Source organism: Bos taurus, chromosome 2, assembly GCF_002263795.3.
Source record: "Bos taurus isolate L1 Dominette 01449 registration number 42190680 breed Hereford chromosome 2, ARS-UCD2.0, whole genome shotgun sequence".
Classification (NCBI taxonomy): Eukaryota; Metazoa; Chordata; class Mammalia; order Artiodactyla; family Bovidae; genus Bos; species Bos taurus.
Window position 1 is genome coordinate 124,368,684 of NC_037329.1, and position 242,934 is coordinate 124,611,617.

Sequence of the window (242,934 nt, forward strand, 5' to 3'; positions counted from 1 at the left end):
AGAAGCCGCCTTATGCCTGTGCCCCAGCAGCATGTCCTGATGGCCCTGTAAAGCCATGCCTGGGCAGGACAGGCAGGGCACAAGAGCCAGTCAGACAGATCTCTGCCCTCCAGCCGTGCCAGCCCACTGAGGAGACCCTTCTAAAAAGGAAGGTTTGACTCATTCTCAGGTGGCCTGCGGTTCTGTCTGGGGCAGGGGGAAGGATCAGCTCCAAAGAGGAGTGAATGCCAGGCTGAGAAATCAAGGCAATGGGGTCTCTCTCGGTGGCTGGACCATGCCTGGGGCACTTCCATTCTAACTAGGGAGATAGGCACATCAGTGTTTACACCTGAGGTCATTTTACCCCCAGGGGACACTGGATTGTCATAATTGAAGGGCTGCTGCTAGAGTCTTGTGAGTACAGAGCCTAGTGAGTAGAGGCCAGCGATGCTGGCATCCTACAGAGCACAGCACAGTCTCTGTCAACCAGGGCCCATCAGCCCACATATCCACAGTGCCACCGTGGAGAAACCCTGCATCACACCACAGGTCCCACAGTGGTTGTCATAGTGATGCGCGCTAAAGAAGACCCGTGCGAGGTGCTCTGAGTACCTAACCGAGGTCCAGTCCTAGACCTTCCTCAGAGGAAGCTTGAAAGCGGGCCGTGGGCAAGGCATTGCTTTATTCAGACAGCGAAGAACTGGACACTACGTGACTTTTTGGTGTTTTGCTTCGTGATCCACTCACCCAAAGCAAAGCACTAGAGACTTGAGGGTGTCTCCTTCATCACCTGGCCCTCTGTTCCTGAGCTCTAGAGCCTCACTGGGGTGGACTTAATGAGAGCCCAGTGCGTGCCTGAGGCCAGGGCTGCCTATGAGTGGCGTGGGGCTGGCCCGCAGGTAGCTTTATCTACTCATGAAGCCACTTTATGGAGGCATTCAGAGGGCCATGGAGACACAGCAGCTCTGCCTAAGGGTTTAAGGAAGGCCCCCCACCCCAGAAGAAGTATGGTCACAGCAGTCTCTAGGCCCAGCAGGAGGAGGTGTCCCACGCAAAGCCAGCAGCACACACGAGAGCCTGGAGGCCCAGGAGAGCCTGCCCATCACGGAACTGCCAACGGGCGAGTACAGCTGACACCTTGGATGTAGGGGTGTCGGAAGACTGAGTTGGGAGCCCTCCTTCACAGCAGGAAGGCTCAGGACTTGCCCTCAGGACATGGGGAGGGACTGGAGGGGTTAAAGCAGTGGAATGGTGGGGAAAACTGGCTCTGAAAGCTAGGGGACGCTCCGGTTTAGTTGCACACCAGCACGTACATGGGCCCCGGCGTCATCCTCCGTCTTTGGGAGCATCTTGTGTGTCCTCTGGAGAACAGGACTCGGCTTCAGCCTGGGACTGCGAAAGGTCTGCAGGTACCCTCTGGGTAAGATTTGCCACCTTGTACACCTGGGCTCAGAATCAGCCCCAATTCACCCAAATCTCTCCTGTTCTCTGTCCTTGAGGTTAGTGGGACAGACGTTCTGTGCAGCTGGTCAACGTGGGCAAGTGCAGAAAGCCTGAGAGGGAGGGGGAGGCCACCTGAGGCTACAGGGGTGAAGGTTAGGATGAGGCTCATAAGGGGGCTCCACAAGCTTGGGCTTAGGGGCTCTGATGAGCCTTCAGCCATGGAGACGGATCTGGCCCCTAGTAGAGACTCAGAGCGGGCAGACAGAAGGGAGGAAGGTTCATAACACCACAGCACAGTTAGAGACCTCATGGGTGGGGGAAGGGTGTGCAGAGTCCCCTGAGAGTAGCACCTCTGGGGGTCTGGAGATGATTTGGGGGAGTGGAGGGGGCTACACCATGTGGCACTTGGGATCTTAGTTCCCCAACCAGGGATCGAACCCATACTCCTTGCATTGGGAACATGGAGTCTTAACCACTGGACTACTAGGGAAGCCCCTGGAGCTGACATTTGCCCTGGGTTTAAAGGATGATATTTTCTCAGGCAGGGAAGGGAGACAAGCATTACAGACCAAGGGACAGGTTTAAGTTAAGGCAGAACATTTATGTCAGAATCTACTCCTTTACCCCAAATACCATTCTACTTCTAAGAATTAAGACTGATGACTTTTAGGTGGGGACATGGGAGGCTGGAATAAACACTTTTCCCGCCTCCCTAGCAGCTGACAAGATCTGGCCCATGTGATGTAAGCAGAGGTGGGAGGTGTCTGTTTCTTAGGAACCTCTTTAAAATAAAGCTGACATCCATCCCTGTACCTTTTCCTTCCCCTTCCACCTTCCCCCTCCCCAGGAAACAAACATGGAATTTGCATAGCCATCTTTGACCATGTTGAGAACAGAACAGCAACAAAATCAAAGGAGCCTGGGTCCCTGAGACCCAAAAAACCCTGACTGCCCACCTCAGGATTTGAGAAATAAGCTTCTGTGCTATTTAAGCCCCTAGTGTTTGGGCTTCCTCTGAACCTACTCCTAACTGATACATATTGTCTGATTTAATTTATATTGAAATCATGTCAGACCATCTGAAGCTGAAAATTTCACAAAATCACAATCTGAATAGTGGCAGTTTGTGATTACCAGCTAAGGAATTCAGACTTTACCCTGTGGGCAGTAGGGAACAAAAGATTTCTGAGCCAGATGATCAGAACTATGCTTTAGAAAAATCTCTCAGGCAGCAAGCTGGAGGACAGTTTAGAGGCCCTAAAGAAAGATAATCAGAAGCTCCCAGATAAGGAAAGTTTCCCTAAATTCTGAAGACCAACATAGGGATTACCAACGTTTAATGAGGCCAGCAGAGGAAAGGAGCCTAAGACAAAACAGTGTCAGAAGAAGAGAATGGATCATCTCTTACTTAATAAGTACAAGGGGGCAGGGGGAAATCCAGTACAGGATATTATTTTTAATTTTCAGGGCATGTGGAGTTGGGACAACTAGCCCACCAAGTAAACAATATCCTTTTTAAATGGCAGGAGGAGGAAACTTTGGCTCCAGGAGACTGAAAGATGACAAACGGGCATGACCTAAACCAAAGCCTGGGCACCCCTGAAGTCCTGAAGCATCATGCCTGGCTTTCCCTGTTGTCTTCCAGTAGCATCCGCCTACTGGTTTCTACTAGCAGGCGCCTACCGCCACTGCCATAATACTGATGACTGTCCGGTGTTGGGACACCAGTTAACCCCACTTTCCTCAGGGAAAGTCTGAGGCCCAGAAGGAAAAGTTTCTTGCATTAACCTGTGGGCGTTAGGCATCTCAGTCCTGGTGCCTTGCAGCTCTCAAGCTCAGCCCCACGGTCACTGGCAGGTTCCATGCCTTGGGCAGGATGCTGGGCCCAGCCAGGACAGCTGGAGGAAATGGTGGAAGCAGAGAGACTCCTGGCACAGCACCTGCCTGCAGGTGAAGGCAGGAAGATCCTGGGAAGACAGGTGAGCTGACATTACCTGAGGGGGAGGAAAGCTTGCCCTGTGTCCCTGCCATTCTGCGGTGTTCAGACGTTTCCACACGCACCATCATTTGATTTTTATAGCTTCCCTGTGTCATTGAGGTTTTACTATCACCACTTTTCCAGAAGAGAAAGATATATGGGGAGAGGAGGTGAGCTGCTCGAGGCCACACATCAGGAAGCAAGCTGGCACCACAAGCCAGGCCCCCTGACCCTATCCAGTCACTGGGCCAGTCAACCCCCGTTCCTTTGGCCCCACAGTTGGCCCTGAGTTCCCTCTTTTCTCAGGACTCCTTGATTTTGTTCAGTGATAAACGACATGTCACCCAGTTTCCCTGAGTCCACGTCTCATGGAGAAGCATGAGAAAAGGAGAATAAGGAGGCCATTGAAGCAGTCCAGTTGAGAATTCATTCACTTATTCATTCAGTAAATAGTCTGAACACCTGTTATGTAAAAGGCACTGTCGAAGGTGTTAGGGATACAGCAGGAGACAAAAAAATCCTGGCCCCTGACACCAGAGAGTTTACATTCTGGTGGAAGAGAAAGCCAGTGAAGGCGCGAGTAAGTGAGGTGATTACAGAGCACAGCAAGTGCTGTGGGAGAAAAAAATACGGTGCTTTCATAGTGGCGGGGAGGGGGGAGGTACTCGAGAGAAGTTGGGCAAGGAACATCTGAGCCCTGAATAAGTCAGCCGAATTTCCAGGCTGGGGGAACAACATGTTCAAAGCCCGGTGTCTGAATAACATGACGAGGCCTGAACTGGCTTAGTAAGTGGGAGTGGAGAGGAGTGGATTCGTGAATACTTAGAAGGAAGAACAACAGGATAGAGTGAATGGAGTGGCACCTTAGCTGGAAGGAGGTGCCCGAGTTAGTGAGCTCTTTGAGCGTGAGGGTTTTAGCGACAGGCCTTTCGCCTCTAGGGGGCGCTCTTCCCATCTGTACAATAGGTTGAGCAGATGATATAACCACCAAGGTTGCTGCTGCTGCTGCTGCTAAGTCGCTTCAGTCGTGTCCGACTCTGTGCGACCCCAGAGACGGCGGCCCACCAGGCTCCCCCGTCCCTGGGATTCTCCAGGCAAGAACACTGGAGTGGGGTGCCATTTCCTTCTCCAATGCATGAAAGTGAAAAGTGAAAGTGAAGTCGCTCAGTCGTCTCCGACTCCTAGCGACCCCATGGACTGCAGCCCACCAGGCTCCTCCGTCCATGGGATTTTCCAGGCAAGAGTACTGGAGTGGGGTGCCATTGCCTTCTCCCAACCACCAAGGTTAGCACTTCAGAATACTATGATCCTCACACTTTCCTAAATATCAAATGGATCAAGATTACAACATAAAAATCAGCTCTAAAAGTAACAGGATAGGGACCTCCTTAGGGGTCCAATAGTTAAGACTCCAGGCTTCCAATGGAGAGGGCAAAGTTGGTTGGATCCCTGGTCAGGGAACTAAGATCTCAAAAGTGACCTGTGGCATGGGGAAAAAAGATTTTTTTAGAATAAACCATGGGAAGTATTTTCTAAAAAATTTTACTAAGCTCAGAGTGAGGAAGGCCTTTCAAACTACAACACAAAATCCAGAATCAAAGTAAAATAAAGGATAAATTCGATCCCATGAACATCTGGTGTTTTTGCATGGCAAAAAAGCACTCTAGGCAAAGTCAAAAGTCAACAAACCGGGAAAAAATATTTGCAACTCATTTGACAAAGAGCTAGTGAACTATAAACCTGTAAGAAAAGTGGGCAAAAATATAAGCAGACATAGAAAGACACAGCAGAAAGAGAAAATTTATCTCTTAAATATATGAGGCTTACCGCACTCAACTGCAAATTAAACTACCCCGAGATACCATTTCTCATCTATTAACTCAGCTAAAGATCATAAAGTTTGATAACGTGTTGATGAGGAAATGGAGAAAGCTCCTTTTGTACTCTAATGAATGATTTTCAAATTTATCAGTCTATTAAGTGCAGAACTGTATGTATAGTACACCACCATTTACTTTGTATGTGTAAAATACTTCTAAAAGGACATTTACAAACGGATTACATTGCCTCTAGGCCACCAGAGGTCAGAGCTGGTTAAGGTTTTTCACTGTATAACATTTGAACCAGTTAATGAATTATCCGTTCAACATATGATTTTTAAAGTAAATAAAAACAGTAAAGAAACAAAACTTCTTTGTGGTTCTAGGTAAATTGGATTAGTGAAAAGAGACCCAATATTTATCGAGCTTCTACCACGTTCCAGATACTGTCCCAAGCTCTTTCACATCCACTTTTCGTTACCCTGGTAGTCCACTGAGATGGGATAAATTATTCTAATTTTACAAATTAGAAAATGGTCCAGTAATGTAGCCAGTATCAAGCCTAATCTGGCTCTAGTTCCAGCCTTCTTCACTTTCCACGTTGGTTTCATTAAAACAAGTCCTATTTTTAAAATAATACTGCTGTTACTTTATTGGGCACTTAAGATGCGCTGGGATGTCCTATACTTCTCAGAACAACTCTGGAGGGTTGCAGTTACTCTCCCCTTTTATAGAGAAAACAAACGGGACTCAACGAGGAGGGCGTAACGAGCCCAAGGTCACAGATATTTAGATGACTAGAAGCCAGGTTTAATTCCAAATCTCCTGCTCGAAAAGTCGAAGCCACTCCCGGTGCAAAGGACAAAAGCAGAAACACTCGCAGGATTGTGGACGGAGGCATGGACGCTTCCGGGGGAAGCGGCGAAGCCAGCGGGCTACGCTGCGCGCCAAGCTCGCGAGAGAACGTGCCCACGCACCCGCCCGCACCGCCTGTCGATCACCTGGCTCCGCCCCGCGCCGGCGCGCCCGCGGACAGGCCCCGCCCCCGTCCCTGGCCGGGCGGGAAGCGAACGCGCTCTCTCCCTCCCGTTACCCTCCGCCTGCGGGGAGGCGGGAGGCGCGTGCTCGCGAGCTGCGTGCTCGCGTACGTCACCGGGTTCGGCTACGTCCGTCCCGCCGCCCGCCCGTTGCCGCCGCCGCCGTCGCCGCGCTCTCGCTTCGCCGGCCGCCGCCTAAGGGGGGCTGGGGCCGGGCCAAGTAGCCGCCGCCGTTGCCGGGATGCCACGGGTGTACATCGGCCGCCTGAGCTACCAGGCCCGGGAGCGCGATGTGGAGCGCTTCTTTAAGGGCTATGGGAAGATCCTGGAGGTGGATCTGAAGAACGGGTGAGGAGGACTGAAGAGGGGCCTGCCGTGTGGGGACGGGGCCCCCGGCGGTGGCGGGAGGCCGCGGGGACGGGAGAGGGACGCCTGCCCCACTAGGAGCTGTTACCGGCCATCTCCGGCTCCGCCATAGTAGCGGCGCCTCGGGGGCGCGGGTAGGCCCCAGTTCCTACTGCGCCTGCGCGGGTGGGGGTGGCGGAGGGATAATGGGAGCGATGGTGAGCCGCTGAGTGGGACGGGGGGGAGGAAAACCCGAGTGGGACGGGGGAGAGGAAAACCCGAGTGGGACTGGGGCTGCGGGCGGGAGGGCACACAGCTCCAGGGCGGCCTGGGTTTTTCCTTCTCGGGCCCTGGGACCGGGGCCTGGTTCGTCTCCAGCGGAGACCGACCTTTCCCGCTCTGAGGGCTGCTGGAAACAGATTTCCTGCTTCCTTTTCACTTCTTACCCAGTTTACTGGATCAGATGGTCACAGCGCATCTCTCCCAGGGACGGGAGCTCTGAAGGGACCAGCCCCCCACCCCCTCCTTCTTTTTTTTAGATTTGCCATGTGCTATTCTTTTTTTGGGCGGGAGACTCTGGTTTGAATAGTCTAGGGACGGTTTCAAAAGTATCGACTTGGGGTTCTGAAAGCCTTCACTGTTCCCTCTACAGAGGTAAATTAAAAGTCTTAGCCACCTATCTTTTAAGACTGCGTACAGTTTCCATGCTGAGGTTTCCGTTCCTCAGCTTGCCAGGAAATTGCTCTGAGGTTGTCGAATTTGTTGGAGAATAGTGGCCACTGTGAGTTGTCAACTCGTTGATGTAGACGGAGACCTAGAGTTAGAAAATTGCTGACTTCCTCCCCGGCTATGGTGTGTTACTTGTATTCTGATCTATCTTGGTAGAGCAGGGCCCACAGGAGCTACAAGTTTCAGGGATAACAGATGAGTCAGGACTGGAGAAGATACTCAACAGGGAAAACGGAGAACCAGGAAATGTTATGTAGGACTTCAAAGACACGGATATTAAAAAAAGGAGTAGGGGAAATATTTTAGGGTACTAAACCTTGTATGTTAGAGAACTCTTGTCTGCCCCCTCCCCTTTTTAAGACCTGCTCTGCAACAGGTCTGACATGACTAGAGTTTATTCCCCAAAGTAATGCTAGCAGCTAACACTTGAGAGGTTTATGAAGTTTTAATTGAACACTGGACAAACATCGTAAGCTAGAATGTACTCAAACTGTTGGCTGAGTTTAAAAAGTCATTTCAAATTGTTAGGAAGAATCACCTTCTTATTAAGGGAAGTGTCCTCCGTCAAGTGTTCATTATGAATGCTAATTTCTTTCAAAGTAGAAGGCTTAGGACTTTCTTCATTTTGTACATTAGAGCTTTCAGCTCTTAAGTTGGGCAGGGGGTTGTTACTGTGATAAATATGTGTCTGAATGATTAAGTTCAAACTCCCGGTTTTCTTCAGAGCCCAACCAAGTTGACAGAATAATTAAATTTTGGGGAAAGCATGGGTTTTGAAAGCAGACAGGCCTGGGTCAAATCCTATCTTCACCACTTACTTTCTATGAACAAGTGACTTCTCTGATTCTGAGTTTCCTCATCCACCAGGAAAAGGAAGATTAGAGATAAGAATTGTAAAGCATTTGGCTTATAGCTGTAAATGGTTTCTGTAATCAAAGGGATCTGACCATGATCCTAAGGAGACAGCTTGTTAAATGTTTAGTAACATGAAAGCATATTTGGTGAGGTCTGTTCTCTAAGGTTACTCAAGTGATAGCAAGAAATGATGTTGATACTAATGGGAAAATAATTAATGGAAACTAATTAATGAAACAAATGTGTTGATAACAACCAAGATGGCTGTTGATGTGCTGAATGAAGGGAGGAGGCAGAAAAACAATTCCACTCTTGAGTAAATTAAGTGCCTACATTTGAATTAAGAAATGCTTGCTCTCTGTTTAAACTCAGAAAGTGAAACTTGGAGCAGTTTGTTTGAAATAGGCTTTGAAGTATGGATTGATGGGGTCTTGAAGTGAAGTGTCTGGGAATAGTGTATGTCCCAACTGGTGATGGTTGAATGAGGAAGAATTTTGAAATACAGTAAACAGCCTAGCTTGGATGAGTCTAACAAATGATCTAGAAGTTTAAAAACATAAATCAGAAACAACTATAAGGTTTTACACTAAACATTCAAAATCACGTGCTCTGGAGGGAGTAGTTGAGCAACCTGAGAAATGGTGATACAGGACGAAGAACCACTGCTCCTTGCAGGACCGTATATACATGGGTCTCTAGGGGGACTATTCATTTTTGCAGTTGTGCAGCTAAACCGTGGGATGCATGAAATCTGCGGTTGAAAGTCAAAGGAATGAGGAATGGGAAGTCATTCTAGGGATTTGAAGGCAGGTGTGACAGACACCAAACTGGTGCACCTCCTGGAAGCATTCAGGAATCCTTGCAGAGGAAAATGACTTCTGAACAAAGCAGATAGTTGTATTTCAAACACAAATTGACTGGAGTAGATGGCAGTAGTGCAGAGGAGTTTAAAAGGATGGCATAATTTAGCAACATATGTAAATTTACAGTCCTGAGAACTTAGGAAGCATAATAGAGCTCCTTGAGAATCACTTTTAACACATCTGGATTGTGATTATAAGTATCTCTGAAACTGAAAAGCAGAATTTGGATGGTTAGGGCTTTGAAGATTGCTGAAGAGTTGGAAATTTGTAGAAGTGAGATTCATCAGTAGACAGTAGATAAGTTGAGCTGAAGGACTGTGTGTAAAGTTCAGAATTAAATAGGCATAATGCAATGGTATAAATAGAAAGGTTGACCAAACGAGGAAGCAGATGAACTCTCCAGAGGAGATTTAGTATCCAGGAGAACCTTTTATGGACCCTCTTGGGATCAGGAGAAGGGAGATGTATACAGGAGTGCATTGCCTGCTTTTATTGTACCAGGTAACCCTAATCTAGATTGCCTTTGTTTTAGAGAACTCCTGGAAAGATGGTTCAATTTGGGACCACGAACACGTGCTGTAAATCTCCCACGACCATTTAGGCCTCTCCAGATCCCCTCTGGTCTCCATCTGTATGTGCCACACTGACTCCAGCAGGAGCACTGGGGGACCAGGGGTCAAGGAAGCAGCAATATTAGCACCCGTTAGAGCCCTGCCAGCTCTGTGGTAACTTTTGCTGTCTTTGATTATTTGTGAATTCTGTGAACTTTCTTTTTTGTTAGTCACTTTTTTCTTTTTTCATATAAAATGTAGATAGGTTTTTAATACAGTATTTTGCCACACAATATTGTAGTCTCGCTCATAGATCTTTATATTTTAATTTTTTCCATATTTTAGTTAGTGAATGAGACAGATCCTATCCTACGATTATTTTATTTGCCTAGTAGCTGGACAGGTAAACCCCCAAACCATTGAGGAGTTGGGGGGGCGGGGGTTGGTTTTTTTAGTTGGTTAAATCTGTGAATTGAAACTCTCCAGGGAAACTTTGCTATAAATTTCAAAACCTGTGTTTCATATTACAGTGAAACTGTGAACAGCCAGAATTTTCAGAGGTGTAATTGGATTTTCATGATATCTAAGTATTACCAAGAAGTTCTTTGTTTTCACCCTTTGCTTAAAATTCCTTCAAGTGGAAGATACCTTAGTTAATTTTTTAAATGTATTAAGGCTTCAGCGAGTTGCATCGTTTTTCTGTTAGTTCCTGAGCACTGTAGGACATTGTTAGGCCTGAGATACTGGGATAGAATCTCTGCCAACCCCAGAACCTACACAGGGATGTTCTCTTTTGACTGAATCCTTGATGAGAGCTTGTTTTTCTTCTTGTTTTTTAAAGAGGCAATAAGGAAAATATAATTGAATTTGAAGTTATTGGTTTCTGGCTAATTGAACTATTCGTTTATTATTAAAAACCCATTCTTGGGAATTCCCTGGCAGTCCAGTGATTAGGACTCAGCGCTTTCACTGCTGAGGGCCTGGGTTCAGTCCCTGGTCAGGAAACTAAGATCCTGCAAGCTGTGAGGTGTGCCCCACCTCCACCCCCAGAAAAAAGCCCATACTTAATTTGTATGACATTTCAAAATACTGTTTTATTTCTGATTAAAAATGACATTCTTTGCACTTAGACTTTGCCTTTTCTTGCATGCACTTCTTCAGCCTCCTCACCTCCCTTTTTCACAAGCTTGGATTCATACTGTTAGGTTCTGTTTTGTAACCTGCTGCTACCTAACAGTCTGATCCTCTTTGTCATTAAGTGATCTCTTGCAACCTAGTTCTTAAGCGCTACATAGTATTCCCACATGTAAATACTGTTTAATATAGTGTACATAAGCGAAACCATGTTGTACGACAAGGCGATTGTCTTTGGTCTTCCACTATTTTGTACATATATAAATATCTTCCATATAAATATGGAAAATATCCTTTATGTAAATCTTAGGGCAGATTCCTAAAAATAGACTTGGAAACAAGAGTGTATACCATTATCCCTCAGTATACTCACAGGATTCGTTCTGGGACCCGTTGCAGATACTCAAGTCTATGGACGCCTAGGTCCCATAGTCCACTCCCCACACCCACAGGTTCAATCAGCCACAGATGTGAAGAACTGACTATACACGTTTTGAACTTTGGCTACCTTTTGGTTTCCATATTATTTATTTATATTTCCACTTGCCATATTTAAGAGTTCCTATTTTTCTGAACTTACTCTTGACCATAATGTTTTAATATTATGACTTTTTAAATTAGAATATCCAAATATATGTGTTAGAAGTTATCTTGCAGCCTTTAAGCCTTATCCATTTAGCTTACCAAGCATAACAGATTGAAGAACTTTTTTAAGAATAACTTTTTGACTGACTAGAAAATAAATACAGGTTCGTTGTAGATAATTTAGACAATACCAAAAGCATGTAGAAGTTATCATTAATAATCCTTTTAACATAGACAAGGTTTTATGTGCAATTTTATGTTCCTCTTTGTATGCTTAATTTTTCTCACATATTCTGTTACATTAAAGTCTTTCACATAAACATCATTTAGTGGCTACCTAAAATCCATTGTATGGCTGAATCATGTTTTACCCAAGCATTCTTCCTAGGTTGTCTCTAAATTCTTGCTGTTGTGTATAACCTTGTGATGGATGTCATGTGCATAAAACTTTGTTTACATTTTTAATCATTCCTTAGAACAGGTTCTAGGAAGTAAAATGCATGTCACAGCAGGAGTGAACACTTTGAAAGCTCTCCATGGGCATAGCCAAATAAGTGTCCAGCAAAGCTACGCCAGTTCCACTCGTACCAGCAGTGCCTGGGCACACCCGTCACAGCAGCTCATCAGCAGGAGCAGTTGTGTTGTTTAAAGTCTTTGTTAGTTTACCAGGTGAAATGGTTGCAGGTGTCTTACAAGAGCTTTTCTTAAATAAGAAATCATGAAAAAGCAGGACTGTGGATTAAGTAGCATCTGTCACTGTTTTGTTCGTAATGTAACTGTTACAAATGTGACCAAGTTGTTTTTGTACTGAAGTCAACATACCTCCAAAAATATATATATATAGTGTATATATATATATATTTTTTTTTTTTCCCTTAAGCTGTGGGTAATTTTTAAATTTCTGTCATTTTAAAAAGTCAGTACCAAGAAATCATACCATGCTGTGATTTGACCAAGTGTTACCTACCACCTTAAACTGCCCTGGCTTGAGACTCCCACTCCTTGTTCCTGGTTTCCCAATCAGTTTGTGAAAAGAATAAACATCTTCTACAGTAACCTGTCCAAGTCATCTTAAATCTCTATTCTCACTTTAATAGCTTGCTCCTCCTTTCCTGATTGAGGTATCAAATGAATTTAAGGGCCACGTGAAATGTTCTTCCCTTCTTAAAAAGTAGGCACAGGATGTAGACTAGATAAAATGTGGTTTGGGTTCACAGGATTTTCTTATTCTTCCACGTAGCCTAAACAGAAGATTGTATTTTGAGTTCCTCAGAAGAAAGATGCTCAAAGCATCTGAGAGAATACTCTTGGGGATAGTATTTATGAATTTGTAAGTTAACACTGAAATTTTAAAATAAACAAGTGTTATCTCTAGTTTGTACTGACAGGGAAACTGAGGCACAGGAATTTAGAGTGACTGGTCCAAGGTCACAGAATGAGTTATTGACAACTCTGGAAACTGAAGATCTGATTTATGCACATACCAGATACAACATGGGCGGTGTAGGTCAAAGCTGCTTTCACGCTGTTCCAGATGGTTCAGTCCTGTCCTTTGGGGCCTTGCCTCCAGGGGTGAGAAGATAGTTCGGGTTCCACTGCCAGAAGTCCTTAGTCTCTCTGCACTGGCTTCCAGCAGACCAACAAGTGAGATAGGTGGTCTGTTTTGTTTTAATGACATTGGCCCTGGGCAGAGACTGCACCTGATTCTCCTCAGGCTACTGTTTGAAGAGCTAAAGGCTGGTGTCAGCTTTGTGATGGCTGAGAACCAGGTAGGATTTTGTGCAGGTAAAAGGCGTAAACAGTCTCTGTTGTGTTGTCATTGCTAGGGCTGTCTGGTCTTGGAGTATCCTGGAGGTGAGGGGTGGTTTGTGCCCTGGATTTGCACGCCTGTGTTTTCAGGAAATGCCCTACATGACTCTTGCTGTATGTGGAGATGAAAGTCTAGAGGTCCTGGAACGGCACCTCTAGATTCCTGAAGAAGCACTCGGGGCCCTCCACCAGGGTCCCCAGCCATGTCTTGTGCCTGGATGCCAGAGGCAGGCCTTCATGAACACCGGCCCCCAAGACCCAGGGTGAGTGGGAGGACTGGAGGCAAAGAGGTGAGCAGGAGGCTCGAGCAAGGGGGTCAGGAACCACAGACCAGATGACTGACTTTGAGAAAAGTTACTTCATGTGGATGAAACAAAGCTATTGATCCATTAATGTTTAAGGAATGTGAAACATGCGTTAAAATATTAAGTGAATTAAATAATTTTCACGGGAAAGGCATCCCCAAGGTAGCACGGGGAGAGGCATCTTTAACCCAAAACAAACAGAGACTGTGAGGCGGTTATGAGGGACGTGGAAAGAGCCAAGATGGTCCCAAGAGGCATAACCTCTCAGAGGCTTTAACGTCTGTCACCCTGCTTGTAGTGTCGTTTAGAGGTAAGTACAAACTGGTTTTGTTTGTAGCTTTGGTGTGGATCCAGATAGTGTTGTCTGCTGAGTGTACACCTTTGTTTCATTAACTGCAAGTAACAGTGATTGTATCTTCCATTCCAAGAGTTTTATTCTAAATCAGCAGTACGACTTTCATCTCTTTGAGTTCTTTTAAACTGTTTTTAATTTGTGATCGAGTCTTCATGAACTTCAAGTGTGTCATCAGAGAGTAAAGTTAGTCTCTCAAGTCGTGTCCAACTTTCTGTGACCCTGTGAACTATACAGTCCGTGGAATTCTCCAGGCTAGAATACTGGAGTGGTAGCCTTTCCCTTCTCCAGGGATCTTCCCAACCCAGGGATCAAACCCAGGTCTCCAGCATTGCAGGCGGATTCTTTACCAGCTGAGCCACAAGGGAGACCCAAGAACACTGGAGTGGTAGCCTGTCCCTTCTCCAGTGGATCTTCCCACCCCCAGGAATCGAACTGGCGTCTCCTGCATCACAGGTGGATTCTTTACCAACTGAGCTATCAGGGAAACCCCATCAGAGAATAGTTGACCTCTTTTGAGACTTCTTAATTTCATTTACCCTTAATATTGATAAATGTCAGGAAATTGAAATGGATGCAGGTGTGATTGTGTTTACCCTCCTTTAAGGAAAGCAGCCCTGTTGACTTTAAAGGTCACAGTGATACATTCCATTATGACAGAGGGGTTATGGTTGTGATAGATTGAGCCACAAACTATTTACAAGTGTGTTGCTTACTAGGGGTAGTCCCATTTTGTAGGGTAGGAATATGGTAACTGCATATGAAAGGGAATTTTCTTAGTTCATTTTTGAAATAGTTTGGATAGTTGAAAAAAAAAATGGTAAATAAGCTCATAGACCGGTTGCCCAGTAAAACTAGGTTTGAATTTGGTTATAGATTCCCCTCTTCCTCCTGCTTTCTGAAGGAATTTTGTATTATCACTTAGTTTTTAGAATAATGATTATGTCTGTTCTTTTTTCTCACTCCAGTATGTGAATATTCCCTCAGAGATGGGCTGGTCTTCTTAATGACTATATCATCTTTCTGTATATTCCTTGACTGGTGTTGAAATGTTGGTAATTGACATACAGGTTTGGTTCCACTAGTAGCTTAGAGAATGTTCGCAACTTGTCAGTATTAGTACACATCAGATGCAGAAATGATATTCCTTGTCATTTAATATTTCTCATAAGATGTTAATATTCATGTGGGCATTAGTCTTCCACAGCACGTAATTTGATGTAGCTGGTTTTCTGTGCTAGAGCTTACATTTCTCAAACTGTCTGCTCTATGGAGCACTTCTTTCCACTGGCATGGAGACAGAAGAGCATGGCAATAGTGTTAATATTAGGTGAGGACCTAGGTCTAAAGAATCCCAGATATTGGGTTGCCTTTATTTAACTGTTCTAAGTCTTCATTTCTTCATCTGTGAAATGATCAGGAAAGCTCACAGTTGTAAACATTATTATAGGGAATAATAATATTATTATATGAAAAGGGAAGGAGGTGGGCTAGAATAGTCATGTTAATAGTGGTTTGGAAAAAAGAACAAAACAGTGGTTTGGAGTTAAATTATAGATGCCTGTCATCTGCAAAGTATTTTTCTAGTTGGTGCTATAATCATTGTTTAATTGAAAGTCTGTAAACCTTATCATATTCTTTGATTTCTGGTCTGTTTTTTTTCCCACACCATTCATGCTTATATTTTTTGGTCCCAGTTACCATTCCTTACAAAACTAATTAAACGCATCCTTAAGTACATAATACTGTCAATGTCCATTCACATTTACCACCTCTAGGCCCAACTTTCCATCATCTCTATGCTGGTCTAATTTTTGCTGAGCCTTAAAACCAAAGACCGATTCCAGGGGTTAATATGGGGCCTCCAGAATGGGGACTGCACAGAATAATCTTATTTTTCCTCTATTCTTCTAGTCTGTTATGTTCTGAACCCACACATGTTTTCGGAAGGACCAGATGGCTGACACTGGCTAATGGGAACCAAAAGAGGAGTGAAAGTAACCTGGTTGTCACATACCCCAAGCTTAGAGGTTCTTCACCTGCCCCAACATCAATTTCTTTTTTGCTCTGGAGAATTTACCCGACTGTATCAAAAAAAATGTTAATATAGCCTGGCTTATCTGAGATTAGATTATCAAGCCAAGCAGCAGCATTTGTTGAATTTGAAAGAATTACACTCGGGACTGTGGGAGAGAAGAAACACCTGCCTTTACAAAGGCAGTGTGGCCTTGTGGCTAAGAGCTCGGGTTCTGGAGTCAGGTGGGCCTGGGCTCTAGTCCAGCTGTGCTGCCTGGGAGCTCCTGGACTCTGTGCGAATGGCCTAACCTCTCCCAGCCTCATTTTCTCCTTGCAAAGTGGGAGTAGTAGTGCATTCTTCACATGTCATGAAGAATGAATGAAATATTATAGATGAAGTATTTACTTGTGCCAGGCACTATTTAGATAGTAGCGTTTGTTAAAGAGCTCATAATCAAATGAGAAGATAAGCACAAGGAAAAAGAACAAGGCTTGACATTTTTCTACTGTTTGAATTACATTTTAATACTGAAAGAAATATGTGAGACCTAGTCAATTCTGCCTTGATTAAAACTTAATTCCATTATATTCTGTTAAATCTGGTGGAAAAGGAAAAAAAAAGAACAAGGCTTGAAAGGTCACCAAAACATTATCATGTAAAACAAAAAATTGAATAGAAGTGCTAATGGAAGTTTCTGGGACTCATGGAAGAGAATTCTCAAGTCGACAGAAGACGGTGGTTCTGATTCACCTTGTGTGATCAAGGCATTCCAGAGTTAGAGAATGGGTCAACAAAGATCTTTAGGAGTCAGCATAGACCTCTGAGCAAAAGAAGGATACAGCAGCTGGCTTTCCCTGCTACGTTGAAACAGACAAGTTGCCTAAGTAAAAGTAGCCACATTCTAGAGCAAAGTGAGGTGAGACCCTGCTTGTCTACCAGAGAGGAAGAGAGCACCCTGAGAGCCCAGCAGAGGGAGCGCACAGTAGAACGAGGCAGTGCCCTGAGGGGATCACCAGGGGGAGGCAGTCAGGGGCGATGACAGGGCGGTTAGGAGTGAATCTAACGGTCGGGGGACCGAGAAGAGAGGAATCATGAGGTAGGTTTTCTTCTTTGAAGGTGGGGAAAGATCAAGTGCAGACTGAGATGTGGCCAACGTTTGCAGACCAGGAATCCACACTAGCTCTAAGCAGAGAGCTCTTGGTGTGCGGGAACTGCCAGTTTGCCGACGTGAAAAGAGCCCCAGACTGGGTACTGGTGAGCCCTGAAGTCGCACCCCAGCTCTGCCACTCAGTGAGCACGGGTAAGTCATCCACCTTCCACGGGTGGCCGTGATGGCCCTCCCTCCTCGGAGGCTAAAGAGGGAGGCCGGAATGCCCAGAGCAGCCTCCTTCCTGTCTCAGGATAGAAAGGATCTCAGGAACCCACTTTTTGTGGTAGCAGCTCCTAGCAGTGGGTTACATACAACCCCCAGTTACTGGGGTTGTCAAATTGGAACCGTAATCTGTGACCCAGGGCAGTGAATGGGACATTGGTCAATTTTATTTTGAGAGCCTGACCACTGCTTCCCTGGAATTTTGCCGACTTTTGGTATTGGGGATAGTAACACAATTGTCACAAGCTTTCTGAGTTGGCTTCACCTGAGCACTAGAGAGTTGGTTGCAGAAGTGCCTTTCTGCAGTTTTCCCAGCACTTTATGCAGAGAGCAAGAATTTGTTTTTTTATTACAGTCCTGTCCGTGTGCCCCTTTTGCACCTCATGACACAAACTGACTGAAGCGTAGGACCAACACTGAGTGCTTTGAAAGAGAGCTGTTTCGATTCCTGTTCACTGAATGCCATTTCTTTCAGGGTAGATTTAAGGGCTGTGCCCTTAAAGTACATTGCTTTTGACCCTAGTTTCAGGGTTCAAGCCACCCCATGGGTTAACTTCAACAGATGAAAATTTTTCCTTGGCTACAGCAACATCCCTAATCCTGACCAGCCATGGAGAGGTTCGGTTCTTGCCAGTGAATGTGGGAATGGCTCACCACATTGGGAAAACAAAACTCACATCCTGCTGATGTTGGCTGAGGACTGTCATGTCCACATACAAAGAAAAGCATGTGGCACAGTTTTAGGACAAAGGTGAGCAGAGATCCACCGTGGAAAGGGGCAAATGTTTCTTACAGAGCGAGCATCCAAGGCGTGCCCCGCGGTGAGCAGCGCTGGCGGGTGAGGGCAGGCACACGCATGGAGGCTTGCTTCCCCTCGCCCCTCGGCCCCACTCCCCGTCAGTCAGCTGGTGGTGCACACCCCTTCAGTCACCCCCATTCAGGGAAGGTGTTTGGAAGACGGAGGTGGCCCTAAGCCCTCCCTAGAGGGTAAGGCAGGCTCCCCATTCTCTGCAGTAGGACATACAGAGTGGTGTTGGGGACCACTGGCGTAGGTTATTGGGATCAGGGGATGTGCACAATATCCCAACCTCGGGTGGTCATTCTTCTTGGGTGAAAAACTGATCAACTTTTCGAAAACTGAAGTCTTGGAGTACTTCAGTTTTAAAAGTGTGTCATTCCAGCTCCAGCATTTCAGAGTTCTGACTGACAGTCTGAGCAGTCCGTTAGCTGTTGAATGGGGAAGACCTGAGCATTGGCAGTGATGTAAGAATGGATTGAGGTTTAGAACAGCCCACGTAACTCAAAGGCTTTTGTTTGTAGTGTCCAGATTACCTGTCAATATTCAGTAAGAATCATGGTACTCACTTTTCTTAGAAAATGGCAGGGATTCCTCTTCCTTCATTTTTTGACTAGATTTGTCAGGATTAAACATATTCTAGAGGAAAACAGTTCGGGGAAAGGCAGTTGTAAAAGAACACTGAAGAAAGGAATTTTTCTTTTAATTGGAAAGATTTGCATTTAATAGGTAGGCCAGGCTTTTTGTTCCTTTACACAGGTAGAGAGAGAGGACAGATGTAACATCTGAGAGTCAAGCCAGAGGAGGCATACTGGTGGGGTTTTGGTTTGTGTTTTTATCAGTCCCTGCCTTAGAGGGATTTTATAATCTGTCATAGGTTCATTCTCCCAAATTACTTCATCTTCATTCTCATACTAGAGTTACTGAAAGATGGTCATTTTTCATAGAGAAGAGAAAGGATGTCTGCAGCTAGAATTAAGAAATTTATCTGCTAGGTTGTGACCATAAGGCTTGTGTACAGGTCATCTCAGTGGAATGTCTGAGTGCACGCATGCCAGCTCAGTGTGCACGCATGCATGTGTGTATTTTGCATCCCTACTCTGGCAAAGAATTCGAGAGGAGAGTACTTTAGGGGAGAGGAGATCAGTTTCATGGTGGTGGTTTTGTGTTTTTTTTTTTTTTGCTGCAAAGCACAAAGGAATTTTAAGATCTATTTAGAAAGATTCTCTGATGTTATCAGGGAGAGCTTTACTTTCTTAAAGGCACAAAAATTTAATTCAGAGACAAACTATTTAAATAAAACTAAAATTTTGTCCCATCATTAAGCCAGAGGAGGACTAACTTTATCATACTTGTGATGTTAGGAGAAACCTGAGAGATACGTAGTATAGCTCCCTAGGATTCAGAGAAATAAAGTGATTTTAACGTGCTTTCAGAATTGGTTTGCAGTGGAACCCAGACTAAAATCCAGGCCAGTTCCTGCTGCTCCAGTCCTAATGGAGTTCTGAAGTCAGGCCGCAGTCTGAACATCTGCTGTTTCAATTGTTTAATGCAGTGTGCCTCAGTTTGCTCATCTGTAAAACAGATAACGGCACCTGGTTCTTGGGTACCGTGTTTATTAAATAAGTAACGTTTAGTACATAGAGGTTACTTAATAAATATTCAGTACCATTTTATTGTTGCTATCTAGTCTTCTGCCTGATTTAGGGAACTCATTCACTCTATTCAGTGAAGTGAGGTCATCCTTTCAGTAAAACGGATCTACATGAACAGTGATATGGTGGAAGCAGCCACACACTGATCTGATCTGATCTTTGCTTACAGAACAGGAATCACACCAGGCATGGTGTATGGTGCAGGAGGATATTTGGCTTTGTCTTCCAGGCCCACCCAGCAAGTCAGTGACAGAGAAGAGTGACAGTCAGGTCCTGATTTAATCTTGGACTGGACTTTGGCATTAAAACGTTACAGATAGATTTTGTGGCTTTTCAGAGTGGTAGCCAAGATTTTTCTGTGGGATAAATTATATCTTAAGTCAGCTGTTTTAATAGGTGTTTAAGATATCCCCCAAAAATGTGGCTACTAAGTAATCTGCTCATTGGGACTTCTTAGAAATGTAGTAAATATTAGGGAAGAACTGCAGGGGTCCTTTTCTTCTGATGACACAAATGGATCGCTACAACTCAGAGAAAAGTTTTATTGGGAAGGTGTGCCTTGCTTGAGCCTCAGCTGCAGAGAAAGATTGATCACTGTGAGCATTATTATTATTATTATCTTTTTTTAGATAACTGTGTCTCCACTTAGCAGATTGTCACCTTCCCTCAGAGGCAGGATGAGCTCTTAGTGTGCACAGGGTGATCCTGGAGTCTGGGAGGATGCTCTGCCACAGAGTTCTGACCAAAGCATCGCTTATCAACACACATCTGGCTTTCTATTTCAGGTTACTTGCAGGGCTTGGGGTCTTGCGTTCTCTGACTCCCAAGTGGTTGTAAACCCTAGTTGTTTTGAAGAAAACAGGTGTTCTGTGATGTCTTAATATAATCCTCGCAAATCAGCTGTTGTCCTTCTGACATCACATCAAATGAATTAAGGGCATTGAATGGTGCTGAGCCAGTGTGAACGCTTAGAGGGGAGGGGAGGCCACTTCATCATGCCCGTGTTGGATGTTTTCTCTCATCCCTCTGTACTTGGCATCTGGGCAAGTTGGCAAAGCAGACCTGTGACCAGTCTTGACAGTTAAGCAATGTACTTCTGGGGGCAAGGTGTTTTATTATCTATTTAGAAATAAACCAAAGTAGAAAAAAAAATTTTAATCAGCTCTTTAATTTTGTCTCTTAAAGTGATAGCATAGCTTTCCTGAAGACCCACTCTACTTGGGAAAAGACAGCTAGCTGCAGTGTATTTTATCTGTTAGAGATTTTTTATGACCATAAAGCACTTTTTAACATAGTACATTTTACTGATTTTGAGAGGTTTTACTTGCTGTATCAACTATGACAGTTATGGGCAAAACCATTCTTAATACGCTGCTGGGCAGTTCCAGCTCATGGAAGTGTGAACCGTGCTTTAAAGTCTCCATAATCCATAAGCTGAGCCAGGTGTGTTCTGAATTCTGTTCCTGTAGAACGTTTCTTATTAAACCCTGGGTGTTTCTGTGTTACTTTTCTTTAATGGAATTGAGCTTCAGTGACTCTTGAGGTTTGAATGCCACTCACAGACATTTCAGCATAACAAAGTTTTTAGCTGTACATTGTCACCTTGAGAGACTCTTTAGTAAAGGAAGACTTCCTCAGTTTTGGTTCTCTTAACATGTTGCTGAGTACAGCATTACCTGCTAAAGAAAGTGGAATAATTTTGGTCAGGCTGGATGAACTTCTGGCAGGTCTTAGAACTTGTTTTTAGTCTCAGTAGGTTTAAACCCAGAGGGACACCAGTCAGTGTCTGTGTACTTAGCTCTGTTAAAAGTTTAAAGGTGTTGATTGTAACTTGTGTGATTGAGATGGTTTTGATTTTTCAGTATAGACAGTTCTCACAAAGCTAGACTTTTCACGGCCATATCAGACCAAACTAAGTTTATTGATAATATAGTTTATAGGGCGTTTGTTTGACTTTGCTTATAAATATCTTACAAATTTTGCATTTGGGTTTTATAAGTTTTTCCCTTCAACGGGCATTAACAGGATTGGGATAGGAGGTTGTTTTCTTTTGGATCTGTGTTAAACCACCAAACCTGTTTGTTTGCTGGGAAATTCCTAGCAGTACTATGTAAAAGAAGTTTGCACAGTTGTATATAGATTTTAGAGAATTTTAGCCTACCTATAAACATGGAAGTGAATTTGGAATATCGTGAAGAAGAGAATAGCTCCAAATTTTTTTCATTGGTAGTTTTTTCCTAAAAACTAGGGTTAGTCAATTCACCTGTGACTTGTTTAGGTAGAGAAAAGGGGACTTTAAAAGCTTTTTTCTTTCACTGAGGAGAATTACAGTACTTTTTTTAAACTTGGTTTATTATTCCAAGCATGATCTAACAGTTAAGACACAGTGCCTGAATGTAGGTCTAACTATTCTCTAAGATACTACTTTGAGACTAAAGCTAAAAAGATGAGTTTTTACTATGAGTTGAAAGAGCAAATATTCAATCTTGTAGGACTACATATTTTAATACCTTATACCAAGCATCCCTGTGGAGGTCTTTGCAGTTGCCACCAGCTACTTGGGGAACAGAAGAAATGATCTCTATTTAGCCAGCCTCCTACTAGAAATACAGGAGTCAACCTTGAGAAGTCTCCCTGCCCTTTTGCGTGCCCATGGACACAAAACTGAATGGTTTCAGCTAAAGGGAAGAGAAAGCTGAGCCGTAGTTTGCCAGACCTGCCGAACCTTTGCTAAGCATGAGCCTCAGTGCTTTCTCTTTGTGTTAGTGAAACCGGTGTCAGAATGGTACCAACCAGGATTTTGTTTGCTCTTTTCTAGATATGGGTTTGTGGAATTTGATGATCTGCGAGATGCAGATGATGCTGTTTATGAACTGAATGGCAAAGACCTTTGTGGTGAGCGAGTAATTGTTGAGCATGCCCGCGGCCCACGACGAGATGGCAGTTACGGTTCTGGACGCAGTAAGCATTTAAAGGGCATTTGTATCGGTGACATGCCTCTGTTATTAAATGTTAATTTTTTAATTAATTGATTAATGTTACATTAAAATGTATTGATTATTTAAGCCATTTGATTTATAAATTATGTATCTTTAAATGTAAAATTGTAAATAAACATCTTTAATAATGTTTAATTTTAATTAAATTGACATAAATTTCTTGTTTTAATACTTTATAAATATGTTTAATGATGTGTGTTTGTGTTGTTGTTTTTTTTCTCTGTAATGCAATTGTTTAACATAGATTTAACAAAGACCTCAATGTTTTAATTAAAAGAATCCTTTGAGGCTAAGATGACTGCCTGTTCCATTTGCTGACCTTGGGTTACCTTTCCATGCGTGGCTCTTTGAACCATTGTGGCCCTTGGCTGACCAAAAACAGGAAGCCATGTGACGACCGCAACCTTTCCCCATTAGACCTGGGTGGTGAGGATCCCAAGGGTTAGACACAGATGAGATTAAACTGAAATAGGTGCCTGAAAACTTTTTTTTTCCATATAAAATATTCACAAAAATTTTAATCACTGTGAGTAACACCAGTAACCGATTTAGTAATTTGGTTACTTATTTCTAAATTGTTAATAATTTGTAATTTATGCATGTTAATTTTAAATATAAGTATTAATGAATATATATACTTACAACTTTGTAAATTAAATTAAATTTTCGTGTTAGCTGATTGCTTATTTTAATCTAGATTAGAATTAAGGGTGGGGATAGAGTTAAAATATATATATTCTTTGGGGTGGGGGTAGATGGTATATTTAATAAGGGGAATGTGTGCTGTGTTGTTTTTTCTTTTTCCTCCACTGAAGTAATCTCATCTATTTGAACCTTCCAAAGGTGGATATGGTTATAGAAGAAGTGGCCGAGATAAATACGGCCCTCCTACACGCACAGAATACAGACTTATTGTGGAGAATTTGTCAAGTCGCTGCAGCTGGCAAGACCTAAAGGTTTGGGCCCTGTTAACCTTCTGGGATACAGTTGGGCAGGAGTTAAGTTTGGGAAAGAGGTCATTTTATACAGGCCCAGGCACACCGAGAAAGCTTTCCCAGAGTATCGGAAAATTTTCCAATTAAAGTTTCCACAGGAACACAATCAGAACCTCACTATCCTGTATGTTACAGGACCGGCATGCTGGGGACAGCCTATGTTATATGAAGTTTTCTCTGTGGAGAATGTTACAGAGAGATCACAGTGTAGTTTTGCCCTAATAAAAGAAAAAATTACAACTAACGGTGTTTCCTGCAATATTAGTTGTAATATGCAAGTTTGTGTCCGCTTCCAACATAGAGCCTCACTGGTGCAAATAACTGTCTGACCCATGTTCTTTTCTAAGATTTATTTGTTTTTCATCGAATCTGTTTATTGTTGTTATTTGTTTTGGCCATGGAGCTTGTGGGATCTTAGTTCCCCTCTTCCTGCTGAAGACCGAACCTAGGCCCACAGCAGTGAAAGCTCGGAGTCTTACCCACTGGACAGCCAAGGAATTCCCTATCCTGAAAAAGCTGTAATCTCAAAAGGGAGAAAACCTTATTGAGTAGTGTCTTAACCTGAGTGGTCTTAGGAGGGCAAATGTAAAGGAGGATTGGAGTTTCCTATCTCACTTCTTCTTAAACAAGTCATCTCGAGCAAAATGAGTGGGTATACTTAGGTTCATAGTTAGGAATCCTTCACATTCAGGTAGTCTTAACTTATCAAAGTGCTTTTACATCTTTTTTTTTTTTAAACTGCTCTCAACAGTCTTTAGCTGACAAAGATGAGATATAGGAAATGTTAGTTCACAGTTGGTCTTAGCAGAAGAGCTGGGATTAAAACATATGCTGGTATTTTTTTCTAGCACACTGTTGGTTGTCAGCATTACAGCAGGCCCTTACTGAGTGTCTGCCAGCAAGACTGTTCCCTTAAGAAATGACTCCAGTATTCTGAAAGTTAAGAATTGAACATTATGAATTAAAACTAGAAAGACTTTCAAATTTGGGGTTAAAATGGAGCCTGGCCAACATCCTCAGTTGGTATTATGCTTCCATGCACTTGGCAATTTAACTCAGGAGAGGAGAGCAGTTGATTTCCTAGGAAGGCAAGGGAGCCTTCAGAGCAGGACTTAGGAGCCTACCTGCCTGGGTGGATTCCCAGCTCTGCCACTTACTGGTTATTTTACTTGAGTAACTTACTTTCCTCTTGGGCCTCATACTGTTGAACTATGAAGAAGATTAATATTCACGTCTGTTGACAAAATAATGCATTTTTATATGAAAAATTGGAATGGTTCCAGGCACAATAAATGCTAGCTATTAACCAAGAAATGCAAAATAAAATAAGCGAAAGGAATACTGTCAGTTTTTAAAATGTGTAAATGCATGCTACCCACTGGTGATGTTGAGATGAACTGCAGAGAATTGGTCGTTTCACCCACGGTGTGGGTGGTACTAAGAATTACGTTCCGAAGTCTGGATGTTATGTTCAGATCCCAGCTCCTTCGCTTAATATTAATACCTGAATGATCTTGAACAGTTTGCTTAATATCTCTTGTATTTCATTTTCCTGTAAAATGAGAGTAATGATTGTATCTACCTCATGTGACTGTATATAGGACTGCATTAATTAAATCCTGCTTATCAACAACATTCAATATGTTAGGAGCTGTTATTAAGGATTTGGAAGTATGGCAGTATCTCACCTTGCCCAGGATAGTCCCAGGTGTGGCATAACATCATAACATTTTCCTTACTCTTTAAGATGTATGCCAGTTTGGATGATAAATCATTGATATATGGGCCTTGTGCCTTTTGCCCAGAATCACCAGTCCTGCAAATAATTCAGTTGAAGTAAAGAAATTTTTGTATGAAGATGTTCATTGGTAGATTATGAATAGTAGCAAAAGACTATATGTAAAGCCTAAAAGTCCCAACAGTTAGGAAGTATTGGACACACTAATTATGAAGAATGTAGGTCATGTTAAGACATGTATACGTTTTATGACACTGAGCAAAGAAATAGTATCAAACAGCATATATTCAGTGTTGGTAACTTTGTAAAATATGGAGAGGAAAGCAATAACAAAAACGAATTGCTATGGGATATTTATGTATTCATTCCACAGATACTTATTTTGGGGTATATTTTATGTATAAACAAACATGGGGAAACTGGCCACAAGACCCCAAGTTTTAAATTTATCCAGATTTCGTTTTCTTTTTAAACACTAATCACATCTCCTGTGTTCATCTGGCATGTTGGTTGTATTCTCTCCAGCCAACCAATTGGATTATATTAAGTCCTCAAAGAGAAAGAGCAAAGAGCTTTACAGCAGTCATTGCAGAAGCCAGGGCTGGACAACACTGTTCTGTTGTCTTTTTGTCTTTACCAATCCATTATGATTTTGTTTACATTTTACCTTAGATGTTTATCAACAACTATACATGTTTTCAATAAGAATTTATAATGAAATGTAAAAGACTTGACTTAAATATAGTTAAGTTTGAGTTTCTAAAACTTCTATAATCAGAGAACCTACCACTAAAAAAATTGGGAAATGATGGTTAACTAAAATTTATATTCAAACAAAACAGTTTACAGGAACTGTTAAATATTTATTATCTCTACTACCCACCTAATGTCTGATTCTTTAAAGAACCTCAGTAAATAGTTGGTGTGTAGCTGGAAATACCTAAGGTCAACCTGAGAAACCTGGCATTTCTTCTTAAAGGCAAGGGGAAACTTTCATGATGATGTTTGTGTTAGGTATTTTCATAAAATGTGTCTCAACCTATTCCGGGATTTTGTTTTTCTTAGGATTATATGCGTCAGGCAGGAGAAGTGACTTATGCAGATGCCCACAAGGGACGCAAAAATGAAGGGGTGATTGAATTTGTGTCTTACTCTGATATGAAAAGAGCTTTGGAAAAGTTAGATGGAACGGAAGTCAATGGCAGAAAAATCAGATTAGTTGAAGACAAACCTGGCTCCAGAAGACGCAGGTCCTACTCCAGGAGCCGGAGTCACTCAAGGTACTGTTGATGGCTTCAAGTGTTTAAGCTTGCTATAAATTCATTAATGAACACGTGTTGTTTAGTCGCTGAGTCGTGTCCCACTCTTTGTGACTCCATGGACTGTAGCCCACCAGGCTTCTCTGTCCATGGGATTTCCCAGGCAAGAATACGGGAGTGGGTTGCCATTTCCTTCTCCAAGGGATCCTCCCAACCCAGGGGTCAAACTTGAATCTCCTGCATTGCAAGTGGATTCTTTACCATTGACCCATCTGGGAAGCCCCAAAGAGCACATAGATAATCCATTTTTATTGTCCTGTGGAAGTCTCCAGTACTGTGGTTCTATCTGCTTCAGTAACTCAGAACTTTGACCTGAACATTTATTTGTAAAACTCTTGAACACTTTTGTCATGAGTACAAATAGAAGTAAAGTCCTTTCTCTGAGGCAGGTATCAGTGACCTCCTTTCACATTTATTCCTGAGTCCCCTAGATTATACTATTACTGGGGGCAGCATGACCACTGGCCCATTGGCTACTCTCCCAGATACTCCAGCTACTCAGGAACGGAGACTTTGTCTTATTCAGCAGCTGCTCTGCAGATGGACCAGACACTTGTAAATAAGACAGATACGGTCCATGCTCTCATGAAGCTCAGTCTAGTGGAGATGATGGGCATTGAGCAAATAATTACTATCGTGCTTAGGATGTTAAAGGAAAAGTATATAGCCCAGCTCTGAAGAACTGGCAGAGACTTCCCTGAGGATATGTCATAGAAACTGATCCCTAAAGGCTGTGTTGGACATGATGGGCAAAGAGAGGGGGTAATGCCTTTTTAGCAGAGAAGACAATGTTTTTTGAAGGCCCTGGTGGGGGAATGGACAAAGCAGAGGAGAGCAGCTTGTGATGAGACAGCAGAGAGCCAGTTCCTGCTGAGCCACAGGCCAGGTTGAGGGTTAAGAGCAGTGAGAAGGCATTAAGCCTTCCAGGTTTTGTTATTTTGTTTTTTAACTTTTTATTGTGGACAATATTAAATATATAAAACATTAGAGAAAATATGAACCTCAGCCCCCTTATACTTATTGCCCATCCAGCTTCAGTACTTTTTATTTTGCCCGTCTTGCTTCATCACCCCCTCCTGCTACACTGTTTGAAGGCAAGTCTAGACATCCTGTCATTCCGTCTATAAATACTTCAGTGGGTATCTAACCTTTGAAATAAAATAATGAAGCCACGTCACAACACATCTGTGTTCAGCTTTCCTCAGGTGCCTCATTACACTTGTATGTTTGTAGTTGGTTCACATTAGAATCCCAGTAGGTCTGCACATTGCAATCAAATGACATGTGTCTCAGTTCTTTAAATCACAGCTATCTCCTCCTTCACTCTCCTTATTCTCCATGCATTTAGTTGTAGAAGAAACGGTGTTCTGTTTTGAAGATTTTCCACAGTTGAAAGTTTGCAGATTGTATTTTTCTGGTGGTGTAGACACATCCCTCTATCTTATCCCCTGTGTTTCCCATAATGTTGCAGTTAGATCTTGAGGGCGCGTAGAGTAAGGCCAGGATTTTAGCAGGGGCTTTGTACTTGTGTTGCATCCCTTGTGTGGGATCTGGATGTCTCACTCTGGATGATGATAACGTTTATCGGCGGGAGCTGCCCATCATACAGCTCCGCAGCAGCAGCCCCCCCAGTGTCAGTGTCTGCTGAGCGTCACCGCTCAAACCATTCAGCAGCAGTTGTAGCAGGATGGCTGTCTAATTTTCTCATTCTTTGTGCATTTAAAGGCATTAGTTCTGTGAGAGATGATTTCCCTCTCATATACCCTTTTGCTACCACCCTAACAAAAAATTTGTATAAGAAAAGGAAAATAAAAGTTGATACCTTTATTTACCAGTTTGCAGAATATTGAATGTGCCAAGCAACACCCAAAAGTGGTGATGAGGTTGCTTGTTTAGCATCATTTTGAATAAATTATTGGATCTTTGTATATTTAGTGTTTGATGCATTGCAGTCAATTTTTTAGTGACTCAAATTATTGGCTCAGATTATTCTGTCTTTGGTCATTGGGAGCCCTTCAAGCTGGCTTCTGTGTCTTTTGATTTTGTTTGATTTCTGTGTGAATGTGCTTTACTAAATACTTACCCAAATTTTTCATTACAACATTTTTAAACATTAAATATTGACAGAATAGTTCATGAGCATTCATGCCCTCCCCATAGCTTCAACAGTGCTGAAAGTTTGCCTTTCTCTGTGTTTATAGACCCACCCTATGCGCTTATTTTGCTGTACCATTTAAAGAGAAGGTGTAGAAACTGACACTTCATCCCTAACTAATAATATGTCTCCAAGAATGAGATTAACCACACTTATATTTTTTTACCTAACAACGTTAATGGTGATTCCATAAAGTCATCTAATGTCCAGGTCGTATTCAGGTTTCCCCAGTTGTTCATTGATGTCCATGGAGCTGTGTTTTCTCCTGGCCAGGATTCATCCAGTCATGTGTTGGAAGGAGTTGGGTCTCTTCAGTCTGAAGTAGCCTGCCTATATCATTCCCCTCTCCCACCCCATGACATTTACTTTTCTTAGTCTCTTTTTTTAAATACTGCCCCACATTCTGAATTTATGTTTTCTCTTTATATTGTTGAACTTATACTTTATTCCCTGAACTTCATAAACTGGAAGTTAGGTCTAGAGGGATGTGATTAAGATACAGATTAAGTATTTTGAGCAGTTCTTTCTTAGATAATAGTGTCCAGAAATCTTTGAAAGTCTCTGTCATGGTGATAAGTCCCATCTTTGCTTTTCCTGCAAAGGCATTGGTCATGTTCCCCAAGGAGCCCTGGTTGCTTTTGATAGGAAATGATAGAGTCTACAGTCTTGGTACTAAAGGTTTTTTAAACTTGAAGTGTACAGTTGACCCTTGGACAAGTGGGGTTTGGGGCACCAACCATTCATATACAGAGTTCCCACACCCATGGATTCAACCAGCTGCAGCTGTGTAGTATTGCAGGCCATACTTATTGAAGAAAACCCCATGTGTAAGGGGACCCAATGCAGTTCAAACTCATGTTCTTCAAGAGTCAACTGTATTTAAAAACAACTCTCTGATCTCAGTGAATTGTATGACTAAGTGAAAGGCAGAGGTGTATTCAGGAAGGCCACTTAGGGGTCTTTGTGGTAGCAGGGAGAGTGGTGGTGGCTTGGGCAGGGCGGGGGGCGGCCGACGTAGTTAAGTGGAGAAGATAAAGAGGAGAGTCGCCAGTGCAGAAGAGAGTGAGGGAGGGAGGCAAGTCCAGGATGGCTGTGGTTTCTGGTGCCAGGAGCTGGTGAAGCACAGTGGCATCGGTGGGAATAAGGAAGAAACCCAGCAAAACAGCAGGTGCCGGGGAAACGGGCGTTGGGGATTGGAGGAGTGTTTGCAGGTGACTATCTCTGGGCCCAGTGCGTGGGAGAGAGTTCGCTTTCAGCTTGGTGTCTGGAAACTTCCAGGGTGGTGCATGTTTGGTTGAAAAGATGTCTTAATTGACTATTCACTCAGTGTTTTGTCAGCAAGTATTAAAAGTACATATTTGTTCCCCTAGGTCTCGCTCTCGAAGCAGACATTCTCGTAAGAGCAGAAGCCGGAGCGGCAGCAGCAAAAGCAGTCATTCTAAGAGCAGATCCCGGTCCAGGTAGGCGTTCCTGGAATTCACACAGGGCCCACCTGCACCTGGTCCCGCTTCGGTGGTCACTGTGTTCCCAGCCTTCCCTCACCCCAGTTTTCTCAGCTCTAGGACTGCAGTCGTGGGGGTTCGGAAGGCAGTCCTGGGCCAGAACGAGCCGGGCCTTCCCTTGTGGGGCAGAGCTCCACAGGTAGCTGTAGTCCATCTCCTCTGACGGGGCCTGAGGTTTGAAGTCCCACGCAGCGTCCCTGTCTCCCCAGGTCAGGCTCCCGTTCCCGGAGCAAGAGCCGCAGCCGCAGCCAGAGCCGTAGCCGCAGCAAGAAGGAAAAGAGCCGCAGCCCCAGCAAGGACAAGAGCCGAAGCCGCAGCCGCAGCGCCGACAAGCGCCGCAGCAAGAGCAAAGACCCGGCGGAGGAGAAGGTGCAGAACAGCGACCGCACCGGCAAGTCCAAGAGCCGCAGCCCCAGCCGGCACAAGAGCAAGAGCCGCAGCCGCAGTCAGGAGAGGGGCGCGGAGGAGGCGCGGGGCAGCGCCAGCAGGAGCCGAAGCAAGGAGAAGAGCCTGCGCAAGAGCCGCAGCCGCAGCCAAGGGGGCAGCCGCAGCCGGAGCCGCAGCAAAAGCAAGGACAAGAGGAAGGGGAGGAAGAGGAGCCGGGAGGAGAGCCGCAGCCGGAGCCGCAGCCGCAGCAAGAGCGAGAGGAGCCGGAAACGGGGCGGCAAGCGAGACAGCAAGTCGGGCAGCGGCGGCGGGAGCGGCAGCAGCAAGAAGAAGAAGAAGGACGACGCGGACCGCTCGCAGTCCCGGTCACGCTCGCGCTCGGGCTCCAAGGAGCGGGAGCGTGCCAAGTCCGAGTCCGGCCAGAGGGAAGGCCGAGGGGAGGGTGAGGATGCCGGCGCCAATCAGGAGACCCGGTCCAGGTCGAGGTCCAATTCCAAATCGAAACCAAACCTTCCGTCAGAATCACGCTCCAGATCAAAGTCCGCCTCAAAAACCCGGTCTCGGTCCAAGTCTCGGTCCAGGTCTGGGTCCAGATCGCCCTCCCGGTCTAGATCCAGGTCTCACTCGAGGTCCTAACTGGCCACGGCCACAGCTGGAACTCCCCGAGACGTCTTTTTGTACATGTTTGGTAGCGTAGCACAAGTGATTGGAGTAGAACATACGTCACTACTGTACATTTTTAATTCCCCTAATGGTGTGTCTACAATTGTTAAATCTAAGTGCTTCCTCTCCATAAAGCCGCCTGGGGCCAGGCCTTCCTGCTCGACTGAAAACAATCTTCTCTTTGAAAACCCCTTTTACTCATGGCCCACGGTAGAATATCCAGAATGCCTTGGCGTTCAGGCCTGGCCTTTCCTACAGGGAGCTCAGAACCTGGATGGCTTTAAGGCTGGAATGATGTCATAGGTAGGTATGGTGAGTTCAACCATTTTGCCCTTGAATTGATGCCCTTTGATGTATGCCATTTAGTGAAAGTGCTAAGTCTTAAGTTTCCTACCACTTTGGTTTCATATTTTTGGACTTAACAAAGTTGTGAATAGCAAGCACAGTCAAGGAAAATTGATACCTGCAGTAACCCATAGGAAATAAACTGTAGAGTTCCATATTCTGGTATTGTGATTATATTGTTTTATATTAAGAAAAGAAAAGAATTTTTTTTAATTTTATTTTTCCCCGTCTTGCAAAGTATAGTGACCCCTGTTTCCATTAAATTTGAATAAAGACTATTTTTGCTTGACAAAATTTCATGGTGCTTGAAGTTATGTTTTCTGATCTTTCTTGATATCTTTTTCTTAGCATAAAAAGTTCATGGTATTATCGCTGTTTTGTTCCTTGAGATCACCCACGGGTAGGAAGCCAGCACTTTGCCTGAAGGATTTTTCTCACCCAACAGAATATGGTCACGTTTCCTGGAAATTTATAATTCCTTCCTCTCAAGACACTTAGAGCCAAGCTGATGAGAAAAGAATCAGTTTAGCAACTCAGCATCACTGGGTGAGCTCCTGAACACAGTTGTCTCTTCTGTGCTATTTGTTGAGGGTCTTGCCGTGATCCGTCTGAAGCGTGTAGTACATCGTCTTAGAATTGGGCTTAATCAGAACCGGAAGAAAAACCATTCAGGAACTTTGTCCCATTTGTCCTCTGCATCACTTGTCTGACCCGTCTCTAGAGGAGGTTCCAGAGATACAGTGCTTCTGGTCTGGCCTCCACCCTTGAGGGGCTGTAGAAAGGCATCCGTCAAAGCCGCAGGGAAGCTGGAGGGCCTGTGTGGCTCTGCAGCGAGCTTGGGAGGAGAGAGCGCCACTTTGCAGACTGCACGCACTGGGGGCTGTTCCTAGGCTTAAAATACCGTCCTGGGCCTGTTATAGACCACACCCTGTACGACTCACAGGGAAGACCCCGTCAGTGTTTCTTGCCCTCCTGGAGTTTGGTTGCAAGTGGTAAATCCCACTAGGGTAAAGCGGGCACTCGGAGAAGGGAGTTGGAACTTCCCCTAGGTTCAGAGGCATCAAGGAGGAGACAGCACTTAGGCTGAACCTTTGGAGACGGTGGGTGGGATAGGAGGCCTTATTGAAGGAAATGGTTGTGAGCAAAGCCGGGGAGCTGGGAAAGCATGGGGAATAAGAGAAGGAGGTTTGTCAAAGTGGATCAGGTCAGAGGACTTGTAAATTTGTGGAGGAGGAATTCGGCCTTTGGGGAATGTAGAAGATACGTAAATAGAGAAGGCAGGTTGTAGAGCTGTGCTGCTGGAAGGTGGACCTGAGAGCTTTCCCTGCAATCCTGTGTCATCCTGACAACGTGACAACTCCGGCCAGTAGACCTCCCAGTGCCTCAGATTTCAGGTTGGTCTCCAGTTGTCGTTTAGTCACTAAGTCATGTCCAACTCTGTGTCTCCAGTTGATGACAAGGATTCAACATCCCTTAATTTTATCCCTGTAAGGCTGTGAACATCTGTTTGAGGGGGTTTTTTCTTCCAAGTTTAAATTTTTTTAAGCCTAATTTTTAAAAATTCACTCCAATTTTACAGTCTCTAACACAACTTTCTTTTCCCAAATTATCATTGTTCATACTCACTTTTAAACAGTTATGTTGTGTTCATATAATTGAATGAACTTTGTCATGATGTCCACCTGCTCCCAACAACTGCTAGGTTAACATTGGTAGCTTCTGTGGACCAAGCTCTGTTTTTGCAACTGCTGTGATTAAATTTGAATTGCTCTGTCACTTCATCAAGACTCAAAGGCATGCCTGGGAGTGCCCATTTGGCCAAACCAGGTCGTCGTCATCCCAGATCCTAGATGCCAAAGAGCAGTAAAAAGGGTGGCTCATTTTAGCGTCTACGATGCAGAACGGTACATTCATCCCCACAAAAATGCATTCAGTAGGGAATTTCCCCAAAATTGGACCCCGCCAAAGAAATACAAATGCCCCTATAAGTCAACTTCAGGATGCTCAATATCCTGAAGTACCCTTCTTTTCATAGTTGATCTGCCTCTCCCCTGCCTCCTAAAAAGAGTGAAAGACAAAAATAGGAACAGAGTAGAAAACTAGCAAATGTGGTAGAAAACTATGTCAGTAACCACTTCAAATAATATTCTAAGTAACTGGGTTAAAAAAACAAGACCCAACTATATGTTGTCTTTATTATTTAAAATGGGTTTCCTGTAGACATAGTAGAAGTAAAGGTGTACAGGAAGATACCATAGTAACACTAATCAAAGGGTAACTATTTCAAACAAAGCAGACAAGAGCAAGGAAAATTATCAAGGACAAAGGCACTGCATAATGATAAAGGGGTCAGTTCTCCAAGAAGATAGGCCTAATGTGTATGCACCTAACAGCAAAGCATCAAATATATGAGGCAAAAACAACCATAAGGAGAAGGAGACAAATTACTATTCAGGTCAATAGACAGTTGAACAGTGCCATCAATGACTGGATCTCGTTGACAGTTATACTTCCGCCTAACAGCAGCAAAATACACACATTCCTAAGGCTTACATGGAACATTCACCAAGATGGACTACATTCTGGGCCACTAAACATACCTTAAATTTAAAAGAATAGAAATCATCCTACGAATGCTCTCAGACTACCGTAGAATTAATCTAGAAAAGTCAACAGAAAGATAGCTGGAAAGTCCCAAAGTACTTGGAGATGAAACAACACACGTTTTTGGTTTTGGCCATGCCGTGTGCTGTGGAGGATCTTGGTTGCCCGACCATGCCCCCTGATTTGGGAGCACAGAGTCTTAACCACTAGACCAACAGGGAAGTTCCAAGCGATACACTGCTAAATGACACGTAGATCAAAGGAGTCTCAAGAAAAATATTTTTGAGCTAAAGGAAAATATAACTTCAAAATTCGTGGGATGCAGCAAAAGCAGTCCTTAGAGGGACATTTATAGCATTAAATGCATCTATTTAAAAAGGAGCTGAAATCAGTAAGCCGCTTCAGGGAACTAGAAAAAGCAAATTAGGTCTAAAGGAAGCAGAAGGAAAGAAATATTCGAGCAGAAATCAATGAAATTAAAAGCAAGAAATCAACAAAAGAAAAACTGAGTCCTTGAGAAAATTGATAAAACTTCTAGGCTAACCCATAAAAAAACAGAAAACATGATTACTAATATCAGAAACAGGAATTTAGATCAAGGTGGTAGAATAGGAGGACATTCTAAGAGCTCACCTCCCCCCATGAACACATCAAAATTCCACCTACATGTGAACAGTGCTCACAGAACCACTCACCAAAAACTAGCTGAAGAACTCCTGTACAGCCGAAGGTGCAAGAAAGATTTCCATGTAACCAAGTAGGACAGACAGAAGGCGGGTCGGGACCTCCAGCCTTGGGGAGGGTCTGAAAGAAAGAGAAGGTCTGCATGGGTGGACCCTCACCCTGGGGAGCAAGCAGGTCAAGTCACAGACTGGGTAGCCCAGTCTGGGGTCCTACACAGAGGAAACAAGCCCCTTTGGCTACTAGGAGAACTGCAGGCACTGAGGGCTGGAGAAGCCTAGACTACTCGTGAAGGGTGAGTGGCTGCTGGGTTGCCAACAATCAGAGCAGAGAGAGCTCTGCACTGGCAAGCTATCACCTTGCCACACTGCAAGCAGGGTGAACACCGCAGCCCCACCCACCCCACACCACAGCTTGGTGCGGGACCTGGGCCAGACAGGTCCTGGGAAAGACCCAGAGGTGGCTTGGGGGCCTGAGGTGTGGCAGAGGCTGCAGTCACCACTTAGTCCTGTGACAGTACCACAGGAGACAGCATGATACGTTCAGTCTCCCAGCCTAGAAAAAACTCCAGCCCCACCCAACCCACCCCACACCACAATTTGGTGCTGGATCTGGGGCAGACAGGTCCTGGGAAAAGACGACCACAGAGGCACACCAGGTCTCTGGCAACAGCACAGCCGTCTTGATTCCTGTAGCCACAATGCCCTGACTGCCAGCCTAACAAACACCCTAGTCGCTCTCTCTCCATGCCTCAGCCTTGCATTAAATCGGGTACAACCACAACAGAGAAGTAAGTGACCTTGGGCTACATCTGAGCTGAGCATGCTAAGTCGCTTCAGTTGTGTCCGACTCTTTGAGACCCCATGACTGTACTCCGCCATCCTCCTCTGTCCACGGGATTCTCCAGGCAAGGATACTGGAGTGGGTTGCCATGCCCTCCTCCCAGGGATCTTCCCAACCCAGAGATCAAACTTGTATCTCTCAGGTCTCCTGCATTGGCAGGCAGGTTCTTTACCACCAGCACCACCTGGGAAACTCTGAGCTGACCCAGACACATACAAAGGCAAGGCATTTGACCTCTGAGTGCATGGGCCTCACGTGCTTCAGCTCTCCCATCCTTTGGGGCAGGGCAGGCAGGCACTCAAGGAGAATGACCCTTAAGTCATTCTGACCTTTAAGATGACCCTTAAGGTTCCTAATCCAACAACGATGGAACAGACCCCACCCCTGACAGAGCAGCAACTGCCAAGGGAGCCGAGAGGAAGTCCCTCCTCGTGCCCTGCACAGGCTTTAGAATCTCCAACACCAACCACACCCCCTACCAAAGTGACAGCAGCCGCAGACCCAGAGGAAAGGCATGCCTGGCCTCCTCATCAAAAGCAGCTCCTGTGGGCCAAAGACGCTGGACGCGCACAGTCCACACAGGGACGTCCCCACATGAAAACACCCTTTCAAGACAATAGGTGACTGTTTCTCCTAAATTCATAGAGACAGAAAGTCAAGTAAAAGCAAAGAAAGGAGAGTTAGTCTCAATTTAAAGAGCAAGAGAAGTCCTCTAAAGGACAAATAATGAGGCAGAGCTCACCAATCTACTAGATCCCAAGTTCAAAAAGGTGGTAATAAAAATGCTAACTGAATTAAGAAAGAATGTCAATATAAATGCAGAGCACTGTATCAGGGATCTAGAAACTGTAAAGATGAACCAATCAAAATAAATAATTCAATTTCCAAGATAAAAAGCAACCTAGAAGCAATGAACAGCAAACTAAATAAAAAGGATAAATAAGTGACCTGGAAGATAAAATAGAAATCGCCCAATCGGAACAGCAGACAGACAAATGGGAAAGAAAAAGCAACATACAAGATATATGGGATAATATAAAACATCTCAACCTATGCATAATAGGGGTTCTAGAAGAAGAGAGAAAGAAGGGGATCAAAAACAATATGAAGAAATTATGGCTGAAAACTTCCCAAACCTACAGAAGGAAACGTAACCAGGTACAGAAGCAGAGAGAGTCCCAAAAGGATGAACACAAACAGATCCACACCAAGACACATAATTTAAATGACAAAAGTTAAAGAGAGATTTCTAAAGGCAGCAGGAGAAAAGGAGCTATTTACAAGGGAACCCTATAAGGCTATCATCTGATTTCTCTTCAGAAATTCTGAAGACAAGAAGGGAGTGACATGACATATTCAAAGTTCTAAAAGGGAAAAACCTGCAATCTGAGATATTCTACCCAGAAAGATTATCATTTAGAATAGAAGGAGAGAAAGAATCTCTTAGACAAGCAAAAGTAAAATAATTTAACAGTACTAAACCTATCTGAAAAGAAATTTGAAGGGTCTTTTCTAAATGAAAAAGAAGCAAGAGTATGTAGGAAAGAGAAAAATCCCAATAGGAAAGGCAAATATATAGTAAAGACTGATGACCACTTAATAAGACAGTATTTAGATTAAAAAACAAACAAAAAAATTATAAAATTGAATATAGCTTCAATAAAGAGTAAAAAGATAAGTATGAAGATGTAAAAACAGGACATCAAAACCACAAAATGTGGGATGGAATCTACATCTAAAAATGTAAATCTTTTAGAATACGTTTGAACTGGAATGACTATCAGTTGAAAGCAAGGAGACATAATTACAGGTTAACATACATGAACCCTGTGGTAATCACAAATCAAAAGCAAATAACAGATTCACAAAAACCAAAAAGAAAGGAACTCAAGCATACTACAAAAGAAAATCAATTCACAAAAGGAAAAACAAAAAGAAAAATGAACAAAGAAGAATTACAAAAACAACTGAAAAACAAGAAATAAAATGTCAATAACCACATACCTATAATAATTACTTTAAAGGCCAATGGACTGGGAATTACGGGATTAACAGACAGCTACACTACATAAAGTAGATAAACCACACAGTTACTATATAGCACAGGGAATTATATCCAATATCTTAAAATAACGTATTATGGAATATAATTTTTTAAATGAACCACTATGCTCTACACCTGAAACGAACACAATATTGTAAGTCAACTAGACTTCAGTTAAAAAAAAAGAAAAAGAAATGAAAGGTGCCATTGCCACTGATCCCATGGGCATTGAAAGGAAAATAAAGGAATATTATAAATAACTGTCTCCACAAATTTGATAATATGCAAGAAGTGGAACAATTTCTTGAAAAACACAATATACCGAAACTAACAGAAATAATCAAACATGCCTATATCTATTAAAGAAATTGAAGCTGGGAATTTCCTGCCAGTACAGCGGTTAGGACTTGGCACTTTCAGAGCCAAGAGCCAGAGCCCAGGTCTCATCCCTGGTCATGAAGCTCAGATCCCACAAGTTGCTCGCTGCAGTCAAAAAATTAAAACACTTGCTTTAAAAATGAAAAAAAGAAAATGTAGTGATAGGAAAAAAAAAATAAGGAAATTGAGTCAATAATAACTTTTCAAAACAGAAAGTTCCAGGCCCAAATGGCTTACTAGTAAATTCTACAAAACATTTAAGAAGAAATTATACCGATCCTCAAAAATAGAAGCCCAAGGAATACTTTCTAACTTGAGACCAGCACCAAAATCAGACAGACATTATAAGAAAGGAAAACTATAGACCAATATTCACGAACAGATATTAACATCCTCAACAAAATACTGGCAAATAGAATCCAATGATATAAAAAAAAGTATACACCATGCTCAGGTGAAATTTATTCCAGGTTATGCAAGACTATTTCAACATTCAAAAATCAATTAATGGAATTCATCACATGAACAAGAAAAGCGACATGGGCATATCAACAGTTGCAGAAAAAGCATTTAACAAAATCCAACACTTGATTAAAAAAAAAAACTCTCAGCAAACTAGAAATAGAAAGGAACTTCTCAACTTGATAATGAAATCTACAAAAGGCCTACCACTAACATCGTACTGAGTGGTGAGAAACTAAATGCTTTCCCCTAAAATCAGCAATCAGACAAGGATGTCCCCCCTCAGCACTCCAATTCGACATCACTCTAAAGTCCCAGCAAATTCACTAAGACAAAGGGAATAGAAGGTACACAGGTAGGAGAGGAAAAACTTTTAAATGGTCTCCATTTAGAAATAGCATGGTTAGTAGAGAATCTCAAGAATGACACCAAAACTCCTAAAACTAATAGGCGATTATACCAAGTTTCCAGGATACAAAATTCACATACAAAAGTCAATTGCTTTCCTATGTACATCAATAAAAATTAGAATCTGAAATTAAAAACAATACCAATAACATTAGCACCCTGCAAAATTAAATACTTAGATATACATCTAACAAAATTTGTACCAATATCTCTGGTGAAAGAAATCAGAGAACAAAAACCAATGGAGAGATATTCCGTGTTCATAGGTAGGAAGACTCACTATTGTCAAAAACGTCTGTCCTTTCCAACTTGAGCCATAGATTCAGCGCAATCCCAGCAAGTTATTCTCGGGCTATTGTTACCAAAAAAGTTTCCCTTTGCTGGACACGCAAGCAAGCCAAAATGCTGACATGCCGAGGTTTGAAGCAACTAGAGGCTTACCCACAGGGCAGCCAAGCAAGAAGATGGGAGGACAAATCTCACGTCCACCTCCCCAAAAGGCAAGGAGCTTAAAAAGAGGCAGGGTGGTCTGAGGCACCGGGGGCGTGGGGCAAGGTAATTGGGGAAAGCTGCAGTAACTCATTCTATGCAGGTGTAACTAGGTTACAGGCCTCAGTGAGTTCAGAGGGTGGCGTTTCTGGCCCTCTGATGGCAAAAAGGAGACACTCACACATGCCCTGGTGGAAGGGCCAGGGGTCCGAGCCAGTCTTAACCAACTAGAAGCAGCTGACTCCAAGTTCGTAGACAATAACTCAGGCAAATGTGTGATCATGTAGGCTGGTGCCACTTGGAGGTCATGCCAGTCTTAACCTCGATTAGCGAAGGCGGGTAAAATGGATTTAACCCACGGCTTCACTATCAACAAACTGATTTTCCAGTTTACACAGGCAAGCAGAAAACCCAGAGTATCCAGCACCAAACTGAAATTAAACAAAGTCAGGGAACGTATACGACTCACCTTCAGGACTTACCCTGGGCTTCAGTCATCAAGACAGGTTTGTACTGGCTAAAGACTAGACAAAATAGACCAATGGGACAGAATGAAGAGCCCAGAAATAGGCCCACTGGTCTTTGGCAAAGGAGCGAAGGCAATGGTGCAACACAGAAAGGAGTTTGTTCAAAAACAGGTGCGAGAAGGGACTTCCCGCCTGGTGCAGTGGTTAAGAATCCCCCTTGCTGACGCAGGGGACATGGGTTCCATCCCTGGTCCAGGGAGATTCCTCAAGCCCCAAGGCAGCTAGGCCTGTGCCCCCCAACTACTGAGCCCAAGCCCTGGAGCCAGGCTCCACAACAAGAGGATCCCCCACAAAGAGAAGCCCCCACACCACAACGAAGAGTAGCCCCTGCTCACCGCAACTAGAGAAGGCCCGCACGCAGCAGTGAAGACCCAGCGCGGCCAAAAGTAAATAAATGTTAAAACAGGTGCCGGAACAACAGGACCTGTACATGGAGAAAAACGATCCTAGATACAGCCCTTACAGTTCTCACAAAAATATGAACTCCAAATGGATTGTACACCAAAATGTAAGACGCAAAACTGCTACAAGATAAGAGAGGAGAAAATCTAGGTGACTTTGGGGTTGGTATTGACTTTCCAGCGTAAGATGCTGATACAACAATCCATGAAAGAAAAATCGATCTGCTGGACTGATCATTAAAAATATCTCTGTGAAGGGAACTGCTAAGGGAGCGAAGAGACAAGCGGCAGGCTGAGATAAAATATTTGCAAAACACATACCTGACACAGGACTTGAATCCAAAATATATAAGGATTTTTTTTTAATTGAAGTATAGTTGATTTATGATGTGCCAATCTCCGTCAGTGTCGGCAAAGTGACTCAGTTATACACATATATGTTCTATTTTATATTCTTTTCCGTTATGACTTTTCATGAGATGTTGAATTTAGTTTCCTGTGCTACACAGTAGGACCGTGTTTATCCACTGCATACGTAAGAGTTTGCAACTACCAACCCCAAACTCCCAGTCCGCTTCTGCCCCTCTCCCGCCGCCTTGTCTGCAAATCTCTTCTCAATGTCTATTGGCCAGTTTCTATTTCCTAGATAAGCTCATTTGTGCCGTGTTTTAGATTCCACATACATGTGATATCATATGGCATTTGCCTTTCTCTGTCTGAGTGACTTCTCTTAGTATGATAATCTCTGGTTGCATTCGTGTTGCTGCAAATGCCATTATTTTGCTCTTTTGGGGGGCTTTCCTGGTGGCTTAGATGGTAAAGAATCTGCCTGCAATGCAGGAGACCCAGGTTCGATCCCTGGGTTGGGAAGATCTCCTGGAGAAGGGAATGGCAACCCACTCCAGTATTCTTGCCCGGAGAATTCTACAGACAGAAGAGCCTGGCAAGACGCATGCAGTCCATGGGGTCACAAAGAGTCGGACGTGACTGAGTCACTAACACACACACACATGGCTAAGTAATATTCCATTGTATATATGTACCACGTCTTTATCCATTCATCTGTCGATGGACATTCAGGTTTCCATGTTTGGGTATTGTGAACAGTGCTGCTATGAGCATAGGGGTACATGTATCTTTTTGAATTCTAGTTTTGTACAGGTATATTCCCAGAAGTGGGATTGCTGGGTCATAGGCTTAAAACTCAACATTCAAAAAACTAAGATCATGGCATCTGGTCCCATCACTTCATGGCAAATAGATGGGGAAAAAATGGAAACAGTGACAGACTTTATTTCCTTGGACTCCAAAATCAGTGTGGACAGTGACTGCCGCCATGAAATTAAAAGACACTTGCTCCTTGGAAGAAAAGCTATGACAAACCTAGACAGCATATTAAATTGCAGAGACATTACTTTGCCAACAAAGGTCTATCTAGTCAAACCTATGGTTTTTCCAGTAATCATGTAGGAATGTGAGAGCTGGACCATAAAGAGGGCTGAGCGCCAATGCTCTCACACTGTGGGGTTGGAGAAGACTCTCAGACTGTAAGGAGATCAAAGCCATCAATTCAAAAGGAAACCAACCCTGAATATTCATTGGAAAGACTGATGCTAAAGCTGAAGCTCTAATTCTTTGGCCACATGATGCAAAGAGTCAATTCATGGAAAAGACTCTGATGCTGGGAAAGACTGAGGGCAGGAGGAGAAAGGGGGCAACAGAGGATGCGTTGGTTGGATGGCATCACCAACTCAGTGGACATGAGTCTGAGCAGGCTCCAGGAGATGGTGAAGGACAGGGAGACCTGGCGTGCTACAGTCCATGGGGTCGCAAAGAGTCAGAGACGACTGAGCGACTGAACACCAACAAATGGCGATTCCATTTTTCGTTTTCTGAGGAACTTCCGTGTTGTTTTCCACAGTGGCTGCACCGACTTACATTCCCACCAACGTGTAGAAGGGTTCCTTTTTCTCCACACCCTCTCCAGCATTTATTGTCTGTAGACTTTTTAATGATAGCCATTCTGACCAGTGTGAAGGGATACCTCATTGTGGTTTTGATTCACATTTCGCTAATAATTAGTGATGTTGAACATCTTTTCATGTGCCTACTGGCAATCTAATGTCTTTTTTGGAGAAAAATCTATTAAGGTCTTCTGCCATTTTTTTGATTGGGTTATTTATTTTTGTTGTTGAGTTGTAAAAGTTGTTTGTATACAAAATACACAAGAAGCTTTTCAATCTCAACAATAAAAAAAATAAGCCAATGTATTCATTTACTCTTTGGCCACACTGTGCAGCATTTGGGATCTTAATTCCCAAACCAAGGATAGAACCAGCACCCCCTGTATCAGAACTTACCCCTGGATCACCAGGGAAGTCCCCATTTAAGCTGATTTTTTAAAGGAAGTTTCTGCAGGCCGCCTGTTATGAAACTACAGAGCAATCATAATGTTCTTGGTGCATTAAGACTCCAGCAGAAACTGGGGGGACCCTACTGGATGACGGGTGAGCATCCAGGCAATTGAGGACGACCAGCAGCAAGTTCCAACCGGCTGGTAGAGGGGGATCTAGTTCCCGCAGATTTGGAGAGAGGGGCGTGGCAATGCCTCCCCAAGATGCTCTGTAATGGGGATGGCTCCCCCAAAGTAGAAGTAGGAGGCTGGGGGGAGGGCAGTCAAACACCCACAAAGTTCTGCTACCTATTCTCAAAGTCTGGTGTCATGTCCTGAGGAGGATTCAAAGATGAAGCAGAGATGAACCAGGCACGGGACTTATCTTCAAGACGCTTCACAACCTAAGTGTCCGTTCACAGATGAGTGGATAAAGAAGAGGAATGGCATCCTGCAGTGGAATTCTATTCAGCCTAAAAAAGAATGAATCTGCCATTTGCAGCAGCGTGGATGGACTTAGGGTCATGCCAAGTAATAAATCAGACAAGTGCTGTATGATATCACACATCAAATAGCGTATGATTCCACTCATACGTGTAATGCAAAACGCACAACTAGTGAACACAGCAAAAAAGAAGCAGATTCCCAGATACAGAGAATAAACTAGTGGTTACCAGTGGGCACAGGGCGGGGAGGGGCAAAATGAGGTAGAAAATTCAGAGGTACAAACTTATGTATAAAATAAGCTACAGCCAATGTTTAATAATAATTATAAGTGAAGTATAACCTTTAAAAATTGTGAACCAAGCATTCCCTGGTGGTCCAATGCTTAGGACTCCACCCTTTCACTGTCAAGGGTGTAGGTTCAATCCCTCTCCAGGGAACTAAGATCCCGCAAACTACAGCAGAGAGGCCAATAACATAAACAAATAATAAAACATTTTTAAATAAAATTGTGAATCACTATATTGTATGCCTTCAACTTACATAATGTTATCAGATCAGATCAGATCAGTCGCTCAATTATACATCAACTATAGTTCAGAACTTCCCAGGAGGTAAAGTGCTTAAGAGTCTGCTTGCTAATGCAAGGGACGCAGGTTTGATCCCTGGTTCTGGAAGATTCCACATGCCTTGGAGCAACTAAGCCCGTGCGCCAAACTACTGAGCCCATGAGCTCTAGAGCCTGTGAGCTGCAACAAGGAGCCCACTCGCCACAACCACTGAAGTCCACGCGCCCTAGAGCCCAGCACAGCCAAAACCACACGAATAAATAATTTAAAATATTGTTCAACAAAAATTTCTTAAATGAGACTCAAGAGTTTCAGAAAGCCTCATTTTTAATGCTAAAAGCCGAATTTAAATTAATCCATGCTTGGTGCAGGAGTGCTAGCTGGATGAAGCAAAAAGGCCGGGACTTGAAATGTAGAATGTTTCGTTTCAGCTAATGTTTTGATTTACCCTAGGTAAATCAAAGAAAAGCAGAGTCACACAAGAAAAAAAGAGAGAGAAGAAAAAACAAAAGCAAAGCCAGCACCGGCACGTTTGGTGTGGACCTGCCAGCAGAAGGCAGGTACGGGACTGTCCTCAGCAGCTTTAATTGTAAGGGCCGGAAACCAGAAACAGCCCCGAAGTCTTTTCAGTAGGAAAGTGGATAAGCCATGGCGTGTTTCTGTAACAGACGCCCTCGGGAATAAATACGAACAAACTACAAATGGAGAGGAATTTTACAAACTAGAAAAGCCAGACACACAGGTGAACACGACCTTAACCCCAGGTATATAATACTCTTGCCTGGAGAACCCCATGGACAGAGGAGCCTGGCGAGCTGTAGTCCATGGGGTCGCAAAGAGTCAGACACGACGGAAGTGACTAAGAACACACATACAAACTTCTTCAACAGCCCCAACTACACTATAGCTGTTTAGAAAAAGAAAAGAAAACTAAACTGTAATATTAGAAGCCAGAACAGTGAGTACTTTGGGGCTGAGGGAAGAGAAGGTGGTTGGAAACGGCCTCCTGGGGTGTGCCTGGTGGGAGTTAGGTGGGAATTTGCTTCAGGAAAGTTTTTGGACCCTCAGGTTTTATGTGCATTCCTGGATGTGTGTTATATTCACAATGAAAGAGTTTTACCAAAAGGCAAGAGGAGATTGAATCAGGTCCATGGAAATCTAAATTCCTTTTTTCCTAGATAGGATCCTTATCCTTATTTCACACTTTGCAGGAGACCCTGGTGTTTCTTAGAGAGTCTGTTAAGAACCTGAAGATAGCCCTAAGAAAAGCAAATTAGAACAACCATTGGTAGTGTGTTTGCCTGGTATCCATTATGAACCCGGGCTGTGATTCCAACTGGGCACTGGGAGGCAAGCAGGAGGGGCAACGCTGGGACCTATGATCCCAGGCTTTCATCCTGAGGCGACAACTCAAAGAAAAGAGCTCCAAGTATATACAAAGGTATTTATACTGATGCCATTTATAAGAAGAAGATGCGTGAGAACCATCCAAGTGGGACCACAAGGGACTCTCCACAACCTGTGTCCTAAGTCCCCTCCCAGGCCATTTCACAGCTCCCCACCCCAAATCACTGTGCAATTCCCTCCCTCAGTCCTGAGTTTATGTCTGAAAAATCTTACAAAGGCTTAAGAATCAAATATCATTCCATGAATCACCTTTATTGGGAAGGCTTGAATTACTTGAAATGGACACTTCATGACCACACACATCCCTGGCTCTGATGTATGCTGTCTTTGTCATTTAGCCGCCATTCATGTTGACTGTGGGGTCTTTCAATGACTTTTTAGCCATTTTAGGGTTTTCCCTCAAGCACCTCTTGGCAAGAAATCTGAGCAGTCTCTCGGAGCATCAGCAGTGGTTCTTCCAAACCAGAAACTTGTGCCAGAGCCAAAAGTGTCACAGACGAACGGCGAGTGCTCCAGACAGGGACATCTTAGCTTGATGGCCGGAGGCACCAGTGTGCCAGTGAAGAAGCTCTGCCGGGACTTGCGACTATCTGAGGACATCGTCTCCTCCTCCGCTTGGCAATCTCCTCTTACTGGAATACGATCTGGGACATAGGCTCCCAGGAAATAGCAGTAGGGGCCAAGTGAGTGATCTGATGCTACCTGTGTGCCAGGCACAGTGGGGGCGGGGGCAGGTTGGTTACCAGTCACCAGCTCTGTAAGGTCCGTGTGCTGTCCAAATTCTACACATGAGGACATGAGCGATGCTAGGAAGGTGGGGATTCTCATTACTTTCTTGCTCTGTGACCCTGGCCAAGCCCCTTAAACTCTCTGGGCCATAGTGCCCTCCTCTGGGAAACACGAATAATAATTCATATCCCCTATCTCCCAACTCAGTGTGGAAAAGACTCTGAAGTCAGACAGACTTGGCCCAGAGCTTTGATCCTGCTCCATATGCTGTGTGACTTAGCGGATGGGAGGTCATTTCACCGCAGAACCTGGAAACCAGAAATAATCCAGTCCCTGCTACACTGCAGGAAATGAGGTCAGTGGCCTCCTGCAGGCCGGGTGTAAAGCGCTCAGTGAGAGGGGTTTCCTCCAGCCCCAGGCGCCTTTCCTGCACCTTGAGAGCTCGCCTCACATCAGCTCCTCCATGGGGGCTGCCTCCTCCGGTCCCCACCTCCCGGGTTGGAGCTTCGAGGTTGGGGGCAGGGAGTTGCGGGCATCGGGGAGGGCACTGCAGCTCCCCACGTCCGTCCCCTTCGAATCATCTGTAAAATGGGCAACAAAGCTACACGGATGCGGGTGCCCCCGGGGCGAGCTGCTTTCCGCACCTCCCGCATCGGAAGTGAAGGCTGGCGGGGCAGGGGGCCTCGGATGGCCCCTCTGCGATGGGAAAACAGTCACCATAACTGTCAAAGGACGTGCGGCCTGTCTGATTAAAAAAAAACCAGGGTCTGCAGGCCGGAGCTGCGCGGCCGAGCCAGGGACACGGCCAGGGACGAGCGTGGAGGTGGGCAGGGAAGCAGGCGAGCCTGGGGCAAATAACCCAGGGCTGGAGTCTGGGCTGAGAGCAGACAGTCCTGGGGGGCCCACCCAGCCCTGTCGGTACCATTTCGTGTCTCCCAGCCGATCACAGGGCTGGGCTGGGCCAGTGCTGCACTCCCTGGGGCGTTAGGACATCGCAGGGGCTCCACGCCGGGCGAGTCTGACTGCAGCCTCCATCCACCCCACGGCCACCCTGGCTTTGTCCCCTGCGGCGCGGCCCCGTCTCCCCCGACGTCCCCGGGGGGCAACCCTTTCTGTCGCCTGCAACCTGCGGTTTGCAGCAAATTCATCCGTGAGAGCCCAAGGCCGGCGACCCCGGGTTCTCAATGACCGCCAAAGACCAACACCTGCGCGCCCAGGATCACCGCGTGGGGAGTCGGTGGAGAGACGGGATTGGGCCGCGGCTTTTCTATTCCGAGAGCCGGGGCTCGGCGACCCCTGGCGGGCCTCGGCGGGCTGGGTGCAGTGCCAGGGACTCTCCGCCAGGTGGCGCCCGCACGGGCCCGCCGCGTCCAGGCTTCCCGGGGCAGCCGGTCCACAGGCTCCCTGGCTCCACGGCTGTGTCTGTGACGCGTTTCTCGCCCCCGCCCCTGCCTCTGGCCTGGGTACCAAGCCGTCTGCATGGCCTGGAGGCAGAGGACTGCTGCCTGAAACTGGAGTCCTGCCTCACTGTGATGGGAGAGGGTGAATTGGGATGACTTGACTCTTCATCTTTCAGTTTCCTATCTTTTTGCCTTTTCATACTGTTCATGGGGTTCTCAAGGCAAGAATACTGAAGTGGTCTGCCATTCCCTTCTCCAGGGGACCACATTTTGCCAGAACTCTCCACCATGACCCGTCCATCTTGGGTGGGCCTACACAGCATGGCTCATAGTTTCTTTGAGCTAGACAAGGCTGTGGTCCCTGTGATCAGATTGGTTAGTTTTCTGTGATTGTGGTTTTCATCCTGTCTGCCCTCTGATGGAGAAGGATAGAGGCTTGTGGAAGCTTCCTGATGGGTGAGACTGACTGAGGGGGAAACTGGGTCTTGTCCTGATGGGCAGGGCCATGCTCAGTAAATCTTTAATCCAATTTTCTGCTGATGGGTGGAGCTGTGTTCCCTCCCTAGAAAACTAAGATTGTGGCATCTGGTCCCATCACTTCATGATAAATAGATGGGGAAACAGTGTCAGACTTTATTTTTCTGGGCTCCAAAATCACTGCAGATGGTGACTGCAGCCATGAGATTAAAAGACACTTGCTCCTTGGAAGAAAAGTTATGACCAACTTAGGTAGCATATTAAAAAGCAGAGACATTACTTTGCTAACAAAGGTCGGTCTAGTCAAGGCTATGGTTTTTCCGGTAGTCATGTATGGACATGAGAGTTGGACTATAAAGAAAATTGAGCACCAAAAAATTGATGCTTTTGAAGTGTGGTGTTGGAAAAGGCTCTTGATAGTCCCTTGGACTGCAAGGGGATCCAACCAGTCCATCCTAAAGGAAATCAGTCCTGAATATTCATTGGAAGGACTGATGCTGAAGCTGAAACTCCAGTACTTAGGCCACCTGATGTGAAGAACTGACTCATTGGAAAAGATTCTGATGCTGGGAAAGATTGAGGGCAGGAGGAGAAAGAGACAACAGAGGATGAGATGGTTGGATGGCATCACCAACTCGATGGACATGAGTTTGAGTAAACTCCGGGAGTTGGTGATGGATAGGGAAGCCTGGCATGCTGCAGTCCATGGGGTTTCAAAGAGTCAAACGCCATTGAACGACTGAACTGAATGACTCTTCACAGGGCTGTGTGACCTTGGACATGTCACTCACCCTCTCTTGGCCTGTTACTTTATCTTCACAGTACACAAAGCAGTTCATTCAAGACCTTTGGGTTCTGGCACTTGACCCCAGGTTGTAGACAGAACTGGCACCAGTTCAGGGTTGCAGTGTGGGGTCGGAGAAACTGGACTGTATGATCTGAGAGCTTGGGAGCCACTCTCTGCGGGATCAGGGTGACTGATAGGTAGATGGACAGATAAAGCGTCCCCACTGGTCCCTGGCTTTTTTGGCACAAAGGATGGGAGGATGCCTGGCTGGGCATGCCGCCAACACCAGGGCTCCCCTGACCAAGGGGCCTTGCCCACAGGATTCTCACCTTGAGAATCCCAGACTCCAGAGGGGCCAGCCCTACCCCCATCACCAGTGCTGTGGCACTGCCTGGCTCATCTGCAGTGTGACTTGTCACCAAATGGAGGTGCCACACCCCTGGTGTTGCTGTGGCAAGGACTCCTAGCCATCTCCCGGCATCCATTTCCCAGCCTCCCTTGGAGCTGAGTGTGGCCACATGCCCTAGTTCTGACCAGTGGGAAAGAAGCATTCCATTCTCCCTGGTTGGTCTGCAGACTCAGGGACAGGGAATACTGAGCATCTTCAACCATGAAGATAGGGAGGGTGCTGCACCCTAAGGATGACAGAGCAAAAAGATGGAAGGAGCCTGGGTCTCTAACTCTGCTGGTGGTGGGGGTCTCCTTATTGATGCTGCACAGCTAGCGCTTCAGGCTATAAAGAGAAATACATGTTTAACTTGCTTAAAATCATTGTTCTTAACTTCTGCTCTAGCAACATCAGCAGTTTCCTTGTTTGGTCATTGAAATAAGACAATCATATGACTAGCTACTATTTAACAAGTGCTTACTGCACCAGGTGTATTAACCAGCTTTCACTAGGTTATGCTGCGGTAACAAATTAGTCCAATCTCAGTGGTGTACAACAAACACAGGCTTCCTGACGGTGTTACATGTTGGCCCTGTGAGTTGTCTGCAGCCCTGCTCCACTCAAAAACATGCCTCCCTGATCAGTGCTGCTGTTCCTAACTTCCAAGGGAGGAGGGAGAACACGTAGGTGTGATTTTCTTGGGTGAGGTTTCTTGCTCTGAGGTTCCTACTGTGACCTGTCTGCTGTGAGCCCTCCAGAGGGAACAAAGGGGGAAAAGATCTTTGCTGGGACCCTCCAGCTGGGACCCTCCTTTGCTGGGCACACGTCATGGCTGAGGGCATGGGTGCCAAATAGGTGCTCAAGGTCACATTTCTGGCCAGCAGGAAATCTTGCTAGGAGATCACTCAACTCCCAAGGTCCCATCTCTTTCCCCTAGCCCGGCAGTCAGGACCTAGCACCCTCCTCCAGGCTTCAGAGAGAATCTACATTTCTAGCCCCTACTCGCTTGGACCTCCTGACCAGTTTCCCACTTCCAGTCCTTAGCTGATTGGACCAGGGAGAGACACCTGATCCAAGCTGAGCCAATCCAAATATTCAAGAAATTGAAAAAGGACACAGAAGATGAGATAGAATATTGGAACTAAGTTAATAGCAGTAGAAATAGTAACAGTGAAAATAACGGCAGCTAAGGTGTATCAGGCGCTTCTGGGTAGGATCTGTGAGCGCTTGACAAGTATGAAATCCTGGTAACTGGCGGTAGTCAGATGAAGTGATCTGAGTCTCAAAGAGGGGAAAGGACTGCCCTGAGGTTATCTGGGCACGCATACCTCTGTCTCTCCTGGGATTAACTTCTTGAACAGGGCATTCCAGGATCTTCAAAACCTGGTACCAGATCCCCTCCTACCCCATCCCCCACTCTTCCCCCAGCTTTCTCCAAATGACTCACAATTCCTTTCCTTCCCGCCTCCACACCTCTGCCCTTGCAGTGACTTCTGCCTGATCTCCAAGTCCCTGCTTAAACACCTCCTCTTCCAGAAAGCCTTCATCATCCCTCTCCTCCACTGCAGATGCCCTGGGCCCCCAGTGCTGGACACAACCCAGAGACCACAAGCGGTACTCCCTTTGTGTGTCCACCTCCCCTGCAGATCGGCCTCCTTAAGGGCGGGGCCCCCTTCGGGTGGGCACCGGGTGCTGAGCCCTCTTGTGCCTGTCCCACTTCATTCTCTTGGAGTGGGGGATTATGTTTATATCACAACACCATTTTACAGAGAGTGAAAAGGAAGGCTCAGGAATACAGAGTGGCCTCCCCTGGGTCACACAGCCTGTTAAGTGGCTGAGCCACAGTTCCAGCCTCAGTCTCAGATGCCTAGGTCTGGGCCCTGATCTAAATCACTTCCTTCTCTTCCTTCCTTCACTCCTGTCTCTGAAAAAGGAGGCGGGGAGGGTCCCAGGGCAGGGGTGAAGCAAGGGAACTGGGAGGGGTCTGGGTGGGCGGAGGCCAAAGCAGCTGGCTTCAAAGACAGAACCATAGGGCCTGGGAGGTGGGGATTGCTGCTTCCAGACACTTTTCCCCATGGCTTTCTGGGGCTTCATCTCCTTCTGCAGGTGGTAAGTTTCCCCGCCTGCTCCTGGGTCAGCCCCAGCTCCATATCACGCAACTCCTCTCCCGTGTTCTCAGAGAAACAATTCAGGTTCCATACCGACAGTCTGTAAAGTCCTTCCCCAGGTACACAGGGATCCAGCCTCTCCTCTGTTTTCAGACCTCCAAGGGCTCACAGTGCCAGGGGGTTGAGCCCCAGATGTTGAGTCTCCTGTTTGAAGTGCTCTGTAATCTGGCCCTGACCCCCTTTCATGCCATCCTCTGCTCCCCTCTAGCACGTGACTCCCACCCATGCCTCCAGATTGCCTGCCTGCTCGCCTGGAATGTCTCCCCGCTCTGCAGCCAGAAAAATACTCTGACCCTGAAATCCAGCAGGGGGACTCCTCCTCCATGAAGTCTTCCCTGCTGCCTGCCCCAGACATGGGGTCAAGCTGCTGCTTCCTCAACTTTTGGTGGCTGGTCTTTTTACCACCCCCACACGAAGCATCTGGATGAGGCCCAGGGCTGATGCCTCTCTGGTCCCCAACAGCCAGCCCAGAGGAGGTGGCTAAGGAGACACAATCGCCAGCCTCAGCTTCACGTTTTATTGGTGTAAGAACCAGCTAAAGGCCAGAAAAACTCTAGCGTGGGGCTCCATCCTTATCGTAGCCCTTTGGGGTCGTTCCAGCCATTGTCCCCACTTTGCAGAGGAGGGAAGAGAGGCAGAAAGCAGGGGAGCTGATTGGGCCGCAGTCACGGGACTAGTGGCAAGCTGCGTAACATCGTGGTTAAATCCGGTCCCCAGCGGTGCCACCGACCGGCTGTGTGACCGCAGGCAAGCCTGGACCTCACTGTCGGGTCTCTGTACGTGTGACAAGGGGTGACGACGATGCCTCACTCTCAGAGCTGCCTGGCACACTTAGGGAGGTTAACAGGTATGAAGAGCCCGGCAGCAGGGAGCTCTGCGCGGTGGTGGTATTCCTGCTGTTGTCTCTCTGTCTAGGGGCTCAGGTAGGGGGCTGGCTTCATCCTGTCCCCCCGGGGCAGGGATCTCAGCTCCCTGCCCTTCCAGTGTCACATCGGCTCTTCTCTGGACTGCGGAGGGCAGCGGAGATGGGGAGCTGGTTCTGCCTGTGGCACCAAGACACCTGGTGAGAAGCCCAGCTTGCCAAGCTCAGAGCTTCCCTGGGTGGGAGGAGATGGCTTTGGGGTCCATATCCCAGAGCCGTCTAAGGCCTTGAGCCCCAGTGGGACCTGTGACTCTGGGGCTTGAAGCCCAGCTCGCTATTTACCAGCCGGGTCACCCTGGTCGAGGCCCCGCCCCTCTGGGGCTGTTGGTGTCCATCCCTGTAACAGGGGGCCTCGGGACTGGGCTTCTGGACTCTACTTACCCATCAGTTCTCTCTGAATGGGCACCCCAGCCCTTTCCTCCCTGGGAAGGTCACGTTACACAGGCAGGGGCTGTGACCTGGCTGAGGGCACCCAGCAAATGACTGAGCAGCATAATCACACCGGGGGCTCAGAGCCAGGCTTCCACTCTGAACCAGGGTTCTGGATTCTTAGTTGAGCCTGTGGTTCCGTTGCAGGTTGGGGGGAAGGGGAGCCCACTGGCACAGGGTTGTGAAGGTTTTAGAAACCTCTGGGGCTCAGGCAAGAAATCCAGGGCAGACTAGCCCCAGGCAGATGCACTGTTCTAAAAATGATGATGAGAGAAGATGGATTCCCAGGTCCTGCGGATGTGTGGCCCCAGGGTGGGGCTGGGACATGCAGGCGTCACTAGTCGCTTCCTCCCCATGGTGGCTTCTGGAAAGCACCTGGAGCCTCAGTTAGGCAGGGACCTCAGGGTCACCGTGTCTGTTTCTCTGCCTTCACAAAGAAGGCTCAGGGTAGCACGCTGACCACTGTGGTCCCTAGGGGACAGCTCACCCAGGCCCCTCCTGGTTCAGAAGTGGAGGGGTCCAGGTCATACAAGGCCAGGGCACAATTTGAGATCAGTGTCCCAATATTGAGACACTGGCTGTCTACACACCTGCACACCCACAGGGCTAAACCATCAATGGACTTCCATCTGTGGAGGGTTGGGGGGCACCAGTCAGTCTGACTGCGTGTCTGTGGGCAGGTCTCTTTGCTCCTCTGAGCCTCATCTGTAAAGTGGGCATAATATTGACCTCCCTGAGCCCTCAAGAGAATTGAAAAGGGTTGTGTCCAAGAAGAGGGGCCCTTTTCTCCCCAACCACCCCAAATGACCAAAGAAAGTTTCTCTGACCCACAAACTCTGTCTTTGGGGTCTGAAGCCCACAGGCAAAGGGGGAGCGGCTGTTCAGTGGATGTCCGCTTTGTGCCAGGGGCTGAGCACGTGGACTCTAACCTTCGAAACACTGGGAGTATTACTCCCCGCTTTTTTGCAGATGGGGAAACAGAGAGTTTTGTTTCGTTTTCTTACCTCCTGTTGCCTGAAATGGGCCCCAGGGGTAGAAATTAGGAGGGGGCCCAGTGGCGGGGGAGATGGGCCAGTTGAGGGCCAGTGGTGGGCAGGCACTGAGCTGGGCACAGGGGTGAGCAAGAAAAGCCGAGTCCTGCCCCTCAGAGCTCATGGCCACAGGGGACACAGACAGGACATAGACTCAGTTCCCTAACACTGATTCCAATTCATCTACGTGCAGTGCTGCTGCGGGGAGTCTTGTGCGTGTGTGGGTAGGTGGGGGTGGGGGGGTGGTGGGGAGGAAGGTAACAGAAGGGTAGAGGACGGGCTGGGCTGGGCTGGGGGCCCAGGGGAAGCCCTGCGAAGGTCTGAAGGATGAGTAGGAGGCACGGGGACAACCAGGGGCACGGGAGCTCCCGACAGGGGGCGAGGCACGTGCCAGAACGCAGAGGATTTGGGGATAGAAACAAGCTCAGCTACCCAGGAGGCATGAGTGAGAGGGGCAGGGCTGGTTTGTGGAAGGAAGAGGGATCTAAACTCAACTCCAATACTCTTGCCCGGAAAATCCCATGGACAGAGGAGCCTGGAGGGCTACAGTCCATAGGATTGCAAAGAGTCGGACACGACCGAAGCGACTTAGCACACAGTACACAAACTACACTTGGGAAAAAACTGGGGAGCCCCCTGAGGGCTTGAAGCAGGGAGTGAGTGAGGAGTTCAGATTCACCCACCTCTGAGACCTGGGTTCATCTGATCGTGAGTAGAAAGATGCTTGGTGCCCACCTGGGGAAGAGCAAGGCCTAGCCTGCAGCAGGACAGGGGCACTGGGGCACTGATTCAAGATCCCTGGACCAGGGTCCACAGGGGCTTGATGGATTAGACAGAACCGGGAGAGGAAGGTGCCCAGATGACCCTGAAGTATCTGGCCTTAGGCTGGGTGATGGGTCCACTCACAAAGTGAGAAGAAGGGAAAGAGCAGGAACCGACTGCTCCCCGCGGTCCAGGCAGATGGCTGGCTGCTGGAAGCGGGGTTCCTCCTGGGGCCCAGAATGGAAGAAGCCCCAACACTGGGGAGGGCAGAGTCCTGAGGAGGGCAGAAGGCGGGAGGAACAGGTGGTAAACGGCGGGGCAGAGGGGGCAGCGGGACGAGGCCCGGGAGACCCCGGGTTGGCCTCTGGAGTTGGTGACCCAGTGAGCTGAGAGGGGCAACGGGGTCGGGTGGGGCTTGGGGAAACGCTGAGAAGGCGGATGTGGGGTCCGTGTGTGAGGAGCGCACCGAGGGCGAGACGAAAGGTTCTCCAGAGGAGCAAGAAGCGGGAGGAGGCAGGAAGGGGGCTGCGGCCCCTGCGGAGCGCCAGCCACGGCCCAGACGCGAGCTCGGGCCGCAGCAGCCTCGCGGCCCACGCGGGCGGCAGGAAGGCGGTCTCGGACCCGCAGGGATGTGGCTCCGGGGGCCGAGGCTCGGCCTTGCCCACTTGCGGCCTCCTCGGGGACCCCGGCCTCCGCGCGGTCGGCCTACGGGGGAGGCCCCGCCCCCGGCGGTGGCCTCGGTCTCTCCCGAGGATGCTTGGTCACCGGTGGCGGGGCAAGGCGGCTTCCGGGGCGCCTACGCCACCCCTGGTCTCCTCGGTCGAGCCAGAGGACCGGAGCCTGGGTTCGAGGCCCAGTTGTGCAGTGTGGCTCCGGGACCCGGCAGCGGGCTTGGGGGTGGGGGGGGGACCGAGTTTCCCCTCCTGGCCCCCCGGCGCACAGCCGGGTCTCATTACCGCCCATCCCCCTTCACGAGCGCCCCGAGGGCCGGGGGGTCTCGGCGACCCGGGGAGGGGCGGGTTATAATCAATCCCAGGCCGGAAATTCCTCCCGAGGGGCCCTAGCTGGGCTGCGGGAGTGGGGTGGGGGGGCGGCCGGCGCGGAGGCTGGCAATCTGCCCGCACGTCCCCGCCCCCTCCTCCTCCGAGTCCGCCCCCCGCATCATGGAAACTGGGCCGCCGGCCGACCCCCTGGCTCCGCGCCACATTCTTGCCTCTGGGGGCGGGCGGGACACGAAGGCCTGGCAGCCCCCTTTGGGCCGGTCCGCGGGGGGCGCCGCGGATTTCCGAACCCGCCTCCTCATTTGAGACCAGCACCGCCTCCCCACTCCCGCTAGGCAGCATCTTCTTCGGGGAGGCTAGGGAGGCCGGCGACGCTCCATCCGATTCCCTCGGCTCTGAGAATCCGGTTCTTCTCTATTTACCTCCCCGCCAACGTGATTGGAGCAGGGCATGGCCACACACTCCAGTATTCCTGCCTAGAGAATCCCAAGGATAGAGGAGCCTGGCGGGCTACAGTCCATGGGGGTTCCAAAAGAGTCAGACACTACTTAGCAACTAAACAGCAAAGTGATTCCTCTCCCGAGCGCTCGGGGGCGTACCCCGGGCTGTGCCCCTCTAGTGTGCCCCGCCCTTAATGCCGAATTTTCACCCCTCGGCATCTTGTGAAGCAGAGACCATCACGCCCATTTTACAGGTGAAGACTGTGAGGTTCAGATTCAGGAAGGTTCAGATAGTAAGGTCGGGCGGAGCAGGAACTCTGGCCGCCTCCTCGGGAAGCTCCCCGGACGGCGCTTGGCACCTGTGGGCTCTCAGTTGCCCGAGGGTCCTCTCCGGGGCGCCTGGAAGGGATGGACTGTGCGAGGCGGGGGAGGACGTGCGGCTTGCCCTGGGTCTGCTCGCTCCGGTTGCGGGGAGAGGCAGGGGTCTCAGTCTTCCCACGTGGGGAGGGCACCCTCCCAGGCCTTCTGAAAGACGTCAGCCGGGGACTTGGGGCCCTCGGATCCTCCGAGTCACCGGGCGCGTACACAGCGCTTACCTTCGAGCCTCGGCCTTGAGACTCGCTGCCTCCTTCCAGCCGTGGGGCCGGGCCGGACACTGGCTGGACACCGGCCGAACTGGCCCCGGGGCTCCCGGTGGGCGGGGCGGGGGCGGGGCCGGACCGGGGCGGGACCGGGCCAGGGGGCGGGGCCGGGCGCCAAGAGTCCACGGAGACCGCTGCAGGGCTGGAGCCCAGGCGTGCGGACTCGGACCCGGACCCAATCCGGCGCTGAGCGCCAGGTAAGCGAAACTAGGGGCCTGGTGGGGTTCGCCTCTCCACTTTCCCCAACTTTTTGTTTGGTCGCTACCTCCAGAAAGGCCCTGGGGGTTGAGGGGGAGCGGGAACGGGGTTCCCTTTTTTCCCGCGGCAGGAGTGTGGACGCGCGTGGAGGCGGGACCCCGGAGTGTTAGGAATCCGGCCCTCGGCAACTTCCTGCGACCAGGGATCTTCGGACTGTGGCTCCAAGTTGCTGCCTCTCCCGGGGTCCCCAGCGTCGACTCACGCCCTCCAAAATCTCAGTGTCTCTGAGCTTGTCCCCATCCCTCTCTCTACAGGCCTCCGTTTCCTTCCCTACCCGCCGGGACCGGAGGGTGGCTCGAGAGTTGGGACGGGGGCGCCAGCTCTGGGCTGGGGCTGGGGTGGTCATTTCTCCAGTTTGGGGCTGGGGAAAGAGCTCCATACTCAGAGACCAGGAGGGGAACGGGCCTCCCCTCCTCCCAGGACGCTCCCAGGGCTGTGCCGAGAAGTGCCCGGGGTTGGGTTCTGTGTGGACGTCCCCCCGTCCTGCGTGGCGTGCGCTGCGTGACCCCAGCAGACCCGTCCACTTCTCCGGGCCGCAGTTTCCCTCTGTGAACCCCAGGCCTTGGACGCGGAAGACGCCGGGCTCCATGCTAGGGCCTGGGCCTTCAGCGCTTCTGTCGGAGGCAGGGATGGGATGTCCTGCTTTGAGCTTTGGGGTGCGGATGGGGAGAGAGAAGGGTAACAAGGCCGCCTTGCTGGGGCCTCAGCTACGGGTTCCAGCGATGCAGCTGTTGGGAAACCAGACTGGGGCAGTCAGGACGCACTACCGGACAGCGAGGTCCTAACCCTCCTCTCCTGCGGGGCCCGGAGCTCCTGGGCCGGGGCACCGTTTCCTCCCACACCCTGTCTTTCGTGGGGGCTACATCACACGTATCCCGGCTACTCCCGCCCGGCCTGGATTCAGTCCCTCAGGCCGCAGGCCGGGTCGCACCAGCAGCTGGGAAGGGCTTACGCCTGGCGGCCCAGACCCTGGGGTGCAAGGGCGGTGCTGCTCTGGCTGGGACGCGGGCCACTAAGGCCTCGGGCTGAGGAGGCCGGAAAGGAGGCCAGGCGGCGGGAAAGGGGGATGATTCATCCGGAGGAGCCCGAATTGGAAACGCTGCAACCTGGGGGCCAGGAGAAGCTCACCGGCAAGGCCCGGAGCCTGGCACCCATGGCCCCCTGCCTCCTGCCCGGACCGTAGATGGGCGGCTGGAGGAGGGGAAGGGGGCTCTTCGCGGAGTTTCAAGAAATCCTGCGCAAAGTCTGCCGCTGGTTTTGGTCTGAGCGGTCTTCTCAGAGTCTAGCTCAAGTCTGTCTTGCTGCAGCTTCAGTGCTGACTGAGGAGGTCTGGAAGGAGGGGGCGGGCAGGAAGAGGCTGGAGTCCGTGACAACCCCCACCACCACCACCACCTTCCTCCGCTGCGGTACGTGTAGCGCAGAAGGGGGAAGGGGGGCCCGCGAGCGACCCCGGCGGCCCCGGGCGGCCAAGTGCCCCCTCCCTCCTTTACTATATGGTGCAGCCACGTGCGGGGGTGAGCTCGATCGCGGGCGGGACTTACCCTGCAGACGCCGCTGCCGGGGGCCCTACGCCTCCCTGAGCCAGGGACCTGCAAGCTGGCCAAGAGGGCGCCGGCGGCCGGAGCCCCGCAGCCGAGGATGCGCCAAGGAGCAGCCCGCGCCCCCCTCCCTCGTCTCCGCCCGCGGGTCCGGCCAACTCCGGCTTCTGCCGCGCGTCCCTGGCTCGGAGCTCCGCTGCGGAAAACCCGAGCGGGGGCGGCTCCCCGCCTCGCAGCCCGGGAAAATCCGGGGGTGGCCGCCAGGGATCTCCAAGCGTCCTGGGCGAGGCGGCCCCATCTTCCCTCCCAGACTGGGGCCCCCGACCTGGCGCTCCGACCGTAGGCCCGTCGGTTCACTCCTTGCCTCCCCACTTCTCTCCGCAGAGCGCCCAGACGGCGGCGAGATGACGGCCGGGAGCCCTGGAGACTGCGGGGAGGTGCGGAGGAGCCCCGAGGGCCGCGTCTCGCGCCTGGGCCGCCGCCTGGGCCGCCGCCGGCGCGCGCGCTCCCCTCCTGAGCCCCTGCGGGTGCGGGCGCGGCTGCGGCTGCGCTCGCCGTCGGGGGCGTTCGCGGCGCTGGGGGCGCTCGTGGTCCTGGTGGGCATGGGCATCGCGGTGGCCGGCTACTGGCCGCACCGCGCCGGAGTCCCGGGACCCCGGGCTGCGAACTCCAGCGCGCCTCCCCTGAGCGAGCTGCGGCGCGAGGGTCGCGGCGCCGGCCGAGCTCACGGCCCGCACGAGCGGCTGAGACTCCTTGGGCCGGTGGTCATGGGCGTCGGCCTGTTCGTGTTCATCTGCGCCAACACGCTGCTCTACGAGAACCGCGACCTGGAGACGCGACGGCTTCGCCAGGGGGTGCTGCGGGCTCAGGCGCTGCGGCCCCCGGACGGCCCAGGGTGGGACTGCGCGCTCCTCCCCAGCCCCGGCCCCAGGACTCCCCGAGCCGTAGGCTGCGTGGAACCAGAAAGCTGGGACCTGTCCCCGCGTAGGGGTACCTCACCCGTCCCGTCAGTGCGGAGTCTGCGTTCAGAGCCAGCTAATCCTCGCTTGGGGTTACCTGCCCTGCTTAACAGCTACCCACTGAAGGGCTCAGGACTGCATCCACCCTGGGGTCCGCGGCCCCAGGCCGGCCATGTGATCATCACCGTGCAGCCCTCTGGCTCCTGCATCGAACATTCCAAGTCTTTGGATCTGGGCCTCGGAGAGCTCCTGCTGGGGGCCCCAGCGGCTCGGGACTGTGCTCACCGAAGCTGGCCACGGCTGGACCGCCTCAGTCTGGGGGGTTATGCCAAGTTGGGAGCAGGAGGGGACTTGGGGGCCCGGGTCTGAGGAGGAGGGGCACAGCCTGCTGTGAGGCTGCAGCGTGGACCGTGGTACAGCCCTAGGAGTCCTGATGTCTAGTAGAGGTTTCAGTCACATCCCAGCGGGGGAGGGGGATGGATGCTCCAGCCCCAACAGCTGCCAAGGCCTCCTGACTTGCATGTCGGCAAAGAAATGCCAACTGCACAAGGGTTCAAAAAGCTAGAGAGGTTGTGTTTTAATGTGGACTCTGGAGACCAGCAGGACTCAGCCTCAGGAATTCCTTCAGCCTCCAAAAGTGGCCTTAGCCCTGGACAGATATGAGGGGGCTGGAGGCCCAGGGGATACATCTGGTGGGTGTCTTGGCACACCCCAAGTGATGGGTGAGGGTCCTCAGACCTGGAAGGTAGGTTGTGGTGTTACAGGCTGGGACAGGCTCCCTCCAAGGTGGCACTGGTGCTGGGGTTTGGGCCTCTGGGAAGATGGGCAACGCCGTAGAGTTGAGACCTTCCACTGCCATCTGGGACTGAGCCTTTAACTCCCACCACCTAAACCTCTTTCACCCTCAGCCATGCTGGGTACATCTGGTAAGGGCTATACTACTGCCAATGCCTCCGTACTAGGCTCTGGCCCTTCCCCAAACAGGCCTGAGAAGCCCCCTTCTCTCCTTTGTCGTGTGGCCCATGCCGTGAAATCTTTCTCCGGGTGGCAAAATGCATTTGTCAGTTCTCAGAAATCCTTTTATATGTTGAAGCACCCTTTTGGTCAGTGTGGATAGCCTTAGAAAATGGCTTGGATTTGGGTCTCCCTGACCCATGTTTTTCCTAAGTTGCCAGTAGGGGAAGAGAACTTTAAAAGTTGATCAATCTTCACAGAGTCAGGTTTTTTTTTTTTTTTGAGTTTATTGAAAAATGCAATACAAGAGGAAGCAAGACCAAACTAAACAGTAGTATCTAAACACTACCACCACTTCTCTTACTACAAAAGACCCAGATGGCAGACCTAAATATTGCCTATTTAATCTAAGGTTGTTGTCAATTTGATTCGGCTGCCATAGTCTCCTATTTTGTTGAGAAATGAAAACAACTACTTGATATGATTCATAATTTTTTTTTTTTAATTTACAAAGCTCCTTCATTTTTGTCACCAAAATAAAACATTTGAGAGAGATTTGTAAAACCAGCCAGCCCAGGGACTGAGATACTGGGCAGGTATTTCCCATGAGCATTCCTTGGTGTTGGTCAGGCCGTAGCTCTGGCTCCATTTCCAAAGGTGGACTGTTGCCTCGCCACCCTTAGCTGCCCTGAAGAACACACGGCGGGGACTGGGGGCGGGCAAAGATTCCCTGACAGGTCCCTGCAGCCAGGCTCTGTGGGGCCTCAGCTGATAAATTCAGGTTCTGCTTTGTGGGTGGGTGGGTGACAGAGACCTCAAGTGGCTTGGAGGAAATCTTTATTTCTCAAGTGGAATAAAAATCAAATTGCAGCGAGAGTTGGTACTGTGGTGTGTCTGAGTCACTTTAGGAAAATGGCTGCTAAGTTCCTGCTAAGTTGTTGACCCTGGAAATGAACTCTTCTCCCCTCTTCACCATTTCCACCTGGACAGTCTGTTTTTCTTCTCACGCACGCACGCACACAATTGCAAGAAGGAAAAAAAAAAAATTCAAACAACCGCCAAACACCAAGTTCGGTAACCAGAGAGGGAGGAAGGTGAAAGAGGCTTGGGAGGATACCCCTCGCATTGGCTTGTCCATATCATGGCTTCACAGTGCGGCAGGGCATTGGAGATCTTCTGGTCCAGTTTATAGTCAGGGAAGCAAGGAGAAGTGAAGTGAGCTGGTAACAGACCGAGGGGAAGTTCAGGCCCCCGATGTGTGGTCCAGGGCTGTGAAAGCAGCCACTCTGAGCAGGTATCACGGGATACAGGGGCATCAGATTCCTGACGCACGTGCCCTGCCCTCTTCCTTTGCCCATCTCCATTCCACAGGTGTCAGCTCTGGGCTCCTGCAGGTCTTCCAAGCAGCAGAGCTGGCCACTGGCAAGCAAGCTCATCTGGCACATCTGCTTGATGTGAGCTGGATTCCCAAGGTCGCCACCACTCCGGGTCACAAAGCCCTTGGCTTGGGCACCGCCCAGAAAGCCCCGTCACTCCAGACCTACACTCCCAGGCTGTCAGTCTGTTCCTGAGACAGGGCGCTCTCCTTCCCCTACGGCCGGTGACACATCCTACCTGAGCTCCTCCCTGTCCCCGCCCAGAGAGAGAGCTACCTGTGGGTTAGTAACAGTCTCAAGGAAGGACTCAGAGAAAAACGCACACACGTGAGATCAGTTCAAACCAATTGCATCTGTTGAGACAAAGTTCAGCCAGTGGACTCCAAGCATGTGCTGCTGGGTCCCATTGCGGGGAGCAGAGGCTTGTAGCCGCCTCTGCTCACCGCCCTGGAGCCCCCAGCGATGGCTGGGTGTGACCCACTGTCCACCTCAGGGAGCTGACCTTCTGTCCTAGACTTAGGATTCTAAGACCGTGTAGGCAGATCTGTCTACTGGAAGATTAGAGAAGGCCTACTGAATAAAAATGCCCCCCGCCCCCAAATCTTTACCAGGAATAGTGGGATTGGGGACATCAGTTCCTCATTTTCAAAAACAAACAAAAAGAAACCTTAAACCCACCACAAAAATCAAGCCATGAAACTGGACAGACCTCAGATGGCAAGTGGGGATGAGCGGAGCTGGTGTTTGTGCCCCTTTGTCAAGGGAGGTTTTGTGGGGAGGGAGGCCCGTGAAAGCCATCCCCCTGCTCCAGAAAGGATAATCTGCAAGCAGGTGCCGCTGGTGAGGAGTAAGGTCATGGACCACAGTCGCCTGCTGGGTTACACTCCCTGTCACCCGAGGATTAGAGAGAGAGGCCCAGGGGTGGTCTCCTGGAAATACATCCGAGCAGATCTGGCTGAGTGAGGCAAACCCCAGCACACCCCCGTGTCAAGTGCACGTTCCCAGAACTAGAAAACCTTAAAAAAAAAATCTCGTCAGCTTGCCTTGTCCACATCACCAGTAAAAATGTGCCATCAGTGCTTCTGGCCCAAAGTGCCTATTTCCCCGTGAGTTTTGGTCTCCTGAGATGGGAGGTGGCGGGGGGAGCTCTTAGCTGAGCCACTGCTTCTGATGAGGTAAGAGGGGAGGGAGGGCAGGAAGGTGAAGGCCACGGATACAGTCAAACATTCACAGTATCAGATATGTCTGAAGCAACGTCTTATGTCTTTGATCTAAAGAGGCTCCAAAGAGAAAGAGTTGGGGGAGAGGAAGGGAAACAGCGCTGCATTCTGAGCAGAGTCTCCACCTCCGCAAAGGGATGGGGGGCACTTGCCTAGGGCCTGCGCCTTAGGGCAGCCGCCCTGCCTGACATTCTGGTACAGGGACATCATTGGCTCTGAGGAAGGGCTGGTTTATGAAGTTTCTGCAGTCGCCTACAGAGTATAGACTAGGGGAGGATCGGGGAGGCCCCGTTAAGCTGGCTTTGTCCCCCCAGCACAGCTGACAGTGTCATTGGAGGATTTCCAGGATGCTATGGACCCTGTCAGTGTAAGTGGGGAGGGGCTGGTCTGAAGGGGTTCCAAACCACCCCATTTAAAAAAAAAAAAAAAGAAAAAAGCTCTTTAAAAACAGTCCATAGAGTGAAAAGTTGCACAATTTCTGGTATCACAATATAGAAAAAGGTATTCAAAAGGATCAGTGATGTCTAGAAGACTTTCTTGGTATAAACTCCAAATAGAAAAAGAAATTGATTTTCTGGTGGTTTAGAATCAATCATCTTAAAAGTCTGAAGTCTAACTATTGCTGGTTAGCTTCTTTATCATTCCGCTGGTTTTTCTCTGGGATGGCAGACGGGCAGGGGGTCAGGGGTTGGGGGGAGAGGGTGGGAGAGTTCCTAGAGGGAAGAAAGAAGCAAAGTTTTAAAATCTTGCAAAGGAGACCTCCCTGTCCCCCTGCCAAGTTCTTGAGGCCACAGGTGACAATCAGGGCCTGAGTGGGTTTTACAGGGCCCCGTCCTACCTGGTGACTGATGGCTTCTTCAAATTATTTGTAAACTACTTTTAGGCATGGATTTATCTGGAACCCTGGCTCCCCAAAAGTCAGCTACCCTGCTTCCAACTCTCTAGTCTGGCCCCAGGGCTTCAGCCATCTCTCTCCTACCCTCCCAAAAGCCTCATTTCTGGACAAGTAGTCCTGGTTTTCTTGGTTTTGTTCTCTTCCTCTGACCTCCCAGGTCTCGACTCAGAGAGCCCTGTGACAGCAGAGAACACAGCAGCAGGGAGAAAGGGAGGTGGGAAAGCAAGAGGGTGAGGGATGATTCAAGAGGTGGGTGGGGTTTACATCCACGTGTGGGGAATCTCTTCCAACCCATCACTGACGGGACTGCTGGGGCAGGAGGAGGACATCTGGCTGCTTTAGTTGGGCGCCAGGGACTTAACAACCACCCACACCCTCCTCCTCAGCCTTCCTCCGCCTTCAGTTGATCAAGTGCTGATGTGGACCCCTCTGGAGGGATAGGTCCGCCCCCCAAGAACAGCCCCTACCTGAGCTCACTCCTCAGAGATTTCGGTTTCCTGGTGGACGACCACCTTGGTCACTGACATGTCTGGGTGCTGCTCCTTGGCCTCCTTGATGGCCTGCACCAGGACCTGAGGAAGACAGAAACGACGCCCATCAGACAGAAGGCAGGCTGGCTAGTGAAGAAGGAAAGGGTCACGGGACACCACTTCTCTGGCAAGTTCAACCTTGCTGTCTGAAGAAGCAGGGCCGAGGGCGGGCTGAGCCACACTGATGACAGCTGAACCCATCCCGGGCTGCTTAGGGAGGGCTGGACACAGGGAAAGCTAAGAGCTGTCTTCAGGAAGTCAGGGGGACTTCAGAGGTGACAGGCTGGGTGGCTCTGGGAGGATTCACTCAAGACAGGGCGTCTAAAGAACAAAGCAAAATCTGTGCTCAGTGCAGGGTAACCGGGAGGCTCAGGACAGGAGAATAAGATAATAAAGCATGCTACAAGAAGGAAGAGATGTCTTTGGCTGAAGTAGAGAAAAGAAAGGAAGGGAGAGTGGGAGGGTGTGTGATATGCCATTACTTATTATTATTTCTTGATCTTCACAACTCAATGAATCAAGGTAGTATCCTTAATTCCATTTTATAGAACCAAGGTTCAATGGTTAAAATGCTTAATGTTTCAGAGCTAGTAAGTAATACAAAGGGGATTTTCACTTACATCCATCAGACTTTCCCCTTTACCAGACTGGTTTTCAGTTTCAGCAGGAGGTGGAAGGGCATGATGACCCTGTTTTAGCATCTGGAGGAGTTTTGATCATTTTAGGAAAGCAAAAAGGAGCAGATGAAAAGTTAAAGAAGAGTAATGACACCACTGGGCTTCCCTGGAGGCTCAGCGGTAAAGAATCCGCCTGTGATGCAGAAGACACAAGAGACCAGGTTCAGTCCCTAAGTCAGGAAGATCCCCTGGAGGAGGCCATGGCAACCCACTCCAGTATTCTTGCCTGGAGAATCCCATGAACAGAGGAGCCTGGGCTACAGTCCACAGGGTCGCAGAGTCAGACCCGACAGAAGTGACTGAGCACGCATGCACGCACAATGACATCGCTACTCCCCTCGGGCTGCAAGTCTCGGAGCCTCAAGCTCAGAGCACCCCAAGGTGGAAGAGCCCAATACAGCCTTTGGGGGATGGCTGCATGGGATTCTCAGAGACAGCCTGTGCCCCACCCCACTCCTCCATCAGAAAGGGCTTGAGCTAGATTTGACTGGCTGATTGTTGAATCTGGCTCTTAAGACTACCCCTAGGAGGGATGGGAAGAAGGGAAATCCCTCTTTTGGTCTCCTGACTCCATGAAAGCCATTCCTGGAACTGCTACCCCTACAGAGCCCTGCTCATCCCCCCTCATCCTGTTTGCTTAACCAAGGCCCCGCCCAAGCCCTCTCTCTGGTTCCTCTGGTCTACACCTGCTCTCTCTGACAGCCTGCATCTTCTTCAAGAGCCCCCTCCCCATCCAGAGCCCACCATGTCTTGTTCCCTCCACGTGTCCCCATGTCTCAGGGACTGGAGGACAATCAAGCACCACTCTGAGCTATCAAGATGTGCATGTCCCTTTGTCACCTGAAAGAAACCTATGATTATTTTTGTTTTACAGATGGCAAAACTACAGAAGAGAAGTCAAATAACTCACTCAAGGACATATAACCAGTAAGTTACAGAGTCAGGATTCAAGCCGGGTCTGTCTCACAGCAAAGCCAAAGCTCCTTCCCAGGCCATCTAGCACACTAAGCACGTGGCAGGGGCTCAGAACACATCAGGCCGCGTGGGTGGATGCAGGCTGGTAACGCTGCATGATCCCCTCAGCTGGGGCAAACAGGCTGCCAGGGCTCACACCTGGGCTTCTGCAGCCTCGCTGCTGGGACCCTCAGTCCAGTGTTTTTAGCTGTAAGTCTCAACCCTGCTACCAAGGGAATGGTCAGCACTGTAGCTCAGTTTTGTGTTTTTTTTTTTAAGGCACTCAGCATATCAGCATAAAGGCCACAGAACTATGGCTCCGCGCTCCTGTCAATGATTCCAGAAGCATTTGCATGCAGTCTCTTCCACCCCCTCTTTTCTGCAGCTTTACTGTTCTAACTTCAGCTCCCAAAGAATTGGGAACATTAATCCTGACCTTATTATTTGCTAATTGCTTCAAGCACACAATTAGCACCTAATTAACATAAAAGCATAGAATTTTAGCACTCACAAGGGCCCAGAAATGATCTAGATCAACCTACTCTCTTTTAGGAGACGAAACAACAACAACAAAAAATCAGAGGTAAAGTGATTTGCCCAAGGTCACACAGCAAGTTCGTGACAGGTCTGGGAAGAAAGCAGGTTCCAAGTCTCCTGAGTCCCATCCTCTCACACGCTGTCCCCGCTGGCTGGCCCCTCCCAGTGCAGAGATCACAGGCTGGTCTGATCGCCTCTACTGCCTCCAGCACAGGTTACAGGATCCCCCCCGAACAGCGGCAGTTTTTCCATTAGCTTGGAGTCCACCGCGTGCCACACGATGTACATCTGTATCTCACTTGATTCTCACAACATCCTTGAAGGAAGATCTAGCTTATAGATGAGGAAACAGAGGCTTGAGGGAGTTAGAGCTAAAATCTGGTAAGAACTAGGATCCGAGCTCAAGTCTTTTTGAGTCTACAGCCCATGTTCCTTTTATTCCACTTCGCTGCTTCCTCAATCTGCGTTGCCCCACTACCCCAACAGGTCTCGTGGTCTGATTCCCTTTGTCCTCCTTAACTGAGGACTGGAGAAGCTGGGGGGCTATTTGGAGATAAAGCTGTTGTCTTGTGCAAGCCAACTCTGGTATCCATCGGTCAACCCACTGGGAAACCTTCCCACATTCAGAATCTCCTTGGCATCCCTACCTGATCGTGGTCAATATCTGCATCTCCTGTGATCACAATTCTCTTTTCAATCCGAGTCTCTGAAATCCCACCTTTTACAGTCTGCAACCAAAGAGAAAAGTTATCATGTAAGAAAGAAATAAAGAAAGGAAGGGAGGAAAGAAGGAAGGGAGGAAGGAAGGAAGAAAAGAAAAACCCAAATAGCAAAACAAATAACATCAAGCAATCAGTCTGAAAACTATACTCCAAATTTTAATCTGCTGTGGGGTACTGCATAGATAGCCTTCTCACACACTTATTCACAATTTGGACTGGATCTGCTAAAATGAGCACACCTCTGTTCCTCTGTATTGCTAAAAATTCTTAATAAGCTAAACATAATTCTTTGAGTAAATAAAACAGGTGTTTCTTTTTGCTCTTTTCCTGTATATTTTGATTATTTTCAAGAGGAAAAAACTCAGAAGACTATAAACAAAAATGTCATGCAGCTTGAAACTAAGCTCTTTGTTTTAAAACAGTTTCCTATGACTAATGTCAAAAGATCCTCAAATAATGCCCCTACTTGACATATGAGGAAATCAAGGTCCAGATACACAAAGTAACTGGCTTCCAGTCATCTGTGTGTTGATGAAGGAGTTTGGTCAGGAATCTAGATTTCTTACTTACAAGAAAATGCTTTTTCCTCTAGTGCCACTGCAAACATGGATTCTCTATAATTTTCTGGGAGTAGTTCCAATTTTAGATACTTTGTCCCTCTTGCCCCCATAAACAATAGTCTAATGATTCCAATATTTCAGCATCTGAACTAGTTCCCATGGCCTGGATCCTCGATGTGGCATAAAAATTCTTTGTGAGACCTTCTTTGTGAGACCCCCAAGTTCTGATTTTTGGCTTAGAAAATACGGTTGCTTAATAATCCCAACAAAACTTGCCTTTAAACTGACCTCCCCAGCCAGACAGAGGAAGCACTGACCAGGGAGACAGAGGAATGTGTAAAGAGAAAAACATGTGACTCTATGAGACCACTAAGGAGGTAGGGATGCTCAGGGTCTCCCTGGGTTTATTACTGGGGAAAGCACCAGGGCCTTTCCACCTGAACATGGGGAATAACTTGCCTCAGTAAGGATAAAGCTGAAAATCCTTGTTTATGGACTGGGGTTCTTGCAGAGAGGCAGGAAGCCTGGCATGCCACTTGATTTCATAAGGAATTTCTAGCTGTCTGTTACCTTGGTAATTTGAGTTGTGGTGGTGCTGCTGGTGGTCTCGGATGTGATGGTCTGAGCTGTCAGCAAAACTCCTGGGTCCAAGTCACCGTTGCTGTCATCCGTCTGCAGAAGGAGACACAACACATCAGCATGCCTCTCAGGAAGCCTTGGGGGCAGATGCTGGAGATGCAGCTTTGCTCTGCAGTTGTGCATCCTAAAGCAAACCCCCAATTCCCTTCCAGTGATCTCTTACTTAATAAATAAAAATAATCTCCTGGGAACAAAGCTCCTTCCAAAAAAGCTGGACGAGTCCAGTTTCCTCAGCATTGGGTCAGGGATAGGAGTGGATCAGAGACCGGAGGAGGCTGTGTAACCACAGATTCAAAACCAGTGACAGTAACTATGCATAAGTATACAGCATGTGACAGCTCACAAATGACTTTCAAAACTTCAGCTTTTTTTGATGCTTACATGAGTCCTATCAATATGAGTAGAAAAGGCAGAAACTTAATAGCACTCCCAGGTAAGGTGTGTGTGTGTGCGTGCTTCAGTTGTGTCCAACTCTTTGCAACCCTATGGACTGTAGCCCACCAGGCTCCTCTGTCCCTGGGATTCTCTAGGCAAGATTTGAAGTGGGTTGCCATGCCCTCCTCTAGGGGATCTTCCCGGCCCAGGGACCTAACCCACATCTCTTATATCTCCTGCACTGGCAGGTGGGTTGTTTTTTTTTTTTACCACTAGAGGTAAGACTCAGGCTCAGAGAAAGTGAATGGTTTGCCCAAGGACTCAAAACCAATCCTCTCTACAAATCTAGAGCTATTTACACACCACCCAAGGCAAGAAGGAAAGGTATAAACTCTTGGTTGCTAAAGCAAGGCTAGATTCTGAGTCATATGCCAGAACTTTCCAGAAAGAACCAGGAAAGGTCCCTGATGGGGTATAAGGAATCTCGGGCTATCTTCTTTGAAGATCAATATGAAAGACTGGAGCACATGAGGTATGTTCTTTCAAGGCTAAGTAGGGGGAAATACATAGAATATCTCAATGACACTTACTGAGACCAAAACTATCATTGAAATGCGTCCTCCTCATTACAGGAGGAGTTTAAAACTATTTAAAACGCTGGGCTACACAACTAGTCTACATAGAGAACAAGGGCTGGGGCTACTTCTTGTTTCTCTGGAGCTCACTCTACTAGGACCAAGATAAATATATTATGATCAGGCTGAGAAACGACATTAGCAAAAAAGGAAAAGAAATGTTTGGCAGGAGCCAGACTCCGCCTGATGAACAGTTATCAGCAACCATTTGGGCCAGTAGCAGACTCAGAGCTGCTGACAATCCCTGACTAAGATGAAAAGAAACGAGGGGAGGAGGATGGAGGCTACCTACAGCTACACGCTTTTCAGACAGGCGAGGCCGGAACTGCCTGACACTGGCATCAAACACTGACTCAGCGGGGGATTTAGAGAACTGCAATTGTTTTCATAAAGTATCCTGCAGCAAGCAATGTGTTGGTTACTCTCTTTCTCTGCCTCTTTACAGAAGTCATTTATATTATAAGTAGAGGCCTCCAGCCCTTTTGAGTAAGGACCACATTTCATTGAGCCAAAAATCTGAGGCATTGAGCGGAGGGCAGGAGGAGGGGAAGAGCATTAGGGAAGAGTCCCTGGCTGGGCTCCCTTCCAAGTAGTGAAGTGAAGTTGCTCAGTCGGGTCCGACTCTTTGCAACCCCATGGACTGTAGCCCACCAGGCTCCTCTGTCCATGGAATTCTCCAGGCAAGAATACTGGAGTGGGTTGCCATGTCCTTCTCCAGGGGATCTTCCCGACCCAGGGATCAAACCCTGGTCTCCCGCATTGCAGGCAGACACTTTAACCTCTGAGCCACGGTGGCTCAGATAGGTAGGAATCTGGATAAAACAGAGGGAACTTGATGGTGTCATCTAAGTCTTTCACTCATGCCAGCCACCTCTTACCATATTATTGACTAGTTCACTAACACCTTCTTCAGCCCAGACCCACTGCTCTACCTTAGATTCAGACTCAACTAATATTTATTGCACTCATGCTATATGCCAAGCATATAATGCAACTGTTACCTCAATCACACCTATCAATATCTGAAGTAGGTTCTATTATTACACTATATAGAAAGTTAACTTTCTATAACTTAACTGTATAGAAAGTTAAGAAAACTGAGGTCCAGAGAAGTTAAATAAACTGTCAAGGTTCTACACTAGTAAGTGTTTCAACTAGGACTGAGGGCAAAGACATCTTGTCTAAAGACTGGGGTTCGGGTCCCAGCTCAGACAGTGGATGGCTATGGGATCTTGGCAAGTCATTCTGACTTTTCTGAGTTTTAGTTTTTCTCACTTTTACAACAGGAAGTCTTGTGCTCTGCTTCTACTGTAGCTGTGAAGATCAAAAGAGATTTGAAAAATAAAAGTATGTTGTAAGTTGTTAAGAATTTGTGTCCCAATATATACACAATGGATATTACTCAACCATAAAAAAGAATGAAATAATTTTGCCATTTGCAGCAACATGGATGAACCTAGAGATTATCATACTAAGTGAAGTCAGAAGAAGACAAATATTATATGATATCGCTTATATTATGTGGAATCTTAAAAAAATGATACAAATGAACTTATTTGTATAACAGAAAAAAATAATAGACACAGCAAAAGCAAGCTTATGATTACCAAAGAGGAAAGGGTGTGTAGCAGGGAGGGATACATTAGGAGTCTGGGATTAAAATACAAACTATTATATATAGAATAGATAACCAACAAGGACTTACTGTTGGTTATCTATAACCAACAGGGAACTATATTCAATATTTTATAATAACCAATAATGGAAAAGAATCTAAAGAATGTATATATACACACACACACACACACACATATACACACATACACACACACACACATATATATATATAACTGAATCACTTTGCTGTATACCTGAAACACAATACTGTAAATCAAGTATATTTCAATACTTTTTATTTTAAATTTATTTATATTTCAATTAATTTATTTTTTAATTGAAGGCTACTTGCTTTACAGAATTGTGTTGGTTTCTGCCAAACATCAACATGAATCAGCCAAAGGTCAATAACATTTTTAATTAAAAAAAAAAAAGAATTTGTGTGCCAGGAGGTCTAAATCTTCTTGAAGAGCTCCTCCTCTGCTAAACCTGAGAATCTATTACCTCCACCCACCCCCTTATTCCTCCTTTTCTGTCTTGAGAAGGTAGAAGAGGGAGGAGACACTGTTAAGATTTCTGACTTATGCTCTTCCCACATGGGGCCTCTTTTCTTGCCGGTGTTTCCAAAAAGGGTTCTGTGGCTCTCACAGTTGCTTATAAAGTTAACCATTCCCTCATCCTATGACACAGCAGTTCCCCTCTTAGGTGTTTACCCAAGATAAGTGAGAACATGTGTCCACAGAAAGACTTGCACGTGAATGTTTAAAGCAGCTTTATTTATATTTCCCCCAAACTGGAATCAACTCAACTGTCCACCAAGAAATGAGAGGATAAACAAATTGTGGTATATTTGTACAATGGAATACTACTCAACGATACAAAACAGTGGACTATGGATTCATATAACGTGCGTGACTCTGAAAAAGCATCTTTAGACAGAAAAGGGTATGACTGTATACTTCCATTTATATGAAGTTCAAGAATAGGCAAAGACTGGAAAAGGCTATGAAGAAGTTTTCAGGGGTCATGGAAATGTTCTGTGTCCCCAAAATGTCTTGGTTACACACATAGACACATTTATCAAAACCAATCAAACCGAACTCTTATCACTGTGCATATCGCTGCATGTAAATATTACCTCAAGTACACATACATACGTATACATGAAAAAAGTAAAAAACCCTATTCTGGCTCCCCACCTCCTCTCACCATATCCCAAAGTGTAGGAATTATGGACCAATTGAAATAAGGTTCCCAGGTTTACTTGTCTGGCAAGATATTAAAAACAGGAGCAGAAATAATTATAGTAAATAGTAACAATAGCAAATAATTATCTGGTGCTTATCATGTGCCAGTCACTTTTTTCTACATATTACTTATACCATCTTGCACTGTGCTTTTTCATTTACCAATTTATCATGTAGATATTCCCATTAGAAGCTTAAAAAAATAACTGCAAAGAATTACCATAATTGATGTACTATATATAATTTATGTAACCCGTTCCCTATTCAGGGGCACTTGGGTGGTTTCTATGGTAGTGACAACTTAATCTGAAATGCACATTTTATGTACATTAACTTATTCATTCCTTGCAACAACCCTATGAGGTAGAACTATTATTAGCCCCATTTTACAAATGAGGAAACTGAGGCACAAAATGATTTAGTAACTTGACTGGATACTAGTAAGTGATGAACAGGTTCAAATCCAGTAAATCCAATTTCAAAGTCAACACTTCCCCACCATACTTCACTGCCTAGTCAGTAAGAAGTAAGACAAACTATAAATTTGTCTTAAGCCTGGTTAAAGTGAAATGAAGGTAGATGTATACAAGTGAAATTCACTCAGTTGCATCCAACTCTTTGCCACCCTGTGAACTAAAGCCTGCCAGGTTCCTCTGGCGATGGAATTTTCCAGGCAAGAATACTGGAGTGGGTAGCCTATCACTCCTCCAGGGGATCTTCCCAACCCACGAATCAAACCAGGGTCTCCTACACTGCAGGCAGATTCTTTACCAGCTGAGCTACTAGGTAGCTGGTAGCTGGTTAAAGTGTCTTAAGCCTGGTTAAAGTGAAATAAAGGAAGACGCATAACAATATAACAATAGCTATCATTCTGGAATAGCCACTATGCACCAGGAAAATATTATCTTTATCTCAATAACCTTATAAAGGTATTTCTCAGAAGAGAAAGCTAAGGCTTGGAGATTGACTTGCTAAAGGTCACAAAGCTAGCAGGTGTTGGAATTAAGATCCAGGTTTCTTGAGTACTTCCCTGGTGGTCCAGTGGCTAAGACTCTGTACTCCCAACACAGGGAGCCTGGGTTCCATCCCTGGTCAGGAAACTAGATCCCACAGGCCACAACTAAAAGTTTGCATGCCACAGCTAAAGATCTCACATGCCACAATGAAGACCAGCGCAGCTAAATAAATAAATGACTATTTATTTATTTATTTATATATATATATATTTTTAAAGAAGATCCAAGTTTCTCTAACTCCAGGGCCCACAGGCTTTATCTTGTACATCATGGGGCCTCTGTATTTCTCTTACATGCTAGCATATTTTAAAATGAATTTTTGTATGGGATACACTCAAACCATACATGGGCTTCTGTGGGCAGAATGGCACAAACAGTTTTTTAAGTAATTTATTTTGAACCATTAAAAATTTTTTTTGATATGCACGTTACAAAATTTAAAATATTCAAAATGGAGATGAAATGTCAGTGTCCCTCCCACTCCTGACCACAGACTGAAGTCCCAGGCCTCTTCATCCCAGGCCATCCAGTGGTGGGTTTTTGTGTTTTTGAGCACCCACTCAAGAGACAGTATATTCACATATAAGCCTTTGTATCCATACCTATACATACAACCCTTTTCCCTCACATAAACAGCATATTATTTATACCATATTGTACTGCATTTTCTTCATTTACCAATTTATCACATAGATTATTCCCATCAGAAGCTTTTTTTAATGGTTGCACATAATTACCTTAATTGGACGTACTATAAATTGCAAACCTGCTCTCTATTGACAGACAGCTGTTTCCATGGTTTCCATGGTAGTGACGGCTTAGAGAGTTCCCTCCCATATGCAAGTGCTTCTTTCAAAACACTCCTGGCTCACTGTGCTCAATCTTAAAGGGACGTCCTCTGCCTTCCTCTGCAGTCCCCGCCACTGCCAAGTCCTGTTCATCCGTCTCTGTCTCTCCTGACATAGCTCTTTCTTCTCGTTTCCTCAGGCTACACTTCAGTTCTTCACAAGCATCCCCCTAAACCTGCCAGAAGCCGTATCCCTGTCCCCAGGCAGCCCCTCCTTTAATAGATTCAGCACACAGCTTTAGGAACCATCTTCCAAAACCACTGCCTAAATGAGGCTACTTTATCACCACTGCCAGAAAACCTGAAGCCATGGAGCAAGTCATTATTTACCAAACTCAAATTCCACAGCTGAGACCACAAGAGGGAGAAGCCGGAAGCACACCACGTTAACTGAATGTCTATGAACACACCAAGCGCTGTCCAGACGCCACTTCACTTCATCCTTCTCCAAAACCTGCAGTGGTAGGTAGGACTATCCCCATTTTACAGGCAGGAAACAGAGGCTTAGAGATTAGTGATTTGTTTAAAGTTATCCAACTAGTACATGGTTGAGCTGGGATATACATTCCACTTGTCTAATTGCAAAGAATGTGCTTTTAATTGGCAAGTGACACTGCTGCCCAAAGGTGGATGTCATCACCCAGCTTATGGTGATGTGAGGATTAACCGAAAGGATTTGTGTGAAACCAGCCAGCCAGAGCTCCACGCGGCCGCCTCCTTCCCATCATGCAGGCTTCAGCTAAAATGTCACCTTTTCAGAGAGGATTTCCTTGACTATTCCAGGCCCAGAATAGCAACTCTTCATGTTATCGCATATTGTCTGACTCTTGATCCTATTTTAGTTCCTTTAAAGCACTTATCACTGTCTGAAATGTATACATCTGGGTTTTATTGCCTGTCTCTCCAGACTGGAACGTCAGTTCAGAGAGAAGGGCCTGTGTCCACCCTGTACATTGCTTTGGCCTAATACATAAATGCTCAAATACTTGCTGCAGTAATGAATAAACAGTTCAGTTTATAGACGGAGAAGTTTTTTGCACTTTTGGTTTCTGTGAATGAAAAAGGAAATGACTCAACCTAAGCAAGACGAGTTCATTCAAATTATCAACAAGGAAGGAGAAATTTTACTAAAAGTAGGAAGTAAACAAAATTTTAAGCACTAAATTCTTATATGATTTTAAATTTAATTGTAATAAATTGATTATAAATATTTTAGCTCTTACTTCCTTACTTAGACTTCCCTGGTGGCTCAGACGGTAAAGCGTCTGCCTACAATGTGGGAGACCCAGGTTCAGCCCCTGGGTCAGGAAAATCTTCTGGAGAAGGAAATGGCACCCCACTCCAGTATTCTTGCCTGGAAAATCCCATGGATGGAGGAGCCTGGTCCTCCATGGGGTCCATAGGGTCACAGAGTCGGACACGACTGAGCAACGTCACTTTCTTTCTCTTACTTACATTTCAGGTGTGGTGTTCAAGTACCATCTTACACAAGTTTCACAACAGAATCATGAGGTAGATACTAACACGGTGCAGGCGGGTATGGGGGGTGGAGCGGGGGCATCAGGGCTCCCAGATGCTCAACCGCTTGTTTAAGTTAATATATGGAGAAGCTGGGACCTGAGCTCAGGTTTGTTTGACGCAAAGCCCATGTTCTCAACCATCACACTGGATTGTCTTCCCTAACTGAACTCGGTGGATATAAGCCATCAGATCCAAGATAATTTTGCTTTTAATAAAGTATCTGGGGACATCTTGAGATGAGTGATCTCTTCTGAAAAGGACTGCCCCAGAAAAGCCTAGTATTATTTGCAGCAAGTGATGAGAAACCCTGTGTAGAGAGGTGATTTATCATGTTTACTGGATAGTCTCTGGTTCTGAAACACTGAACCGTGTCCCACCTGGGCAGCCTCGTACGTGATGGTCTTGGTCTCCGTGTGGACGATAGGGACGTCTTTGGTTGGAATTTCACTTTTCACAGCATTGGCAGTGTCTGAGATCGTGACGGTCTGAGTCTTCACCAGGGGAGGCTGTGAGGCAGTAAAGAAAGAGAGTTACCGGAGTCCTCTGGAGGCTGTGGCTACCTAATCTTCTGACATTGATCTGATCAAAGTGATTGCTCTGATCAAGCAAAGGGCTAGCTCAACCTCTGCCCAAGCCTTGGACACTATTCCAGTGTAGCCCTGACAAGGTGTCGAATCACCAAGGACATTAAAGAACAGCACTACTGTTCACTTTCGCAGGCTTAATGGAAAGCAATGGTATCAGACAGTTACGCGTGGTGAAACAGAACACTTCAGATGGACCTTCAGAATTTGAATATAAAACTATTTGCCAAAGAGCAATCACTTCTGTTTGTCCTTGTGACTGTACCATTAAAATTAAGGAAATCAGCCACATTTCCTCCCCTTAGTACAAATGGTACATGACATAGCACTGGCATTGGAACACATTGCCCTGCAATTCATTAACTTCTTTCAAATCAATGTCAGACATTCACTTTGGAGTTATTGAAAAGAAAACAATATTGGAAAAAGTGGAGAGAAGATAATCAGTTTTACCACCACCTGGTGATTAATCTCAGAATTTCCAGAGAATGAACTTAAGCGAAATATCAAAGGTTTCCTGTCCATCAGCTCACCTTCCCCAAGACTATAAATCACCCTGAAACTAGCATATGATTGTGGTAAAGTTAAGTGGCCATCCACCTTAGCATAGGAGATTAGTGCCTATGATCATGGAAGCTCCCGTGAGTGCGGTCAGTGGGAGTGGTGGGCTGCACTATTTGGTGCAATACATAAGCCATTATTTGGGGCCTGACTCCTCATTTAAAAAGTCAGTTACCCCTTTTAATTGATTAAGAGTATTTGAGTTTTGGGGGCAGGGTCTCAGAACACTGAAGGCCCCTCATCACAGAAGTCTCAGAAATTCGCCTCTTTACGAAGCCCGTTCTCAATCGAGGAAAAGAGTTTTGGGGGTAGTATTAATGACTCTGAATACATTTACTTGTAGTAATCAAGAATTGCAATTTTACTCTGTGATTTTTGAAAAGAGCCAAGAGGCAACTATCCTCACCACTGCCACCACCACCTCCTCCGCAGAATAGATTCTGGCCCTCTCCCAAAGTGAGTCGTTAGATCTGCATCACTGAATCAGTTACTACCTGGAAACTTCGAATGAGGGTGGGGAATTGGTTACCCACACGAGAGTCAAGAAATGATCCGTTTTGCTTTCCAAGTGGCTTTCCTGGTGCAACACGTTGCTCACTACTCTCTGCCTTTTTCTCACCAAGTTGCAGCTGGGAGGAAGCTGGTGATACTGAGGCCCGTAAGGCACTGGCCTGTTCCTCCACTCCTACACACTCCCCACTGGGACCTCTCAGCTCTTCCTTAATATCAAGAGAGCCAGCTGCCCCCAGCTCCTTGTCTTCTGTCTCCTTGCTGCTTACAGGGAGGGAGCCAAAGTCAAAGATTTTTGGAGACTCCGGTGAAGCGGTCATTTGGCTCTTACTAGGAATTACTGAACGCTTGGGGCCCTCCCATTCAGAGTCAGGGTTGGTAGATGGCCCCGTGGTCACGGCAGCCACCTCCTCGGTGCGAATGCCATTTATATTCTACAAATGAATGAACACACACAAGAGTGAGAAGATTAGGAGTAGGTGGGGAACACAGTGAACTCTGAGAATCAACAATGATTTCTAGGAGGCCTCGAAAATATTAATACTAATATAAACTAGGAATCTAAGCTCCTGAAGGTGGTCAAAAGGAAGAATTACTTGCTGTTCACTAAACATGTCAGCAGCTTAAACAATTCCAACACCATTTTAGTCATAGTTCTACAGCATGGTTAATCTGAGAAATGATTCTGATGTGCCTCACAGAGGAACAGTTTGTGTTAACTATGGACTTCTCTGTAAAACATACTCTTCATACTCAGAGGGGAAACTATTCCTAAATACCTAACTCATTACTATGCACAGGACACAGGGCAATTTATGAGTTGATAAAACATAGCTGGATGAGTCTGCTCAGATTGAAAAATGTTCCATACATCTCCAAGCCATATGTATCATCATGCTGGCCCATGATGGAGAAGCTGAAATCTAGACTTTGGTTGGCAGAGATATGGAAGGTGAGTACATCCAGCACAGACAATCCAATCATGGTCAAAGAATTAACTATAATATCAGAAATAGTGAGACAATGCTTTTAAACAGAATAAACATGATTTATCAGCAGTTGAGAAGTATTTCTCCATGGATGAATGACAATGTCTCCAACTCCTGAGAGAAATAAATCCTGGAAACACAGAGTTCCCTCTTGGGCTACATGTCTCACATCAAAGGATAAACAGATCTAAAATAAGAACTTTGAAGAGAATGTGGAAGAGAAGGTAACATCACAGTGTGTGGACCTATTCCTAATGTTTAAAGAAAAGTGATGTGGTTGGAAGAAGAGTAGGAACTCACATAGCAGGAAAAGAACACGAAGCATGTGAGAAACGAACAATCTAACAGAAGCCAAATGTTAGGAAAACTGGCATGTGCTCACCAGAGAGCTATAAATAAGCCACGTAGGCCTGAAATTTTGGTAAAATCAGTTTACCATATTACATGCCATATAGGAAATTAACAGAAAAGCACTCTTTTAAAAAGGTGTTCCTGGAATAGACAACTTATGCTTGGACCAGCCTACACGTTTTAGTGCTGCAATCACACTATGTGTATTATATTTTTAAAAAAAAATCGTTGCTGCTCCTTAAGTTGTAAACCAGTCTACACTGTGATGAATATAAACCAGCGGTCTAGTAAGAGAAGAAAAGATGCACTGCACTTCAGAACTCCAGGCCAACTTTACCTCTAAGAACAGTCTAACTTAAGAGCATTTCAAAGTGGTACAAGTTGAACTCACATTAGGTAGGTCTTTCATTGACTGATCATGAATATTACGTAGGACATGAAAAACGGGATTGAAAGATGACAAGAGAAACTGTCTTTGTCTGAAGGTATATCAGAGATATATAAACTATTCATGCTAAGCATATATGAATTTCCTCATATTTAAAGTGAGAATAATACTTGGTTTGACTCACAGGGTTCTGAAAGATCAAATACAATAGTATAGGAAAGCACTCTGTAAATTCTCAATTACCATGTAGATTCACTTAATTCAATCAACATTATCTGAGCACCAATAATAGGCTAGGGCCTGGGGGACACCAGAATGAGTTTGTTGTTACGTTACTAACACTCTGTACTACTTTCTAAGGCACTTATCTCACCATTTCTTTCGAGTCAGACAAGCTGTTATGGAGCTGCCCAAAATAGATTCACTGGTAATAAACAGTTGGCTTTCTCAAATTGCTGTATGCTAGCTCTAATGCTGTGAACAGCATATCCAAACCCAGTCACATGGAGAGGCTTCTCCAGATAATTTTGTCACAACTGAGAAGGTTGATTAATAACCAGGAAAATGCCTAAGATAATCAAGGAAGAGCCAATTTTATACCAGTCTGACCAACTGATAATCAAACATTGCTGAGGCCAGCACCACCTGGCCCAAAGTTGCCTACTGCTGAGTAAAATTAGATAGATTGATCATTTTTTTTCCAAAGCAGGAATTGAGGAGACCAAGGGTAAAAGCTGTGGCCACAGTAATATCAATTCAACAAATATTTACCGATCACCAAATACGTATTAGTCACTGGAAATAAAGGAAAACTGATAACAGTTGGGTTGGATTACTACTTAGAGCACTCTCACATATGGTCGAATCAGCCGCTCCAGTTGGCTCCGCTGTCGAGATCTCTGGGACAACACAGCCAACTACTTACTGGACACTCTCCCAGGCATATGGGATACAATATGCCCCAAACTAAACTCATCCAGTCCACTTCAGTGTGTCCCGTATCTGCTCTTTTCTATTCCCACACTTAATGTCTCCATTCAGGCTCTTATAATGCCTCACCCAACTTACTGCTAATGCCCTAAACAAATTTTCTTTTCCTTCTTCCTTTCTCATCTCAATCCTTTCCTGAACACATCCTTTATTCTGCTGTGAAAGTGTTTATTTCTAAAAATGAAACACTGAAAATTCCATTTTTCAGCTTAAAGTTCTTCAGTGACTCTTCACCGACTTTTGGTTAACGTTCAGGTCCTTTTCTAACACACAGAAAATACTTTAAAATATGACTCTTCTCTCTCTCTCCAGCTTCACTCTGCTACACCTCCACACACACCCTTCTCTCTACTAACTCAAGACAATTTGCAATTCTTAGAACAGAGCATGCTTTCTTTTGCCCCTGTGCCTTTGTCAATATTGTATTGTTCCTTCTGCCTGCAAGTCCTTACTCAGCTCATGTTAGTTCTTCTGGAAGTTTTCTCCTGGATGCCTAAAGTATGTTTAGATACTGCGACTTTCATTCCCACTGTACCCTGCCATCATTGGTTTAGTCATCTGTCTTTTCCATCAGACTGAGCTCCTTGGGGGATAAGGACTTCTGTAGTTCTTAGCTCTATATCTCTCTTGCACAGTTTTTGGCACATATAGATGTTCAGTAAAAACTTGCTGAAATTATACTAGATAAATTCAGGAGCCCTGAGAACTGTTTTGCCTCAAGCTATTCAAAAACTGAAAAGGCTCGTTTAGAAAGAACATAAAAAGTGGCCCCCTTGACCAGACCAGCATTCAGTGTTCTACATCAGAGGAAAACTAACATTATGGCATGTTCACCATGTGACAGGTACTCTAGCAAGTTTTCTCTTTTCATTTTTCACAACCTCATTACGAGGTAGTCACTATTTCTATTTTATAGATGAAAAAATGGAGAGGGTAAGCAGGCGAGAGCTGCGAACTAATGGAACTAGAGTTTAACCTAACCCTAAGGTCAGTGTCTGATTCCAAAGGCCATTTCTACCCATGGCAACAGAAAGTATTTCTAGTAGGCCCAAAGGACACATCCTATTACATTCAAAAGAATATACAATAACCCTGACTTTTCTTTTGAGAAGTACAAAAATTGCCCAAAGTCCTCTCAGCGGAGTCTGATCTTAGTGGCTGACACCATACTTTGAAACATAAGCAGATGGCTGGAAAGCCAGAAGAAGTGATTGGGGCAAAAAGAAGATATAAAATCCTTATGACATAAGACACACACAATTTGGCATCTAACATGAGTAAAGAATTTTAACTGACAGTGCTGTGCCTTTGGCTATGACCATCAGCATGGACCATTGGATTATATAAGATTCTGCACAGCCCCATATACCAAACTGGCCTGGAAACTTTAAACAGATCTTCTGAAGGATATGTCACAAGGTTGTCTAGTTGGTTTCAAGAATATGAGAAGGAAAAATGTTAGACCAGTATTTAAGTGAGCAGGAACATTGTTTGACTGAAAACTCTGTTTTACTTAAGAAGTCAGTAGTTCCTGCTAAGTATGATAAACCAGTATTTTCTTTGGGGGAGAAAAAACTCTTGATTTTTTTTTTTGGAATTTTTTTTTTCCTCCTAAAGGCTTTCTCTTGACAATGACTTACTCAAACAGATTATGTCACAGGATCAAGCCCTGAGCATGTATGTGCTTTTATGAGTTATAAATAACCTCTCTCTTGACTTAGGGATTACAGATATTATTAAAAGTGGGATATGGGTGTTTTATATGTATTTCGCTGTTATTTCATTAAATGCAAACCAGTGTCTTCCTTTTTAGGTTATTTTTGAAGGAAGGGATTTATCTATTTTATTGAAATAAGTACAGTTATGCTGACAAGACTCTCTTATCCTATAAGCATCACAGTGAAGATAAATCCTGAAATCTTTCTAAAATTTTGCTGCATAAGCAAGAGCCATATACTGTTTGTTTTTTTTTTTTTTCTTTTTTCTGGAGGGTCTATGTAGTAATTCTCTCCATTTTGTCACTTGTTCCTTGCCTAGTAAAGTCCAATTTTACCTTTAGTTGGCAATGGGAAAATAGTTCCTTTCTCTGTTAAAAAAAAAAAAAAAAGAACCTGCTATTGTCTCACTTTATCTTCGTATATATTAAAATCCTGGGTAGGCAGTTGAGGACCAAGTGAAGAACAGCTTTTTCACTGTCAACCTTGTCACATGATTCCAGGGATACATTTTGATTTCAGGACCATGATTAGATTGTTGGAATGAGGGAAGAAGGCAAAAATGCTAACTTCAAAGACTAAATCTTCCTCTTGATAATATACTATGTTTTATTTCTTATCCATTTAAGAATTATACTTTCTAATATGTGTAATTATACACATGAAAAAGACCTCAAGGTATACTAAAATATCAATAGAGGTAGGACTGCAAGTAATTTAATTTCTTTCTTTGTGTTTTTCTGTATTTCACAACCTTTTAAAAATGAATATGCATTACCTCTATAATAAAAATGCTATTAAATGATTTTTCTTATGCAAGCTTTTACACTGGTTTCATAATGAAATGATCTGTAAAACCTGAGGAGTCTGGTAAAAAAATCTATGAAGGAAGTGCTAATAAATCCTTAATATCCTCCAAGCCTTTGAAAACAGTTAAAAATAAACCTTAATGGTTTCCTAAATGAAGAAGTAGTTAATGGAAAGAATAATAAGAAATGTCAGCAACTGGTAATGGTATACAAATTCTTTTATACGGAGAATATAATATAAAACACTAGTAATTTAGTGTTTTGAGTGGGTTTTGAAAGTCAAAGTCAATGGTGATGGACTTAATCTATTTGAGTGGAAAAAATAGCTCAAATTTAAAGTGTAGCTTAATTACATTTTGTTTAATGTTTTCTGATTTAGAGATGGCAGTGATATTCTCAGGCATATGAATAAAAATATGGCTGTATCTGTGAGTTGTCACAGATTTTCTGAGAATGTCTTATTAGACATCTGAAGACACATGGAAAATGATCATTCACTTGCCAAAGTCACAAAAGCACTGGGAATATAAAATATTAAAGTATCCCAAGACCTGATCTGAACATTAGCTCTAGATTAGTGATACTGACTATGGATAAACACATACTTCACATCAGAATGCTTTATATTTCTTTTGTGTGTGTGGGTTTTATTTGTTTTGGCTGAGTGCTCTATACCTCAGGTTGAAATCTTCTCTTACTAAAATTAAGTACAAGACATCAGAATGAACTGGCCAAATTCAGTAAATAGCTGTTTAATTGTCACCTCAGAAGAGAATCCTCTTTTAGGAGATTTTGAGATAAATAAAAGAAGGAAGTCATCCAATTTCCAGGGTACTTAGATTTAGCTGAATGAAGATATTAACAATGATATATACAAACAGCAGTTAAGTATGTCTGCATAATAAACTCGGAGCTATGTGGTGGTTGGGGCAATGATGAAAGCTTGGGGAGAAGGCAAACTTTAACAGAGCTGGTGAGTAAGCTTAATTACGGTGTCGTGTGTGTGTGTGCGTGCATTTTCAGGTATTATAACATGACATAAACACTGAAATAAGCCAGTCAACAATGTTATTGAGTCCACCATTAGCAGAATTAGACAGTTAACAGAACAATGTTAAAAGAAGGAAGAAAATAGAGTCACATCAGCTACAAAGCTAACTTCTAAAGAGAGCCTTGGAATCAAGGTATGCTTACGTTTTCAGAAAAATGCTTCTCCTTCATATTCTACTCAGTGGTTTCCAGGATCTATTTTTAGAGTACCAATGAAAATTGTATCATCAAATATACACATGCATGTGCAGTCATTATAGACAAATTAATAAATATTGCACTTGCTGAAATCATACAGGACAAATTTTAAGAGAAGGGCAATTAGCAGGATAAGGTGACATTTTGTTTTATCAAATTGATTAAATTGAGAAGCAGGAAACATAAATGATGACTGTGAAATAATTTTCTTAGTCTGGCCAGACCAAAATACAAATTCTGTCACTAAATGCATAACTATCCTGTCTTAATCCACTTTACCAGTGCCATCTTAAAGAGTCTCTAACGCTCACTTCCAAATCAGCAAGAGTTTCACTTTTACATAAATATACTTAGAGGCTTAAGCACAAAAAAACAGAAATACTCTTTGATGAAGAACAAATAATTATTACAGTTATAAAATGTCTTTTGGTTTGATGACATCGTGTTTCTAGTTTGTTTGCGTTTGGACCCAAATCTGATTTGCCTCAGAACTGGTACTTGAAGTCTGATTTAATTACTGGGAATTTGAACTATTAATCTATCTGTTAATAATATTTCCAATAAATGTGTAAATGAAACAACTATTTTCTTCCAAACTATTTTCTTCTGAATGATTTTAAAGCCAAGAACCAGATTACCCCCAAGGCCAAAAAAAGCTGTGAGACTCTCTGTCTCAACAGTAGGCAAGGCTTCTTTTCTTTTTTTCTTCTGTATTTTGGCTGCACCATGGCATGCATGATCTTAATTCCCCAACCACGGATCAAACCCACACCCTCTGCAAAGGAAGTGCAACGTCTTAACTGCTGGACCACCAGGGAAGTCCCAAGGCCTCATTTCTCATGCCCATCTGCTGGTTCCTACTGACTGAAAGATCCTATTTCAGGTTCTAAGACTTTCTGTGAAATAACCTGAGGGATTTAAGGCAAGTTAAGGGCAGTCCAGGGTTAATAAATCAACTCATTAGTGGTTGGGGATCTTAAAGCACCATTTTTAATATGTAGTTTTATAAGTCACTAGAGTCTCACAAATTCCAGCCTTCTTAATTTACTTTCTGTAACTTTCATCACATTTTTACCTGGGGACTAAGTGACTTAGGATATAGCTGTGGCATAACAGAATACCATTGAACTGAAACATCAAAGACCTGCGTTGCAGCTCTAGTTTTCTCACTTAAAAACTGCCTGTTCTTGAGCAGTCCTTGAACTGCTCTGAGACTCAGTTTTATCATAGAAAGCCAGAACACCACTATATACCTGATATGGGTATTGTGAGGGTTAACTGTGTACTGTGTTCAAAATGAAGTGCTAAGCAAATACTAGATATTATTTGTCGTATTTCTCAAAATATGCCTTTTTGCAAAGAAACACAACCCAGAACTAGTCCCTATATGAGTGTTTCTTAAGTATCCAAATTAGCCAACCCTATGGATTTAACTAATCGTAAAGGAAAGCAACCCTGAATATTCACTGGAAGAACTGATGCTGAAGCTGAAGCTCTAATACTTTGGCCACCTGATGCAAAGAGCCAACTCATTGGAAAAGACCATCATGCTGGGAAAGACTGAAGGCAGGAGAAGAGGGCGACAGAGGATGAGATGGTTAGATAGCATCACTGACTCAACGGACATGAATTTGAGAAAACTCCAGGAGATAGTGAAGGACAGGGAAGCCTGGGGTGCTGCAGTCCACGGGGTCGCAAAGAGTCGGACACTACTTAGTGACCGAATAACGACACCATGGGTTTAACTGAGGCCGGTCTTCCTTGCAGCTTAGCACGGTCTGAGTCAGGTTCTCGTTATATTTTAGAGGATATCACCAGGTAGAACTTAGAAGAAAGAAACTGTGACAGAAGATAATAACTAAAACTGATACACTCTGAAGATATTTAAGTATTCCTGAGCCAAGATTCTCAAGAAGAACACTGGATAGGCTGTTTTTAATAGTTTTAAGAATATTTCTGATCAGTTACAAAAAGTACTATTTTAAAGCTTCATAGATTTATTGCTGTTTCTAAGCCTAAAGTATATCTTTTTGTGTTACTACCCAGATTCTGTTTCCAGAAATTACTGAATTTTCTGTAAAAAGAGGCTCAGAGTCAGCATACTGTCTCTATAATCATTTCACCCAAAGGAACCCTAAATCTCCTACATCTATTAAACTATCATTGGTTTTCCCATTTTCTTCCTTCTATTCTGCTGTTCAATCAAGTAAACCGAGAGTCAGAACTGACCTTGGAAATCATGCTTACTGATATGATCAAATCTGTAATGTCACCATCATCTTTGCAATGACTGTGTGGCCTGGTAAAATGCAAATGTCTCAGGGAAAGTTAATACATTAAACGTTTATCAGCTTTTCTGTATGTCAGAAAAAAAGGGGCTTGGGGGACTCGTTAGACTTACTTATACAATTTTAAAAAACAGGTTTTGATAAGGCAAAGGGAATGAGCAGAAGGTGGCAGTGGGATTGAGGGGGAGGGGTGTGCACAGACACACATACGCCCACAGAGCACATTACCCTTGCTTTGCAAACCCAGTAAGAAACGCTTTGCACTGCAAATGACCACAGAACCAGCAGGAATCGAGGTTATCTTGCTAAAGCACAGAAGGAAGATACCCAGCAGAAGAGTCCAGCTCCTGGTTCTGAACTAAAGTAAACAATAAATATTACAGTCACTTAAACGATCAAAATGTATTTAAATAACACCCCCAAAAGGTCTACAACATGCAAACTAAAAAATGTAGACTCCAATCCTGATAAAATCAGTTAATTGCGAGTGCTTTCTTTCCACATACTTCTCTCTAACAAAATATGGCAAGTTTATGTCTTAGCAAAGAATGGCTTTAAATGCCTTGGGAAAAAGCTCTAAAAAACAGAACATATGTCTTTATACATTTACTATATTATTAATAGTTATAATCTTATCCCTATTTTGAAAAATTAATAATATCAGTATTTCCCTTGGTTGTATGACAATGCTAACTTGGTGATTTTTTTTTTTTAATTTGTTAAGTTAAAACAAATGCTTTTAAAGGGGCACTTGCAATAAGAGATAAATCAGATGTGGTAATGGCTTCTTTTGTAAAAGCCATGTGTAAACAGCACATAAAGATGACAGGTCAAGCAGCAGTAGCCCATTCTTCAGCCAAAAAAGGAAACAAATGAAGAAAGGAGAACAGAAATCACCCAAAAGAAAAACGCCCCCTGGCCCCTCCACTCCCAAAAGCTTCATAAATAATAGGTTTGATACACTTTTGGTGGAAAACTCAGACCAACTGGCAGTTTAGAAAAGGATATTAGAATCACAAACACTCAAGATGGGGATAAACTAACAACAGAGTGACCAAGCAGCTAGCAAAAGATGATTCTAAAATTCCATCTTTCCTCTCTAGCGTGTTGTTTTTTTTTTGGCCACACCACACAGAGAACAGGGATGGAACCCGGACCCCTGACAGTGAAGCGCAGGGTCGTAACCACTGGATTGTCAGAGATTTCCCCTCTATGGTGTCATTCCTAGTCATACAATATGTTTATCTTCATCCTACATTTTCTTTCTTGTCTATATCCTCTCCTACTCTTTTTTTTTTTTTTTAAATAAAGCTAGTGTGCTACTGGTGGTCCTTGGCTAGAAATACATCCTTGGGGTGCTCGCTAGCTTCTCCACAAAATTTGAGTCATTTTCATGGTCCACTACTATTCTGTCATATAAAAACTACATCTGGATAAAGGAGCTTATTTAGGAAGACACTGGCCTTTATTAAATTACAGTTGGTAGAACTGCCTATTGCAGGAAAATCACTCGAATGCAGCCTTTCATGAATGCCAGCAAATGGAATTTGCCAATGACAATTACCCTTCAAAAACAGTTTTTATCATTTCCTAAATAGAGCTGTTATTAGATTATCCCCAGAACAGGTGAATGCAAAAGCAAATTGCTGTAAAATATCAGTGCCTGATGCAAAATTTTAACTATTACATAATAGAAAATTTTGCCTTAACACTGCACTCACCAGCAAGGACTCCACAGATCAAATGAGGGCTCTCAAACCTGAATAGAGCTACAGAAATCAAAGTGATTGAGCATACATTAAAGGTTATACTACACACGTCTAGGAGACCCGAAGCCTTTGGTCAGCCAATTTTATTTCATTATACTAAGAAGGGTTGAGTTGAAGAGATGGAAAGCAAGAAGCTATAATCAGCATAAAAACTCTGATCACTTAGTATGGAACACAAACATATTTGGCAGGATTTCTCAGAAGTCCCAATTCCAAAAATGATTAAAGCCAATAATAAGCACTTAAGAAAAACATGATACCCCGATCTGATATCTAGAAAACAGCATCTTGGTTCCACAGAACTACATACAACAGAAAACAAGGATCAGATATTAATTAGCTGTGTCTTCTTTTCCTGAAAAATCCTATAACAATGAAAATGGCTTTCCATGTTAACACTTTCAATCAATTTCCAAGAGGAATGTAGAGAAACACTACAAAATTGTATATTACTCAGACATGGCCACAAGGTACATGCTTTGTGCTAGTAAACAGACCACTTCAAAGTGTGTAATGTTGGTTTTAAGTAACCACCTGCGTAATACAATAGACCCTAGGACTGTGAGAGTAAGATAAGAGGTAAGGTTTGCCCATGGTTAAATAAGAGATTGAGCAGTGAGCCTTCTGTTAATTATAAAAGCAAGCTCTCTTCACACCCATATGTCCATACCTGTCCATCTGCTGCAGTAAAAAGAGAGAAAAGGAAAAAAATCTCTTTTTCCTGCAACATATCTTCGTTTCTCAATATGATCAGAGAGGTATTAATAACTACTAATTTGTAGAGTGCTTCTTAAAAAAAGACAAATTCAGCATATTAAAAATGCTTCTAACAGATGTGATAATTACATGTGTTGTAGTGACTGATTATGTGGGTTAGAAAAAAGTTATTTTTAAAACTTGGTATAAATAAGTCAAATCGTTCCAAAGCAGATTTAAAACATTAATATTCTCAGAACTGAATGCATGTCAATAAATTATCTCTGTTTTAGGACTGAGCGTAAGACAATTACTGGGCCACAGAAAAGAGTGAAAATATGGGGAAAACAAGAGAATTGTTCTACAAAGACTGGCTGACAGTATCTCTTGCTGATCTGCTGAAGCAGAGGTTCCTCCTCACCCCGCTTTTGGGTAGTGGGTCTATATATGTGCAGTATCGCTGACTCCTGTTTCTTTAATGATTAGTATCAACCAGAATCAGACTTGCAATAAGATTTATTCATGATCAATTTACATAATAACAGAGCAAATAACGTGAAAAAACATCAAAGAAAATATCCCCCAAAGAGAAGTATATCTTGCTCAACTGCTAATGGATAAACAATTTATTCCACTGAGTGTCGTAGCTGAAGGATCCTGGACCAGGGGACTCAAAGGAACATAGTTTTAGGAATGTATTACAGAGCACCTCCCAAAGCTAGTCACAGATATGAAGAAATCCTTTAGAAAACAACCATGTTGACTAGGGCACAAAGATGCCTCCAAAAGGATATAACTTCCTTTTAACTTATTGATAAATACTGCCCAAGTAGGCCCTGAATTAAGGAATTCCTCTCAGAGAAATTTCTTTCTTTTGAAAGGGGAACCTTTCAAATACCTCCTTTAGTCACCCAACCTTAAATTTATACACTTTTGGTGTACCAAAAGTTCAGAGTGAAAATCATGTCATCTTCTTACCATGTTCACTAGATATCTTTAAAACCTGGCTAAAGAGAAGGTGAATTTGGGAACCTTAAAAATCCAACAGAACAGAGGGGTTAACTGAATCTGTCACTGAATATGTTAAGAGCACAGTTAATAGAGAACAGTCTAGAAACTGCCAGAGGCAGGGGTGCTGCGGGAGTGATGATATTTTAGCTTTTAGTTCACGTGTATCCTGGCTGCCAGATAAATAGGAATGAGTGCCTCGTCTTTTGTTTTCCATTTTCAATCATAAACAAGACCAAAAATACTTCAACACTGAATGAAGATGCTAAGGTAGTGACTACAGCTCTTTGAAACAATACAAAGGAATAAAGTCTAACTAATCAGTTTTGTTTCTCTAGACCTATGTTGGGGGGTCAGCAGACTACAGCTCGCAGCCAAAGCCAGCCCTCTCCTTGCTTCTGTACAGCTGTGAGCCAAGAATGGTTTTACGTTTTTAAGTGGCTAGGAAAAACAGAAAAAATATTTAGTGACACAAATGATAAGAAATTCAGATTTCAGTGTCCACAAGTAAAGTTTGATGGGAACACATTCATGTTTCTTGGTTTATTCTTGTCAATGCTGTTTTTACTCTACAACGGCAACGTTGAGCAGTTTTGACAGAGACGCTATGGCCTGCAAAGCCTAAAATGTCATCTGGTCCTTTACAGAAAAAGTTTGTGATCCCCTGGCCTATCTGATACACAAAAACTCTTGACAGCTCAACAGTTTGATACATTTGGTGTTTTTATAGCATGTAAAACACAAGACAAATGTACCAAACTGCTCTTGGAAATGTATTTTAGATAAACAAAATGTCAAATAACAGGTACTCTTAACGACATCACACCCCGGGATGAATTTACACACATAAACAAGTACCCTGGTCTCGATAATATTAACATTCTGTAATGAAAATAGTTGATTATTACCGTGATAAATGGACAAGAGCTTTTAACTGCATAAAATTATAAGATATTAACAAGAGAGATTGACAACATCATAGAAGTATATGTAGATTCTGTGAATAAACCAAGGACTGTGCTACAGGATTAACAGGAGGGAGAGAGGCTTCTGGGCTGAAGAGGGATTGTTTGGGCTACCTGCATGTACTGACTGCGCGTGTGGGGATCACTTGGTACAAATTTGTGCCCCAGTACAAGAGATTCTAAGTGAAAAGTTAGACTTTATCCATTACTGTAGAACTATTTAATTCAATTTAACAAATATTAATTATTTGTTATGTATCTGAGATACAGAGGTATCTTTGGCAAAGAGATGAAACAAGGTTTCATACCTCTGAGAACCTCATGGCTTTGAGGAGACAGGCAAAACTAAAAGAGAGAGATTAACATTTCAAAATTTTAGTATCACTTTCTCTGGTGGGGCTCTACATCATCATCAGAATGTTATAAGTTTCCGTAACTGTATCATATCAAAGTGGAATACATCAAAGCACGTGGGGGTATTACAGGATGCAAACCAGAGAAGGCAAGCCCCAACTCCTTCATCTAACAGACAAACACCCCCGTGTGCCTTGTGATCTATGGTGAGGCTGAGATCTCCAGGAACTTCACAATGTTCTTTTAGAGAGGGAGAGTCAATGGGAAGGGACATAAAACTGAAAAAACCACTGGGAATTAACCAAAGGATAATGGAGCCAGAAGGAAAAAGAGCCGATAAAACAAGAAAAGCTAGAGGAAGAAAGCAGAAGGATAATCTGCTAGGGGGAAAACTGGGACAGACCTGGATATCAGATGGCAAGTTATCTGAGGGCAAGAACTGTGACTCGTTCCAGCACGACTTACTTTTAACTCTGTGAAGAGCTTATAACGTGGGAGATGGAAAATTCTTCAGAATATCTCCATTTAGGACCCAGACTTTTGAAAGCTACAGGGAAACAGACTTTGACTGAATACATCAGTGATTAATACCCAAAGATCTGGGATGTCCAAAGACACAATGTGTTATATCCTGGGAAATAATTCATCACAGGCTAATCTAAATGATACAGCACAGAAGAATCAAGCACTGGAAGGGAGAGGAGTTGGACTGGGGACCTATCCAATCCTAAATTTCTGATAATGCTGCTTCTTTGCTTCCCATCCCTGCAACACATTGCCTAGAGGGCAGTGATTAAAGAATGGATATCAGTAAACAGTGGTTTGCCTTTAATTCTAATCCCCTGTGTTGCATTGAGACGGATTCTGTACATACGGAAACTCTTCTTTAAAGAGACAGTAGAGGAGAAGGCAATGGCACCCCACTCCAGTACTCTTGCCTGGAAAATCCCATAGATGGAGGAGCCTGGTAGGCTGCAGTCAATGGGGTCGTGAAGAGTTGGACACGACTGAGTGACTTCACTTTCACTTTTCACTTTCCTGCATTGGAGAAGGAAATGGCAACCCACTCCAGTGTTCTTGCCTGGAGAATCCCAGAGACGGGGGAGCCTGGTGGGCTGCCGTCTCTGGGGTCACACAGAGTCGGACACGACTAAAGTGCCTTGCAGCAGCAGCAGCAGAGGTGAAAATGAGAGATTTAACTGCATCCTTTATTGATCTGGGGGACCTGAAAAGAGAGTTGGGACTCTATGCCTCTCCACCTCCTTTAATCTTTAAGAGTAGATTTAATCCTGTTATTTACCCCAAATGGGATTCTGACTATGATAAACTGGAGGGCTCCCTTCTAGGATATCAATCACAAAAGATTAGAAAAGCATTCTCAATGCAGATGTTTCCCTGGCAATTTGTCATCTGTATGTTTGGTTAGACTATTATTAAAGTTATTTAGCTTTCAACCTTTATTTCTGATCTGTGGGAGTAATAAACCACTCTACTTTCTCTTCTTTTTATCTTTCAAGTTCTAGTATGGCAGGAATTTCATTTACATAATGAAATACTCCATGAATCATAGCTACCCCCACTTCCTCTTCCAACCTAACTTTCTATGGCTTCCTCACTTAAACAACTTCTTAACTGTTTCAGGCATCCAATCCTAAGGTCCACACCAACCTGTTTCTTTCTGCACTGTTCTTTGTTCTGACACAGTAAAAAGAAGATCCCAAGGCATGAGGGGTAAAAGCAGCAGAAATGAACCAGACTTATGGATACTCTTCCCTACAGAGTAGCGGAGGCAGATTGAGTCATCCCACAGGTAAAGAGTTGTCTCTGCTCCTACTACCAAAACTACAAACAACAGGGCTCATTTGAGTACAGTGGGAAAAGGCAGAATTTCTATATGTAATAGAATCAACATAACAATAATCTCTCTCAGTATGACAGAGAATGCTGCAAAGAACTTTGGGACTTTAAAATTTCTATGAAGAAGAACAAAAGTGAAGAAAACTTGGTAGAAAAGTTCTATATAGCTTTACTCTGCTCAATACCCTAGGCAAGAAAAAAGCAACTTCCTAGTGTTTCATACTATTTTTGAATTTTCTGTCTTCCTTTCATAATTACATGGTCACTGGTAAAGGCTAAATATAAATTTTGACTGGTTATGCCTTCAAAAAATAAGCAAACCTCTGATGCAAAAAATGTCTTATATTCTCTTCTGTAGGAAATATTACAATAGTGACTTAGGAATGTAGGAAAAGGTGAACTGTCTTACATCCACAGGAATTTAAGTAGTATTTAATAGGAAGAAATGTACTAGGATCTAAGATGACAACAAAATCTAGTCCACAGATAATCCCTAGTCTCATGTTACTCAACAGAGTTGGTATCTTCTCCCTTCAAAACTTTTGCTAAAGATACAAAGAAGTAATAGAACTGACCCATGAAAACTGAAGCTCCTTCATAATCCACATGTCTAATAATCCATATGTCTAGCATAAGAAGATGGCTAAAAGACAGGTCCAAAATATAGATGCGGGATTTATTTTCAAGTATGGTCCACTCGAAGTATACCACAGAGGTAAGATGAATTGCTTAAGAGTAAGAGGAATTCTTAACTTTAGCTGTTTTAAGTGTTTGCTCAAATGTCAATAAGGAGTAGATGGAAATAAATACAGCTATCTAATTGCTTACTTTTATTTTAAAAAAATCCAGGAAGCAAATGTGTCTTTGCTTTTTTTTTAAATTTCTAGTCCCTAAAAGGCCAAGCATTCCATGCCCACCAGAGCTCCTGGTTCCTAGAACATTCTCAAGAGGTAGGTTTGTCTCTACGTTATTAGGTGGAACTCTGGGCACCAAGGAGTTAAGTCAGCTTCTCAGAGTCACCCTAGGAATAAACTACTAGCAAAACCAAGGCAAAAACCCAAGACTTTTTACTTAGTCCCAATTGTTTTTCACTCATCAACCTATTGTTAAGAAGGTTGAAGAAAAAAAAAAAAGAAGATTGAATCAAGCTAAAACCAACACACAGTTCTTTGGATCTGTCTCTGGTATCAAGAATGAAATGAGATGTGAGAGGAAAACCAAGACTATTTACAGCTTTATGTTATACATATGGACAGCAGTGTCAACTATTTTCCCTAAGATAACTGTGACAGGCGTATCTTTTGAGACTGCACCAGCCAGCTTATTAGTCAAAGGACTGGCCCTTCTCTTCTCAACCATTCTTACTCTATTAACAGAAGAAAAGGCCTCTCCTTTGACCATCTGAGAACTCCTGCTGCACTTCAGAAAACCGAAAAGTATTGCTGGCTTACACTAGAATTTTAATGGACTTGAAATCAACTCCAATACAAAGGGAAACACAACTCAAGGTGATGCTTACAATAATGAGTAAAAAGCTATGTACAAGGATGAAAACTGGAAATATAATCTGAAACAGTTATAAAAGCATCAATAAAATCCTAAGGTTATTTCCTTGTTTCTTGAAAAAAATTTAAAAGAATCTAACCGATAACTATAGTTTTGTTATTTCATAAGCAAAGTTCCCATGTCTATTTCAGATAAAGAGGAGTATTATTACGATCACTTTCTGTCTTACAGAACAGCTCTGCAATATCTCAGGTTGATTCGAGGTCTCTCTCTCCTTATTATGAGTATAAACAAATATGCTTAATTACAAAATATTTCTTATAAACAGACGTAGCCTGTGACATGAAAGATATACACTTATACCAGATTTTAAATTTTAACTTGCTTCTCACTTCTTTCCCATCTTTTTGGAGAGCCTATAATAACCTAGTCACAGTTTTCAGGAAATGCCATAGTATTATTTCTACATGTCTCCAGAAAAAATAGAGTAGCAGTGGTGGGTACTGAAGAACTAAAGAGTCTTGGCTCTACTGTTCTCTCTCTTTTTTTTTTTTTTTAACTCTAAGAAGCTACCACCTTAAAAAGTCTTGTTTAGAAGTTTCATCAGCTGGAAAGTGTTGAGAAGTAAAGTGCAATAATCTCAGTTTGACAACTCTATGAACTCAGATTTCAAAACAATATTTGAGACATTAACCAAATCATCCACATTGGTACATTCAAGTGCCATAAAAAACAGGCTACATGCAAGATTTCATTAATACTGAGGGGAGAAAAACAGGTTAGGCATCTGAGTAGGGTTGTGAAGAGACAGCACACGCATATTTACTTCAGGGAAGCCTTAAAAATCAACATGCAAACAGAAGACACGTACTTGTCACAACAGAGCCTTAGCTCACAAGACCATGGATTAAAGACAATTAATTTCAACGCACATGTAAGAATAAACAAGTCTGAAGTCTATCAGAAAAACAAAATATATCAATATATACTTTAACCTTATCATAATGGCTAAATATTGCTTTTAGCAATATAATTACTTAATTCAATAAAGAAGTAACACAGTATTCTAATTCAGAGAAGGGTATGCATATGTCCAGATCTTCAAGAAATTTGTTATTCCAGGACTTTTGAAGATGGCAGAGTAGTCTGGAAAATTCAGCCCTGGCTGGAGGTTAAAGGGCACCAGCACCATTTTCCTTATACCATCAACATTACATTTGTGGAAAATGCGTTTAACTTTTGCAGACCTCTTCTGTACATTGGGCAGGATAAAAGTTGTTTGTCCCTGTACACCTCAGAAACATACATAAGAAGGCCACGGAAGTCAAAAGCCCTTTTCAGAAAAAGGCTTTTGTATGTACTGACTTGATATCTCAAGAAAAGGAGTGGTTATGGATTCATAGATTAAAATGTACCATTTTAAGGCTTTGGAAAGTTTAGCAAGTTGAATTTTTTCTTAAACTACAAAGCCCATGCCACACAAGTAACTATCAAGGATTGGGAAGACATTCCATCAAATGTGTCTACAGGATACCCTGCTTTGTGAGAAGCACTGGAGAGGAGTACTGAGCAACAGTAAACAGTAAGAACATGCAGGATAAGAGAATTAAAGCTTCTGGGCAAAGTACCAACCTGCTGCATGCTTAAATCCAATTTGCCTAAACTTGTTAAACTTCAGTGAGGAAAACTGGCTTTGGCAATCCATGGCTACTCCTTTGTACCCCATGATATATCGTCTATAAAGAGTAACATTGTATTGACAGGACATGATCACAAGCGCTCCCCTGGGACAGGAACTATCAAGATCAGAGGGTAACACACAGGAGGTAACACAGTAGAAGCGAACGACAAAGTTCAATGGTTTTAGTCTTGACATTTCAGACGAGCCCCCTGTTTTCCGATCACAGAAAGACCAACCACCAGACAGCCAATGCAAGAACCAGGAGAAAAGACATCACGAAAGGAACACGAGGAGATGAAAAAGTACTAGAGTAGAGGTGGCACTTTTTGAGAAACTTGTGATCCTCAGGGATTGGAATAGAAACCTTGGGAAGAGTTTCTTCATTTTCTTGCTGGGGCAAGGCTCTTTCAGTAGATCTCTCTTGCCTTTTAACTTTCTCTTCGTCCTGCACTAACAGAGCACGTTCCTGTGTCTGCTTTCACGGTAGAAGATCAAGAAAGACAGAGAAAGATGAACAAAATGACAGATGGAAAATGCTCAAAAATGATACTTGGGGATGTGCAAAGGATTTGGGAAGATCTTTTGGACACTGTATTTTACTTTGCTTTGGCAATTATCCTAGCAAAGTTTCTAGAACACAGTAGGGTACTCAATAGGTAATTTTCTGAGTGAATGAATGAAGATCAGAAATCCTCAAAGTTCAAGGAATCACTGGACTTCATTAGTTACAGTATTTATTCCTCTTTTAAGGATATTCACACCAATTTGCAGTCATTTTTCATTGCTTTGGTGCTGCCAATTTTTCTTAGATCAACTGGGCAAAGCCAATAATCAAGCATTCTTCTTGCCATCAAAAAAGTTACTTTTATTACAAATAGAATGGCAGAATATAAAATGTTATCCTCATATCTCTTCATATAGGCTTAAAAAAACTGCAATAGTTCATTCAGTATGGCAATTAGCTTTTGCTCAAGGGAATAAAAATCTTAATCCTATACATTTCAAAGATTGCAAAAGAAAAACAAAAGTATAAAAGTTTATATGAGCCTCCAAGATCTACCAGAAAAAAAACCCTAACCCAAACCCTCACAAATCTCAATAGTTACAAACTCCCTCCCCACCCACTCAGAATCATGATTTAAAATAATAATAAGGACCATCACAAAGGTTTATACATCACATTAAGCAAATGTTTTTGATACTTTTACGGAAAATTATTTTTTCCCAATTGAGAAATTTTTCTCCCCCAGCAATTCCTGTACTCTGCCATCCAGTCAAGACAGATGTTTGCTACGAAAGGAAAAACTTGGCTCTAAGTTCTCTCAGTTGAGCCAGCCTTCTCTGATCTGTTGGGAAGTTTGACACTGGTTCTTTGCACACCCCTAAGTGATATGTATCAGGGAGAAAGTAGCTGGGGGACTGGTCAGCAAAACAAGGAAGAAAAGGAAAATAAAGGATGCAAAATTATAATGATTTTTAAAAGAACATAAGAGGGAGAAGAAAGACAACATAAAAAGAACAGGGTACAATTAAATTCGTTTTTCTCTCTGAATACATATTTACATCTTCATGCAGCTTTTCAACTAGCCATGCGCCGAAATAAGCAAATTGAAAGCTGCAAAATGCAGCAGTGAAAATGTTACATGTGTTAAGTCCAAAGGCGGTGGATATGAATTTACTAGTATTGCCAAAAGAAAAAAAAATCACTGAGCAGCTGCTGTTCAGCTTGGGGGGATTATCTGCTTAGTGCCACGACAAGAGCCAATTCTGATTGAGAAGCACAAGTCATAACGGCAGCTTTACCTCTGGCCCACCAACCTTTCTTTCCGAGGGAAGGACAGAGGTTTTCTTCACCTGGTCACACACAAATTATATAAAATTCAGTTGCCTTGCAATGCAACAACAATGCTGTCAAAGGTGGAAGAGGTATCCCAGAGAACAGAAATACTGCCCTAATTATCAAAGAAAAAGTAAGATATGCCAGAAAGTGGGATTAACCTATATAAAAGGTTATCACAGTATAGTCCTTATGTATTACATTATTCATTCAGAGGGGTAACACCATAACCCTAGAGCTAAAGTACTCCATATTGATCTAATTTAATTTGTAAAAGTCATTTCTTCAAAATCCACAGAATGAAACAGATATTCCCTAAACCAGCCCTGAGATGGTTTCTGAAGGGTTTCTATTAAGACACAAGATTATTTTCTGGAAATGGAGACTGGTTTGAATTTACCAAACTTCATCCAAGAGAGTACTAAGTTACTTTTTCAAAGTATTTGAGCATCTTTTATTACCTGCAACGAGTCAAAAAGAAAACATATTTAGAAAATATGCAGTTATAGGTTGCAGGGTTAGCCAGGTGAGGTAGCAACAAGTGCTTTCTCATGAGGTCATGGGCTTATAGAAGGTAGTCACTGTCTCATGCCCCAGATTTGGGATACGGAACTAAGGACCAGGGAGTGGAGGCTGAGAGGACAGAGAATAGGAAAAATTGCATCCTATCATCCCCGGTAACATTTTCACTGCCCATCATTCAGGAATTCTCCACCCTTCTTGGTGAAGTGGGTTCAACTCTCTTTGGACAGCTGTTAGCCAGTTTTAATCACATTTTGAAAAATATAAAATGTATCCTTTGTGAACAAACTTTTACTATCTTCTCCAGTTCCAGAAACTAAACAGTAAGTTGGAATAGTTTACTATGAACTCTGAATATAAAAACTAAATTTTGAAAAATTATTAAGATATCATTTTACCTTTCTTAAATAGAACTGCTATTGTTTTTAGGGAAAATAAACATATAATTTTAAAATCATTACACTGTGACTATGACTATATATATACATACACACACGTACATACTTAACCTGTACAGGGTAAAGATTAAGTAAAGGATTTTTGAATACATGCTCAAAGTAACTTTCAATATGTTCTCATTACACAGATTCATTTATTCAGGTGTAGGATTTCTAAAATAGGGAATGACAACAATAATAGAAAAAGGACAGCCTCTAAAAGGTATCACCACCTCTAACTGTGACTATCTTAAAAAAAATAGTATTATTAAATTTGACGTTACTCATAAAATAAATCATCAATAGTTCTTCTAAAACTGAAATACAATCATTAAGACTTGGTATTCTCCATTTTCTGGCTTAGAGGCCGCCTCAGTTTATTATATAATTGTGGTCAACCATTCCAGACATTTCTAAGTTGTGCAAGTGTTCAACCAGAGTTTTTAAAAAATGCTTATCCCTTTCCAATTTTGATCTTACTAAATTTAGTAAACTCTCTGGCCCTTGAAGGCACAGTTTGGACATAAAGTTCTACTGGCTTATGGTCAATTTGTAAACATACACTAGCCAGAAGCATGCAGCTGCAGAGACAGATCTCAGGGCCTAATCATCAACTGGTCGCTCTAAATGGCTCCCATAACTGGACTGGGTGGTCCACGTGACTTAAAAAGTTAAGTGTCTGATCACGAATGTTATAAAGCTGGAATGAACTGATGAGACACCAAAGCTAAATTTCAGCTCTAAACTTTCAGGTACAGATTATCAATATACAAAAGCATTTATTTCACTCATTCTCACAATTCATCACACAAAGTACTCACTCCTTCTCCTGTAGGGATCTGCCCATTGATGTTAAGTGTTCGAAAGGGAGAGTGAGTGGATAAGCGTTTATCCCATTCACTAGGCCGTGGTTCTGGTACGGATTCCATGAAGTTCTTTTTCAGCTCACTGATGCTGGCGTGATGTTTTTTGATCTCTTCTTGACTTTTGTCTAAATCCTACAGTTGAAAGGACAAAGATGCAAAACAATGAATACTCAGGGAAAAGACCACACCAATGGAAGCCCACAGAATACTATGGGCACCGGTAGAAAATAACTCCACATCCAGGATAGATGTTATTAATCCATAAATTACATTCAAATTGTAAATATACAATATGGTATATTTTCTTGTTTTTTTTTTTTTTTTTTTTTAACATGGTGCTTTTCTTGGAAGCAGTAAAGCATCATCACTCTATAGCTCTTAGCAGTTATAGAACCTATAAAGAGCTCACTCCTTAATGTTACAACTCTTTTTCCCATCATGTCACAGCGCTGGATCTCCAACTCCTCATCCCAAACAGGTAATCCTACAGCCCAATCAGCCTCAGCTTGATAGGAACTGATTAAGGCTCAGCTCAGGCAGGATGGAGATAGCAATAGATAAGGAGAAATTGTTAAAGGAAGGACATGGTGAAAGATTTGACTCCCACTACTGGCTGCCTTGCCTTAATGAACTGTTACTGCACAGTATCCCTCTATCTCTACCTGGAGAGAGTTTTGCTTTCTTAATACCTGGTGGCTGTTGCTGGGTTTCGGTAAACAGGAATAACCCCTTCTCGATACAAAAATGTATTGTTGAAATTCCTGGCTCAAGCCTCCAGAGCAGATTGTTACTATCTCTGAGTAATTACTCAGGATATACAGTATAATGGAATTTTTTTCTTTGTCAATAGTATCCACACACACTAAAAGCCTTATGTTTTCTACCTTCTGACAGCTTTACTTCATCCCTTAGTACCATTCAAAATAAGAACTGTCTTCTAGTAACTGTCAATGGATAGGGAGCAATTTAATAAGAACTTGTCAAATACCTTATTATATCTCACTGACAACTTAAAATAACTATTCGAGCAGATGTGACTACCGGACAACTAGGGGAAAACTCTCATGGGGGATATTCCAAGGAGAAATGATCAAAACTGGACAAATAAAGCTAGAAATGATATAATAAATAACATTCAAGTTTATGTAACAGGAGGCAGTAACCAACTTTCAAAAGACAGACTAGGCCAGAGATAATCTGGGAAATACAATGTGAAGACAAAACCTCAAATGTTCTTTGTCCAACATATTTCTTCAAAAAAACTCAAAAGATCTGTGCTTGAAATCAAAACATGTGGGAGCCTGTCACTTGATGACTGCTAAAAATTCTGTGTTTATTATATATCAAGGCAGTTCTGTATCCAAGAAAAGCACAATACTAAATATATCTCTTAATACGCTCTGTGAATTTTGAGGATTAGTCTTTTTTTTTTTTTGGCTCCATGGGAAACAGCCTCATTTAGGGGGTGGGGTGGGGAAGGAACTTGTTTAAACAAAAAGTTGCTTAAAAAGTTTCTCCTGGGGCAATAGAGGCTTCAATTAAGTAAATTTTCTTCAAAAGCAATGTCAAAGAGAATACAGTAGAAGAAAAAGAATCAGTGAAGCATATGACACAATTTTGATTCAGGAGATATTCATTCAGAAAATTCATTTAGTAGTCTATTCTTTTTATTTTTGCAAAACTGAAAGAGGCTTACGTGATCTGAGATCCAAGAGAAAACTAACCCCAAAAGGGCAATCCTGTAGCTCCCCCATTGCCTGCTGGGGTGACATGTGAGTATAGCTCATGAAAATGGGCATCACCATGGGGAAACCACAGTTTGCACTTTTGTTCTAGCTGAAAGCAAGAAAATCATGATTACTAGCTAAAGAAAAGCAGAAACAAGCTCTGTCAACGACTCCGAAGTTGGCTGAACAACTGAGACCCACCAGACATGTCCGGCTCTTGACCTAGCTTCTGAGAAAAATCAAATCTGCTCGGGCCAAGAACAACTAAACAGATTTGGGAGGGTTAAAGGTGGGAATGGAGCAAAACAAAAATGATCAAGAGATGCTACGATAAAACCATAACTCTCTGGGTTATTAGCCTCTTACTTATGAGAGGCTGGTGATTTGTTACTTGGCCTGCTTAGCTTTTGTTTGGCTTGGCATCTAAGAAAATAAATGTTTCAATAAAATCAGTAGCTTCTGAGGGAGCTTTCTCCAACCTTTTTAGCTGGCTCTGTTGGAAACCTGTGGGGGCACGGAGGAAAATTAAGATTTCAAAGGGACCTGTTCCAAATAGAAATTGTCATAGACACTTGCTACAGGTTCTCTTTGGGAGATGGAGGAGGCGGCGGCAGATCTAAAAATGAACTCGACCTTATTTGTGCCAGAACAAAGCATTAGTGGGGGTGGGGTAGGAGTAGGGGGAGGAGAGAATACTTTTAAAAATCTGCTAGTATGACAGATAACTTGAGAGAACTTCCTTAAGTGGCGGGGGTGGGGGGGAGCGGTGTAGGGGGGAACTTTTACAATATAGAGAATGATGGTTAGCCAAACTGTTTTGGCTGTTTTCAGGTGAGACACTTTTTGATGCCTATCATCCTACAACTTGAGCAGCAATCAAACCAAACACGTCATTAAATAGAAAATATTCTGAAAAGGTAGTTAGTAGCTTTAATTTTCACACACACACTTGTTTAGAAATCCCCTCTCATGGCTGTCAATGAAATGCTGGGAAAAACACATCACACACAGGGACTTTGTGAGTCTCAGAAGCCATAACACACCTCACGGAACAAAGGACAAATATATGATTGGTACTGCAGGTTCCAGTTAAGAGGAGGGATCAAAGACGGGCAAGCCAAGAAACAGGCATGTTTGGAATTGGGAGACGTTACACTGCTTGATAATAAGGAGATCAACTGACATCTGTTATTCTTCCTAATCTCAGAAGTGGAACCATTCAGGTCTAGTTTCAGTTACATGCTAAAGCAAAGAGATCTAGCTACCAAGTTTAAAATGTCTTAGGATCCAGCCTAAGAAACTCCATGTTACATGAGGTAAATATATATAAAGTACTTGGTATTGTGCCCACCATGCAGTACACGGTTAATGAAAACTGGCCATAGTTTGTTTTTATCAAAGTATATTATATTATACCTAGCAGGCACTCAAAATATATGTATTGATAAAGAATAAGATGAGATTAATTAATTCCTGGAGGCTAAGTTCTATCTAAAAAAATTTCTTCAAACTTCCACTTTAATAATACTTTCTGTTACATATGTTCATCTTTCAGGTCTCAGCAAAGTGTTACCTCATCAGAGACAACTTCCCTGTCCACCTTATTTGGAGCAGATCCTTTTTATTAGCATGGCATACTATTTTCTTCATAGCTTTTATAATAACTACAATCATTTTATCAGTTTATTTATTCACTGTTTCTCTCTTCCACTTGTCCCTACACTGTATGCTTCCTGAAGGCAAGAGCCATTTATCATCTTCCTGCTGCTGCTAAGTTGCTTCAGTCGTGTCCGACTCTGCGACCCCATAGATGGCAGCCCACCAGGCTCCCCTGTCCCTGGGATTCTCCAGGCAAGAACACTGGAGTGGGGTGCCATTTCCTTCTCCAATGCATGAAAGTGAAAAGTGAAAGTGAAGTCACTCAGTTGTGTCTGACTCTTAGCGACCCCATGGACTGCAGCCTACCAGGCTCCTCCGTCCATGGGAGTCTCCAGGCAAGAGTACTGGAGCAGGGTGCCATTATCATCTTCCTACACAGTTATATTTCCTTTGTACTTGAGTTAAATCCATGATGTCAGAATTTATATTTGTTTCTTGTGGTTCTGTCTTGAGTGGAGTCATAATTAGGTCATTAGAGAAGAGTTTCTGATGTGTAAACATGATCTGTTTTTTCACAGAATGACTCCAATTTCCTTCATTTTTTCTCATAGAGTTCCTCCAATCTTCTAGTTAGTTTTATATTTCCTTATCCAGTGTGGAGTCTGAAACTAGATAAAGTATACTAATATAAGTTTGGTGAAAATCTGATCAATATTGAATATAATGACCTTACAATTCCTATAGCAGATAGTATGTTGCTATTTCTGAATGGGAGAAAAGTGTAGTTTAATAATTATATGGATCCCAACACAAATCCGAGCTTTACCAATTTATTAGTCTATAATAACCACAAAGAAATTACTTAATTTCTCTAAACCTCAATTTTCTCTTTAAAATAAAAATTCCATACCCATAGACTTGTTTTGGGCTTCCCTTGTGGCTCAACTGGTAAAGAATCCGCCTGCAATGCAGGAGACCTGGGTTCGATCCCTGGGTTGGGAAGATGCCCTGGAGAAGGGAAAGGCTATCCACTCCAATATTCTGGCCTAGAGAATTCCATGGACTATACAGTCCATAGGGTTGCAAAGAGTTGGACACAACTGAGCGACTTCCACTTTCAGACTTGTTTTATAATTAAACTATCTTATATCATACGAACTACTCATTAAATGCCAGCCTCCCTTCTTTCCTTCCTGTATTCTACTTTTTTTTCCCTGACTACTCTTTTGTCATTTTCACACGTCCATTTTGAATTGTGATCATACTTTTCCACACTCTCTAGGTTCAGAAGATTAAAAAACCATACAAATTTGATGCTTGAGACATATAGGAATTTATACTCTTGGACAAGTCAAGAAACTTTTAAACAGTGATACAGTTCTTTCTAAAAGTGGGTAAAACAATGGAACCATGGGATGCAGAGAGGTAGTCCCAATCATATATTTTGGATAAGTATGAGAAATGGAAACTAAAGATTCACAAGTAGAGATGGTTGCATATCTTCATGTTTACCAACATGCAAAAGCATCTTAAACCTAAAGTTCTCTCATGCAATGGCATGCAAAACCAAACGCAGCACAGAAAGAAGAAAGGGGATCAGCGAAGAATGCAGGTTACAGGCAACCAACTGAAATAAGCTTCAAGTTCATACAAACCTCCAACATTAAATTGCTATGTCTGATATAAATGTTTTCACCATCTAGTCTCTCTCTCTTTTTCTGTGAAAATGAAAGAGGGAAAAACAGAAAAGCATAAAAAATTAAAATGTTGTTCTTGCGGGAAAAAACTGCAAATTGGCAAACCAAAAAAATATTTAAAATTAAATGTCCACAGCGAAGCATATGCCAACATGAAATGGTCACAGAACCACAAGGACACACAGAGGACACAATTACCAGCAGAAAATGGATGGCCTTGTTCATGAATGATGGGAGAATGCGATGATGATATTTAAACAGACAGTGCTCCTGGCTTCATTGGCTTCTTACATAACAAGCTGTTTTATGTTGCTTTTTGAAGCTAAGCTGTTTGAGGGTTATCTTAAAACGCATGACTTTAAGAAGTCTTGAATCTCTGTGTTCCATGGAGTAGGCAAATGCTTTAAAATATTATTTAGCTTTTTGACATTGTTTCGTATTTAGTAATACTGCAGGACATACATCTCTAATGCCTTCCATAAGAAAGATCTAAGGACATTTTATACAGAGTCAGTCAATATTCTATTCAGTAAAAACATTCATCCCACTCCCTAGCTAAGAAGAGTGAGACACAGAACAGCCAAACCCATAATTATTAGCAATACTGGGAGTTGCTGCTATGATGGTTTCCATAATGCTGTTGTTTAGTTGCTAAGTCGTGTCTGACTCTTTATGATCCCATAGACAGAAGCACGCCAGGCTTCCCCGTCCTTCACGGATCCCCAGAGTTTACTCAAACTCAAGTCCATCGAGCATAAATACTGAATGCATACTGTTGATTCCAAGCATATGGTGCCACTGTGAAATATTTCTTATATAGTTTAAAGGATAGATTTGGCCTTCCCTTATTTCATTGTATTTAAGAAGGTGTTTTCATACTGAAAAAGTTTATTTTAATGACATTTTTCAATATACAGTACAGGATTATAATTTCTTTAATATACATATGTGTGTGTATATATATATATATATATATACTTTTGTGTGTATATATGTGTGTGTGTGTGTGTATACATCTGCTACTTGAAAGTACTCCTAGCTTAAGAGAAATCAATGAAAAGAATGGATCACTGTCTTTTTAATGCAATATGAAAGTCAGCAGGGGTGATGGTAATATGATTTTGTGAAAGTGAAAAATGGCTAACCTTCCTCATTCTTATCAGATCTTCAGGTTTCTCTGCAAGCTTCTGTTTTGCCATTATTAAAAAAAAAGAAAGAAAAATGATAAAGTATTGTCTCATTGAAGTTTGTTTGAACCTTCATTTTATATATATATATATAATTTTTTTTTTTTTTAAGGAGCAGGGAAGACGGGAGAAGAAAAAACTGGGGAGGGAGGGAAAAAGGAACAAGCGGCCCGCTGGCACAAACCTGCGTTTGGTCACCGTTTGGGGTGGGTACTGTGACCTCGATGTGGGTTTTTTCCACCTACATTTAAGAAATAAAGTGGTAAAAACATTTCAGGTTAGTAGGTTTCTATGAATGGCAATATTTCCAAAACAGCCACATCTTTAGGTGGTTATGAAATAAACTGATATGATGCAATTGTACAGGGGGTGTTACAGGGAAGGCCGCTGTTCTCAATAACAATCTGTCAGTTCACCATCACATTCTCAAGGCTGAAGAGGTAATATGGACAGCCAAAGGATAAAAAAAAAAAAAAAAAAAAATTAAGGTAATTATTCTATTGATGAATAAAACATGTTTCTACTTGTTTCTTAAAAAGTATTTACTAAAAACAATAATTTAGGCTTTAAAAAGTCATGTTTTCCTTTTTAAAAAATGATGTAGAAGTATTTTAAATGACAGTTAAAAACAAATTTACAAATGAAGATACTCATGTGTGACATATATGACAGAAACAAAAACGAAGTCTTTACACTTAAAGGACACATAAAATAAATCACATATGACACCAAACAGGTAAATACAAAAAAATTCTGTTAGTTGATCAATCTACTTAAGAAAGCAGTTTAACCCTTGAGTTTATTAGGCAACAACATATCACAATAAACTCACTGCAAATGTTACTGATGCATGCAGTTACTTCCAAGGCTGATTTATAAATAAGCACACACAGGGCTCAGCTGCAACATTCAACACACTGTACTCCCCTCTCCAGGGAGTGGGAGCCCATGTGTTCGGTGGGTGTGAAAGATTCATCCTGAGTAGTAGGAAGATAGTAACTAAGGCCTCCTGCTTAGCTTTGAAATACCTTTAGTAGCAGTCATTGTATATGCCCCAAGTGGAGTAAGCATAAATTTAAAAAACAAGACTGTTAAGAGAAAGCATAATAGTAAGCAATGCCTAAAGCACTGGATATATCAAAATGAGAAAAATGTTTTTATTAAGGGTCAAATCAATCACTCTCTATCTTTACATTCTTCACAGAACTTCATTAATTTGTGATTTTGACATATTCTTTGTTTTTGGCTTCCAAGCAGCTTGCTGGATCCTAGTTCCCCAAACAGGGATGGAAACCTGGGTCCTCAGCAGTGAAAGCGCAGTCTTAACCGCTGGACTGTCAGGGAATTTCCTTGACATCTTCTTCTTGATCACATTTGGCAGCCTTACCTCAGAATATTATGTCATTGTGCTGTTTTCTCTGGGACTGAATATAAGGAACATAAGATGACAACGAATTTTGTGACGCTGTCAAATCATAAGCACATCTGGCTACAGCCCTTTTAACTGTGGGGGTAAGTAACAACTTGGGTTACTTCTGCTCTGAATCCCACCTGCTTTGTGGCTGTTCACAAGTTATTTCACCTTTCTGAGTTTCAAGTTTTTTATTGATAGAATGGAGACAATATCTCCATAGAGTTGTGAATGCTTAGCAAATGTAAGTTTTGAATTATTTGGTAAAGCTTAAATTACTTGTTTAAATGAATAATGACTTCTTGCTTTGGGTCCTTAGCAATCCAACAGCAAGAAGTTGAGAGCCTCTACAGTTTAAGAATGGAGACCAAGTAGTTCTGCATATGCTCCTATAGAGAATATTAACTGAGATAAATATGCACACGAAGAAAGGTACTGTCTCCACACCTGCAAAATAGGTCTTGTCAAATGACTCAAGATGCCAAAAAGCTCTCTCTATCTGGCACCAAATTAGTGTTAGGTAATAAGATTTCCACAATTACAGGGCTACTTTATTACTACTGCTGCTTTATATAGTAAATACAGCTTCAGGCAAATGTCATAATTAGTTTCTAACTGCTACAAATAAAATTAACTCAAGTCACTGTTAGCTCTGTCACTAGTAGTAGAAGGTTATCAGAAGTGGCTTTCAGTCTGATCTCAATACAAGTATCTGAAAATGTATTTATATAGAATTAACCAGCAAGAAGGCCCCCTACTGGCACCTAAAAGGTGAGCATATAACAGGAAGTGATCTCTCCACTCTGCTGAGGTCCCAAGAGCAAAGGGAGGGAACCTATTCATGAAGATACTTTTGTCTGCCAGATAGGTGAAAGAACAAGGAAGTTAGCACAAAGCCAAAGGAATCTTAGCCACCAGAAAGATTCCCTTGCCACTTCCGGTAATTCAACATTTTCAGTTAGCAATATAAATGAAAAGATAGTCAAAGTGCCAGGTGAGCTACCCTAACATTAAAAACTGAAGTAGTCTAGCATCAAAAAGGCACGGTTGATACTGAACCTTGTGGCCAATGTCAAGCACATTTGGCTAGATACAAAAATGCAAACACTTACCCTTCATTCAATCTCCCCCTACCTCTGGACTCGAGTTGGTCTCAAAGGACAGTGAGAACTATGTCACACTGAATACTTTTTTAATACAATCAAAACAGAGCCAGACTGGCCACGCTTTATAGATGAACTAGATATTGAACTGGCTCCAAAAGAACAGAATTAATCAATCTATCTGCCAAGGTGAGAGCACTTACTAAGGTCTTACACAGTTTTACATTTCTTAACAGACATATAAAAATGTAGCTTTTCTTATAAAGATTGTTTCTATTAATTTCTGTTGTCAACAGTGAGACTTGTATTTACTTTAATAAATCTGAACTGACACCTCAACTCCATAGCTGCTTAAATGCATTTTTAAAAGCTCATCAACATATAAAAGATTAGTTCAGGTACAGTTACTCCTGGGAAATCTACTAATGAAACTTGAGATTTTTCAACAAAGGTCAGTGACTGTGGTACAATCAACTCAGAACTATAAACAATTCAGTAGCATAACTTTCCTTACAGAATGGATCTTCTTTTTATAAAGTTACTTAAGATTTGAACAACCACATATATGTGCTTCATATAGTATCTGGATATTCTTCGGGCACGTTACATACATATCCATTTTAGGAGATCAAATTATATTTTAATCATACTAGCTGAGCTTACTCTTAGAAAGGAATGTGGAGATTCCTTCTGGATGAGTAAAAATTATTTTTAAAAGCAGATGATCACAGTGCTGGTGACTTTTACAGACTCAGTTTTTAAAATTTAAGTTGGGTAAAGCTGTGTGTCACCTGAAAACATCTGGGAGAGCTTACAGTCTTCATGACATAATTCTTTGAAAATATTTTACAGGTTTACAGGGAGTTACCTTGTTTCAGAAAGAGTAAGGAAGAAATAACTTCGTTAGGATTTAACAAAAACCAGTGCTTTGAGAACCCTCCTGCTCAAGGAGTCAACACCTCTGAACCAAAAGTGAGTGAGCTGGACCTCTGGGCTTATGACATACCTTCCATGCTTCCGAGGGCTCTGGCTCAGCATCCTCAGGTGGTGCCTCTTCCTGTTTCACTTCAACCTGCACTGTTTCCTTCTGCGCTTTCTTGACAGGCGCTCCTGGGACACCGCCTTCTGCGGCTGGGCTCGGAGCAATGGCTGGTGCAGAGGTGGGCCGAGGAGTTCGGTCTGCTGGCTCAACGGCCGCTGCTGCATGAAAGAGACAAAAGTGACAGAGAAGTGAAGGCGAGAGTCACTGTACCACCTTCACAGCCACCAGGTGAAAGAACTGTGGCTTCAGGACACATATGAGTGTTACCGTGTCCAGTGGTTAACACACAGAAGGTAAAAAATGAATTATCAGTGTTCTGGCAGGAGACCAACGGCTATAATGGACAAAAAAGTTAGAAGAACCCTGACAGAAAAGCTAAAAAACTCCTGATGATGATCATATTCTATAAAGGGTGGGATGGGAGGCAGGACGGGGGTGAATGTGGACAACAAAATATTAAAAAAAAAAAAATGAAAAGCTCATTTTATTAAAAAGTTGGCAACATTGTTTAACCTTGTAATCTATTAGCTTTAAGAACTTGTTAGGTAGTCTATGAAGGAGAAAAAGGGTTAATTAAGTCTGATTTCTTCCAAGAAGACTTTTTGAAATAAAGATGCATTTATTAATAGGTGATTTCAGTAACCTAAAAATATATTCTAGAAAAGAGGATTAAGTCTGATTTTTCTGTTAAGCCTCCTTGGAATGATTACAAAATAACTTGGGATAAAGGAATCTTCTTATAAGACATGCACACTTTTTGATGGTTATTTAAGAGCAAATCTTTGAACCAGACACTTTCCTTTTTAACTTTTTCATTAAAAAGTAAAATTCAATCCATTCAGCTAGTTTATGCCTTTCGGCTGGGGCATTTAATCCATTTGTAGAATACTCTCTGACATAAATTGAAGCAAGATATTTTTTGATCCACTTCCTAGAATAATGAAAATAAAAACAAAAATAAACCAAGGGAACCTAATTAAACTTAAAGCTTCTGTGCAGCAAAGAAAACTATAAACAAAACGAAAAGACAATCCACAGAATGGGAGAGAATATTTGCAAACAAAGTGACCAACAAGGGATTAATTTCCAAAATACACAAACAGCTTATGTAGCTCGATATCAAAAAAACAAACAACCTAATAAAAAAATGAGTGGAAGATCTAAATAGGCATTTCTCCAAAGAAGACATGCAGATGACCAAGAGGCCCATGAAAAGATGCTCAACATCACTAATTATTAGAGAAATGCAAATCAAAACTACAATGAGGTATCACATCAGTCAGAACAGCCATCATCAAAAAAGTCTACAAACAATAAATGCTACAGAGAGTGTGGAGAAAGGGAACCCTTCTACACTGCTGGTGGGAATGTAAATTGGTACAGCCACTATGGAGAACAGTATGCATGTCCCTTAAAACACTAAAAACGGAGCTATCATATGATCCAGCCATTCCACTCCTGGCCATATATCTGGAGAAAATCATAATTCAAAAAGTTACATGCACCCTAATACTCATTGCCCCATTAGTTACAACAGCCAGGGCATGGAAGCAACCTAAATGTCCATCGACGGATGAATGAATAAATAAAGAAGCTGTGGTATGTATATACAATGGAATATTACTCATCCATAGAAAAGAACAAGAAAATGCCACTTGCAAGGACACAGATGGACCTAGAGATTGTCATACTGTGTGATTAAGTCAGACAGAAAAGACAAATATCATATGTTACCACTCATATGCGGAATATTAAAAAAAACAGTGTTATTGGGTTGGCCAAAAAGTTTGTTGAGGTTTTTCCTCAACACATGAAAAGATGCTTTTTGGCCAATCCAATCCAAATGAGCTTATTTACAAAACAGAAATAGACTGACAGATGTAGAAAACAAACTTACGGCTACCAAAGGGGAAAGGGGTAGAGAGGAATACATTGGGAGATTGGGACTGACATATACATACTACTACTATAAAATAGATAACTAATAAGAACCTACTGTATAGCACAGGGAATTCTACTCAATAAGCTGTGATGACCTATTGGGAAAGCAATCTAAAGAGAATGGAGATACATATATATTATATATATATCAGGTGCATATATGCACCTAATTCACTGTGCTGTCCATCAGAAACTAACACATTGTAAATCAACTACACTCCAATAAAAATTAATTTAAAAATAAAATAAATTCAAAACCTTTGGTCTTTACTCCTTAAAATAATCAAAACAACACTTTGAGTTCTACCCTACTCTCTTCCAGAGTCTTATCAATCTGCATCATCACTCCCATTCTCTAATATATTCAGAGCAGCAGTTCTCAACCAGGGGTGATTTTGCCCCCCACTCCATGAACATTTGGCAATATCTGGAGACATTTTTGGTTGTCACAACTGAGGAAAGACGTAGGAAGGGGTACTGGCTCTAGTGTGTACAGAATAAGCTTGCTGGTTCAGTTCAGTTCAGTTCAGTCGCTTAGTCGTGTCTGATTCTGCGACCCCATGAACTGCAGCACGCCAGGCCTCCCTGTCCATCACCAACTCCCAGAGTTTATCCAAACTCACGTCCATTGAGTCGGTGATGCCATCTAACCATCTCATCCTCTGTTGTCTCCTTTTCCTCCTGCCTTCAATCTTTCCCAACATTAGGGTCTTTTCAAATGAGTCAGCTCTTCACATCAGGTGGCCAAAATACTGGGCCTTCAGCTTCAACTTCAGTCTTCCAAAGAACACTCAGGACTGATTTCCCTTAGGATGGACTGGTTGGATCTCTTTGCAGTAAAAGGGACTCTCAAGAGTCTTCTCCAACACCACAGTTCAAAAGGATCAATTCTTCTGTGCTCAGCCTTCTTTAGTCCAACTGTCACATCCATACATGACTACCGAAAAACCATAGCCTTGACTAGACGGACCTTTGTTGACAAAGTAATGTCTCTGCTTTTTAATACGCTGTCTAGATTGGTCATAACTTTCCTTCCAAGGAGTAAGCGTCTTTTAATTTCATGGCTGCAATCACCATCTGCAGTGATTTTGGAGCCCAGAAAAATAAAGTCAGACGCTGGTTCCACTCTTTCCGCATCTATTTCGCATGAAGTGATGGGACCAGATGCCATGATCTTCGTTTTCTGAATGTTGAGCTTTAAGCCAACTTTTTCATTCTACTCTTTCACTTTGATCAAGAGGCTCTTTAGTTCCTCTTCACTTTCTGCCATAAGGGTGGTGTCATCTGCATATCTGAGGTTATTGATATTTTTCCCGGCAATCTTGATTCCAGCTTGTGCTTCAACCAGCCCAGCGTTTCTCATGATGTACTCTGCATAGAAGTCAAATAAGCAGGGTGACAGTATACAGCCTTGACGTACTCCTTTTCCTATTTGGAACCAGTCTCTTGTTCCATGTCCAGTTCTAACTGTTGCTTCCTGACCTGCATATAGGTTTCTCAAGAGGCAGGTCAGGTGGTCTGGTATTCCCATCTCTTTCAGAATTTTCCACAGTTTATTGTGATCCACACAGTCAAAGGCTTTGGCAATAAAGCAGAAACAGATGTTTTTCTGGAACTCTCTTGCTTTTTTGATGATCCAGTGGACGTTGGCAATTTGATCTCTGGTTCCGTTGCCTTGTCTAAAACCAGCTTGGACATCTGGAAGTTCACGGTTCATGTATTGCTGAAGCCTGGCTTGGAGAATTTTTAGCATTACTTTACCAGCATGTGAGATGAGTGCAATTGTGTGGTAGTTTGAGGATTCTATGGCATTGCCTTTCTTTGGGATTGGAATGAAAACTGACCTTTTCCAGTCCTGTGGCCACTGCTGAGTTTTCCAAATTTGCTGGCATATTGAGTGCAGCACTTTCACAGCATCATCTTTCAGGATTTGAAATAGCTCAACTGGAATTCCATCACCTCCACTAGCTTTGTTCATAGTGATGCTTCCTAAGGCTCACTTGACTTCACACTCCAGGATGTCTGGCTCTAGGTCAGTGATCACACCATCATGATTATCTGGGTCGTGAAGATCTTTGTGTGTGTGTGTGTGAAGATCTTTTTTGTATAGTTTTCCTGTGTATTCTTGCCACCTCTTCTTAATGTCTTCTTCTTCTGTTAGGTCCATACCAATTCTGTCCTTTATCGAGCCCATCTTTGCATGAAATGTTCCCTTAGTATCTCTAATTTTCTTGAAGAGAGCTCTAGTCTTTCCTATTCTATTGTTTTCCTCTATTTCTTTGCACTGATCACTAGGTTAATTAACCCTAATTTAGGGCAAAGACTATATATAGATTGCTTTAGAGGGAATATACAATATATGCTTATGACAAAAGCTTGATCTCACAGAGTTAAGAGCTGTTTTGGTTTGGATTACTGGGCATCTAAGTTTCACATCACTCACTTTAAAACAATCACTCATACTCTTTTTATGATTTTTATCTTCATTCTTTCAGGAACTAAAAGAGGACATCCATATACTTTGTAGTAAGAGCTCGCTGGCAATGTTTAGAAATGCAGTGTGTTTCCATATGATTTAATAGTTCTGATCATCAACCTTCATGTGCTGAGACTTTAAAATCTTAATTAAATTACATAGAAATCTGTATAAGTTTTTATTACACACTTTCCAGCATTCTTAAATTAAGTATACTGAATTTAACTTTTCCTAATAAATTTAGACTCATAAGCAATACAAATTAGGTAAAATAAAAGGAATTCCAAGAATCAGGACAGATTAAAAAATTGAGATTCACAAGTATGTCATATACACAACACCAAAGAAGAATTGCTTGATGTACTGTAATGAGCTCTAGAGAAAGAAATCACTCCTCAGGGCATACACAGGAAAAAAACAACAGAAACCCAAGGATCTAATTTATCTTTCAGTAGAAACTCTGTAGCCTCTTGCAAGTCCCTGCTCCTCATGGGTGCTCTAAGCCCGTCAAGGCAAGAATGGCAGATGGCAGACCAAATCTAACAACACAGGGGAATGTGACAAAATATTTTGCTCACAGTTGTGTTAAAGTATCATTATACATGTGTATTCACACCTCCTCTCAAAGAATTAATTCGACTCTGTCTGGCATCAGAGAAGCACAGCCCATTCTTTCACCATGTGTTATTTTGCCACTTGCATTTGGTTTTAATCCAACACTAATATTGCAGAGCCAAATGATTTAAGTTTTCAGTACTCCTAGCCCTGGCAATCTGTGCTATATGTGGAAAAGTAGGTATAAGTGTGGTAACTGGCAGTTAGAAACAGAGGCAGAAAGTTGCAACATTTGCAAAATATGGAAGATATTAACTCTATGGGAAGTTCAGCTCAGCTGCTCAGTCGTGTCCGACTCTGTGACCCCATGGACGGCAGCACAGCAGGCTTCCCTGTCCATCACCAACTTCCGGAGCTTGTTCAAACTCATGTCTATTGAGTCAGTGATGCCATCCAACCATCTCATCCTCTGTCCTCCTCTTCTCTTCCCACCTTCAATCTTTCTCAGCATCAGCATCTTTTCCAATGAGTCAGTTCTTTGCAGCAGGTGGCCAAAGTATTGGAGTTTCAGTCATTTCAATGAATATTCAGGACTGATTTCCTTTAGGATGGACTGGTTGGATCTCCTTGCAGTCCAAGGGACTCTCAAGAGTCTTCTCCAACATCACAGTTCAAAAGCATCAATTCTTTAGTGCTTAGCTTTCTTTATGGTCCAACTCTCACATACGTACAAGACTACTGAAAAACTATAGCTTTGACTAGACGGACCTTTGTTGGCAAAGTAATGTCTCTGCTTTTTAATATGCTATCTACATTGGTCATAACTTTTTGTCCAGGGAGCAAGCATCTTTTAACTTCATGGCTGCAGTCACCAGCTGCAGTGATTTTGGAGCCCAAGAAAATAAAGTCTCTCACTGTTTCCATTGTTTCCCCATCTGTTTCCCCAACTCTATGGGAAAGTTGGATATAAAAATACATTACAAATCCTAAATATTAGTAACTTTAAAGTCACACCTAGATCTTTGTCTTTTTTTCTTACAGGTTAATATTATCCCAAAAGTATGTTGAGCAAAAACTTAACTATGTACACACTGATATGCAATTCAAGCATAAAATATCACCTAGGACCTCTGGAGAGAAGCAAATTCCTTTTCTCCATAAAAAGTTATAAAAAGTATGGATCACAACAGAGAATCATGGTAGTGACTGTGGTTCTTGTCTTTTTATCTTTTTATTTTTCTTGTATTTTTAAGCAACTTGATATATAAGTCACATACTATAAAATTCACCCATTTAAACTGTATAATTCAATGCTTTTTCATATATTCAGTGTTAGAGGTAGTGATTACTTTTTAAGATATTCTGGCTTTTCAGTTTTATGAGTTCATTTGTTAGCTATTAAAAGATTTTGGTGCATATATAGAGAACACTTAACTCTAAAAATTTGAATTATTTCCCATTTCTGAAGGTCTAGACAAAGAAGAGTCCTGGTTGTGATCAGTTTGTGGGCCCATTAACTCCAGTATTATATTGCTCTTATCTGACAACAATAGAATCAAATTATTTATTAGAGCAGTGATGAGTAAAACTCAAAGCGATCATATTGAGTAAAAGGACTCTTAAATTCTAGTTCTAGCTCTGTTCCTAGCACAATTTCTGCTAGGATGGCATAGGTACAATGGGTATGCAATGGGTCAGTGGTTCCATTATCAGAGGAGCATGATTCATCTTTGGATCTTGAAGAAACGAACAAAAAAACCCAGCTGATGCTCATCTCCACCACAGACAGATGTGGTATCTAAGAGTGAAGCTTGGGCATTTGTTTTGTTTTAAAGCTCCAAAGATGACATGGACATATTCCCCCAGCAAGAATCACTGCAACCAACTACTCACAGGACGGATACGGCTTGGCATGTGAACCTGGGAAGTTATATGACTGTTCTGTGCCCCAGTTTCCTCAATCATAAAACAAGAATTCCTAAACGCTTTTTGTCCACTAGATTGTTGGCACTAATAAGAATATATAGAAATGATTTGAAAATCAAAAAAATGCAACAAAAATATAAGCTGAAAAATCCTTGTCATCATTATTAAGCATATTCTTGTGACCTCCTACTCTATCATATAAATTGGGATCTGAATCAGTTTTAGTTCTTTAGCTGGTGAAGCAGATGCTCTGAGCACCAGATATAACAAAAGAGAAAGGGAGTGTTCATTAAAATGAGGTCTCTTATAAGTAATACTTACTAAGTTTCCCTAATACACCATCTTGAGCTTAGAGGGTTATATTATTGAAAAAAAAGGGAGGCCTAAGAGGGGAAAGTTTCTCTGTTAAGAAGAATGGAAAAGGATCTGGGCAAAGGAGGAAAAATAGTTTTTATAGACACGTTTTCAAATTCTTATACTGAGCAGACAGTACGCAGAGAAACAGAAGATGTTTGAAAACAGAACTACAAAAAAGTCCTACTCAGTTTATATGCAATTTAGATGTTTAAAAGATAATATATAAAAAACATTTAGAACAGTACCCAGAGCACGCTAAGTGCTCAATGAACTGCCTAATGAACTCTTTTATCCTTCCTCTTCCACAGAAAAGAAGTTATCCTGGTGAAGGATAAAAAACATGGCACTGGCAGAACAGTTTTAGATATTCTTAACTCTGTCACTGACTATGTGACATTGGGCAAGTCACTTAAATTCTAAGGTTTAGAATTTAATAATGATGAAATAATAAACATCAATGGATATTCTTTTAAGAAATTAGAAAAAGGACAGTTCAAAAAAGTAAAAAGAAAATAATAAAAATACTAGCTGGCAAAAATTAAATTAAAAATATATTACAGGAAGAAAACAAAACCCAAAACTGGTTCTTTGGAAAGATTAATAAAATGAACATATCAGTTGCAAGCTTGTTAAAAAAAAAAAATAGGGATAGGTGTATAATACCAATATGAGGAACACAGAAGGGGACACTGCTGTAGATCTTACAAATATTAAAAAGATACAACTTTACTGCAATAAACTTGAAAATTTAGATGGATTGGGCATTTCCTAGAAAAAGCACAATTACCAAAACTGAAACAAGAACTAGAACATCTTAATAGTCCTTTCTAATAAAGACATTGAATCTGGAAGCAAAGAACCCTGCCACAAAGGGATCTTTAGAACCAGCTGGCTAGAATTTATAGGTGAATTCTTCCCAAACATTAAGGAAGAAATAATACCAATCTTACCCAAACTCTTCCAGAGAGCAGAAAGAGGGAATACTTCTCAATTTACTTTGAGGCCTGCATAAACTTGATACTAAAACCTGACAACATTTACAAGAAAGGAAAATTACAGGCCTATCTCTCATGAATATCATTGCAGAAAGCTTTAAATGACATAAGAAGAATATATTATGATCAAATTGAGTTTACTTCAAGAATGCCAAGAAGGCTTAACAATGGAAAGGCAATCAGTTTAAGCCATCATGTAACATAAAGAAGGAGAAAAATCCTACTACTATATGAACTAATGAAGTGAAAAGCATTTGATAAAAATCACCATTCATTCATGGTAAAAACTCTCAGAAGTTTCCTTCTCTGATAAGAGGTAGCTATGTAAAACCCAGAGCAAACATCACACTTAATGATGAAATACTGATGCTTTCTCCCTGAGATTGAGAGTAAGACAAGAGTATATAAAGAATACCCACAAATTAATAAGACAGGCAGCCCAATAAAAATACGAGCAAAAGATTTGAACAGGCACTTCAGAAATAATGATATGCAAGTAGCTATAAATTATGAAAAGGTACTTAAGTTCATTAGTCATCAGGATATGACTGAAAACTTTTTTATGGTCAAAAAAGTTCATTCAGGTTTTTCTATAATATCTTACAGATTTCCCCCCTAAGAACACAGTGTATAACTTAATAAGAACTGGCCAATATTAGTCAATAGACAGAGACATCAAGGTTTTTTAAAATCTTGAACTATGAGGTTTCTACAGCCAGAAAAAGAGAAACAGTCAACATATGATTTCTATAAGTAATAGAAGAGTATTTCTAAGTAAAACTTTCTAAATTGGTCAAAGTACCAAAGCTCAATAACCCTTGAACTGTTGATTATTTTGCTATTAGAAAAGATACATCAGGCATAATATCTATATAACAAGGAAATTTCATTAAGTGGAAAATGCCATGGAATATGGTATTGGATAGACATGGGTTTTTGTTTAAGCTATCTGTGAGATCTTGAATAAGCTGCTTAAAATTTCCAATTACAGTTTTCTCACTAAAAAATGGGGATAAAATAATGGGAATGATAGCTCTCCAAAACTAAACTGGAGGTAGGGTGATTTATTGGACAAGAAGGCAATGCCTGATGCCGTTATAAGAATATGGCAGGATTTCCCTTGTTAAGGGAAGAATCTGGTTGAGAATCCAATCGCCAATGCAGGGGACATGGGTTTGATCCCTGGTCCAGAAAGATTCCACATGCCACGGGGCAACTAACCGTGGGCCACAATTACCAGGCCCGCATGCTACAACTACTGAAGCCTTTGAAACTAGAGCCTGTGCTCAGCAACGAGAGAAGCTACTGCCCTGAAAAGGCCGTGCACGGCAATGAAGAGTAACCCCTACTCACCACAACCAGAGAAAGCCCACGCAGAGCCACGAAGACCAAGTGCAACCAAAAATTAAATAAATTCTTATTTTTAAATAAGAATATGGCAGACATGAGGACTGAGTCTTCATACCTTAGACTTAACTTGTCCAACTCTGCTCCTCTCTCAGACTTTCGCACTGTACTAAATGATCAAGCCTAGGAAAAACCTTGATTTTCTTTTCCTTACCATCTCCAACACTTAATTTACCAGTAATCCTGTCAGACCTGGCTTCTGAATTATATCCCTGATCAGTTCGCACTATCTTTAATGCCAATATTCAAGTCCTAGCTGCTGCCATCTCTCATGCAAATCCAGCAACAGACTTCACCATTATTCTGCTTTTCTACCCCTGGAGTGGAGTAGATCTTTGCACTAGCCACATGTGTCTATTTATATTTAGTTAAAAATGAGTTTCTCAGTTTCATAGCCACATTTCAGGTTCATAATGGCCACAGGTGGCTACTGGCTATCAAACTAGACATCACAAAATAGAAGAAAGTTCTATGGGACGGCACTGATCTAGACACCTGCCAAGCTCACTCCTACCTCCAGGGCTTCATACTCACTGCTCTCTCTTCAGGAATGTTCTTCCCCCAGATTTATTTATTTAACCTCGTAATTCAGGTTTCAGTTCAGATGAGGCTCCTCAGAGAAACCTTCTGAATTCAGATTGGACCACTCAGTCTGACTTATTAGAAAAGACCCTGAAGCTGGGAAAGATAGAGGGGAGGAGGAAAAGGGGACGACAGAGGATGAGATGGTTGGATGGCATCACCAACTCGATGGACATGAGTTTTAAGCAAATTCTGGGAGATGGTGAAGGTCAGGGAAGCCTGGCATGCTGCAGTCCACGGGGTCACAAAGAGTTGGACACAACTGAGCGACTGAACAACACTTCAGCCTGAAGCAGCTTCTCAACTGCCCCATCCCCAGACACTGTCCCTCCCATCACTCTGGCTGTTTTCTTTACAGCGCTCACCACTATCTGAACGTGTTTTATTCTGCTTCTGTTTCTACCCATAATCATAAGCCCCATGAGAGCAGGGCCACGTTTGCATGTTCACACCTGTATCCCCAGTAACTAGAATAATACCTGACACACAGAAATGTACAACAAATTGCTGAACAAATAAATGAGTTAAGTATCCAACAACCAACATGTACTCCAATCCACTTACCTGCTATCATATCTTGAGAAAAATTATTTAATCTCTGAGCTTAATTTCTGTGTGTGTGTTATCCACTCAGTTGTCTCCAACTCTTTGTGACTCCATAGACTATAGCCCGCCAGGCGCCTCTGTCCAAGGAATTCTCCAGGCAAGAATACTGGAGTGGGTTGCCATTTCCTTCTCCAGAGAATCTTCCTGACCTGGGGATCGAACCTGGGTCTCCTGCATTGCAGGTGGATTCCTTACCATCTGAGCCACCAGGGAACTTAATTCTTAGTGCTATCATGAAGAATAAATAAATCAAAGACTACAATCTGCCTTGTAGAGAAAAACCAGAAAGAAAGAAACCTGACGTGCAGTACAGGAACAGAAGTTCTGCTGCTTGATAATTTCCCAGCGTGGCTAACCCGTTCCTGATTCCTTTAAAGTGAGTTAGGCGTTTCTGATATATCCTCCCACAATGCGACAAACCAGAATACAGCAGCATAGTTCTGGATAATAATTAACAAAATAATAATTCTGTGGCCAGAACATTAACAATATCTTAATGATACTTAATATTTTAGTATCAATTATTAAGTGCCAACCACTGTGCTAAGCAGATCATCTCATTTAGTTCTCATGAAAATGAGGTAATATTATAGCCTCATCACACCCACTTTATGAATGAGAAAACTCAAACAGATGAAGTAACTCATTCAAGATAGATCATAAATGTAGTGGCCGAGACTGGGAACCAGGTCTGATTCTGTAACTCGAACCTTTAACTACCGTACCACGCACCTTGCTTTTACAGTAGACAACACAGAGCTGCAATCAGCGATACTCTGTTTTGTTACTGCCTTCTGAACTTTTATTTATTAGCCACCTCTTTTTAGCGGCATAAAGAACTGAATATGGCTTGGGAACTCCCTGGATGTTCAGTGGTTAGGACTCGGCACTTTCACTGCTGGGGCCTGGGTTCAATCCCTGGTCAGGGAACTTAGATCCTGCATGCCATGCGGCACAGCCAGGGAGAAAAAAAAGAACTGAATATGGCTTATTACTTCATTTCATTAATGTTAATGCTCTAAAATCCTTAAGACTAAACTTAGAAAAACTGAAACAGGTCTTCTGTCAGTATATACAATCATGAAACATTTATTTCCTCCTCCTTGTATTTAAACAAAATTTGGAGACTCCAATAATATGATTGTTTTTTCTGTCTATAATTGACACATGACAAATATTCTAAACTTTTCCAATGATTGCCACAGCACTAGAGTGAGGCAGACTCTCTCCTTCTTTTCTACTTCAAAAATAACTATTTAAGAATGTCCAAGAGGGCGTTAGTATAGTATTTTACATTCGGTTTCTCCCTGTGGCAGAGAATTTTGAATTCTAATTCTAGTGGTATTTAACCCACCACTACCTGGCAGTGGGACCCTGATCTAGTTACTCCTCTCTCTGAACCTTTTTTCTCCTTTTCTTAAGGTGATTTCACTAAAGTATACAATTAGTAAGATCCTTTTCATTTTCCACTGACCTTCTTTGATTCTTTTATAGATAACCGTACTTTCTTTGCACCTGATCACATCCGATAACACATTTCCTTTCTCTCTCTCTAAAGAGTTAGGATGACAAGAAATCATTAATTCTCAGTACAAACCTCCATCAAGGCTTCGGGATGCCCGTTTGCTTGCTGTGCGCTCAAAGTGTGGGGCAGGCCTGTCAATCAGAGCACTAGCTTGCCTGGTCTGAGCCTGAGTTCGGCCACTGTATCGGAATTTGGATCCCAGGGCAAGAAATTTGCTTTTAGGAATGGTGTCTGTAGATGTCAGTCTGGAGGGAAAAAAACATAATAATCATATATTATATACATTATCTTACTCTAATGAGACTGAAATTAAAGCCAAAATCAAGAATTAAAAAGTTTCATAACTCTCATCACTTCAGTTCAGTCGCTCAGTCCCGTTCGACTCTTTGCGACCCCATGGACTGCAGCACGCCAGGCTTCCCTGTCTATCACCAACTCCCAGAGTTTACTCAAACTCATGTCCATCGAGTCAGTGATGCCATCCAACCATCTCATCCTCTGTTGTCCCCTTCTCCTCTAGCCTTCCATCTTCCCCAGCATCAGGGTCTTTTCCAATGAGTCGGTTCTTCATATCAGGTGGCCAAAGTATTGGAGCTTCAGCTTCAGCATCAGTCCTTCCAATGAATATACAGGACTGATTTCCTTTAGGATGGACTGGTTGGATCTCCTTGCAGTCCAAGGGACTCTCAAGAGTCTTCTCCAACACCACAGTTCAAAAGCATCAATTCTTCGGCACTCAGCTTTCTCTATAGTCCGGCTCTCACATCCATACATGACTACTGGAAAAACCATAGATTTCACTAGAGAGACCTTTGTCGGCAAAGTAATGCCTTTGTTTTTTAACATGCTATCTAGGTTGGTCGTGGCTTTTCTTCCAAGGAGCAACTGTCTTTTAATTTCAAGGTTGCAATCACCATTGGCAATGATCTTGGAGCCCAAGAAAATAAAATCTGTCACTGTTTCCATTGTTTCCCCATCTATTTGCCATAAAGTGATAGGACCGGATACCATGGTCTTCATTTTTTGAACTTGAGTTTTAAGCCAGCTTTTTCACTCTCCTCTTTCACTTTCATCAAGAGGCTCTTTAGTTCTTCTTCACTTTCTGCCATAATGGTGGTGTCATCTACATATCTGAGGTTATTGATATTTCTCCTGGCAATCTTGATTTGAGCTTATGCTTCATCCAGCCCAACATTTCATATATAAGTAGGGTGACAATAAACAGCCGTGACATACTCCTTTCCCAATCTGGAACCAGTCTGTTGTTCCATGTCTGGTTCTAACTGCTGCTTCTTGACCTGCATACAGATTTCTCAAGAGGCAGGTAAGGTGGTCTGGTATTCCCATCTCTTGAAGAATTATCACTATACCCCTGTAACATTTTCATCATTTTATATATAAAAGAAACTGAACCTCAAAAAAGGCTACTTGCTTAAGGTCACATAGCTGTTAAGAAATAGGGTAGTCACAGAATTCAAGCCCAGGGCTCTTGTTCTACACTCCTAGAATAATTTTGTCAAACGCACTCCAAACTCAATGCCTGGTAATCTATTTAATAGGTTTTTTAGTGTATTTTCAACTCAGAAACCTCATCTTCTTTCTACACAGTACTCTCTGCTCTCTTTTGTCATGGCATTTACTCCACTGAATTGAAACAATCTATGTTCTAGTCTCCACTATGAGACTGTGAGCTCTCTAAGGATAAAGAATAAAGACTGACTTATTCATCTTTGTGTTTTAACTTCTGGCATAGTGCCTGGCTGAATCTGGCCATTCAGTGAATGTTTGCTGAATAAATGTATACATACATTGCTACATCAAATACTACCAAAAAGAGAGTCCTCCCCGCCCCTCTTTGGGGTAGCTTATTTTAATTCAGCAAACACTTTCTTTTATGTAATGAAGCATTGTTGTTTAGTCACAAGATATGTCCAACTTTTTTGCAAGCCCATGGATTGTAGCCCACCAGGCTCCTCTATCCATGGGATTTCCTATGCAAGAATACTGGAGTGGGTTGCTATTTTCTTTTCCAGGGAATCTTCTCAACCCACAGATTGAACCTGAGTCTCCTCCACTGGCAGGTGGATTTTTTTACCACTGAGCCATCTGCTGCTGCTGCTGCTGCTGCTAAGTCGCTTCAGTCGTGTCCGACTCTGGGCGACCCCACAGACGGCAGCCGACCAGGCTCCCATGTCCCTGGGATTCTCCAGGCAAGAATTCTGGAGTGGGTTGCCATTTCCTCCTCCAACGCATGACAGTGAAAAGTGAAAGTGAAGTCACTCAGTCGTGTCCGACTCGTAGCAACCCCATGGACTGCAGCCCACCAGGCTCCTCCATCCATGGGATTTTCCAGGCAAGAGTACTGGAGTAGGGTGCCACTGCCTTCTCCAACTGAGCCATGAGGGAAGCCCAATGAAGCATTACATGTCAATATATCCTCTTATTTTGATGCAGTGGATATAAATATGCTATCCTACAAGCAAATACACCAGATGCAACTGAAATCTATACCATAGATATTAAACATTAAAAATAACTCTTTTTTTTTTTGGTGGGGGGATAAACTAGGAGTTTGGGATCAACATATACACACTACTATATTAAACAGATAACCAACAAGGATCTATTATATAGCACAGGGAAGGATACTCAGTATTTGGTAGTCATTATAAGGGAAAAGCGGAGAAGGCAATGGCACTCCACTCCAGTACTCTTGCCTGGAAAATCTCATGGATGGAGGAGCCTGGTAGGCTGCGGTCCATGGGGTCGCTAGGAGTCAGACACGACTGAGCAACTTCATGCATTGGAGAAGGAAACGGCAACCCACTCAAGTGTTCTTGCCTAGAGAATCCCAGGGACGGCGGAGCCTGGTGGGCTGCCGTCTATGGGCTTGCACAGAGTCGGACACGACTGAAGCGACTTAGCAGTAGCAGTAGCAGTATAAGGGGAAAGAACCTGAAAATATATATATATATAACTGAGTCACTTTGCTGAACACCTGAAACTAACAGAACATTGTAAAGCAACTATCATTCAATTTAAAAAAAAAAAGAAAAAAAGTTCTTTTTATTCTTCCTCACCTTCATTTAAAACTATTTCTTGGTTTTAAAGTAGATGATGGAAGCATAAAGAAATATCTTAATGTCAATAATTAAGATTTTTTAATTTAGTGTAACGTGTAACCTGATGGTTTATTTGAAATGAGAATTGAAATGTTATTTTCCCTGACTTATTTTTCTGTACACTGTTCTTTAGTGCGAAGTATGACATAAAAAATACAAATAGAAGAAAAAGATATCATGGTTCTCTCTCTTGAGAACCATTTAAAAAGAGTCAAGTTTATTTATGAATGACATGGCATAAGGTCTGGCATTTGCTTCAAACTAATCTGGGAAGTAGTAGGAAAGAGTGGGTGGGGATACAGATGAAACGAGATTGGCACTGGGGTGATAATTATTGAAGCCGGGGTTTGGTACAAGGAGAGCTCATTATATTATTCTCTTCACTGTGCTATACATGCAATTTTCATTTTCTTAAAAAGGCTAAATGACAACAACTAGTTGGCTCTCCTTTCAATGTGAGTAATGATCTGCCTGCTGGATTTTAAGTTCCATTAGGACTGAGACCAGCACTACTAGAGGTTATTCCCAATGTCTGTATGAAGGGTAAGCACACAGGAAGTGCTTGGCAGATGAACAGAGGGGCTAAGCATGTGGCCTCAGGAAAAGTAAAGGAGATGAAGCTTTCTTCTGTCTTCTGTTTATCTGATACAATTGGGCTTCAAAGGTGGTTCTCTCTGCTCCCTTTCTGGGGTTGATTAGAACCAAGATAAGGATCAGCTTCAAATCTTTAACCTTGTTAGAGTAAGAGACCCACAGCAGGTAGTTAGGCACTCCTTAGAAAAATTGCACATGGAGGTCAGTCAGAGTCCCTCTTCCTGGTAGGGCCGGATTTAGCCCCCTAGGGCAATCCCAGAGCCTCTTTTAAACACAGGCTCCTATTCCTCACTCCCTCCTCCTTCTGCCATACACAGAAAGATGCTCTGGGTGTGTGGAGGCCGTGTTTTTCAACCCAAAGGAGGGAAACTAGATTCATTTTGTCTTGCTTAAGATGATCTCACCTCAGCTAAAGAAAAGACTGCCAACCATACAAAGAAGGGAATTTCAACAGCAGGCTTAAAATAGAAACACGCATAAATAATTTAATCTTGAAAAATACTGAAGTGAGAACAATACCTGAAAAACGTGTGATGCTCTACACAGACTTTCCATAATTTCTTAGCTGCTCGGTAACTGGGAAGTTTGAATCCGATGGTACTTTCGTACTGTTCTTGCTGTAAGTATACAGATAAACACGGAGCACAAAGTATTAGTCAACTACTGAAACAGGACCAGAGAAACGCGGTGCTACGAGGAGATGGCTGCAAATGAAAGAATGTTACTAATCTAAGGACATAAAACAGCACTTGAAATTTCTTCCAACTTAACAAAAGAAATTTGTACACTGAGGGTGGTTTTGCTATACTATTTACACATCTTATTTTGTTCAGAAACACACACGCATACATACACCGTACATTTTCTGAGACATAAATAAGTCATGTTTTGATTATCCAGACACTGTTCTTCCTGCATTTAGGATACTAGGCTACTCAATAATCAGGGACTGGGATAACAGATGATTCTTCCAATGAACTAATATTATTATGCAGTCATTTTTAGAAATAGAAACTAAAGATTGTGGTTCAAACCAGATTCTTGAATTACTAAATATTTTTTCTTTGATTGCTTGTTAATTTATCTAGATAACCTCTTTGACTGAAACAAACCACATCCTGCAGGGCTACTGGAAACACTGTCCTGCTCCCCTTGCCTCTGTTAATGTCAGTTAACTTCTAGTGCCTATTATGGCCAATAGCACTGTGATTGGATAGTATCATCTATATTTTTACACACGAGTTTCTTCATGTGTAACTGAGATTAGAGAAGTTACTTGCTCAGTCTCACACCTCTTAACTGGCAGAACCGGAATTTCATGGTTTCCCCTACACCACACTACTTCTAAATCATCTATTGCAGTCATAATACTACATTACACTTCTCAAAATCCTCCTGTTGTTCTTTATTGCTTTCTAAAGTAAGACTTTTGCATTTTTAGTATATATTATATAGTTAACATTTAAAAAAACAGAGGACTTTCTGTTTTTTAGTATATATTATATAGTTAACATTTAAAGAAACAGATGGGAAGTGTATATATATATATATATATATATATATGGTGTGTTTTCTTTTCTGCCTTCCAACATAAAAAAGGAAGCCTGCAGAGGGAGAGACTCTTCTATTCACTGTTCCTAGCCCCTAAAATAGTGTCTGACACAAAGAAAGCTGTCAAAAAACATTTGTTGACTGAATGACTCTTGTATTTGGAACTCTTTAACTAGGCACAGGTAAATTATTACGGTCCTAAACAAATGCTTCAGCGATAACCCTTATCCGAAATTTTAAGGCTGCACATTCAGTATTTCCATGCTGAAACGACGAGTCATTTTTCACCAGTAGATGGTGATATACACACAGAAAAGCTTCTTTACATTAGTAGGGTGCTTTTCTGCTGAGAGCTTTTACAGCTGTCATCTCATTTGATCTTCAAATCAACCTTGACAGAAGAAGGTACTATCCCCCTTGAGTGATAAAGAATGCCTGAGATCTGTCAAGGGTCTTTTACTTAGTAGGTGGCAGAATAAGTGTTGGAACTTTTTTTAAAAATTTAATTCCTACGTGAACAAGTTTCTGCTATACCATGACAGGGCTTTAATATAAAAGTTAGACTTAGCCAGCAATGGTATATCCTGAAAATTGACTAACAACTGAGTTATCTGGTACAAAGTTGAACATCCAAGTCTACTACAAATCTAGAACTTGACCCTGGAACACATTTCCAGTCACTACCAGAAACTACACATACAAATAAATTTATTTATATAGATAAGGGATTTGTGGTGCAAAATGAAAGTAATTTAAACTCACAGGTTAAATATCTCATGCTATTTAATTTAAAAATATTTTCCATCAAGTTTTTACCTGAAGCAAACAAGGAACAAGTTTATTAATCCAAATTTCACTGCTGGCCTTGGTGTATTTGCTTACATGAAGAGAACTGTCCAGAAAACCAACAACAGTAAAGGAAGGAAGAAGCATCATGGGACTGATTACTTTAGGAAACAAAATACCAGCGCCTAAACAGTTGGCTGTAGAGAGGGAAACAGGCGTGAAGAGCTGTTTTAGACATGATCTGTGTTTGATTCAGGAGGAAAGGGAATCATGAGCTCTGTACCTCTCCAGGCCGAATCTTAATGAAAAAGCTGCTACGTTTGTAAGAAATCTTCAGCACTTTGGGCCAAGGAAAGCGGTTAATTCTCAGCTTTTCTTTGTAAACCAGAAGGCCACTAGAGCAGACACCTAGGATGATATCCACGCCCTCCAAGTCCTGAGGAAAAAAGAGTTAGAATGTCAGTCTTGAGCCAAATGCTCAACATAGCTGACTCTTATTAGACAATCTGAAGCTATCAACAACCCAAAATAGTTACCCTAACAACTGTAACCCATGGAATTACTTGGTCTACGTCAAAATGTTGTTACTATACCGCGTTTTAAAAAAATCATCATTATTACCTATCATAACTATCTTTAAAATTCCAAATGACACTCCTTAATACTATTTCTATAATCTGCTCTAAGGAAATAATTCAAATCACAGAAAAAGCTTTATACATGATAATGTTCAGAATGTTTTAAGAGTGAAAAACTGTATATAACCTAAATATCCAAGCATTAGGCTTAAATTTTGTCCATCCATACAGTGAAATATGATGTAGCTGTTAAAATAGTTAGATTAGACTTTGGAAGATAAATGGGAAAATAACTATGTTGTTAACATTAAGTGAAATAAAGCAGGACAAAATTGCATATATAATTTGATTCCAAGAATATAAAAGATTTTCATAGAAGAAAGATGTGTACACCAAAATGGTAATAATGCCATTCTTTAGGTGGTACAATTACGAGAAATTTTTTTATTTTAGTTTTCTATACTTTAATTACAATAGACATGTATTGTCTTTTAAAAAGCATTCAAATGTCAAAAAACTAACACATGTATGTAAAAAATTCAAATAATACAGAAATGTGTAAAATTTTAAAAATCTACCCTCATCCTTCCATACTCTTTAACTGTAACCAGTACTACTTTGAAAATTTCCTGAATTATCCTATTTTCTAGGCACATACAATTATGTGTGCATAATACATATGTGTGTGCTGTGTGTGTGCTAAGTTACTTCAGTTGTGTCCAACTCTCTGTGACCTTATTGACTGTAGGCTGCCAAGGTCCTCTGTCAAAGGATTCTCCTGGCAAGAATACTGAAGTGGGTTGCCATTTCCTGCTCCAAGGGATCTTCCCAACCCAGGGATCGAACCATGTCTCTTATGTCTTCTGCATTGGCAGGTGGGCTCTTTACCACTAGCACCACATGGGAAACCCCAATATATACATACATACATGTAAATGTATTACTTATATATATATGTCACCTTTATAACGGAGAAGGCAATGGCACCCCACTCCAGTACTTTTGCTGGAAAATCCCATGGACGGAGGAGCCTGTTAGGCTGCAGTCCATAGGGTCGCTAGAGTCGGGCACGACTGAGCGACTTCACTTTCACTTTTCACTTTGATGCTTTGGAGAAGGAAATGGCAACCCACTCCAGTGTTCCTGCCTGGAGAATCCCAGGGACGGGGAAGCCTAGTGGGCTGCCGTCTATGGGGTCGCACAGAGTCGGACACGACTGAAGCGACTTAGCAGCAGCAGCACCTTTATAATGAGGAAAACAACTAGAAAAAAAATTAAAATTCAGTCCTTGAGGGTGGAAACTATATCTAACTCATTTCTGTATCACCCCAAATCCTGTTATTGACAATATGCTTGGTAAGTGTTTACATTGAGTTTGTCACCTGCCCGTATTATCAATCACAATTGATTCAAGGAAAATAAATTTCACCTGAGTTCATCTCTACAGCTGACTATTTATTTAGATAAGTAATAAAAACCCAACGTTACATGCTTCTAAATGACTCCTTTCCCCAAAATGAGTACAGAGAAACATATTAGTGTCTACATGTGCTATGTACAAGCACAACAGAGAGAAAAAGAAATAATATTCAGCTTCAACTCAATGACTACATAACACAATTTCCCAGAAGATGCCCCCTTAAGTTCTTAAAGCCTGTGGGTACAATTACATCCCTCTTTTAACTAGATGTTTTGAAGAAATAATTTGCTTTACAGCATTTGGCAAAGGAATATGCTGCCTGATTGCTCATGCATTCCTGATACCTACTGAATTCACACAAGCCTCCAGCAGAAATTGAGAAGCAAAACCTCACCAGTTCAGTTCTGGACCTGACCTGATCTTCCTACCATCTACTTCTGAGAGTCACAGAAGTTACAATACCCAGCCCCAAACAATCCAGAGCAACATCAAGAAAACTCACTAACATACATAGGAATCTTATTAGGGTTATTAGAAATCCAAATAAGGAAGAAACTTCAGATACAGATATTCAAGTTGGGAGAAGCCTGAAAGGTCACTTTAGTCCAATTACCACAAAATGTTTGAAGGTCCTTTTCTAAATTGCTACCAAGTGATTATTCTGCCTAACCTGGAATATCTCCAAAGAACTCTGTCCCTTCTGAGGTAGCCCATCCCACCTTTGAAATAGCTCTGTTAGACAAACTGCCCAACTGAGTCAAACAGTATCTCCCTGCAGCTCCCAGTTTACCTGCTCCAGTGCTACATCTTAGAGGCACAGTAAAACCTCTGCTTCACACACTAAACCCAGAAAGACTGCTATTATATCTTCCCTAAACTTTCCCTTCTGTGGGTTAAGTATCCCTATTCTTTTGCCTGTTTCTCACTGGACATGGGTTTGATTCATCGTATATCCTAGTTAAATTTCACTGAATGAACCTCCGATCATCCCTTGAGTCTTTTCCCTCACAAACTCCTCAACCTCCCCAGCCACTTCAGTAGCTGAAGGTGAGAGAAGTCAAGCGACATCCTGGCATTATTCACTGTGTTAGACTGTCTTGGGTTGAATGGGGATGAAAGCTCAAGTTTCCAGTTACCAGTGGTTCTCAAGTGAGCCATCTGTGTTCCTCCTGTGTGCATCAGAATCACCTGGAGAGCTTGTTAAAACAGAGAGCTGGGCCCTACCCCCAGAGTTTCTGATTCAGTAACTCTGGGATGGGAACTGAGATGAGCATTTCAAACAAGTTCCTAGACAATGCTAAGTGATTCTCAGATTCAAGCATGAAGGGATATTCATTAAATCTGGAGACTAAGCCTCTCCTCCACAGTCAATCAGAATATCTGGGAGGAGCTCAGGAATCGGTATACTTAACAAATACCCCAGGTGATTCTGAGGTAGGTAACTGGCTATGAAACAAGCCTCGCTGTCACTCTGCATTTGCAAATGTATCTGCATTTTAGGAAGTTACCATTTCTTCTGCTCTTGGCACTGTATCTTTTGATCTTTACAGTTGCTTAGGTGTGAAACCTCGTTCTGCTGGTGGAATTGCAAACAGGCAACTCAACTCATATACTTAATACCCTTGACTGATTCAATGGACAGACAACATTCTAACAAGAATTACTATCTCCTCTGAATGTTTCATAATACCCTAGGTAAAGGTTGGTATGAGGTACTATATGACACAGGTCTGATACATGCATATTAATAAGTTACCATTACCTTTGCTTTATGAAGGTCAACACCATACATAGACAACTTTTTGGCATTCTCAAGAAATTCCAGGTCAGCCTGAGCTGGAGTCATGGACCTTTGATAGAAGAAAAAAAAAAGCTTTCAGTGTCACAGTGTCAATGTTTATAATAATAGCATTTGTATATCACTTTTACTTTGCATAAACATATAAATGTATACATACCAATAGATATGTAGATGTATTTCATGTTCCTAAAAATAGAATATTATATATGGAAAAGGACTCATCCCTACCTGTGTCTAAATAATTGAAATATGCCTTAGAAAAAGAGCTCTTGGAGAAATAAAAAGTTACCAAAAAGCTATTAGAAGAAAAGTTTTTTTTTAATCCTACTAAAATTCTTTAAAACTGCCTCATCCACCATTAGTTCTGTTCCTCTCTCTCCTTAGCCCTTTTCTTCAACACACATAAACTCCTCCCACTAATTTATCTTGCCAAGGAGGTGACCAAATTAAATCCTCTGAGGGCATGATACAGTTTACAATATCCTCTTAGCTGCCCTTTTCTCTCCATATCCCTGAATTGAGTTATTATGGAAATTAAACAGGAGGGCAGCTGAAGTTGCTTAACTGGGGATTCTTAATGGGGGCAGGCTTGATGAAAAGAAAATTTCTGGTAACAGATGGTGTCCTGCCCACTGATCTAAACAAAATAAATTGGTTAATAGAAGCATGTAGATAAAAGGGCTGCTCTCTCTGTTATTAAGATGTCTTCATTACAAAGCATATAATGAATCAAATTTGTTTGAAAACAATCAGCCTCATAGTCTAAACACTCACTATGACAGTCTTTCCTTCTTCTTTATAACTTTCTTCTCTTTTGAAAAGAGCTCATGAGCTAGGTTGAGCTTTAAAGAAAAAGATATTACTCTTAGTGCTGCACAATTCAGGACCAATCAAATAGAACTTCATAGTAACAATAATGCAGCCACACCCCTGAAGAAAAACCACCGTAAATGCCTGTTTCCCAAAAGACTGCCTGCCTCAAGCTATGAAAAAGCAGCGGTGACCTATTCATTTAACAAGAGAAAGTCTCTTTCAAAACCATCTGTCTTTATCCTCATTAAAAAGAACAAAGGAGGACTTCCCGGTGGTTCAGTGGTTAAGACACCATGCTTCCAGTGCAGGGGGTGTGAGTTTAATTCCCGGCTGGGGACCTAAGATCCCACATGCTGCCTGGTGCCGCCAAAAAAGAAAAGAAGAACAAAGGGTTCCTTGGAATAACAAACCCCCTCCCCAATTAAAAAAAAAAAAATCTGGAAAGAAACTGCATACTTGTTAATGACTCAGCATCCCTGAATAAAAACTTCTGCAAGCACAAAAATATCACACCTGAATGCTATTAATGACTTAAATTGAACATACACACAAAAAGAACGGGGAAATAAGCACTTGAACAAGCAATTTTGCATGTTCAACTCATTAAGAACGTCTCAGGAAAGTTTTACAGTTTTTTCTCTCACTTTAATTATACACGTTTCTAGTTAAGGTTACTCCCACTTTCCAGATTTGGGGCATTTTGTTGTTGTTGTTAGTATTATTGATAGCTTGAAGTTTAGAATTTGAAGCTGGAATGGAGCTAGATTATAGAGTCCAACACTTTCATTCTGCTGATAAAGAAATAGGGCTCAAGGGATTACATGCTCATGGGCAAGTTATAAGTCTTAGTTTAAGGCAGCAGGCTTTAGCCAGGACCCAAGTCACATCATTAGAGCTGGCTCCTGCACTTAAGAGTATGACATCAATCTCCTATAAAGTAAGAACTGTAATAATACCTACTTCCTGAGACTAGTATCAGAAATGATTTTTTTTTTAATCTTTGGATGTAGCTGGAGCGTGTATGTGTACTTATTTACATCTCTATCTATCTATCCATCCATCTATGCATCAGAAACAGTTATTGCTGAAACCTGCAGTTTTAACGCAATACCATAGGAGTCATTTTAGTTTCCTTCTCACTGTAATTTCTACCTCCCTTTACTGACAGTCAGAAACTTGACTCCCATTATCCTTACTACACTAATTTGATCAACCCCGCCCTGCTCCCCCATACAGAACCAATCTCTACCTCCTGCCACTGACTCCTCCCCGACATGGATGCCCTCTTCACTGGCTTAGACTCTGAATTCCCCATGCTAGGCTGCTTCCCACACGTGTCCTCACTCAGATTCTGACCCCTGGGGTTAGGCTACCCCTTCCATAGACATCTTCACCCTGCTCAGGATTCAACACCAGTATCAGGTACCACTCCATACGGATGTCCTCTGCAGGCCTTACCCTTACATGGACGCCCTTCTCACTCTCTTCTGCGTCTGATAACCACAACCACGTGCCCACCCATGACTCCCTTTTCATCCTATTTGAGCTCTGACTTCTCCTGCAAGGCTGGCCCCCGACAACAAACACTCTCCTCACCCTGCTTAGGCCCCAGTATCCCCAACCAGACTGCCTCCCAGCATGGATGACTATCTTGCTCTATCCCACCTAATGGCTGTAGAACACAATTGATTCAGGAAGCTTTTTCTGATTATAAAAATCATACATTCATTGTATAAAATTTGGAAAATATCTTTAAGAGCATAAAAAAAAAAAAAAAAACAGAAGAAAGTTTCCCATAATCCCACCAACCACAGATACCTGTGCATGTCAATGCAATCATATTTTACAATTAAACCACAAATTAAACTTAATTATTTTTGACTTAATGTTTTAAAGATTGTGTTTTTTCCTATATTTTCCAAGACTCTTGAAAATAGTAACAAACTAGCTGGAAAGAGATTAGACAGCTCTAAACTATTAGGAGTACTGTTTTGAATTAATTCAGTACCACTTAATAATTTACTATTTGAAATTATTGCAGCTTACAAGAAGTACCTAACTGGAGAGTTTGGCACAGGTTAATTTTCGCTCATTAAAAAGAGAAGTTATAACAAAGTTTCCCTGTATTTATTTTGAGCAAACTGAGTCAGGATACAGAGCCACTCAGTGAGTTCCAGTGTTAAATGACAGCTTTTTTTCCTTTTTTTTTAAAATGGGAAAAGCTGCTTTATTCAGGAAGCCAGCAACCTAGGAAGATGGTGGACTAATGTCCTAAAATCATCTCCAAGTTGCTCGTTAGGAGACAAGGGTTTTTAAGGCATCGTGAGGGAGGGGGTACAGTTTGCATGATCAGCTCGTGTACAATTCTCAGGTTGGTTGGCATAAAGGCAAAGTTTCAAGCATCACCCATCTTCTGGATTTCAACCAATTTGGGGTCCACATGCTTGCAAGTCAACAGTTTTCATCTGGTGGGGGATGTGACAGCCTTTTAATAACATTGTTGCATCTCCAGATTAAAGACTGTGGTTTCAAATAATTACGTAGGGGACAAGTGACAACTTTACATTATCTTCCTAGTCCCCATAAATGTAGGACAATTAATTTTAAGCCTTGATTTGCTAGTGTACGTTTAATGTGAATTATAGCTTCACAGTTTCTGTCTCGGCAAACAAAGAGCCACTACTAAGGATTCCATGTATGTAGACTGTCTTCTCTTTATCTGAGGAATGGGATCAACACATAGTAAATGCTTCTGCCTAAGCAGAAGTCTCTTTGGACTGGTTAAAATGTCACATTGTCGGGACATAATTAAAATTCCCATTTGGCTTTCTGTTTGTAAGGACTGCCAATCTTTCCAAAAAGGAGCAAGTAAATTCCAAGATGACAGACCTCTAAATTTTCTGATCATGGAGATACATCACTGCTCAATTTCTACCCATACACCTCACAGAACATCAACTGGAACATATCCATCCATCTGTCCTCTGAGATCGTTTCACCTATTTGGATTTAAAGTCAGTTCCCAAAAGCAGTTCTCTAAACCCAGACTCACACTCATTACTGGCAAAATGGAATAAGAATTATTATTTTCCTAACAAATATTGGAAATTTTATTATATACTAATCATTGTGCAAAGCACTTTACATGAATTTCTGATTAAATAATCACAAAATTCACAGTATCATCCTTTTGTTTCAGATGGAAAAATGGAAACTTGGAGAGCTTAGGTAACTAGCATGCATGTGTGCTACGGTTGCTGCAGTTGTGTCCAGCTCTTTTCGATCCTGTAGACTCTAGCCCGCCAGGCTCCTCTGTCCAGGGGATTCTCCAGGCAAGAGCACTGGGAGTGGGTTGCCATGCCCTCCTCCAGGGGATCTTCCCAACTCAAGGACTGAACCTGGGTCTCCTGCATTTCAGGCAGATTCGTTACCATCTAAACCACCAGGGAAGCCTGGGAAGCCCTTAAGTAACTTACTAAGAATCATAAAGCTAATAAGGAATGGAGACTGAATTCAAAGTAAGACAGGCTGACTCCTGAGCCCAGGCTTTTGCCTTAGTGCCTAGCTCAGTGGTTCTCAAAATTTTGACCTCAGGATCCCTTCCCTCTCAATAATTACTGAGGACTCTAAAGAGCTTTTATTAAATGTGGGTTATTTCTATCAATATTTACTATAATGGAAGGTAAAACTAATAAAATTTGAAACTGATTAAATCTTTAAAGAATAACAATAAAAAACTCATATTTTAACAACTTTTTTTAAAATAACAACATTTTCCCAAACTGTTGTTAAGCAGCGGCATTGTTTTCCATATTTATAAAATTTTTTTTAATGTGTGACTTAGAAGACAGCTGGATTCTCCTGTCTAACTACTTCTGAATTCAATCTATTGCAATAGTTGAATTTGGTTGTAGTATATGAAGAAACCTGAGCTCATACAGATATGTAGTTGGAAAATGAAGAATTGATGATTAAAAATCTTCTTTGATACTTACTACACTAAAACTCAACAATGGCAATTTTCTAAGGGGGTTTCCAATGTGAAATCTGAAGACATAATGGTGAACTTCTGTAACCTGTTATATTAAAATCCATTGGCCTATCTTGCCTTTTGAATGGACTTTTTATTGTTATGCATGATTTTGTAACATCATGCATTTCATATCTGAAAAATATTGGCTGACTGAATAATCCAAGTCCTCCAAATGCTGACACATATCATTGTACAGTATTAAAAGAAGATAATCACATTCATTAAAGTCATCACCAACTCCATCAGAAAAGTCTTTTAAGTAGTTGGAGCCTGTCAAGACCATGATGGCAAATATAAGTTTTACAAAATTCTAATTTTCTCTTAAAAGCTTGAATTTTATCATTAGCAACAAACAGTCAGTTGTTTACCAACCCTTAAAGGACTGGCTCATTTCTTTTTTTTTGAGAAAATGTATGCCAAACAACCAAGTCTGAATAATCATAATCATTAATCATAGTTATTTTTTTTCAAACGAAAAAGGTGTTGCACTAAAAAAAAGTGACGAATTCAGCTGAGAATGTAAAACGATTATACAAGTGTTTTTCCTCAAGATAACTGTTGTACCTCAGTATGCAGCACAAGTGCTTTCTGGGTACTTCCTGTTAAATCACACAGAATATTAAACAGAATGTATTTAAGATTTAAAATAATCAATACTTTTTACTACTTCATCATGAAAATTTTTAAGTGAACAGGCAGATTTTAAAATATTTCACCTTTCAACTGCAAGTTAAAAAATAAAAGTGCACCCTAGTGAAGCATACAATGACCAGTAGTACAGTTTGGTGCCAACTGCCTTGATTTGTGCTCCACCATTTCAACAAAGGGCTTCCCAGGTGGTGCAGCAGTAAAGAATCTACCTGCCAACACAGGAGACACAGGTTCAATCCCTGGTCAGGAATATCCCCTGGAGTAGGAAATGGCAACCCATTCTTGTCTGGAAAATTCCATGGACAGAGGAGCATGGCAGGCTACAGGCCATAGGGTCACAAAGAGTCAGACATGACTGAAGTGACTGAGCACACATGGCTTAATTCAAACAGTGGTTATAAAGACTGAATATGATACTATACATAAAGTGCTTAGCATGGTATCTGGCACATAATAACACACACATAATAATTAGCTGCTTATGATATGATGATGACTATGTTAACAATGCATAAAGGAGAATAAGCATTGCATGAAATTTAGACTGCAAAGTCCTCCCAAACCTGAAATTCCATTATGATCAAATATATGTCAAAATCATCAGAGACAGAAGTAAGGCATCAATCATAATCTAACACCACTATTTTCTGCTGTTGTGCTCCACAGCAGCAGTAAAATATTTTCTTTTACCATTTTATTGATTGCTCAAAGATTATACTACTAATAAAAATTATTTTTAAATTATTAGATAAAAAGAACACTTCCCTACAATCCTGACATTCTAACAAATAATTTTAATTGCTTCTTCTACCACTTACTTTTGCATACATGTATTTGTGTGCATAATTACATATTTTACATATATATATAAATTTCTAGAATTATAATCAGAATATTAATAAGTTTCTTAAACACATATTTTGCACTTCCCTGGTGGCTCAGCAGTAAAGAATCCACCTACAGTGCAGAAGACATAGGTTCAGTCCCAAGGTTGAGAAGATCTCCTGGAGAAGGGAATGGCTACCCACTGCAGTATTCTTGCCTGGGAAATCTCATTGACAGAGGAACCTGGTGGGCTATAGTCCATGGGGGTCACAAGAGCTGGATACAATGTAGTGACTAAACTGCCATCACCAAACACATATTTAAGGACAATACAACATCCTTTAAGTTAGAATCATCAACTAGTTGACAGTGATTCATTAGTGCTCTTAGATATCAAAGTATTGTAATGTATATACCCAAACTTGAAAAACTAACCTTGGCAATTATCTGTAGAAACAGCATGATCTCATTAGAGTGGGGTAATTGTTATAAGACTACTGTTACATAGATGAAAGACTTTAAAGTTCTTATTATGGTTCTCATGACTGAGGGACTGGAACCTACAGCGGGAATAAGGCAACTAGAACTGGGGGACCTTGAGTTAACACTCTTTTATCTGAAGCATCTTAATCCATGCAATCCTATTGAAACCACTCTAAGGAAAATAAGATGGTTCAACAGCTAGATAGACTACTGTATGACCATTCGGGATTTCTCAGCAGTGTGACCTTCAAGGGCATCCTAGCCTAATTCATGCTAACATAATTCAAGGTGCCAACTCAAGGCCAGGATCAGACATTCTCCTTGATATGCCTTAGGCAGCTGGTAAAATTTAGCTCGGAGAAGTCACTCATATAACAATGGGATATATTGTAGAAAGAAACACTTTTTTTCTGGGACATTAATATTAGCTAATGTTTATTAAATTTTTACTGTGTGTAAGACGTTGTATTAAGTTTTTACACCTATGACATTTTCTAACCCTATGGATCACCCTATTTCCTCTGAGGTAATGATCTCTATCAGACATATAAGGAATCTGAGGTTCAGAGAGATTAAGTGAATTACCTGAGGTCACAAGGCTAGGACCAAGCAGAACAAAAATTCAACCCAGCTCAGTCTGACTAAAGCTCTTGTTCTTGACCACTGTGTTATATCTCTCACATTACCAATTATTTTCAAGAAAAAAAAAATTAGTGAATTCAAGAAAGAATTTTAAAATATCTTCAGGGGTTTTATGAGGCCTCTTAAGTCTATTCTTGCACAAAGACCCCAAGTTAAGAACCTCTGCTCTAAAGATCTCAAGGTCATCTAATACAGTATAATACATTTAAATCTAAAAAAGAAAAGGTAAAAGGCAATAGTAATAATAGCTTCCATTTATTGAGCACCTGCTATGTGCCAGCCACTGTGCTTAGTGCTTTACATATATTACCTCATTTAGTTTTCATCCAACAGTGCAGCACCATTACTCCAAAAACTTAGGTTCAGAAGGCCTAGAATCCCAAAGAACTGGGAGGGGACTGAGCTCAAGCTGACTCTTTCTCTGTCACCAGTTCCCACTGAGACGAACACTAAAATCATCCCAGGTCAAGGATTTAAACTTACTGTCAAAGTGAAGACAGCTCAAACTCTGGAAACATATTTACCTGTACGACTTATGCAGTTCCATGACCTTCTCTTCAAGTTCCTTGGTCTGATTTGGGGCCAGTTTAAAATCACTAACATAATCTGCACCATGGAGTTCTGGGTCATAGTCTCCCAGCTCAGACTGGATAGTGTAAGAACCTAGTAACGCTAAGGTTGCGAAGGAACAGGGCAGACGTCCTGAAACTATGTCCTGCCGAAGCTGAAGACATAGGTAATACCTATAGCCAAAAGAGAAAAGACGTTACTGTGTCAGTGACAGAAACAATAACAAAATATATAGAGAGAGAAAGGAAGAAAATGGGAAAGACAGGGAGGGAGGGAGGAAGAAAAAGAGCAACTAAGTAAAGATGAGTTAATATTAACAAACTGTTCAATCTAAGCAGAAGGTATATGGTTGTTCATTGTACTGTTTCAGTGTCAGATAGCCCAAACTGGGTTCTTTCAATTTAATCATACCTTCCAGTTTTCCTGTTTGGTAAAAGTCTGAATTGGTTAACTCAGTCAGAACAAGGGCTAAGGAGGTCAGGGCCATGATTAATTAGAATCATATCTCGGCTTTGACTATAATAAGATATTGAATAACATATGCATCAGCAATCATTTTTGCTGTCTATGATTAGTCACTACATACATGTTTTTTAAAAGTCAGAACAATGCCAATCAAATCATTTGCTGCGTCGCTTCAGTCGTGTCCGACTCTGTGCGACCCCATGGACTGCAGCCCACCAGGCTTCTCCGTCCATGGGATTCTCCAGGCAAGAACACTGGAGTGGGTTGCCATTTCCTTCTCCAATGCATGAAAGTGGAAAGTGAAAGTGAAGTCGCTTAGTCGTGTCTGACTCTTAGCGACCTCATGGACTGCAGCCTACCAGGCTCTTCCGTCCATGGGATTTTCTAGGCAAGAGTACTGGAGTGGGTTGCCATTGCCTTCTCCAATCAAATTATTAAGAGTCTTCAACTCCTCTAAAACATAGGTAGTTAGTACAGAATTTTAGGGATTTGTTATTTGTATATATAATAAACCTTAACAAAGAAAGATGAGTAAGCAGCAACTCTAAGAGAAAGTATTACTTGTGAAACAGAAATAACCAAGATAACTTTTTCAGACAGAGATATGGCATCTCAACTTCAAGAATGTACTAAGAATAACTATATAACTTTTTTAATGGTATAGACACTTAACAACCAGACTTTTTAGGAGTCTTAGGTTATTCTCTTATTTGGGAGAGTATATGTGTCTGAAATCAGACGGTTGACAGCAAAATCAGAATTAGAAAGTAGTTTCTCAACAACAATTTGATTGAACAAACACTGCCAAATACCTACTATGTATATATAAGGCTCTACATAAGATGCTATGAATAGAAATATTTACTGTAGTACTTTTTATTAGATATTGTTCTTCCATTTTCCTTTTTTGCTAATATTTACATAGAATCCAATAAAGGACACTTTCTTAAAAGGAATCAGTTAGCTGTTTTTAAAGAGTACAAGATTTATTTCATAAATTAAGCAGGCCCAAAAATTACTGAGAAAGATCCAATTCATGTATCTAATCCTACAATTTAAAAGAGGAATAGGAAGAAAAAATAAGAACACTGAGACTTTAGTTTTTTTGATCCCTTAAAAAAGAACATCACGAGAGAAGAGTATTTAAAACAAAAAAACAGCAGAGCCCTATTCTGCCACTCTATTTGTGTCCTATTCTTTGGAGGATGGCATGGTTTATAGAGTCCCTGTCAACAGCATGGCATAATATCCTTGATAAGCAAGGTTAATTCCCTGCCAATTTCCTCCAGGTAAGTCACAGATATTTGAGGTTTTTTGCCTCACTTATTTGTAAGCCTGCCTTGAAGTAACTAGAAATTTTTTATCTTAGGTTTAATAATTCATCATTTTTCTTTAATTCTGAATGAAGAACTCCCTGGACCTTATGATAATGAAATTACTTATTACATATTTAACTTAATACATTATTTACCTTGTTATATCTTCTGTTAACTGTGCTGGGTCAGGTGGGTAAAACTTTACATTAAATGTGAAATTCCAGGGGACACCTGTAAAAATAAGCGAAGAATTTTATACTTATGTCCAAGTTTCTGGTTGTTAGAATTACCTAAAAGTATTTTTTTTTGATCTTTTTTTCCCCTGAGGTCTTCTAATATTGATACTTCTTTGCTCTGTGGATAAAATACTACCCTTATTTAAAAAGAAAAATAAGAAAGTTGTTTAGAGACCATCTAAGAAGTTATCTCATTTTTTATTACCAGACTTAATAGTTTTGCTTATAAAATAATATAAGCAAAATAACATGAAACTATCCTCTAGGTCAACATGTTTGTAGCAATGGTTTTCAAAATGTGATCTATATACCACTCTGGGTCCTTAAAAGCCCTGCAAGTGATTCATGGATGTTTTCTTTTGGTATTGGTATTATTTATTTGTGACATCTCTCAATATTATGTCAAATAAACAAAAAACATTCTTCCCAGTCATATGGGTGAGATTAGGAGATTACTTTAGAAATAGGAAGGAAGAGGCAATATACGTGGCTCTTAGAAACTATAGCTCTAATAAAATATTTTGGGTATGAAAACTACAAGAGTTCAATCCTAAAACTCATACAAGTGTTTTACACTTTTCATATGCAATGAAAATCAGGGATTATGAGTAAAAATTAAGTGGAGAATGCATTTCAGTTTCTCCAGCTATGTGCTACCAGTTCTAGGTTTTTCTAACGTGACTGTTAGTTTCCCAAACGGCAGTGCCTGATCTTAGTAGGATTGGTTATGATGCTGAGAGCTGCATTTAGTTCAGTACTTACTGCATTACCAGGCATTAAGCTGGCTCTCTTATACTTCATTTTATTTATGAAGAAATAGAGGCTTAAGAAAATACATAGCTAATGAATCCAGGGTTCTCTTACTCCAAACCCCATGCTTTTAACCATTGGACTCTATACCCTATAACATACATCCGTTTCAAACATTGTTATGTTTTACATCCATAGTATTTAATCTCCAAATATCATTTTTATTACTATTGGTTGCAATGACAAAATGCAAATTACAACCTGAAGTAGTTTGAATGTCTTAATGAATATGTAGTTTTAAACATCTGAAACATTTAATACAAGAGTCTCTTGGAAATGGTTGAAATTTTCCTTCAAAAATTGAGTTAAAAGGCAAATTCCAGACAGTACAACAAACCTGTCTCAAATCTAGTCACTCTTAATGTCTACTATCAGCTCACTTTCAATGCTTCTTCATATCCCCAAAACTTAAAATGGAACTTAGATTAGAAAAGCAACCACATAATTGTTTCTCATAAAAGGGGCAAATGGATAGGGGGGCAGTATTTACAGTTCAAATACTGTAAAACATTGTCTATTGTTTCATTTTCTGATATGATAAAAACATCAATCTAATCACCGTTAACTCATAATTCCCACATAGGCTTTTTAAAAAGGTGACTTCCATGCTACCTATAAAAAAAAGTATTGGCTAAAGGAAATCAATATGGGAAACAAGATAGCTTAAAAAATGTTCAATAAATGTGAATTCAGCATTTAAGAACTTTAAACATAAATTTAGTTGTTTCATAACATACATAAATGGCAATTTTTTAATAGGGTAGGAAGACTAACATTAAGGAAAGCAAATAAGCAACAGTTTACAAAGTGTGATTTTTTCCCCCCTCTTTGAGCTAACTGATATAAAAAGCTTGATATCACCCACAGTTGGTAGGGAAAATAAGTACTTTCTTCCATTGCTGATGTGAATATAAAATGGTAGGACACTGCAGAGAACAACTGACAACGTCTATCAAAATGTAAAATGTATATGCCCTTTCACCCAGCAGTTCCACTTCCATAAATGTATCTAAACACACACTTAAAAGTGGTCACGTGATACACGTGCAAGACATTGTAACAGGGTCTGGAAACAACCTAAATGTACTTATTTAGCAAGCAAACGTTACATCAACGTGACATGCTGTGGAGTGAAAAAAAAATCAAGGCAAAGAACAGTACACATAGAAAGCAACTGCAAAAGGTGGGGGTAGAAAAAAGTACATATTACAGGAATGATTATCTAGGCAAAGATTTTCCCTATGAGGATACACAGTAAACCGGGTACAGTAGCTACAAAACTAGAAAGGGGAACTCCTGGGGAGAGAAACTGAGAGGTGAGGGCAAAGTGGGAAGAGAGAGACCCATTTTCACTATATACTCTTTTATACCACTTGAACACACTTTGTGTGTGTGTGCATGCACACACATTTTCTAAAGGGTAATCTTTGTCTCCCACTATAAAGGAAATTCCTGAAGGTAAGATTTTTTTTTTCTGTTTTATATATGGTATATACCCCGAGCACCTGTAACAGTGCTTGGCATATCACAGATGCTCAAGAAATATTTGTTGAGTGAACAAATGACATAAAGTAATGATCTCACAGCTTTGTTGTGAAGGTCACATGAGAAGGCTGCTGCCGTTGGTGCGTCACTAAGTTGTCTCCGACTCTTTGTGACCCCCAAGGACTGTAGCTCGCCAGGTTCCTCTGTCCTCCACTATCTCCTGCAGTTTGCTCAAATTCATGCCCATAAAGTCAGTGATGCTATCTAACCATCTCATCCTCTGTCACCCTCTTCTCCTTTTGCCTTCAATTTTTCCCAGAAACAGGATGTTTTCCAATGAGTCATTGTTCACATCAGGTGGCCAAAGTATTAGAGCTTCACCAGGACCAATTTCCTTTAGGATTGACTGGTTGGATCTCCTTGCAGTCCAAGGGACTCTCAAGAGTCTTCTCCAGCACCACAAGTTGAAAACATCAATTCTTTGGCGCTCAGCTTTCTTTATGGTCCAACTCTCACATCTGTACATGACTACTGGAAAAACCATCGCTTTGACTATAAAGACCTTTGTTGGCAAAGTGATGTGTCTGCTTTTTAATATGCTGTCTAGGTTTGTTAAGCCTTTTCTTCCAAGAAGCAAGTGTCTTTTAATTACGTGGGTGCAGTGACCATCCCCAGTGATTCTGGAGCCCAAGAAAAGAAAATCTACTGCTGCTTCCACTTTTTCTCCTCTATTTGCCATGAAGTAATGGGACTGGATGCTATGATCTTAGTTTTCTGATTGTTGAGTTTCAAGCCAGCCTTTTCACTCTCCTCTTTCATCCTCATCAAGAGGCTCTTTAGCTTCTCTTCACTTTCTACCATCAGAATGGTGTCATCTGCATATCTGAGGTTATTGGTATTTCTCCTGGCAATCTTGATTCCAGCTTGTGATTCATCCAGCCTGGCATTTCACATGATATACTCTGCATATAAGTTAAAGAAGCAGGGTGACAGTATACAGCCTTGTTGTACTCATTTCCCAATTTTGAACTAGAAAAAAATGGAGACTGGAAAAGCTCTAATATTTTTTAACACTAAAATTTCTGCCTTCTACCTCAGCAAAACTTTAATGATGTTCCTGACAAAAGTGTGTAACCTGAAGATTCATATACCATGAGGAAACATCAGACAAACTCAAAGTGACCACTCACAAAATAACTAGCATGGACTCTGCAAAACTATCAATGTTATGAAATATTTTAAAGACTAAGGAATTGTTTCAGATTAAAGAAAACTAGAGCAATGTGACAACTGAATGCAAAGCATCACCTTGCATTTTCGCTATAAAGAATATTATTGACACAAGTAACAAACAAGGTCCATAATTTATAGTATTGTTTCAATGCTAACTTCCAGCTTTTAGTAATTGTATTATGGCTATGAGAGAAAAATCCTAGCTTTTAGGATATGCAAACTGAAGTTTTTAGGGGTAGAAAGCTATTGCAACAGTAATTCACTCTTTTTTCTTTTTAACTGAGGTGGAATTCACATAATATTAACCATTTTAAAGTATACAATTTAGTACATTTAATGATACAATTCACTGGCATTTAGTATATTCACAATGTTGTATAACCATCACCTCTATCTATTTCAAAACATTTTCATCACCCACAAAGGAGACTCTGTAGCCATTAAACAATCGCTACTCCCTTGCCACCCTCCTCCTAGCCCCTGGAAACTTCTAGTCTGCTTTCTGTCTCTATGGATCTATACTTCATATGAATGGAATCAAACAATATGTGGCCTTTTACGTCTGGCTTCTCTCATTTAGCATCATGTTTGAAGCTTATCTATGCTGCAGTATGTATCAGTGTTCCATTCCTTTTTGAGAATAAACAATATTCCATGGTATACATGGAATATATATAACATATATATATATATATATATATATATCCATCATTCATTGGTGGACATTTGGGTTATTTTCTCCTTTTTGCTATTGTGAATAGTGCTGCTATGATGCAACTTACTCTTAACTGGTTCAGAAAAAAGGTCATGTGTGTGTATAAGAGAAAAAAAGATAAAATGAATGTAGTAAAATACCAACATCTGAGGAATCGAATGTATTCCTGAAGGGTATCCAGGAGTTCTTTGTACCACTCTTTCAACTTTTAAGTCTGAAATTATAGCCAAACATTTTAAAAATTTCTGCCTTCTAAGTACACAGGAAAACAGGAACTATCTCATACACTATTGGTAGAGATGTAAGCTAGTACAATCAATTTAAAGGAAAGCAATTTGGCTATATCTGAAAAAACTGAAAACAAACATACTCTATAATCTAGCAATTCCACCTTAAGGTATATAGGTTAAATCAGGGCTGGTTTAAACTGTGAACTCATGATCCATTGTGAAATCAGTTTAGTGAGTCAAAATAAGCATTTTAAAAAACGAAAGAGTATAAAAGAAAAAAATTCAGAAGAGGAATTCCCTGGTGGTCCAGTGGTTAGAACTTGGTGCTTCCATTGCCAGGCCCCAGGTCCAATCCCTAGGCGGGGAACTAAGACCCTGCAAGCCACGTGGCACAGCCAGAGAAGAAAAAAGTCAGAGGATATCACTTATAGTGAAGAATAAGAACTGTTTTTTGAAATTTTCTTTTCAACTGAGATGAATTTCAATATCATGTTCATAAGAAAAGCTAGCCACTATGATTGCTATATAATTTAATTTATATACATAAGAAACGCAGGTTCAATCCCTGAACCAGGAAGATCCCCTGGAGGAGGGCATGGCAATTCAATCCAGTATTCTTGCCTGGAGAATCCCACGGACAGAGGAGCCTGGCAGCCTCCTGTCCATGGGATCGCAAAGAGTCTGACATGACTGAGCTATTTGAGCACACAGCACATGATGTTCAAAAAGGTAAAACGTAAATTTTAAAATTTCAATATGTATTGTATGAAACATTGAAACATCAGGTACTAAAAAAACATTTTAAAAATACAATGGAATCATTAACACAAAATTCAGGACTTCTGCAGGGGAAGGAGAGGGGGGTGCATTTAGAAAGAGCAAACTCTGGGCTACAGAATTTCTTAAACATAATTTGTGTTCTTTTATATATCACTATTTTTCAGCGGTATAAGGATTTCTTGCTTTTGCTCTGTGCTATGTCAGAAAGAGATGGAAGTAGCTAGCCCAACTCAGCAGGTAAGAGCACTCTCATTCACAACCAAGGAAGTTAAAGAAAGCTAAAATCTAAGCTGGGAGAAGGGAGAGAGACTGATTGACCTTGAAAGAAAGTTCAAATGGAAAAAATTAGGTTGGAGGGAAATTTCAAAAACACAGCCAAAGCAATACTGTCTATTGTATATGGGTATGTATATATGAATGAAAAATATAACATGGACTGAATCACCCCAAATTCATTAACATACATTTCCATGAACAGATTTTGCAGAGGAAAACAAAAGAGATAAACCTTACCTGTACTGTTCTATTTTAAATGTAAAATATTAACCCATGTTAATTCTGGGGGATGGGTACATGGGTATATGGTACATTAACTTAATACTTCTCTATATATTTTTTGAAATACAGAAAAAAATCTTGCTGGTGAATGTCTATTACAAATTTAGATATTCATACTTTTTTATTCTACTTCTAGGAATTTACTACAGATACATCTAGGTGAATGAGTGCCAAGTGCTAAGTCGCTTCAGTCATGTCCAACTCTTTGTGACTGAATGGACTGTAGCCCATAAGGCTCCTCTGTCCATGGGATTCTCCAGGCAAGAATACTGGTGTGGGTTGCCATGCCCTCCTCCAAGGGCTCTTCCTGACCCAGGGATCAAACCCGCATCTCCCATGGCTCCTGCACTGCAGGCAGATTCTTTACCACTGAGCCACTGGCCAAGTCCCCACATCTAGATGCACATATACATATATATGTTGCACATACACACATACTATACATATATATATATATATGTACATGGAACAACAGACTGGTTCCAGATAGGAAAAGGAGTACGTCAAGGCTGTATACTGTCACCCTGCTTATTTAACTTCTATGCAGAGTACATCATGAGAAACGCTGGGCTGGAAGAAGCACAAGCTGGAATCAAGATTGCCGGGAGAAATATCAATCACCTCAGATATGCAGATGACTCCACCCTTATGGCAGAAAGTGAAGAGGAACTAAAAAGCCTCTTGATGAAAGTGAAAGAGGAGAGTGAAAAAGTTGGCTTAATGCTCAACATTCAGAAAACTAAGATCATGGCATCTGGTCCCATCATCACTTCATGGGAAATAGATGGGGAAACAGTGTCAGACTTTATTTTTGGGGGCTCCAAAATCACTGCAGATGGTGACTGTAGCCATGAAATTAAAAGACGCTTAGTCCTTGGAAGGAAAGTTATGACCAACCTAGATAGCATATTCAAAAGCAGAGACATTACTTTGCCAACAAAGGTCCGTCTAGTCAAGGCTATGGTTTTTCCACTGATCATGTATGGATGTGAGAGTTGGACTGTGAAGAAAGCTGAGCACTGAAAAATTGATGCTTTTGAACTGTGGTGTTGGAGAAGACTTTTTTTTTTTTTTTTTTCTGGGTGACTTAACAACAAAAGTTTATTTTCTCACAATTCTGGAGGCTGAGAAGTCCAGGATCAAGGTTCTGACTGACTCCGTTTCTGGTGAGATCTCTCTTCCTGACATGCAGACAGTGCCTGCTCACTATGCCCTCACGTGGTGGTGAGAAAGAGAAAGATGCCTCTCTGATGTTTCTTCTTGCTGCTGCTAAGTCGCTTCGGTCATGTCTGACTCTGTGCGACCCCAGAGACGGCAGCCCACCAGGCTCCCCCGTCCCTGGGATTCTCCAGGCTAGAACACTGGAGTGGGTTGCCATTTCCTTGGAGAAGACTCTTGAGAGTCCATCCTAAAGGAGATCAGTCCTGGGTGTTCATTGGAAGGACTGATGTTGAAGCTGAAACTCCAGTACTTTGGCCACCTGATGCGAAGAGTTGACTCATTGGAAAAGACTCTGATGCTGGGAAGGATTGGGGGCAGAAGGAGAAGGGACGACAGAGGATGAGATGGCTGGATGGCATCACCGACTCGATGGACATGAGTCTGAGTGAACTCCGGGAGTTGGTGATGGACAGGGAGGCCTGGCGTGCTGCAATTCATGGGGTCGCAAAGAGTTGGACACGACTGAGTGACTGAACTGAACTGAACTGGAAAAATGAAAGTATTAGTCACTTACTTGTGCACAACTCCTTGCAACCCCATGGGACTGTAGCCTGCCAGGCTCCTCTGTCCATGGGATTTTCCAGGCAATAATACTGGAGTGGGTTGCCATTCCCTTCTCCAGATCTTCCCAACCCAGGGATCAAACATGGGTCTCCTGCACTGGCTGGCAGATTCTTTACCACTGCACCACCGGGGAAGCCCTTTATATATATTCACTGCAACCCAAAATATATATATGGTGCTAAAACTTTATAATCATTAAAAAAAATTTAAACAAATGAAATGAATTTATATATGTTAATATAAAGAGTACCCAAATTATATTAAAGATTGCTTGCATATGCATATTAAATACATATCGAATATACATATTTATCTCAAAATATATTTGTAAAGTATATTATATATAAAATATAATATACACATTAAATACATATTTATATTAAAATGTATTATCTATATACACTCAGAAAATCTCTGGAAAGAACACAAGAAGTTAGTTAAAGGACAGGGGAAGAAGGGAAATTTATCTTGTTTCATATTCATCTGGGTCTTTTAATTTCATACTTCATATTTTAAAATTTTAAACTATTAATACATATGACATAATACACAGAAGACACAATATAAAACAATGTACAACATAACTGTATTTTTAAAAAGCAAAATTTATATATGCCTAGAAAAATCTTGCAGATTACACCAATTTAATAGTGATCCATCTGGAGGGTAGGATTTAGGGGTCTTTTACTTTCTTCATGATATATTTTCATTATGTTTCAATTTTTCACAATGAGTATATATTACTTATAGGATAAAATTATCTTTTTAAAAACCCAAAATCTTTCCATGGACATCAACAGTGGACTGGTTCCAAACTGGGAAGGGAATACATCAAGGCTGTATATTGTCACCCTGCTTATTTAACTTATATGCAGATTATATCATGTGAAATGCTTGGCTGGATAAAGAGTAAGCTGGAATCAAGATTGCCGGGAGAAATATCAATAACCTCAGATATGCAGATGACATCACCCTTAAGGCAGAAAGCAAAGTGAAACTGAAGAACCTCTTGATGAAAGTGAAAGAGGAGAGTGAAAAAGTTGGCTTAAAACTCAACATTCAGAAAACTAAGATAATGACATCCAGTCCCATCACTGCCTGGCAAATAGGTGGGGAAACAATGTAAACAGTGACAGACTTTATTTTCTTGGGCTCCAAAATGACTGCAGATGGTGATTGCAGCCATGAAATTAAAAGACTCTTGCTCCTTGGAAGAAAAGCTATGACTAACTTAGACAGCATATTAAAAGGCAGAGACATTACTTTGCCAACAAAAGCCATCTAATCAAAGCTATGGTTTTTCCAGTAATCATGTATAGATATGAGAGTGAGACCATAAAGGAAAGCTCAGCGCGGAAGAATTGATACCTTTGAACTGTGGTGTTAGAGAAGACTCTTGAGAGTCCCTTGGACAGGAAGGAGATCAAACCAGTCAGTCCTAAAGGAAATCAGTCCTGAATATTCATTGGAAGGACTGATGCTAGAGCTGAAGCTCCAATACTTGGGCCACCTGACTCAAAGAACTGACTCGTTGGAAAAGACCCTGATGCTGGGAAAGACTGAAGGCAGGAGGAGAAGGGAACAACAGAGGATGAGGTGGTTGGATGGCATTACCGACTCCATGGATATGAGTTTGAGTAATCTCTGGGAGTTGGTGATGGACAGGGAAGCCTGGCGTGCTGAAGTCCATGGGGTTGCAAAGAGTCAGACACAACTGAGTGACTGAACTGAATTGAAAATCTTTGCAATCGGTAAATATCAATCTTCTCTTTGGAGCAATGAAATATTTACATTTTGATATTAAGATTTTTGTTACAGATATGGTTTTTCTTTCCCATATTGAAGGAAAGAGGTTTATTATTTTGAAAAGTTCTTTTTTAAAAAATGACACTTAGGTTATTTTTCTTAGTAAGAGTTTTCTTCCCCAATAGCCTGAAAATCTACTAGATAGTCTTCTCTACTCATCATAAACTCTGTTTTAACTTTTCTCCCTAAAGAGTTTTCTAGTACAATCATTTACTCCTGAGTAATATTGAATATAAAAAGTATCCTCATTGAAAGGGGCTTGGAATCAAGTTTTTTCTTGTCATGTCTCAACTATTCTAAATATTTTTTACTCTGACTTTCATTTTAAAATGAGATTTTACAGGCAGGGAACAAATATGGAGAGTTGCCAGTCCAAATTAAGAAATATAAATAAACAGGGTCTAAAGGGAAACATTCTACCATAACAAAAGTGTTTTATTTCAAAAACAAATGAAAAACAAAATTTGTTTTCAGGTGATACAGTTAAAATTTACTAATCATGATTAATAACATTTACTGCAGTTCCTACAAGTTTACTGAAAAATAAACAAAACTCAGGAAGGCCTGGCATGCTGCAATTCATGGGGTCGCAAAGAGTCGGACACGACTGAGCGACTGAACTGAACTGAACTGAATTGAAGGACTTCCTTGGTGGTCCAGTGGCTAAGAATCCACATTTCCATTGCAGGGGGCATGGGTTCAATCCCTGGTCAGGGAACTAAGATCCTGCATGCTGTGGTCAAAAAATAAATATAAAATAAAATAAAAGGACATCTAGTCATAAAGGAGGGGAGAAGTCTCTACCCCTTTAGATACTGGACCAGGGGCTACAAAATACCATGTATGGGCTTAGTCATGTCTGATTCTTTCTGACCTCATCAACTGTAGCCTGCTAGGCTCCTCTGTCCACGAAATTTTTCAGGCAAGAATACTGGAGCGGGTTTCCATTTGCTATTCCCAGGGATCTTCCCCACCCAGGGATCGAACTCACGTTTCCTGCATTGGCAGGCAGATTCTTTGCCACTAGTGCCACCTGGGAAGCTCACAAAATACTAATCTAGACATTTTCAACCTAGAAAAATCTATCCCAAGGCACAAGTCTGAGCACGGTGTTTAGCAGTATTTTGTGTCAATGGGCTCAGGGCAAAGAGAAAACCACAATGACAAAGGGCCACTGGCAAAGGATTTCCATTCTTCGATCCTTTTTGTTCCTTCCACAGTTCCTTACATACTTTGATTTGAAAGAAGACTGCTGAAAGGGAACAAAAAAGAACTACAGAGAGGAAAACACGGAGAAGGTTAGAACTCAATAGTCCAGGACAATTTAAATGGAACAGGATCAGGCAGCAGCTCTCAACTGTAGGCTGCTACAGTTTCAATCACTACCATTTTGAGAACTGACTTCATATCCTTTTCTTTTCTTTGTTCGTCTCCATCTTCTGTTTCTCTCTGTCATTCCTATCTTCCCCTACTTTGCCTAGTTGTAAAAAAAAAAAAAAAAGAAAAAAATCAAGATCTGACCTACATCTCAATAGTGTCTACCTCTGCTGTGCCTTTCTATTATGGAATCTCTACCTTTCAAAGGAAGGCTTTATCTCAATTTCAAAGCCATATGCCATAGCCAGGATTCTAAAGTGACTCACCACTAGAAAAGGTTGGAAATCCTCTGACCTACTTTAAAAAAAAGAGAGAGAGCCATAAAATGGCTATATTCACTTACCACGAACTTGCTTTTTTATTTCTTTGGCAGAATCCAGCCATGTCTGTAAAAAGAAGAAAAGGCATTCACATAGAACTCCAAAATACATTAACCACAGAGTACCAGTAGCAGGGTTACGGACCATCTCCAATAGTGTCTCCAGGTCAACCTACATTTCCAACGTTCTTTGCATTTGTTTCACGTAGCATAGGGCTTCTGATCAGAGAAACAAGGAGTCAGACAATTGGGCTTGAATCCTAGGTCTACTACTTCCTGGCTTAGTGATTTTAAGCATCTCTGTACCTCAGTTTCCTCATCTATTAGAGGAAATAAAATGCGATATTAGAGGTAGTGCCTACCTCAGAGTTATTGTGAAGATTAAGAGAGTTAATATATCAAGTTTTTAGTAAATAAGAAATGTTAAATAAGCACTTGCTATTTTTATTATTCTGTAAAGCTCTACAACCAGGATTATTGATATCACCCGGACCTTAATTTTCACTCCAACTTTAACCTCCAGTATCATTCGAGTTCTCCATGTCAGCACAGTACCTGGTACACGGTTCCTGCTCAGTTAACGTTTACTGAATGAATAACTATTTTGCTTTCTCTGACTACTCTTGCCCACACTAAATTCTTCCTTCCCTGTTCTCCAACCACAGTTAAAGTCTGCACACCATGAAGGCAGGACTCCTCAACCCACTGTGGACCATGCAAAACTAACAGCACTTAAAAAGAGCCTCACCATTTCATAGGCAACTTGACTAAATTGAATTGTCTAAGAGATTTTTTATTGACATAAGACATATACAAAAAAGTACATAAAACATACGTACAGATCAATAAATTATCAAAGTGAACATACATCATTATAGGTACCCTAGGAGCCCATTCCATGCCTCCTCCCAATCCCCGCCCCCTCACTATTCCCTCTCCCAAAAGTTTAGAATGGAATTTCAGTTGTATTTAGAAGAGTTAGGTATCTCTTCCTCACCCTGTACCACCCAGGGCAAAGTCCAAGGTGGCCATCCCTGCTCTACCCAAGGAGTGGGCTTGATCACCACAATCTTACATTATATATTATATTATTTTGAGGGCTCCTTTGGTGGCTCAGATGGTAAAGAATCTGCCTGCAATGCAGGGGACCCAGGTTTAATTATTCAATTCAGAGCATTTTATTTAGCCAAAAGGTATTTGTAGAATACCTCCATGTGCTAGGCACCAAAGTTACAAACAAGAATTTAAAAATAGTGATTGTCCTCAAGGAGCTGTCAGTCTAATGGAAGAGGTGGGTGGGGGGGGGGTGTTTGTGTGTGTGTGTGTGTGTGTGTGTGTGTGTGTGTGTTAGCCACTCAGTCATGGAAGAGGTGTGTGTGTGTGTGTGTGTGTGTGTGTGTGTGTGTGTGTGTGTGTTAGCCACTCAGTCATGTCTCACTTCCTGGAGAGGAATATCAGAGAAGGCAATGGCACCCCACTCCAGTACTCTTGCCTGGAAAATCCCATGGACGGAGGAGCCTGGTAGGCTGCAGTCCACGGGGTTTCAGAGAGTCGGACACGACTCTGCGACTTCACTTTCACTTTTCGCTTTCACACATTGGAGAAGGAAATGGCAACCCACTCCAGTGTTCTTGCCTGGAGAATCCCAGGGACGGGGGAGCCTGGTGGGCTTCCGTCTCTGAGGTTGCACAGAGTCGGACATGACTGAAGCGACTTAGCAGCAGCAGGACTGTAGCCTGCCAGGCTCCTCTGTCCATGGGATCTCCAGACAAGAACGCTGGAGTGGGTTGCCATTTCCTTCTCCAGAGGATCTTCCCAACCCAGGGATCAAACCCGGGTCTCCTGCATTGCAGGCAGATTCTTTACCATTTCAGCCACCAGGGAAGCCCATAGAAAAGGTTAATAATGAACAATCAATACGTCTTTAATTCTTAGAGACAGTTAGAAAATGTTTCTCAAAAGAATGTTTAGGGGGGAAAGGCCCTATGTTTCCCAGGATTCACTAGTCCACTGGCTTCCCCAGAAGGGGTTTTTGCAAAGATGAGAGAAGCTGAAACTAGATTATGATTCAGAGACATCAACTTTTTTGCCCAGAAATATTTTATCTGAGGAAGGGGGACAATAAGCCCTTTTTTACACAGCCAGGTTTGTACTTTGCTGTATAAATAAACAAATTCAGCTTTTTTATTGGACACTTTTAACATGACTTTATACATAAATATATCAATGAATATAAATAAAGCAATTTAATGTTTTCTCATTAAAAAATAAATAGGCTAGTAAGAGCTACTATAAGGAAATAAAACTTGCTGATACGACACAGGGCAGATGACACTAACAAAGGCGAAAAGTTTTCAATGCAACTAACAGTTTTGTACCAATGTAAGCCCTGGAAGTTCAACTGCAAACTGAAAGAATTTTCACTGCTGAATGCCTTCAGATGAGCCAGTTCCCAGCAATTTAAGAATATTGGGTTCATAGAAAAATTATAACAGTGATTTTTTTTTTAAAGTAGGTACCAGTACTTACTGACTTTATTTATATGCCAAATTCAAGTGTTCTCAGATACTGTAACATACACCTGAATGGGGTACACACACATAATATAAAAACATTCGATTTTATCTCACTGAGACTGTATAACACAAAATACTTCTCAGAATATTTTTCTCAGTTCATGGGAGAATTTGCTAACTCACAGCGGCAGAAAGCTTTTCCCTGTGGTTTTAGAGACATTGAGTTACCTTCGATCTTCCCTTACTAAGTTACACTATATCTTGGAGAGGCAGGCAGGCATAAATACATTCTTAACAACAATAAATGAATTAAACCAATTTTGGCAATGAGGACCAACCTAATTGTTGTAGTTATCTGCTTCAAAATCAGCATAGGAAGAAATACAAATATATGTTTAATAAATACTTTCTGATAAGAAAAAAAAGCAAGTTGGGGAGGTCAGTTTCTTATATTACAAGCAGTCTTCTCACCTTTGAGGTTGCATTATCCCAAATGGCCAGACCAAAGTAGTCTTCTTCCAAAAGATTGAGGTGTTCACATACTCGTTTAAGTAAATCTTGTCCCTTAGCATGTTTCTGCAAAGATATACATATTTTGGTTGAGGTTTCCACTTATTCTTTTATTTATTATGAAATAACATAAAACATCAGGTTCCAATTTCCTCTTTTCTCCTTGGTTACTAACACTTTCAGATGGCTACCCAGTGTAAACAGAACAATGTAACGAAAGTCCTGTTTCTTAACTTGTCAGTTTAAATATGCATCACAGAGATGGTTGCTTGGAAATGGTGCTGCAATTCAAAGCAAAATCCCACATTCCCTGCATCAAGCATCCCCCATCCTCCATCTTAAACATTACATTCTTTATTTTTGGTGCAATATTTCCTGAAGCTTGCTGTGGGCTACTGTCAGTCACCGTGAGCACCTGAAACAGCTAAATCAGCTGTCGACACTGATGTTAACAGTGGCTGTGGAAATCATCAAGACTATCATTCCCAGATCAAAAGTCTCAAGTCAATGAGCTGTGTCTCAACTCATGGCCAGCTCTTTCAGAAAAATGCATAAAGTATAAGATTTTAGATGCTCTATAGACATTACTCCTACAATTGTGCTCCAAATAATTTAACATTCTTCTACCTAGAAAATCAAACCACCACCAATTTGAGATACTTATATTCCTGTTTATAGGGCTGCTGCTGCTGCTAAGTCGCTTCAATCCTGTCCGACTCTGTGCGACCCCATAGACGGCAGCCCACGAGGCTCCCCCGTCCCTGGGATTCTCCAGGCAAGAACACTGCAGTGGGTTGCCATTTCCTTCTCCAATGCATGAACAGAAAAGTGAAAGTGAAGTCACTCAGTCGTGTCCAACTCTTCGCGACCCCATGGACTGCAGCCCACCAAGTTCCTCCATCCATGGGATTTTCCAGGCAAGAGTACTGGAGTGGGGTGCCATCGCCTTCTCCGGTTTATAGGGAGGAAATGCCATAACTTAGAGACTGAGATTTAGAGTCAAAAAGTCCCAGCCTTTTCATTTACTAGCTAAACAACATGAGTTGATTCAATTAATATTTCTGAACATTACTTTCTCATCTGTAAGATAAGATTATTTATATCTGCTCTACCTAACAGCTGGAAATGTTGAAAAACTTAAACATGATAATACCTTTTGAGAAATAGTTTTAACATTTCAAAAAATTAGAAATCATTGGCACATCTACATGACACATACCCTTCTCTCAATGAGCTGTTATTTTTAATGACTATTAGTAATTCACATAGTTGCTAATTCATTTTTAGACTTATCCCATATCATTACATCATTTTCTTCATTTTCTCCCTTCTGTGTTTCTAAAGGACAGAGATGATTTGAGAATTCTTCACATACAGGTCCCTACTCTCTTCTTTATACTTCCAAAATTCAGAAGTCCTAAAAAGTAAAAGGTGACGTTTATTTTGTTTTTGTTCAAAGCTCATCTGAAGGGAAATTCTAACCTGATCCATTATGGGCTACTTTTCATTTTTATTTATCCAACTTAGAGTCTTCATATATTTTACCATAGAAATAACATGCTTGGTCATGTGCCTACTGCTACACACTTGACTGGGTGTATTATAAAATTTCCATGCCACCAGGGAAGCCCGAAAATTTCCACAGTATGTACTTATTGCTTTTCTAAAGCCCCAAATATTTTGAATACCGAAACACATCTGCCCCCACGTGCTTCAGATAAAGGGATTCCTATCTAGATCTTGATCTGAGTGTGAAGAATGAATGCGGAATAGCTTTCTCCATCTCTAGACTAGTTAGTAGTGAGAAGCAGAAAGAGCAGACCCTAGATCTCCTCTAGTTACCAGGAATAGTAGCCATTTTTAAAATGCAACAGTGTATTTTTCTTGTTTTTCAAAACTTCAAAGGGGAATTTCTATTAATAAATACAATATAATATTTTAGACTACTTATTTGTGCTTTGATATATTTGCATATAAATAAATCAAATTCAAAATAATGTTACATACCTAAGATACAAGTATATATGAGTTATATGTATTAGAAATAATCTCAATAATTGCTTTTTATCAAGCATATTATAATTGATAATTACTTCTCTAATTAAAAAAATAGCTGATAGATTTTCAAGGATTTTAACTTGTCTTGAAGCAAAAGAATAATTAAAATATTAATAACTCTGACATTTCTATTCTTGATTCAATTATTTATTCTTCCTGGAAATAAGAGAATTTTAACAAATGGCATTACTTGATGTAAGCTTTTTATATCCTATCTCATGGAGCTAAAGAAATACATTCAATAAACCAAAGCTTATTAGAGTTTAGATCTGGGAGAGCAAAAATGAACAGGTAGTAATTTTTTTTTTTTTGACAAGTACAATTATGGGGACTGCCAGACCTAGAAACTGAGGCCATCCTGGGAAATCTCGTCACGGAAGGCCACTCTATAAATAACCTTTTTTTTCTTAAAATTATTTTGGGTTATAAAAGTAACACATACTCAATTCACAATACATGTATTTGGCAGATACAGAAAAAACTGGAGATGAAAATAAGACTCACTCATAATCCTTCCACACCTCCACCCCTAGAAAATCACAATTAACATTTCAGTCCATAGAAACAGTCATTATACAGGGTCTTACCTCAGACCACAGCACCGCTTTGAAACATGAAACAATCTGTACGCGTTCTAACTACTGGAAATCGAAACGCACCCACCTCCACCACACATTCGTAAACTGTGTCATCCAACAGAGAAACCTTGCAGTGCATGCTTCCGTGCCTTCTGAGGGATTTCTGGGGAGCTTTTAATTCTCTCTCTGCTTTTGATTCAGGACCTTCTTCTTTTACTTCTATTTTAGAGCACTCCTCAAGTCCTCCTTCTTCCTTAGTCTCAAAATCTGGATCTTCTCTGTGTTCTTCCTGAGCAGGCTACATAGCCATGACATCACCAAGTCAGTAATAAAGACACTTCACACAACATGCTGTACACATGTTTGCTTATAATGTGGCTACCAATAAAAGCACTAACTGTAGAAGAAAACTGTTAAATACAAGTGATAAGAAGATTAAATAATTTTTTTCTATAAGAGATAGGATCTCCCCAAAGATCCACAGATTCTGCTAGTCTCAAAACTTTATAATATAAGGTAAAATTTGCTCTTTTTCCCCTAAAACTGAAGTGGGTAGCCATTCCCTTCTCCAGGGGATCTTCCCAACCGAGGGATCGAATCTGGATCTCCTGCATTGCAGGCAGATTCTTTACCAGCTAAGCCACCACGGAAGACCCCTGATACAAGGTAAAATTCTATCTTCAGGTGGAATGTCATTTTTCAAATCAATAAATGAAGGTTTCAGGTAAACTAGAGCATACCAATCTGTTGCTCTCAGCACTATACATTTTTACTGGCTATACCATTATCTATTCTTAAATTCTATCAAAATCTAAACATCTTTGCCCCTTGCTCCTCAATTCTAATGAGGTAGCCTTATGAATTGCAAAATAGGCTGTTATTTGTCATGCGGTCTAAATTTTATGAATGGCTAAGAGGGGTTCCTGACCAATTTAGAGCAAAAGGCAACAGATGTAGTAGGCTAACAATTGCAAATACCAGTGATCTAAATTTTTACCAGGTATCAACCATGACAAATGCAAAGAAGATTCAGAGAAGCAAGAGATCCACTGAAATCTGGATCCCCTAGGGCAATCATTAAGTCATTCCAAAGCAATACAGGTAAGTGAGACATTTTCGCATACCCCTACTTACTTTTTACACAATAAAACTGCTGAAAGATTCTTAACCGAACCTCACTAATCCTTTTCTTTCAAAAGAAAACATAGTTGACATTTGAGAAGGAGGATTTAATTATTTGGCTCCTGCTCCTCCTGCATTAGATACTAGTGAAGTGAAGTCGCTCAGTCGTGTCCAGCTCTTTGCGACCCATGGACTGTAGCCCCCCAGGCTCCTCTGTCTGTGGAATATCCTATCTGGCCTATCCCCACTCTACTAGTACTCTTCATGTCAGTACCCTGTTTGTTGCCTTTGTAACATTTATGACGATAAATAATTATTTTGTATTTACTACTTTTTTTGTCTCTTCCATTAGACAATAAAGTTATCAAGAGTAGAGATCATGTTTGTTCAATAACAACAACAAACATTTATATAGAAATTACAATGGGTCATTACTGTTCTAAAAGCATTACTTATATGAACTCATTTAACCCTGTGGGAAGTGTACTATTGTTATCTCCCCTTGACAAATAAAAAATTGAAGGCAGAAAAGTTAATAAGGTAGGATCATACAGTCAACAAGTCACATACCAGTCAGACTCCAGAATTCATGATCTCTTTGCCGTATTGTAGTTTTTTATTTACCAATGTCTGTCCAGCTTAGGGCCTGGCACACACAGTAGGTTTTCAGCAAATTTGTTGAGTGAATAAATTAAAAAATATTAAAAAATGACGCATGGTTTCCAAAAAACCCAAAGTACCCTAGATGAAGGCCAGTGCAATCCTACAATGCAAACTCAATTTTAAAAAATCCTGTATAGAAAAGGACCATTAAAATGAAATTCTACTATGAAATCAATGAATAAGATTTTAGTTAAATCTAAAATTTGTCATTTGTTTCAACTTTAGTACAAATGTTATGATCTTTAGACAAAACAGACTAATCCTGATTCAAATGCTAACTAAAACAAGATAGAGATTTTTCAGTACATAAAGCAAAGGGGGAAAAAGGCAGCTAAAAACCTCTTGAAACTACCAGGCTTCCTGAAACATAACATAATTTAACTCCTTTGGTAGTCCTAAAATTAAATTAAATTAATGACACTAAAATATGTGGTTTCTCTGCCTTTACTGTTTATATATTTTATTAACTAAGTAATAACAACTAACATTTACTCAGTGCTTATAGTATGTCAGACAATGTCTCAAGAGCTTTACATATGTATCTTTTTTAATCCTCATAATGCCCAAGTATGGTGAATATTATTATCCTCATTGTACGGAGGAGAAAATTAATAAAGCAAAAGTGTCACTTGTCTGTGACTGAATCTTCTAGTCATGTACTATAAATAAAACTTTGTCTTCAGCCTACTTTAACTAATAACAAATACATAATAACAACTTTATCCTAAATTTTACTTAGAACTTTTAATATACACACAATATTTTCATAAATACATATATTATTTTTTAAATCTAATAAAACTATATAGCCCAAGTCTGAAACCTATAATAGAAACATATAGGACTTACACATTTTACAATGTATAATGCCCACATGTTTCAAAAATAAAATACTTAGAAAACAACTCTTAATTTGTAATTTATTAAGCCTGAAAACAAATGACATGCCTAGAAAATAGTTTGAGTTGCAGTACTAATATTTTCCCAAGTGTTTTGGACCGATGACCAGGCTCACACTCATTCTCAGTTTAACTACACTAACAATTAAGCCTCCCCACAACTACTATATATTACAAAGGTGATATAAAAGAGCTAAATTTCTGCATCTGTATCTTACACTCTGTGGAAATATGACCTAGTTGTAGAAAACAACAAAGATAAGGTAGACACAGTTCAAACTTATTACCTACTTCTGGGTGGCCTGAATCTATCCCAAGGCTTTTATAAAGATTTCCATAAAAGAACTATGTTTGTTGATAAATTATCCCATTTCTAATAATTCCACCAAAATGAACTCTGAACCACTTCACTTCCTTCCCCCTCACCATTAAAACTCCTGGACTTGTTCCATTATTATAGCAAAATGTAAATTCATTTGATACATTTCTTTCATTTTCTCTTTTTTGATTTAGACAGTGTAAGTATCTTTTTTTAAGTCTTTATTGAATTTGTTAAAGTACTGCTTCTGTTTCATGTTTTCATTTTTTGGCCAGGAGGCACCTGGGATCTTAGTTTCCCCACCAGGGATTGAACCTGCGACCCCAGCACTGAAGGTGAAGTCTTAACCACTGGACTGCCAGGGAAGTAACATAAGTATCTTGACCACGTGAATTTCTTTAGAGCAGAAATTCCAAAGCATTATGTTACTTATTACTAACAATACTTCAATCAACTAGCTAGTAAGAAATCCTTCACCTCCCACTCAATCCCATCCTCTTACCTGTGTTTCTGCACTGCTTAATGAATGGAGATCCAAGGATGGGTCTGTTTTGAGCTCAGGTTCAGGAGCTGCAATTGGGGCCTTTAAAATGATTTCTTCATCAAGACTGGCTCCAAATTCTATCTCCTTCTGGCCTCCTTCACCTTTCTCTTTAGCTGACTCTACTTCTTTGCCTTCCTCCTCAGACACCTGAGATTTAGGCCTTTTGAGAAATGAGGAGAACAGCCGTGACAGGCCCCTGTTTTCTGATGTCCGCTCCTTGTTCTTGGTCAAGTCTTCATGTGTCGGAGTGTCTCCATTAGATGTTTTCAGCTTCTGCTCACACTGATTATCTCCCTCAGCTGCTGCTTGAGAAGCCTCTTCCAACTGAGTTTCCTGTTGACCGGAGCTTGTGGCTCCCTCACCCTCTTCCTTCTGCGGTTGGTGCTGTGGATTTTCAGCCTCAGCCACTAAACTCTTCTCTGTTGTCATGATGTTGCTATTAAAAAGAAGATGGCAAAGGGGGTCTCTTAGAAACAGAATGCATTACTGAAGGCAAAACCCTCAATCAGGTCAAGGGTGACAGAGTTAGTATCTTTAGGTATTTAACCACCAACAGACAGTGCTCTCATCCATTAAACATGAGACTTTCCATTAAAGCACAAAAATATCTTACCTATACACCCTGGATAAATTATTAATGCTTGACTTGCTAAAGTTATGACATAGAGAAATTAGCTTAAAATAGGACCCCCTGAAAGCCAGCTTAGTGAAATGCATATTTTAAATTCAAAGCTCAGAACTATGTATAGCACAGTTTTATCCCTCCTAAAAAAAGATCTTATTTATACACTGTTCTTTGACAGCATCAATCTGCGGGTACAAGGTTTGTAGAAATTATCTGCAAAATTCTCTACATCCCAAGAGATGATGGGATTAAGATTCCCCAGCTCTTCAGTCTTATTGTTTATATTTCTCAGAATGCATATTAAGAACAGAAATGTAGAATTCTGATCATTTATCAGGCTTAGCAACAGCAATGACAAGTATACAGTTAAAATAATCACAAAACAAATCCTTAGGATTTCGTGTTACAACATTAAATCGCCAAAGTCTCTGACTTGAAGTTTTTTAAGATCTTTTTTCCTTCTGACAAATATGATTTAGAATACTCATCATTTTTAAGAGCAGCAGGTAACTATTACAAGAGAGGAAAATAGATAATAGAGAAAAATAAAGATGCAAAATAGAGAAGAAAAATATTGATTAGAAAGCAAATACTGATTCAACTGTAAGAGAAGAGAAAGCAAGCTGTAGGCCTCACATATTCAAAAACTTGTTGATTTCTAGCTTCTTTCTCTCACAACTCCCAGTGCTATTAGTCAAGTTGCATAATAATGCCAAAGAGTAATGTCACTAAAGGGTAACCACCATACCAGGGAACAACTGAGTAATGAAATTGACTAATTACTTTGCCTAGTCAAGGCTATGGTCTTTCTAGTAGTCATGTATGGATGTGTGAGTTTCTTCACATGTATGGACTGTGAAGAAAGCTGAGCGCCAAAGAATTGATGCTTTTGAACTGTGGTGTTGGAGAAGACTCTTGAGAGTCCCTTTTACTGCAAGGAGATCCAACCAGTCCATTCTAAAGGAGATCAGTCCTGGGTGTTCTTTGGAAGGAATGATGCTAAAGCTGAAACCCCAGTACTTTGGCCACCTCATGCGAAGAGTTGACTCATTGGAAAAAGACTCTGATGCTGGGAGGAATTGGGGGCAGGAGGAAAAGGGGACGACAAAGGATGAGATGGTTGGATGGCATCACCGACTCGATGGACATGAGTTTGAGTAAACTCCGGGAGTTGCTGATGGACAAGCAGGCCTGGCGTGCTGCAATTCATGGGGTTGCAAAGAGTCGGACACGACTGAGCGACTGAACTGAACTGAACTAAATAATGACCTTACATTTTGATTCACTGCTATACCTAAAAGTACTCCACCCAAAAAGCAGTGTTTACATTGTCTTTGCTTCTGCTCCATGCTGTTTAGATGAAGTACATCTAGTTTGGATGCCAAAAATCTGAACTGATGAACCATATTTGGCCCATTCCATCCTCAGACCCTTTACACTTGCTGTTCTCTCTCTGATTTTCCACTCCTGTATATTAGAAAGCAGGTCCCTCCTCCTCATTACTGCCTCTGCTCAGATGTCACCTCTTTACAAAGGCTTCCCAATCACATCCTATCTAAAATAATGGCCCCCCAGATGGTCTCATAGCATTTATTACTATTTACAATTATCCTGTTAACCGGTTTTTGTCTTCTTTCCCCCCAGCTAAAATTTAAGTTCCATGAGGACAGAATAGTACCTGGCACATTACAGGTATTTAAAAAGTCTGTTGAATAAATTAATTTCAATTGAATACACTTGACAAAAACTGCAAAGGTCTCCTCTAAATTATTTAAGTAAATCTACTTCAAATGCATAGGTCCTATGCTAGGGATACAACAGTAAACAAAACAAGTAGGTCTATGTCATCATGGAGTTTATAGTCTTGATTCAACTTTAATCAGTATAATGAAAGAATATTTAAGAGAATTCTTATTTACAATATGCTGCTGGCTGCTGCTAAGTCACTTCAGTCGTGTCCGACTCTGTGCAACCCCATAGATGGCAGCCCACCAGGCTCCCTTGTCCCTGGGATTCTCCAGGCAAGAACACTGGAGTGGGTTGCCATTTCCTTCTCCAATGCAGGAAAGTGAAAAGTGAGAGTGAAGTCACTCAGTCGTGTCTGACTCTTAGCAACCCCATGGACTGCAGCCTACCAGGCCCCTCCATCCATGGGATTTTCCAGGCAAGAGTACTGGAGTGGGGTGCCATAAATCTAAATAATTGTGTATAAGTGGAACAAAGTAGTGCAAAGGGAAGGAAGCTAATGGCATCAAGCACTATTTCTGTGTCAGGCCCCGGGGTCAGGGACATTATCTACATTATTTAAAGTAAGCCTTTCAATAACCCTGAAAGGGAAAGTGGAACTGCTTAATCTCATCGTTGAAGAAACTAACTCAGAGTAAAACTGGCCCAAGGTCACACTGATAGTAGGTGACAAACCACTGTAAGTGATACTGAAATAAATAAAGGCATATTAATAAAAGGAAAAGCCTTTATATGAGTTCTTACTGCTGATCTACTCAAATTATTCTATTTTGAGCATTAAAAATATTTTTAAATAATCAAAATATTCACAGAAGCATATTCTCCAGTTTCATCTACTAAGTCACCAAAACTAGTCTATGCTAATAAAAAACACAATAAGGCCTTTATAAACACTACTTAAACATTTACCAACCAATGTATATTCTGAATTTGCTACCCTTGAGTGAGGTACACTTGTCTTAATTCCTCCTTATATTAGGAGTAGGCAATTGATTTTTCCAAGGTTCTTTTTCTTTAATCTCTAAATAAGCAAACTTGACCCAGAAAGAAAACATGAATATCAAACCACCAGTTACTCTTAAAGAGTTATGATTTAAGAGCACCAATTTACTTCAAACTTCCTTCGCAAAAATAAACAAGAGGACAGGCTGAGGATTGAGTGCTATTTTCCACAGATTTTGGATATGACTTTATCATTCATCTTACTGAAAAGACACAGAAACCACTTCTACATTGAAATGTTCCTACACAACAGACTTTACAACAAGGTCTCTCACAAAGATCCATAAAAAATTATAAATCTTTCGTGAACATTTTAGCAGACATGAAAATCGCTTAAATTCAATTCTAACAATCTTTTACTTGTATTTTTCAATAAATAAAGAGTATTTTTCTTGTGTTTTCAATTTTTTATCATTAAAAAAACTGAAAAGATCTTCTAAGGATATTCCTATAATTTCTTTCCCATGAAAAGATGTCATCTCAAAATAGCTGAATGAGTATGAGTACTCAATTGTTTAAAACACACACATGGTTACAATTTGTATGCTATATGTGTGCTTGTTAAATTTTAATGTGTGCTGAATCACCCAGTAATCTTAAAATACAGATTCTGATTCAGCAGGTCTGGAACAGAGCCTAAGACTCTACATTTTTAACGAGCTCCCAGATATTGCCAAGGCTGCTGGCCCACTGACCACACTTTGAGTAGAAAGGCAGAGAAAACTATTATCTCTTTGGAAACATACTCAAAATATCTCAGAAACAAAGATGGGAGAAAGCTACCTTCAGAAAGTAGAATGTGAACAGCGAGAAATAGTTGACACAATAAATGCCCAACAAATGCTTGCTGAATTAATGAATGAATCAGCAAAGAATGCAGTATACTATTAAATGTGGAAGCTGACCACTAACATGTTTTTAGAACTCATTTGGTATTTAATCAAAAGTTAATCAAATCCTTCTACCACAGATCTGTGGCAATTTCAAGTTGTCCATGCAGCCCTGACACCTGATTACTTGACACCTGACTTTCTCCATCGATATGATCTCTTGTGAGGCTTCCCTGGTGGCTCAGCAGGTTAAGACTCTGCTTCCAATGCAGGAGACATGGGTTCAATTCCTGGGTGGTTAGACAGCTCCATTGATATGAACCTCTTTGCCACATTTAGGAAGGAATGATCAAGACATATGAATAAAGAATTAGAAAACAATATCTATCAATATAAAACCAATATACTTTGCCACACATAATTACACTCATGCTTAAAAAAAAAAAAAGCTAAACACAAGTAAAAAAGAGATGAGAACACATCATAAAGAACAGGTACACAAGCAGAAGGGTAAAAGAATTCTCTTAGAACATACAGAAACCAACCTCAGGTAATACCATAAATGCAAGAAAACAACCAGGGAATCAGACGACACATTTTCAGCAGAGACGCTACAATTCAGTCTATACAAGGATAAATGGAATAAAATTAATTATTAACAACAGTTTTCATATATGTCCTTTCCAGCCATGCACACGTGGGTAGCAATGCATTTAGTAAGCGTCACAAGAGCAAAAGGAGGTAGGGAGGATGGGGAATATTACAACTGAAACCAATAAGTCAGGCAAGTATCTCCAGTTAACTCTGAGACTGATGAGAATTAAACAAAAAATAAAAAACACACACAAAAAAGTCCTACAGGCCATTTCCTAAAAGCTCAAATAAACTCATCCTGACAAATCTGTTACACACGCAGCCAGGTTCTTCACAGTACAATAGGTAGGATGGGTAACCAGGAACAGAGATACAAAAAAGTCAAGCAGCAAAGACAGGATAAATGCTCCATAAACAGGCTCTTCCTGTGTAAATGATACTATTTTTATTCTGGATACAAAACCAAAAGGAGTTGTCTGTTTATTTAATGTCAGAAAAACGTCTTCTGATTTTAAAAAAGGGAATAAAAGATCAACATAGCCAAGAAGACAGTGATGAGTGGTCTCATTCCATTGTGATCCTAATCCTTCAAACCCGAGGAATTATACTCCATCTGTTCTCAAAGATACACTTACTTTAATAGTGTACATCTGTTGACTTCAGGCAAATCAGATCTTCACAAACCTGATCCTGAGCAGATTGCAAGGGCCGGATGACATCTTTCATTTTTTTGGTATCTCTTTCTAACAGTACAGTCAGTGCCCCACTAATGTTTTTTAGGTGGAAAACTTGGTAAAAACACGACAGTTTGAAATGACTAAGAAAATTTCCCTTACAGGCACCATTTAATGATAAAATTTAATTATTGGTAATACTCCTCAACTTAGTTCACTGAACATCTATCAGTGTTTACTGGGTGCTAATCATATATAAGGTTTTGGCTCATCTGAGAGGGAAACAAAAAGGACAAAATACAATTCTCAAGGAGATAAGACATATACACAAATAACCAAGACACAGGTAGTACTTGGCGCTTAATCAGGCAAGGCTTCATGAATGGAACCAATTAAGCACCAGAGAAGTACAAAGTACTTTCAACTAGAGTGATCACAAAAAGTCTTGTAGAAACCGTTTTTTAAGCTGTGCTTTGGAGGGTGAGCACAAGATGTCAATAGAAAGCAACCTGAAGTGTGAAGAACAGATGAAATTCCAGATGTGGAACTGAACCAGCACTAGTAGAATACTGTAGCTATCCAAGAACTAGTTAAGTAGTCCAGACTAGGTAATATGGGGCTACAAGGACATAAGGTGAGAACAGGTACAATTTAAAATGAATCATAGGAGAAGGAAATGGCAACCCACTCCAGTATTCTTGCCTGGAAAAGTCCATGGACAGAGGAGCCTGGCAGGCTGCAGTCCATGGTGTTACATGACTGAGCATGTGTGCATGAGGGTGGAGGGTCACGGGTTGGTAGCAATAAACTGGTAGAACTAAAAAAATAAAAATAAAATGAATCATAACTGAAATACTAATAATAGTAGCTACCATTTATTGAGTACCTATGAAATACCATACATTACACAATTTACCACGTTATCCTAGAATCACTCTAAACGGTAGGTGTTTTCATTGCCCAGATAAATATAAACTGGTTCTGGGAGGTTAAATTTTTTGTCACAGATCACAGAATTAAACCATGTTTTAATGAAACTATTAATATACTACAAGCTGATGGTTCTATTGTAAATTCCCAGAATAATGTCTATCTTTCCAAATCTGGGTACTTCTATCCACTGTTCTCTGCTAAAGAAACCCCTATCTGGAACTCTCCTACGCTGTTGGTGGGAATGTAAATTGGCACAGTCACTATAGAAAACAGTATGGATGTTCCTTAAAAAACTAAAAATACAGCTACCATATGATCCAGCAATCCTACTCTTGGGCATCTATCCAGAAAAGACAAAAACTCTAATCCGAAAAGATACATGTACCTCAATGTTCACAGCAGCACTATTTACAATAGCCAAGACATGGAAATGACACAAGCCCCCAACAACAGGTGACTGATTTAAGGAAACGTGGGGGGTTGTGTGTGTATGTATAATGGAATATTACTCAGCCACTAAACGAATAAAACATTGCCATTTGTACAACATGGATGGTCCTAAAGAATATCACACTAAGTGAAGTAAATCAGAAAAAGACAAATATTATATCACCCATATGTGGAAGCAAAAACTAATGCAAATAAATCCATACACAAAACAGAAACAGACTTACAGACACAGAAAACAAACTTGTTACCAAAGGAGAAAAGGGAAGTGTGGGGAGGGATAAATCAGGAGTACTGGGTTAACCAGAAGCAGAAGATATTAGGAAGAGGGGGCAAGAATACACAGAAGAACTACACAAAAAATATTTTCATGATACAGATAACACGATGGTGTGATCACTAACCTAGAGCCAGACATCCTGGAATGTGAAGTCAAGTGGGCCTTAGGAAACATCACTATGAACAAAGCTAGTGGAGGTGATGGAATTACAGTTGAGCTATTTCAAATCCTAAAAGATGATGCTGTGAAAGTGCTGCACTCAACATGCCAGCAAATTTGGAAAACTCAGCAGTGGCCACAGGACTAGAAAAGGTCAGTTTTCATTCCAACCCCAAAGAAAGGCAATGCCAAAGAATGTTCAAACTACCACACAACTGCACTCATCTCACATGCTAGCAAAGTACTGCTCAAAATCCTCCAAGCCAGGCTTCAACAGTATGTGAACCGTGAACTTCCAGATGTTCACGCTGGTTTTACAAAAGGCAGAGGAACTAGAGATCAAATTGCCAACATTCACTGAATCATCAAAAAAGCAAGAGAGTTCCAGAAAAATATCTACTTCTGCTTTAGTGACTCTACCAAAGCCTTTGACTGTGTGGATCACAACAAACTGTGGAAAATTCTGAAAGAGATGGGAATACCAGATCACCTGACCTGCCTCCTGAGAAATCTGTATGTAGGTCAAGAAGCAATAGTTAGAACTGGACATGGAACAACAGACTAGTTCCAAATCAGGAAAGGAGTACGTCAAGGCTGTATATTGCTACCCTGCTCATTTAACTGATATGCAGAGTACATCATGAGAAATGCTGGGCTGGATGAAGCACAGGCTGGAATCAAGATTGCTGGGAGAAATATCAATAACCTCAGATATGCAGATGACACCACCCTTAAGGCAGAAAGTGAAGAAGAACTAAAGAGCCTCTTGATGAAAGTGAAAGAGGAGAGTGAAAAAGTTGGCTTAAAACTCAACATTCAGAAAACTAAAATCATGGCATCTGGTCCCATCATTTCAGGTCAAATAGATGAGGAAACAATGGAAACAGTGAGAGACTTTATTTTTTTGGGCTCCAAAATCACTACAGATGGTGACTGCAGCCATGAATTTAAAAGACGTTTGCTCCTTGGAAGAAAAGTTATGACCAACCTAGACAGCATATTAAAAAAACAGAGACATTACTTTGCCAACAAAGATCCATCTAGTCAAGGCTATGGTTTTTCAAGTGATCATGTATGGATGTGAAAATTGGACTATAAAGAAAGCTGAGTGTCAAAGAATTGATGCTTTTAAACTGTGGTGTTGGAAAAGACTTTTGAGAGTCCCTTGGACTACAAGGAGATCCAACCAGTCCATCCTAAAGGAAATCAGCCCTGAATATTCACTGGAAGGACTTATGCTGAAACTGAAACTCCAATACTTTGGCCACCTGATACAAAGAACTGACTCATTTGAAAAGACCCTGATGCTGGGAAAGATTGAAGGCAAGAGGAGAAGGGGGCGACAGAGGATGAGATGGTTGGATGGCATCACCTACTCAATGGACACGAGTTTGAGTAAGCTCTGGGAGTTAGTGATGGACAGGGAAGCCTGGCGTGCTGCAGTCCATGTGGTGGCAAAGAGGCGGACATGACTGTGTGACTGAACTGAACTAAAAGATACAAACTCTTATGCAAAAAATTAGATAAGCAACTATATAACACTGGGAACTATATTCAGTTCCTTTTAACAACCCAAAATGGAAAATAAGCTGAAGAAAAAATATATATATATAACTGAATCACTTTGCTGTATACCTGAAACTAATACAATATTGTAATTCAAGTACATTTCAAGGAGGAGGAGGAGAAAGAAAGGAGCAAATTCCTATCTGTTAAGAATTTATGGATAGGCTTTCAATCTGGCCAAGACTACCCCTATTGCCACCAATTTCAAGTTCACAATTTACGTACATATTTCTCTTCCCATGGAGTGTATGTGAAGGTGGAATGGGGAGACAAGCAAAGACAGACAAAGAAAACAGATTATGAAAGAATGTTATGAAAGATTATGAAAGAAAGGCTAAATAGTTCAGACTTTATTCTGAAGGCAGTGGAGAACCACTGGGCATTTTTAAACAGGGAAGCGGGTAAACAAAGTGGAAGCAGGACAGACCTAGACGCAGAGAGAGGCTCAACAAATGACTGGGTAAATTCAGGTTATCAGTGAATAAATTCACAGTGGGTATCCCTGGGGAAGATGAAACCAATCCTGAGCAGATAAACTTGAAAAGCCTTGCAACTGCCCTTAGTTTTTCTAGCTTGTTCTCATTAGCATGTTTCTCAACAACCCAGGCAATTTTATGTCTGAGCCTGAAGGCATTTTTATAACACTTCATTAACCCACTCTGATAAATGGCTTAACAGACGAGGTCTAGCATTAGATCCAAAATAGAAAAGAGAAAAGAAGTGAGATGGATATCTCACAGGCATCTTCAATACATGTCCAAAATTAAACTCTTGCATTCTTTTTCCTATACCAAGTTCAAACACACCATCCAGATGTTCTAACCAGAAAACCTAAGTGCCATCCTTGGCTCAGCCTCCTCCATTTCCCTTCCCAATCAAGTCCATCTGTTAGTCCTATAACCTCCCAAATAGATTCAGAACCAGTCTATTTTCCACCTTCTGCACCACTATCCCATTTGTGCAAGCCTCCTTCACTTCTCCTTGTATGATCTCAACAACCTCACCTTGTTCCGTTTTCCTCCTGGCCTCTATTCTATGGTCACGCTAGCCAAGTGCTTTCCTGGCTAAAGTCGTTTGTGCGTGCCATTTCCTTGGACTGGAATACACCCCACCCCCTGCAATAAATCTGGTTTCTTCTTATACCTTGCAATTCAGCTTGAATAATTCCTCCTCAAAGCAATCTACCTTGACAACCCTAATGTCTACATAAGTCTGTCCATAAGTCCCTTCCCTAGTTCTCTATCCCAGTACCTACTTCCTTCCTTCACAGTCCTCTTCTCAATGTATACAATCACACTTGTCATTTACCTGTTTAATGTCTGTCTGCCCCACTCCAGCACCTCCAGCCACACTGTAATAGCCCTGAGAGAAGGGCTGTTTTCTCTTCCATGGTATACTTAGTACTTAAAACAGAACTGGTGCTGCTACTCAGCATAGAACCTAGGACTTTGAACAGAACCTAATACCTAGCACAACACTGCAGACACTCAATAAACATTTGTTCAGCAAATGGATAAATAAATAGGAAAAATAATAACATACGTTTGTTGTTGTTCAGTTGCTAAGTCATGTCTGACTCTTTGTGACCCCATGGACTGCAGGATGCCAGGCTTCCCTGTTCTTTACTATCTCCTGGAGTTTGCTCAGATTCACGTCCATTGAGTCAGTAATGCTAGCTAACCATCTCATACTCTGGCACCTCCTTCTCCTTTTGCCTTCAATCTTTTCAAGCATCAGGATCTTTTCCAGTGGGTCGGCTCTTCTCATCAGGTGGCCATGGTATTGGAGCTTCAGCATCAGGTTAAACTTAGGTTTAACCACATTAATTATACATATACAGGATGGAGGTTGTCCAATTTAACAATGAAAGTGAAAGTCGCTCAGTCATGACAGACTCTTTTCAACCTCATGGACTATAGTCCATGGAATTCTCCAGGCCAGAATACTGGAGTGGGTAGCCTTTCCCATCTCCAGGGGATCTTCCCAGCCCAGGGATCGAACCCAGGTCTCCTGCATTGCAGGCAGATTCTTTACTAACAGAGACATAAGGGAAGCCCACTCAAGTGGGTAGCCATTCCCTTCTCCAGGGCATCTTCCCAACCCAGGGATCGGACCCAGGTCTCCCACATTGCAGGCAGATTCTTTATCAGCTGAGCCACAGGGAAGCCCAATTTAACAATAGTTCATAAGAATTTTAAGGTTTTGATTGTACACACTCCAACAGAGATAAAATCCTAAAGGAGCTAACAATCTTTAGCTACATTTCTAGATTTACAGTGGCCAAAATGCTCATTTGATTCTTCAACATATATTTTCTGAGAATGTCACAGTATTCTAGGCAATATGGTAAGCAGTGGGCTACAATACTGAGAAAGATAAATGTAATTCCTGACCTCCTGGCCCACAATCTCCAATCACAAGATCATGGAAAGTAACAATGTCTCAGTTCTTGTTATATATATTACATCTTAAACCTTACATTCAGCTCTGGGCAGTTTAAAGAAGCCAGAGTCTGTCCAAAGAAGAGATATAAAATGATGATGGAATTTGAAAACATGTCATAAGGTAAATAATTGAAAGAAACTGGGATACTTAGCCTAGAAAAAGAGAACAGAGAACAGGGAAGTGATTGCAGCCCTCACAAATTTCCAGAGTTGCCAAATTCTATGTGATTCCTAAAAGAAAACTCAAATTAGTCAGTGGAAATTACAAAGACACAGTTTTCACCTCAATATAAAAGGAAGAGATTTCTAATAATTAGAGATACCTAATAATTAAATGACTTGCTTGAGAATAGTGAGCTTATTATCACTGGAAATATTTACTTAAAAGCTGAATGACCGTCTGTCATGGATGCCAGAGAAAGGATTCTTCCACTAAAGTGGGTTCTTGCATTAAATGACCTCTAAGGGACCCTGGGTGTTCTTTGGAAGCAATGATGCTAAAGCTGAAACTCCAGTACTTTGGCCACGTCATGCGAAGAGCTGACTCATTGGAAAAGACTCTAATGCTGGGAGGGATTGGGGGCAGGAGGAGAAGGGGACGACAGAGGATGAGATGGCTGGATGGCATCACTGACTCGATAGACATGAGTCTGAGTGAACTCCGGGAGTTGGTGATGGACAGGGAGGCCTGGCATGCTGCGATTCATGGGGTCACAAACAGTTAGACACGACTGAGCGACTGAACTGAACTGAAGGGACCCTGATGCTGGGAAAGATTGAGGGAAGGAGAAGAGGCAACAGAGGATGAGATGGTTGGATGGCTCACCAATTCAATGGACATGGGTTTGAGCAAACTCTGGGAGATAGTGAAGGACAGGGAAGCCTGGTGTGCCACAGTCCATGGGACTGCAAAGAGTGAGACATAAATTAGCGACAGAAAAACAAGGTTCCATCCAATGCTAAGATTTTACAGATAGGAAGGAAGGTAAGGAAAAACACAAAGGGACATTAGAATAGTGGTGCAATTGGGTTATTTTTTAAAAGACTATATTATAAAGTCAGAGTTACTATTTGGGTTTAAATAAGAGGGGAAAAACCAAAAGTAAAAAAAGGATAAAAGGCCATTTTACTTCTCTAGTCAGAAAACAGAATTCAGTAACATTCCTTCACACAGAAAGAAAACAATGTTCAAGTACTGAAGTGTCAGAAAATCTGCTATAAAATAGTTTGTTTCCCAATAAAATCAATAGTTTGTTTCCCAATAAAGTCACTCTCCTCAAAACCACAGGGAAAGTGTCTTTCATTTGTAACTCAATTTAAGTAAGCTAATTAGCACTTTTAGAAAAATAGGAAAACTATTTATGTAAAATATTAAAATGGTAGCTTAAAATATACAAAAGAAGTTCTTTGTGATTCTTCTTTCATCCTCCCCAAATTATTTGGACCTTAAAGTACTCCTTATGTGAACTTTTCTTGCCATATTGAGTGAATCAGGAATGTCACTCAGCATGAACATGCTGTTTTCAACAACTTTATTTTTAATTTAAGTCATTTCCATGGTGACTAACACCATTGAACTAACTCATTCAAAGATATTTTTAAATAAACAAACTCTTACTCATCTCCTTCTAAGAAGACCAAAATATACTCTTTAGTTCCCCACAGAATTCAAGCTTGTACTTAGATGATGTCTAGACATATTCTCAGAGAAGGCAATGGCACCCCACTCCGGTATTCTTGCTTGGGAAATCCCATGGATGGAGGAACCTGGTGGGCTGCAGTCCATGGGACTGCAAAGAGTAGGACACGGCTGAGCGACTTCACTTTCACTTTTCACTCTCATGCACTGGAGAAGGAAATGGCAACCCACTCCAGTGTTCTTGCCTGGAGAATCCCAGGGACAGAAGAGCCTGGTAGGTTGCCATCTCTGGGGTCACACAGAGTCGGACATGACTGAAGTGACTTAGCAGCAGCAGCAGCAGACATATTCTAAAAGTATAATACCTGGGCTCTCCCAGAAGAGTGCACTACCCTCATGATAGTGCTATCACAATAGGAATCACTGAAGATGTGACACCAAAACATTCATTTCTCACAGAACTGAGTTTTACTCCCTTTAATTGTCAAAATGTGTTAGCCATTCTGAACGGAGATCTTTATTAAATGGATTATATGCCCCTTGTTTCATTTAAAAAAAAAAACCAGAGAACATATTAAATCTTTATTGACTTAGTCATCATTATGAACCTCAATTACTATGCAGAGCTAATGTCCTCAAGGACTAGTTGGGTTTATAAGGATGGTGAACTCTGCCATATGGATACCTGAGAACTGGGGTTGGGGGGCGGGTTATGTATGTATCTGCCTTTAACAGTTTTCCTGTTTGTTCATTTCAACAATTAACTTGTATTTCTTGCTGATGTCAAGATGGTCTGCCAATGAGTTGTTGTTGTTCAGTCGCTTAGTTGTGTCTGACTCTTTGCGACCCCACGGACAGCAGCACGCCAGGCTTCCCTGTCCATCACCATCTCCCGGAGCCTGCTCAAACTCATGTCCATTGAGTCGGTGATGCTATCCAACCATCTCATCCCTCTGTCATCTCCTACTCCTCCTGCCTTCAATCTTTCCCAGCATCAGGGTCTTTTCCAATGAGTCAGGTCCTCACATCAGGTGGCCAAAGTATTGAAGCTTTAGCATCAGTCTTTCCAATGAATATTCAGGACTGATTTCCTTTAGGATTGACTGGTTTGATCTCCTTACAGTCCAAGGGACTCTCAAGAGTCTTCTCCAACACCACTGTTCAAAGGCATCAATTCTTCGGCACTCAGCCTTCCTCATGGTCCAGCTCTCACATTTATACACGACTACTGGAAAAACCATAGCTTTGAGTAGCTTCCGACATTTCCTTTTCTAATCTGCTGTTAGTCTACCATTGAATAGGAGGTCAAATTGACAAATGTGTTAAAATTGTGTAAAAAATAAAAGAAGTGCAAAGGAAGAGTAAGATTAATGCTTCACATTATTCATTGAAATAATTTAGTCCCATGGATTTTGTGGTATCTACTTCAGCCCTTCAAATATAAACCTTTGAGGTTACCATTATACTGTGACTAGTTGAGACTGTTGGATGACTTTCAGATAAATCACTCCAATATAATGACATTCTCTTTCTTTACAAGTAGAGATCAAGAGTCTTTAATACTATTATTTATATAAAGTGTTACATTTCATATAAACTCTTTTGGAAAACCAAAAACAAAGTAACAGTTTAGCCTGAAAATGTAACAGAAAAGGAGGAGAACTACTTAATAGCATCAAAAATCTCAAGGCAGATACGGGAAAATTTCTAGCTGCAAAGGGGGTTTGGCTAAGACTATGGAACTTTTCTTACACTCTTGTTTTTATTTTATTATCTTAGAGAATTCAATCTAATAATACTTACTAATTTTAAACTCAAGAAATTCCCTAAGATTTATTATACTGGCAAACTTCACTTTAGCCAGAAAACTACAGTAGAATAATTAAATATCAAATGTCATCTGATTAGAGTGTACGTATGAATAAAACACTGGATCATAGCTTGCATTAGCAGATATTGTGAAGATTGGAAAATGTGCTGTGGCTGTCATTCAGTATTGTTAAATGTGAAAAATACACTATAGTCTATCAGAAGATAAAATGCTTTCTCATACAGTGTTAACACTGGCACAGAAACAAGATTCAATAATGATGGAGTATTTCAAACAATCCACTATTTGCTAAAAGCATTCAGTAAAATTATTGACTAAGCTTGATGACATTTTTCTCTCTCAAAAAGGAGATGTCCTATTATTGTGTTCTTAATTCTGAGCAATACAGAATAATTTGTTGGTGACATGAATGTATCAGGAAACTTGGCAGAAAAAATAATTTCATAAAGTTTTTTTTTTGGCCACCCCAAGTGGCTTGTAGGATCCTAGTTCCCCTACCAGGGATAGAACTCAGGCCCCCTGAGTGGAAGCATGGAGTCCTAAACACCGGACTACCAGGGAATTCCTCACAAAGTTTTTGTACTGAGAAAAGAGGTAGGTCATAGTCAAATATGTGAGCTTATTATAAACAAATTTTTAATTGTTTTAAACTTATTTTATTTAGCTGCATTGGGTCTTAGTTGTGGCTGCTGGCTGGCTTAATTGCCCCATAGCATGTGGGATCTTAGTTCCCCCACCATGGATCGAACCTGTTTCCCTGCATTGGAGGGCAGATTCTTAACCACTGGACCACCAGGGAAGTCCCCATAAACCAATCTGTAAACACTTAAAGAAAAGTAAGGCATGACTGCATGGCCAAGGAATCTACACGCATATAGAATTTGTAAGGATAAGGCAATTCTGGAAAGTAAAGTTCATTCATTACATTTCACAGATATACATTAAGTGCCAGATTCTTTTCTAGGCCCTGGGGATATGGCAGTGAAATTTTCTCTACATGATCAGAAATTTTTAGAAAACATGAGGAAAGTATTAGAGACAGTCATGAACAGCAGGGAGATTATAGAAATATATAATGAAGTTTTAAAAATAGCATTCCAAAGGACTACTTACAAAAATGATCAACAGTCTGAACCCTAACAAAGGCTAGTGTGATTCCCCCACACCCGAAGGCAAAAAAAAAAAAAAGAACAAACAAAACAAAACTTCTAAAAATGGCAAAAAAGAAAGGAGAGGGGAGGAAAGAGACGAAAAAAGGAAGGTCAAATTCAGACTATAGCTTTGAGAGAAAAACAGAATAGTGTTAATGTGTGCCAGAGACAAAATTAACTGTGCTCTTTGAAACCAAACAACATAAAGGAGGGTTTATAATCAAAGATAATTTAGGCTATTATACGTAACCTTATATGTTAAAATGTGTTTAGTTCTCCAATCCCAGAAAAACCTTATTTCAAAGTTCAGAAGTGACTTGCCAAATTTGATCTAAGATTCACTAATAAACCTGAGTCTTTACCAAATTCACAGTTAGTATGACTGAATCAGAGTTCAAAAATATCTCAAGCTGGAAAGATGCATCAAAACCAACAAGAAGGAATTTAAAACAATGTAAGGTTTCCACACTGAAGCTTGAAAAATAACGACAAAGAAAAAGAGTGGAAACAAATGTCCGTCAATCAGGGAACAGATGGGGACTTCCTTGGTGGTCCGGTAGTTAAGACTCTGTCTGTACTTTTAATCCAGGGGACACAAGTTTGATCCCTGGCCAAGGGATTAAGGTTCCACATGGTGTGTGGTGCAAGCCCCCCAAACATTTTTTTAATAAAAAAAAAATCAGAAAACAGATGAAGTTATTAATAATAAATTCATAGGATGGAACTATAGCAGTGAAAATGGACTGTAACTATACATATGAACACAGTGGAATGTCACGTTTGAGGGAAAAAGCATACTGAAGAGTATGTTTTGTGTAATACTACCTATATAGAATTGAAAAACATGCACTATCATATAAACTGCTTAGAAACACATAGGTAACAAAAGTACGAAAAAATGCAGTCACAAAATGTAAAAGAGTGGTTATTTTTGAAGAGCGGGAGAGTAATGAGAATGGAGACAGGTACCGCAGGAACTCAGCTTTATCAATTATGTTCTATTTTGTAAACTGGGGAATGTTTATCTCCTTCTATTTCTTAAACATTTTACAAAAAAATTTTTTTAAGAATTACATAATTATATTATGGGAAAGACAACTTGGTAGCATTATTTTTAAAAGATTTCTTATGAGCCAAAAATGCAGTGTGGTTTCTAGAAAGATTAACATAATCTTGATGAAAGTGTGGTATCCAGATTATGGAATTAACTGAACTGTTGCATTCCTTATAGTTAACCACAGAGTATTATTTCATTCTGAGCACTACAATTTAAGCAGGACATTAACCAAACCGAGAATATCCAATGACCAGAATAATGAGTAGTCTCGAAACCATAACTGCAGATAATCCATCAAAAGAGGTGAGGATTTTTTTCTCATTTTTTTTTCCAGGAGGCTAGAGACTGAAGGGAGAAACTATAGTTATCTAAATATAAAAGCAAGAGTAAGATGAATGGATAAAATATGGTGTATATATGAAATGGAACACTACTCAGTCTTAAAAAAAAATGAAATTCTAACATATACTAGTATGAAATGGCTGAACCTTGAAAACATTATTCTAAGTAAAATAAGGCAGACACGAAGGGACAAATATTATATGATTCCACCTACATAAGGCTCCCAGAGTAGTTAAATTCATGGAGAGGGCAAGTAGAATAGTGGTTAGCAGGAGCTGGGGGGAGGGAGGAATGGAAAGTTATGGTTTAATGGGAGAGTTTCAGCTTGGGATAAAAAAGTTCTGGAGATGGACAGTGGTAATGACTGTGCAATGATGTCAGTATACTTAATGCCACTGAACTGTACACTTAAGATGGTAAACTTTATGTGTGCTTTCCCTTTTTTTTTAAAGGGGAGAGTACATCCTTTCTAACTTTTCAAATCCTCACTCGCATGTGCCCTTGCAGTTCTAATATTTTCATATATATTACACTGTCCTTATAGCAATTGCTTATTTAAAATGTTTTACAAAGGCAGCAATTGTATCTCTCTTGCTAATCTTTACATCATTTGTGTTTATCACAATGACTGACACTCAGGTTACTGCCGAATAAAAACACTTTCTAGATACGTGAGGGAATACAAAAATGAAAAAGATACAGTTCATTCATGTCTTCAAGGAATTTACGATCCAGTAGAGGAATACATTTTTTGTTTTCTGACTGATAACCCAGTGTTGAAATGGCTATTCCTTCATTTTAGTTAGTTTGGTATCACTATTAAAATCATGTATTAATAAATGTATAACTGAAAAATACCTTAATTATCAACTATCTTTCATTGAAATACAAGGTCACTATGGTTCAAAAAAAGATAAGCAAAGTCATTTACCTAAGGTCACTCAGCTAATAGCAACTTAAATAACAAATAACTTAATAACTATTAACTCAGCTAATAATTAAGTCTGGGTGGTAGGAATGCAGGCCTTGAAACCTTCAGACCAATGCTACTTTAATTTCATCAACATACGGCTTTATCCCTATGAACTAACTCAGAGTTCCCCTGGAACTCAGGGTAACAATGCACGAGACAGAGTTAAGGAAAATGAATCTCCTTCTTAGCTACAATGATCTCAAGTTAACACCAAATACCCTGAACGATGCTTTTAATCCAAACACCACAGTCTACCCAAATGGAACGGGAAATCCTACCCACTGCCCCCAAACCCTCCAGGACATTTCATATCATTCGGAAAAATAGCAAGTCTTTCCCACCACCTCCCCTGCTCCATCCACACTGGTCTTCGCACTGTTCCTGAAACACGCTAGGCACTCTGCACGCAGCCTTTGTGCGTGCTGTTCTCTCTGCCTGGAAAGTTGCTGCCCAGGTAGCCACAAGGCTTGCTTCCTTTGGGTTTTTACTCCAATACCACTTTCTCAGTGAGGCTCTACTCAACCAGCCTACCTAAGCTGGAGTCCCCACTGTACTTCTCCTTTTTCTACGTTAATTTTCTCCATAGCAATTACTACTCCTGCTGCCGTCTAGGGGTTCACACAGAGTCGGAAGCGACTGAAGCTACTTAGCAGCAGCAGCAGCAGCAAGGACATACTATATAGTCTTTACTAGTTTGTTTTTTGTCTGTCTACCCCACTAGAATATACAAAATGAAAGTGAAAGTCACTCAGCCGTGTCTGACTCTTTGCCACCCCATGGACTATGCAGGCCATGGAATTCTCCAGGCCAGAATACTGGAGTGGGTAGCCTTTCCCTTCTCCTGGGGATCTTCCCAACCCAGGGATCGAACCAAGGTCTCCTGCATTGCAGGCAGATTCTTTACCAGCTGAAACTCCACTGGAAAAAAGAATTTTGCCTGTTTTATTCATTACTACATCCCTGGTACCTAGAATGCGGAGCCAATAAATATCAGTTGAAGAAATAAATGAGCAAATGAAAGAAACTGATACTGATAGGCTTAAAGGCCAGAAACTATCTTCCTCATGATAAGAGATATCGTACATCATTTGGTGAAGGATAAAGAAATTAAGATACTCCAGACACTCGAGAAGAATACAAAAGGTTTATTTACATTAACAAGATACTCAGATACTACAGATGTGGACATGTTAACTCCTTCTTTCAGGATAAACTGAGGATGGGCAATATATTAGAAACTTTGTGTTACTCTTCTAAAGTTTTGGTTTTTTTTTTTTAACTTACAAATACTATCTGAAAGAAAAACATTTGCTCACAGGAAAATGTTTTTGTTATTTAATTACAAAACAATTAGCTAAATTACTGTGTCGCCTAGCAGCAAAATGAAATCAATGTGCCAAAACCTTGAAAATGCTTGTTCATTCTAAATATTTCTTGGGTCATCCAGATAGTCTATAACAAAGGTAGCACATAAAGGAAATCAGAATGATGAGGGTCAATACGAGTGGTGAAGACCTCAGATTCCCTAAGGGTATACAGTTCTGGGTCAGCTCCCAGGAGTCTGAGTCCAAAAAGAAGCAGGTCTAGCCATTCCTAACTAACCTCTAGGTCATTCTTCATTCATATGTGTTCTAGAAAAAAAAGAAAAAAAACGAGGTTGTGTTTCAGTGCTGCCGAGAGAATTGTGAACCAAACTAGATACCCAGAAACACTGTTAACTCATTCTGTATCTATTCTGATTCATTCATCTTCTCTTGAATACAGTCTCAGAACTAAAATTGATTCTTTTAAGTAATTACCCTGTAAGAAACCCTATCAGGAAATCACTTTCGAAAAAATTCTTTAAAAGGTAATTATATAAAAAAATAAATAAGTAACTATAAAGTGGTTCCCTGCATTAGATTCTATGAACATTTTTAAGCAGTATCATAAAATTCTCATTGGATGCCAAGAAAATTATAGTATCGAAAACAGAATTTTCCCCCTTCCTTAAGTAACTAACTAGTATTGTAGGCACCAAGCTAAAAGCTCCTAGATGTGGCTGCTATTCTTAAACAATGCACAATCTATTTTTAAAAAGACAGGCAAGAATAAGCACTAATGTAGTAATATATGCAGAAACTAAGTAGGGCAGAAAAAAGTCATTTAAACCAGCTATCAGGGAAGTCCTTTTAGAGACAATCCATGCTAAGTCTTAAAGGATGAGTAGAAAGAGGTGAAGAAAAGAGGAAAATGCACAGTCATCTGGATGAGCACCTAGAAAGGGCATGAATACCTGAATGGGGAACAATCAGCGGTTTCCTACAACTGGAGTGTAAAATTTAGGATGGTAGAAAATAGTACAGCAGTCCTCCCTTATCCTCCCTTATCCATAGGGATACCTTCCAAGACCTCGATGGATGCCTGAAACCGTAGACAGTACCCAAACCAGACAGAACCAAAACCTATATATACATATAAACCTATACATACGTACACATACATACACACATACATACACACATACACACTAGGTTTTTCCTATACAAACCTATGATAAAGATTAATTTATAAATTAGGCACAGTAAGAGATGAACATCAATAACTAATAATAAAGTAGATAATTATAAAATAAAAGTTAAGTGAATGTGATCTCTCTCTCTCTCTCAAAATACCTTATGCAGGTATTTTCAGGAAGCAGTTGACTGCAGATAATTGAAACCACAGAAAGCAAACAGTAGAGAAAGGGAGACTACCGTAGAGGATATGACAAGCTTGCAACTATTAGAAAGGGGTAGATTAGAGTAGACCCTCCTCTGCAACTTCAAAAATCTATACTTTACTCTCTGTAATACAGGGAGCCATTAAAAGATTTTAAACATGGAAGTACCACAGGAAAAACTGCTTTAAGAGAATCTTCTTTGGTGAGTGAGTACAGAAGATGGGAGAAAACAGAAACACAGAGACTGGTCGGAAACTCGCAAAACAAGCCAAGATTGAGCCAAGATTGTTGAGGCAGAAAAAGAAGATGGATTCTAAAACTACTGAAAAAAAAAGACAGCGTGACAGAGTGGGCTACAACCAGCTGAGAGTCAGAAAAACTACTCACTGGCAACATGGCCTTTGGCAAATTAACTTTTCTAAGCCTCAGTTTCTCCATATGTAAAAGCTTCACAGTGTTTTACAAGGATTAAATGAGAAAATGGAAATCACTTAGTTCAGTAATTGCTCTTGGTAAACACTAACTTTATGGTAGCAATTACCATTCATAAAGTAATGTGACCAGGCCTTCATGACTGAATATAAGTCATGAGAGAGAGGAAATTAGGGTTGATGCACAAGTTTTTACCAAAGCAATAGATGAGAAAAGTACAAATTTAAAAGAAGAAACAGGTTTAAAGTGAAAGATGGTTATTCTGTTTTTAGACATGTTAAGGAGTCTATAGGACATCCAAAATAGTTCTGAGTTTTCAAAAACAATCCTGAGTGTAAACACAAGTATACATGCTTAACCTTGGGTATGTAAACTGATCTACCCAGGATTATAATGAAACATCAGAGAATGCTAAACCTCAATCAGAACTCATAAATCATCTAGTTGAGTGATTCTTAATCTTTTTGTTATCATGAGAATCTGATGAAAGGTAAAGACCTTCTCCTCAGAAATCTTCAAAAATAAAACTTCCCAATAATTGGTTAAGAACCTCCTGGTCTATTCTCCTCAAGGAACATGGAAATACAATTTGGCTGTGTTCACTTTTACTGCAAACAAAAGCAAAGTCCAAACCCAAACCCAGGTTCTCAATTCCATACGTTTTTTTCTCCACTATTCCAGCAAACTGACATGATCCTCTCAAGCTACGACAAACCTAGACAGCATATTAAAAAGCAGAGACATCACTTTGCTGACAAAGGTGTATACAGGCAAAGCTATGTTTTTTCCAGTAGTCATATATGTGAGAGCTGGATGTGACAGTTGGACCTTAAAGAAGGCTGATCGCCAAAGAATTGATGCTTTTGAACTGTGGTGCTGGAGAAGATCTTGATAGTCCTTTGGACTGCAAGATCAAAACAGTCAGTCCTAAAGAAAATCAACCCTGAATATTCACTGGAAGGACTGATGCTGAAGCTCCAATACTTTGGCCACCTGATGCAAAGAACCAACTCATTGGAAAAGACCCTGATGCTGGGAAAGATTGAGGCAGGAGGAGAAGGAGGCAACAGAGGATGAGATAGTTGGATGGCATCACCGACTCAATGGACATGAGTTTGAGCAAACTGAAGGACAGGGAAACCTGGCGTGCTGCAGTTCATGGAATCGCAAAGAATCAAACATGACTTAGCAACTGAACAACAACAAATCAGTTATGCAAAGTTAAAACCACACACACATGCAAATTTAGATTTTACTGACTACAGCTTGTAGCCCTCATCTGGCTTTCTAGATCCATCGGCATTTCCCAATAGTCAATTGTTTCCCATTTGTGCTAAGAGAATAGGCATTAGCACATCGAAAGAAGTAGAAGCATTGGTTGTGGGTTGTTTTTGCTATTTCCCTTTTCTAAAAAAATGAAAAGCTGTTTTTACTTCTGAAATTTTTCTTCCTAATGAGAACTGATTATTTCCATGTAAGAGAATCCTATTACAATTTAATTCAATAAATGCTACTACCACCTACCAAGAAGGTACTAAGAACACAAAGATATATAAGAGTCCCAAGGTCATCCATTAAAAGCAAAATAAATAAATGCCTAAAACTTTAAGTGAAGGAATAAAAAACACCTTTATTTGTGCCAACATTTATTTAATTTTGCCTAATTAAAAAAATAAGATATGTGGCAAAAGAGAGTCCCATACTCAACCACTGACAGTTCAACATAGCCTGTGAGCTCAGTCATAAAGACCTTGACTGAGGAGCAATGGCTCTGCATTTTGACAGATCTGAGATCTAATCCCAGTTATGTTTCCTCTAACTTGGGAACCTGAGAAAATTACCTAACTTCTCTAAACCTGTCATCTCATTTGAAAAACATTAATGAACTTAGAGAACTGTTGTTAGGACTAAATGAGAAAATACACATTATAGTCAGCTATCATTCTGATAGAAAACTAGATTAACTTTTATATATTACATTTGTAAGTTATATAAATGACAGGTGTCCATATTAGCTGATAAATTCATTCTGCTTCATTAAAGTGGAATCTGCTTTTGTATCTATACTATATTACCCACTTTATATGTACACACTTTACTGTATCTAGAGTAGATAGGTTTTATGATATTGTCAAAAGTATGAGTGAGTGAAGTCGTTCAGTCATGCTAATTCTTTGCAACCCCATGGATTGTAGCCTACCCAGGCTCCTCCATCCATGGAATTTTGCAGGCAAGAGTACCGGAGTGGATTGCCATTTCCTTCTCCAGAGGATCTTCCCAATCCAGGGATCGAAACCAGTTCTTCCACATGGCAGGCAGACACTTTACCATCTGGGCCACCAGGGAAGCCCAAAAGTATAAATCAAAAGTATACTCTCTCTTAAAAATATACTGCTTCAGAATTCAGTACACTTTAACACAGGCTAGCGTGAACAGATTAAGCAGATATCAAAATAACATAAAAACATATAATACCAAATAAAAGAGATAAGATTTCAAAAGATTATCAATTCCAGTTACTGATAAACATAGTATAATATTTATATTTGGAGTTAAACAATGACAGGCCAGTGGAACAGCGGGGGCCTAATTCTCTCAGGACTAGTCAATATATTTTATTAGGTATCACTAACACACCGTTCTTTCCTTTACATGAGAATACAACACAGAGACTTTTGATTTGCCTTTGGTTAATCATTTATATCAAATAAAACACTGAATTTTTAACTATACCGGTATTGTTAACAGAGAGAAAAGCTGAATAGAAGTTAATGGCATGCAAAAGCGAATAGCCATTTCTCTTACAGCACATTTCTGGTGGTGGTTTAGCTGCTAAGTTGTATCCGACTTCTTGCGACCCCATGGACTGTAGCCTGCCAGGCTCCTCTGTCCATGGGATTTTCCAGGCAAGAATACTGGAGTGTGTTGACATTTCCTTTTCCAGGGGATCTTCCTGACCCAGGGATTGAACCCAGGTCTCCTGCACTGCAGGCAGTTTCTTTACCAACTGAGCTATTAGGGGATTCCCTAAGAATATATAAAGAACTCTTACAATTCAACAATGAAAAGAAAAATAATCCAATTTTAATACGGGCAAAGGATGTGAATAGACAAGTCTCCAAAGAAGGTATACAAATGACCACCAAGTACATGAAAAGATGTTCAACATCACTAATGCAACTCAAAACCACAAGGAGATAACACTTCATACCCACGGGGACAGCTACAATAAAAACAATAAAATAAATAAACAGAAAACACCAAGTGTTGCTGAGGATGTGGAGAAACTGGTACTCTCATACTTTGCTGGCGGGAAGGTAAAATGGAATAGCCACTGTGAAAAACGGTGCAAAATGTAAAGTGGTGGGGCCACTGCGGAAAGCAGTGCGGAAGTTCCCTATAAACACCGTTACCATAACTCAGCGCTTCCGTGTATGAACCCAAGAGACCGAAAACATGTTCACACAAAAACCTGTACATGAATGTTCACAGCAGCATTACTCACAACAGCCAAAAAGCAGAAGCATTCCAAATGTGCATCAACTGAGGAATGGACAAACAGAACATGGTATGTATATATCTATACAGTGAAATATTATTCAGCAATACAAAGAAATGAAGTACTGATACATGCTATCACATGGGTGACCCTTGAAAACATTATGTTAAGTGAAAGAAGTGAAGTGAAAGTCGCTCAGTCATGTCCGACTCTTTGCGACCCCATGGACTGTAGCCCCCAAGCTCCTCTGCCCATGGGGATTCTCCAGACAAGGATACTACAGTGGGTTGCCATGCACTCCTCCAGGGGATCTTCCCAACCCAGGGATCGAACCCAGGTCTCCCGCATTGCAGGTGGATTCTTTACCAACTGAGCCACCAGTGAAAGAAGCCAGACACAAAGGCAATGCATTGATGATTCAATTTACACGAACGTCCAGACCAGCAAATTAGTAGAGAAAGAAAGTAGATTAATGGTTGCCAGGGGCCTGGGGGGAGAATAGGAAGCGATCACTAATATGTTAAGATGTTTTTTGAGGTGATGAAAATATGCTGGGACTAGATGGTAGTGATGGTTGTACAACTTTTGACCATATTAAAACCCACAAAATATAATACTTTAAGAGCAAAAACCATAACGAAAATGTGTGTGTATATCTATATATATGACACACATAAATGTGTGTGTATATACATTTAACCATAAAGAATACACACACACAATGGAATACTACTCAGCCATAAAGCAGAGTTAAATAAAGCCATTTGCAGCAACATGGATGGACCTAGATATTATACCAGAGATGATTAGTGCAGTAAGTCAGAAAGAGAGATACAGATACCGTAGGGTATCATTTGTATGTGGAATCTAAAATATAATACAAATGAATCTATCTACAAAACAGAAATAGATTCACAGACACAGAGAACACACGTGTGATTGCCAAGGTAGGAGGTGGAGGAAGGAAGGATGGGCGTTTGGGATTAGCAGATGTAAACTGTTGCATATAGGCACAGCATGTATGCTCGGTCATGTCTGACTCTTTGCAGCCCTGTGGACTGTAGCCCGCCAGGCTCCTCTGTCCATGGAATTTTCCAGGTAAGAATACTGGAATGAGTTGCCAGTTCCTACTCCAGGGGATCTTTTTGACCCAGGGACTGAACCCACATTTCTTGCGTCTCCTGCATTGGCAGGCGGATTCTTTTCCACTGTACCACCTGGGAAGCCCATTATACATACGATTGATAAATAAAAAGGGCCTATTGTATAGCACAGGGAACTATATTCAATATCCTGTGATAATCCATAAAATGGAAAAGAATACAAAATATATATATATAAAACTGAGTCACTTTGCTGTACACAAAGTCACACATTGCAAATCAAAAATATTTCAATAAAATTATATTTTTTCTTCAATATTTTTTATTGGAGGTAAAGTAAGCTTTCCTTGCTAAAAATAATATGTAATGCAGAGAATTTAAAACAATGAAAAGCATGAAAAACAATAATTTAAATTATATAAACCCTCACCACATATAACCATTGCTAACATTCTGGTGTATTTCTTCCTATTTTTTCCTATTCTATGGTATTCTAGTCTACTGATATGTGTCTGTATTGTTGTAAAAGCATTATATTGTTACAATAAACTTTAAGTATTAATATAGCAGAAGTTCCTCATTTATTATTTCTCAGTTTCTAACCTTTCCTGGCTAGTCTGTTTATTCCCTTAGATGAACCCTAAAATTTTTTCAAGTTATCAAAATTCCACTTATATATTTCTCATAATATTAAATTTGTAAATCAATGTTTGGAAAATGACACTTTTACACTATTGGGCCTTTTAACTAAAGTATGCTATATCTCTCTATTAATGAAAGACATTGCATATCTTCTTTTGTATAAGAAGAACAAATTGATAACAGTTTCCTCTAAAAATTTAAAAGCACTCTCAAGACATACAGAACTCCTGGATCTGGATCTGGAAAGGAAGACTCAAACTTGAGTTATGACAGTAATTTGCACGAGTATAAAGCTGAATTTTTTATTTCTCCTTCATGAAAGTATGAGTTGAGATAAACATTCATATACATAGCTTTTAAAATTGTATTACACGTTAACACACACGGAAGACACAACTTCAGCAGTCAACAATGGTACCTCACTTCATCCTATGAAGTAGACAGAACAGACATTATCCCCATTTTATCAAAAAATATAATCTTAGAGTGTAACACAATCTATTCAAGATCCTAGGATGTTAAAGCTGGGACTGTAAACCAGGTGCTCTGATTCCTAGGCTGGTTTACATTCATTAGGGCTTCCCTGGTGGCTCAGCTGATAAAGAATCTGCCTGCAATGTGGGAGACCCAGGTTCAACCCCTGGGTTGGGAAGATCCCCTGGAGAAGGGAACGGCTACCCATTCCAATATTCTGGCCTGAAGAATTCAATGGACTGTATAGTCCATGGGGGTCACAAAGAGTCAGACACGGCTGAGAAACTTTCACTTACATTCATTAAACTAATGTTCTTTAGCTTTAGTGTGCTACTCTCTCCTTCATTAAACAAACCACTCAACCAATGCAATACATTGTTTATGGGGAAACAGAACTAATCTCCGCATTCTTTTCTTTCTTTACTTTGGCTGCGCTGGATCTTCACTGCTGTGCACACAGGTTTTTCTCTAGTGGCAGGAGCTACTTGCTCCTGTTGTCCCGCACAGGCTTCTCATCGCAGTGGCCTCTCGTTATGGAGCACAGGCTCTCGGACCCATGGGCTGTGGTAGTTGCCGCTCCCAGGCTCTAGAGCAGAGGCTCAATAGTTGTGCACAGGCTTAGGTGCTCCACGGCATATGCGATCTCCCCTGGATCAGGGATCAAATCTGTGTCTCCTGCACTGACAGGTGGATTCTTTACTATTGAACCACCAGGGAAGCCCCAGCTCATTGTTTTTAATAACTGAACAGTATTCCACTGTATAAATGTCACAGGTTTTACTCAAAAAGTGCCATACACTTTTTTTAAAAGCAAGGATGCGTGTTCAGTTGCTCAGTCATCTCTGACTCTTAGAGACCCCATGGACTGCAGTCCACCAGGCTCCTCTGTCCATGGGACTTCCCAGGCAAGAATTACTAGAGTGGGTTGCCATTTCCTAATCCAGAGGATCTTCCCAACCCAGGGATCGAACCCATGTCTCTTGTGTCTCCTGCATCAGCAGGCGGATTCTTTACCACTGCACCACCTGGAAAGCCCTTTTTTAAAGCATTACTTTTTTTATATGAAGAAAAAAGTTCTATAATCCCACTGGCTGGATAATACCTGTTGATCCTTAAAAAAAAAAAAAAAGTAATACTCGAAAACTCAAACAGCACAGAAAGAAATTTGCTAGAACTATAACGGTTACTTCCACTATATAAAAGGTTAAGGTAATCAAACTATAGAAAGAAAAGGGTATGAAGAATTGAGGGAATAGCACAGGTTCATTAACTGTTCACTGAAATTGACTTTTTTTTCCCCATAGTGAAACTGGCTATTTTTAAAGACCCATTCTTAAAACCAACAGCCTGTCATAAAAATGTTCTTGCTATGTTTCTGTCAAGCAGATTGAGCATTCTTTTCTTCTTTTGCTTTTTTTTTGACAGTCTCTCCATATGCCACGATGACGTCTAAAACTACTTCAAACATTCTCTAACTTCCCCTGCACAGCATCCCTCATGGGAAAGGCTTTTACTACATAGTGTGGTTCGACCCCATCAAAATAGGTATGACAGACCTAAGGTGCGCCTACAGGGTACACTGCTCACACCAACTCAAGCTTCAGTGCAAAAGTCTCCTAATAGGACTGACATTCCAGATTCAACCACACTCCAACCCATTCTTCACACTACATATGATCTAGTCTTTCTCAAGCAAAGCTTTCTTCATGTCTTGCTGATAGAATTCTCACTGCTTATTTCAAGGCCAAACTCAAGTTGCAGCTCTTCCAGGAAGCCTTCCCTAAACTCTGCTGCTGCTACTGCTGCTAAGTCGCTTCAGTCGTGTCTGACTCTGTGCGACCCCATAGACGGAAGCCCACCAGGCTCCCCCGTCCCTGGGATTCTCCAGGTAAGAACACTGCAGTGGGTTGCCATTTCCTTCTCCAATGCATGAAAGCGAAAAGTGAAAGTGAAGTCGCTCAGTCCTGCCCGACTCTTAGCGACCCCATGGACTGCAGCCTACCAGGCTCCTCCATCCATGGGATTTTCCAGGCAAGCCCTCTGTAATTGCTCTTCCTCTTTTGGGAATTTAGAGAGCTTGTTTATGTCACATTATCCAGCATTTTATTAAATTCTGCTTTGCCCTCTTTATTTCATGAATATTACTAGACTGCAAACTCCTTGATGGTGGGGTTTATATCCTAAATGTCATTACATCCCATAGAGCCTAATCAGAGGAACTGTACAGTAGGCACTCAGTGTTTTTAGATGATTCTTCCTGTGAATTACCTTACAGTCACATAAATAGTAAACCTTCACATGTAATTTTCTAATCGTGGAACTCCTAAAGGGTATTTGTAGTTATGTGTTGCATAAAGGCCGTAGTAGTAATACTGATTGCAACCCAACACAAAGATTAATGTCAAGCAGCTTCCCAAGAGACAAAGAGATCAATCTGTGACAGTTCTATAGTTTCAAGGAAAAGTTCGTGTTCTTAGATCTGCTGAATAAGCCGGCAGTTATTTACTTTCAGTTCCTCAAAACTAATTTTTCCATACAGCTGTGTTTACTCACACCATGGCTCATTTATGCGAGAGGTGTAAAACAGCAAAGCCCAGATCGCTCCCTCTTTTCTCTTCATATTTTCCCTCGCCTTTGTTATTTGCCTTTCCGCGGCTTGCTAGCCAAAGCTGTAATTAGTACCCCACAGGGATCTATACTTTTCTAATAAAGAACAGCCTACAGCACAATGACATTGTATACACACACAGCCATGTGTGTTCCTAACAAATTAGGAATATTTTGCACATGCAAGACTTCAGTAGCTGAATGGGAACGTTTTACACAGCAGCTGCAACTGACTCACAACACTGACAGCAGATTGATGCATCCCTTTCTCTTACCCTATCCACATCTAATTTCAAGGAGGGACTCATTTTACTTGAGACAAAGCAAAATTATGAATACAGGTCCTAAAGCAATCCTTAATAAAGTTACCTAAGATTTGTTGAGAAAATTGCTTCTCAAGTTACAACAAAAGTTATAGTATTTGTTACTTACCAGTTTTCTGTGATTTTCCTGCAAAGTCATAGTTTTCAGTCAATCTGATTGATCGGTGCTTAAGACAGTTACACAGACAACATATACAAGCAGGATCTCTGGACCTTGTTTACAGTCCCATCACTGCCCAGTCTCCTCTGACTCCCACCCAGCATCACTGTTCAGTCTTCTCTGCAGCTTGTCATTAACCTTGTCAAATTCCGAGCCACACCCATTCAGAAAATGGAGGAGAGCCAAGCAGCAAAATAAATCATCAGATTTTAAAGAACAAAACAACAACAACTCACTTCTTAACATTTAATTTACAAGTAGAAATAGGAAGAAAAGATTTGCCCCTTTTTCCCTTATGGCAATAGGAATGAAAATTCCTTCATTCTTGTACAAACTCCCATTTTAACTGGTCTGTGAGCCTGCACTAGCAAGTGCTGTTAATAATAAAAAATAATAACCAATTTTATTGAAAGTAAAGGCCCCATGGGCTGTTGGAAGCTTTGAAGTTTATAAGACGTTCAAAAAGCCACTATTGCCTGTAGACTAAATAATGACTCCCATATATATTGGTAGTTGCTCAGTTGTGTCTGACTCTTTGCGACCCATGGACTGTAGCCCACCAGGCTCCTCTGCTTACAGAATTCTTCAGGCAAGAATACTGGAGTGGGTTGACATTTCCTTCTCCAGGGGATCTTTCCAAATCAGGGATCGAACCCAGGTCTCCTGCATCTGAGCCACCTGGGAAGCCCCCGATATATATTACTGTTTCTCAAATGTATACAGATGTTGTTACGCTTAATAAAATCAAAATATACTTAAAAGATGTACTGATTTATAATAGCTTTGTCATGTATTTTGTTAATCAAGAATTACTAAAATTATAGCTACAATCCCATGAAGATCTACTAAAATGTTTTATCTAAAGAGGAGTCTACAAAATTAATGGTTATTGAGGTTGAAAATAAGAGTTGAATATCTTAACCTTAGGTAGAAAATCACTTCATGAGACTGGGCTCCTTGAATTAGAACTGTGCATAAGTCATTTTTGTTGCTGGTGACACATAGAAGTTATTTAATAAATTAGTTCTTGAACTAAACTGAACATGGCCTTAAATTAAGTATGTGAACTCTGGAATCACCCTTCTGCATGTTTTTTCAAGTTGGTGAAAGAATTTTTCAGCCCTAAAAGTCGGAGATCTGTGGAATGTAAAATAGAAATATTAGGGTATCATATGAAGCTAGAGCCTTTCCTTAGAAAAATGTTACTCAGGAACTGGAATTTTCTTACCACACTAATGGCATGTCTAATCTGTTAAGATTCTACTGCAAATGTGATTGAAATGATATTACTCACCACTGGCTCACACAACACACACACAACACTGGATAATGAAAGTTCAGGATCTAAAGCTTTTTAAAGTAGAGTTATCTCTAAAGAAAAACCAAACTATTACATATAAAATTATATGTCTTGGATTTGCTTCACAATAACATGGGGAAGAGAAGCAGGTAGATGATAGAGATGAAATAAGATTGTCTGTGAGTCGATAGCTGTTGAAGCTGAGTGATGAGTACCTGGGGTTCATTACAGTATACTGTCAACTGTTCTATTATATATGTTTAAAATCATTCAAAAATTTTATGTAAGTTTTTAACTAAATCAAGTTTAAAGAGATTGGCAAAGCTATGACAGTAACATTTGTCCCAAGTATTACCTGAAATACTGCAATCAGGAAAAGACTCAACATTTATGTCTATTTAGGACTTTTAGAACTTAAAAACACACATCTGAGCACTGTACTTTGCAATTTAAGGGAAGAAATGGCTAAAGTATATTCTTGTGACGAGATCAGCCTTCCAAAGTCTTCATAATTCTCTAGCAAACAATATGACCAGTATTTTACCATCCCAGGGTCTAGGTCCACACAGATAATTACGCTGATGACCTCAGCTGCCCAGGGCGTTATTAAGTGTTTGTAGTGTGTAGACATATGCTGGTTCTTCCCTTGAGCCACTCTATCAACTTATCCCCAAATGGGGAGATGGAGAAACCACAGCTGAGGTCCTGCATGAAATCTGTCACACTGTTTCCAGGAAAAGACAAGTTAAATCTTTATCTTTAGTCTAATTTATACAAGTAATTTATTAACAAAAAGAAATGGGTAAAAAAAAAAAAGAGAGAGAAACTTCTAGAGAGCAGCCACTATCTATAAATGCTTTTCTTTTGAAATGTGTATAATATACAAAATTGGTAACCTAACACCAACATTATGGATATAGCATATTTTAAAACAGTCTCTTGAATAAATGGTGCTTATCTTTCTGTAAAGGGATGTTTTTCCTTTCCCCTTTCTTGTATCTTCCAGATTTACAATGATGAGTATTATCACATTGATACCCAGGGGAAAGAAGGGTCCCTACAGTTCAGGAACAGAAGAAAACTTAAATTACCACATTATGTAGTGAATTATAAGTCCCACTGCACAACTCAATCTGGCCCAGTTTAATACATAGGCTACAATCTCGTTTTCTTTTAGTCCTGCCCTTGCTCACAGTCCCAGTGTAAACTAGACATCTTTTTCTTCATTCTCCTCATGAGTAAGAAGACAGAGTCATCTCTGTTTCTCCATAGGTTGATTTCAAAGGGTAGGTAACATTAATCTTCAAATAATTTCCGAATTTGAAATCTCCTGGTTTCAAGAAATATTCAGAACCTAGAATCTTTTACTAGACCAATTCTGGGCCATATAACTATCCCTCTCATTTCAAGGCTTTCTAACTGATTTGCTTCTGCTCTATTATTGTTCTCCTGTCAGTCTCTTGCTTCACAGTCTCCAAAATATATCAGATCACTTCATTTTTCGGTATCTTTTTTGCTTAAAACCTGCCCTACTTCTAAGCACTAATATACAATGGGATAATGCAAAAATAAACTAAAATTTCATGAGTCTACCTACAATGTTCAACCTGATGCTGGGTTCAATCTGATTATCTGATTCAATCTGATTATTATTCACATGTAGAAGTAGGTTTTTATAAGCACATTTTTCTCAATAATTAAAAAGCAACAACAATAAACCATCCTTAGTAAATGGAAGAGGGCTGTATTTCTTCACTTGGCCTTGATACGCATGTGTGGAAACTGCTGGGTGCCTATCCTTTATGTCACTTTTTTCTTATTAACAAAATCCCCATATAATTAAGGGCAGAATGTGCTCAACTAAAAGGCTACATTTCCCAGCTCTCCTCACAGACAGAGGCACCCATAGGATATAAATGGAAGGCACTGCCCTTTGGCCTTTTACCCCTCCCCCCACTGCCTTCTAGCCTAGAACACAGATGGCTGGCTACAGTATAAGTAATCATCTTACGACCTTCAGAATAGAAGCCATATGTTGAGGCTGCTAGAGCATAAATTTAGAAGACCAGGTCTCTAATTTCATGGGACCGAGAAAGTTTGTTTTTTTTTTTTCAAATATACACATAGGCAAAAGGTGAACAGGGCAGCAGAGGATGAGACGGTTAGATAGAATCACCAACTCAACAGACACAAATTTGAGCAAACTCCAGGAGATAGTGAAGGACAGGGGAGCCTGGCATGCTGCAGTCCATGGGGTCGCAAAGAGTCAGACATGACTTAACGACCGGACAACAACAATACACATAGGTTTTTCTCTCTAAAATAGATCCATGACTTGAACATTCACACGAAAAAACATTCTGATACACCATATCAAAAATCTGGCTATGGACACTTACCATAGACAGGCAAAACAATTGACTGATTTTTAAGAGACTGGTTCTAAATTAGACAAACATTAATCTGAACCTCTTCAGCCAACTGGCTACCATGTGGCTTCTTGGACACATAACATCTCTAAGCCACTGTTTCTTTGTTAAACTGTTGCTAAGTCATGAGCTATTCTGATTATTAAATACTAGCTCTTAGTGCCATGCCTGGTATAATCTTGCAAAGCCAAACATGTATGCTCTCTCACTCGTGTGCTATCATGTCTGACTCTTTGCCACCTCATGGACTATCGCCCGCCAGGCTCCTCTGCCCAAGAAATTTTTCCAGGCAGCAGTTCTACTCCTAAGTATCTACCCTAGAGAAACTCTGAGGTGCTCATCCACGGCTACTCATCCAATACCCACAAATACAAGTAAATATGTAGAAGAATGTTTATGGCAATGTCTGTCCTCGGGAAAATGAACACATTAATTGAGGAGTAGTTACACAATGGAATATTATACCATGGTAAACGTAAGTCAACTACAATCACATGAAGTAACATACATGGGCCTCTTAGAAGCAACGTAGAGTGAAAAAACCAAATAGCAGAAGGATTCAAAACACACCATTTTCATAAATCTCCAAACAAGCAAAACTAAATGCTATAATTTTAAGGATACATATTAATAGATTATTTTTTTAATTACTGTAAAATACAAAATGCACAGCAGCAGTTGTCTCTGAGGGGAAGACAGGAGAATAGATAGGGGAGAGGAGTAGCATTGGTAATGTTCTTGTTCTTAAGTTGATAGTAGGTTCACAAGCATTCCTTTTATTATTATACTTCCTAAATTACATTTTGTTTCACATATTCTTTTAATGTATCAAATGTCACATGTTAGGCATATAAAAATAGTGTGAAAGAATACTGAGTGCTGATTTAAATCATTAAAAAAAGACACTTCAGGAAAAAAAAAAGATATTCCATTCTTGTTCCACTCACATACTTGCCATTTCAGAGCCTCAATAGCCAATTTTTACCATAGTATTGTCCTTCCCAGCTTTCCAAGAACTGTTGATATGCTTTGTTTCCTCTCAAAGTCATGACAAATTTCACTTGAAGAAACAAAATTTCTGGGCTTCCCCAGTGGCTCAGTGGTAAAGAATCCACCTGCCAATGCAGGAGACACGGGTTCGATTCCTGGTCCGGGAAGATCCCACATGCCACAGAGCAACTAAGCTCCTGAACCACAACGACTGAGTCTGTGCTCTAGATAGAGCCCAGGAACTGCAACCACTGAAACCCGCGCCCTCTAGAGCCTGTGCTCCCCAACGGAGGCCACCGCAGCGAGAAGCCCAAGCACCACCGTACAGAGCAGCCCCCTTGCAGCAACTAGAGAAAAGCCAGGGCAGCAGTGAAGACCCAGCACAGCTATAAATTACTTAATTAAAGGAAACAAAATTTCCACATGATCTGAGACATACAAAGTATAGCTTCTATAGTATGAATAGTATAAAAGCTAAGGTATGACCATCTCCACAAAGATGTTTTATAAGGAATCAGGGGAATGTTTAAAGAGAACATGAAAAACACATTTGTAATTAAGTAACTTCAATTTGTGGCAAACCAAAATGCCCTCTAGTCAATATACTAAAATAATTTAAGCAATTTAGTTAACCAGAATTAGTACAAAATACCCTAAAAAGTAAACATTAAGATCTCCAACCTATTCTGTAGAATATCTAAAATTAGCTGCATTTTTAATAGCATCTAAACACTGGAAGAGTCCCTAGCTGTACCTAACAAAAAGAAAGCCATTCATCCTCCAAGGATTAAGAGATCTATTTAAAATTCATAATTAAGCAAAGAATTTGAAGTTACACACATCCATGAATTTGGTCTCCCCTTTTGCACATGCCCACAGCTGCTGCATGCCCACTTCTGAACAAGCATGCATTCTCCCTTGTCTCACTTTTTCTGGTTTTGCCTCACTCTGCCTGTCCTTGCCATACACAGGAGCTTTCCTTTCAGCGTGATGTAGGCTTCTCCACCTCTCTCTTTTTGTGTGCGTTACTTCATTCCACATTAAAAACGTAAAACACCTGAGGTATTCACTGAGCCCCAACGTGCCCTTATAAATGTCTTTAATAGATCAGTAGCACAAATGAGGCCAGTGAACCCTTGGAGAGCCCTTTGAGAGTTGAACCAGCTAGCCATCTTCTTCATTACTTGATTTTTATCGGTCAGAGCTTTATGCTGAGTATTGGGGAGAGGAAGGCGTACAGGAGGAGGCATTGAAACAAAACACAGTCGCTACCAGAACGAAAGGAAAAGTGGAGTCACTATTGCAAGTGCAAGTCTGAGCAGCTGTTAACAGATCGAATGATAACTTCATAATACACATCAACACAATAAGTATAGCTCATCGTTTAACTTAAAGAAAATAAAAGAAAAAGAACATTAAATACCTACACCTAGTACATTCTACTGGTGCACACTGCTTTCTTCTTTTAAACTCCTTTTGTTTCCTTTAGAGTGTCACTATGTTACCATGTAAGATATTCTTCTATCTATTCTCCTTTACAATATTCTGGGTGGGGAAACAACTCCTTTAAAAACCATCAGTTTAAAAACTGCCAAGTAGTCCTTATCATAAACAAACATTAACTGAACTCATATTATGTAACAGGTACATCCTTAAAGATGTACACAACCATCTTTATCAACATGAAGAAGGAGAAGAGGGAGGGGGAGAGGGAGGGAGCAAAGGAGGAAGAAGGACAAAGGGAGGAGGAAGGAGAAGAAAGAGAAGAAGGAAAAGATGACAACTTACGTTCTAGGTGAGGTTCTCCTTAGCAACATATATTATACAAAGAATGGTCTGCATGTAATTATCGCCTGAGAACTAACCAAGTAACAATAGTAGGGGTTGCATGGACATAAAGCCAATTATAGCATAATCGGAGATAATTCAGTTCATATCACTATTAAAAACTACTTTTATTACTCCCAAATTTATAGATGTTATAAATAGAATTATAGTCTGCTTCTACAAATTCATTTTGAAATCTTGATTTTCTCCCTTAGAACCAAATGAACTGTTATCTTCAAAGGCTTTTACCAAACTAACATTAGATTTTCTTTGTTTGTTCCATAGACCAGGGTTGAAAGCTATACTCCTAGCATGTGTGTAGGGAAGGAATTTTTCTTTTCTCTTTTTTCTAATAAACTGAGTTTCCTATTATTATTCCTATTATAATTAAAAGAACAAAGTAAGACTTCCCAAAGAAATCAGAATGAGAGGGGCTGGAGGGATGAAATCCATAAGGCTCCATATTATCTCAAAAAGGGAAAATATAAAAGGCCAGAGAGAAATACCATCAATATGTTTACAGTGCTACTGATATTTGATGATTACGGGTAATTCTTAATTTTGCATTCATACTTTTCTTTTTTGCTCCAAATTTCTAAAATTCTAGTTATTACTTTTAAAATTTAAAGACAAGACATTTTAAGTCATTTATTTCTATGGATCTTCTTTGCAGAAAACTATCTCTGCTGATAAATTAATACCATGGTATAGGTAATTTTTGAAAAATATGTCTTAAAACTCGGTGTAGACTCAATAAAAAAGCTCTTCGTCCAAAGAATATTCATTTAATAAAACCTGCCTACAACTACCTACAACTCATTCTTCCTCATCATTTGTCTCCACAACAAAAGTTATTATAATCTGATATACTCTCAAATACTAAGAAATGTGTCTCAAAGACAAAATCACCATCTAGTGATTTTCCTTGAGGCCTTCTTGTTTGCTTTTCATATCCCATACCTCTGGGTAATGGGTAATTCATTCGTTAAGACGTTGAGACATGAAAAGTCCCCAGTAAAAAAAAAAAAAGTAAATGTCATGCTTTCATTTTCTTATCAAGCAACACATTGAATATCCTAATACATATTTCCTGGCACATCACAGGTCAGACAGTTGTAAACATTTTCTTTTAGTCACACAACATACAACCAATCTCTGAATATTTTGGTTGCCCTACTTAGGACTAGAGTAACTCATCTCATAATTTAATGTAATTGGAACCAGACTAGAACAGTTTCCCCAACAGACTTGAACCAACCAAACATAATATCAAAACTGGTTATTTCAATCATTTCCCAAGAAATATTTTGCTATCTGATTTCAGGTGACATATTTTAATGTTAGTTACCTAACTTTCATCAGAGCATTAGCAAGAATTATTTTGAAAGTAGTGTACAGAAAAGGAAAGAACAGTTAAATTCAAGATTTAAGCTCTCAGTTCAATCCCTGGGTCAGGGAGATCTCCTGGAAAAGGAAATGGCAACCCACTCCAGTATTCTTGCCGCCACCCCCCGCCAAAAAAAAGGCAGCTCAAAGATTTAAGCTCTCAACCCAACTTAACATTTGTTTAAGAGCTACGGTAGTTTGCTTACAAAGACAGCCACCAACTCTTCCTATCAAGAATTAGAGTCACAACATGAGGCCCTGTTTTCCAGCCAGCCTCCAGATGATGAACCACCCTAGCTGAAGCATCAGACATGAACCCAAGCCCATCTTGTGCCCTCCAGCTGCAGCCCCGCCACTGGTGCTCACACCGCATGAAACAGAGACAAGCTGCCCGAGCTCACACCACATGGAGCGGAAATGAACCACTTTCACAAAGTCCTGCCCAAAGCCTGTCAGGCTCGTCCATCCCTGGAAGTTTTCAGGCAAGAATACTGCGGTAGGCCTTTAAATTTTTAAATATCAAGGTCTTAAAAGTACTTTCAGTGATGGACAGAACAACTAGACAGAAGACCAACAAGGAAAAAGAAGAGTTTCAGAACAGAATCAACCAACCGACTGTGCCGCACAGACATCTTATAGAAAACTCCACTCAACAACAGAAAACTACATATTCTTCTCAAGTGCACACAGAGCATTCTCCAAAAAAGACATAAATTAGATCATAAAACAAGCTTTAATACATTTGAAATGATCAAACTCATACAAAGAATATTCTCTGATCACATGGAATAAAATTAGAAATTAATAATGGGATGAAATTTGGAGAATTCACAAACATAAAAATTAAACAATACACTCCTAAATAACTAATGGATCAAATAAGAAATCACAAAAGAAATTAGAAAAGACTTTGAAATGAATGAAAATGAAAATACAACATACTTATGCAGAGAAACCAATGCTCTGAGGGAAACTTACAGCTATAAACAAGCACACTAAAAAAGAAAAAAGGTACCAAATCAATAACCTAAACTTCCACCTTAAGAAATTGGAAAATAGAAGAGCAAGCTAACTAAAACAAAAAGAAAAAAAAAATGTAAGAGTGGGGAGAAAAGGTAAGAGTAGAAACAGACAACATGGAGAACAGAAAACCAATAGAGAAAACCAATGAAATCACATTTTTTCTTTGAAAGTTTGGATCAATGTACAAAAATCAATGTAATACACCATATCAATAAAAGTTCTTCATGATCATCTCAATAGATGCAGAAAAAGCATCTGACAATACCCAACACCCTTTCATGATGGAAAAAACACACACAAACAAGGAAGAGATGGAAACTTCCTCAATCTGATGAAGAGTATGAAAAACTTACAACTAACATCAACACATACCACACACAGGGAAAAGCTTTCTCCCTAGTATCAGGAACAAAACCAGGATGTTTGCTCTTACCACTTCTATTTGACATTGTACTTAAGGTTCTAGCCAGGGCCATTAAGCAAGAAAAAGATATAAAAATGATTAGAAAGGGAGAAGTAGATTATGTCAATTTACAGATGACACAATCTTGTACATTGAAAATTCTATGGAATTCACACACACACACACACACACACCTACTACAAGAAGCAAGTTTAGCAAGATTGCAGGATACAAGGTCAACATTCAAAAAGCAATCGTATTTCAGACTTCCATGGTGGTCCGGTGGTTAACCAATGAAGGGGACACAGGTTCGATCCCTGCTCTGGAAAGATTCCACACGCCATGGGGGCAACGAAGCCCATGGGCCACAATGAGCCCACATTCTAGAGCCTGGGAGCTACTGAGCCCACACACTCTAGAACCCATGCTCAGCAACAAGAGAAGCCACCGGAAAGAGAAGCTCCCGCACTGCAACTAGAGAGTAGCTGCCGCTGGCCGCAACTAGAAAAGGCTGATGTACAGTAACCAAGACCCAGTGCAGCCGAAAACAAATATTTTTTTTTTAATGAATTCCATTTCTATACATAAGCAATAAACAATGCAAAAATGAAATTAGGAAAACAATTCCATTTATAATAGAATCAGAACAACGTTATTTTCATGTGTCCTTCAAGAATTTACTCAGTCACTTCTTGGAAGGCCTTCCCTTGGCCACTCCCTGGTGCCTAGTAGAATTTTCTTTTCTTCCTCGGTTTTCCTCCTCTGTAATCCCATAATGTCCTGTGCATATCTCCTTATGGAGCTATTCCCACTTTTACTGGTAGTATCCTTGAAGGTAGCAATTGTGCCATTTTCATCTCTGAAATTCTTATTTCTAGTACAGTGACTAGCAAAGAATAAAATATTGGATAGATGAATGGTGGAGAGAGATGATGGCACAAAATATCCAAACGGAGTTATCCCAGAGACAGTGAAAAGACAGAAATGGAATATGGAATATGGGTGTCAAGATTGGAAAATACAGATCTTCAACTGCTTCAGCCAAGAATCGTACCCTCATTTCTTGCATCTCCTGCGTTGGCAGGTGGATTCTTTACCACCAGCGCCACCTGGGAAGCCCCAATAGAACCTCTAAGAATACATAAAATCTTAGAAAAATAGATGATGAAATATGGAGAAAAAGGCAAAGTTTTTCAATGTGTGAAGGGTTACTTTTATACACTAAAGTAAACCCAGTTTGTCTTGGTCATAGAACATGGTCTCTAATGAGTCAATGATCTATCATTTGTCATACCTGTTTTTCTAGATAATTTAAAATGAAGTAGAAGAGAAACCTAAATGAGAAATCGTTCGCTATTTTAAAGTTTAGTAAAAAGGGAGCAAGGGAAACAAAAAAAGACTTTAAAAAATCAATATGGACTTCCTTGGCAGTCCAGTAGTTAAGACTCTCCACTTGCAACACAAGGGCCATGGGTTTTAATCCTGGTGGGGGAACTAAGATCCCTCACATGCCAGGCGGCATGGCCAAAAAACAGAATATGTACTGACCATGTCTAAGATTTCTAGATGCCACAGGGAATGTGACAAAGTACAAGACTAAGTCCCCCACTTACAATCTTGTCACATACAGGAAAAATGATACAAGGCAGCAGATGTCACATATATCTGCAAGTTTTCAGAAGAAAATGAAAGAAATCCTTCTTTGATGAGAATCAATTCTCCCTGGGGCTTCCCTGGTGGTCCAGTGGTTAAGAATCTGCCTTGCAATGCAGAGGACACCGACTGGACCCCTGGTCTGGGTTCCACATGCTGTGGAGCAACTAAGATCACGCACTACAACTACTAAGCCCATGCTCTAGGGCCCGAGAGCCGAGACCACCGAGCCCACGGGCTGCAACTACTGAAGCCCGAGCGCCTACGGCCTGCGCTTGGCAACAAGAGAAGCCCCTGCAAAAAGCCCACGCCCCGCAAGTCAAGAGTGGCCCCTGCTCACCAGAACTCAAGAAAGCCCCTGTGCAGCAAAGAAGACCCAGCACAGCCAATAAATAAATAATAATAATAAATTTAACAAACAATCAACTCTCCCTAATTTACCTTTTTTTTTAATTTGGATTTTCATCAATTGAGCTTTCCTAAAAAGATTGATTGTGTTTAGAATGTAACTACATAAAAATCAGAACAGAGATTGCCTCCTAAAGTGGGTAGGGAGGCAGGGATTAGCTGGGAAGGGAACTTGCTGAGATTGTGATAATGCTTTCTATTAGTGATTCTCAGATTCCCAGAACAGTATCAATGCGTCACTGGGGACTTGCTAGAAATGCAAATTCTCAGGCCCCACACAGACCTATAGAATCAAAAACTCTCAGGATAGGGCCCTGTAATTAGTTTTTAGAAGCCCTCCCAAAATAGAAAATCACTATTAGAACACCACAGCAACGGTCACTGCAGGCAACATCCCTGATAAAACTAAAAGTAGGCAGCAAAACTTTACAGAGAAACATACTTGCAGGGCCTCCCCCATGGCTCAGCTGGTAAAGAATCCACCTGCCAATGCAGGAGATGCAAGTGACGCAGGTCAGAATGATCCCCGAAGAAGGAAAGGGCAACCCGCTCCAGTATGCTTGCCTGCAGAATTCCATGGACAGAGGAGCCTGGAGGGCTACAGTTCATGGGGTTGCAAAGAGTTGGACATGACTGAGCGTGCACACACACACATGATATTTGCATAGCTTCAAAGTATGTCCCCCAAAATATTTATTAATTCCTGTGGCAGTTTTAACATATGCCCATAAATTTTTTCAGATTCTCCCCTTCAGGAGATGGAGCTTGATTTCTGCCACCTTGAATCTAGGCTGGACTTAGGGACTCACTTTTTAGGAAAAGTAGATATTTAGAAAAGACACAAAAAAATTAGTAACTTTACAGTGGAGAAACCTAGCAGACTTTACCTTAGTGAAACTGAAAGTCACTCAGTCATGTCTGACTCTTTGCAACCCCATGGACTATACAGTCCATAGAAATCTCCAGGCCAACATACGTAAGTGGGCAGCCATTCCCTTCTCCAGGGGATCTTCCCAACCCAGGGATTGAACCCATGTCTCCCACATTGCAGGCGTACTCTTTTCTCCCACATTGCAGGCGTACTCTTTAGCAGCTGAGCTACCAGGGAAGCCCAAGAATACTGGAGTGGGTATCCTATCCCTTCTCCAGGAGATCTTTCCAACCCAGCAATCGAACCGGGATCTCCTGCATTGCAGGTGGATTCTTTACCAGCTGAGCTACCAGAGAAGCCCAGACTTTACCTTAACCAGGAATAATAACTACTGATACCATATATCTCCTGACATGATGTGATGAGGACACATTACCTCTGTGGTATTCTCCGCAAAAATGCACAACCTATCTAACCATGGGAAAAAAAAAAAAAAACTGGCAAACTTAAAATAAAGGGCATTCAACCAAATACCCAGCTAGTATCTGCATCTGGGATGGGCGAAGGAGTTAAAAAAATACCCTTTACAGTTTAGGATGATTCATTAGTACTGTACACTCCTGAAGGAAAAGATATTATAAAAATTTACAAAGATAAATGGATAAGTAAACATTAAATCCAAGAATGATTCACAGGAAGTATCTTTCAACAAATAATTGTAATCAATGATTAGAACACAGAATAGGCATTTTACAATCTCCTGGATAATATCTTAAGCTTATTTACTATGCAGAGGTAGGTTTACTATAAAGCTAAAGAAGCTTAAGCTTCAAGGTCCTCATTTGTATTGGTCCCTGCCAAGGCCAAGTGGTAGAAAAAAGACTGAATTATCTTTCTATGGTCTCTATAAAAATGATATTACAAAGTCATAATATGAAAATCTTTAGTAGCATGAATATAGGGGAAATTATAGCAGTGTATAAGGTAGTTAAAAAATATTATGCTGTTTTTCTGAATTTTGTGATGTTTGGGTTTTTCAGCTTTTAAAAGATATAGTTTAGGGAATTCCCTGGTGGTCCAGTGATCAGGATTCAGTGCTCTCACTGCCAGGGGCCCAGTTCAATCTCTGGTTGGGGAACTAACATCTTACAAGCCACTTGGCACAACCAGCAGAAAAATAAATAAAATATATAAATTTGTTGTGGTTTATTTTCTCATTCTGAATAAACATTTGTTTTTATCTCTAATTTTGTATTCTTTTTCTTTTAAAAGCCCCTGTTGTTAAGCATTTTGAATATGGATGGAATAATTTAGCCTGCCTCATACATTTAGTACCAAATATTCGTTTAAGTATCTCTCCTCCTATCATAGATCTTCAGTATTATTCATAACCAGGTAAAGTAAACCGAAGTATGGATCACATTTCAATAGAACTTATTTAGAACTTTTATTTCTAAACCCATCTTCAGCCGGGGAGAGACTACAAGTAACAAGGGTGATGAAACAGAAAAGAACATCTCATGGACGGGAAGCATAATCTATTAAAAACACAAGAGGTTCATTGGCAATGACTAGCGAGCTGAGCGAAACAGGGTACAGTTGAACAGTAAGAAGATAATAAAAAGAAATTCAGTAAGCTCTTGGTAACTAACAGTGAAGATGGCTATGGCTGTCAGCCATAGCAAAAAACAGAAAATCATGCAGTCAAAGAGGAAAACATGATTAAAACCAATCAAGGACAGTTCTACAAAATGTTAACATAGAATTACCATAAGGCCTGGATCCACTCCTACGTACATCCTCAGGAAAAATGAAAACATATGTTCACACAAAACACTGTACGTGATTGGTCACAGCAGCATTATTCATAACAGTCAACAAGTGAAAACACCCCAAATGTCCATCAGCTGATAACATGAATAAATAAAATGTAGCATGGCCATACAATGGAATATTACTCAGCAATTAAAAGGTATGAGCTACTGATACACTACTGCACAGTCAAACCCTAAAAATGCTATGCTAACTAAAAGATGCTAACCACAAAAGGCCAGATATTACATGATTCCATTTACAAGAAAAGTTCAGAACAGACCAATTTACAGAGACACAAAGTAGTTAGTGGTGCCTAGTGCTAGGATTATTACAGGTTGGGGAATGGGTATTGACTGCCAATGGGTACAGAGTTCTTTCTTGGGGGAGAAAAATAACCTAAAATTAGATGGAGGTGACAGCTGCACACACTAGAAAACACTGAATTGTATATTTAAATGAGTATATTGTTAATTATATCTCAATAAAGCTATCAAAAATAACAAGGTCAGAATATGTATAAATCAGAGAAGATGGATTTTACAGAAATGTCACTGAAAACCATAATTATTTTTTATTCATTAAGTGCCCACTGTGTCCTGGCACCAGGTGTGTGTGTGTGTGCACGCGCTCAGTTGTGTCCAACTCTTTGCCGCCCCGTGGACTATAGCCCACCAGGCTCCTCTGTCCACAGAATTTTCCAGGCAAGAATACTAGAGTGGGTTACCATTTCCTACTCCAGGGGATCTTCCTGACCCAAGGATTGAACCTGTGTCTCTTGTGTCTCCTGTATCAGCAGGTGGCTTCTTTACCACTAGTGCCACCATATTATGTATTATTGCGTCTTTTCAGCAGTTCTAAAAGGCAGGTCATGTTAAACTTTATATAAATTTAACAAAGAGAGACTGAAAAATAGGGAGGCTAAGTTACTTATACACAGCTGCTGCTGCTAAGTCACTTTAGTTGTATCCAACTCTGTGCGACCCCATAGACGGCAGCCCACCAGGCTCCCCGTCCCTGGGATTCTCCAGGCAAGAACACTGCAGTGGGTTGCCATTTCCTTCTCCAATGCATGAAAGTGAAAAGTGAAAGTGAAGTCGCACAGTCGTGTCCGACTCTTCACGACTCCATGGACTGCAGCCTACGAGGCTCCTCCATCCATGGGATTTTCCAGGCGAGAGTACTGGAGTGGGGCGCCATTGCCATACACAGCTAAACAGTATCAGAGCCAGGATTATAAAGCAAGTTTGTGACTCCAAAGGTCTTTGACTCTGTTGTACTTTTTCTATATTAAAACAAGCCAGAAACCTTGTATCAATAGCCTAGTTATATGTCCCCCTCTGGAAATAATAGTCTGTGATACCAGAGACACTTCCTTTAACATTTACACTTAGACTGCTCAGAGCACCCGGTGTTCCATCTGGATCACAACAAGTTACATTTATTGCCACTGTGCTCAGCCCAACTCTGGACCTGATTAAGGACTAGGATCTCTTCAAGCAAACCCTGAGATAAAATTACAACAAACGCAAAGGATAGCTCCTTAGGCATCCAACGATGTTAAGAATCAAAACATGGGGAGGGAATACTTACTGAGAGCTATTTTGTGCCAAATTTCTGAGTTACAATCAGAGATTATATTATCTGAGATAAATGGTCAAAAAGAAGCTCCCCCTCCCACCTCTATTCCCAAACTCCTCTACTGTCTTTTTTTTTTTCTACGAATGCTAATTATTAAGCTATGAGTAACAGTGGTCTCCCTTAAGGGTTGTATACACCTAGTGTTGATCACAAGCAAGAAGTGGCTCCTCTCTCAAATATAACCAAAGGCTGGCAAAACAGAGAACCCCTTTTCACCTCTTGGCCTTCCCTGGGTAGAGCACTCTGTATATGCTGTAGGCACTCTCAGGTAGAAATATTAGTTAAGACAGCTTCTGCCATGGGAAGGCAGACATATGCCTTGCAGTTAAAAGGCGAGGCATCCCAAAAGAAAACCACCAATTAAAGAGGAGTTTTATCTTGTGAAACAGATTATACAGAAACATTCCAGTAACTCAGTGCTCATTTCTCTTTTGTATCTCCTGGACAGAGGAGCCTGGTAGGAGGCCATCTATGGGGTCGCACAGAGTCAGACACGACTGAAGCGACTTAGCAGCAGCAGCAGCAGCCTTTAGCAAAGCCCTAAATGTTCCAGCCTGGTCTCAGCTGTGTACTACAAGAGTATTAAGAGAAGACTCACCTCTGGGGCTGAAAATTAAAAAGAAAGCAACACTCCCTGAGGCCAGCAAAGGATTCCCCAGGGAAAGCTGAACCTTTAGGAACAAAAGTCCTTGCTGGGAGCTCCAATTATCCCACCCCATGTGCAGAATCTCCTTCAAAAGCCAACTCTGGAGGAGCCTGGCTCTTATTTACTAAGAGAGAAAGTAGTTTTTTTCTATCAAAACAGCCTAACTGTAAACTCAGGTCTATCTGATTCCAAAATCCATATTGTTACTGGCTGCTACATCACACTGCCTCCGAAATAATATTAACAGAAAACTGTTCAGCAAAAATATGGGAGAGAATGATTTAGGAGGAGGAGGAAGGGAAGCCGAGAGGAAAGGGAAGGAGGAGAAAAAGGGAAAGAGGGAGAGATTTCTCCAAAGCAATGAAAACAACTCATTGCAGACTGAATGTCAAAAATGGAAATAGTTAATAGTAATGTATGCACTTAGCATATATGAAGAGCAGTACCTACTATACAGCTAACACTTAACATGTGTTAATTCCTTTCCTTAAGAACAAAGAGCATAGTAGAAAAATGCCGTCTCAAGTTTTGGATTTTAAAGAAGTTAAAGTGTGATGACATTAGAACAGATACCCAACAGCAACGATGACAAAAACTCTATATCTCCTTCTTGAAAAAATACTCCGCAAGTGAAAAAAAACAGAATGGGGCTGACTATAAAGCTATTGATCAGTCCTCTGTTTCAAACAAAAAGAGGAACACATTATCTCACTTCTCCAATATGTTTAAACACAGAAACACAAATTCACAAATTATTAACTGCACAATCATTTACTGTTTTATTAGTCTACAGCAATAAGGTAGAACATCTTTTGTATCTTCTAAAAGTCAGAAAGATTCAAGGCACTTCAAATTTCAGGTGGCTTGTGTACAGTTCCCCTGCAAAAACACTCTCCCAACGAACACCAGCCAGACCTCTTCCTGTTTTTCAACCTCGTATGTTTACTTTCACATCTGCTGTGAAAGATAAAAGCAACAATGGGGACATCAACCACATGTCTGCGTCCTACCAACCCGGAAATGAAGCTCTGAAGCCAGAGGTGCTGTGAAATGGGTCTTTAGAAAACTCACACGCAAGCTTAAAACTCTTACAGCGTAGGTCTGAATCAAATCCAAAGGTAGACAAAACCATATATGTTTCTAAAGAGCTATATTGTATTTGAAAGAAAGTGGAAGTGTTAATTGCTCAGTCATGTCCGACTCTTTGCAACCCCATGAACTGTAGCCCACCAGCCCCCTCTATCCATGGGATTCTCCAGGCAAGAATATTGGAGTGGGTTGCCATTTCCTGCTCCAGGGGACCTTCCTGATCCAGGGATCAAACCCAGGTCTCCAGCACTGCAGGCAGATTCTTTACCAACTGAGCACCACAGATGCCCAATTGAAGTATGGAAAATGTAAGGGGCAAGATATAAAAATTCTTCTTCTTAACCAAAGATTATTTTCCCCATGTTCACAAGTCAGATTTTATCAAGGGTAAAAGGGAACTAACGTTCACTGATTACCTGTAGATGACGGGCACACTGCAAGGTTTGTTTCTGTCATTATTATGTATTCTGCGTAATGTATCATCCTTATTTTATAGAAGAGTAAACTGAGGCATAGTAAAGTACTTTCACAAGATCACATCATTAAGAAATCATCTCAGACTGCATCTCTCCTAACAAGTTTGTGGTTGTACTAAGTAAAGCTGCAGCAGTAAGGAATCTGGGGGTCTTCCCTTGGAGGTCCAGTGGTCTTAACCACTGCACGGGGCATAGGTTTGATCCCTGCTCAGGGAGTTAAGAATTCGACTTTGAGGCCAATTTTCACTTGCTAATTATAAAACTTTGGACAAGTTACTTAACTTTTAACCTGCTACTTAAAATATAAAATGGGATGACTCACACCTACTTCACAGGGCTGTGGTGAGGCTTAAATGTAAAAATAATGGCTAACATTTATCTGGTGCCAGACACTGTCCCACATACCTCGCATATATTAACTCATTTAATCATCATAACAACCTTAAAAGGTATTTTTTATCATCCACACGTTATACAATGAGCAAACTGAGGTACAGAAGTAACTTGCCCAAGGTCACCACCAGTTTAAAAGTGACACACCAAGAAATTAAAACCAGGCATTTAAGCCCTCAGGCTCAAACCTTCAATACCTATGTCATCCCTATAAAGAACACAGTCCAGAGCACGGCTCATAATAAGTCATCATTAAATACTAGCATTATTACTTTATCAAGCACATACAATGCCCCAGTAAATTGTGGCTGAAGGTGTTAAAACAAAGAGGCAGAACGTTAACCCAGGTTATACTCCATGCTCTTCCCATAACCATATGTCTTTTGGACCTAATGCCTCTATTCCTAAGCTTTAGGCATACACTCAGTCATTTTTTAAATTAATTAATTAATGTGACTGTGCCAGGTCTTAGCTGCAGCATGCAGGATTTTTGGTTGAGGCATGAGAACTCTTAGTTGTGGCATGTGGGATCTAGTTCCCTGACCAGGGATCGAACCCGGGCCTCCTGCATTGGGAGCACAGAGTCTTAGCTACTGGACCCCCAGTGAAGACCTGCCCAGGCGTTTCTAATACTGGATCACTAAACTTCCTTAGGAAAGAAGTCATGTCTTCTACATTTTTGTGATCACATACACCCACAAGGTCCTGCTCATTGTAGATAATCAATTGTGTGTGTGTGCCCAATCGCTCAGTCGTGTCCAACTCTTTGTGACCCCATGGACTATAGCCTGCCAGGCTCCTCTGTCTATGGGATTTTCCACCAAGAATACTGGAGTGGGTTGCCACTTCCTTCTCCAGGGGATCTTCCAGACCCAGGGGCTGAACCCACATCTCCTGCATCTCCTGCACTGGCAGACAGATTCTTTACCACTGAGCTACCTGGGAAGCCCAGACAACCAATTAATACATATTAATTAAATGATCATGCCACTCCTCTGCTCAAAACCCTTGCAAAAATTCTCATCTCAGAAAAAAGCGCAGTCTGTAGCATAGCCACCAGGGCACCACACCAACTGTTCCTCCCATTTGCAGACTCTCTGAACTCAGCTCCTACCATTTGCCCCTAGATGATCTTGATCTTGCCATGCTGGCTTACTTAATGCTTCTCAAACACACCAAACATCCTTCACCTTTGCACCTGTTGCGCCTGGAATGCTCTTCTCCAGATACCATTCAGGACTCTGCTCAAAAGTTACCTTACCAGAGAGGTTGTTTCTGACCACTGTACCTAAAATATCCACCCCACTTCCCTCCCTCTTCACTCCCTTGTTCTGCTTTCTCTGATCCTCACTAAAACCTTACATTTTATCCCTGATTTGTATACTTTGTTATTTGTCCTCTCCCACTAAATGTAAACTCCACAAGAACAGACATTTCTAATCTACTTTCTTCACTGTTATGTCCCAGTGTGCTTAGGATAGGACCTGGTAAATAGCAGATGATTCATAAATTTTTATTAAATTAATAAATGGTAGATGTATTGGGGCTTTCCCAAGGGCTCAGTGGGTAAAGAATTCACCTGCAATGCAGGAAACGTAGGAGATACAGGTTTGATTCCTGAGTCAGGAAGATCCCCTGGAGGAGGAAGCAGCAACCCACTCTAGTATTCTTGCCTGGGAAATCCCATGGATAGAGGAGCCTGGCAGGCTACAGTCCTTGCGGTTGCAAAGAGTTGGACACGACTGAGCACGCATAGATGTATTAGTTGTCTCCTGTCATATAACAAATTACCTCTGAAATTTGGTGATTTAAAACAATAAACATTTATTATCTCCATTTCTATGGATCAAGAATTCAAGCGCATGGCTTAGTCCGACACCTTTGATTCAGGGTCTCTGGTGAAGTTGCAGTCAAGCTGTCAACCAGGTTTACGCTCCTCTCAAAGCTCAACTCTGCCGGAAGAATCTGCTTCCAAGCTCATTTTCATGGTAGTTACTAACAGACTTGGTTTCTCACCATGTGGGCCTCTCCATAGGCTGCCTGAATGTTCTTAGGATATAGCAGCTGGTGATCCGAGTGACAGGAAGAGAGCCAGAGATGAGAGATGAGAGAGCCCGAGGGAGAAACCACAGCCTTTTGTAACCTAATCTTGGAAGTGACATCCCACCACTGTGCTATATTCTATTCATCAGAAGTAAGTCACCAGGTCCAGGGCACACTCAAAGGGAAGGGATTACGCAAGGCATAAATACCAGGAGACAGGAATCACTGGGCCATCTTAAAGGCTGCTTACCATAGTACAGATAACAAAAATCCAAAAACACCCTGCCCTTTGGAAGACCAGCTTTTATCCTCATCAGTGGATATCCTCAACTGTGCAGTAGAATTTCAAATTAGACCAGATGTGAATCTCAGGTGGGCTGGGAGTTTGTTCACTGCTGTATCCCCAGGAAACAGAACCACACTAAGTCTTTGTTGCATGAATGAAAACAAAACAAAAAAACACCTTGACCTTTGGAAACCCGGTATATCCTTTAAGATATGCATTTAAATATGATGCTATGGTCATTATGCAATCATCGCCCCAATGCTAGTTTTTTCAATCTATAAAACACCAAAGGGAGTACATTAACTATTAAACATTTCTAGTTAACCAGTGTACCTTAACAGTCATGTTAGAGATAATACAACTAGCAAAGAGACGTCAACAAAAATAGCATCTGGAGAAAAAGGATACTATTGGATGACTCTTTCAGTAGATGAGATACATCTTTTTAAAAATGGATTGGATATTGATTGTTATTATGTAAATATTGTTCATTTTCTTAGGTGCGATAATGGTACTATGATTATGTAGAATAAAGTCTTTATTCTTAGAAGACGCATAATGAAGTCTTTTAGGGGTAAATTTTCATATCTGCAACTTACTTTCCAAGAAAACACACATACAGAAAGGGAATCAGAAGCAGTCAGATTCATAACCCGGTCTTAAATCTCAATTATGCTCGAATTCACATTCTCACTACACTTCTACATGTCTAGGATGTCCCCAGTGTTATGTATCTAACTACCGTTCTAAGCAGTGTCTGTGTCTGGGGGGCTGAGGAGGGCAATGAAAGACAGGATATTGACCCTCTGCTCTCCAGAAGCTGACAGTCTTACTGGGAAGCACCAGTTTCAAGTGCAATACAAAGCAACACGTGACAAATCGGGTTTGTAACAAATGCCACAAGAGCTCAGAAAAGGACATCAATAAACTCTCAGAGAACAAAATACCTTTGAAACCTCTTTCTTCTAACAGTTCTCTTATTCTTGGCATCCTTTTCCTTTAACCACTTCTCCTTTACTTTATCTACTTGGCAACAACTGAGTGATTATTTCCTACTAACAAAACTATCTTGAGATGATCTAAACATAAAGCACATATTTTGCCTGTTTGGAATGCAAGATATGATTTTTTAAAATAAAATACTATTCACATTTTCACTGGAAAAAAGCACTAAATATACTGTGTGAATTTTCTTGCCTTCAAAAGCAATTGTGTTATTTCAAGTGTTGAGGATGCCAGAAAGCTTGAAGATTTAAAAATAACCTCACAAAGAGCTTGTTTCCAACACCAGATGGAAAGAAATTACTCTAAAGACACACGTGTGGGAGGACATATATACAATACAACATCATATGACACCATGCAAAAGGTTTATATAATTATGTAATACCATCAAGATTCGCAGGACTCTGCAGGTAGTAAGTTAGCAACAGTGTCGATTCTCTGAATCATTAAAAATCACAAAAGGGCAAGAAATTGCAAGTGGGTGGTAGCAAAAAAAAAAAAAACAAAGAGCCTTCACTTTAAGCTGCCTTCCATGTGTCTCCACTACATGATGAAATGGTTGGCAGGTAAAATTTGAGAGCTTAAATCCTTGGAGCTCTTGACAGTTCTGCCTGTGTCCATATGGTCAAAACAACCAGGGGAAATGAATTTCAAAAATCTGTACCAAGTGTATTATCAAGGTGAAACACTTTTAACTTGAATATATGTAGAATTTCAAACTGGTTAACTGAAATACATGCCTGACATATAAATTAAAATAGCATTTCTTTATAAGATGATGTACTGTTAAAATCCCATTGCATTAAAATGATTATAATAGTGTTATTAATTTACACAAGTATTAATAGCTGAAACACAATCACAACTGAACTTTGGCATAGTACTCCCTAGTCACAAATTAGCAAAAGTATACATTTTGTTACAGTTTTGGGTAACAGGCTCAAATGCAACCAATTCAAAATACTGCTATGCTGTATTGTTGCTAAATCACAGAATTTCTCACTTAAAACTTTTATAACTTTATAATGGTGATGCTATCAAAATATAATATTAAAGTGTCTGAGTGACTATTAAGGCAGAAAGTAACTAAACCTTAGTCTATACTGTGTCCAATGTTACAATTCAGACGAATAAAGGGCCTACCAAAAAGTTTATTTGGATTTTTATAGGGGATGGAAGACACAAGGAGAGACAGATTACATTTATAAATCACAATAAACTATAGGAATATATACTATTCCCAATTTTTTATCTTATTATTTCCACCTAGTTCCAAAAGAAATTGAGGTGTTCCTGTCCCTATTAATAGATAATATTTTTAGATAATACAGCTAATCCTTGAATAACAGGGGTTTGAACTGTGTGAGTTCACTTATACTTAGATTTTTTCATGCGTGAACTCTACAGTACTACATCATCCAAGGTTGGTTGAATCCTCAGAGGCAGAATCACATACAAGGAAGAACCACACATACAGAGGTCCGACTATAAGTTACACATGGATTTCCAACTGTGCAGAACGTTAGCACCCCTAACCCCTGCATTAAGGATCAACTACAATGCAGAATTATGGACATACATTGAATGTAGATAGAACAGAATTAGATAATATAAATAGAGCATCTGTTGCTTCTTCCAATTTTATCATTATATTTAATCACAGTTTCTATTTTATCAGATAATCTTGCCTCTTCCTCCCCACTCTGCCAAGATTACACTATCCCTATCCAAGCTCTACTCTACACAGTTCAGAAACAACGTTAATTTCTATAAGCAGACGTTGCCCTGAGAGGTGAGAAAGAAGACAGCCTAGATTAATTGGGAGGAAACGACCAAAAGAACCCTCAACCATGGAAGGAAGAGAACGGCAATCCAATACACAAATCACCATTTAATCCACATGGATTTAGGTTGGAGATAATCAAGAGGTACCTGCAGAATCAGGACTGGTCTTAATAAATACAATAATAAAACAACAAAGAATGAAATAAACAATAAACATGATACCAGAATGGCTCTGGAATTTCTCCTTGGAAAGGACTTTTTTAGGGGGGCATACTTACTTAGGGTGACTTGGGGGAAACTGATGAAAATTAGGAGGTAGGGTATATTAAAGTCTCTCCAAGTCATTCCTTGAATTGTTCTGGCCACAACCATGGAATGTCGCTTTTCTTTAAAGTTCAAAAAGTAGTCAATTTATTTTCAAATACTTCAAGGTGGGTACAATCCCACTTAAATAAAAATAATTAGCAAAAATAAGTGTAAACAGACTTTTATCATAATCAGATTTTCCCACTATAACTTCCCTAAAACCAACATTTGAAGTAGTGTCAGTGAGGAAGTAATTCTAAGACCGGCACTCAAAACATCCAAGTTCTCTTTTCCAACACCTCCAATTTCTGAATAGTGTTTACTGCTATACCTCTTTTATCCTTCTCCCTGTGTATTCATTAAATAACAGCACAGTAAATCAAAACAGAGCGTAGTAAATCAAAATACTGATCTAATGCAGTGTGCATACCAGGCAGATTGTTACAGTGCATTTCCTGCGCACATTCTGAAGCCACTCATAAAGAGTCACCAGTGACGTACCGACAAACTTAAACAACAAAACTTAACATTCTATTTAGAATCTGGCTCTTCTCTAACTAAAAGCTATTACAAACACAATGAACCAATTACCTTCCAGTACTTCTAGATTCTCTACATAAATAAGACTCGTAACTTATCAATTCAGAGGGCCCTTTAAAAATTTTTTTAAATTTAATCTTCGGGGGCTTTATTCAGAGAAAGAAAGCAAAGTTGTTCATGAGAAAAAAACTTGCTAGAATTATTCTTGTTTAGCTCACAAATAAAATTAGATGATTCTAAGCTTAAGCAGTAGGTGGGAAAAAAAAAATCCTTTAGAGGTAGCAATGAATCTGTATCTGAATAGGCATGTGACCAATCACAAATTTGATGGGACTTTTGGAAAAATACACTGGCAGCATTTGCTCTGATCTTCTTAGATAATAAGGAAACAGATTGTGATCTAAAGTATGCACCTCTTGATTTCAGAACCACATTCAGCCCCTGATAGCTGCCAACATTCCCAAGTTATAAAACCGGATCACCAATATTAAATTAGATTTGGACATTCAGAAAACAATATAAGCAAGCCCTATCACAGACTTCGTATTTTAAATCACAATCTACTGATAAGCATATCAAAGTACCTAGAGAATTCAAGAATCCTGTGACTTGTAGGGAACTCTTCTGACAAGCTTAACTCCGAAGCTTTTTTTTTTAGGAAACCAAACAACACTGTAAGCACACTATCTCCCATAAAATGAATCTGTTTAAAATGAAGTCCATAAGCTAAGGAATGAAATGGAAGGCTGGCTCTGTAGTTTCCAAAAATGTTAAAGTCAAGCTGCATACAAAACAACACACTGCTGAATTCTAAATGTGAGGTGCAAACCTGACAAAAGAGAAAAACAGGAAAAACACATAGGTCATATCTCAACAAAATGCCACAACTATTTTTTTTAGAGACAGGAATCATTTAAAATCATTTTTTAATTTAGATATTAGCTTAGAAATGTTTCTAAAAAGAAAAAGGAGATACAAGTACCTTTAAAATGAAAAGAGGAAGATTTGTGTGCTATTCTGTTTATATATAAATTATCATATCACATTATTTTATATATTATATTGATGATAAGCCTACTTTGTAAGTCCCTTGGACTGCAAGGAGATCTAACCAGTCCATTCTAAAGGAAATCAGTCCTGAATATTCTTTGGAAGGACTGACGTTGAAACTGAAACTCCAATACTTTGGCCACCTGATGTAAAGAACTGACTCATTTGAAAAGACTCTGATGCTGGGAAAGATTGAAGGCAGGAGGAGAAGGGGACAACAGAGCATGAGGTGGTTAGATAGCATCACCGACTCAATGGACATGAGTTTGAGTAAATTCCAGAAGTTGGTGATGGACAGGGAGGCCTGGTGTGCTGCAGTCCACGGGGTCACAAAGAGTCAGACACGACTGAGCGACTGAACAGAACTACTTTATTAAGGCTTCTCAGGTGGCGCTAGTGGTAAAGAACCCACCTGCCAAAGCAGGAGACAATCCCTGGGTCAGGAAGGTCCCCTGGAGAAGAAGGAAATAGCAACCTACTCTACTATTCTGGAGAAACCCCATAGAAAGAGGAGCCTGGTGGGCTCCATGGGGTTGCAAAGAGTCAGACACAACTGAATCAACTGAGCAGGCACACAAGCTTACTTTAAAATATAGGCTTGTTTACCATATCTACTGCTGCTGCTGCTGCTAAGTCGCTTCAGTCGTGTCCGACTCTGTGTGACTCCATAGACGGCAGCCCATTAGGGGCCTCTGTCCCTGGGATTCTCCAGGCAAGAACACTGGAGTGGGGTGCCATTTTCTTCTCCATACCATATCTACTACTTCGACACAATAAATATGATTTGAGTGTTTAACAAACATTAAGGAAATGTCAGCTCTTAGACCACCAAGAAACGGAAGAGATGTAGAGAAGCCCACTTAAGAGATAAAACTTTCTTCTATTAGTTTAGTCTGTTTGTTGACAGCCAGAGTTTTCAAGTGTCCAACCAGTCAACTGGTGGAGTTCTTAGCTCTGAGCAGAATGGAACCCTAAGAGGTTTTCTTAATCTACCACCAGCCACCTTCTACCACAAGGGTTGCGCATACTGATGGGGCATTTAGGACCTAATCCTTTTAACAAACACCACTTCAAATTCAACCAGCTGGCCATATTAATGAAGCTCAAAGAAAACTCAAAACAAAACCAAAAGTTCCATCAAGTCCCTTTCACAAAGGGACATTCCCCCCACACTTCAAATTATTAATATGGAACATTCTTAAAGAGAACTGAAAACAGAAGGAATATACTGATAAACGACAAGCACAGATGGAAGCTCATGGCCAAAGGTACAAATGAGAAAGCATGGGTTATTACTGAGTAGTTAGTTCTTTTTTGACTGGAAAATACAAGTAATAAAGAGAATAAAGGTAGAAAGGTAGACCAGGGCCACACTATGTACAGACATACCTAAAAGACATTTGGTTATAAAACACTGGCATAAATGTTGGGAGAATTTTGGTGAGGTCTAAAGAGTCAGATCATTTATTGATATTTCTAAGCCTGAATTCAATTATACAAGGGGAAAAAAGTATAGTTTTGTTCTAGAAGAAAGAGGAATCAGAAGGTTAGCATGCTGCAGGTAAGTTCACTTTTAATAGTAACAAAGATATACCATACTTCAGTTTCCCCAGGGATATAAATAATGCTTATCTTTACCTTAATTATAATCTTGCTGTAGAACGCATTCTGAATTAGCACCTTGATATCAAGGCAATGTGATGCTCAGTGTTTATATTCACTTTTTAATCTGTCATTTATTGAGAGCTTATTGTGTACCATATATTGTTATGTACTCCACATGGATTATATTAATAACACCTCAAGAAACTATTTTATATAGCCAAAATTGGTCAGCTAGCAAAGAACTTATTGTTTCCAACTTACAGAGCAGGAAAATGAAGAGTATGTCAAGTTTCCCTAAAAAGTAAGAGTTAATGCTGCATAACAAAACTGAGATGAGAATTATATTGACAGCACTGGGTACAGTGTACATCCTCAAGAGAGTATAAATTCACTATAATAATATCCAAGATAGAAGACATCACCATTTCTTCCAATCTTCCCTAAAAACAGAACAGAATAGCAGCTGTGAAATCACACAGACTACTAAAAAAAAAAGAAAAGAAAAGCTCGGCATCTCTTAAAAAGAAAAAAACTAACTCCTAATCAGCAATACATGCCAAAAAACGACAAGTCTCCACAGACTAGTCATTTACGGTTGGGTACAGCTAGAGAAAAAAACAGGATGAGAGTCGCTATTCATGTGGCCAGAAATCAATCCCTCGGCAATTTGTTTCACGTGAGATCACTTTCACTCTCAAGAGAACGCTGGTTTCTGGGAAGAACAAACCTGTTTTGGCAAACCCCCACCAGGAATAACAGCCTGGCGATACATCTCGGTGGACAAGCCCAGATACTACCCTCTCCACAGGTAAAGGCAGCCCAGCGAGCAGGAGGAAATACGTCCAAGCCGACAGATGCACAAACTGAAAAAGGAGGTCACGAAGCTGGGAGTCGGTTTAACCCCTTGGTCTCTGGGACCCGGGAAGACTCAGTGGGAAAGCATAGAGACTTGGGGGTGGGGGGGGGGGGATTTTTTTTTTTTTTTAATGATATGGGTATCTGTGGCGGGAAGGCCTTCAAGTCCTTGCAGGCTCCCTCCACCCCTCACAACTGAGCCTGACTTCAGACCGCCCAGCTATCTCGTCACCGAGAAATCGCTCTGCGGCTGCACCCCACACCTTCACCACCCGAAACCTGCAACTCGCCCCCCACCTGCTTTCCTTCAAGGGCTCCTGCCCACTGTACCATGACTGCCTGACCAGACGGTACCGATCGCCCCCTCGTCAAAAATGCACCCGGAGCCTAACTTTTAAACGCTCCCCTCCAGCGCCACCCCGGCCTTATTTCCCCCTCAGGCCGACCGCGTCCCGGCTCCAAGCCTTCGGTCGCCGGCTTGCAGAGAGGGCTTTGCGGAGGCCGTGCAGCCCGCGCCCCCCGGCCCGGGCCTGCGGAGGGGCTGGAGACAAAGAGGCAGGGGCACCGCCGCGGCCTCCAGGACCGTCCCCTCGGGGACAGCTCCGAGCCCCCCACCCTCCTACCCCAGTTCCGCTCGCGCGCCGCCACAGCCTAGCCTCACCGGTGGTTCTGGGGCCCGGGCTCCTCGCGCCCGCCGCCGCAGCCGCCAGACGAACAATGGCAGGAGAAGGCGCGGGCGTCGGAGGCTCGGCCCTCTGCGGCTCGCTGGCCCTGCGGGCTGCAGGCGGACTGACTGACTGACTACTAACCCGCCGGCCGGAGGGAGGGAACGAGCGAACGAGCAAAGGGAGCGAGCGGGCGGCCCCGGCGCGCGCCCTCCCGCCTTCCCTCCGCGAGGCAAGGGCTGGCCCGGCCCGCAGCCAGCCCGCCCCGCGAGCCCCTCCCCCTCTGTTCGCCACAACATTGTAGTAAATTTCTATTGGACGGCGCCGGAGGGAAGGAGGGGGCCGGGCCCGCGGCCCGCCAGCCCATTGGCTAAGGCCGAGTTCTCGCTCCTCACGTTTTCCCCCGCCCTTCCCTAGGCCGGTAAAGAGAGGGGAGCGGAAGGGAAAAGAAGGGGAAAAGGCCAGGGGCTAGCCGCGTGTGCGCAAGCGCAGGTCGAACCGGCTCTCAGGTCCTTAAGTTCCCAGGGGCCCCGCGCTACCCACGTGGGGAACAGAGTAGCTAGTGCCCAAGACGAAGGTGACGCCCTTTCCCGCTCCTCTCCCCACCCCTTTACCCCCCAGGAGGGCCAGATAAGGGTCTGAGATTTGGAAGTTGCTCCCAAGCTAACCACGCTCGCTGGCTGTCCCCCAAATGCACCTACTGACCTTGGATAAGTCATTCAGTTTTTCCGGGCCTCGGTTTCCCCACCTACTAACTTGACATCTCTAGGCGCCATTCGAACCCTGACAATCGATGAGACTTTACCTCTCCTGGTAGCTGTGTTAAGACCTGAAATGGATGCTGAGTGTTGCGGCCACGCCAAGATTTTAGCTGTCTTCTGCATTTACGGGTCTCCTAATTTTGCTGTGGCACCCTCAAAATCGTGAGAACTTAGCTTCAGAAATCTGGTCTCCAGCTGAGCTTAGAATAGCTCTCACAATTGCCTGATGTGCCCGTTATTTCCTTTCATTAGCTTCAGAGGCCACTTGAACCTTCCACACTCCCTGCCAGGCTGGTGTCTAAACCAGGGAGCAGAAAGAAGGCTCAGTTTTAAGCATGGTAAGAGGTAAGAGAGTTCTGGTATTCCCATTTTAGAGATGAAGAAACCCAAGCAGAGAGGCTTAGACCTGCCAGGATAAGAAGCCAGGCAATCTGACATGGGAGCCTGTATATGCCAGCTAGGCTGTCTCCTTGTATCTAATCCTAGACCCCTCACAACTCAGCTTGGCCTCTAGAAACAGACTGCTGCTAAGTCGCTTCAGTCGTGTCCGACTCTGTGCGACCCCATAGACGGCAGCCCACCAGGCTCCCCCGTCCCTGGGATTCTCCAGGCAAGAACACTGCAGTGGGTTACCATTTCCTTCTCCAATGCCTGAAAATGAAAAGTGAAAGTGAAGTCGCTCAGTCGTGTCGGACTCTTAGCCACCCCATGGACTGCAGCCTACTAGGCTCCTCCATCCATGGGATTTTCCAGGCAAGAGTACTGGAGTGGGGTGCCATTGCCTTCTCCAAGAAACAGACTACTTGAATTCAATTCTCAGTCTCCCTGATTGTTTGGCCTACTCTGTGCTTGTTCCCAACCCATAAAAGGGGATAGTAACAAACTCCTACCTACCTCATAAGAGTTACTGTAAAAATTAAATGAGTTAAAATATGTAAATGGCTTAGCTCACAGTAAGATCTACCTAAGTGTTAATTATTCCTGCTATTTGGAGACTAAAATATTGACTGAGAGGCGTGGGGCTCGCTGACATAACAATAATATATTTGGTAAGCACTAAATTGTCAGCACTGAGCTGAGCACTTTACATGGTTACCTGTTTGAAACATCCTAAGAGACCCTTTAGGATCACCTGATTACCCTATCTAAAACAGCCTCCACTAACACATCCTTATTGGAGAAGGAAATGGCAACCCACTCCAGTATTCTTGCCTGGAGAATCTCAGGGACAGAGGAGCCTGGTGGGCTGCCGTCTGTGGGGTCGCACAGAGTCAGACACGACTGATGTGACTTAGTAGCAGCAGCAGCACACCCTTGCCATGCTTTAATTTTGCTTCATGGCACTTCTACCTGACTTTCTACTGTATACTTATCTGTTTGTCCCTCTCAATAAATTGCTGCAGTTTAGACTCACTAGATCACAAGCTCTGGGAGGGCAGGGACTTTGTCTTTTTGTTCATTCCCCAGAACAGTGCATACTCAATAAATATTTGCTGAATGAGTGAGTGAGTTATCCCCATGTTATATAAAAGGAAGCTGAGACTTAGGTGGCTTGGCCAAGGTCATTCTGTGTAGTAGGGTGAAGCACCTGTGCTTGAATATTCTGGTCCCCTGCCTCAGGTCTTCAGGTTCAGGGAGCTCTAGCTCTACCACCTATGTGCCTCAGAGGTCCCCTTCACCTGTCAGACCTGGAAATCTGGTGCCATGAAGGATAAATCCTGAAGATCAATCACAAGACAGCTAGCCACTACCATCCCCGTGTTATCCAGCAAATACAGATTCATGAAAACCAATATTCTCTATGCCATGAACTGCTAGGCAAGGATAATAGTTTCTGTTTAAAGAGGCTTGGTTGGAGTGGGTAATATTTAATAATCATCACCCTGAAAAAAAAAAGTGGGGTTCTCAGACTAGAAGAAAACAGCGGAACATAAGGCAGATGTAAACCACTCAAATTTAGACTGCCGTGTGACACCACATCAAAAACTGTTGGCGCAGGCTTTAGAATCTTAAAATATTTAAGTCCAGTCCTGGCTTTTAATTCTTAGACTGGAGATGAAAGGGCTTTGGAAACTGTAAAGTACTATCCACACATGAGGGATTTTTGTTAATTAGTTAGGTATACACCATAGCTTGTTAGGCTAAGTGCCAGATCCTTGGGCATAACTGGGCCTAACACATAGTACAGAATGAGAAGAAAAATCATGCCCAATCAAAGGCAGAGAAACTACTCTAACTCCTGTGCCCATCTGCCCTCTCAGGAGAGGCCTCTGCAAACCAGACATCTGGTCCCAGCTCACCCCACAGAGGCTGCCTTTGAGTACAGGGTAAAAGGTCCCAAGCACCATCTCTGAAGCTAATTTCCTTGGAAGAAACTCAGCTCCCTCCTCCCTCCCTGTCCTATGCTCACACCTGGGTGGCGGCTGTGCCACGCTCCAAGCCCCAAGACGGGGTCTCTAGCGGCCATCTCTATGCCGCCTGCCAGCTGAGCCCGTTGCTGCCTCCCCCACCATCCCTCCTGTTTCAGGCCCTGCAAGCCGCCTCTCAGCCCCTGAGCGGTCAAGGGCACTAAGGGGAAAAAGAAAAAAGACGGCATGAAAGGGTCCTAATCCTTCCCCATTACAAACTGAGCTCCAGCAAAAAAGCAACACCAGCTGCACAGAAGAGGGTGAAATTAAACGGTGAAATTAGGTGGTGACCACTGAGGAAGGCCAGGGAGGGGAGATGGGGCCTCCGATGACCTGGAAGAGATGAGATTGGAAGAAAGCAGGGGTAGGTGGGGGAACAGTTGGAGACTGAACCATTCCCAAATCTGGGACGTGGGTGGATTAGGGACACAGCTGGCCTGAAGCCCCAGTGATAGGGCTCATGGAAAGCATTTGTTGGTTATGGGGGTAGCAAGAGATGAAGAAGGCTTTGAAAAGCTGGGCCCACCAGCAAAGTGTTCTGAACAGTCACTACTGAATAAAAACCAACCCTGGTACCAAAAGTACATGAAGAGTAGAGCTTTCCATACGGCCCCTGATAATAGAATTGAAGTCATTTTATAGCTTTTAAACACAAATTATAAACAAGCTATAACAAGGCAGAAAAACTGCTATTTTTACAATGATATGCCTTTCTAGGGGATTACTTTTAGTAGTACTTGCATTGTTCACAAAAAAATAGTCAAATAATTTAAAAATTTTAATCAGCATAAAGCCATCAATCAGAAATAACTACCATCAATATCTTAGTGAAAGATTTCCCTTCTAGTACCTCTCCTATCATATACTTTTTTGTATATATATATTAAGTCACATGAAATTGCTGATTTTATAAGTTATTAGCAATTGCATATGGTTCGGCCTAATGCTTTTTTAAAATTTAGATCGTATTGTTTCAGAACCAACTTTTTTTCCTCCTAATAATATATTATGACACCCACAGTGCCCTCAAGTGGATGTACCATAATTTAATTAAATTTAAATGTTAATCATTTAGGTTATTTCCCCTTTTTCTCTCTTTTTACTTTTTTCTTTTTTCTCTTTTTTCTTTTCTCATTTTTTTCTTCTTTCTCTTTTTCTGTTTTCCCATTTGTCTCTCTTAATACTTGACAAATATCCTTTTTATATCTAAATTATACCCATGATTATTTTTTAGAATGCATTGACTGCAACATATGTATATATATTTTTTAGTTACAGCATACAAAGCTGCCTGTGCTAGCCTTTGTCAAGAGAAAAGCAAAAGAAATCAGCAAATGCAATGAAAGACAACATCTTAAATGAATACTCTTACATATTTGAAAACACAGAGCATGTTTTGACCCCTCTGATAGAATGCACTTTGCTTACAAAAACTGTGTTAAGCTCTGTTTTAGAGAGTTCTCTGTGCATAGTAAAAGAAAAAAAAAACAGTAAATATGATTAAAATACATATATTGGAGTTGGCAAGTTATGTCCTTTCTTCTATGAAGACACTCCAAGAAACAAGGGGCAAAAGGGAAGGAAATTGAAATTGTAAAAGAGATTCCAGTGGACAGTCACTGAGGTATTCTTTAGGCCTCCAGATTCACAAAATGTAGAACTAGATAGGCCCTCAGAGATCAACAAGCCCAAGCTACATGTAAACAATTTGGAAAAGGAGTCCAGAAACTGGAAGAGGCTTGCCTGAAGTCACACAGCACAGGGGTGGCAGAGTCCAAACCAGGACTCAAGTTTTCTGACCCCTACTACAGATTCTGTTCACTTCCTTCTTATAAGTCCAGCTCATTCCTCTTCTGAAGTTGGAGGCCACAATAAATTGTACAGCCATAAAACCTAGGACTATCTGAGCCAGAAGGGAAATAACTTATTATTAAAAATAATGACCATTATATTTATTAGATATTTACTATGTGCCAGGCACATACTGAGTACTTTATATGCATTAATGCACTTAGCCTCATAGCACCCCTGAAAAGTGTTATTAGCCTCAATTATAGTCTAAGAAACTACAGTCTAGAAACATTAGATGATTTGTACCATGTCACACAGCTTTAACTAAATCTGTCTTCTACCTCTGTCCTCTGCTACACACGGCTTTCATGTCACTCTCAAGAAAGCACTTTGGAAATTAGATGAAGGAGCAACATCAACGTCTGTCCCAAAACCCCAGGGAAAGGCTGCTGCGGCTGCTTCTGACTGGAGCCCTGGGACATTTAAAGAGGGACCCAGGGATCTGACCTCCCACGACCCTTCCAATCCCCTTCTCTCACCAGCTGGACTGAGCCTAATGGCCCTGATCCAGCCAAGCTTCCAGCTCACTCAACCTTAACCCACTAATTCTCTCTCTCTCAGGCAGGGAACCCTCCAGGCCCAGAGGGTTTCCCAAGAAACATGGGGACAGGCTCAGTGCCACCAGCTAGCTGAGCCCCTTCTAAACCTGCTGAAGTCAGCCTGCCCCAACCCTCCCTTGGGAGAGGGCAGAGGAGGAGCTATGATGAAGCAGGAAGGAACTGGGGGCCAGGCTTGACTTGCCCTAAGATCCTCCAAAGTTGCTGAAGCAGGACAGTTCCTGAACTGTCTGTCCTGCATTCAGCTAGTCTCCATTTCTAAGCCTTCCAGTGACTGAAGTTTTTCCGTGGGGGAAAAAAGAGAGAAATCACTACAAATAAGCTCCAGCCTTAGCTCTGCAGTAAGTTCACTGTGTGGCTCTGGGCAAGTCACTTACCCTCTCTCTTAGCACAGGCTGCCTTAACAAAATGCCATAGACTGGGTGGCTTAGGCAATAGAAATTTATGTTCTCACAGTTCTGGAGTCTGAAGTCCAAGATCAGGTGCCACCCTGGTTAGATTCCAGTAAGAGCTTTCTTCCTGGTTTGTAGACAGCCACCTCTTCTCAGCCCCCCACATGGCAGAGAGACGGGGAGCTTGCTGGTGTCTCTTCTCACAGGGACACTAATCTCATCATGAGGGCCCCTCCTCATGACCTCGTCTAACCCTAATCGCCTCCCAAAGGCCCTGTCTCCAAATACCATCACATTGGGATTAAGGCTTCAACGTGAATTTTGAACAGGACACAAATATTTATCCATTACACCCTCTCTGGGCTCCCATTTCCACATCAATCAAACGGAGGTGCCTATCCAGGATGTCACAGTGTAGCAAGAAGGATCAATTATGTAGGAGGTGCAAAGGGTTTTTCAGATGACAGGCCCACATCTGCACTGAGTATGAGTTATATTGTTTATTTTTATTTTATTCTGCTGTCAACCAAGCAAGGAAAAAACTCTCAATCCCAAGGCAAAAGCCTCCCTGGAATTGAGGACACACTGGTCCCCCTTTCCTCAGCCCGCAGACATTTATTGAGCACCTCCTGTGTGTGGGCACTGGGGACCATGGAATGAATGAGGTGAGTCCAGCAGCCCCAAGAACAGACATCCTCCTCCTCATCCCATATTTGGCTGATGGCAAGAAGAGGTAAAAGGATCGGGGGCTTTTGAGGTAGGCAGACCTGGGTTTAAATCAAGGCTCCACCAGGGACTTCCCTGGTGGCCCAGTGGCTAGGACTCCACACTCCCAGTACAAAGGGCCCAGGTTTGATCCCTGGTCAGGGAATTAAATCCCACACGCTGCAACTACAGATCCCACATGCCACAACTAAGATCTGGTGCAGCCAAATTTAAATATATACATTTAATCCTTATTAAAAACAAAACAATAGCTCCAGCACTAAGATGCTATGTGAGTTCAGGCGAGTCACCACTCCTCTTCCTTATCTATAAAATGGGGATGACACGTGCCAACCATTGTACCAAGTACTTTTTATGCAACATGTCACTGAACCTTTCCAACAGCCTCTGGAGGAAGGTATGACTATAATGCCCATTTTACAGATAAGGAAATAAGAGTCTCAGAAGTGAAAAACTTCCCCAAGATCACCCAGGTAGTAAGGGTCAGAATTAGAATTCAAACCCACATCTGCCTGGCTTTATTGCTGGTGCTCTTACAGCTTACAGATTGTTTGCATTCCTGTAATGGTCATTACAATAATACCAGTGTACAGAGCACTCTCTGTGTGCCCAGATCCTTTACCTGCATTCTCTGATTTAGTTCTCACAGCCCTATGGAGTGGGTACTATTTTAACCCCATTCTTTAGCTTTGGGAACCGAAGTCAGAGAGGTGAAGCAATTTGCCTAGTGTCACACAAGCTTCCCTGATAGCTCAGTTCGCAAAGAATCCGCCTGCAATGCAGGAGACCCCAGTTCGATTCTTGGGTGGCTTGATTCCTGGGTTGGGGAGACCCCTGGAGAAGGGATAGGCTACCCACTTCAGTATTCTTGGGCTTCCCTTGTGTCTCAGCTGGTAGAGAACCTGCCCCCAATGTGGGAGACCTGGGTTTGATCCCTGGGTTGGGAAGATCCCCTGGAGAAGGGATAGGCTATCCACTCCAGTATTCTGGCCTGGAGAATTCCATGGACTGTATAGTCCATGGGGTCACAGAGTCGGACATGACTGAGCCACCTTCACTTTCACACAGCTAAGGAGAGGTATAGTCGGGAAGCCAAGTATGTCTGATTCTAGAACCCTATCCTTGCCCACTACACTATCCTGCCTCTCTTTCCCAGTGAAGCCATGTAGGTGTCTTTATCTGTTTATCTCTGGACGAGAAAGCTGAAGCCCCACAAAAGTTAACAAAAAGCCTATGGGGACCCAACAACTCAGCTAGCAGCTAAGCAGGGACTTGAACTCAGGCTCCTGAGTCTTAAACACTGGATTATTTCCTTTACCCATAATACCAGAATCCTGGGCATCAGAAAATGCCTCTATGGGACTTCGCTGGTGGTCCACTGGTTAGGAATCTACCTGCCAATGCGGGGGATATGGGTTTGGTCCGTGGTCCAGGAAGATTCCACATACTTCAGGGCAATCAAGTCCGTGTGCCATCACTACTGAGCCCACACACCCTGGAACCTGTGCTCACAACAGGCGAAGCCACTGCAGTGAGAAGCCTGAGCACCGAAACTAGAGCGTAGCCCCCGCTTGCCAGAACCAGAGAAACCTGTGTGTAGCAACAAAGCCCCAGAGCAGTCAAAAAGAACTTTAAAAAATTTTTTTAAATTTTTTTTAAAGAAAGAAAATCCCCCTGTGAGCTAGACCTTTGGAAACCACACCCAGCTTCTCCAGGGGCAAGGGGATCCCTTCTGAACCAAGCCAGGCATGGAGAACCAAAGGTGTAAGGGAGAAGAAACTTTCCAGAACACTGCTTGGAAAAGACAGCAATTAAACTAGTTATGCAGCTGCCCTTAGCTTTGGGCACCTCTGCCTTGGTCTCTCTAAGCCATGGACCCATAGCTGGAAGTGGGGGGTTATAGAGGAAGCTGCTCCAGGCCTGGGGCCCCACTGGCCAGCACAGCTGTCTGCTGTGATTTCTGCTGAGAAACAAAAAGCTCAATCCTCTAGGCCTAAGTGCTAATTACCAATAATGACATAATAACCATGTGGGCCCAACAGCCAAACAGTCCCAACTAGAAATTCTGCATAGCTCAGACTTAGGAACAAAAGATCTGGGCACTCCAACGGAAACTGATGCCCTGGCAGAAAATGTCAGAAGCTAAAGGGCTTCAGGATTGACCCAACCAAAGTATTATCTGGCAAATGGAGAGAATGATGACCACTCAAGCAATTATTTATTAATTTATTGTGTTTGTGTGTATGTATGCATGCTCAGATTAGTGCTAGAGAAGAAAGCTTCATTTATTCATTAATTCACTCCACAAGGACCTCCCTGGTGGGCTAATGGTTGAGAGTCCACCTTCCACGCAGGTGTTTGATCCCTGATCTGGGAAGAGTCCATATACCACAGACCAACTAAGCACATGTGCCACAGCTACTGAGCCAGCGTTCTCAACCCTGTGCTCCGCAACAAGAGAAGCCCTCACAAAGAGAAACCCGTGCACCGTATCCAGCCCCTGCTTGCTGCAACTAGAGAAAGCCTGTGAACAGCAACAAGGACCCAGCACAGTAAAAAATAACTTAATTAATTTTTAAAAATTCACTCCACAAATATTTGTTGAGCACCTACTATGTACCACAGACTCTTCTAGGTACAGGAGATATGACAATGAACAAGACAGACAAATATCACCATCATCTCTGAGCTTACATGCCAGTGAGGGGAGTCAAACAATAAGCAGATACTCCATAAAATATTGTAGGTCAAAGAATGGTAAGAGATGTGGATAAAAATAAGCCAGGAGGGAGGAGAGGGAGTGTTGGCATTGCAGTGTCACACTGTTAAACAGAGCTGTCTGGAAAGGCCTTACTGAGCAGGTGACATTTAAACAAAAAAATTAAGAAGATGAGAGAACAAGTTATGGAAGGATCTGGGGTAGGTGTTCCAGGTTGAAGGGCCAGCAAGTGCAAAGGCCCTGGGGTTGGCGGTGTGGCTGGTAGATTCAAGGACTTGCCACCTGAGATCAAACCTCCAAGTCGTTAACAGAAATAGGAAAGAAAAGGCATCAGCTAGACTGATCACCTACTGTATACTTGGGCTCTCTTACACCTTAGGACAGTTCTGGAGGTAAGGATAATGCTCATTTGTCTCACTGCTTTACGGTTGAGGAAACAAGACCCAAAGAAGAGAGGTAATGATCCCACAGAGGCTTCCCAGGCGGTGCAGTGGTAAAAGATACACCAGCCAGTGCAGGAGACTCAAGAGATATGGGTTCGATCCCTGGGTTGGGAAGATGCCCTGGAATAGGAAATGGCAGCCCACTCCAGTATTCTTGCCTGGAAAATTCCATGGTCCCAGGAGCCTGGCGGGCTACAGTCAACGGGGTCACAAGAGTTGGACACGACAAGCACACACACACACAGTGAGCCCACGCCACACCACTAGAACAGGCAGGTCTGCTTGCCTCCGGTTTTCTCCAGCCTCCCTGCTGCTCTTCTCTGTGCCCCGCCTGGGCGAATCTAAGTATGTCTGTGTTGAGTGAATGAACAGATGGGTGAATCCTGCACATTCTCAAGCCCTGCCTTCTTCATGAACTGCTCCCTAACTGGCCTTGGCTGATTTCTTCTTGCCTCTGCTAATCTCAGAATGACAACAATAACAGTCATTTCAGTGTGCCTGCTATGGAAGGAGTACTCTACCTGAATTATCTAATTTAGCCCTTAACCCATGAGAAGCTGCTAATATTTTTCCCATTTTACAGGTGAGAAAACTGAGGGAGAACACCTTGCTAGGGGCCCCATGGCTGGTCAGTGGTGAAGCTGCAATCTAAACGGAGCTCTCTCTTGGCCCCCAAATCCCTTCTTTTAATCCTGTAGTGTTAGTAGAAACCTCTGACATCAATCCATCCCCTTCCTTTTATAAATCAAAAAAAGGCTCCAAGAGGGTGTGGGGAAGGGACGCCGCCCTCCAGCCCCCAGTGTAGCGGTCCTTCCACTCCACCAGATTTGGGGCCTGGACCAGGTCTGCCCTTCGAGACCTATCTCGCAGCCTCTGCGAAAGTCTTCATGTCGCCTTAGCTCCCTGAAGACAGTGCCAGAGAGCTCAGAAGCCACCTCTGCCCCTGAGCCCTCAACTGTCCCCACAGTAATAAAACCAGCCAAGGCCTGGGTGACGCAAGACCCTCCCGACTCTGCTTTTCCCAAGCACTTGCAGTGGCGATGGAGCAGAGGAGGCTGCAGAAGGGCAACTCTGTCCTCGTGTGACTCCTGGAAGAGAGGCCGTGCTAGGCATGGTGCCAGGAGGGCAGAGACGGGCCAGGGGCAGAGGCCAAAATCAGGCCAAGGGTGAGGCTAGAGTGTTCCAGCCAACCAGGAAGGGGGAAGTGGGGGTGTGGGGGGGGGGGGCATGCTGAGCCTCTGACTTTGAAACCAGTCTACTGGATGTCATCTGTTCAACAAGAAACTATCGACTACTCCAAGTCCCTAGATTGAGACGTTCTCAGAGGCAGCAGTTATCACAGTTGCTATAACAGCTGTCACAGCAGCAATCACAGTTGCTCCCTACCACTGGGAATTCCCAGGTGGCTTGGTGGCAAAGAATCCACCTGCCGATGCAGGAGATGCGGGTTCGATCCCTGGGTGGGGAAGATCCCCTGGAGAAGGAAATGGCAACCCACTCCAGTATTCTTGCCTAGGAAATCCCATGGACAGAGGAGCCTCGGGGACTATAGTCCATCGGGTCGCAAGAGTCAGACATGACTAAGCAACTGAGCACACACACACACACACACACACACACACACACACAATGATCCCGTATCAGTGAGCGACTAAACAACAACCTACCATTGAGGCCTCATTGTGCTGAGCCCCGGACTGAGTGCTCTATTCACCTTACTGCCAGTCCTCACAGTAAAGTCACCCCGTTCCACAGCAGAGGAAAGCGAGGCTCAGGGCGGTGCCATAATAGCCAGCATCACAAGCATTCACAGGACAGTGCAAAACAGGTCCGGAGACCTACGTTCCTGCTGTGTGACCCTGCGCCATCAGCCGCCTACTCTGATCTGAGTTTCCCACATCTGTACCAAAAGAGACTTGGTCACCAGCCTCTGCTGTAAAATCCAAGAGACTCAGGGATCCAGTTCCACCCAGACTACGGGGCCACCCACAGATAACAGGACATGACATTTGCTCCTCTCCCAATCACACAGAAAAAAAAAAGGGCCTGATTATCAGCTTGCAGGGGAAAAAAATTAAGCTACATATTTTCAAAATTTCAGTCCCCTTTTCAGGGCTGCTGCTGCTTTTGGCCTCTAGTCTGGGAGGAGCTTCCTGGGTGGGGAGCTGGGAAGAGTCCAGGCCTTAAGACCACATGTCCTAGAGCCTGAGGCCAAGGGGGGCAAGGGACAGGAGGGAACATGCTCGGCTGAGGGCCAGGACCCCTCTGGAGATATGGGGCTGTTTCTTAATCCTTTCCTTCCTTTGTTGGCCAGTGCTGGCTGCCAGGAGAGGCAAGGGAAGCAGTGGGCAGAACCAGGGAGACCAAGAAGTCCAAATCATCATGATTTCAGTAAAGCTGCCTTTGACGGGGGCCTATGACATTCAGACACCATACAAGGCCATTTGTGGGGCTTACCTCATTGAAGCCTCCACCCTTCCCTGTGAGGAAGACCACTGTCCCCATTTCACTGAAGTGGAAACTGAGGTTCAGGGAGGGCAAAACAACCCATAAGTGGCAGAGCCAGCAGGGACCCCAGTTTGTTGACTCCTGAGAGAGGCAGCTGCTGGGTGTGACAAGAGTTGGGGTGAGAGGAACAAGGAGGGAAGCTGGAGGGTGGGTGGGGAGAGGGCACAGTGGAAAGGGCCCTGGCAGTCTCGGGGGGTGGGGGGGCGGGGCCAGCAGTTACGAAGGCGCAGGAAGAAAAGGGTACCAAGTGTGGGATCTGGGCCTGCCTCCCTGTCCAGCCTCATCGAAATCAGCGCCGACCTCTCCCTTCCTGCTCCGGCCATACCAAACTAGGTACTTAGGACCTGAGCACATGGGGTAGGTTCGAGCCTTCACACATGCTGTTCCCTGTGCCTAAGAGTCTGTTCCCTCCACTGCCTACCTAGAGAGCTCTTATTCATCCTTCAAATCCCAGCTGAGCTATCTCTCCCCCTGATGCCCAGTGTTAACCACCTGCTGGTCTGGGCTCAGTCACTTCATGCTTCCTGAAGGGGAGGAACCTCCTCTCTGCATCATCTTTGTGCCCCGCTAGAACCTGGTACACAGTCTATGCTCGATAGATGTTTGTTGTCTCTGCTTGTATTTTCTCATTGAAACACTGAGGCAAGCAAAACAGGTTTTCTTTTCTTGAAAAGTTTATTACTTTTCACTTTTTTTTTCCCCTTTGGCCTCACCTCACAGCATGCGGAACTTCCCCAACCGACTGACCGGGGATCAGACCATGCCCTCTGCAGTGGAAGCACAGAATCTTAACCGCTGGACCACCAGGGAAGCCCCCAAAACAGGTTTTCTCATCCACACTTCCAAGGCGAGGACAACAGGGCAAGAGAGGAGGTGATTTCCAGGAGCCACACAGACATCAATGGCATTGGCAAGGCTAGAACCCAAGGCTTGTCTGCATCTCACAGCCCCACCCGGCCTCCACCCCCAAAGAGCTCCCATCCCTGCCAGAGTCACCACAGGGGACCCCTAAGGCAGGAGGAGGGGAATAGGCCCTGGGGAACTGAGGCAGAAGGTGCCAGGAGCAGACAAGGGGCTTTTACCCCCTGACCCAGCTGTGTCCCTCAGCAGAGACTCCAGCAGGTCCCATCACCCCCTGACCTAAGACATCACCCTCACCTCTGTCCCCTCCTGCCTGCCCACAGGGGTCCTTTGACGCCCTGCAGGCTCTGGTTCTGCTTCCTGGACAGAGCTCACAACCACCCATGGTGCGTGTTCCCCGCTCCCCAGCTCAGTCCCAGGCCCCATATCTCAGCACCGCTCACCTGGAGAGTTGCCCTGCCCCTTCCCTCCTGTCTGTGTCCACACCCAGTGATCCAAATGCAATACAAGCCTGACCACCCCCTTCCCCAGCTTCATGTCCAATGGCCCCCATGGCCTCCACGTCAAGTCCCCTAACTCCCCTGAACCTGTCTCTCCAGCCGTGTTCCCCCAAGTGCAGGTCACGGCTCTGTACATAGCCAAGCAATTCCTTCCACTAGGATGGCTCTTTCTCCTTGTCTTTGCCTGAAGAGACAGTCGCAGGCCACACTTTGCATCCATCAGAGGTGGAGCTGGTAGTTCCCGTTTCCTCCTCCCCAGCCAGGCTCCGACATCCTCAGGGCAGGAGACAGTGGGGGCAGAGATGACACAGATTCACCTCTGTGCCCCATGCCCAGCACGGGGCCAGGCACAGAGTGGGTGTAAGTGAAAGCAGACAGATAGGAAAGGAAGGGACATTCTTACTTCCAAGAGGCCTCCTCCCTTCCCACATGTGGGCGCCTTTCAGAACCTGTTAGATTAGTGACTACCTACCCATCCCCAGCGGGTTCCTCCCAGGCCTGGTCTCCACTGTCTCAAGAGGGATGTTTTTGTAATCCCAAAATAACACTCATAATTATAACTATAATAACAATAATTGCTATCATTGAGTACTCACCGTGTGCCTTATGTACACTATTTAATCCTCATAAGAATTCTTAAAAGGTAGGCAGGTTATTTCTTTATTCTCATTTTACAGATAAGGACAGTATGGTTCTAAAGGGTTAAATGTCTTGCCCAAGGTCACAGAAAGAAAAGCAACAGAAAGCAATAGATCCAGGATTCAAAGCCATGTCTATCTGACTCTCGACTGCCACGCTATCAGGGCTTTGGCTTTCTGTTCTCTCCTTTCAATACTTTTGGAGCACCAGACTGGGTGGGGGTGCCGTGTGTGTGTGTGTGTGTGTGTGCGCGCGCGTGCGTGCAGCAAAGAGTCCAGCAGCCCCCACCAACCCTGTGCTGGGCGATGGAGACAGACAGAAAAGACTCAGACCCAGCCTCTACCTTCGTGGGGCAGGTGAGTTACACACAAAGAACTGTGGCCATGGGGTGAGCAGACTTGGGTCTGAGCCCCAACTCTACCCCCAAATAACTCTGTGACTCTGTAACTCACTTGCTTTACTCAGCACCAATTACATCATCCATAAAGTAGGGGCCATAATGCCTACCTCATAGGGTCACTGGGAGGACTAGATGAAATAATGTGTCTGAAATAACATATAACAACCAGCCCAGCATATTAAAAAATCCAATAAGCAGCAATAGTACATATGAGGACTCGAATCTCAGAATCCCCAGGCCAAGGTAGGATGCAATTCTCCAGGCTCCCTCACTGGAGCCTCCTCAGCCAGGGCCAAACACTAACAGTGAGGATAGTCCCTGCTCCACCCCGTTTGCTCATTGAATAATCCTTTGAGGGAAGTATGTTTTACTCACCCTATTTTAACAGGTGAGGTAACCAAGGCCCAGAGATGGTGGGTTATTGAATCAAGTCACACAACCAAAAAAAAATGGCAGAGCTGAGTCCTCCATTCAGCTACTTCCACACTGGGCAGAAGCCAGCCCTTATCCCTGGACCCTGGCCAGCCTGCTGGGGAGTCTGGGGCTCCTGACTCCTAGATTCTAGTTCCTCCTGGGTGTGAAGTTAAAAGTAGGAGAAAGGAGCCCAAAAGAGGAACCCTTTACTTTGTCCCCTCCCAGAATGAGCCCAGGGTGGGGAGGAAACCAGCAGTTACCAAGCAGGGCCTTGTGCCCAGCACTTCTCACTAGCTCTTCCCGCTGCCCACGTGGGGCAGGTGTTAGGATATGCATGTCTCTGATGAAGTCTCCAGGACTCAGAGAGGGTTGTGTCTTGTCCGAGGTCACACAGCTAGGAAACTGGCAGTCTTGGGAGGCAGAGTCCCTCCTCATCCCTCCCGCCTTCAGCCCTAGACCTCCCCAGCAAGCAGCCCCACCCTGCTGATGAAATCCAGAAGCTCCATCACTCCTTCCCCAGACCTAAGCAGAGGGCCCTGAGTCTAGCTGCCTAGGCCACTATCTCTGCTCCCTGATGCCTGCTTGGTACTTGACCATGCTCAGTTCAAAGGACTCAGGGCTCACTTAACAGAGACCTGACCCCAAGGAATTCACCATCTTGGGAGCAAAGCGAGGACTCGTGTTCACTGAGCCCCTATAACGCTGGGCACTTCACATGTGTTAGCCTTTTAATCCAATACAAAGCACATTGATGGGTGCACCGTGACTCCGAATTTATATGTGCTTTCATTCAGAAATATTCACTGCACATCTACTACAAGCCATTCTATCCTCAGTGCTGGGGGACAGCAGTGAGCAGGAGAACAAACATCCCGGCCCCTTGTGGGGTTCACAGGAATAAAACAACAAACATGCTTGTATCAGGCAAGTGTGAATATTCCCACCTCACAGAGGCAAAACTGAGACGCAAAGAGCCACCTAGCTTGCACATGGCAGAATGAGGATTCTAGTCCAGGCCAATCTGCCCCAGAGACCTTTGCATTGTGTCACGTGACCCCAAAATCACCACATCAGCATGCCAGGCATCCGGCGAGAAGTCAGCTGGTTGCGACAGGATCCTAACTTCAGAGTTAGGACCCTCCCTCGTCTCTTCCTCCCCAACCCCAGGCCTCCCTTTATACTTCCCAGTGGCCATTCCTTAGGAGAACCAGTACTCACCCAGAAGCAGCCACAGGATCCCGCAGCCGTCAGGGAGAAGCCATGGAGCCATCGCCACGGTGACACATGGAAAGAAAAAACAGCAGTGAGACACAGTACAGCCAGCAAATGCATCTTCGGGGTCCCTCCTCGGCCTGAGCGTGGGCCCAGGGGAACCCTGCCCTCCCTATGACTCAGGGGTTCTTTGGCACAGATACCACCTTAGTCAGAAATCTGATAATCTACCTTGAGCTCACGAGCTCTCCCAGGGCCCAGCCCACTGGAAGCAGCAGGATCCCTGTGCACAAACATTAGCTGAGCACCTACTGTGTGCCAGGTGTCAGTCCTTGCCCTCATGGAACCTACAGTCAGTGAGGAGGCAATCTTACAATAACTGAATTGCAATTGTGATGAGCGCTTCAACGAGGAGACTTGAGAACTTGGCTCCGTACCCTGGCTCTACGACATACTAGCTTTGTGATACCAGGCCCATTTCTTCATTTCCTTGCACCTCAGTTATTCTTCTGTAAAATGGGGAAAGTATTGGTACCCACCTCCAGGGCTGTTGTGAAGATTGAGTTAATATATGTAAAACATTTTGAAGAACGCTTGGCACACAGTAACAGAGGAAACTCTTCAGAAATGTTAGCTACTGTTACCATAGGGAGCTGTAGGCGTGGGTTTCAGAGACCTCTAGTGTGGGTCAGGCCACCACTGACCTGAGAAGGTAGAGATGAAAAGAGATGAGAGGTGAAGCTCTGAGCCCAGTGCCTGGTGTACGGTAACTAATTCCTCAATAAATAGTGGTGACATTTATTGGTGACATAAATAGGACTGTTCTCCAGTGCAACCCCAGGATAAAGCATCCCTGCAGAGCTGCTGTCAGAAATGCTCCCTCCCCACAAACATGCACCTAGAACTACAGCTTTGAACTGAAAAATAACCAGCCTTCTCACCTGATTCCACAAACGCCTCTTCTCCTTTGACCTTCCCAGTGACCAAGGAAGTGGACAAAGACAGAATGATTACTATTCCCGTTTTACAGATGAAGACAGTGAGGTGATGGAACTCTTCTCTGTGTGTTCTTGGGCCCTCATTTCACATCTCCAAACCGAGTTAAGTGGTTGAGCCAAGAGTCCAGCTGGCACCTGCCTGGATTTTGCTCTCCCTTCCATTTCCCCTTCAGTCTCTGCAATACTATGTGTCCAGTCCCAAACAAGCCTTTGAACATCTCCAGCTTCAGTCCCTTCCTCTGAAATCTCGAATCATAATTAGAACTGCAGCCTCCTGAGCACTTACTGTGCATGGCACTCTGTGCCAAGCCTTTCAAATGTCAAACAGCCAGCCCAGGATCCAAGCTCTCCCTCCACAGGCTCAGTCACTGCTACCTGACCCCTCCTCTAACCCTTGACCCCATTGCCAACTTCAGCCACTCACCCACAGGCCAAGGAATGTCTGCACTCAACGACTCCAAACCCATGCTTCACTGATGGAGAAACTGAGGCCCAAATTGGCCACATACCCCAGGGTGCCTTTCATGCCTAGCTCTTGCACTGAGCATAGTCAGGCGGGGCTGGCCCTTTGGAGAAGTTCCCTGTGAGGCCCTGACCCACAGTTGCTCTTTCTCTTCCTTACTCCCACCCCCGCCCCCGTTCATTGGGCCCAGAGTGCACCCACACAGCCTGTCCCCCACCTCCCTAGCTTGAACATCTCAGAGCTGTGAGCTCACCCAGCAGGGGTCAGGCAGGTTCTGCAAGTAAGGGTTAAGTAATGCAGGCACCTCAGTACCTACTGGGTAGAGTCACCCTCTTGTAGCTGAATCTGGGCTTTGGAGTCAGACAGACCTGGCTTAGAATCCCCAACCACTTCCTAGTTATGTGACTCTGCTCAAGTCAATTCACCTCCCTGAATAGGGATAATACCTATTCCCTCATGAGGATGTTGGGATTATGAGAAATACATAATGTTGCATATGAAAGGCTTGGCACAACACACCCTGCATAAGTGCTCAAGAGGCTACAGTTCTATGATTCAAGAACACAGGCCAAGAACAGGACTTGAGTGCCCATTACACTCAACTTTGCCCTTTATCCCCATTCTCTCCCCTCCCCTCACGTGGGGTGAGGATAGTCCCAAACTAGGTCCTGGGGGCTGCAGTAATGAGTGCTGGAAGATCTTAGAGACTCTATGTTCCTTCACAGAAAGAAAACTGAGACCCCGGACAGAAAAGTGACTGCCCACAGATGATCAGGCAGTAGAATCCTGCCCTGTTAACCAACATCAGAATCTTAGGCCCTGGAGAAACTCTGAGTGACCAATCCCTCAGGGGACTGTCATAAAGGTCTACTCCGCAAACCCCCAACAAGTCTCAGGTCACCATGACCTCTACGGTGAGCCTTTCATGGGTATCCTATTCAGCCCTGGTGGCTCAGACAGTAAAGAATCAGCCTGCAATGTGGGAGACCTGGGTTCGATCCCTGGGTTGGGAAGATCCCCTGGGGGAGGACATGACAACCCACCCCAGTATTCTTGCCTGGAGAATCCCCATGAGGATTCTGGTGGGCTATTGTCCATGGGGTTGCAGAGAGTCAGACATGACTGAGTGACTAAGCACAGCACAGCACATTTAGCCCTTTGGCTAGCAGAGCCATACAAGTCACACTGGAGGTGCTCTGGGAAGGCTTGGGGAATAACCACATGAAATTCCTCTCTGGTTCCATAGCTCTGCTCAGGCTCCCCCTCCAGGGGGTCTCTCCATGCATCTCCCTTCCTCGGTTCCACCCTGGCCAGCCTCTGTCTCAGATCCTATCAGCACCACCCAACTCCAGCCAGCAGCACTCTGGGCCTCCAGAGGTCTCTACAGTGTCAGCATCTTCCCAGCCAGGCTGGGATGTTCCTGCCCGGTGCAGCCAGCCAGGCTCCCGGCCAGTGTCCATTCTGCAAACAGGGTGCTGGGCCCCATTCCCACTGGCCTAGGGACCGGGGCAGCCTGAGAGCTTCTGTTGGTACCTGGGGCCTTCAGGAGGGAGACTAGCCTGGTCTAGGCAGTTCAGGGATGGGCTGATCAGAAAACAGATGGGTGTCACCCACACAAGACACTCCACCCATATTCCACATCTCCAGGGACCTGGCAGGTCCTGCCTGACTCTTCTGTATACACAGAGAAAACCTCAGGGCTTCCTCACTCCATTCCCTTCTTAACGCACCCCCGCTGGCCTGTTCCCAGACCAGCTACCATTCCAGTCACTGCACACTCAGTGCTCATTTGATTCTGCTAATGCCTGTAAGATCTGGATTATTGACGAAGGAGGAACCTGGGGCTCAGAGAGGTGAAGTGACTCATGCAAGGTCACATAGCAAGGAAATGGCAGGACCAGGCTTCAAACCCAGTTCTGCTGCATGAAAAGCCTATAGGATCCCTGAAGTCCCCTTCTGTCCCTCCTCTCTGCTCCCTACGGCTTCGGAATGCCCTTCTTCCCCTAACTCCCACCTCCTCTGCCAAGTCTCTCCTCCCCACCCCTGGTCAGAATGAACAACTCCCACCTCACCGGTGCCCTTAACACCTTGTTTACATGCACTGGACAGCTGCGATGCAGGAGTTATTTCTGAGGTGTCTGTTTCTCTGACACTCAGAAGGACCCTGAAGGCAGAGAGTGACCCCACCAAGTGCCCCTTAGACCTGAGAGTCTGTCACTTATACCTCCACCCTCCCATACCCCCCCATGAAAAGTCTTCTGGTGGCCTCCTGTTGATCCCCTCCCCACCCCAGCCTCCTGCCAAGGCCAGTCCCCAGCTTGTAACTGGGGTGACGGTGGGAGCATGCAGTAAGTAGCCTTTGGGGCTCTGCTGCCAGTGCTCTGGGCGCCCCGGGGCCCCACCCTCATCCTTCAGTAGCTGAGCAGTTCTTCCAGGGACTTCCAGCTGCCCGAAGCCCCAACCCAGGTCAGGCTCTCCCTGAGCCTGGAGAAAAGGGCTCAGAAGCAAAGGGGGGGTGGGGGGGAGGAGCTGCCTTCAGTTCTAATCTGGGAATTTAAGGGGTCACATTCAGTCACTCCTTTCCCAGAAGAATCTGTGGGCCTCCGGAGTAACCTCCCCTAATCCTACCAGGTAGTCCTCCCCGCCCTCCATCTGGGGCAAGCTTGGGCTGAGGTTGGTCTGGACACGTCCTGGCCTCCAATTTGCTGGAGAGAAGAAGTCCTATCCCAACCCACAGAGGTGGGGTCTGCTAGAAAGTGTAGATGAGGGCAGGACAGGGAGAGGCCGGGCCACACACAGAGGAGACGAGAGACACAGGGAACCGGGAGATGAGATCTAGCCGGAACCAGAGCCCGACAGGGAGACCCGGCCGACCGGAGGCAGAGAGAAGTCCCCTAAACCCAGCCTGGAAAGGGAGCTGTGCGGCCGGGGCGGCGACAGCAGAGCCACCCTGGCCGGCAGAGCCGGCGCCCCAGCTCGCGGGTCCCTCAGTCCGGAAACTCAAAGTCAGTTACGTAAGGGCCGGAGCGGGGCGCGGGGGCCGGGACCCAGCTGCCCGCTCCCGGCGCGCGCCGCCCTCCCGCCCGCTCCAGCCGCGCTGCAGCCCGCCCGGCAGGAGCACGCAGGGCCGACAGGGCGGGGTTGAGGGGGTGGGGGGAAGCCTGGGCTGCAGCCCTTCGCAGAGACCCGCCCGCCCGCACCTCACCCCGGACCCCCGCCCTGGACAGGCCCGGAACCGGCTGGGACCGCGCGCCAAGCACCCAGCTCCGGACGCGAGCTCTCGGACCCCCTTCCTGCCTCCCCTGCCCCTACCCGCACTCTGAACTTCGGGAATCCCAGACCCCCCCAACTGGACCCCCAGTTCGGAACTGGGGACCCGGAACCTCTATAGCGCCCCCGATCCTGAGAACCAGACCTCTCCCCGCTCCCCGCGGGACGCCCCGGGCCCTTGGGGAGTGCGTCCGTCTGTCTCTCACCCCGTCCCTCCCGGGACCCGGGCTTGTCCGCCAGGAGGTCCAGGCTCACCTGGGCTGGACAGGGCGGGGACCTGGCCGGGCCGGGCCGGGCCGCGTTCTCGCCCTCCGCCGCTCTCGCCCTTTAAGAGGTTCCTGCCACTTTGCCCCTTCGGGGGCCTCCACCTGCACTGACAGGGCAACTCTGGCGTGAGGCCCCGCCCCCGACCCGGGGTGCCTTAGGATTGGTGCAGGCAACTGCCAGTCAGCAGGGCGGCGGGGAGGACGGGGGAGGAACTGGGCGGGGCAGAGAGAGCGTCGCAACCGGGAAGGGGCGAGGGCTCCAGGTGCGGCCTGACGGGACGCCCAGCGATGGCCGGTAGGGTTGCTGACCCGCTGGGTCTGCGGAGGCTCGCACTGGGAGCTCCTGAATTGGCTGGCGCGGTGTCTAACGTCGTATGGCAAAAGTATGATGCAATTTGCCACGTGGTGCTACCCCCTAAGGCTGGAAGGGAGACACGGACTTGGTCACAGGGGACTAGGGAAGTAATCCTGAAGAGGACACCTGGATGACCTGTGCCATCTGTGTCAGAGTCACTACTCTGAAGCTGAGTTTCCTCAACTATAAATCTTGAAGAATATTTTCCTGAGAATTAGCAATATATGTTAAGTACCAAGCGCAGGGCTGGGCCCAGCACGGTGGGTGGTCTTCAGTAAATGTGGACTCTGGTCCCCTTTATTCGCATCTTCCCACTATGAGACTTTGCCTTCCTTATCGTCTGTCCCATCAGCGCTGGAAGGGGCTTACATAGTCACTGGTCCAAATCCCCTCCCCTCTGTATCGCATTTCAGAGCTGTGCTCACAGACTTCCAGGTGGCTCACTGGTAAAAGCATCTGCTTACCAATGCAGGAGACGAGGGTTCAATCCCTGGGGCGGGAAGATCCCCTGGAGAAGGAAATAGCAATCCACTCCAGTATTCTTATTGGGAAATCCCATGGACAGAGGAGCCTGGCAGAGT

At 42.2% G+C, this 242,934-nt stretch overlaps 3 protein-coding genes across 37 annotated transcripts; 2 read left to right on the plus strand and 1 right to left on the minus strand.

Annotated features, from left to right (window-relative positions):
• Positions 1-6,371: 6,371 nt before the first annotated feature.
• SRSF4 (serine and arginine rich splicing factor 4) lies at positions 6,372-32,022 on the plus strand. 4 transcript variants are annotated; one of them, XM_010802598.4, is made up of 7 exons: positions 6,901-17,102; positions 17,761-17,925; positions 22,444-22,586; positions 23,468-23,580; positions 26,423-26,637; positions 30,202-30,291; positions 30,543-32,022. In XM_010802598.4, the coding sequence occupies exons 2-7, from the start codon at positions 17,861-17,863 to the stop codon at positions 31,354-31,356; spliced, it is 1,440 nt and encodes a 479-aa protein (XP_010800900.1). In that variant the 5' UTR covers positions 6,901-17,102; positions 17,761-17,860; the 3' UTR covers positions 31,357-32,022.
• A 24,637-nt stretch (positions 32,023-56,659) lies between these two features.
• Positions 56,660-61,137, plus strand: TMEM200B (transmembrane protein 200B). 3 transcript variants are annotated; one of them, NM_001302948.2, is made up of 3 exons: positions 56,660-56,749; positions 58,118-58,216; positions 58,733-61,137. In NM_001302948.2, exon 3 carries the CDS (start codon positions 58,753-58,755, stop codon positions 59,674-59,676), a length of 924 nt encoding a protein of 307 aa, NP_001289877.1. In that variant the 5' UTR covers positions 56,660-56,749; positions 58,118-58,216; positions 58,733-58,752; the 3' UTR covers positions 59,677-61,137. The 3 variants fall into 3 exon arrangements, with proteins under 3 accessions (NP_001289877.1, XP_003585847.1, XP_005203348.1); XM_003585799.6 differs by lacking the exon at positions 58,118-58,216; XM_005203291.5 differs by lacking the exon at positions 56,660-56,749 and having other exon boundaries at positions 57,994-58,216.
• On the minus strand, positions 60,529-242,108 carry EPB41 (erythrocyte membrane protein band 4.1). Of its 30 annotated transcripts, XM_059891599.1 has the most exons (24): positions 241,988-242,054; positions 237,943-237,973; positions 161,848-162,308; positions 158,428-158,640; positions 155,668-155,772; positions 152,705-152,747; positions 141,502-141,577; positions 139,520-139,738; positions 131,510-131,597; positions 128,033-128,185; positions 125,932-126,029; positions 121,769-121,941; positions 109,291-109,484; positions 105,955-106,011; positions 105,729-105,770; positions 104,542-104,604; positions 99,516-99,692; positions 97,702-97,752; positions 77,269-77,718; positions 76,007-76,135; positions 68,303-68,404; positions 67,098-67,178; positions 64,220-64,324; positions 60,529-63,570 (listed from the first exon to the last, which is right to left on the minus strand). In XM_059891599.1, exons 4-23 carry the CDS (start codon positions 158,479-158,481, stop codon positions 64,226-64,228), a joined length of 2,454 nt encoding a protein of 817 aa, XP_059747582.1. In that variant the 5' UTR covers positions 158,482-158,640; positions 161,848-162,308; positions 237,943-237,973; positions 241,988-242,054; the 3' UTR covers positions 60,529-63,570; positions 64,220-64,225. The 30 variants fall into 30 exon arrangements, with proteins under 30 accessions (XP_059747582.1, XP_059747573.1, XP_059747557.1 ...); XM_059891590.1 differs by lacking the exon at positions 237,943-237,973 and having other exon boundaries at positions 241,988-242,083; XM_059891574.1 differs by lacking the exons at positions 237,943-237,973; positions 241,988-242,054 and adding an exon at positions 220,607-220,844 and having other exon boundaries at positions 97,717-97,752; positions 161,848-162,325.
• Between the last annotated feature and the right edge of the window lie 826 nt (positions 242,109-242,934).

Coding starts and splice junctions, on each gene's coding strand:
- SRSF4 (XM_010802598.4), top strand. CDS start 17,861: ATGTTGGCTGAGGACTGTCATGTCCACATACAAAGAAAAGCATGTGGC. Junction 23,581..26,422: donor GCAGCTGGCAAGACCTAAAG/GTTTGGGCCCTG, acceptor TGTTTTTCTTAG/GATTATATGCGTCAGGCAGG. Junction 30,292..30,542: donor AAGAGCAGATCCCGGTCCAG/GTAGGCGTTCCT, acceptor CTGTCTCCCCAG/GTCAGGCTCCCGTTCCCGGA.
- TMEM200B (XM_005203291.5), top strand. CDS start 57,994: ATGGGCGGCTGGAGGAGGGGAAGGGGGCTCTTCGCGGAGTTTCAAGAA. Junction 58,217..58,732: donor CACCACCTTCCTCCGCTGCG/GTACGTGTAGCG, acceptor TTCTCTCCGCAG/AGCGCCCAGACGGCGGCGAG.
- EPB41 (XM_059891573.1), bottom strand. CDS start 162,318: ATGACAACAGAGAAGAGTTTAGTGGCTGAGGCTGAAAATCCACAGCAC. Junction 105,771..105,954: donor CAAACGGTGACCAAACGCAG/GTTTGTGCCAGC, acceptor ATGGCAAAACAG/AAGCTTGCAGAGAAACCTGA. Junction 68,405..76,006: donor TCACGTACGAGGCTGCCCAG/GTGGGACACGGT, acceptor CTCCTTCTGCAG/ACGGATGACAGCAACGGTGA.